A 288,358-nucleotide genomic window follows, 5' to 3' on the forward strand; every position below is an offset into this window, starting at 1 on the left:
GAAACACTCTTAAAACCAGCAAAGATCAGCTACTGTTATAACAAGAGGCCCTCACATACTCCCTGCCTCCTGAAATATACTTCAAAGGCCTGTTATGTAGTGGGGAGGAGCTGAGGGACCAGGAACTCGGTCCTGAAAGTAAAACAGGGTGACAAGATAAGCAGCACCACTGCCAAAGAAAGGTCTAAGAAGCAGCACTTCTAGACCTGGTCTTGCAAAGTCCCTTACTGTGAGTATTTCAACTGAAGTCAGTGAGATTGCTCATCTACGTGTTTCGTTTGTCTTTAAGGTGCTATTAGACTATCTGTTGTTTTTTAAGTTTTTCCTGTTACCGAGTAACTCGGCTACCCCTCTGAAGCCCATGAAGTAAGGGTGGGAAGGATTAGGTGTGGACTGAGGGTACAGATAGAACAGGTCTCAGCAGTATTTGAATGAGCCCTGGGAATCAGCCGTCTATAGCTAGAGTCATTCAGCAGACTACCCAGAGAGGTGATAAAGTTTAACAAATACAGGAAACTCCCTCCCCCAACTCACCATTCAGTTTGGTGGCATTTTAATAGGGGTTCCCATTCTCCTTGCTATTCAGATATCACTGAGAATAATAATAATAAAATTACCCGTGCTGAGGAATTATTCCATTTGTACAGGCACTTGTGTGCTGGGGGTGGGGAGTTGTTGTTGGGTTGCACTCAACCACTACCCAACAATGTTTGACAGGAAGTAGATAATATGTTAGATGCCTCAAGGAGAATTGGGGAGGGGGCAGGATGTAGTTGTAGGAGCTGAGGAAGCTTTGTTAGAGGAATTTTGTCTCTTGTTCAACTCACAATGGATATTCTGTAAGTAGCGTATGTCATTGTTCACAATTTTTTATTCTATGGATTTTTCATCTACGGATTTTTTATTCTACGGTATCAGTTCAATCTATATTTCTCGCTAGTGACTGGTCATATAACTTGCCTGATATTCTTTCTGTTCCCTGATAGGATGAGAAAGCAAGAGGCTTCCTGATATTCACTTTCTGTGGATTTCCATCCCAGCCAGCTGGAGGACTAGAATACTCGTGAAAAGTGAACACAAATGGAGTGCAAATATGGACACGATATTTTAGTTTACAACTTTAATGGCTAGTTTTCCATATCGTTTTTCATTATTCATACACTTCTAGTAGTTATCCAAACTGGAATGCACGTGGGCTGAAACTTACAAAAAGTGCAGCAGGTTCGTTAATGACCACATGCAAGGTGGCCCTCGCTTTCCCATCAGATCTGAAAGATGGCAGCAGCAGTTGCATAGAGAAAAAATGTCACTGATGGACTCACACAGCAACAGTTTCTGCAGCAATGGGACATTTCTTAGAAGCCATCAGAGTGATCTGTACTGACCAGTGTTATTAATTCTTATGCTAATGGTATGAACTGGGATATAGGATAGCTCACACTATCTTCCACCTTTTAAACAACCAAACAATGGAGGTGCTAATGGTTTTAAGCAGCCTCTTGTAACTATTTGAACTATCTACTTACTGTCTCTCTTTTTCTTCCTCCCCTCCTCTTTTTCCTTCTCTCTCTCTCCTCTCCCCCCCTCCCTTTATTTATTCTTGGATCTGGACTTATTATACTCCGATCATCTGAAGAAGTGGGTTTTGCCCACAAAAGCTCATGATACCATCTACATGTTTGTTAGTCTTTAAGGGTACGTCTAGCCTACAGGCTTTTGTCGACAGATACTGTCAACAAAGCTTCTGTCGACAAAGAGCGTCTAGACTACATTCAGTTCTGTTGACAAAGCAAGCTGCTTTGTCGACATGGCAGTGTAGACGCAAAGGACAGTTTAGATGCAATAACGCCTTCTGTCGACAGAACTCTATTGACAAAAGGCATTATTCCTCGTAAAATGAGGTTTACAGCCGTCAACAAAACTGCTGAGTTCTGTCAACGTTATGTCGACAGAACTCAGCGGTAGTATAGAGGCAGGTTTAGTTTTGTCGACAAAACCCTGTAGTCTAGACACACCCTAAGGTGCTACTAGACTATTTGTTGTTTTTTAAGTTTTTCTTGTGAGAACTGACAGACCCACAATAGAGGTTGAAATGATGAAAGGATCCAGGTAAGTTTAAAACACACACACACACACACACACACACATCAATGAAAAAGACAGGCAAAGCCGATGTAGTACCTCTGTCTTTTTGGCTTTAGCTATTGGCCATACTTGATCATTTGTTTAAAACCTACGTCAAATGACAGGTGCTTGCATGCAGATTCTTTCACGAGGCCGCCTGGTGGAGTGCCAGCTATTGGCTTATCTCAGCAGAGTCTTGGCATTTCTTGATACACCCTTCAAGCATCGGCAGCTGCATGTCAGCTTTTCAACTAGATGTTAGCGATCCCCAATTAAATATTGCTCTGTGAATGCAATATAATTCAGGGATAAAAGAACATTAGAAATAAATAAATACATAGAAATGATCTTAGAAGCATCAGCAACAAAGGCTGCTATTCTGGAACCACATTTCCTCACTTGCTAAGCAAAGGGGATCAAAAAGAAAAAGCCAAGTCAGCACTCTCCAAAACAGAATGTATTCATAACACGAAGGGCTTGCTAAGAGTCTATCCTGACTGACAGCTTTTCCAAGCATAACTGCTCGGCTATGCTCTTGCTGGATTTTGGTGAGAACCAAACTAGGGGCAGCCATCTTCCACCTAACATTCACGCATTTTCAGATAGTCAGGCAGAACTCATTTTAATATATACTAAAGGGGTGTAGAGCAGCAAAATTAAAATCCAAACTGAATTTGAAATCCCTTAAAATGCCACTGGATTTGGAGCTGAGCCTCAGCTGGGTCTGATTAAGAGAGAGGTCAGTGGCCAATTTCAAAACTGGGTCTTGTTCAGCCTCTAGTAAGGAGTCACAGCTAACGGAACCCTAAAAAATTCTCCCAGCAAAACAACTACAGAGTGAATCTTTCTTGTCCAGAACCCTCTCATCTGGAAATGTCTGGGATCTGGCCTGATTTTAATTAGCCCGATGTCCAGTTATTATCATAGAACCATAGAGCTGGAAGAGACCTCAGAAGGTCATCAGTGTCCAGATGGGTGTGGCCAAGTTTCCTGCTGTCCCATAAAGTTCATTTACAGCCACCAGTCCTGGCTTACAGTGTTCTGTGCTGTTCTTTAACTCTAATTTACCCCTAACTGTCTCCTAGGAGCCCAGTAAGCAGTGGGAGTGTTGGTGATGCTGCTAGATAACATTGACCTCCCAAGGTCCAGAAAACACTCTGGTTCAGCGCCGGTCAGGTCCCAAGGGTGCCAGACTAGAGAGGTTCAACTTGTAGTATGGAAAAAGTCTTGGACTGCCTGCATAGTCTATGCTTACCCCTTGAATAGAACTTCCATAGACCTTGGTGGGCATCCTGGACCATACAAGAAGCTTTGCCTTTGTACCCATAAGGAAGATACTGGTGTGAAAAGTTCAGGCATTTCTTAAACTCGTCTCCCTCCCAAAATCTTGGCTGGCATTGGTTCACTTCCTTGTTCTTCACTTCACGTGCATGTGAGCACATGTAGACTGTGCTGGGGGATATGTGTTCCCCTTTGTGTGTCTTTAAACAAACACATTCTCACATCCTCAGGGTCCTACATGGGCCAGTGGCATTTTCCTGCTGCTCTGCAGGGACGCCTACAGCTGGGCACATTCGAAAGGGATTGCTCAGTAGTTCCCAATGTATCTGTGCCCCTGTCTTGGGCTGGCCCCATGAGGTTACAGTGTGAGGACTGGGGGGATAGGGAGGAATGCAAAAGCTGCAGCGACGCTGGCAGAGATTGGAGGAAAGGTGGAGGCGGGGAGGAAATGGACAGATTCTTGCCCCTTAAACAAAAGTGGCTTTTCAGTCAGGGAGGCGAAAGCCAAAGATGAGGGAGTGACGGGCTGCTTGGCTTTCTTTGCCTGTTCCCTTGTAGCTGCTTCTCCCTCAAAGAGCTCGTCTCCAGCTACCAGCAGAACACAACCAGCCCCGATGCACCACCGCACCTCATTGCGAGTGAGGGCAGACACAGTGCCTGCACACCTGCCAATAACACTTTCAGCATTTGAAAAGCCATTGCTTGGGGAGTGTGGGTCAGGCAGGTGCTTGGCAGCCTCCAGGTCTCTCCCCAACCACAGCAGTATGGCTGCTGGAACCCCCCCCATCCCACCCCCACCTCTCTCCAGGGGCTGTAGCCACTTGAGGCTGCAAGACCCCAAAGCCCACTGCTCAGGCTGGGGAGCCGCCTCCTCAGCAGAGGAGCAGAAGGAGGCTGGGCCACAAAGAGGCAGGGGCTCTGTGGCAGGGAGTAGGGGTGTAAACGGTTAACTGGTTAACCACTATGCCTCACCCCTCATGAGGAAGGCTTACTGGTTATGGTTAACTGGTAGGGGCTGGAGCAACTCCAGGCAGGGGGCTGCTCCAGTCCATGGTAGGCCCGGCCCAAGCCTGCCTCCTGGGTTACATTCTAGCTCCATTGTTACAGTGAAACCTTCCTGAGAGCAGGGCAGGCAGCTCCCGTGGAGTTCTTGCTGCAGGTTCTCCAGAATAAAGCTTTAAATAAGCTTTAGGCCGCGGAGCCTGCAGCGTGCATAACCGTGTCACTGCCAGGATTTTTAGCAGTGACACGGTTACATTTTTAAATGACTTTTTACATCCCTAACAGGAGGTCCAGGGCTCCAGACTGCCCTGCCCCCACCCTCCCCCAGCTACTCCAAGCAATAGCAAAATGAGAACCATCCCCAGACTCCAAAACCTCAGGCAGCAGCTGTATTGCGAGCAGGCAAAGGCAGCGACTCTTTCAGAAGTCCTTTTCATGCTTGTAATGATTATGAAGTCTGCAATAATCATAATAGAGCTAACCATATCATTTCCTACCGAGGTCAGCTATAGATTTGTATAAAATATGTATCAAATTAATTCTAGATTTTTAACTTCATAGCAGACAGGAGTGTTTTATTATAATGATTCTGTATTGACATAACAACAACTTTCAGCTAAGCGGTTAGGACTATATATTTCCCTCATGGCCTGCTAAAGTACTGTAAATTGAAATGTACATTAAAAACAGTCAATCTTTTTTTGCTAGCGATCTGGGGGAGGAACTGACTCTATTTTTATTAAAAAGCTGGTATCTCGTGGAGACTAAACGACGTCGACGAGTAGTCTTACCCAAGCGTTCATTGCAGAGAAAACAGAGCTCGGCCCAGGTCGAAGCGGAGCAGCGCCCTCCAGTTCAAATAAAAGAAATGGGGGTTTGTCACTTAGTGGTCGTGATTCCTACAAATCTGTTGGCCTGATCCAAAGCCCATTTGATTAGGAAGGATACCTTGGACTTCAATGAACTTTGACTAAGCCCCAATACTATAGGTAATTGAAAGCAGAGATACTGACGTGTCAATTCCATTACTCCGGCAAACATATAGGCTAGCACAATTCTTCTGATGTAAATACCAGGCACATTAGAACTAGAGGAGAGATTTGCTGAGGCTCCTTTGTTAGAAGATAATACAGATTGAATTTCTCTAGTCCAGAAACATCTGTGGGCTGGAATTATTTTAATTAGCCAGATGTTCACTTATCATGGGTGTGGCCAAGTTTCCCACGGTCCCATAAAGTTTGTTTACAGCCACCAGTTCCAGCTCTCAGGCTACGTCTACACTGGCACCCTTTTCCGGAAATGCTTAAAACGGAACAGTTTTCCGTTATAAGTATTTCCGGAAAAAGCGCGTCTACATTGGCAGGATGCTTTTCAGGAAAAGCCCTTTTTCCGGAAAAGTGTCCATGGCCAATGTAGACGCGCTTTTCCAGAAAAAAGCCCCGATCGTCATTTTCGCGATCGGGGCTTTTTTCTGGAAAAGACTACTGGGCTGTCTACACTGGCCCTTTTCTGGAACAGTTTTCCGGAAAAAGGACTTTTGCCCGAGCGGGAGCAGCATAGTTTTTCCGGAAAAACACTGACAATTTTACAGTAGATCGTCAGTGCTTTTCTGTCAAGTATCAGAGGGGTAGCCGTGTTAGTCTGAATCTGCAAAAGCGACGAGGAGTCCTGTGGCACCTTATAGACTAACTGAAGTGTAGGAGCATAAGCTTTCGTGGGCAAAGACCCACTTCGTCAGTGCTTTTCTGGAAATTCAAGGGGCCAGTGTAGACAGCTCGCAGCTTATTCCGGAAAAGCGGCTGCTTTTATGGAATAAGTGGCCCAGTGTAGACACAGCCTCGGTGTTCTGAGCTGTTCTTTAGCTCTAATTTACACCCACAAGTCCTCTAACAGTAGCACAGTGGAAGTATTGGTGATGGTGCTAGGAAATAATGATCTCCTGTGATCTAGAAAATTCTCTGGTTAGGAACCGATCAGGTCCTGAGGGTGCCAGGCTAGAGAGGTTCAACCTGTAGCTGGAAGCCATGCAGGTTACATGGTTACATGAGTGGGTATTCAGTGTCATTGAAGGGAAGGGTTTTGAAGGACAGGGAAAAGATAGCTTGTGGGTAGCTCTTAGAACCTGTCTCCTGGGCAAAGTAAACATTGACTGTGAGTCTCCTTAGAGCAAACTAGTGGTAGTTTTTCTTTAATAGTTATTTTTGGCCCATATTGTCTTTCCAGTTACACTGGCATGAGTCGGTAGTAACTTCATCAGGGAGCCGCACTTGTGAAAAACCAGCGAGTACAAGTCGAACCCAGCGTGCATCATTCTTTTCTCCCATTTCATCATGTAACTTTACCGACTGCTCTTTTGTAGACTGTAGGTTGTGTTGGGAGATGCACCATCCCTTTTGATATTATTTGTCTTTTGATAGTTCTTAGGCACCTCAGCCACAGACCAGGGCCACTGAGCAAGGCACGGTACAAACACAGAAACCAAAAGACAGTCCCCTCTCCATACAACCTCACTCTCGGATTCTGACTTTCACAATCACGAGTGCAAATCCATCCCCCTCGGATGCAGTCTTTGTGCTAATGTTTGCTGTAATTTGTATCATAACCTATTTGCTCTCTGGTTTTGCCTCCGTATTTGGGGATGAAAGTGACTGACAAAATGAAGCTGTGTCGCACTGCCTTGCATAGTAAACTCCTTCAAGGCACTTAGCGGCTGCTGAGTGGGAGGAACGGCCTTCTCTGAAGAATGAAACAAAAGCAAAGGCATCCTAACGGAAAGCTATCTGAATGAATCAATAAGATGAAGACCACAGACCAAAAACAAAAACAGAAAAAGACAAAGTCGGAAAGTAGCTACTAGAATGTATTGAAGAGCTCAGTAGTCACCAAGTAACAGGAGAAAGGAACTTTATTTTCTTAAGGAAAAAAACCAACAACCCCAAACAAGTAAACAGAGCAAGCAGATTGCTGGCCTTGGAGCTGTAAGCCTCCAGGGCAGTGATTAAAGCCGTCCACCCTCCAACATACAAAACAACACCAAGAAATAATGAATGCCTTCACAACCTATTATCAGACCCTATATTCAGAACAAGGCAACCCTGGGGGCCAGCCCAAAAGAAGTCAGGAGATTTCTCTGGCTCAAAGGAGGCCTAATCAAGCTTTCCCCAAATTCAAGCACAGGAAAATAATGATTTGTAAGGGCAGATTCTTAGGAAATCACAATTTTCTTCCAGTCATTTAAAGCCCCCTGGCCTAGTTGTTATGGCACAGAGCTCTGAAGAAAAAATCAGCCCAAATTTTGCAGCAAGAACGCTGGGGTTGGGTCTGTGAGATTCCAAAGGTGCGCTTAAAGTGAAGCCTGTGCTGAAATGCTGGGTTGGATCCTTGTCAGATTGAATGCTAAATCTCCAGGGCATAAAATTTTTCCCCAGGAAAAAAGAAACTTCCCAACACACTGGAGAGAATTAGCATTTTTGTAGCCGTACCTTGAGAGGTGTTGAGCACCTGTAGCTGTCTTTAGATTTATAGGGCCTATCATGACCATGAGGGTTAGCCAGCAGCCTGGGGACTAAGGGGTTAACTATGTCCCTTACCTAACCAGGTAGCGGGCAGCCAGTAGAAATGTAGGTAGGAATTTCAAACTGGGACAAAGGCATTTTTGGTTTTTCCCTCCTTTGTCCCTGGGCAGTTTCTCGCTAGCTACCGAGGGGGACAGACAAAATGTCTCCCTCCAAGAATAGACTCTTCACTATCTTTAAATAGGGTAAAGTTTAGATAAATCTGTTAGGTTTTATTGTTTTATGGTTTGGGAAGGGGAATCTGATGTCTGTGCATTTAAAAAGGGGTTTTCTCCCCTTTGTAACTAAGTTTTGGCCCATGGTGGAACTCCCTGTGAGTATATTAATTGGTGACTTTTCAGTCTAGTCATTATGCTTGTAACAGGCATATCGTGGTGATAATAAAAGTTATTTCTCTTTTTTTTATTAACCTGATATTGGTTAATTTTTGTGTCCTAGTTTTACTTTAGGGGCTGTCATTTCCCAAGTGGTCTCTCCCTGGTTTCCTTATCATTACTTGGGTGGTGGCAGTGGATTTTTATCCCCAAAATCTAGGTTTTTAAGATTTTTTGGGGGAAGTTTTATACCAAAGCCTGAAAAGATAAGTTTTTGGGGTACATTTGCGGGCCCCCTCTTCTACATTTATCATGCCAGAGTGGGGAGAAAGCCTTGACAGGGCCTGAATCTCACTTTGGTTAGAGTGCATCGACACTGCACCCTTAGCTCGAAATCAGATACGCAATTTGAGCTGCACGAATTGCATAACTTATTTCAAAATATCTTATTATGTAATTTGGCGCTGTCTACACAGCACCAAATTGAAAAATAAATCACCATTCTGAAACAAGGTTTACAGGGACATCAGAAAAGCATGCCCATTCTATTTCGAAATAACCAGCTTGTTTCAAAGATGCAGAATAGCTATTTTAGGATACAGAAAGTATCCTGAAATGGTGCTGCAGTGTAGACGTACCCTTACAATGGAACAATTTCACTAACATCCAGGAAGTTGCACTGGTGCATGAGTGGTGAAAATAAGCGCTGGAACATACCCATTGTCTTTGATGGCACTTGTGGGTGGTCAGCTCTTCTTGGGACCATGGGTCAAGACATGATTCCTTGCAGCCCACTCATTTAGGGTCCTCTTGAGTCAACATATTTACTACATAGGGGTATGTCTACACTACAAAGTTAATTCGAACTAACAGCCGTCAGTTCAAATTAACTTTAATGGGGGCTACACATACAAACCACTAGTTCGAATTTAAATCAAACTAGTGGAGTGCTTAATTCGAACTAGGTAAACCTCATTCTATGAGAAGTAACTCCTAGTTCGAATTAAGTAGTTCGAATTAAGGGCTGTGTAGCCACTTAATTCAAACTAGTTGGAGGCTAGCCCTTCCCAGGCTGCCCTGGTGGCAACTCTGGGCCAAACCAGGGAAACTCTTCTGCCCCCCTCCCGGCCCTGGAGCCCTTAAAGGGGCACGGTCTGGCTACAGTGTATGTGCCAGTTGCAAGCCTGCCAGAACCCAGCCAGCAGACCCTGCACCTGGCACAGCATGAGGCAGCCACCTGCTGCCACCCAGCCCTCTGCCTCTTCCCCATTTTTCTGTTAAAAGTATTTCCGCAAAAGAGCGTCTAGATTGGCAAGGATGCTTTTGCGCAAAAAGTGCTTTTGCGCAAAAGCATCTGTGCCAATGTAGACGCGCTTTTGCGCAAGAAAGCTCCAATGGCCATTTTAGCCATCGGGCTTTCTTGCGCAAAAAATTAAGGTGCCTGTCTACACTGGCCCTCTTGCGCAAGTATTCTTGCACAACAGGGCTTATCCCTGAGCAGGAGCCTGAATGTATTTACGCAAGAAGCACTGATTTTGTACATTACAAAGTCAGTGCTCTTGCGCAAATTCAAGCGGACGGTGTAGACAGCTGGCAAGTTTTTGTGCAAAAGCAATATCTTGCCAGTCTAGACGCACCCATAGAGTCCTGGATAGGATGTGTTATGAGCAAAGCATTCTTATCCCCCTTGATTTTGTTTCTGAATAATTGCTTATATTAATCATGAGACAATTTCTTTTTTTTTAAAATTTGATTACATGAACGGTCTGTGGGACAAACTGTATGTTCTCTCTCTCTCTCACTCTCTCTCCTCTCCCTCTTCTCTCAGCATCATCTCTTCAGCCAACACAGTTTTCTATCAGTAAAATATTCTGGTTACTAAAAGAACCATGAGACAGTGGCCATACAGTATGGTGGGTGAGCCTGATAATGCAGGGTATTAGAAGCAGATACATCAAGGGATCAAAGCGAGTTTTGTTGTACACCCCCCCATTTAAGATCCAAATGCATCCCACAAGGACTATTAGTCTCAAAAGAAAAGTATTTGGTAATAATACAGCTTAAAAGCAAAACCAAAAAATTACAGCTGCCTGATTCAAAAAGGCCCTCCTACAGAGTTCATTTATGGCTTTTCAAAGTGAAGGATTTCCGAAATGGAGAGACCAACTAACAACTCTCTGTCCATAATGCATTCATCCATGGGCACATCTATAGTACGTTGACTGTACCGTTTAACTAACTATTTAACTAGCAGCTCCAGCCTATATCTTTTTTTAGGTGTCGATGTTAGTTGTACTAACAGGGTGACACCTCTTTGATTGTGACCTGTGTTTTACAGTATATATCTCAACTCCCCTGGCCTCCCGGCATGTCTCTGAGGGTATGTCTACACTGCCACCCTAGTTCGAACTAGGGTGGCTAATGTAGGCATTTGAAGTTGCAAATGAAGTCCAGGATTTAAATATCCTGGGCTTCATTTGCATTTTGCCGGGCGCCGCCATTTTTAAATCCCCCTTAGTGTGGACTCCGTGCCCACGGCCACACGCGGCATGGAGTAGGTAGTTTGAATTAGGCTCTCTAATTCGAACTACCGGTACACCTCATTCCACAAGGAGTAACAGTAGTTCGAATTAGAGAGCCTAATTCGAACTACCTACTCCGTGCCGCGTGTTGCCGTGGGATATTTAAATCCCGGGCTTCATTTTCAACTTCGAATGCCTACATTAGCGACCCTAGTTCGAACTAGGGTGGCAGTGTAGACATACCCTGATTGTTTCTACAGTGTGAAATTCTTTTCCCAAGACCTGGTTGCTACCATCCATACACACATTGTCTCTCTCCTTGACTATTCCACTGCGATCTTTGCTTGACTTCCTGGTCCCATATCCACTCCCGAGGCTATGGCTGTCTGTTTATTTATGCTGTTGGCTTAATTTCTTGATTGACATTCTTGCTTTCCCCTGCTCCCTACTTATTTACATTTTAAGGTCTTGCTTCTTTAAAACCTCAACCCTATTTTATTTATGAGAATCTCTGTGTTTTCCACAGTATGTTCTTTATGCGCCTGTCATGACCTTCTGCAGTACTATTAGTCATCCCTCCTATTGCTATCGTCAGACTGCCATGCTTTTCAATCTTCTGGTTCCCTTTGGTGCTGATTCAGTGTAATAGTTTGCTCTACTTCTTATGTCTTAAGCACCTAGGCACAGGTCATAGGGCAGCCTGAAGGGTAAAGACAAGACCTTCACTAGGAGAGAAACAAAGGAAAGGGGAAAGCACCATGTAGGTATTCTCAGTAAGGCAGTACATATTATGGAGGAAGTTCAAATAGGGGGATCAGAGAGGGACCACTGTGCATGGCAAACCCCCATTGACTTCAGTGGAGCAGGGATTTCACACGTGCAGCTGCTGAACATGCTGTGCGCAAGCAGACAGAAAGCAGAGGGTGCTGCCTGATTGCAAAGCCTCTTTCTTGAATCTAGCTCTAGCACAGCCGCACTCAAACCCATTGAATGGGGCTGCTGAGGCAGGCTTAGACTTGCTGGGGCCCAAGGCCAAAGCTGAAGCCCATATGCTTGGGCATTTTTCAAACCCCCTGCCTGGGACGGATGTACCTAAGGGTACCTGAAAAGTTGTTTCAAGGAGGAGGGAGAAAAAATATTTTCTTTAACCTCTGAGGACAGGACAAGAAGCAATGGGTTTAAATTGCAGTCAGGATGGTGTAGGTTGGACATTAGGAAAAACTTCTGTCAGGGTGGTTAAACACTGGAATAAATAGCCCGGGGATGTTGTGGAATCTCCATCACTGGAGAGTTTTAAGAGCAGGTTGGATAGAGATCTATCTGAGATGGTCTAGATGACAGGTGGGGAACCTAAGGCTCAGGGGCCAGATGAAGCCTCCAGCTTGCCTGGGTCTGGCCCCCGAGGCTTAGGGCTCCTCCTCAGCATCGTGGACCCCACACAAGCACTCCAGCCAGCCCCTTGCTGTCCTCCCACAGGGCTGGAGCACACAAACTCTACTAGCCTGGGCCTAGAGTCCGGCGTGTGAGGGGAATGTGGGGAGTGTTTTTCTTCTCAGTGGAGGCTGCCTCCGTGTGGATTTAGTTTGTTTGTTTGTTTTCCTTCTCACTTTCAGAAAGCTGGACAAAGCCTTCTTGGTGTGTTCAAACCCAAAACAAATGTCCTTCCCTCATGGATATTGCTCATTTCTATTAATTCAATAATCTTCTGCCTCCCAAGTAGCTCAGGGGAAAGGGGAAGCTTAATGCCGCTTCTTGTAATCAATGTACAAGGCTGATGTTTACTTTACCCTGAGAGTGGAGTGATGCCTAGTAGTTAGAGAGGAAGGGGGGGAAGGGCCCGGGAATCTTGACTTAGCTGTATTCCAAGGTCTACTATTGATTCAGAGTGTGTCCTCAAGCATGTCGCAGGCATTTATTATTATTACGTACATAGAGGCTTGGCTGGCACTTTACATATAAATAGCCTAGACTCTGTGCCTTGGAGGTTACAGTCTAGGTTAACCACCTCAGTTTCTCTAAAGAGTGAAATGGGACTATTAACGTCTCCCTCCCTTGTCTGTGGTGAGGCTTAGTTAATATTTGTGAAGTGCCCAAGATCCCCAGATGAAACAGGCTCTGTGAGAGGAAAGTAACATCATTAACAGCAGGAAGAGCAGAGCTAAGGAGGAGCTCAGGGCTTGCGTTCCTGCATGAAAACTTGGGACGCTCTAATAATCCAGACGGAACAAGCCCCTAAAACAAGCTCTGGTTTGTTCCTGTTTCACGGCCTCCCTTAACGGGTTGGCTCGGGTGAACTTTGTGTGTTCGGTTGGCTCGGGGATAAGGAGTAGAGCCAGAGTCCCTCTCGTTTGCCTCGCTCACCGATGGGGAAAGGAGTCGGCGGGCGGGGGCTGTTCATTTAGCAAGTGGCAAAGTGGCGATGCCACGGGGGGAAAGAAAAAAGAATAGCTGCAGCTGTGCCTGCAGAGATACCTCATTCTTCTCCCTCCACTGCCTTTAATGACGACTGAGCCAAGGCCAGCAGAGGAGCAGCTGCTGGTGGTTATTCAGAGTGCTGGGCCTGAGGCCCGGAGAAGTAAGTGGCGGGATCCAGAACATGCCTTTCATCCAGACATGTCCCCTCCCCCGCTGTGCCGCAGGACTCTCTCTCCACCTTTGCATTGGACTGCAGAAGAGGCAGCCATTCTGAAGGCAGCATGCAGCCAGCAGCCGTGCGGCTGAGTGACTCACAGCCGGGCTGGTAGGGCTGCACTTAGTGCAGGGAAAGAGTGTCGTCACTGATCCAGATCCTGCTTCCATCTTCTCGTTAAAGTGGTTCATAACTGCAATCAACACCCGGCCTACTAACCTCTGCCAAGATAAAGCTCACGAGACACTAAAATAGAAGCCAAGGGCCAGATTCTCCTTGCAGTTCTGCAGGCTGCAGGGGAGTAATGGTGCATTTACACAGATGGAACTGAATCTGGGTCACAGAGCCTTGAGCCCCCCTTCCTGCAGGAGCGGTGGGCACTGGTGCGGGTCATGTAGGTCCAGGATGTTGTTTCGGCTACTGATAGAAATCTCAGACTCCAGCATTTCAACCTTTCCAAGTGTCACGCGATTGCTAATTTTTGTGACTTCATCTGCCTGGACAGCTGGGGTGACTTGTCTCCGTGACACATGCAACGTGATCAAAAGTGGTCGTGTAGTGGGGTGGCTGGAGTCATAGGGGAAGTGGCCCATGAAACAGGAAGCAGTAGAGGGGGAGAGGAGGAGGGCAGGACAAGGCTATGGCCAGAGAGTCCCTGAGCCAGGATCCAGACTTCCCTCCTTGAACAGCACGCTGCAATACTAAGGAGTGGCCTTTATGGACTGTGTTGACACCTGAGGTGAGGGGCTAGACGGAGGCTGAAGTTGGCCATAGTGGCAGGCGTGAGGCTGAAGATGGCGGATACCCCAGAAGGGGGGCAAGAGACTGGTGCATTGGGCACTGCTAGAGGGCAGCAGCCTGAAGAGGACACTGTGGTCCTGGGAGCTCTGCGGGTCCAGAACGAGAGCATGCAGCAATGACAGGTGAGACACCGGCCAGAAGAGGGCGCCCTGCTGAGGATAGAGCTGGTGAGTCTCATGGCGCCATTACAGGCCGCAAGACCCTGAGCAAATCTCTCATATAGCAAAGCATGGACATTTTGGGGTGGAGGGAACTGTACCAAAGTCTAATCTTCTCTTGTTACAGGCTCAGTGATGTCTCTTGTGAACCTGCGTGGCAGCCGGGGGTGGGCAGTGGAAGACACAGGTGCATTAGCTTGAAAGCATTATGCCTTAAAGGTCTGCTGTTCATTGGACAGACCTTGGCAGGAGTCGGCCCTCAGCCAAGGTGATAGGACAGGCCATTGTGCTGCTGTTCCCCAGCCATATCCACACCAGAAGGCTGCTAGCACTGGCCCAAGAGCCTGATCCACTTTGCACTTCCCCACACAGGCAGCAGGAGTATGACAGCCTGGCCCCCAGGTGAGTGTGCTTGTGTGGGGTGAGCTCCTTCCATTCCCTATTGCACTAACACAAGGGAAGGCACCCTTCAGCTCTGGCTGCATAGTCGCATCAGAGGGAACTGCACATGTCAGAAAGAAGAGCAGATTCCATTGCTTCGCTTGTACAACACCTCTCTTAGATCAAAGATGGACACCTGCTTAAACATCGGGAATTCCCAAGGGAGCAGAGGTAAGGAATCTATGCAGGTGTCAAGGCCTACTGGCCCAAAAGGAGCCAGTGAGCAATGAAACCTACTGATAGCATGATAGCATTCTGCTCACATCTAATATTTATTTCTCATAGCAATGTTCTCGCTTGGACAGGGGAGGCCTGAGAGGAGTCTACTGAAATACACATTTACCTTCTGGCAGTGTCTACACTGGCAAGTTATTCTGGAAAATCAGCCACTTTTCCGGAAAAACTTGCCAGCTGTCTACACTGGCCGCTTGAATTTCCGGAAAAGCACTGACAATCTAATGTAAAATCATCAGTGCTTTTCCGGAAAAACTATGCTGCTCCCGTTCGGTCAAAAGTCTTTTTCCGTAAAACTGTACCGGAAAAGGGCCAGTGTAGACAGCGCAGTAGTGTTTTCCGCAAAAAAGCCCCGATCGCGAAAATGATGATTGGGGCATTTTGGCAGAAAACCACGTCTAAAGTGCTTTTCCGGAAAAGCGTCCTGCCAATCTAGAAGCGCTTTTCCGAAAATGCTTTTAACTGAAAACTTTTCTGTTAAAAGCATTTTTGGAAAATCATGCCAGTGTAGACGTAGCCTCTATGTTTTTAAAAATAAACTGTGCTTTGTTCAATACAGGTACCTACACGTACGCCAATGTCTAGCTCCAACCTAAAAAAGAGACCTATTGTTCATCCAAAGAGATATATGCCAAAGCAACTGTCATCTACACTAATGGCAGTGCAAGCTATGCCCCTCACAAAGACTTCAGGGAAGGGGAGCTGGAAAGGGGATGAGCAGGTTCTGGGAACATAGTCTATGAGTATGTAGAAAATTGTAGATGAACCACAGAAGTATGGCCTGACTCAAGTGCAGAGATGATGAAGCAGTAGGTTATATGTAACAGAAATAGGTGGATGATATTGGCACATTTTACCAAAGAAACTCCAGCTTCAAAGGGAACAACTATTTGATTTGGAATCAACCGCTTACAAAACTCTTTTCATTTTCTCTAAAGCACTGTGACACTGACCAACCAGGCCATGGGAGAGTATATGCAAGTCAAGGCATTTGTGTAGATCACAGTAATGGTTAGATGAAAAGTGGATTGGAAAAAGAGAGTATGAGTGTTTAAGTTTCATGAAAACTAACGGGATGGTCTTTGTATCTGTGTTTGTCATAATCAGGGCTCGCCGAACCGCGGTGAGCCCCACTCGGCAGCCGCGCTGTCCAGTGATCTGCGCATGCGCAGATCGTTCTGTGCATATGCAGATCGCCAGAATCCAGCTCTTCTGGGTTGCAATCTACTCACCACGGGTGAGTAGATTGTATTATTTGTCGAGCCCTGGTCATAATAAAATAGCAAACATTTACATGGTAAGTATCCCTGTAACTCAATCACTCATCAAGAAAATCTAGTGAAATGCTAATGAAGGACTTTAACAGAAAATGCTAATTTCAAAGTAAGCTTCCATTATGTGTATGGTTGATGGTAAAAAAAAAATCTAAGTGAATTCCTCACCATTAGCATCAAAGGAAATACCCATACTGCTGTGTGAAGATTGATTCAAAGAAAGATCCTTTCTCTCTTGCCTGTCTGAATTCTGACAGGGCAGAACAAAAGAATGAGAAGACAGAGAGCCCCAAAGTTATTCTAGGTAGTCCTGAAAAACTTTAAGGAATCTATAGTTACAAATGGCAATTTTCCTCTTTTTACCTGCTTTAACATCTCAGTTGGTACGTCTACACTAGCCCCCTAGATTGATCTAGGGCGGCTAATGAGGGTGATCAAAATTATAAATGAAGCGTGAGATTTAAATATCCCGTGCTTGATTTGCATGTTCCCGGCTGGTCGCCATTTTAGAAATTGACTAGCCTGAAGTAACTGCCCGTGCCTACACGCGGCAGTGAAACGGGATTCCGAAATAAAGAACTAACTCAAATTAGCTGGTATTCCTCCTGCAATGAGGTTTACCAGCTAATTCAAGTTAGGGCTTTATTTCGGAATTCCATTTCACTGCCGCGTGTAGACGCGGGCAGTTATTTAGGGCTAGTCAATTTCTAAAAATGGCGACCGGCCGGGAACATGCAAATCAAGTGCCGGATATTTAAATCCCAGACTTCATTTGCAATTTCGGTCACCCTCATTAGCCTCCCTAGATAGATCTAGGGGGCTAGTGTAGACATACCCAATAACTCATTTCCTTTTCTTAGCCAATATATCTATGGTTTGCCTACAGATTTGGTGGCCAGTGTTGTGTTTGGGTGAGATCTAGAGTACCAACTGATCTGGATAAGCAGGTCCTCCGAGACTGTGGGAAACCTAACATGGTGGAATTTTCGATTTATCACAAAATTCAGTTTGCCTGGGTGGCCAGACAGGCTAAAAGGGAACTGTGACTCCATGGTGAAAACTGGTACAGTGTTCCAAAGTTCAGATTTGTTACCAGTTTGGTGATATCGACTTATAGAACACTCCACCAGGTTTGAGAAGGCATTCGTAGTGGTAAGCCAATCCAGACAGCGTAACTTGGCACATTTCAGATCCAGTCTTGAAAGGTGGGATCTTCTCCTTCACGGCGATGAGTGCTCTGAACTGGCAGGGAATTTGGGCAGGAGACCTTTCAGCAACTCACCTGCGGGAAGGGTGGAGGAATGTGAAGGGAAATGTCACAAGCCTGGCTCAATGAGAAACTCATTGAGAAATTAAGATGCTTGTGGGAACTCCTCAGTCTAGAGATCAAAAAAGCAGCTCCTCACAGTACTAAACTAGTTCTAGCTGTGGAGAAAAAAAAAGAAAAAAAATGCACACACCTTTCCCTCCCCCCCTCCCCTCCAAACCACTACTTCCACTTCCTGCCTCCAGTCAGAAGTTGCAGAGGCATGGGAACTATTCTGCATATGTGATCAAACTTTTTGAACCTCCAAAACAGGATTAATCCTTGTTTTATTTCACCAGGTTGGGCTCACCCATCTGTTATTTGAGGGAATTTGAAAGCTCATAGGCCCAATAAAAAATTATGCCCTCTAGCTATCTGATATGCCACTGGCATTCACGTACCAGTTTCCTGCCAACAGGCCTAGCGCTTAGAGGGGACAGAACCTGCAGGGGTTTGGAACAGATTTAGTTCAAGTTCTACATAATGAGAAATGAAAAGAATATTCTGTACTGTCAGAGGCATCTTCCCCTGCAAAAGGGACATGCATAGATCTGGAGTTACTCACTACCCTCCCCCCCCCCCCTCCGCTCTTCCTTATTACTTTCTTTTTGTTGTCTTGCTTATCTATTCCTTTCTAATGTATAATTCTTCTGCCTTTGGATGTGCAATGCATTTTGACGTGTGATGCTGGTTGCTGTAATTGGAGGAGAAAAGCTGCATGATGATTTAAAGTGTTATTTTCATGATTGTGCCACTCTTGAGTGTGGCACAAAGGAAAATATGACACATGAGCCTCCCGAAGAAAATAATCAGGATGACAGAACGTTAAATTAAAAATTAGACTGTCCTGGTTTAACCAGAATGTCTGGACATCTAACCTTATAGGATTATATCTAACATCCTTTTACCAGCGACAGTTAATGCTTGAAGGGATTTTATTCTCATGTAATCCCTGCATTGCTTTCAAATCTGCTTGTTTGGGAAGATATAATTAAAACTTATTATTCTCTCCTTCTCTGTCAACCAGCTGGAAGACAGCAGGACTACAGAAAATAAGGCTTTCTTTACCAGTGAAAGACCTGGTTAGGGTAAAACTAAAATCTTTAAAGATACATTCACTTCAGATCAAAGGGTCATTATAGCCAAATACTATTACAGACACACAGTGGCAAAACCCAGTGCCGTGACATTCACTGGTAAGCCAACTGCTTCTGAGAAAAAGAAAATCAATCAAGAACAAAACAAAACAAAGGTTTTCTTCATTTAATTTTTTAAGCATTGGAGAAATAGCTTTCAAATCCCATCTCCCAGCATCCTCCTCCATCCTCTCTTTTTATGCTGTACCTCCAAGTTTATCAGCTGACTGTCACATTCCGATGAGGCAGTACAAACGACTGGAGAGTGAATTCCCTTTGTTCATGTTCGGCTGTCTGTGTTTAGCGTTTCGAACTGAAGATTTAAACGAAAATGGGAGGGGGTCATATGGCTGGAAGCGACACCTGAAAAAAGTGAGCACCCCCTACGAAGTTTACCATGGAACCTGTGGAACCTCTAATTGACCTGCAATGGAAACTTAGATATGCCAGGTAAACACAGACTGGATGATTACATAGATGGATAATTTCCCCAAACACATCTAGCCACAATATATGAAAATCAGTAGCTCGTGTTTTGACCCTGTGAGAAAATCTCAGGCTCTACTGCCCTGGAGCCAGGGCATTTACTTTACTGGCTCACACCGATGTTGGGTGTTGAATACCTGCATACAGGATCTGGACTCACACTGATGTCGGATCAGGTGGGTTGTAATGGCTGTAATCCCGGATATGAAGGTTTGCAATCTCTCCAAAAGAAATATAGGATGGGACAAACAGGCCCTATGAGAAAACCCTAAGTACATCAAGACCAGGAGAAACTTACCTGGGAATAAGATTGTATTAGTATTTAGGATAGCAATAGAGGATGGGTGGTGTGGGGAAGAGGGAGACCAAGGCATTTCCAGTGTCTGCTTGCTGTGTGAGGAGCAAAGCCGAGAACTCCACCTCTTTGAAGATTTATTTCCTGTCACCTTTCACTACTATTAACCGCCCTTCCCCCCCCACCGCCTTATTATTTTCAGTGGCTTTAGAGTTCTTGAGGGGTGCCAGGCTGGCAGCAGTAGGAAAGCGAACCTCTTATCCAATGTCTAGAGACAGGCTAAACACATGTTTAGCAATTACTCTTAGTACTGCAGCGCGCCAAAACAAATGGCTTTCCACCACGCAGCAATTCACAGAGCATGGCAGCTTTTGCTTTTACACGGTCAAAGTGCCACTGGATAAATGGGTTAATACTGTCGTGACACTTTTTTCATCCCCGGCGCACATTGCACTGTTCGCACGAAGCCCGTTTTGCTGCAGTGAGCTGAATCGCCCGACGCCAAACAGTGCGCTGGTAGCCTTGGGGGGTTAGTGTGACATTTATGCTGGGCTAACCCCCACGGGACTGAGGAGGCGTGAAATAGACTGTACACGGCTTGTCCCTGCTTCTGAGTTGCTCTGACCTTCTGCTTACCAACGTGATCCGCTAGGGCTAGATGCCAAACAAGGGCCTCATGTGAATATCAGAAAATAAGTAAAATCAGCCTCGACAGGTCCAGGCCCGAATCCTGCAGTGGGGCTCTGGGCTGGCACAGCCGCCCTCCCCAGCCAATTGCAGGATCGCAGCCATAGAAAGTCTCCACTCGTGGGTCTTGCTTACAATCAGCTGGAATGCTAGCGTTCTGCCACACCCAGTGCTCCGGCATGGCCTTGCTTCCCTCCCTAGGGTACAAAACTGAAGCTTCACTCAGTAGCAACCTTTGTGGGAAGTTTTCAAAGGACAAGCCAGTCTATTCGTCCAGAACCAAGTCTTCAGAAGCGTCGGAAGGGAAATGATCCCGAGTCCAGTATGGTCACCTGAGATCTGAAAGCAAGGCGGACTTTAACAACACAGTCGCCTGGAGGAATATTGGTTGCTATTAAAAGGTCGTTAACAGGCAGGCCTTACCATGCCCTGTTATCTGCACTCAGGCCCACTGACTGAGGGGAGGAGCAATTGTGTAGGGGCAGGGCAATTTACAGGGGCCCGGGGATACTGAAGAACATAAGAACGGCCACACTGGGTCAGACCAAAGGTCCATCTAGCCCAACAGTGTCCAATACCAGATGCCCCAGACTCGGGAGGGGTCACAACAGGTAATCCTCCCATGGTCCCTTCCCTGTCACCACCTCCAGGGAAACAGAGGCTAGGGACACCATTCCTACCCATCCTGGCTAATAGCCATTGATGGACCTAATCTACATGAATATATCTAGCTCTTTTTTGAACCCTGTTAAAGTTCTAGTCTTCACCACATCCTCTGGCAAGGAGTTTCGGAGGTTAACTGTGCACTGAGTGAAGAAAAACTTCCTTTTGTTTTAAACCTGCTGCCTATTAATTTCATTTGGTGACCCCTAGTTCTTATATAGTAGGAATAAGTAAATGATGTTTCCTTATTCACTTTTTCCACACCAGTCATGATTTTATAGACCCCTACCATACCCCCCTTAGACTCCTCTTTTCTAGGTTCCTGGCCCTGGCTGCAGTAGCCTGCTGAAAAGCTTCTTTTGACTGAAAGATACTTTTGAAATGGCCCATGAAAGGTTTGGGGGGGAGGAGGTTGTGACTTGGCTCTGGAACCTGCATGGGGCATACCAGAAGTGTCTTTCAATCAAGAGCCGCTGCTGCAGCTTTCCCCACAGCAGGCAGGCTGGGCCCGAGGAAGGGAGGAGACAAGGCTGGGGCTGTCTGGGCCAGGGCTCTGCAGGAGGGGTTGCGCTTGGGGTTTCTTCACCAGGGCAGAGGGGGCTTGTGGCCCCAGCTGAGGGAGGGGAAAGGGAGCTCCTTGATTTCTGTCCTGTCAGCGGACCTGTCTACATTTCAATGAAAAGCCTGTGGCTGGCCCATGCCGGCTGGGCAAAGAGGCTGTTTAATTGTGGAGAAGATGTTTGGACTCAGGCTGGAGTCTGGGTTCTTGGGTCCTACACCTTGGGCTGATGCCCGAAAGTCCCCATAGCAGTGAGACAGCAGCTCCTTGGCTCAAGCCTGAGTCAGCTGGCACAGGTCAGCCCGTGAAAAAGTTCCCTAGGCATTATATTCTTACCTCTCAGCATCCATATTGCAGCCTCCGCGCCTACCTCCCACTCAAACCCCAGAGCAGGTCCCTGGTTCAAAACGTGGCTAGAGAGGAGGGGGTGCCGTGGGTGTCACAGCCAGCTGTCACTTACTGGCAGATGACGCGTTAAGTGGGGACACACTGTGCAAAATCCACACAGTTACACCTTAAACCCCCTTCAAGTCGGCAAGGTTGCAGTTGCAGTGTATTCTGAAAGCAGGACCACAACGTTTAGGAGAAGAGATGAGACGTCTTTTGCAGCCCATGAACAAGCCAGTCATTCCTCTGCAAGAATCTGATCGTCACCGGATTTAATCAGCGTTATTGGAGCTGACTAGGGCTCCATTAATTTACCATAGCTGGAAATCTTATACATAACCTGCCTCCCCCCTCCCGGTCTTTTCCTTTGAATCTAACCTCAGAAGTAAGTAGATGAGGTTTTATTTTTAAAGCGAAGACTAAATTCACATGGGTTGGTTTATGCTGAAGAACATTAGTGCCCATGCAAGAAAATAAATTCCCCAGGAAGCAAAACTTTCTGACAGCTCTTTCTTCAAAGAAAACAAGGAGCTTTTTATTTACCCAAGAGAGCCCTTAACTACCAATTCTCAGTCACCCACAGGTGGCTGATTGAAATATTGATTAAGGTTTCTTTTCTGCCTCTTGCCAGTTTGGCAGGTTTGCTGTAGCTCATTTTTAAGAGCAGAAAGAATGTATTATTGGGGAGGGGGTTGAAGGAATGTAGTAACTTGATCAGGGTTTGAAATGACCTGAGGCCAGACTAAATCTTCTTGCCATTTAAATCTACCTAACAGGCAACAGGGATAGACAGCTCTCCATATGCCTTAATCCTGTCCTGCAGGGCTCATCTCTGTAAGGGTGGGAGGGTGTTTCATTTGCCTGAGTCAGTCAGCAACTGGCTAGTAGCCACATCACTAAAATATTGCCTATTGTGTTCATGGTTTGGTAAGAAGGCTGCCAGCTGAATGGAAAGCAGATATACAAATCCTCTGTGTCACTCTACTTTCTTATCTTTTCTACTTACATATAAGAACATAAGAATGGCCGTACTGGGTCAGACCAAAGGTCCATCTAGCCCAGTAGCCTGTCTGCCGACAGTGGCCAGCACCAGGTGCCCCAGAGGGGGTGGACCGAAGACAACGATCAAGTGATTTGCCTCCTGCCATCTCTCTCCAGCCTCTGACAAACAGAGGCCAAGGACACCATTTCTATCCCCTGACTAATAGCCTTTTATGGACCTAACCTCCATGAAATTATCTAGCTTCTCTTTAAACTCTGTTATAGTCCTACCCTTCACAGCCTCCTCTGGCAAGGAGTTCCACAGGTTGACTACGCACAGTGTGAAGAAGAACTTTCTTTTATTAGTTTTAAACCTGCTACCTATTACTTGCTACGGTTCCCGTTCAGTTCTGAAAGCCAAGAAACCATTTGTAAGTCTAGCAGTTTTCAGAAAAGCCCATACTCACCTGCTTTATTTCAAAGCAGGTATATTGAATCTGTGGGTCACAGGATGCTCAGCTCCCCACTGGAGCATCTCCTTGTGACAGAGACTGGGGATTAGGGCTGTCAGTCTGGTGCCCCTCCCTGCAGGTGCTCCTGTCTTCTCTCTCAGGACTTGACAGCTTCCTCTTTTGGGCCTGCCCCTCCCATCAGGTCACTGTGCCTTTTCCCTTTGCTGGGGAGAGAGCTCTGTTCCAGAGTCTCTCTAGACCACCCGTGCTGGGCAGGATTCCAGTGCTTGGCTCCTCAGTATTAATCCCCCAGTGGCTGCTAGAGGTACCCAGGCCTGGCTTTTTCTCTGGGTTCCTGCTCAGAGACCGTCCAGCCAGCAGCTGAGTCTGCCTAGTCCCACAGCTTGATGCTGTTTACCTGGACTGTTTCCTACAAAGTCCCTTTTGGCTGCTTTTTTACTCTCCTGCACTTAGTATTATCCCTCTAGGCTGAGATCTTTTCCCTCCCTAGTGTTAGTATTATCATTCTACAGACCTCCTGTTGCTGCCCAAACCCTACGTGGGCCTGGTGAACTTCCCCCTTTCATTAGTGTTCATTGTTCTCCACCTCCTCCTCCAGGTGCAACCTTGATAGTTATTCAGCAAACCTAGCCACCTTCACCCCTTCACAGCTGATGTGGAGCGGATACCCCATCAGACCAGGCTTTAACAGATCAGTCAGAAAAATAAACGGTATTGTTAGCCATTCCATGTCTCTTTGGTGAAAATTCAGTAACTAATCCTTCATGCTTCAGAGTACAAGCCAGAATCTGATTGATGAGGGTTAGGAAGAAACTTTCCCTAGGAGGATATTATTTCATAACTACCTACGGCAGGGTTTCTTGGCACCGACCACTGGACTAGGTGGAAAGGATTCTGCACTCCATGGGCTAGATTCACACCAGTCTCAAAATTCCTACGTATGAAATTTCATATGGGCCAGCCGACTGTAAGAACTGAAGTGTCAAAGAATAATGGATTGCCCTTCCCCCACACCAAGGAATAGTCATTTAACTTGGAAATAATGAATCAATCAGGAGTTTGTGAGCTGCCTATGCAAGGAAAAGCAGGTGAACTCTGAGAAATTACTCACCCATAATCAATTATTCGCTCAGGCCCATTAATGAACTTGAATCATCACGGACTTGAGGCCAGATTCTACTAATCAAGGTCAATGGGGTTAAATGGAATTTATGCAAAGGCAGAATTTGGCTGCTGGTCTGGATTTGAACCAATGGCATATTGATGAAAACCCGCGTGCCCTATTGCTTCCCCATACCTAGGCCATCTATTTATCTTATTATTGCATTGCTTTCTGTTCTGTCTCATTTTCCTTTGTATCATACCGCAGCCATTCAGTCTTCAGCCTTTTTATCACATCCCTTATTTTTGTTCTACCATTCTATCTACCTTTCATATGAAGAGAATGCATTATCCTGAGCCCATATGCCCAGAATGTTCCTCAAGCTATAACACTTAATCCTATTCATTAGATAACACATCAGTTACCTGTTTATTAGTAGGTGGTTCACTTTAGATGCTTGTGTAACCCACACATCTAGGCTGTGTCTAGACTGGCAAGTTTTTCCAGAAAATCATCTGCTTTTCCGGAATAACTTGCCAGCTGTCTACACTGGCCACTTGAATTTCCGGAAAAGCACTGATGATCTAATGTAAAATCATCAGTGCTTTTCCGGAAAAATTATGCTGCTCCCGTTCGGGCAAAAGTCTTTTTCCGAAAGACTTTTGCCCAAAAGGGCCAGTGTAGACAGCATAGTACTGTTTTCCGCAAAAAAGCCCCGATCACGAAAATGGCGATTGGGGCTTTTTTACGGAAAACCGCGTATAGATTGGCCATGGACGCTTTTCCGCAAAAAGTGCTTTTGCGGAAAAGCATCCTGCCAATCTAGACGCGCTTTTCCACAAATGCTTTTAACAGAAAACTTTTCCGTTAAAAGCATTTTTGGAAATTCATGCCAGTGTAGATGTAGCCCTCGTGTGGTTCACTGTCCCATGTAGGGGCACTTAGACCACGTACAGTGAGAGATAAGAACAAGGGAGCTGTACCCACTAAGCTGAATGTCTGCTGACTTTTAGCTCAAGTGGTAGAGGCTCCTAAACTAAGCTCTAGAGTTCCCAGGTTCAAATCTGCCTAGTAGTGGTTACACTTGGGGTGTGTCTAGACTACAAGGCTGTGACTAGACTGGCAAGTTTTTTCGTAAAAGCAGCTGCTTTTGCAGAAAAATTTGCCAGCTGTCTACACTGGCCATTTGAATTTCCGCAAGAACACTGACTTCCTACTGTAAGAAATCAGTGCTTCTTGCGGAAATACTATGCTGCTCCCGTTCGGGCAAAAGCCCTCTTGCGCAAATCATTTGCGCAAGAGGGACAGTGTAGACAGCACAGTACTATTTTGTGCAAAAAAGCCTCGATGGCTAAAATGGCGATCGGGGCTTTTTTGCACAAAAGCGCGTCTAGATTGGCACGGACGCTTTTCCGCAAAAGCACTTTTTGCGGAAAAGCATCCGTGCCAATCTAGATGCGCTTTTCCGCAAATGCTTTTAACAGAAAACTTTTCCGTTAAAAGCATTTGCGGAAAATCATGCCAGTCTAGACGTAGCCCAGGGTTTTTTCGAAAAAACTTTCTTTGTGTCTAGACAGTTGCCACGTTCTTTCGAAAGTAAATTGAAAGAACGCAGCAGTTTTTTCGGCCTCAGAAAACCTCATTTTACGAGGAAGAATTCCTTTTTTCGAAAATGCTCTTTCGAAAAAAGGTGCTATGTAATGCAAACTGTGCTTTTTCGAAAGACAGCATCCAGACTGCCTGGGTGCTCTCTTTCAAAAAAGCGGCTTGCTTTTTCGAAAGTACTGGTTGTAGCCTAGACACTCTTTTTTGAAAGAGGCTTTTTAAAAAGTATCTTTCGAAAAAGCCTCTTTCGAAAGAGGCTCACAGTCTAGACGTAGCCTTAGATACAGAAAGAGTTCTCCATTGGATTTAGTAGCTAGCCAAAAAAAAGTCACCACCACCTCACTAGCAATGCTGATATGCTATCTCCTACCAATCTGGAGATCCAGATTCTAGCCTGTGATATAACAAAGGGATTATAACAGATTCCATGTATATAGTATCTTTTACTAAGCCGGATCAAGGGTACATAACAGGATAACATTGAAATGATATACAACAGCTAGGTTACATCTATACAACAACATTATTTGAAAATAACTAGTGTTATAACAGCAGGCAGTTATTTCAAAATAATGTCGAAATACTATCAAGCTGGAGGACTTCTTACTCTGACTCCTGTAACCCTCATTATATGAGGAGTAAGGGAAGTCGGAGGAAGAGTGCTCTATTTCGAAATAAGTGTTGTGTAGATGTCCCCAATTTTGAAATAAGCTACGCAATTGATGTAGCTCAATTTGCGTAGCTTATTTTGAGTTAAACCCTACTGCGTAAGACACACCCCTAGAGACAGAAGATGAGCATACTGTGGAAATAGCAAGAGGAATTCAAGTATAAAGAAAGTAAATACAAAAACTGGAATTTGGCCAGAACATCAAGGTTAATGCCTCTAGTCTGAGTCTTTCCATCTTCTCTGTAATGATAAGTGGCCAGCACCTTGGTTTTACCGCTCAGCTGAAAGACATAACTTTCAATGTCTGTCTTACCAACCCCTCTTCCTGCAGCAATGTGGAGTTACCCCATGAGACTCCCATTCAAGTACTCAGAGTTAATTTGTGATACCAAAGCCAAGGTTAATAGGACTTCATATATTCAAAACACAGATCCGTCAAGGACTGAATCAGAAGTAAAATACCAGAGCATAATGGAATTCCGTTTTTCATTGCCATGGGGTTCAAATAATTACTTAATACAACATTCATTATATATTCAATTAAATTTTGTCAACCACAAGAGCTTAGAAATACAAGCCTGTCCCAACTATGTTGAACAGAATTAAAACCAGTTTACTAGATACCTGAGAACTCAATGGAAAAAATTGACCAATGTATGTTCGGGGGTTTTTGCATGAGAACATACAACACATAATGTGCTTCCTGGCAAAACCCCAGACATAAATTGTCTTAATGCACTCCGCAAACCAAAATCGCTTTCCATGGTCTAATCGAGTGTTCCATTCTTTTGTTGAGAAACAGGAATATAAGCTCCATAAAAACCTCTGAAGACCTGTCCAGAGAATAGTTCCATCTGCAGCACTCACGCAAGACCCTGCTTCCAGCCAAGCTTCCACTCAAACTCCCCCATCTTCAAAACTCAGCCCACTTCCGAGCAAAGCAACTTACTCAAGCATGTGTCAATTTCCACGAATCAGTCCCCAACCTGCCTTTATTTAAAGCATCAGCAAGCAGTCAGATATTCCGACACCAGTAGGAGGAAGATCTTCATTGCCTTGCAGAGTTCAGACTGCAGCTTAATTAGTATAATAAACATCCATAAAACAACAAAAGGTGAGAGGCAGAGTAGAAAGCCGAGTTCCAGTTCAATGACTTCCTAGCTCCACATGCATTGATCTATACGCTGTAATATTCTGGCCTCCTTCCTTCCGTCCCATATTCTTGTCTGATATGGTGCCAGATTCACAGTGTGTGGATCATACTGTGTTAAATTAGTAGTTTGGGGGTGTCTATATGTAAAACCCCCCAACTCCCCACTGTGCACAGTACCCCGGGCTGCACAGTACTCATTAGAAGTTTTGCTGACTGAGTTTTATGAAATAGTAATTAGAGGTGAGTAGTTCTGCCACCTGGTACTTTAGGTTCCTTCAGACACAAATGTAATTTAGCAGCCCCACCAAACCAGTGGAGCTTCTGCGTGCTTTAAAAAAAAATGTAACCAGGCACACAAATTTGCAAAGACCGGGGGAACAAGCCACATGAAGGAGCTTCCTGCAACACAGCATGAGCCCTGCATTTTGTAGCATTACCAATTTCAAGACACATTTCTTTCTAAAGTGGCTAGAAGTCAATAACTTCCTATGGGTAGAAGTAGCTAATTGATTTTGCTGCCACCCATGAGCCAAAATAAGCAGTGGGTTTCCTATTACTTACTAGCCAATTTTGTACTGCAGATGGTATTTCACATTAGCAAACTCCAGACAAATTATTCAAGTTTCACATCTTTTTTATTGATGCTAATATCATGTTTCAACAAATGGCTATACATTACAAAATAGACAAAGAAATATTGTTATAAATATTGGCTCGGGCAGAATATATCCCCCTACCTGAAACAGTTATAGAGTTATAGAGTTATAAAGGGAATGTGCTAAGAGCATGAAGAAAGGCTGGCTGAAAGGGAAGGTGTGGCTTTAGACCGCATTCATAACCCACTTGTGTGACAATAACGAACATGAATGCAAAGTGCTCCACTTAGGAAGGAACAATCCGTTTTACGCACGCAGAATGGGAAGTGACTGTCTATGAAGGAGTCCTGCAGAAAGGGATCTAGAGGTCATAGTGGACCACAAGCTAAATATGAGTCAATGGTGTGACATTGTTGCAAAAAAAGCAAACATGATTCTGGGGGGCATTAACGGGTGTGTTGTGAGCAAGATATGAGAAATGATTCTTCCGCTCTACTCTGCACTGATTAGGCCTCACTTGGAGTATTGCGTCCAGTTCTGAGCACCATATTTCAAAAAAGATTTGGAGAAGATCCAGAGAAGAACAACAAAAATTATTCAAGATCTAGAAAACGAGCTTGAGGGAAGGCTGAAGGCCAGGTTGGTTGTGAGGGCAGGGGAGTGAGGCATACCTGGGAGGTCGACAAATGCCTTTGATGTCGACCGTGGAGCGTCCAGACTACCACGCTGAGCCGACAAACAGCTGATCGGCTCAGTGCGGCAGCCATGTAAATTTAAATGAAGCGGCGATTATTTAAATCGCCGCTTCATTTTCCTATGCTGGGTAGTCTAATCTACATGCCTCTGTCGCCAGAGGCATGTAGTCTAGACGTACCCTAAAAGACAAAAGTTCTATCTTTGCACATCGAGATGGCTGAATAAAATGGCTGCTGAGGGTGGAAGGTTTCTGAATACTGAGTGGTGGTAGCTTTCTAATCCTTCACTTGAGGGAAGAGGAAAGAGAAAGGACCCTGGAGCATTTACTGTCAGTAAAAATAATGCCATGTCCTTTGATAGCAGAGAGCACTTCTCAAAAACCATTTCACTGAATCTCACACCGCCCTATGTTCTGGGGTGCTCACATCTCTAGGGTGCCTGTTCCTGGCTGTGCTGGGGAATTAGCTCCCTCCTGGTCTGCTGCCCACTTCTGCCACTCATCTACATCCTGCTTTGAGGGCTCTTTTTGTGGGTGGGCTCTCCAGTCAGCTCACAGGAGTCATTCCTTTCGGGGGTAGCAAAGTCCTAGTGGATAGCTCTTCCAGGCACTGACTCAGTCAGTGGTAGGGGAACCACAGAATACTAGGGCTGGAAGAGACCTCAGGAGCTCATCATGTCCAACCCCCTGCCTTAACCTGGGACTGCGCTCTACACCAGGTTCCAATCCAGGGACCCTATGTCTAGCAACTGACCTGCTTTCTCCTAGACCCGGTTACTATTTCCTGGACTCCTTCCCACATGTCTGGATTTACCTCCACCCAGACAGATTACTTCACCCCCCACCCATAGCATGCCTTCCTTCTCCGACCTAGGGCATAAATGCAGACTACTTGCACTGCAAACTTCTTCTGGGCCCAATTTCCAGGCTTTAAACTAGTCCCACCAGGTCCTCCTCAGCTGGGCTCCCTCCTAATTCAACCTTCCCAGCCCTGACTCTCCTTGGGATATAGCCTAAGAGATTAATTAACTTAATTTAAGCTGCTCTGCCTCGTAAATCAGCGTTACAATGGCTCTTTGATGAGCTGGGTCAGCTGAGGCCTAGAGAGGTTAAATGATTTGCTCAAGCCCATGCAGCCATGTCAAGGCTGGGACTAAAATTCAGGATTCCTGACTCTCAGGCCTGCACTTTCACTACACTTTTCCTCAAGTCAGCACTGTGGCTGTTTATAGGCAGCACTAACGCTGTTCTCTAACATTGGCGTTGTCTCGACAGGCGGCGGCTGGAGGACTCTGGAACAGCGCAGATTATGCTAGCGCCTTACTCCTTTTAGGCAATGCTCCATGACACCATGAAACGGGGACGCCTCTGTGGAATAGCTTGGGGTGACGCAGTGCATCTCTGAATGCACACCCCACACGCTACTGTAAGACTCTTTGTACAAGGAACGCCTTGTGAGGTATCTGAAAACTGGTTGGTAGTATTATGGTAAAATGCGTGTAGCAGTGTTGTGTAAAGCTCTAAATATCCTCTATCTGATGCTAAAATACAGGCTCAGACACACTTAGCATCAAGCAGACCTACCTTGGCCTAAGGAATGAATGCTCCTTACTTGGCATTTAAGCAGTAAACAGAGTCATCAAGCAAGACGAAAGAAAACAGAAGCTGGTGAGAGCCAGGGTCTGACTGGCAGGCTGCAGGTACTCAAAAGTTATTTGGGAATGTGCCTAGCACCTTTAAAAACCTGGCTCTTGGACTAGACCTCTCCTTGGTGATCTGCTCCCTGTGATCCTACACGACTTTGGGACTTGCTGTACACTAGCAGCCAAAGGCGGTACGCCAGGGAAAAGAAACTTCGCCCAAGCTGAGAATACAATGTCTGGAAAATTGAAGTGACAAGATAGCATGAGTAGCTTGTTCCCAAATTAGCAACATGCGCTGTTATGATCTTAATAAAGACAGACACAGGTTTTCATCATGTTCAAAATAAAAGCTTTTCAATTCCTTAGATTCAGCACGGCACATGCAGCTTAAACTGCAATCAGGGTGATTCTATGATCATTAACAATAGTTACATAATAGGTTGATCCAGGAGCACCGAATCTTGCACTGGGGGACAATGCAGTGGTTCAAGTAGACCTAGGTTAAGGAAATTAGATTGATTTCCAGGGGATGGAGGAGCACACAAAAGGAGGAAGGGCTCAGCCACTGCGAGATCGGTTAGCATGAGAATTCATAGTGTCGCATGGTGATGCAAAATTGTGGCAGGTTGAAATGCAGCATAAAGGAAAAGAGAGTTACTCAAAGCTTTTTCCTCCAAGGCTCAGGGAGAGGGACAAGCTAGCGGCAGAGGCAGTGTTGATTCAGACCTGCTGGTGACAGGTGGGTATAAGATTTGTAAGGTTTGGTTTCGTTTTGATAGGGAATTGCTGAAAACAAAACCGTGAAACTGTAGCATGGATATAGTTGGAAGGAAAAAAAATCTCTGCATTCCAAAGTCTGGACGACACAGCTATAGCTGAGGAGATGCAAAAAGAGCCATTTACAAATATATCCTTGTAGCTTCCATCTCCCAGTCTGCTGATTAATGTAATTAGGGCAATTTCGGATCCCTTTCCTGATGAGCTCCTCATGAGACAGCACCTTCTGTTTGTGATGGACAAGGGCAAGGTAAAGTCGCGCCCTCCTCCCCCATCTCTGTCTCCCTTCTCTAACTCCCTAACTAATGTTTGTAAGTGACTTGGAATTATGAAGCCCTACGCAAGTGCTAAGAATTACTAATCTTATTCTGTTTTCTGACTCTTCCCCATTTTCCTCCTCTGCATCCTTTCTCTTGTTTCTTCCCTCAATTCTATTTCTTGTTTTCCCACAGGCTTCCAATGCTCCTGCCTTCCACTCTGTGACCCATGGTTCTTTTGTCCCTCTGGTTTACCTGCTGTATCTTTTCTCTGCTCGTTCTCTCTTGCTTGACAGTTTCCACTTCCTACCCTGCTCTGATCTCTGCTTGGATCTTTCTGCATCTTCTCTGCTTCCTGACTTCTCCAAGATGTATCTCCACAATGTGGAAGCTCTGCATACTGAATGGGCCTATTTCTGGGGGAGCAAGGATCTGTTAATTGTTTCTCCCAGATTGTCATGCATTCTTTTTGTGTTGACTATTTCTTCCATATTCCCAAGAGTATTATGCAGAAGAGTGGTGCAGCTTCTGCCTGGAGAGCTGATAGAGAGCTCCAAAAACTCCTTACCAGGGGCAGGCAGGATCCCAACAGCTCCTCCTGCCTCACACATTTATTGTATCATCATCTCTCCAGGATGAGCATTAGATGAAAGCATATTCCTAGTGGCAATGTGGAAGGACAGCCACAAGAGTGCTATAATTACGGTGACCATATTTTCTGAACAAAAAATGGGGACACATTGGCCACGCCCCCTGACTCCTTTAGCCATGCCCACTGATCCCTTAGGCCCCACCCACCTGCCACAGGAAGTCCCGCCTCTGGATTAGTACTTCCAGTGTCAAGATGGAGACACGACCGGAAATAAAGGGTGTCATGTGACCTCTCTAAAAACTCCTCCCACTGTCCTCTACCAATAGGGATGGGTTTGGGTCTGCAATCACATTAACCCAGGTCCCGGACTAGAGTCCCATGACACTGCAGCACCTCAATTTAAGACAAGATCCAGGATCCGAGATCTATTATTTTGCAGGGTAGATGCTGCCCCATTTGACTCATCCTGGGAGTCATCCTGAACTATCCCACAATTGCATGGGACAACTTCCTTAGCCCTCTGAACAGATGATACTTAGCAGATCCAATTAACTAGTAATTAACTGGAAAGGGCTGGAGCAGCTCCCCACCTGCTGCAGGCAGGGGGCTCCCCCAGCCCCACAGAAGGCCTGCTATAGACAAGGGTCGCTCTCATTCAGAGCAGGTAGGGACTGCACCTATGTCTGAAGCAGCCTCTCTCCATGGGGAGTCCAGCCAGTTGGAGACAGGGGATGCTCCGGAGGGGGCTGGGAGCCAGCAGCAGCCCCAGTGTGATCTAACATAAACCAGTTCACTGAGGAATGGGAATTTACGTCCCTAATGAGAGATACTGTGACTGCATTTTTTGAAGTTACTGCAAAACTATCAAGTGTCCTCCATTTCCACAAGTCATAATGACAATACTGGACTAACTCTGACAGTTACAGGGTGGAGAAGACCATGTCACTAACCCTCTCCCCCCACTTCTTGAACGGTCCATTTCCCATGGAGGTCAATGGGGCTGGGCTATTTTATATGTAAAGCTACTGAGAAATGTATATGTCAATACCATGATGGCAATGCCTATATTAGGTAAATAATACCTAATAATATTGCCAAATGAGACCACTTCCCAACCTGCTTACAAAGGGTCTGATCCAATTTAAATTTAATCTAGGACTGAGCACAAATCAATCTGTTGATTTCACCTAAGACGACCCAGTTTACATTTAGTCACCCTTCAAAAATACAAGGGACCAACCAGTAAAAGCCCCACTGCCGGTAGAGGCAATCTTTGAAGAAAATTGGAGAGACTTTGAATTGACTTCTGACAGCAGCGCTTTCTCTCACTGGATGTAGGGTCGTTAGCACAGGTTTCACTTTTAGTGTCAGAATAACTCAGAAATGCGTCATCACAGCCAACTCCATTCAGGTCTAAGCAACGTGCAGCCCAAAGACAGAAGAACAAATCCCTTGAAACTTGAAGACAAAACATCTCACCTCTTCACAGAGCTCACAAAGGGCCTGTTTACCCAGACACACAAGTCATGACAACTCTCTCTGGAGAGAGATGATACATCCTGCCTCCCTGTGGATGCACCAGGTGTTTTCACGTGGCATCTTAACATGCTGTTTTAATCATCAACTGCTTGGATGAGGAAGACTCACAAAGAGTCTGTCCATCATCCACACCGGAGTGACATGGTGATTTCACCGCCGTGGTAACAGAACCGATCTCTCTGTGGGCTCTTGTGGAGCAGCTGGGAGCCTGGGGTTGTTTCTCGGGGGGGATTTCAATATTTTCTTCATTTATGGGAACCTTTTTTGGGTCGGGGGCCACTGACCCACAAAAAAAAATCAGCTGGAGACCACACAAGTGAGAAGCAAAAAAACTCCTCCAAACCCCCCAGCCCTCACTGATGTGGCCCCCATCTGAGACCCTTCACTCCTGTGGCACTCCAGCTCCATGGGGTGAGAGTAAGGGACAGGAGGGATTGAGGTTCAGGGCTTCCCATAGTCCAGATTTACTTTTCTGGGGTTCCGGAGTTAGGGGATTTTATGGACCCCCTTAGTCTCCGAGGTGGGGAAGAAATGAGGGATTCAGAGTGTGGGACAGGGCTGCCAGCAAGTGGGGGTGCAGGATCTGGGAGGGAGGTGGGGTGAGAAGGGGGAGAGGTTGCGAGGTCTGGGTGGGAGATAAGGTGCAGAAGCAGCCTGGGAGTACGGTGTGTGGCCAGGCGGGATGGGGCAACAATGGATGCAGGAGCAGACTGTGGGGACGGAGGTGCAGGAGCAAAAGAGGATGCAGGAGCAGATTGGGAGGAGGGTGTCTGCCCAGGAGGGTGCTTGGAGTAATGTGTCTTTCCAGGGGGTGTGCATCTGGGGGAAGAGCCTTGGTCATGTTTTCAGGATTTTACCTCCTCACCCATAGACCCTGAGCCGCATTTTTAAGAAAAGGAAACGAAAACTCTTGTCCTGGCAGGGGAGGGTGACAACCACCCTCAGTGTGAGCCCCACGTGGAACGTGCACGTGCCTAATGCCACGCAGCACCCGCCTCATCAGCGCAGGGAGCTGTCTCCCGCACGGACCCCACAAGCGCCAAAGGCACCACAGCTGGCCTCTGCTCCTAGCAGGAGGGTGCTGTTGTGCATGCACATTGTGGCTCGGCATGGCTTGGAGTAAGGCCGCGGCTGCCTTTTCCAGTTCGCAGCCCTGCCCGTACCATAGAAAGGGGTGGGATTTTAGCATCCACCCTTTGATTGACACGACGCTCTCCCCCGCCCCGCAGTAGTTTGCAAGGTGTCTGCGGTGTCCCTAGAGTTGGGGTGGCTGGTGCAGGAGGCTGAGGCATTGGTGAGTGCAGTGAGGGGGTGTGCTCGGTCTGCAGGGGGGCAGGTGCTACTGACTTGGCCCACAGGAGAGACGCTGCTCACAGGATGGGAAGACCATTGGGAGAGGGGGTGCGTTTGCAGCCCCCTGCATACAGGCCTGAAATCCAGGACATTTCATTACTTGATGGGGACACTGGGCCAGAGTTTTAAAAATAGGGACTGTCCTGGAAAATGAGGGATGTATGGCCGGCATAGCTAGTGCCTGCACCTCGGGGGCGTCAGTCAAACTTTTCTTGGCATCCATTGAGCCAATGAGGAGAGAAATCTGTTTCTGAATGGCTGTCTGTCATTTAACAATCTCCTTGGAAATTCTGACAAATGACTCCGGTGCTAACTGCTGAAATTCCTACATCAATTCAGTAGAAAACGAGCACTTACCAAATAAATGTCAAATCACCCTGCTATCTGCATATCATGTGCCAGTCTTCTCTAGACAAAGAGCATTAGTAATTGACAGGACAGCAAGACATTAAAATTCAAAAAGAAACAGCCCCGCCGCCGCCCGCCCCCCTTTCCCCCCCGCCCTTGGCCCTTTGATTCCATCCCAGTACAGCTGAAGCGTGACAACGCAGAACTTCTATTTAAAAACAGCAGCCACAAAACAGCCTGCTTCAAAATTTCCTACATTCTGCTTCCCTGTGTGGCAGAGTTGTACTGACTTTGTGGAGTCATAGCAGCTGCTTGTAAATGATGTATGAAAAGAAAAATTCCTGGCCTTCCAGTGCACTGAGAGAATTCTGTAATCCCTGCTAGGCTGCTTGCTTATATTAAACTCAAACACAGCCAGGAGAGAGCTTGAATGCAAAGATTATTAGCTTTCCCCCACCCAATTACATCTTTTGCTACTTTAGAAGAGATTTATTTGTCTCTCCAGGAGTCTTCTTATCTCCCTCCACCCTAGCTGTAGGATTTGGGGAAGAAATATACCGAATGCATTTGTTTGGAAGAAAAGTTTTAAGACTATTTTTTTCCAGGGGTTGGGTGGGGTTCTCTCTGGCCAATAATACAAAGAAGATTTCCTCAGAGTGGCAATCCCACTGTCACAAGAGGTTTCTGGAACAATGTCACCGTAAGACAGTCTGACAGCAACCAGGAGGACCCTAGCTGTGCTTTATTCCCATTCAAAGTTCAACCCTTTTGGCTTGGTGGTGTGCACAGACTAGTCAAACCTGGCCCTTGGTGACACATAGTTACAGTTGTTCCATCTGGCGCTGTTTGATTTTTTAAAAAAAGTCTGTATTTTAATCACAGTAGCACCCAAACTCTGAAGTGACATGGTGGTGGGCTACATTAGACTGTTACAGGAGCAATTCTTTAAATGCAGGTTAAATAGGTACCCCGTGCTGCTTGATCTGTTTTTAATTCTGGAGTTAAATAATGACTCCAATAAAGCTAATGGGAGTTTTGCTACTGATTTCAATAGGGCCAGGATTTCACTCCTGATCTTTTCACCATATTTTTGGGTGAGGCAGGAGAACTCCACTATAACACAGTAGTTAATCTTTAGAATACAGCCTGTGAATTAACAGAGCAGCAACACTGCACAAAATACTGTGTTCATTCACACTTGCACATAAAGGGGAGTTAAGTGCATAACAAAACCTTTTCATGGATTCTCTGTTCAAGGGCCCTGTGCTACCAGCTCTAAAATACTGTATCAACATATACATGTGTCACAGGGTGGTTATGCCCAACCCCCTCTAAGGCAGGGAGTTTAGAGTCCCCTGAAGAGTGCTCTACCCCATGTGTGTCTCATCCCTATGGCTCAGGTCCTATAATTACACCCCATCTCTAAAGAGACAATCCAACCTAGCAACCCCCATCTGTAAAACACCCCTTTCTAGAAGGATAGAAAGGCCTAGTAGCTAGAGTCAGTAGCAACACTCCCTGCTCTCAGGGCAGTAAGGCCTAGCAGCCCAAGCCATTAACCACAGTTGTAGCATCCCCCAGAGGGAGTTAATGGGGATGGGGTAGGAGGACCCAGGCCCCCGCTCTCCAACAGGTCCCTTTCAGTGCCGGGGCTGCCCACCACTAGCTCAGTGCCAGAATCCACCCAAAACATACCAAGCTCTCAGGGTATGTCTACACTACAAAGTTAATTCGAACTAACAGACGTTAGTTCGAATTAACTTTGATAGGCGCTACACATCCAAACTGCTAGTTCGAACTTAATTCGAACTAGCGGAGCGCTTAATTCGAACTAGGTAAACCTCATTCTATGAGGACTAATGCCTAGTTCAAATTAAGTAGTTTGAATTAAGGGCTGTGTAGCCACTTAATTCGAACTAGTGGGAGGCTAGCCCTCCCCGGCTTGCCCTGGTGGCCACTCTGGGCACCACCAGGGAAACTCTTCTGCCCCCCTCCCTGCCCTGGAGCCCTTAAAGGGGCACGGGCTGGCTACGGTGCCCGTGCCAGGTGCAAGCCTACCAGCACCCAACCAGCAGACCCTGCACCTGGCACAGCACGAACCAGCCACCCGCTGCCACCCAGCCCTCCGCCTCATCCCGGGACCAGGCTGGCAGCTCCCAGGAGCCTGCCCGGGGCCGCAAGAGATGGGCGCCTTCCTGGTCTAGTGCGGAGATCGTGGACCTCATCCATGACCTCCGCACTAGGCACAGGAAAGTGGCTGTCTAGGGCAGGATAGCTGCCAGCCTGGCCACCCAGGAGCAGGTTTGCATAAAATCAAGGTGGTCCAGTGAGACCCCCCCTACCCTGAGCCCTGAGCTTAGAATGGCCGTCCTGGGTCAGACCAAAGGTCCATATAGCCCAGTAGCCTGTCTGCCGACAGCAGCCAACACCAGCTACCCTGGAGGGGATGGACCGAAGACAATGACCAAGCCATTTGTCTTGTGCTATCCATCTCCAGCCTTCCAAAACAGAGGCCATTTCTATCCCCTGGCTAATACCACTCCATGGACCCAGCCTCCATGAATTTATCTAACTTCTCTTTAAACTCTGTTATAGTTCTAGCCTTCACAGCCTCCTGCAGCAAGGAGTTCCACAGGTTGACTATTTGCTTTGTGAAGAAGAACTTTCTGTTATTAGTTTAAAGCCTGCTACCCATTCATTTCATTTGGTGTCCTATAGCCCTTCTATTATGGGAACTAATGAAGAACTGTTCTTTATGCACCCTCTCCACACCACTCGTGCTTTTATAGACCTCTATCATATCCCCCCTCAGTCTCCTCTTTTGTAAGCTGAAAAGTCCCATTCTCTTTGCCTCTCTTCATATGGGACCTGTTCCAAACCCCTGATCATTTTATTTGCCCTCCCCTCTCCCACCCTCTCTCTTCCCCTCTCCCACCTCCTTTTCCCAGTCTCCCCCAGTTTTGTTCACACGTGTCCTTTATTTTTTACATCAGGAAGGGGGGCTAGGGAGGGGTAAGTGGAAGGAGGTGAGGGAGGAATGGGGTCTGAGCCCCCGATGGGGAGGACTGGGTTGGCTCTGCGGGCTTCTCGGAGTGGAAGCTCTCCTGCAGCCCTCCGATCGACCCCTCCCCCGGATGGCAGCCTGCGGCAAGTGCAGCCGGTCTGATGGCCGAGTGCTGTGATGTGCCCAGTGTGGGCACTCAGGGCACTCCAAGCCAGGACTGCTTTGCAAGCGGGGCACCCCTGAGAACTGTCTGTCCGGGGTGGGGGTCGGGTCCCTTTAAGCACAGCCCTCGGCTAGCCTGAGACAGCATCTCCACGCTCTAAGTCCTCCTCTGATGCCCTGCCGGCACTGCTTCCGGCCAGCCTTAACCCCGGTTCAGGGTCCACTCTGTCTGGACATGCTAGTTCGAATTAGCAAAATGCTAATTCGAACTAGTTTTTAGGTCTAGATGCACTAGTTCGAATTAGCTTAGTTCGAATTAACTAATTCAAATTAAGTTAGTTCGAAATAGTGCTGTAGCGTAGACATACCCTCAGGGTTCTAACTGCCCACCCTGGGCCATTTCTACTGGACTCACAGCAGTCGCCTTCTTTGCCACATCCCTCCACAACGGTGGCTTCTCTGGCCATTCCATCCACTGCTCTTCCTCCAGGGCTCTGGCAGCACCTCCTTCCCCAGCAGCGCCCAGACTGTGCCGCCCCAATGGCCTTTATAGCTGTCCTCTAGGTGGACCGTGCCCAGCAGGGTTGTGGAGGAGGGGCTTTTAGGCCAGGTAACCTTGGTTAACCCTTGCCAGTCCAGTGCAGGGTTGGTACCCCCCGTCAGGAAAAAGTATCCTGGCCCCAGCTGAAGTGTGTTGTAAGGAAATGGCAGATTAGCAGCCCTCCTGCTGTAGGAAGGGATGGATTATTAGAGCTCCCTGATGATGTGCTCTTAAATCTCTAGGTTCAGAATGGCCATGTACAAGAACCAGGAAGGAGTGAGTGTGTGTGTGTGTGTGTGTGTGTGTGTGTGTAAAACCCACACACCTTCTGACTGTGCTTCACTGTCCCATGTAGTGACACCAAGACCACTAAGAAGCTGTCTACACAGCATCCCTCTTCCGCAAAAGCCTAAGCGAATGAAGCGCAGATTAGCATATTGCTGCACTTCATTTGCATAATTAATTAGGATCCGTTTTTGTGCAAAAAACCCCTCTTGCACAAGAACTGTTATTCCTCATTTTTCAGGAAGAACGGCTCTTGTGCAAGAAGGTGTTTTTGCACAAAAAGGTGCTGTATAGATGGCGCCTTTTTGCACAAAAACCTCTTGTGCAAAAACGGCTCCTAATGAATTATGCAAATGAAGTGTGGCAATATGCTAGCCTGAGAGAGACTGAGTCTGCTCTACAGCCTGCTCTAATAGCCTCCTGGCTTTTAACTCCTGCAGTAGAGGCCCATGTTCTAAACTCCACAGGTCCCTGGTTCAATTCTGCCTCCAGAAGACTGGCATCTGCTGGTGTTACAAGTGGAGATTCACCTGGGAAGTTTCTAAAGCTTGGGGATGTGCTTCCTCAGCTAAGAGAAGCATATAACCCGCACATTTCCTGGGTGTGAGGTACAGGCCCACGTAGTGGCACTGAGTCCACTTATGTAGAGAATAAGGAGTCTGCTCTGCGGCCCTTACTAACAAACAGCTAGCTTTTAGCTCATGCTGTATGCTCCAGAGGTGCCAGGTTTGATTCTGCCTGCCGCTGTTACAGGTGCATGAGGTATACTTTGTATTTCTGCACACAAGAAAGAAAAACTCTAAAAGGGAAAAGAAACAGGAGCATCTTCCACTGGCCCATCAGCATCTGGAAGCTTTGGGGGCCAGCACAGGGAGGGTATACTGAGAAGTGTAGTAAAATAGGGCACCCATTTTAAAGAAACCCTCTCTTAAAAGGGGGAGGGGCTCAGCCACAAATATCACCTTTAAAATCAAATGGCACAGAGTGATGCATATGAGAATTACATTCAGCAGCTAGATAAAAAGAAAGCAGAGGGTGATCACCCATACCAAGCCAAATACCCAGATAAAAATCTATGCTGCAACTCCTCCTACACTACTGCACTTTACCAGATGCCCCCACACACAATTTCTTTCTTTCTCTCCCTGTCGTTGGGCTGAGAGAGCCCCAGCAGACAAGGACTCTTTGACTGAGCAGAGAGCAAAGAACTGGAGGTGCTACACCCTTTCTCACAAAGACCAGGAACACGAGTCTTGGGAAGGAGAAAACCAGGAAACATACGCAGAAAAGTACCCCAAGTCCAGTGCAAAACACCACGTGAGTGTCACCTACTTGGCTCCCCATGTGCTTCCTTCCTCCAGAGCAGTTCCAGGGAGCTGGGATGGCCCATTCTGTTGCGGTATGCAGTGGTCTGGAGCTGCTAATGTACTGTGAAGGGAAGCTGACTGCAAGAAAGGTTTGATTAAGATAAGTTAGGTGCTGCATTCTCCTTTTTTCCTGCTAGCTGGAGTTGTATTTTGTTTTACAGCGGCATGCAGAGCTCCCAGCTGGGATCAGGGTCATGTTGGTTAGCAGCTCTGTAAGCACATGTATGAGATAATACCTACTTTGGAAAGCGGATGGTCTACAGCATGTCAAAAGGCATTCAGGACATCACAGTCACAGGACTCAACTTTTAACAGTTATTCTATCCCTATGTTCCCAACCTGTGGTCCATGGACCCCTAGTGGTCCGCGACGGTACTGTAGGGGGTCCGCGGAAAGTTTAAAATAGAAATTAAAATAAATGTGCAGTATATACAAACACTCATGTATTTTAATCAATAAATATTCATATATTGTGTAATTATAAATATATATGAAATATTTAGTTCCGTGATCATGTTACATGAATACGTCACCCTGCTCTAACTGTTCAAAAGCTATTACAGTGGTGGAGAGTGTTTAGTTGGGCTAGCAAAAATGGATCAGTGGATCAAGAAGGGATGCTGAAAGAAAGGAACTGGGGGACCATTTTGGAATGTCAAGTTCCACTTCAAACCAAACACACAGTAAATGGAAAATGTGAAAATATAGCAACGTATACTTGGAGCTAGGGCTTACATGGACTGGCGATGAATCGGAACCATGTCCATTATGTTTACTCTGTAAGAAGGTGCTGTCAAATGAGAACTTAAAACCAGCTAATCTTTGGCGTCACATTGAAATGAACATGGTGAATATGTTTCTAAGCCAATTGAATTTTTTTGAGAACAAATTCAAGGAATTTAAGGAAAGTAAGAAATTAATCAAGCACATAGCCACAGGCAGTGACAATTTGACAAAACTGATGCTATGGCTCAGAATGCTAAGGAACGACTGAGAGTGTGCAGAAAAGTCGCTTTTGTTCTTTGCAATTTGATGAGTCAATGGATATCGCAAACCATTCAAACTTCCTGTCAGTCATCAGATATGAATACAACAGAAAGGTCCAAGAAGACTTTCTCTTTTGCAAATCTTTGCCCACGTGCCCAACTGGTGAGGCTATTTTTGATGTATTGAGCAGTTTTGTGAGGGAGCATGATATTGACTAGTCAAAATGTGTGTGGATCAGTACTGACGAGGCTTGTGCAATGATCGGCCAGTACACTGGAGTAGTCGCTCTAGTTAAAGCAGTGGCACTGTTAGCTATATTCATTCATCACAGCATTCACAGGGAAATGCTATCTGTTAAAAAAATGCCTGCTGACCTAAGGATAGTTTTGAATGAGTCGGTGAAGATCATCAATTTCATCAAGGTCTGTCCACTGAATTCAAGACTATTGGCTGCTTTGTGAAACAAGATGGGCAGTGATAAGAACGGCCATACTGGGTCAGACCAATGGTCCATCCAACCCAGTATCCTGTTTACCGACAAGATGCCCCAACTTCTTCTTTACATTTTACACAGAAGTTCACTGGCTTTCGAGAAGAAAGTTTCTCTTGTGCCTGTTTGAATTGTGTGATGAACTGAGGATTTTTTTTTTCTGGACAAGCATTTTGAGCTCTCTCATTACCTCCTTGAGTTTCCTTGGCTAGCTAAATTGGCTTACTTAGCCAATATCTTCAGCTACCTAAATGGACTTAATCCAAGTCCACATGGAAAAGCTGGGACCATCTTCTATGTCCATGACAAAATTGATGCTATGATCAAGAAATTGGGCCTGTGGACATCTCGATTTCAATAGTGCAACTATGATTTTTTTCCCAAATCTGTCCGATTTTTTTGGCCTGCTCAGAAATGCAACTCACAGATAACGTAAAATGTGAAATCAGAGAGCACATGCAAAACCTCCAAGTACAGTTGCATGGGTACTTTTCTGTTACCAACACAAACAACGACTGGATCAGAAACCCATTTGTGGACATCCCAAGATGAACTATCACATGACAACTCGTTGAAGCTTGTCTTCAAACAAAAGCCCCTGACTGACTTTTGGCTACAAGTTGTTACTGAGTATCCAGAACTTTCTTACAAGGTTGCAAAATACCTGATGCCTTTTCCAACAATGTACATTTGTGAGACTGGATTTTCTGCGCTGGTTGCATTAAAATCGAAGTACCAGAGCCGACTGATCGTAGAATCAGATCTGAGGCTGAGACTGTCATCACTCAACCAGACATCCACACTCTGTCATCTTCTCTAAAGCACCCAGCCACCTCATTAAGTAAGTAAAGTACAGGGTGTCCACAGTGAAATGTAACAAGTTTGAAGCAATATGATTTTTTATGTATGAATGTGAGAATGTTGAATCTTGCACAGATACCACATCATATATCTAAGTTTCTGTCCTTATGTTCTTCCATGTTTCAGATTGACACCTGCAATGTTAGACAGTGTGTGGAGGGAAATTGACGATCGGTGTGACATAGTCTGTGCTACGAATGGTGTGTATGTCAAATGTGTACCCTAATGTACCCTAATAATGTATACCTGTATGTCAAATGTAACTTAAGCCTATTACCTATGAGTTGTCTACATATGGTTCTGTTTGCATTATTCAGTAAAAATATATGGTATCTCAAAGTTGCTACATTTCAATGTGGCTCTTTCTTTGCTTCCCAAGCCCCATAGGGCTGTTCTATCTCCACTAGAGGCTGGGCAGGCCTTTCTGCATGGCCTCAGGGTATAGGGAGAAAAGAGTTGTTTCCTATCCCTGCCCTGAGCACTGAAACAGAGTAACTGAGAATCAGGCCCTGGTGGGCTTGTCTTCATAGGGTCCTAGAATGCTAGGGTTGGAAGAGACCTCTGGAGGTCTTCGAGTCCAACCCCCTGCCCAAATCAGGACCAATCCCAACTCAATCATCCCAGCCAGGGCTTTGTCAAGCCGGGACTTAAAAACCTCTAGGGATGGAGATTCCACCACTTCCCTAGGTAACCCATTCTCTAAGGCAGGGGAACCTTTTTTGGATTGGGGACCGCTGACCCACAAAAAAATCAGTCAGGGGCCACACACAAATGAGAGACTCCCCTCCCGCAAGAAACCAAAAATAAAACCCCTCACTGATGTGGCCTCTGACTGAGGAGAAAGACATTTCCCACATTCCTCTTCTACACCAGTTGCCGAGTGTGTTGTAGGGTTGCCAGGTGTGTGGTATTTTCGCTTCCTTTTTTTCCTGGCAGGGAAAAAAGCCCAGAAAATACCTGACATTTTAGGTGTCAGGTATTTTCTGAATTTTTTTACTGGACAGGAGGCAAAATACCGGACTGTCCCGGTCAATACCAGACACCTGGCAACCTTATGAAGGACTGAGCCTGCAAGGCTCCTAACGAGATAAGGTGCTAAGAGAGACAGGCATTCTGGGTAACGGTCAGGAAATGGCTCTCAATTTGGGAGAATGAATTAACCATGCGGTGGTGCCGGGTACAGAGCTTGCTGGTTGAGTTCCTCTGTGCTTATTTGCAGCGTGACACATTTGATCTGTGTACAGGCACCACACACCAACAGGCACAATGCTCTGTTTACACAGAGCCAAACCGAGGCGTTAAAGAGAAACGCCAGATTAGTCACATACTAGCATCAGGCCTTTCCGTGCTGTAGCCTTAGGTGGCGTCTGTCATTCTCCACTGTCACTGCACTCCACACAAGTCGAAAATCACTCTGACGCAATGGTTATTGCATAGGCCAGGGAAGCAGGATTCCAGGGCGTTGGCCCAGAGAGAACGGGTGCAGAATCCGTTTCACTACATGTAAATGTGTTGCCCACAGAAAACAGTCAGGGAGCAATTGAGAATTTAGAGATGATGCAATTTGAAGCCGCTAATTGGAAGGTTTTGCTTCTGGCTCTGTCACTCATCTGCTGTGCGATTTTCAGCAAGTCACTCACAACATCTCCATATGCCTCATTTTCATGATCTGAAAAACCACCTCAGGTTTGGGATACCGTTTGGCCGTGGTGGCCTTATAAATCATGCACATTATTCTACTCCTGAAATCTAGTCTCAGCATGGGAACACGCAAGATCCCTGTCATTGCTCTAGGACAACAGTTACTCATCTCACCGAAAGACGCAGGAACCTATGGGAGAACATAACGTGTTTGACTCCTGTAGGGAGGAGCCAGGAAGGGCTATTTTAGATTCCATATGCTGCAGGAAGTTATGCAGCAGACAGGAAAATATACAGCAGATCCCTGTTTTTGAAGTGGAACACCACACCGTTTGCTATTGCTAGTGTAACCCAGACATGCTGAGACCACTGACAATGGAGAGCGAATTCTGTTCTGCAGCCTTAGCTAAGAGGCAGTTGGCTTTAAGCTCATGCTGTAGAAGTACATGGCTTTAGGCCAGGGTGGGCAATCTAAGGCCTAGGGGCCACACCTGGCCCCCAGCTCGCCTGGATCCAGCCCCTGAGGCTTGGGGCTCCCCCTGCCCAGCATTGGGGAGCCCACTCTGGTGCTCCTTCCTCCCTGCCATCCTCTCATGGGTCCGGAGCACACAAAATCTACTAGCCTGGGCCTGCCTAGGCTCTGGTGTGTGAGAGGAATGTGGGAAGGATCTTTCTCCTTCTCAGTCGAGGGCCACGGCAGTAAGGATTTGGGGTTTTTTTTTGCTTCTCACTTGTGATTAATTTTCTGTGGGTCAATGGCCCCCAACCCGAAAAAAACTCCCACTCCTTCTTTAGGCCCTGTGGTCGCAGGTTCAGTCCCTCCTGCCGACGACCAGGGTCCATTGGCTTTCTACTAGTATACACTGGGGATATATGCACTTCAGGTATTTTTAAAAGTAGCACAGAGGAAGCACTAAGGCAGGTGGCAGCTGTCTAACATACTTGTGAAGGCTGGAACATCAGATTTTATCCATAAAATACTGATGATGCGTCATTTTGATTTGGTCTCTGTTTTGTGCATGTGTGTGTTTCTAATGGGGTGTGTCTAGTCCGTCCCCACAGGTCGAAATAAGCTACGCAATTTGAACTACACAAATTGAGTTGCTTATTTTGATCTAATTTCAAAATAGCATAGTCTGCACTGCGTCAAATTTCAAAATAAACCACTATTCCAAAACGTCCCTTAGCCGTCATGGAATGTTACAGGGACATTGGAATAGTGACCCTGTTATTTCAAAATCTATTTCGAAATAATGGGTTAATTCAAAAGATGCGGAACAGAGGTAATCCCGAAATAGCGCCGCAGTCTAGACGAGTGTTTCTCAACCAGTGTTACGAGTACCTTAGGGGTACTTGAGAGAAGTCTGGCAGGTACGTCAAAACAACTGAAATTTGAAGAAAACTGAATTTTAGTTTTAATTTTTTACTGTGCTTTATTATTTTTGTACTTTTTACACCCCAAAAATTCATTACCCACCAGGATACGATTATGTTGTTTAAACAAATGTGTTACAATGGTAGAAAACAATTGTGTGTGTCTGAAAACTGTAGGTACTGGAGGTATATATATATATATATATATATATATATATATATATATATATTTATTTAAAAGGGGTACTTTATTAAAAAAAGGTTGAGAAACACTGGTCTAGACATACCCCTACTGAAGAGGTGACAGGGATTTCCAGCAGTCCCTGTTTCCTTTTCAGGATTTTCTGATCTGCTCTATTAATTGTCTTCACTCTCCCCTTCAAGCTCCCCCCTCCCCGCCCCCGCAATTGTTTTCTTCTTAAAAGAAATGTCACTATATCTTCTCCAGACTTTGTAGATTAAAACAAAAGAAATCCTGCCTGCAGGGCACTTTGAGTTTAATCATTTATCTTTATATGCTTTCATACATTCTGGGTATACAAATATTATGTAACCTTAGGTACTTATGGTAGTCATTATTATAAATTGCCTGGAACTTTTGCGTCCCAAATCTGCCCATTCCCATTAACGGCAAACATCGCTGTTTAACTGAGCTGCTAGGAAAATGTTGATGGTTTTGAAACTTTGAAGGAAAAAGAAAAATTATGAGAAGATTTTGTAAGATTTTTTCCATTCTCTCTTTTCATTTTTCAACCAACTCCATAGCGGGGTGGGAATTATGAAAAATTACCAGATTACAAAAAAATCACTATGTTGTTCATAGTGATTTTTCTTTTCTGTTAGCTTCCAGTCTCTACCATTCTGCATCTTTGCGGGAAGCAAGAGTCGATCATCAGAGCTGCCTGGATGCTTTTCTAAACAAATCAACTCCTCACAAGTCCTGAAGAGGATTGAGATATATTTTTTAGATTAAACACTAGGAGGTGTTCTCTAGAGACTGAAAAAGGGGACTAGAGGTCAAGACTCCCTGGGTTCTATTCTCAACTCTGCCACTGATTTGCTATGTAACCTTGGGTAAACCTTTTAACCTCAGTTTCCTGGGCCTACTAATACCTCACTCCCAGAGGTGTTGTGAAGCACTTTGAGAGCCATTGATCAAAGAATTTGTTCAGTGAAGGTGCAAAATATTAATTTTTAGCAACAATCTCCTAACCTACATACCTTAGGAAGAAGGAAATGAGAAAAGAGAGGCAGAGATAAAAGACAAATTAACCAATGAATGGAAATTACACGGAGTCACTGTGTGTTAACATACAACCAGGGTTAGGTGCAACCAGGGTTAGGTGCAGGATTCCTTCCCTCTATTGCACCTGGCATCCATAAATGTGTAACCCCTTTTTTCCTCCCTGGTTTACTTGGGAGCAGGTCACACTCACATGTGTGCCTGAGCGCCTGATGTTTTTAACATAAAAGCAGATCCTGAGAACTTCAGTGGTGATGTTGTTTAGTTGGGGGTTCCCCGTCCACCCCCTTGCTGCAGTCCCTTGCTCCCTAAGAATATACAATGGTGGTGCCCCCACCTGACTGGACCTGTACACACTTATGGTGTGCATTGGGAGCCTCCAGGAATAAAATGATTCCAGCAGTAATCTGGATCTAACTCCAGGACAACAATAATATACATCTAATTGATTACATAGAATTAACACACCTTTACTTAACCACTTAAAGAGACAGGGTTTAACAGGTTAACAGTGAATAAAATCAATTAACAAAGTACACAGAAATAATAGGAACTTATCTATCTGGCATTTGCACTGCCACCATTTATCCCACGCCAGAGTGTGCGCTCCTCTGAAGTCAGCGTCCCAGACACTTGCTTGTGTGGGTACACTTGGAGGTCTGCAGCTGGAGAGAACACAGTTCCGTGCAGGTCCCGTGTGTGTTATTCCAAGCTGAGCAGCCAGCAGCAAAATCCCTCTGCCACTGGAGCCGGCTCCACCAAATGCCAGCAGCTCTGGTTCACTAGGCTGGTCGTTCTGCCTCCCTTTGGACCCAGAGTTAGTCTATATCCCTGAGGTCCGTCCCAGGCAGCACTTTCCCGAAGAGCCCAGCTACTTACAGTTTCCTCTTGTGTGCAGGTATATGTAGCCCTTCTCAGCCACAGGCACTGCCAGAGTCTTTCCCCTCTAGGGACAATCAACAGCCCCTGAAGCAGCCTGCTAGATTCAAGCCCCACCGGCTCTCAGCCCCAGGCTGTAGCTGCAACACAACAGCTCCTGGACTGAACAAAAGCTCCTCCACATCAGCCTGGTTCCTCTCTATCAAAATGGAGAACCTCTCTCCCAACATGACCGGACAAGCCCTGCTTCCTCCATTTACCTCAGGGGCTCATGGGAGTCGTAGTCTCTAGGACTAGATTGCAGCACACAGGATCCTCCATGAAAAAGTCAGAGGCCCCTTTAGTAAGGGGACTACAAATGCTATTCCTCTGCTGATTAGCATGATACACGGTATCCAAAGAGTTCAGTAGTTCAAGGCCACTGGACAGACACCAAACCAAGATGTGAGGCCAACATTCCTCAGCAAGATACAGGAGGAAAGCAGCATGCCTTCTCTCTCTATTTTTAATTGTCGCTCTGCTGCCTCACAGACCACACATCGCAGCATACGTCTCAATTAAAATCCCCCATATTACATGACCAGTTGCACAAGTGATTTATGCTTCACACGCCCTGGTAGCTTCGCACATGGCTGTCTCGGGATCTGAAATCCTCTTGGAGATTCTTGGTGTGATGAAATGCCTCCCACAGGCCTTGATGTGTTTTAAATTGATGTCTGGAACCACCCAGTGCTGAGATGAAACATGACGGGGATGACAAAGCTAACACAAGCTCCCCTCTGCCCTGGATTTTGAACGACTCATTTGGATCTCCCTGCTGTGAAGTCCTCTCTGAGCTGGCAATTGGCACTAGCAGTTTGTCAGGCTGTGTTTTTAAAAACCGTTATCCCGAGGCACTGATGCACACCACAGCAAACCTTGTAAGTGTGGTTTATAGTGTCCCTGTGGCTCGACACATTAGAACAAGCACAGTGATGCTCCTGTCACCGATGGTTTTATATATATATATATATTTTGGTGGGAGATGAACTGGGAATACTTGATCCACATTCAAGCATAGGTAGAACCTCCCTGGTCCTGCACCCTCAGGGCCTAAGTGGTCCCGAATGACAGAGTTTTCTGGACCAGGGGAGGTCCACCCTGCTCCCCATTGCAAGCCCACTGCCCCTGGCCCTGTGCTTCCCACGCAGGCCCAAAGCTACACTCCCCAGCATGCTGCCTCTGGCCCAGACAGGGGCTACACTCCCTACCATGCCAGCCTATCCAGGACCGTGCTGTTAGCCCTTGCTGGCCCCACTGCCTCTGCTGCAGCTGTGCTCCCCATCATGCTGGCCCTACTACCATGGGGACTGTGCTTCCCACTACCAGTCCAGCCCCTAAACGTGGACAGCTGGGGCTCTCTGATCCAGCAATAGCTGTGGTCTTTCCAGACCCCGGATGTTGCCAAGCCAGCGAGTCCCAGATTTTAGAGGGGTAACGTGTACCAAACTATGCATCCATGAAGCATTATTGGTTTCCCATTAGAAGAGGGGTCTGAATACCAAAATGTATGTTCATAAATATTTGATTCCAAATCGCTTTCTTCAACTCAGCCATGCCACTTTTTAATTGGCTGTTTGCAGACCATGTCCAGGCAAAGGTTTTTGGGATGATCTCAAACCAGAGTCCCATATGAGCAAGGTCCCTTGTGCTATTCATTACGAATGAATTTCACTTGTGCACATGTAATGCCAACAGGCAAACTTGAACCTGGTACCTTTAGTGCATGAGCCTCTACAGCTCAAACTAAAAGCCCACGAGCTCTTAGCTAAGGCTGTAGAGCAGACTCATTATATTCTCTGTAAGTGGTCTGTGCCACTAGATGGGACCACGCACCTTACCCAACAAGTGTGTGGGTTATACACACACAGAGCTTGAGACCTACGCCCAACTTAAATGTTCATAAATTAGGCCTCAATGATGTCTTAGCCTTGTGCTGGTTCCTTGCACATGGGTGAATTTCATTCCTTTCTTCTTAAAAAGAAATCTTCTGCTTGCTTCAATCAAGATGGCTCCAGTGATTTCAACAGAACTATATTAATTTACACCAGTGAGGCATATAGCCTCACATGTCTTCTGATGACCAGCTGGGCAGAGAACAATCTAAGCAAAAGGTTCACGAGCAATCCTCAAGCTAGAAGTGGTCCGTGCAAATGATTCTCTTACCGCTTGTGAATGATGAAGCACATTTGCAGCTGTCTGCCCCAGGTCCCGAATCATTCATAGGCAAAATGTGCCAGAGACTTTATTTGGGACGAAGAACTGGAGCAGCTTTACCCCTAAGCACGGTCTTTTCAAACTGCACCTGAAAAGGCTGTCTAAGCTATTCTGTTCCACTTAGCATAACTCAAATATTTCTGTAGAAATGGCCAACACTCCCCCGTCCCTCCCCCTTCCGTTGATCCTGTTTGCTTCCTTTGGCCTTCTAGCTTATATTGTAAAAGTACTAGAAACTCGAGCCTGCAAGCCATGGGTCTATCTCAAAGCCACCTAAGTTCTACAGAACCTTGGCCACCAGGTTATACCCGATTATCTAGCCACCACTGGTTAGAACAGTGTCCCCAGAGGCTCCTTAGGACGTCTGGGCAGTCATCTTTTCCAGATTCACGTGTCCCACAGGTCTCTAGGGATTTGGGTCTTTGCTAGCTAGAAGGCCTGAAGAGCCTCTGGGACTAGCTCAGCAGGGAGTAGCAGGAACAATCAGGTTGTATCTCAGCAGGGTGGTGGAGCAGGACAGAAGATTCTCTGTGACTGATACCTGATTTCCCTGAAGTGAGACTCAGGAGGTTTTAAAGACCTTGGAGGGGGGGAAAAAAAAGGAAAATTTTGCAGCTGTTACATTTAAACTGGTTCCTTAAGGTGTTGGCCTTAAGGGATTCCGACTTGGAAAAAAAAAGTAGGGGTTGTGCAAGGAGAGAAACCCGACATTTGCTTTGTGTAAAACATCCCCGAGTGTTGTGGGCGGGGAGATGGGGTCGGGGAGGGACAGAGACGTGGAAGATTACTTGTTAAGAATCTTAAAGTTTCTTCAGGGACAGTTCTTTTCAAAATCTCGTTTGGTTTGCTGTAAAATGAAGCAATTTGTCACTGAACAGAAGTAAAGTGCTTCTGACCTTTAGCAGAGACAAGACACTCATCAAATGCCAAATACTTTTACTGTCTTCCCCTCCCCCTCTTTATTGTAAAAATACGACAAATGGTGCACAGACTAATCACTTAGAAAAACAAGCCGTCAGGGAGGGCTTTCTGCAAAGCTGGATAGAAACCTTCATACTAATGGCAATGTCACAAACAAGTGGCAACGAACTCAAAGTCACTTCCTTGGTATAATTTTCAGTGACATTAGAAGAGCTGAAGCTCAGCCTGCAGGTGGCTTAAACAATGTTGCTCAGCAACAACACTTACACTTACACACACACAAACACACACTGACAAACTGGGGTTAATTCTGCACATTTGTGATTCAGGACAATATTTCTCTCTCCTTCTCTGCTGCATGAAGGGAACTGAGTTGGTGACAGGTGTACATGCTATTTGGTATTCTTTTGAAATGATAGTAATAAAAAGGGTCCACATAGGCAGGTACACAAGTACATTGTTACAGCTGAGAATGACAACATGAAATATAGCAGCCATTTTTCTCTGGAGAAGAGACGCTTATAAATTTACTTGGTCCAAAGTATCTCTCGCTTCAGCAATATATCAAACTGTGCAGCCCCATCAGTCTGAATCAATTAGAAATTACTCACCAAGTAAATTACACTGAAAAGCTTTGATTTGTTACCGGAGTTTGTTACCGTTCTCTTCAATCTTAAAAGACTGAAAGCAAAAAAGTAATAACGTGACAGTGATAGTGAAATGTAACTTTTATTGAGATAGATGGGAACCTATTTGCTACAATATTTGCTTTTAATAATTTAATTTTTCAAACACTGCAGAGAGTGCCATAAATATTTGATTATGAAGCTTTTCCAATTTATGGTACATTAGTTTGCACTGGTTGCCTATCTTTTCAACATTCTTATATATCACTTAATAATTCTATCAACCATATGTCCATAGCCAGTTCTTAGTTTGCCTTCTAATTGTGTTTTTTAACTTTCATCTGTTAGGCTGTTTCTGACGTGCACTTCAGGCAATGAAACAAATTGTAAAATGATGACTCCTTTTATGAAATTATCATTTAATTATTGTTTAGATCTCTGATGTCAGCTTTAATTTTTATTTTATTTTTCTAAAAAAAGGCTTAATCTTTCTTGGGTTAAAGTCAATAGCAAAACTCACGTTGACTTCTGCAGGAGCAGGATCGGGTCCCTTTTTCACATTAATCTTTACAGCTGAGGGGTTCGTGGCATTTCAGTGCTAGCTGATTTTGAAATAGAAAATTTCCTTTTACCCACAAGACTTGGAATGGGCGCTATGAATACGAATAGTCCATATATGTAATTTAGACTACATCTGTCTGGATATGTGTCTGCCAACAAGTCTGTTTGTTCAAAAACTTCTTCTAAATGGTAAGAGCGAGGGCCAACAAATTTGGTTGGCAGCTTCCCCTTCTTCTCACTTAAAGCAAGGCCATTAGGGTTTGGTTGTGCCAGGTCAACTGGACGCACCAGGAAAAGGACTCTTTTCCATAACATGCAAAGGGAGAGAATGCTGTTTGGAGGGATGCAACATGAGAGTGGCCACTGAGGACAGCCAGCCTGCAAGAGAGAGCTATCCTGCAGAGTGTCCACAGTGGGGACACCTGTACCTCCAAGGGAGTAGCCAGCTGGGCTGGGGCTCCACCATCTTGCCTGCCAGCACACTGGGTAAGTAGCCCCCCTGCCCCAAATCCTTCCCTGGCTCCCAGCCCTTGGCCACAGTGGCAGAGGGGAGGGAGAAAAAAGACTCCTAGTAGCTAGGGGAAGGCGAGAGGGAGAGAAAATGCCCCTCGTGGTGGTGGTGAGGAGTTGGGGGAGAGAAAACACCCCTGGTGGCTAGGGGGAGAGAAAATGCCCTGATGGCTGAGGGAGGTTGGAGGGGGAAGAAAATGCCCCTGGTGACCAGGAGGAGGCTGAGGAGACAGGAAATGTTCCTGGTGGCTGGTGGGGAGATTGGGGGGAAAGAAATGGCTTTTGGGTGGCTTATCTCCATGGGGACCATTAGGCATTGGTCATTTTTGGAGATGTAATGACACCATTGGTCTTTCCCAGTTCTTCTGGTCATGTGTGGAAAGCAAGTGAGTGAGCTCCCTGTCTCTGCTTTCCAGATGGTTTCAGCCATATCCAAGTGTAAACAGAAATGAGCATTGAAACAGCTTCCACATCAGGGTCCTAAACAGACAAAGAGACAATTTGTTCCTCACCATTGAGTGGACTCTGTTGGTTTCTCTTGTACTGCTTGGCTGGGTGTTAAACTAGGATATTGTACAGATGCCAGCTGCAGATTTTCTAGTAAGATACATTAACGTCCAGAAAACCTTTGACAAATAGGGTGTCTTCGAGCTGAATTACTTTACCTAGTACCTGGCAAAGACTTCGGGTGCCAGAGAGGTCAGCAAGAGAAGATTAATGTCCTAACATTCCTGACCCTGGTGTTCTTAACTGAAGATTAAAATAAGCAATTTAGCATAACATGACTGCAACATCGTACATGATTGCAAATGTGTTCCAAAAGCATTTCTGACAAAAGGTATCATCAGTAAATGTTAGCTTCTAAGGTGCGTCAGTTCTGGAGAAAATGGCTTAGAAAATGAAAAACAATGCACATGAAATCAGGCAGGTTGAGATCTTTTAAAGGCTAGTAAGTAAATGGCAAATGTAGTTCAAAGAGTGTAGGTGAAGAATGAGTCATTATTAATGACCAAGGGCATTGGTTATTGGTGCTGAATGGAAAAAAAAAACAATTATTAAGTTTGAAGCTTTACACTTGTGGGAGAGCGAAAATTATATGCAATCCCTGCTAAGTGCCTGATTTTGCTGCTAGAAAATCCCTCTGACAGAAACTCACTTCAAAGTAAACTACTTTAGAATTTCTGTGCACTGCTGGATGCCTAACCAAAGGTCACTTTTCCTCGGAGTGTCTCTGTGCATCATTTTAGTGATTTTTCTTTCTTGAGCCCCCTACCTACTCCCCTTTTTGCAGTTTACATAGATTTTTCTGGATCTCAAAGGAGCTAAACTGAAAATTGGAGAACCGGGTTTGGGCTTGAAATGCAAAAGCAGGAGCCTGTAGTGATTTAAAATGAAGATGTTTATTCATTATAGACCTTACCCTGCAACATGCAGGTCTCCCTCCTGCGCCATTGAACTCAGTGCGTGTAGAGAGACTGCGGAGTATGAGCCTCAGGTGTGAGCCATATTGGGAGCTGGATTTCAAGCCCTCTGTATTTCTCCCACGCAGACCCCAAATACTCAGAATATTTACCCTTTCCCCCTTTCTACAGCAAATTCTCTTAAACAGAATTTACTGAATGGAGCCATCAGAACTGTCCCTAATAAAAATCTCTCATCGGGGAAGGCTTTTTCTTAGAGTGTTGGAATTCTTGCTTTAACATCTCTGCCTTTCAATGCCTTTATTAATCTACTTGTCAGGTAGAGCAGCGTGATGCCAAGACCCAGCCGAACGCTGAAAAGGAATGGCTTGCCATGCTTCACTCTTAACATTTCAGTAATGGAGAGAAACACAAGTGAAGCAGCCGGGAATGTTTTGAACAAGAGAGAAGGCATTGCAGAGGAGGTAATGGGCACACCTCTGCTATCTTGTGACTTTGGTAGAAACCAAGGACCAGATTTCCTGGGATGCATCTAAAGGCTTCATCTACACTGCAGCGCTATTTCATTCCCCCTCTTTTGAGCATGCCCGTTATTTCAAAATATAATGGGCTTGCTATTCCGATGTCCCTGTAAACCTCATTCCATGGGGAGTAACAGACATTTTGGAATAGGGATTTTGTTTGAAATAAGTGCTGTGTAGACAGCGCCAAATTTCAAAATAAGCTATTTCGAAATTGACTCAAAATAAGCTGTGCAATTTGTGTGGTTCAACTTGTGTAACTTTTTTCGAGCTAGGAGTGCAGTGTAGATGCACCCAAATTGTACAGGGCACCCGTAGTTCTAGCAGGGGTGCTATCCATGGACAGAGAGGAAGGAGCTATATTTGTCTTTCGGAGAACCATAAAACAACAAAAACAAAAGTCTTCATGAGAGAACATACAGTGGCTGCTCTCTCAGGCTATGTCTATACTACAGAGTTTTTTTGGAAAAACGGCCATTTTTCCAAAAAGCTTGCGGAGCGTCCATACCTCAAGTGCGTTTTTGTGCAAAAAAATCAAAATAACAGAGGGGTTTTTCTAGAGTAGGTATTCCTCATTCTACAAGGAAGAATGTCTTTTTGCGAAAGAGCTCTTTCTCAAAAAAGTGTGTGTGGACAGGGAACAGAGGTTTTTTGCGCAAAAAGAGTAAAGAGGAAAAAGCGCAGATGCCCTGGTGGCCATTCCATCCATAGCAATCAGAGTTTACTTTCGAGAGAGCGTCCACGCAGTCTGGATGCTCTCTTTCACAAACTCGCATCACTTTTTTGATGTGCTTTTGTGTGTGGACATGCTATTGCGCAAGAAGTTTTTGCATAAGATCTCTTCCGATAAAAGCTTCTTGCGCGAGAAGCCTGCAGTCTAGACATAGCCACAGTGTGCACTGAAATGAACTCAAAATGGTGCCTGAAACTGCAGAAGAGCAGAAAACAACATATGGCAGATGTTAGAATGCAGCTTAATGAACTACTGGAAGGCAAAAGCCTGGGATAAAAACTTGCATAGAATCCTCAGAGATTTAAAGTTCCAGTACAGAGAAAACAAAGAATTACATAGCTATGCACACAGCCATTTGGACCCCAGAAATATTGAGTAGAGACATGAAAAGTGAAGGTTTTTTAGTCACCTCAGAGGGACTGTACCTTCAAGTGCAGCCAGGAATGTTACTGAAGTTCAGGACATAGCAAGGAGCAGCTGGTGGGAAGGCTCACCTGAGAAAAGCAGAGAAAAGGTCTTTGTAAGTATCTGGAGGGATAGGAATTGGAGCGGACCAGGGCTGAAGTTTGGGAGGTTTCAGAACAGTCCCGCCCTGCGAATGCTGGCTTTTTGTGAGATGTTATCAATTCTCAGGGAGACAGAGGTGAAAGGGTTTTCCATAGTAAAAGATATTTGGAAAAAAAAATCCAGCTCTCGTTGCTGGTATGAAATTAAATTTGAGGATGGACTCAAAGCTGCAGAGAACAAATGAAAAGGTCTGATCCCAGAAATATCAGGTCAGGAATAGGACTAACCTCTGAGGTTCTGGTCTTTGGGGAGGCAGGAAAACTCTTTAAATGTTAGAAAAAAATCCAGCAGTTGTCTGAAGGTGAAGTTACAAGTAAATTGCATTGTGAATCCCAAAGGTTGCCGAGGCCTCTATAGCAAGGAAATCACCAGGGCAGGGGGGCCTTAAGGGAGTAAGATAGAAGTGGGCATGATGAGAGGACAATGAAGGCAGATGAATTCCAGCACCGAGCAAAAGCAAACACGCCTCTCACCCTGAGGTTTGCACATGACTTACGCTCATTGACACAAGATTTAGTATATTCCTTAATGAGGACAAAAATTTAATTAATACATGAAGAAAATAATTTTGATGCTTATTAAAAAAACCCAAAAGACTGCCTTATGTTGCCTTATAAAGAAGTGAATGTGTCTCTCCCTTCAAACAGACAAGAGTTTGGCTGAGGAAATTGGTTGTGCCAAACACAAGTGTGATTTTCAGACATGCAGATTGGATGCGATGTGACATACTTGTCTAAAAATCCGTGGTGGGTTCAGGGATGGGAGCGATACAATGTTTGCTTTCTATCCGCCCCCCCCCCCATCCCCATCTTCAGAAATATGGGGCCATATTCACCCCGGGCCTTAATTCAAATCTATTGGACGTGACTCTTCTCTATTTGTATCAGTGTGTAAAATGGAGGCAAGCAAGAGGGGAATCAAACTCAACTGTGACTATCATGGGTCTACTTCTGAGCACCAAAGAACTCAAGGGAGGTGGTTGCCATAGGCAGGAAAGTGCCTTCCACATGCAGACCAGGACCTACTGTACCAACTGCAGTGGAATCTCAGAGAATCCATGTCAAGATTTTACAACACCGGCAGCACACACTGGTGCAGGACTTTGGGAGTTTTAATTGGGACTATGAAGACACAAGGCCAGACATGTTATGTTCAATAAAGCAGTAAGTTTTTACTTCAGAAATGAATGTTATTTTAATATAAGCCCTCCAGAAGTCTGAAACCCAAGAGCAGAGTACGGGGATGACAAAGCTACCCCTACATACATGGGGAGAGCAGAGATATTAATGACCTTAACGGCATACTGTTTCAAACATTGTGGAGGAGCAAACATATACTTTTCCATGGGTTAATATAATCAGCAGCTGGTAGATTTCAGAGGATTATCTCCAATCATTTGAGGAGAAATTTCCCTTGTGGGCATAATAAAAATTGTTAATATGTTGCTGCTGTTTTATTCAAGGTGAAAATTTTACTTTAATCACTTTCAAATAAATGAGAACCTCTACTATCACTCCCTTTTAATAACGCCAACGGAAATAGTTCACACTAAATCTAACATAATGAACACAGCATGTTCATAGAGAACCAAGTGTTCCCCTTTAATCCATAATTCCTTTGGAACTATATATTATGTCCACATGCACACCAAAAAGAGGTTTATGATTAGTGTTATTTTAATGAATAATAGAAGACTTGATGATGATTTGACCCAAAGATATTTGTCTTTTTTTATATGTACATGAAGATTTTGTTGTGGGGTACTCATAGGGAGTGTCTACACTACGGCGCAAATTCGAAATAAGGTATTTCAATAGCCCAATTTCAAATTAGACCACTATTCCGACAAGTCCTTTAATCCTTGTGGAACGAGGTTTACTGGGATGTCAGAATAGCATGCCCGTTATTTCGATTACATTTCAAAATACCAGGTGTGCTGCCAAGACACGGAAAACACCATTTCAGGAAAACTCCGGTATCTCGAAATAGTACCACAGTGTAGACATGCCCCCTATATAGTGCAATGGGGCACTGCACACTGACTAGAATGGGAACAAGTTTGCAAAGTCATCTAAGCAATGTGAATATAGAAATAGGTGAAGCTGGTAATGAATGCAAACTTTGAGTGCCCTCAATTATCCCAGAATTCTTTGCTTATCTATGATGACCTATGAAATGTATTACATTTGGTACATATAGGCTTAGAAAAATGGAGCTAGTAGGACTAATTCTGATCTCACACTATTGATTTTTGTTACTTTTGATTCAAGATCAAAATTGGGTTCATGCTTAGTGACTAGGAATCCTGGTTTTCATTCCTGCTTCTGAGCCAGCTCCTCAGCTGATGTAAAATTCAATGAGATCCAGAGAAGTTAATGGAACTATGCTGATTTACACCAGCTGAGGCTCTGAAGTCTAATTCTCTATGGTATGTCTACACTACCCTCCTAGTTCGAACTAGGAGGGTAATGTATGCATACCGCACTTGCAAATGAAGCCCGGGATTTGAATTTCCCGGGCTTCATTTGCATAAGCGGGACGCCGCCATTTTAAAATCCCCGCTGGTTCGAACCCCGTGCAGCGTGGCTACACGGGGCTCGAACTAGGTAGTTCGGACTAGGGTGCCTATTCCGAACTACCGGTACACCTCGTTTCACGAGGAGTAACGGTAGTTCGGAATAGGAACCCTAGTCCGAACTACCTAGTTCGAGCCCCGTGTAGCCGCGCTGCACGGGGTTCGAACCAGCGGGGATTTAAAAATGTCGGCTCCCCGCTTATGCAAATGAAGCCTGGGAAATTCAAATCCCGGGTTTCATTTGCAAGTGCGGTATGCCTACATTACCCTCCTAGTTCGAACTAGGAGGGTAGTGTAGACATACCCTTTGTGACTTGGGGCTTTCAAAAAGGATGGGCAATTGTAGATCCAATTACTTATGTATGAGTTGGAATTTCTCAGTATCAGAGTATTGTTAGATCATCTCTGGGAAAATTGTTACCACGGTAGTCTAAATGCACAATGAGACACCATAAATACTTTCTACAAATGCCTTGATGATGGGACTGGGGTGCAACATATAATTTTGTCCGGCAGTGTTCCCGCTAATTGTTCTTCCATGTGCAGAATAAATTTTGTTATGTGCACCAACTCATGTGCAGATGTACACCACCAAGAGAAACACATGCTGCTAGCTATGGGAGGTGGTGGGCACTCTGCTATCTCCTGTGCAGCTGCCCAAGCACTACTGGGAACACTGCTATTCGGGATTGTGGCACATAGTGGGTAAAACAGCATCTGCCATTCACTAGGTGCCTTGAAGATTTTCTTATTCAGCAGTAGCTCTAGTCAAATCAGCTTGGCTCATCTTTTCATGAATGCGACAAGAGGGAAAGGAAGCTGTGCTGTGCAGTAATAGTGCCTCCCAAGGTGGAAATAATGCTGTATCCAACTAACCTGTTAATGAAAACCCTGTGGTAGCTGTTAAGCACCATGGATAGAAAGGTGTCTTTAGTCCGGGCTCTGTGGGATCCCTTCGTGAACATGCCAACACCCTGTGACTATCACTAAAATTTCACCCTCTCCCCTGCCAACTGTCTCCCTCAGGAATCAGTGTCGAACCTCCTCTCAAAACACTGCAATGAGAAGTACTGATAAGAAATGATTTCAGAAAGAATTTAAGCAAGGGCTTTCTCATTGGCATGAGCTTCCCAAAGAAGAGTGACACAAAGCAATCGACAGGGGTTCATCTCTGCTCCAAGCTATAATGGCAGGTATTTAGATCCCAGCGTCTGGCTGGATTTTGCCACCAGTGAGTCTGGATGTAACTGGGAGCAAGTTATGACCCACCTTCCTCAACAGCAGACCCCAGGGCAAGGCAGGGAGCATCTTTGTGCTCCCAGGAGGGGTGGAGCCTCTGGCGGAAGGGGAAGGGCTGAGGGCAGCCAGCCATTAGTGCTGCCCAGAGACCACAGCACCCTCCCACCCCCCGTCCCCAAGCCAGACATTAGAGATGCCCGGAGCATGCTGTGTGGCACTCCAGTGGTGATTTAAAGGGCCTGGAGCTCTGACTGCTGCTACTGCCTCAGAAGCAGTTACCAGGGACCCTGGGCCCTTTGAATTGTTGGGCTCCAGAGCAGTTGTCCCCTCTGACCTCCATCAGTGGGCCTCAACGGTCCTGCTGTTGGCTCACGCGGTGTTGTCCTACACCTGCATCTGTGAGGTCCCATCTGTTGCCATGGCAATGAATGTGATGCCATGAATGCCTCACATGAGGACTTGCCTGGAGGTTTAAATGCAAAGAAACTACAACACGTTGCACAAAAAGCAAGTCCAAGCTCAACTGTTCAGTATGATGGACGGGAACCGGGGCCAGCCCTCTGTGGTATGGCGAGACCTCAACTGCTCCTGACATCAGTGGGATTTGAGGTTGTTCAGCACCTTTTAAGATCAGACTCAATCTGAAACAACATTCATGCTGACAAACCTCTCTTCACTCAGGGATGGGTTTTGAATCCCTGATAATTATTTACAATGTTTCTCCAAACCCTTAACCTAGTTACACTCTTTATTAGGGAATTTGGACCTTCTTCTATTCCCAGGCAGTTCCTTGGTTTAATCCAGGGCCTTCAAATGAAATGTGTAATTAGAGGCAATGCCAAACCAAATCCCTATGTCTGAACTGCCTCCTTTTTGGGGGAAATGCTGATCTGGATGTGACCTTTGTATCTTAGACCCATCTGGTTTTCAAATAATCCCACGCTACTGGATTGGCGACGAGAAAGTGCATGTTGGGTGATTTAGTTAATATTTCATTGTGAACCATCAGCTGCCAGCCTCCCATCAGATTAGCTCCAAATCTAAAAAGAGTAACAGGCACCTGATACATTTGTCCCTCATCTTTTATAGACAGGTGCTGAATGGACAGCGCAAGGCAGGAAGACAGATTATTCCAAAAGACCTGTTTTTCTTTAAAGAAATGAGTAAGACACTTTGTTTTCTATCCCCCTGTGAATAGTCAAGAGGTAGATCCACAAGGGCTACCGCAGTTTGCGGGCTGCGATGGTTATTGCCATTTCCAGAAATGCCATCTCTGAGAGGCCCTAATTTCACCATCAGCTACCTCAGCGCTGCCATTTCGCCTTCACTGTTTCACCATCAGTTCTTTCACGATCACCTGGTAGCATCTGCTGTGTCAGCATCATCTGTTTCAGCATCGGCGTGTAACCATCAGCAGTGACACCATCTGTCACTGCAGTATTAGCATGGCAGCACTTTTGTGCTTTAAAAAACCTGCACCCTTTTCTTAAACCCTGTCGGCGCCCCCCCCCCCCTTGACGGGGGTTGCCACCCTCCTCCAGGGCATCATCCAACCAGCTTAGGCCTCAGCCTAAAGTGTGGTGCCCCTTTTTAGGGGAAATACAGCCTCATGGCCTAGCCCCCAAAGTTCACTGCCCCTGCGACAGGGGAAATACGGCCTCCTGGCCTAGTCCAAAGTTCACTGCCCCGGCAATAGGGGAAATACGGCCTCCCAGCCTAGTCCAAAGTTCACTGCCCTGGTACTAGGGGAAAATATGGCCTCCCAGCCTAGTCCAAAATTCACTGCCCCGGTACTAGGGGAAATACGGCCTCCCAGCCTAGTCCAAAATTCACTGCCCCGGTACTAGGGGAAATACGGCCTCCCAGCTTAGTCCATAATTTGCAGGCCCAGAGGCCTAGTCCAAAGTTCGTTATCCCAGCCCCCCACTCGCCGGGGTCTCGGGCAGCAGGGGAAGGGGGGCCCGGGCCCCCCCCTCCACCGGGCCCCGACCCAGGGCCCTAGTAGTGGCGGGTGGCTCCCCCCCGCAACGCGCCGAACCCTCAGGGGCTTCTACAGCTCCCTGCCCTGGGTCACTCCCTGCCCCGGCGCGGCGCGGTCCCACCTGTCGGCGTCAGGCGGGTGGCTGTACTGGTACTTCCCTGGCCACGTCGGGGTTGGCAGGGTCCGGTCCGGCGCTCGGGTCACGTGGGGTCGGTCGGCAGCTCCGGCGTTCAGCCCTCTTGGCGACTCCCTCTCTGGCGCTAGCTCCAGCTTGGGCCGCAGTCTGTCTCTTCTGAGCAGGCCAGCAGCCTTTTGTACCTGGGCTCCCCTTGGAGCATGCCCAGTAGGGCTGTGTGGGTGGGGCCCTCTCCGCCCCCGGCACCAGGTGGTTTCCCTGGGTTTGAGTGCGGGGCGGGGCTGCCCATCACAAACCCCTTCTTCCACTTCGGCATGTACCATTCCCCTAGGCAACACCGTCCCCTACCAAGTCAATCACCTTTTCTTTGCTCACCATGAAAGAAAGAAATTTGCTCGAAAAAGAAAACGATTGCAACGGACCATTCAGTTCCACGAGATGAACGTTACAGATGTCTCATTCTGCGGTGATCTGGTCTCCTCTGACACCTGCGATGGCTGCTGCCTGTTTCAAGGTCCTCCATTGTGAAGGTAGGAGTGCTGCTGACTGTTAAATGAGAAGTTAAATGTGGGCTGGAGACTGCATTTTCCTACAGCACATTGCTAGAGATCTTGGGCTTGATTCTTCTCTCCCTTTGTTATCTGCATTGTGGCAGTACATAAACAACAGCACCGAATGTGGAGATGTGCCGCCCACTTAGGGGATGCAGCACACAGAGTCATTTTAGTCACCTTTGTGCCTTCCTGTTTTGGGGGGAAGGGGGTTGCTGTGCCCCAAGGTGCAACTTAGCTAAAATTCTAGCAGCCCATCCCACACTGCGTATATGTAACTGTTCTACTCAGAAATTTCCACAGTTATGTGCTGCAACCTTGCCTCTTCTGGTTACTGGCGCGCTCATCCTACCCCTGGTGGTGTCCCCTGAGCTAGGTCCTGTCTACGGTCACTATCCACAATATTTCTCTGGGGGGAAGTTTTCCTTTGCCAGTTAAAAGACTTTCTCATTCATTTTACACAATCACTACCCACTTGCAATTTGTTACCTAAGTGACACTCACTTTGCACAGGCGTAAATGACTTACACAAGTTGCAGGCCAATGGAAAAAATCAAGCCCTTTTTGTATATACAAGATGTGGCAGGGAGCTACCAAGGCCTCATGGAAGGCAGATATGTGGGCCACTGGGTATGTTCCCTGAGTAGGCTGTTAAAGATTCTGGCCCAGCCAGCCACACCTGAAGCCTGAAGGGAAGGCAAATTAGAACACGTGCAGCCACTTAAGGTGGATGCACGCACTATAAAAATACTCCCCAGGCAAGGCTAAGGGGGAAGGAGAAAAGGGATGGACTAGAAGAGAACACAAGGAGAAAGGAGCAGCCCAGAGCAAGAAAACACACCTGAGTGAGCTGATATGAAGGTTTGCTCTGTGATATCAGGAATGAGGGATTGCAGAAGGGGTGGGGGAAGTGGCCCAGGGAGGGGCTGCTCTTCAGGGTCAAGGGCCAAGCTACACGGCCTGCTTGGTGCTGCCCCCTCCTATAGGGTCCTGAGCCAGAATCTGGAGCAAGTGGGGGGAATAGGTTCCCCCCACCCCCTTTCTGGTTGGAAGGGCCAGCAGGGACTGGAGAAAGAAGGACACTGGACTGACCAATGATGAAAGAGGCTCTGGTAGCAGGGCACCCTTGCCTTTGTGACAGCAATTAGGGACACTGCAAGACTCTGAGAAGAGCGGGACCCACAGGGCCTAGCACAGACTCTGCCACAAAGAGAATCCAGGGAGCGCAGACAATCGGCTCGTTTCTGCTGGATTTCTTACATCCCATCAACATTTCTTCTGGTGTGCTACGTCTACACTGGCACGAATTTCCAAAAATGCTTTTAACGGAAAAGTTTTCCGTTAAAAGCATTTTCGGAAAAGAGCGTCTAGATTGGCAGGATGCTTTTCCGCAAAAGCACTTTTTGTGGAAAAGCGTCCATGGCCAATCTAGACGCGCTTTTCCGCAAAAAAGCCCCGATCGCCTTTTTCGCTTTTGGGGCTTTTTTGCGGAAAACAGAACCATGCTGTCTACACTGGCCCTTTTGCACAAAAGTCTTTCGGAAAAAGACTTTTGCCCAAACGGGAGCAGCATAGTTTTTCCAGAAAAGCACTGATGATTTTACATGAGATCGTCAGTGCTTTTCCGGAAATTGAAGCGGCCAGTGTAGACAGCTGGCAAGTTTTTCCGGAAAAGCAGATGATTTTCTGGAAAAACTTGGCAGTCTAGACACAGCCTCGGTGTAAGAATCTCACACGCAAGTGGTAACCTGGGTCTCTGCGCTCTGCTCTTTTGCTGGTAACTGCAATGTGTGTTCCTGGTTTAAGATCATGACCGAGTGAATCTGATTCCTGTTCAGCTTGCAGCAATTATTTTTCGAATCCACACCGTGTAAAGGGTGTCATTTTCTTTTACCTCCCTGCAAAATTCGTCAAATGCAAATTTTGTCAGCTTCTCTTTGGGTGTGAAATTTTCCCACACAGCTCCTGCTTATCTATAGAAAGCTGTAACTGGAAAGATATCTTTTTGAAAAAAAAATGCTGTGTATAGGGACTTGCATGAGAGATGTAGGGCTCTTTAGATTAACAGGAGTGCTGTAAGCAAGACATGAGGTGTAATGCTTCCATGCCACTCAGCACTGATAAGCCCTCAACAGGAGTATTGTGTCCTGTTCTGGGCACTACATATTAGAAAAAGATGTGGACAATTTGGAGAAAGTCCAGAGGAGAGCGAACACCATGATTAAAACATGACCTATAAGGAATGATTGAAAAAATTGGGTTGTTTCTTCTGGAGAAGAGAACACTAAGGGGACGGAGCATTAATCAAGTACATAAAAAGTTGTTATAAAAGTAGAGGATTATAAAATCTTTTCCTTAACCTCTGAGCACAACCCAAAAAGGACTGGGCTTAAATAACAGCAAAGAAGATTTAGTTTAGACATTGGGGAAAACTTCCAAACTATTAGGGTAGTTAAAGCACTAGAACAAATTACGTAGGGTGGTTGTGGAATTGCTGAGATTGTAGGTTTTTCAGAGCACGCCAGACAAACACGTGCCAGAAATGGTCTAGATAATATTTAGTCCTGCTTCAGTGGAGGGACTGGACTAGATGACCTATCAAAGTCCCTTCTAATCCTACCTTTCTGTGATTTCCAATTCTGCTCGTTGGGTCAGAAATTCAATTATTATAAATAGTGGTTTTCTAATTTATATTATACTGAATTAAAAACTAATTCTTTGGAAACCATTTAGGAGAAAAGAAGCTGAATCAAGATCATCCAAGCACCACAAAAATCTCTAGATAAAAGGTCACTTTTAGCTGTCCTCTGATAATTGCAAGTGTGATCTGGCATTATGGTCATCACTGGCTAAAGGCGTTGCTATAGCTACCGATGCCAACAAGCCTAAAGGAGGAGTTCGTAATCAAATAGAGAATATAAACCCAACTATCACGGTGACTGTAAGAATGGACAGGGAAAAAAATAGGCCATTATTTACAGAAAGTCTTAGATTTAGAAAGGCTTGGCACACAAATGTAGCACACACCACTCATTTGGTGGTTGGTACGGTTCTGAAAAGAAGGTCTTTATTTTAGAGAAGGATGTAGTTCTTCAGTGTATGTTTTTCTGCAAGAACAATATGTGTGTGACTTTGCCTGAAAGAGTGAATCCACACTGCTTTGTTTTTGCTGGTTTAAGAGATTTACCTGGGGAGCCACAGTCTAAGCAGATATCCCCGGAGACATAGTCCTGTTGTTGGACTCTCTGCATTCTAAGTTTTTCTCACAGCAGACTGTGGGGTACCTCCTGGAATCTATTGAAACGCTGAGTCATGGGGTCAAATTAACACACTCCTAAATCCATTTCTTAGTACCCCATAATTCATGCAGTTTTTGTGATCCAGCATCATTTGCAAATTGCTGCCAGGCAGCCTGAAGAAAGCACTGCTGAGCATCCCAAGAGCCATTAATATGCACAAAGGCCAGGTTATTAATTCGTGTGTCCCTTTGCAAGCTGTCCTTACACTGGAGGGTGTTAACCCGATCCATTATGAAAAGGTCCTTGTTGCCAGAAAGATGTGCAGAATAGTAGGTGGTGAAAAAGAAAGGAAACACCAACACCTCTTGTGAGCAGCCTCAAAATTCTGTTTTGAACACCTGCTAGGCAGTGCAAAGTGCACTGCAAAATAATTAGACTTTTTCAGTAACTGCTGTAATGTCGTTAACAATAGTTAGGGGCTGACTGACAGGAGCTAGAGCATTCTGTAACTGGTGCAGCCACGAAAGCCATATAATCTTTATGCATTTTGAAATATCCCTGTATGCCAATTTGTGTAATTTGTCTCCGAGTCCAGCATGCATTTAGAGATGTAATGGTAGCTAAAAGCTCAGGTTACTGATCAAACTGTGATCCAAAGCAGATCTTCTGTTGTTTGCTGCTTCTATATCTGCTGCAACAATAACACATGATTGGGCTTTTTAAACCCCCATGCTGTTGCCATTGCCATCTTGAGTGTGTGTGTGTGTGGGGGGGGGCACCCTCCCCCCAGTAAACCAGGAAGGAGCTGGAACATGAAGCAGCATGGATGGGGATAGGAGAGCATCACATTTGGTCCAGGGTTGTGAAATGTCACATTACAGGAAATAAACCCTTCTGAGAACACCATTTTGAACACTGGAGGAGGGTAGTTCGGGAGAAAAGGGTGAAAAAAGTGAACAGGCAGAGAGAGGCATTTCTATCTATCCTCTCACATCACGGGTGCTGGAACAATGTTATATAAAGGGGGTACTGAGAGCTATTGAACCAAACTGTAAAGCCTGTAAGTAATGGAAACCACTTCAAGCCAGGGGGTGCTGCAGCCCCGCTCTCCTGCCCACTTAGTTTCAGCACCCGTGCCTAGCCTCCAGCTGATAACCAAGACCAAGTGTTTAAATCCCCCTATGAAAGCAGTACCTAGACAGTTTTTGGGACATAGCACAGAATACTTACTGGTTGATGTTCCCTCCATTGTTACCTTAGCTCAGGTGTCACTGGGACCCACACACCTAGGGTGTGTCTACATAGCACTTTTACTTCAAAATAGCTTATTTCAAAATTTGGCGCTGGCTACACAGCACCAAATTTCGAAATAAAGCACTATTTTGACAAATCCCTTAACCCTCGTGGAACGAGGGTTACAGAGATGCTGGAAAAGTGTGCCTGTTATTAAATATATTTCAAAATAACAGGTGCATTTAAAGATGTGGAATAGCTATTTCAGGATACTTGAGGTATCCCAAAATAGCTCTGCTGTGTAGACATAGCCCTAGTGTGGTTCACTGCCCCAGGTAGTGGCGCTTATACCACTTAGAGTGAGAGATAAGAACAAGGGAGCTCTACAGTGAAAGCTAAACACCAGCTGGCTTTATAGCGCAAACGGTAGAGGCTCTTATACTGAGGTCCCAGGTTCAGATCTGCACAGTGGTGGTTACATCCTCTCTGTCTCTGTGTGGGTCTTCAGCTTGAGTTGAGCATGGCAAAACTCCTTCTTGCTGGGCTCCATGGCCAGCTGGGTGTCCTTCAAACTGTCCATGATGGGCTCCTTAGCAAATACCTAATTCAGCTCCTTAGTGTATTCAACTGTCCTGGGAGTATTATTGGAGGCCTTGTTTATTCTTCCAGAGCGCCTTAACTTTGGGCATGGTTGGATGATGTCCTGATAGTGTTCCCTTGCATTTGTTCTGGTGGCTTGTGTTAAGATGGGACTGGACCTTTCCTCTCCTCAAAGGGCCTGAAGACCCAATACCGCAGGATGAATTAACATAGAAACATGGGTCCTAGTTATTAGAATGGATCGGGGAAGAATATATGAACTTGCCAAACTGGAAAAGCAAAGAAACAGACCTGACAGTATGCCAGCATTTGAACAATGAGCTGACATCTGGAACAGAAGACAACACACAAGTAAATAGACAGGCCGGTACAGGGGTGAAGCAATGCAATGTGGAATAGTAATGGAAAGGCTGCCTGAAGTGGTAGTTAATTTGAAACGGAGATACATCAACATGGACCTCATGCTGGCATAACTCTTCCAGGATAAAATGAGGTGACTGGGCAACAAAATGGCACATGAATTTTAATGCTGATAAAATGCAAAGTAATGCACATTGGAAAACATAATTCCAACTAAATGTATAAAATCATTTCATTTAGCTGTTACCATTCAAGAGCGAGATCTTGGAGTCATCGTGGATAGTTCTTTGAAAACATCCGCTCAGTGTGCAGCAGCAGTCAAAAAAGCAAACAGAATGTTCGGAATCATTAAAAAGGGATAGAAAATAAGACAGAATATTTTATTGCTTCTGTATAAATCCATGGCACACCCACATCTTGAATACTTTGTGCAGATATGGTCACCTCATCTCAAAAAAGGTATGTTGTCACTGAAAGTTCAGAAAGGGGCAACAAAAATTATTACAAGTATGGAATGTCTGTCATATGAGAAGAGATTAATAAGACTGGCACTAGTCATCTTAGAAAAGAAGAGACTAAGAGGGGATATGATAAAGATCTATAAAATCATGACTAATGTGGAGAAAGTGAATAAGGAAGTTATTTACTTGTGTCTACAATACAAGAACTAGGGGTCACCAACTGAAATTAATAAGTAGGGGTATATCTACACTACCCTCCTATTTCGAACTAGCGGGGTAATGTAGGCATACCGCAATTGCAAATGAAGCCCAAGATTTGAATTTCCCGGGCTTCATCTGCATAAGCGGGGCGCCGCCATTTTTAAATCCCCACTCGTTCGAACCGCGTGCCGCGAGGAGTAACGGTAGTTCGAACTAGGAAGCCTAGTTCGAACTACCTAGTTCATGCCACGTGTAGCCGTGCGGCACGGGGTTCGAACGAGCGGGGATTTAAAAATGGCGGCGTCCCGCTTATGCAAATGAAGCCCGGGAAATTCAAATCCCGGGCTTCATTTGCAATTGAAGTATGCCTACATTACCCTCCTATTTCGAAATAGGAGGGTAGTGTAGACATACCCTAGCAGGTTTAAAACAAACAAAAGGAAGTATTTCTTCACATAACAAACAGTCAACCTGTGGAACTTCTTGCCAGAGGATGTTGTGAAGATCCGGACTTTAACAGGATTCAAAAAAGAACTATATAAATTCAGCGAGGTTAGGTCCATCACTGGCTATTAGCCAGGATAGGTATGAATAGTTTCCCTAGCCTGTTTGTCAGAAACTGGGTATGGGCGACAGGGGATGGATCACTTGATGATTACTTGTTCTGTTCACTCTCTCTGGGGCACCTGGCATTGGTAATTGTTGGAAGATAGGATACTGGCCTAGGTAGACCTGTGGTCTGACCCAGTATGTCCGTGCTAATGTTCTTAGGGTCTTGTGACAGAATCATGTCACTTTCAGAGCGAATTAATTAAGGCAGGAAAATATACTAAATGAATAAAATAAAGAACTCTTGTGAGTGGACACAGTTGATGCCAAAAAAGGATGTTCTACTAAAAAAGCTTTCCCATGTAGACAATTCCTTAGAGTCCCTATGACATTCTGAACATGTGGAAGATGGAGAGCTTGTGCTTAAGTGCTTTTAAAACATGTTTACTTAGTCATTTTTGTCTGGGTACATTGCTATGAAATAGCCCACCTTTCGGTGGGGTCTCAGCAGAGGGAATACTTCATTTGACTGGGATTTTCTCAGTAGTTATTCTTCTGTGAATAGAACTTGATATTTCTAAGATCCAACACCAGTGGTAATGGCTACAAATACTTTCTATTGTAACTTACTAAATTTCGCTTTCAGAAATAAATCCACAAGTGCATTCCAGCCAATATAATCTTTTACTGCCAATAGAGACTGATTTGGTACTATTAATCATTCTAGCCTTGTAAATTGTGGACGGCTCTCTTGCAAAGTGGAAAGTAATGCTTCCAGCAGTAACATTATTAACTGAATCCTGGGTAGCTATAACAGAAATTCATGATATACAGCTTACGACGTACCTGGAAACACAGCTGTTCCTTGAAGTCTGAGCTGATCTTTGATTTCAATATGCAAGACGTATTGTTGGAAACTTCTACAATGAAGCTGGAGAGGTTGCAGCTTTTGTTTTTTTGGCAAAAAAGCAATGGATGTTAGTCACCGCTGAGTTCATGTCACTTCTTATTTTTCGTCAAGACCAGAAACTACTGTCATTGTCTTTATCCTTTAATATGAATATTAACACAATATTTTTATGTAGAAACACACAAGTTGAGTGCATTACCAGGATTGCATTTTACAACTCACATTTTGCAGTTAAATGCACACTACATGGCTACGTCACCATTTTCGCGATCGGGGCTTTTTTGTGCAAAACAAATCTGAGCTGTCTACACTGGCCCTTTTGCGCAAAAGCTTTGCCACAAAAGGGACGTTTGCCCGAACCGGAGCAGCATAGTATTTCCGCAAGAAGCCCTGATTTCAGACAGTAGGAAGTCAGTGTTCTTGCGGAAATTCAAGCGGCCAGCGTAGACAGCTGGCAAGTTTTTCCGCAAAAGCAGCTGACTTTGCGGAAAAACTTGCCAGTCTAGACACAGCCCATGTGTCTCCTCATGCAGCTGTTCCCACTCGCTGCTCAACCAGGATTCTTTCTTCACCACCAACATCCTTCTCTTCCCATATGGTGTGTTGCCATCTTCACCTAAGAAATATGAGGACTATAGAGCAAACGCCTGACCACATTAAATTCAGACACACCACATTTTAATGAGGGATGTTAAAATGTGGGTAGTTGTGTAATTGTGTAACTGCTGAAAAACTCAGTGGTTACATGGACCCGCAGCTGGCTCCCCAGGAGCCAGTGAGTGCTGCTCCTGGGGAGTTGGCTGCCACCCCATGCTGCTGCCTCTGTATCAGATGCAGCCGCACAGGCTCCCTGTGCATACCAGCTCCCAACTGCCTCCCTGTGCTGCTGCTTCTGATGCGGTGTAACCATATAACATTAACTGATATGCCCCGGCATATCGGTTAACTCTCTACACAGCTATACATTCACATCCCTAATTTTAATTCTGTTTATGATAAATGTACTAGACCAGATACTCATTTACACAAAAGATCATTTGGATTGTCCTTGAAGTGTAAAGGAGTCCCAAAGTGAGTGCAACTGGAAATAAGAGTCAGGTCCATCATTTTACCTCAGGACATCTATTAGGTCTATGGTATATTTACTTCATGCTACCTCCGGAAACTTACTGTTGGGATGAGATACTGTTTGATCCTAGTTTTTTTTTTTCCACCTTGCACTTTCAAATTTCTGTGCTCTCGCATAGAAACTTTAGTTTTGTCATTTTTCTTAATCTAAACTTTAATCTGAAAATACCATTTTGCTCTTTGGTGGTTACAGAGGAAAATCTAATCTTTGGTAAATGGGAAAGCCTAAGGATGTGACATTCAGGGTTAGTAAGTGGTGTAGACTGTGACAGGCTGTGGGCTTTCTATGCCTGTAAAATGGGAATGATATGATCTCCCTTCCTGAAAGGGGAGTTTTAAGGTGCCATTCGTTTATTTATATAGTGGCTGAGATGCTCGGATGAAGGTGCAAGATACTAGTTCTCAGATCATTTATTGCATGCTAGATTGTGCCCTTCTCTTAATCAGTCAAGCGGAGGACTGAGGCTCCACCTCACAACTTGCTCTGCTGAGAAGGACCGACCCAGATCTTGGGTACAGATCTGGTGTGGAGCAGAGTGGAGCAGGTGGCACCTGAAGAGCAGTATGTGAGCTGCAGTACATTCTCCACCAGACTTATACCCTAGATCTGGGTCAGGCCCACTCACTGGCTAGAGCAGGGCTGGGCCATAACTTTCAAAGGAGAGTCACTTCATGAATTCTGGTACATGGGCATGGGCTGGGGCCAAGCCCCCCAGAAGGGGCGAGGCTGGAGCTGAAGAGAGAGAAAGAGAGTGAGTGTGAGACACATTGTGTGTGACACAGATTGAGAGTGTGTGGCACAGAGACTGGGAGAGTGTGTGTGTGACTGCCACCGCCACACACAGTCACTGAGTGTGTGTGCCGGCTGCTGCTGGGTAAGTTTCTGAGAGAAGCCATGCTCCTGTCCCTTAGACAGGGAAAGCTGTCCTGCCCTGTTGTCTCTTCCCTCTCCCGCTCTGTAGAGATGGGGCATGGGAAGGATGGGGGGGGGAGTGTATGTGGATGAGAGACCGCGCACAAGCACTGAAATCTTAGAAACAGGGCACTGCCTCTTAAGACTGGCACTCCTCTGAGTCACTTACCATCTATGCTTCATATTGGAGCAGCTCTGCTGTGTGTCTCCCTCTGGACGCCAGCTCCGTAGAGCAGGGGTGTGGGAGAGTCAGGAGAGTGCCCTGATTTCAGCACTCCCCTCATGCACAGGGGAATCCTGGGACCAATTCTGCAGCAGGACAGAGCAAGGTGGGGAAAGGGGAAGCTGAACACACCTCTGGCTGAGTATGAACCTCTGCTAATCCACTGGGAGAGCTGCAGAGAAATGCCAGGTGGGCCCAGGGACTGTTTTTGCCCATCTTGACTAGAACAACTGGCCATGCACAAATGAGGAAGAAAGCTGCATCCTTTCAAGGACTGTAGTAAATTTCTTCCCCTTAAATTATGAGGGAAGGAAAGTATCAGAGAATGGATGCCAGCCGGGGTTACTCATGGTGATGTTCAGTTTAAGCTCAGCTCCTTGCTCAGGGCAAACCCAGTATTGAGCTCACTAATATTTAGTAGAGTAGATGTAACGTGAGATTGGATGCAGAACTGCTAGGCTATTGATCATGCCCCATATTCCTCTGCTCCTCCTCCCTCCTGCAAGTCTGAAACACAACAAGGTATTTTTAAATTTGTGACTCATACTTGTTTCAGAAGGCGGTCAATGGAAGAGGTTTCCTTCAGGAGAAAGGCAGACCCCAAACTTCACAATTGGAATGCAAGAAAAAAATTACCTTTCTTCATTGTTTCCAGGTAAAGAGATTTGTCGCAGTTGCATACATATATGGATTATGCTCTGAAGGAAACCAACAGCCTCTGTCAGAAGGTTACCTTCTGAGAAGTGTGAATTTCATGATCTCAAGACAAATGTTTGTCACGAAAAGCAAGAATTGCGATTTGAACACAAATAAATGTGTACTCCTCTTCTGCTAGGTTTTCCTTAGCTCTTTTTGACATGTAAAAATATCCTGCTTTGGAAAACGATAGAGTATTATTTTAAGAATAAGAATAAACAAATTTATCATAATTGAACTGAAATTCATGAAAATTAACTCTTTTGGTGTGTAGAGAAGGGAGTGAAATGGTTTCCATGGCAATGCCTGTCTTACCTTTTAGACAGAGGACAGCTTGGAGCTGTAAAATGAAGTCCCCTTTTACACCTCCTTTCTCATACTAACAGAAAAACTTCCTGTGCTTTAAACCATCAGAGGGACTTATATTTTCTCATAAATCCAACTTCAAAATCAATTTCTACTGCAAATTTACCTTAAGTAATTATTTTAATAAGTCAATCAAAGAGTTAATGACAATACAAATCCTTATTTTAAACAGAACGGCCCATATTATCCTCCCAGGGATCAGTGGGGAGTTGTAGAAATATAGCAGAGAATTTGACCCAATAGATTGAATTCCTCCCTGATGCTACACCAGTAACTTAATTGGAGTTGTGCCAGGGATAAATTTGGCCCATCGCAAGTTCAGCTCTTTCCCATCATTAGGATTATTCGTGAAGAATGTTATTATAACCTATTTCTGAATCCAGCCATTGTGCTTCATTATGATTTGCTTTTGATTCTGTTACCATGTGAACAAAGAAATATGTATAGCTGCGGCACATGATCTCAGAATGTCAACTGTGGGGTGCTCTCCCCTCCTAAGCTGATTGGTAAGACACGCGGTGTCCTTTGGCAGCTATTTGAAAAGTTGCATGCATGTTTAGATCGAAAATTAATTGGGATTAAAGTAACTAAGTAGCAGGTTAAGGAAAAAAAATGTGTAACATCTGAAAGCCTATAGTTTTCACTGAGAAAACCTTCACCATAAAGCAAAATTTTATAACTACGGATCAGGTCTTCAGCTGCTGTAAATCGGCCTAGCCCCAATGACTTTGTTGGTCATTGATTGCAGTAGAGTTCTGCTGATTTACACCAGCTGAAGATATGGCCCTGTATGTACAGGTCCATCCTGCAAGCTCTCAGTGTGTGGCTCTCTTATTGAAGTCAATGTGTATGACATGAGAAGTCTTGCAGAAATTCCCCCTAAATAAATACTCATACTTTAAGAAGCTTACAAACATAATTCATTGTTATTAAAGACCCAGATCCATTACAGCTGGTCCCCGAGTTGTGAACAGTCGATTTGCGACCGTTCGCATTTATGACCAAACCTCCCATTAAGCGGTTGTAAAAGGCGGTCCCTGAGTTACGAACACGACCCTCGGTTATGAACAGCGCAGTCGCTATGTAACTCAACGGGGTCCGACTTACGAACATTTCGAGTTACGGCCAAGTGTTTGGTCCCTAACTCGTTCGTAACTTGGGGACTGGCTGTACTGTGGCTGACAAGTAGGAAGCAGAAACCATGATGCAAAGATGCCACAATGTCTTTACAATGTCTCAGTTGCTTATTTTACTAACAAAACCCGATGTCCATGGCTGACAGCACAGCAGAACCAGTACACTATGGAAGAGGGAGTTAGATCCACTCCACTGTCAGGCATTGCTGGTAAAATTGTTGGCTACATTCAGATTCTAGAACCTTGATAATTGGTGACCATGTGCAAGACATGCTAGAACCCAGGTGGAACATCAGAATCCAGGCAGAAATTGCCATGATTCCAGTTACAAAAATCATCTCTTTGACTTTCAAACTGTGCCAATTTAACTGTTCACTGAAAAGTTAAGTTATGGAGCTCCTCAAGAAGTGGCTTTGTTGAGTACATTCAGCTGTTTGGTCTGTTGCATGTAAACAACGCCCAAATTGTCTTGCTCTGGCACACAACCATTCTTGCTTAAAGTCTGGATTGTTTCTACCTCATTCATTCCAAAGTCCTGAGCTGAAGCATTGTCCAAGGCATTACAACTTCATTCTAAAAGGAAGGAGGCAATTGTATTTTTCAGTCTCTCTCCTTTTTTGCCAGCTTGTATATTATTTTATCATCAAGGTGGAAGCTCAACATTTGTTTTCATTGCTTGCTATGTTAGACAGAATTTCCTTTATGTAATCTGAACCAGGGAACGTAATGGGTCATATGATTTGTTTTGCAGCTTGTGCACTGCAAATTCATGCATGAAGGAGCAGCAGCAATGTTCCTTCTTTCCCCCCATCCATGTGCAGAATAAATTTTGTTATGCACACCAACACATGTGTAGATGTGCACCACCAGTAGAAATACATGCTGCTGACTATGGGTGCTCTGCTAATCAGCTGGGTGGCATTTGAATCTGTGCTGGGTGGCTGCACAAGTACATTGCCTGCAAGGAACACTGCACAGTGCCCTCTATGGTCAGATGGAGCACTGCACACAGTTCTCTTGGGCTAGTGGGGCAGTTGGCCACTCCATGCACCTGAAGCTAGGTCTACACTACACCCAGAAGTTTGATTTAAGATCCACAACTCCCGCTAGATCAATAATGTAGCTGGAGTTGACATAACTTAAGCAGAGCTTGGCTCCATCTCCAAAGCGAGAGGTTGAGTTGAGAAACATTCCTATCAACTTCCCTTAGTTGCAAGGAGTACTGGTGCCACCGGAGCTGCCCTCAAAATTCAATTTAGAGGGTCTTTACTAGACCCACTAAATCGAACCCTGGAAGATCGATTGCCAGAGTGTGGATCCTCTGGTAAGTGGAGACATGGCCTAAGTCTCTATGACAGTCTCATTCCAGGCTATGCAGGGTGTTAGTTGTAGACTCACTGGGCATGTCTAGACTGCATCCTTCTGTCGGCAGAGGGATGCAGATTAGGCAGGTCGACGTTGCAAATGAGGCAGGGATTTAAATATCCTGTGCCTAATTTGCATAAAAATGGCCGCTGTGTTTTGCTGTGTTTGACTCAACACTTTGTCGGCAAAAAGTGGCAGTTTAGAGGGGGATCTGTTGAGAAAGAAAGCCTTTTTTGACAGATCCTGTAAGCCTCGTCTGGCAACCACCTCTGCTTCTCCGCTCTTATTCTCCCAGCTGTGGTGAAGCTGGCCACTAGCACTTCCTGCATTAACCCATTGGTTGCCAGATCAGCCTAGGCTATATGCACCCCATGACACAACCTAATGATCAAACTATGATTCCAGTCAAGTAAATTATTCGGAGAGTGTTCGGAAACTGCGGGGCTTTGTTCCATTTCTATTACTTCTTCCCTGACCCCATCTCTTCTGACCTGCATCACTCCAACGCTAATAAAATGTGCCCTTGGCTTTTTGTTTAATGTACATGGCCACCCCTGAGTTACTGTTTGCCGAAAATGACTTAAAGGAGAAGATTAGGTTGCAGTTTCATAGAAAGGCCCCCAAGTTACTTTGCAGAGACCAGCAGGGGGTGGGGAAGGCCTGGAAATATAAATGGACTCCAGTGCCCTTTAGAATACCTTTAAGACTCTCTTGTTTGGCATCAGCTGCTCCTAATACTGCGTCCTGTGGTTTGCTACAAATTACACCTCGCTCTCAGTCCAATTCAATTGCAACTCTTGCACGATAGACCCCGTTCCCCGAAGAAGTGGAAGAGGAGGAGGAGGAGAAAGCATATTACAGTCATTCATTCCACCTCTGCATAACAAAGATGAGTGGCCCTCTGATCTGCAGCAGAAAAAAAAGGGAACAGCTCCAAATGCGATTACAAAGGGCTGTAAAACGACTGCCATTACATAATGCCCACAAAGGGCAAAGGAAGAAAAACGGCTTGGGTTTGCGAGCTGCCGTGAGAGGTTTTAGGAAGTATTTTTGTCTCAGGGGAATATCGGTTCTGGAAGGCTGAAGGGTGTTTTTTAGAACAATGCTCAGGAGAGGACTGGGTTAAAAGCGCTATGGGCCAGCATTGACATTTAAGCAGGTTAGTCAGGAGATCTGGGTTCAGTCCCAGCGATGCTACAGAGTCCTTGTTTGACCTTGGAAAAACACTTCATTTGCCTCACTTCTCCCTCTATAAAATGAGGGTAATAGCGCTGCTTTTTTCTCCCACCCTTTGTCTGTCTCGACTTTCGTGGATTGAGCATTCGCAATAACATCTGCTGAAGCTTCTGCACTGCAGGGACAGGTCACCTCAGCTGTCAACTCTTCAGGGAAAGGCCTCTTTCACACTCTGTGTACGTACAGATCCTGGAATTGGCTGGGCCCTCTTCTAGGCCAAGGGTGGGGAAACTTTTTTGGGTTGGGGGCTTCTTACTAACAGAAAAATCAGTCAGGGGCCACACGAAAGGGAGAATCAAAAAACAAAAATAAAAAAATCCAAACTCCACATTCCCCTCACACTCCAGAGCCTAAGGGGCCCAGTCTAGTAGATTTTAAGCCCCCCTTACATTCTGAAGGGGGGCCAAAATGAGGAGTTCAACCCCAAAGCTGGGGCAGGGGCAGCCCCGGGCTTTGGGGGGCCAGATCCAGGAAAGTCGAGGGCCAGATCCAGCCCCTCAGGCCGTAGGCTTCCCCAACCCTGTTCTAGGCAGTGGTTCTGGAACAATCTGTATACTGGGTCTGTGGGAGCCACTGAAGCAAATTGTAAACCCTACCTGTGATGGAAACCACTTCAAGTCAGAGTGTGGGGCAGCACCCCCCAACATCAGCTTGGATGTCTCCAGGCTCTACTGTAATATAATATAAATAACACTAATTTTAATTAATTAAAAGTCATCCCTCAAAATCCTGGCAGTCTTCCTGTTAGCCCCTCATCCCCCAGTTTCTTCTCTCCCCACAGTGTTGTCTCCATCTTTTGTTCTTGCCCCCAAAGTAGTCCTCACCTCCCTGTTTTCAGATGGTCTTCTGACTTGGCCACGAATGGTGAATAGCAGATACTGATCTTCTCTTAGGGCGCCCTGGTTTTAAACTAATTGGAAACAAAGGGAAATGCCATCAGTGGCCATCTTTACTCGTCCACATTCAAATAATGACATCTTAGGTGAGGACAGACTGGCGTTAGTCCAGCTGAGAACAATTGGAGATAGCGGCCATTCTAGTCAGAGAAAACTGATAAAAATGGTTTAAACTTTTCTTGATATCAACATAAGCAGCTTTAACAAATACACCAAACACCATGACAGCTGTCAACTATTTAGTGGTCATGACAGCTGTCAACTATTTAGTGGTCATGGCTGATTTAGAGGATGTAGTTATGTCTGCCAATTGGTAACCAGAGGTTAGAGTAGTTGCCACTGAGCAAAGAACTTTACTAGAATAAGGAAAACAGCATTACCCTTAAAGCTATACTTGTCACTCTCCCTCTTTCTCTCTGACTCATGGTGGAGCTTCTGCCTACTACTTTCTCCTGCTCTTCCTTGCCTGGTGTTCTGCTACAGATTTAAAGAAAACATACATAATCAAACCGATTTCCCTGGAATTTTCTGTCTGCATAATTTACAGATTTGGTGCACCGCTGCAGAAGAAATCCTGGATATGCTCCAGAAATCAATCAAGCTTCATTTTAAAATAGAAACTTTAAGGGGAAAAAATCTATTCTTACTGTAATTTTTAATGAGATACATATGCTCAAAAATCTTGTTTCACCTCACATTCCTTTCCCTTACTGCAAAGAACTATACCTCAGCAAGTGCTCAGCTCAGAATAACCTCCTTGAAAATGTAATGAAATTAGACGAGGGAATACAAAGAATTTAAGTAGAAATCCTAGGTCTTATTGAGAGTAAAGATTCTAATTCAAGAAATATTCCTAGTCATGAGATCAGGTTTTACAACCTGGAACTAGACTTGACTTAATATCAGCAAGTGTCAGATTCTTTGACAGAAGAATTTGCCAAGTATTGGAAAGTGGTTATTGCAGTCATAATGCACACTCCACAATGGATTATACGACACTCACATAATCAGTATTTCCTCAGTCTCCTCTTAATATGAATCAACACTGAGGCACACGTATAATATTAACCGAAAAGCCAAACCCTCAAACCAATATAAAGCCACATCACTGATTTATACTTCAGGACTCAAGCTACATCTAGACTGCACTGTTAAATTGGAAAAAGATACACAATTTGCAGTATGCAAATTGCGTATCTTTTTTTTAATTTACTTTTGAAAGAGGCTCTTTCGAAATTTGGCATGTCTATATGGCACCAAATTTTGGGGAAAAGTGCTCTTTCAAGCCATCCCTTATTCCTCGTATAATGAGGTTTACAGAGTGACGAAAGAGTGCGGCCCTTCTTTCACATTTTTTTTTTTGAAAAAAGGACGCGTTCCTTGGATGCGGAGTTGCTTTTTCAGGATACTTCTGGTATCCCGACATAGCAATGCAGTCTAGACGCAGTCTGCAAAGATTGGTCAATCTGATTCTAAGGGGCAGAGAACAAAGGGGTTGGACTGGAGGAGAAATGCCATTCCTCATGAGGTCATGCAAATTCAGAGGAAGGAAGGAAATAGCTACTGATCTGAGAAGGATCCAAATAAGAACCCACCTAGAAGAACGAACTTTTCAGAACTGAAAGACGTCAGAGCACCTGCTTCTCCTCGTGTATTGGTATAACCCAGAACAAACCCTTTGAAATAAGAATCTGGCCCACTGATTTCAGCTACGCCACTCTAAATACAGAATAATTCCTAGATAGCAGTGGAGATACTCTGGAGTGGCAGTGACGTGAGATCCAAATCTGTCCCAATGTGCCGCATCAGTGAGAGTGGACAATCTGGATCACAGACGGTAATGCCTACATCCTAAATTCTACACACATGCAGCAAAAGGCATTGAAGGAGGACAGGGAAGGTACAGCAGGTGGGCTCTACCTACCGAATGAGACGCCTGTGACACACAAGCACTTCAGTGCTGGGCCAAGAAGAATTAAAGAGGAGGCAATTAAAGAGGGAGGCAGGGTTGACTATGTCCCACTTAAAAGAAATGATAATGGACATTGTGATGTTGAGCAGAGGTAACAGCAAAATGAGACTAAGGTATATTCGCCATGAAGCTGAAGAGTTGCTTTTTGGGAACCTAGCACTGCAGATCCCTTAGGAAAAGCGATTTGGGTTCAACTGATGTTTTGGGCAATGCTGCCTATTCCCAGTAAGCAAAGTTTGGGCCCGTAGATGCCTCAGGAATGAGAAGAAAGGAAAAGATGGCCAGATTTCCTGGCAGTGATACCCCGTGAGGAAGAGGGGCGGCTCCTCCTAGGGTACGAGCTGGTATTCATGTCCAGGAATATCATTCTACCCCAAAGGTTTGGTTCAGTAGACTCAAGAAGTGTGTGGGCTAGATTCTGCCTGAGTCCCCAACAGCGAAGAAGGAGAGAAGGTCATGAGGGTGGGAAATGGTTGAAACAACTTCTCTTTGCTATGGGAGCACTAGGCAACAAGAACCACTTAAAAACGGGAGTCCTGAGGTGGGAAGGGCTGGCTGGAGGACCATCTGATGGCCTGTCACCCCTTTGCAGTTTCCACCAGCAGAATTCCTACACGCATGCAGAGGACTTACTTGTCAGTCCAGTAAGTAGGCCCTGTACTTTCCCAGGGGACCATGGTCTACATTAGAACTACCTCCTTCAAGCAGACCCCTGAGCTAGACAAAAGCAGAGTTCACCCTCCCTCCCCTCTCTGGCTTGGGTAAGCAGTGCTTCCCTCCTGTCCCTCTTCCTCCTCTCCCAATGCATGGAGAGCTTGGTTTCATTCTCCTTTACCACTCATCGGTTACAGTGGCAACACAACGTGCTCGCCTCTGGGGTGAATTGTTTCCTGGGTGCAGAGATCTGGCAGCGGGAGAGAGACGCTACTCACAGCTCCATGCACCAGCACGAGTGAGTCTGGCCTCCTCTTCCAGAAACTGGGTTAGCCTAATAATTCGCCTCTGTGTTTGGGTCCAATTCTGTGTTGATTGATACCCTGCGCGGTGCCGTTGCTTCAGGGAGGCTGCCGAGGGTTTGTCTCACGCGGTATGTTTTGCAAACTGAAGCCATAGAGAACCATTGCTGCACTATGAATTGAAGATGTCCAACTTATCACCTAGGCCGTGTCCAGACTCAGGGTTTTTTTTGGGAAAAGTAGCCTTTTCCCGAAAAAACTTCCCCTGCGTCCAAACTCAAGCCGCGTTCTTTCGAAATTATTTCGAAAGAATGCGGCTTTTCTTTCGATGGCGGTAAACCTCGTTTCACGAGGAAGAACGCCTTCCTTCGAAAGTTCCTCTTTCGAAAGAAGGCGTTCTTCAATGTAAAGAGGCCGTCTTCGAAAGAGAGCATCCAGACTCGCTGGGTGCTCTCTTTCGAAAAAGCGGATTTCTCTTTCGAAAGATCCGCCTGCAGTCTAGACGCGATCTTTTGAAAGAGGCTCTTTCGAAAGATGCTTTCGAAAGAGCCTCTTTCGAAAGAAGCCTGCAGTCTAGACATAGCCCTATTGGGGTATCAGCTTGCTGCCTGATAGGCAATGTATCAATGTCTTTTCTCTTCCTGTGTGCTGCCAGAGCAGGTTTCCTGCAACACAATGGCCAGAACTATGAAATCTCATGATATTTGCCAGGCAAATTGGAGTTGCACACGATGCTGCACCTGCAGTCTGTGCTTGGCTAGGAAGCCTGAAAGCCACACTGATCCTTCTCAAGTACGGTGTGATATAACCTTTACTTTTTCACTCCATCCAATTTCTTTAGATCATTTCTGTCGTTCAGCACATTGGCAATCTTTATGGGTAGATGAGCACAGAAATGTTCCAGGTTGTATTATGAGGAGTATCTGAGAGGAGTGACAAGGAAAGGAGGCATTATGAGGATCTCAGAGAGATTACAAGGAAGGCAGATGCTGTATTATAAGAAGTCTTTGAAAGGCAGCATGTGGAACAGATATATAGTATTATAAGGAGACATTGACAGTATTATTATAAGGAGCACTGAGTATCAAAGGATGGAAGGTATTTGCGACATATGGGAAGGAAGAAAAATATTCTAAGTCATCTGAGTGATGCGACGAGGAAGGGAGCTATTTTGTGACATCCCAGGTGCTTTTTATCATAACTGCTGTATTTACCACCTCCCATAAACAATTCAGGAACAAGCAGATATTTGGGTCTGGGACTGTCTGGGGCTGATGAAGCCACATAAAAGGCTATTGGCCATTGAATGGTTGTGATGGATGACACCACTTGTGCTGTAGGATTGAAAATGTCCTGCCTGTTTGGTGAGGCGCTCGGCACCTTAAGTGAAGTCAATAGGGGCCTGATTTGCAGAGGTGTCGAGCACCCATGGCTGGTGCGAACTAACCGGGTCCGGCAGGAGGTCATCACCTTTGTGCTGGGGAGTTGAAGGCAATCAGTTGGCCCCTGGCAGGTTCGGTCCAACGTGTCACACTAGGGCAGTGATGAATATGTTTAATAAACTCCAGTCACCACCACGAGTATGCATGTGCTCACACACTCTCCACAGATAGCCCAGAAAGGCTCTCTGCCCTTGCATCTTCTGCAGCTAACATGATAAAAATGTCATGTGTAGCTAAAGGCAATCAGGGAAGCAGTAATTATCACAGCAGGCCTGAAAAACAAAGCGCTACTTTGGAGGGCAGGGTGGTAGGAAGGAGCTACAACATGTCTTGAATGCAACGCAGTGAGGGAAGAAAATTTCTTTTTTAAACACAATAGCTTATTCCTTCTTTTTTTCATAATGAGCAAACACAAACTGCTGCATAATACATGCATTTGTCCACAGACCCCTTCACTCCTTTGTTATAGCCATCCATAAACTCACGTTTTCAGACAATCCATCCTCCCTTCTCTGCCTCATTAACTATCTCTTTATACTCCCTCCTCTCAAGTGTTGTCCTGGGTTCGTCTTATTTTGGGTACACGCTCTTCAGGGCATGGTGCACGTCTACGTTTATGAGGCTATAAAAGTGCATCACGATAATGCTAATGATGAGCATTAATAATCAATTCGCATTTGCATCAGGAAAGAACCTGTCCCAAGCTCCTCTTGCAAATGAAAATGTGCCAGGCGTTTTAGGTGACAAAAGAACCATACGGGTGGGCCAAATTCTGCAATGGTGTAAGGGAGAGTGCCTGGAATTAGCTCTAGTTAAGACCCTGCAACCTGCACGATTTGGCATTTTGAGGGTCTGCAAACCAAATGGTGCGTCCATGCTGAGCAGCTGAACAGTTAGTGGGAAAAGATGTGTGATGAAACGCCACCCCTCACTGTTGAAGTGACTTTCATTTTGCATACTTGCTGATTGCTTAAGAGATGAGAGGCGTAAGTGGGTAGAGCAGCGCCACTATCTTCTTCCTGCTTTTCCCCAATACAAAACTTACACCCTCAGTCACGCCACTACCTGATTTGGCCCCGTGGCTTCCATGGCAGTTGCAATCCCCAGGGTCACATTCTGCCTACTTTACTTGATGCAACCCCATGTCTGGGTAAGGTCTGGCCTCTCTCACTAGTCAGTGACCCAAGCACTTCTGAACCAGTTTAGCTGTTAGAGGATAAGATGCCAGTCGGTGAAGAATGAGTAGTGCTGCGGGAAGACTGGCACCAGGAATTGTTTTGCTCATTATACTAGTTGTGTTTATGAAGTCAGAAGTTCCCAGAGTGGTGTGAGGAACTAGAATCTAGAAACAAGCCTGGCCTTAGCACAAGGCAAGCAAGGCTGTTGCCTTGGGCCCTGCAAACTCCTTGGCCCAGTGGTCTCCAACCTTTTTAAACCCAAGATCACTTTTTAAATGACAGAACAAGCCAAGATCTACCGCCCCATCCTTCCCCCAAGACCTCATCCCTTCCTTGAAGTCCTGCCCCACCCTCTCTATTCGTCTCCTCTCCATCACTTGCTATTCCCAACCCTTATACTGCTGCTTTTTTTTAAAAAATTCTTCTGTAGGAAAAGGTTTTTCCAACATTTAGCCTGTCTAGACTGGACCAAATGTCAGAAAACCCCCTTCTTTTGGAAACCCCCTTATTCCTTGTGGAAAGAGGAATACAGGGGTTACCGAAAGAGCATGTTTGCTCTTCCACTAAAAAAAAAGTGGAAGAACAAACACAGCCCTGGATGCAGAAGAGTTTTTCTGGGATATCTCTGGAATCCTGAAAAACTCCTGCAGTCTAGCCGTACCCTCACTGGGTTGAGACAGGATGTGTAGGCTCTGGGGTGGGAATGAGGGATTTGGGGGTGGGAAGGGGTGAGAGGTGCAAGCTCTGGGAGGAAATCTGGATGCAGGAAGAGGTGGAGAAGGGGACATTGGCTCAGGGAGGGGGCTACACGCGGCACGGGGTCCAACCTAGCCAGCATTTAAAAATGGCACCGGACGGCTTTATGCAAATGAAGCCCGGGAAATTCAAATCCCGGGCTTCATTTGCAACTCCATATGACTACATTACCCCCCCCAGTTCGAACTAGGGGGGTAGTGTAGACATACCCTAACTGTGGTTAGACCGTCTGCCTGGCAAGCATGGATTGTTTGAAGGGAGCACGTGTTTCTCCTTCACAGCAGCAGGATGGATGTAAAGAAGGAACTCTTCTAACCAATGTATGAGACGTTCTTAACCAATTACAGACCAGACAACCTGCATGTGTCCCAGTTCAAAAGTCTTCTGTAGTGTATGCTTACAAAAGGACGGCTCCATTATAGGTAGAAAGAAGAACATAGCTTGATATGGGTACCACAGATAGATAGATGGATTCCACAAATAAGATATTAGGCTAGTGTCTTAATATTTACCACTTAAAAGATAATTGAGTGATAAGGGATGAGTTAGATCACAAGGCTACATCCAGACACCAACAAACATAGGAAACTCTCGTAGATTTCAATAAGTTGGGTAGAGAAAAAAAAAGTACCCGAAGTACTTGCTCCAGCTACTTGCCTGGAGGGAAATGCCAGTCAGTAAACACATGAAATTGTCAGATGTCATGGTCACAGTCTTTATGTTTTGTGTTGTTTTAAATTCTGTACTTCCTGGAATAAAATCAACCACATTAGTTAATCAGCAGTGATCTCACGCCAGAAGCATTCCTTCCAGGTGGTATTTGATCATGAAGACAATGGACCTGGCCGACGTATTACAACAACTCTTGGGCTTTGTACCTTTAAGCCCTCTGCTGCTTTGTATTTTTAAGCCCACTTTTGAAAATTCTTCTTCTGAGCATGTGCAGCCAGAATCGGGACCAAGAAACCAGTTAGCAGCTGCTATGTTTTTCCTAGATCTTTTCCTCCCCCACCCCCCAACTCCACCCCCCGTACTTGTTTATCATGAGCCTAAATTCTGATGGATGTCTGTGCAATGTGAGTTACTTTTTCTACAGCGGCATCATCTCAGCCTCTTTTGTCTGAGATTTGCTACAAGGGCTTTGACAGCCTTTATGTTTAACTGAATTTTTAGCCTGGCAATCATGATTAACTTCTCTCTACAGAAAAGTGCTATCTGAATAAGACTGAGTGAACACTTCTAAGAACATCCTTTTCTCCCCTCCTCCTCCCTCCTTTTGTGCAGGCTTTTATACGAGGCAGAATTAAGAAGCTGTAACTAAAGTTTAGATTCAGCACAGCCAATTCTTCTCTAGACCCTTTGCAATATTGCTGAAAGTTTCTAGTGATCCCATTTATTTCAGTTATGTTTTAGTAGCTAAATTCAGGCTTCCAGAACAAAATCCATACCCTGTAAGCAGTTCTAACTCCTTATTTGGGAGAAAAAAATCATATGTTCAAAACCACAATTTTTTTCTAAAGTAGAAAAAAAACTTTCAAGGCTCATGTCCTGGACTTGTCTCATATTTAAACCATAAATACGAAATTCAGGCCCCCAACTGAGGGTCAGGATCGTGTGATGATGAGTTGCTGTTTGTCTTTTCATATAAGGATCTTAAAGAGCTTTATACATATTAATGTGTTAAATCTTGCAAGCCACCCTCCTACACCTCCCAAACCCAGCTCTGGTGCAGTACATAAGCTTTACTCTCTTTTTACAGATGGAGAAAAATAAGCAATTAAGAAGTCCAAATGACTTGCTGACTATCCCACAATTAATCTGAGGAAGCGCAAGGAAGAGAATTTAAGAATTCCCTTGCTATTTTGTAGTGAGTTAGGCTGTGTCTAGACTACATCCCTCTTTCGAAAGAGGGATGTAAATTAGACACGTGGAAAGTGCAAATGAAGAGGGGATTTAAATATCCCACACTTCATTTGCATAATCGTGTAATGGAGCTCTTTCGAAAAAGTGCCATTTCGAAAGTAAAACCACGGTCTAGAAGCTGTTCTTTCAAAAATGGCAGGCTTTTTCAAAAAGTCCTGTAAACCTCATTTTTTGAGGCGTACACGATCTTTCAAAAAAGCCTGCTGTTTTCGAAAGAACCGCATCTAGACCGTGGTTTTACTTTTGAAATGGCGCTTTTTTTAGAAAGAGCTCCATTACGCGATTATGCAAATGAAGCATGGGATATTTAAATCCCTGCTTCATTTGCACTTTCCAAGTGTCTAATTTACATTCCTCTGTTGAAAGAGGGATGTAGTCTAGACATAGCCTTAGAGGGAAACCAAATGGCTTCCATGGTGCACTTTGAAAGGATGGGTTGGAATCCAAGTGTCAGATGATAGGAGCCCATATTGGGTTGTCCTGATATCCGTAGATTCAGAGAAGGGACAGCCAAGCAACAGATGAAGGCCAGTCCTGAGGATTATATTCTCTTATTGTTGCATGAATTACTGAAAAAGCTGGATCTTTTCTGCTCACAAGAGTCCCCACCCAGCTCTTACTCACAGCAACTCAATGTTTAACCACAATCCTGAGAATAAGCTACTCCCTATATTACATCTGTCTGGGACCCTAACAGTTCTTTGAGAAGCTTCAGGGGGTAGCCGAGTTAGTCTGTACAAACTGAAAAAACAAGAAATAGTCTGGTAGCACTTTATAGACTAACAAAACATGTAGATGGTATCATGAGCTACATGTTTTGTTAGTCTATAAAGTGCTTCCAGACTATTTGTAGTTCCTTGAGACCTAGGGTACGTCTAGACTACATGCCTCTGGCGACAGAGGCATGTAGATTAGGCTACCCGACAGAGTAAAATGAAGCGGCGATTTAAATAATCGCCGCTTCATTTAAATTTACATGGCTGCCGCGTTGAGCCGACAAACAGCTGATCAGCTGTTTGTCGGCTCAGCGCGATAGTCTGGACGCTCCCCTGCCGACATCAAAGGGAGTTGTCGACAACCCAGGTATGCCTCATCCCAGGAGGCATAGCTGGGTTGTCGACAACTCCCTTTGATGTCGGCAGGGGAGCGTCCAGACTATCGCGCTGAGCCGACAAACAGCTGATCAGCTGTTTGTCGGCTCAACGCGGCAGCCATGTAAATTTAAATGAAGCGGCGATTATTTAAATCGCCGCTTCATTTTACTCTGTCGGGTAGCCTAATCTACATGCCTCTGTCGCCAGAGGCATGTAGTCTAGACGTACCCCTAGGCAGGATGGCGGATGAGTTCAGGGATAGAAAAAAGCATGAGGAAGGGAATAAAAGCACTGTAGGATCACTGCAGTTCAAGTCTTTGTGGTGTATTCTGACGTTATACCAAAAGCTTTGAAAGAACTGTCAGAGAGTAGTGAAAAATTCTAGAACTGCCCTATAACTCCATAACCTTATCAATAGTCTTCTAGGGCTCTTGTAGGTTGGTTTTATGGGAGACTTTGCAGAAAGTGAATTGAGGGAGTTCTATATGAATTGGATGCCTGCAGTTTCCTTTTGTCATGCCATTAAACTTTGTTCCAATGCACAGGTAGAGTAACAGCTTAAACTCGCCCTGTTGAGGCATATAATAAAATGATCAGTAATCAATAGTGATCTCTCATCTTTCCAAAAAGATCTTAGATGCTGGGGAGGAGGGGTAACGTCGACAGGGGTGGGTGTATCCAACTGGAATCTACAGCTAGATGCTGTATGGGGCTGATACCCTTACAGAAACACACTTGTAAAAGAGAGAGGATAATTTCTGGTTCCTGCTGCACCCTGAGAAATCACATTCCTGCATGAACAGTGCAAGATAATCACATTGGAACTGGATCAGTGAAGAAGTGTTAAAAATGTGCCAGCATTGAAGCATCTATTTGAAAACATACATTTACCAGTCTCGGGAGTGAGAGAATAAGAAAGTGTATAATTCAACATTTCCTTTTGATCTGTAAACTACTTTTTTTCTTCAGAGTTAATTTGCTTAAAAATGCACAAAGGGGGAGGGCAAGGGAAAAAAGTAAACGTGCTAAAATGTTTGACAGAAATTCAAATGTTTGCGAGGAAGTATGTTTGTTATTCCAGGCAGACAGACCAGTAGTCATTGCTCTGCTTAGTTGGGTGCATTAATTCAATGCCAAAAAGGATTTTAATACGGTGTTAGATTTGAGACTAAAACTTACACACCTGAGCCTCTGTCTCTGGGAAGGAAACCTGCTCTAGTCAAGGGGCACCATGGTAATTACACCATGCAAACCTCTAATATAGATGCCATATAGTGAAGCAAAGCAGGTGCAGCTGAATTCATTAAGTCACTGGGCCATGACTTTGCTGTAAACACAGTGCTGCAGTCCCATTCGTGTGGATTTCCTACATGTAGCTGGGGCCTGCAGTCAGTTTCCTTTTGTTCTCCCTTTGTGCTTTACCTCCTTTCCCCATTGCCTGTATGAACTGTGAAACAATCGTTAATGGCATAGTTGCTTAACGCTAGGCAGATACACGACATGTCTTGGCCACTGATGAAGAGACGAGCGCTCCCTGAGTCAACGAGGTTCAAAACATTTCTTTGGGCTAGATTTTCCCCCTCAAGGGATAGCAGTGCTTTTTGGCTACATCTACACTGCAGGCTTCTTGCACAAGAAGCCTTTTTTGCAAAAGAGCTTTTGCGCAAAAACTTCTTGCACAAGAGCACGTCCACACCTCAAAGTGCATCACAAAAGTGATGTGCTTTTGCGCAAGACAGCGTCCACACTGCATGGATGCTCTTGCACAAGAAAGCTCTGATGGCCATTCACAGAATGGCCATCAGAGCACCTGTGCTTTTTTCCATAGGGGTTTCCTGTGCAAGAAACCCCTCTGGAGAGACCACACTTGCCTTTTTGTGCAATAGCTGTAGCGCAAAAGGGAGTTATGCCTCGTAGAAGAGAGGTTTACCTACACCGGCAAACGTCCTCTGTTCTGCCATTTTACTGCTGATTTACTTGCGCAAAAGTGCATTTGAGGTGAGGATGCTCAGCAGGTTTTTGAGCAAAAATGGCCATTTTGGCACAAAAACCTTGGGCTACGTCTAGACTGCAAGCCTCTTTCGAAAGAGGCTTTTTTGAAAGATACTTTTGAAAAAGCCTCTTTCAAAAAAGAGCATCTAGGCTACAACCAGTACTTTCAAAAAGCAAGCCACTTTTTCGAAAGCGAGCACCCGGGCAGTCTGGATGCTTTATTTTGAAAAAGCACAGTTTGCATTACATAGCACCTTTTTTCGAAAGAGCACTTTCAAAAAAAGGCGTTCTTCCTCGTAAAATGAGGTTTTTCACTGTTGAAAAAACTGCTGCGTTCTTTCAATTTACTTTCAAAAGAATGCGGCAGCAGTCTAGGCGGAGGGGAAGTTTTTCGAAAAAAACCCTGTAGTCTAGACACACCCTTGGAGTGTGGATGTAGCCTCTCAGCACTACCCAGGCTGAGTAGGAGCTCTGTTGATGACTGTGTCACTCAACTGCTACTCACTGGGGTCAACATCTAGGGAGGAAACAAACACCCAACCTCATGTCCTTGGTGAGGGGAGTTCCCACCTCAGCTGTCAGTCGGGGAGAGAGTGATGAGGCTGCTAAGCTGAAGACAGGCTTTTGGGAGGCATCTAGCTGTTATCATCCAAGACAACAGAGCCCTGATATCAAACTGAATAATTGATCATTAACGGCCTGTATTACATGAGTATGTGAATGCTCCAACAAGTGACCAGGGTGTCAGAAATGGTAAACGCACATCTATAAGGGAAAAATAGTTCTTTGCCCAAACAACTTAGCATCTAGATAAAACCTACTCTCCTTCTCCTCATGCCCAGGGTATAGTTGCATATTTTGTGCCTACCTCCACGGCGAGAGCTATGGTCTCTAGGAACACCTAGGGCTCCAAAAACTCCATGACTCTGGCAGAAAGGAGAGGCTGGGATATTCCACTTGTAGTGGAAGGAGGGGAATTAGTGTCCAGACTTCAACAGCTCCCAAAAGCGAAACAAACCTCTTCCTCCCTGAACCCATCAGCAATGGGGAAGAACGGATAATTCCTGATCATCGAAGGATCACACAGTATAGTTTACACAGTGCATCGGGGATTCTACGCACCACACCACTGTATAAAGTGGATTTAGGACTTAGTCACTTGTCTGTCTGGACAAATCCTGAGTCCTAAGTTCAAAAAGCACATTGAGAGGCATATGAGCTACAGGTGCCATAGAAAATCAAGATCACACTCTTTTGCTTATTTCATCACATTATAACTCAAATTAAATCAATGGAATTTTTTAAACTAAACACACTAGCCTTCTTAACAGGCCTCCAATTACCTCCCCTCTCCCCCATGTGTACAGCATAGAAGCAAGCATGCTAACTGAAAAACCAAGGCTAGCATGTCCCCAGAATATCACTGGTGGGACCCGAATGATGGGAAGGTGATATCATATGGCAGAATTGGAGCAGCCACACTGAAACACAGGGACCACTGGCCTAGATCCTAATCTCTACCCTGCAATCTCCTTGGTAACCTTTGCTGCAGAGAACCCACGGACTGTAAATTTAATAGAAGCTAAGACAATAAGGAATTGGTGCAGAAATATATTGTACTTCACAGTTCTTCCTATTCTTCTAGGGATAAGTGTGAACTGAAGCCATTACCCTCAGTGCCCCTACACTCTGTGAAAGGGGTATTTTGAATGACATACCCAGACCTAGCTATAGAAAAGACCATTCTCATTATAACGGGCTAAAGTTAAACCACTCCACAAGCCAGGCTGAAATTTGGAGTGGTAAAGACTAGATCCAAATTCTGTGACTTGGTCCAATGTCTATGTGGCAACTCTCCATCTTGAAAGATGATGGGGTGAGCACCAAAGAGGCTCAGTTATTGCAAGTCACAGGGTAGCATTGTAATTTGCTCAGAAATCCAATTTTTGAGTGACGGTCCTTGCCACAGATAATGAAACTAGCACATTACTAGTGCTAGAGCCCTCTTTGTTTTTCTCTTTTCTTTCCTGTCATCCACTTCTCTTCAGCCGCTTTAACTCCCTGGTATAACACAGCTCCCCATTAGGGACCATGACTTCCTCACCCTGCCAGCTTGCAGTGTTGACGCTGAAAGTTTTCATGTCCCTCTTGCAAATGCCCTTAAACATCAGCTTATGTTGGTAATTTCACTTTTTCAAGTTCAAAGTGTTAGGAACTTTTGTTTCCTAATGTAAATTTTAAAAAAAAATTGTTCCCCTCTGTGATAAATTAGGTCAAATTGCTGATGACTATAAAGAATTAATACTAACTTGTTTTCCTAATGCTTTGCCTCATTGACAAATGTTGTAAAAGCCCATTAGGTAGGTTAAAAAAAGTACATCAAGTAAAAATTAAATCTTCTACAGGAAACAAAGTAAAATATTGAATAATAAAATGAAGGCTCATTAACGAAATGTTCATTTTTTAAGATTAAAAATTCACAAGCATTGTCACATCTCTCATCTGAACCAGATGAGGTTTTGTGTATTGTATTTTCATACATATTTACAACTCTATTTTCAAAATTCCCTGTCTTTTGCTTTGTTTTTAAGTATCTTTCACATGTGCTCACTTTTCAGAAGGATTTTTGTCATTTTACAACATGCCTGGTGCCTGCAATGGTTCACTTTCAAGCTAGGGAGTAAACGGTGACACTGATTGTTATAACCTGCCTCCCAGTATCCTGCTACTCTAGCCCTGTATCTGCAGAGTGTACCTCTCCCAGCACACCAACTAGCATATGGAAGGGGGGGACATAGTCAACTATCCATCCATTCTCTGACCTTTCCCCATTCACATGCTTGGTAGCACTCCATAGAGGCTGTCTCCCCTTTGCGCTGCTACTCCTGGCATAAGAGGCTGGTAAAGTAGAATAAGTGGCTGCCTTCCACCATCTATCTTACCTCATGAAGGACAGGCTACAGTCTCACTTTAAAGTAAATTCTTTAAAAATATAAATCTTTGTATACTTTTAAACCATTGTGCACGCAATCTATTTCTGTCAGACAAGTACAATTCTTCTGTCAGTGTCCTGTCTCCGTCCAGTGTCCTAGAAATGGCTCAGAGAATTTAAGATATAATACAATAACCCACTGCAATTCATGTCAGATCTCATTAGATCTTGCCATCTTAACAGGGTTGAGCTCGGTCAGCACTTGACTAGGAGGCCTCCACGGGAAACCAAGGTGGCATTCATCATTCTGAGTCCATACAGAATTATTTCCACAATATGTGTGTGAGAGAGCCCAGTGCTGAGTCTTTCAAATGAGAAATGAAAGTATGGCCCATGACTTTCCACAGTCCTTAAAGATTCCTTGTAGCTTGTTGCAAAAATAAGGACATTAATCTCAGTCTCAGAGGGAAATTCCAAAATAGGTTATTGCTAGAGCTAGGTAAAATTTTTCAGACAAAACTTTTGTCAAGGAAAAATGCACATTTGGGTCGACTGAAAGATTGAATGAATTTGTGTTGAATCCTCTGAATTGTTTCAGGTGAAAAAACAGAAGAAAATCCACCCTCCTCCATAATCGTCATTGAAAACCACTTTTAATTCAGAATTTTACTTTTTGGTGGTTTTTACCCCTTTTTAAACAAAATGAAATGTTTCATGTTGGGGCAAATTAAACTTTTCTTTCACCCAGAATTCAATTTTTTCAACGTTTTCATTATGGCAAAAACAATTATTTGGGGTCAACTGAAAATGAAAATCTTTTGAGTGCTTGGTTCAGCACCTGAACTAGTAACTGGTTATGTGCACAACTCTCATAATTACAGAGATGGGTGAAACTGGAGAAGATATTGGTCAGTGAACATTAGCACGAAATGTTCCCCCAATCTGTTTCATGTGATTTTTTCATGACACTACCCCTTCCATTAAAAACAAAGTCAGTCTAGTGAGAGTTTCTTGTGGTGAAGTATAGGCAAATACAAAAATCCCCTAATCTGAAAAAATTTCGACAAGTCATCGGGTTTATAAAATGGGCACAGAAACTGGGAGCCAAGCCTTCCTGAATGCTATTCCCATCTTTGTCCCTGCCTTGCCTTAATACTCTATTGAACACAGAGCACTTTTAAACTTTTGCTCGGGTCCCATTCGGCAAAGCACGTAAGCACATGCTTACATGACTCATTTGCTTTAAGTGCCTTACTGAATCGGGGCTTAAATCGGGGTTCTCAACACCTTTACACAGGCACGAAACTATCATTTTCTCTTTGAGACAGGAAAAGTACAGTCATTTGTCAAGGGACACAAATCAAAGTGCCACCAGAATGGGGATCAAAGTAGCATTAGACCCAGATCTCCTGATTTCCAAACCATACCTAATAGTCTCAGGACTTGAATACAAAAAGGTTTAATCTGCAGCTTTTTGCTGTGCCTCAGACAGCATGCATTATGCCAACTGTAGTGATAGTTTGCATGCTGTCAAAGCACATCCTGGTGTACACACATTGGCAGTTTGAAGCCAACCGAGATCATGGGGTACATGGAGGATATTCTGTGCTCCTTTGCTTCCTTGCCTCAAAATGTGCATTTTAAAGCTTTTTTCACAGTGCAGCATGGGCCACACAGCGGAAGTCAGAGGGGTTAATTATTTTTTTTTACAAAATCCCAAGATTCTTCTGTCTTCACCTCAGACTTCCTCTCTGGGCAGGAAGTGCCCTTTTCAAATTGCTGTCAGGCAGAATGGAGCCAACAATGAGCTCTGGTAAGATGCCGCTGAGTTGAAATGTGCAGAGACAGCTTGGGCTGCATTTCAGCTCTCAAAGCTGGACAAATTTGGCTCTGGACTCCCTCCACTACCTCACTGAGCCGATGCTAAGGCAGCAGCAGCATCTCCTCCAGCACAGCAGGATCTTCGGTGGAGATGGAATTGGGGCCCAACAAAGAAGAGAGGTGCACACTGAGATCATATACGATTGGTTCCTGGAGCAGCTTCACAACATGCACTGCTGTTTCTGGGCTAGGGAAACCATCATGGATTAGTGGGGAAGGATTGTTCTGCAGACCTGAAAGGACCAGCAGTGATGCGAGAATTTCATGGCGAGGGAGGCCACCTTTCTGGAGACATATGCTGACCTAACTTCAGAGCTACAGCAGCAAAATGCTAACATGTCCAATGGACAACCCATGGACAACCAGGGAGCAAGTGCCATGTGGAAGGGCCCAACCCGCAAATGCTAATGGTCTCTAGGGACACAATTTGGCATGGGTGGATTGACCACTGGGGCCATTGTCATTCAGGTGTGCGATGCCAAGGAAAAGCTATGTTTGCACTAAGTTATAAAGCTTGATATTACTTAGGAGGCTTTGGTAGGCATAGGAAAACCATCAGTTCTCCAATATGCTTTGAGAATGCCATGTGTTAAATCTAATATTTGTTCCATCCCTCCTTAGGGTCCCAGAACTCATAAACAGAAAGAGCTATTTCTCCACAGTGCTCCTGGGGATTGTAGGCCACTGTGGCAGGTTTATGGACATAAATGCAGAGCGGTATGGAAGGGTTCGTGATGTTTGGTTTCCTCAGAACTCTGCTCTAGTTAAACTATTGGAGAAGGGTCTGTTTGCCTAGGGGGAACACTATGGACATTAATGGTGTTGACACTGCTCCAGGTATTTTGGGAAACCTGGTTTATCCTCTGCATCATTGTAAATTAAGCCATTCACAGGCCACTTGGACAGAAGGAACTGTTTAACTACTGTTTCCGTAGTTGCAGAAGGATACTGGGGTGTGAACATTGTATTGTTTGAATGGGAGATGGAGCTGTATTTGTGATGGGAATCAGCAGAAAAGTAGGTTGGTTGTAACTTAATCATCTGTCTCAGTATGGGATAATATCTATATGTATTGTACATACATACATATGCATAAGTACATCTATGTTTAATACCCATATGTTTCTGGGTATATGCAGCTATAGGTCTTCTGAGTCCAATTCTCCTCTCACTTACACTGCATAAATAAGGAATAAAACTGGTGAAAAATCAGAGGAAAATTTGGGCCCCGAAGGCTTGAATATATTTAGATTTTGCCTGTGGCCCTGTAACTTTGTTTCTAGTCAGTTTTACTTTCAGGTTCCCTTGGGTGGCAAATATTGCAAGGAGGAGGTTTAAATAAAAAATACACTCTAATGATTTTTACTGAAATGTTTAAAAATGCATGAAAACAGTTCTGCTAATATTGGGGGTTTTAACTTTCTCTCCCAGTTTTAAACAAAACAAAATAAAATTACCCTACTTTTAAGACTCTTAAAATGTCAGCATGAGGATCCTTTAAATATTACATTGAAAACTTGAGATTTCTTGTTCTTTTGAAGTTGAACCACAAATGAAGTAGCCCAAACAACAGCTTTATGACCAACCTTTTTTAATTCGAGGAGGAAGAAAATGGAGAATGGTGGATTTCATATAGAGCTGTACACATTTTTCCGGTTTCTGGACATTCTGAAAAAAAATCCATTCGTAGAAATCCATTGAAAATTACTTCTTTTCAAAAATTTTGGCAAATTGAAAAGCAATTGGTTTTAAATTTTGGGTCCAGGGAAACATTTCATTTAAATAGATGCACAATGATTTATTTTCATTTTGAACATTTTAACGGGTTTTTCTTTTAAAAAATAATATTAAAGGAAACTTTAAACCAAAAATTGTTTCGAAATGTGTAATGTGTCATATAGAAATTTTCAAAACAAAATAATTACTATTTTATTTTTAAGATTTTTTTCTATTGAGACACTGGCAATATTGACACGGATCTGTGAAATCATTCTGGGTTATTGAATCTGCAGCTACCTTCCCTTCCCAGTTTTTGTTGAAAATTTCCCCGTTTTAATTTTGATTTCCAAATCACTCAGACAACAAAGAAGAGGGCTGCTTCTAAGATCCAAAACAGAAGTAGCCTCTCTGTTTTCTGTCTTTGGTTTGGATGACCCTAATGACTGGAAGTCTTTTTGGAAGATATACTTTAGTCAAACACAAGATATTGGATTCAGTACAGGGATAATTGATGAAATTCTATGGCTTGTTTTATATATGAAGCCAGAATAGATAATCTCATGATCCCTTGGCTTTTAAATTTTTGAATCTACAAGTTTATTCTTGTGAGACTTCAACTGAAGATGGCAGAAACCATACAAGATCTCATGAGAATACTACCATTTCAAATTGAAATCTCATGAGAACTGCTCATCAGACTTTCACGGATAGAAAACCAAACCTGAATGATACTTCTTACTTAGCCTAGAAGCCACAATGTCCTAATGTGGATCAGAACAACCTCCTGGATCCATCTGCAGTTTGAAGCCATTGCTTAACTCTGCACTATACTGCTTGTTTATTTTCTGCAGTGAACAAAAATTATGAGACGAGAAGATAGGGATGAAGAATGTGAGCAGCAGAGAATACTGAGGGTGAGACCTGCAGGACTGTCTCAGAGTTCCTCAACTGGACACCTCCACAAGCCCACTAGCCTATTTGGCATTGATATTGTTCTCCAGCATTCAGTCTCAAGGATGAGACGGTTATATTCTCCTTCAAACCTAGACTACGCTACCTTTGGCTTTCCTCGTTCACGGTGACAATGTCATTTGTTCAACCTAAGCCTGCTCTGAAAATAGACCCTTGCTGTTCATTTGAACCGCCTTCATTAGTAGGGTTGCAATGTTACACACATGAGCCAAAACCAAAAAGGAGAGCCAAAGAGGGCAGTTGTGGCTCAGAGCGAGAGCTGAGTGGTGCTCCTTGTAAATAAAGATTGTTAGCACTGTACAGGTTACAGAAATGCACACAAAGTTCTTCTGTTATTCAAATTACAGTGGTCTGATCTACACGACATCAGCAGGTCAAAGTAAGATACGCAACTCCAGCTATGTTAATTACATAGCTGGAGTTGATAGATCTTACATAATATTTCTGCATCATCCACGCTGCGGGAGGCCGATGGCAGCAAACCCTCCACATTAGCTTCCTTTACTCCTCATGAGGAGCAGGTGCAGTGGCACCAACAGGAGTGCCCTTTGAGTTCGACCTAGCGCATCCATATTACACCTGCTAAAGCGAACGCCAGAAAATAGACCACAGCAGCATCCAACTTCTGTATAATGCCCAATGTGACTATGGCCACAGAGAAATTGGTCAAAGGCTTGTTCTGATTGCTGGCTGCTTGTTAAGCATTGTGCGCCATCCCTCAACTAGGGAACAACTCTCAGGGGTATTTGCTTCCATGGTCATTACCTAAACTAAAAGTTCATAGGACTACCATGTAAAATGGGCTTCATTTTTTTTTAAAGAAAAGAAACAGGGAAAATATCCATGTACATTCTTCTACCCTGATTTTTAATTAGTATGTTTACAAGGCATAGTAAAGTTTGGCTGCAAATTAACCAAAGGTTCCCTCTGCTGCCATTACTCACTTCTCCAAGCCTGCCAACTGCTCGTTCATGGCAGCTATTTGGTATGCTTTACGCTTGCCTAAAAACCTGATCTGGGATCCCTGAAACAGCTCCCACTTCATCTTTGTAGGTAAAGTATAAAGCTGCTCAGCTGCTTGTGGATGAATGGGAATTGGGGTGATTTCCTTTGAGGCTTAGAGGCTTGAGAAAATGCTCACTCAATTAAAGCAGAAGGGAAACTGTTTTATAGTCTCTGACACCGGGCATCTGTAATGCTTTTGTCACAAAAGATGTCTCTTTTTAGCAACATGGTCTCCTTGCCACCAACATAAGGCTTAGTTTAATTTAAAATACAATTTAAAGTTTTGTACTTGGTGAGAACTCTCTCTGTCAGAACGCTCGGCTGAACACAATGGGTGCAACTTTCTTTCATGCATGCTGTGCTGTTTTGGAAAGATGTAGAAACAAAGGCGAGGCTACACAAATGAGCATCCAAAATTACACTTGAGGGAAACTTCAGCCTTCCAGGGATTTTTCAGCAGATAAAGATTTCAGGAAATGGACAGATGCCGGCAATGAAAAATGGAATGCTTGTGTTATCAAAGTAATCTGTCTTTATTGGATTAGCTGGGAAATACTTATATCTCCACAGATGCTTCTGCAAATGACACATTTAATTTATCAAGAAATTAAAGGACAATAATAGATTCAAATGAAAATGCACTAGAAAATATAATACAAAAACATTTCCCCCTATAAACAACGTACTTTGTTTTCAGATAGCTTTCTTTTATCATGGTAATATAGAGCTCAGCATGCCTTGTATAAAAAACTGTGAAGAGGATTTGGGATTAGTTTTCATTGAGGGAGAATTGTGAAATACCACAGGTGACAAAAGTAAGTAGTGAGACATGCTAAGCTTAATCATTTCTTTAAAGCACATAGGCTGTATATTATGCCCACACCAGTAAATATGTTTTAGAAGAATACGGATCCTTTCTACCATAAAGAAAAGAAAATAAACAAAAAAAGTCCCCTGAGATGGATCCTTTATCTATTCGCTGAGTTCAGGCTCAAGTATTTATGGAATTTTTCAAACATAACAATGATTAATTTGAGAATAAATGTAAAAAATTGTCTAGAGAGATTCCTTGGTTCCTAAAAAGCCATTGTGTTGCCAATGACTATGGATCAAGTTCAGTGGTGAAATATACAGTGGCATACATCATCTTGTACCATTGAAATGAAATTTTACTCTGCGATCCTCTTCTGCCATTATTTCTATGAGCACTGAACGTGACGCAGGCTAGGTCTACAGTAGATTCGGCAGCTCGGCTTAAGGGATGCAATTTTAATTACGTAGCTTGAGTTGGCTTCTCCTAAGCTGAGCTTGGTGGTGTCTCCCACAGTGAGAGGCTGACAGGAGCAAAAGCTCTCATTGGCTTCCCTAACTCCTGGCAAGAGCAGGAGTACTAGATGCTGGTTGGGGCACCCTCTGAGTTCGATTTAGCGAGTCTTAACTAGACTTACTAACTCTAACTCTGGAAAATTGATGGCAGGCACATTACACTATTTTTTCTAAAAGCACATTTCATGGACATTACACTAATGTTTGCCCTGTGGGCATTTGGCCCGCTGTCAAATCTAAGCTGATAAACTGCTGAGTCACTTACTTCCACAAGATGGAGAACTGTGTGAGAATGCCTGAACTTCCCTCCACAACATGGATGACAAGCAAAGCTAACAGGGCTATCCATAGAAACCAGTAAATATGTCTATCAAAAGCCTTGTTTCATGACACAAGGACACCACAACCATCTAAATCATACAGAACTTGTATTTGGTGCTCATAAATATTGGACAAACAGATACAGGTGATATTGAAAACTTCTGATAATTAGGTTCACCTTACTGCATGAGACAGGCTTCCCTGTCATCACTGGCAAATCAAAACCAAAAAATATACTACAATAATCCCAATAAAACAGAAACTACAGTGCATAAGCTACAATAAAATTTCATTAAAAAAGGCATAGGGATTTTTAGCTGGCAGGTTGGGTGGACATTCATGGTAGCCCCTTTGAGAGACTGGAATGACTTCCAAGCAGCTGTTGTAGGTGGTTGTGTTTATACTTTGCAGATTAAAGTGTCCTCAACTAGGCTTTGACACAACAGATGGCAATGGCTCCTTTGGTATTTTATTTGTGGTCGGTTGTATCAGTGATCATACAACGTTTTCAGTGCCTTGTGTCCTTGGGTATTTCACGCCAATGAGAAGCTGAATTGGATGGTTAATTATTGATGCCCTTTTGGAAAGCTATGTGATTTTGGGAGCTGTGAGTGTGCTTTTTTGACTAGAGTGTCTGGAAAGATCAGAAGAAATGTCAGTCCAGGATGATAACCACCTCCCCCCCCCCAACCGCCAAAGGGCACGGGTGTATTAGTGATAAGCAAAAGTAGAGTTTGGATGAGAAAAGACACAAAAAGTTAGGATCCTTCCCAGAACCATAATTATTGGAATATCTTGATACTTCAAATTTAGGATAAACAGCTTGAGGTTCCAGGCCTTAGAACAGGACTCTCAAAACTATCAGCTTCTGGTCTGATCTGTCAAGCTAGAGGGACTCAAGTTTCTTGGTGGTATTTTAGCATGTGTGTTCCTGGACTGCACTGGTGGTGTGGGTATGTGGGAATGAAACATAGCAGTGATTAAAAAGTGAACAGACCTTGTTCAGAGTGCAGAGATGCTGCACTTCAGGTTACAGTTTGGGCTGATTATTTTATCTGAACAAATTTGTGCATGCCTGAATTTTCATGAGACCTGGATACCTCCTTCCCGTAGACTTGTTTGAAAACTCCTGCCTTAATCTCATTAAAGATTTGATCCACCTCCCACTAAAATTAACAAGAGCCCAATTTGCCCGATCCAACCATTTATTTTAGATTATACAAAATAATGCTCCACTGGCCTTAACAACACAAAAAGAAAGGACACATTATATATGTCATAGAGCATTTAAAAGAAAAAAAAAGATTAAAAAATCCAGCCTTATAATGAGGGACACAATATAATTGTGATCTTATAAAGTGTGGACTGCATCAGTAGGTTTTTGTTTGTTTACTTGTGTTTTAGGTATTCTTGTCAACCTGTGCTGTTTCCCTGTATCTGAAGCTTATCCCCTAAAGCATTTTGCTGCACTTGGTTGTGTTTTTTTTTCTAGGCTTGTACCTTGCCTCCCCTCTTACACTCTCAGAGAGTGAATAATTTCCATTGCTTATGTAAACTGGCACGGTGCCTGACTTTATTATCGGTGAAGAAGAACTAGTGTACAACAGAGACACGAGTTTAAGTAATTATCATGCAATAGCAAGTGTTATTTAGTGGTAACAACATGGTAACATCACAGTTAATACCTGCAGCCAGGGTAATTACACAGTACCTTATCTTAATGCATTTACATTCAAATTGGATCAGTGGACTAATAAGTAGTCTCACTACCGCAGGTGACTCACTGAAGCGAGGAACTCAATGCAATACCCCTGCAGATTACAGTTTTTGTTCAAGGTTTACTCCAGGAGTCTGAAGGGGAGCTCATCCAATCTGGAAAAGGAGTTTGAATTTCATTTTGTACATTCGCAGTAGGCCTGATGATGCAAGATAACATTACAGGTGACATTTTCAATGGCCTCGCATATATTGGGAGCCTGCACTCATTAGCGCAATCAGAACACCCACCTGTGTATGCAAATTGAGTCATTTCATGCTTAGCTCCAAGTGTACATAAGCAACTACCCAGTGAATTCGTGGACCGCCATATGTGTGAATTTTGCAAGCATACAAATCAGAAGCTCTCCAAAAAATCGGCGGCATGTTAACAGTGACAATATAAAATGAAAGAGAGCTGGCGAGGAGGGCGCGTGAGAGAATGAAAATACAGAAATGATGAGCAATCCAACAGAAAAGTGAAGACCAAAAGGATTGTTCAGATTGAAGTTTTGGATGTTTGCATTAGAGGAAGGGTGCCGCCAGCCTTGTTAGATAAGGCTTGTTAGAGCAGAAATTAAAGGGCTAAGGGAGAACAGACACATTTTTCAACGTAAACGAGGAGTAAGCACAAGGAGGAATGTCACAAATGTACCCCTTCATAGTAACCACTGGCATATAGCAGCTGCAACATCCAGGAGGGGTGGCACAGGTCTCCCCTGCACCTTTCATAGACTCAGCTCTGAAACCGGATTCCTGAAGAGATATTTGTTTCTCATTTGCTGTGTTACCATTGGTTATTGCTTTCCCTGCCGCCTTCTCTCTCAGCCATTCAAATCCTTACCCTCCTGTTTCCTGGCCTTTGAGCTTGCCAACCCTCAGTTCTCCCCCAAATCTCTTTTTTCCCCTTTCTACCAGGCCCAGCCTCCGGGCAAGTTGAGCAAGGCAGACTGCCACTAACTTCCCTGGCTAGGAACCACCCAGCCATATGGCATAGCCAATCACAGCGTGCCACCTTGGGCCCCGCAAACTCTTTGGCCAGGACTGCTTTCCATCTTCCTGGCCCTCAGTTTCCCTCACTCTTCCCCAATCCACTCCCTCCCGTCACCCCATTCCTGTCCCCTCTCCAACCTTGATGAGCCCCCATAAAATAAAACAAAGTGGCCATACTGGATTCTGAAAATGTAACTAATGCATAAGCCCATCTTTGACCCACATCTTCTGTTTGACTTTTTACGTATTTAAACTATAAGCTGATGATGGCAGGGACTTAAATAAAATAACAATGGAGATTTACAGCTACTCAAGATATGTCCTAGAAATGAACCAGCAGGGGGCCTCTTCTGTCCCTGAGGAGGCACTGAACCTGTAACGACAGAACCTGTAACAACAGGCCTAGAAGATAGCCACGCAAGACACACTAACCCACTGAGCTGGGTTTCAGCAGTGGCATCTGGCCTGGTAGAGGCAGAGGTGGATACGCTGAGGAGGGGAGGGTGTTAATTATTCACATCAACCTGAATATGAAAGAGGTTCAGAATCTGGGCTAAATTTTAGAGCCATTTTTTCCTTTCCTACCACTTTGCCCAACCTACAAACCTTAAGTCGGAAGAGGTCTGAGGACCAGGCTTAGAGTATCTGATTCCTTTCTCATTTACACAGGTGTAACTCCCTGGAGTGCAGGAGACTGACGCCCAATTTCCATTCGTGTAACTGAGAGGAGAGTCAATCCATTAATTTGCATGCAACCAAACATTTTTTGAAAAGAGGGGAGACATCAAGGATATAGAGGATTAAGAGTGTCGATGAGAAATTTTAAGATGCGCTTCAGAGAATTAATAGGAAATGCAAACTGATCCTTTGTGACACGTAGCTAATTTCACATGTAATAAAGAGAAATTAATTAATTGCTTTGACTATTTGATGCTGGCATCAGCATTGTGGGAGTCCTAAAAAAAAGAAGTGTCAGAACTCACAGAAGTCTGGCCACGTATCAGGAGGCAGGGCACCACCTTCTGTGCAGTGTTGCCAGTGTCGTGATTGTGTTGCTAGACCGAGCGGCTTTTTAGGTCTGCTTACAAGTTTTCAAGCTTTGCTGTGACAAGTTGTTAAATTGCAACTTTTAATGGAAACTGGAGACCTTCTGGCAGTTTCTGCGAGATCTGACACCAAAATCGCTACTTTGGAAGCGACCCTCGGGGACGCAAAGAGGTGGGAGAGCCATGAGGGTGGAAAATGGGGGAACAGGGAAGGTGAGCAGGGGTTAAGTAGGGGAAAGGCAGGGGAGAGATTGGGCTGAGAACAAACAGGGATGTAGCGACTGAGGGGAAAAGGGAGACATTGGGGTAAGGCAAATGGGGCATTGGACTGAGAGCAGGGGGATAATGGTGGTCAGGGAAGAATAGGTGGGTTTATAATGGGTGGGGATATGGCTCAGGGAAGTGGAATGGAGGCTGCCCGGTCAGCTCTTTGCAGTGCCTGTCCCCTCTCCTTTGCAGAGCTGAGTGGCTCCTGTTGGGGGAAATCAGGGGGGCTCGCTGTCACCAGAACTCAGCTGTGGGGTGCTTTTCCAGGACAAGCTGTGCAGTCAAGGCCTCACCCCTTCGCACTCAGGGCTTTCCTGTCCCTGGAGATACAGATCCTGGCACAAGGGACACACCCTGGGTGGAAGGTGCCTGATGGGAGCGTTTTACACCCGCTTTGTATGCACTCCTGAGTCCTGACTGGGCAGGGGGACAAGGCAGCATGGGGCTGAGGGAAGGCAAATCTAGACTATAAAAGCTGGGTGTGTGCATTGTGACAAACCACAGCCTGCCAACTGCAAAACTCTTATAGAAGGCAGCCATATTGGAAGGTGGGTTAGTGCTTTCTTTTTTCCAAATTAGCCACACCTGAACACAGCCCAGCAGCCAGGGTAGAAAATAGAGGCCTAATTAAGAGGCAGCTTGCAGCTGGGGTTAATTCAGCACCTGCTGCCAATTAAGGCCTCCAGGGTTCCTATAAAAGGATTTCTCCCAGGTAGCAAGGGGAGAGTTTTTGGAAGGTGCCCAGGCCCATGCCCGTGATGAGAATGACTTGGAAGCGGGGACCCTTGCCTCTAGGGAAATCCCAGGGCAACAAAGGGGGCTCTGTGAGGCTCTGAGGTGCTCAAGTAACCGCCAAGAAGCGCAGAACCCCCAAGGAGCTACCAAGGGAATTTGTCACAGCGTATAACATTTTCAGAAGCATCTATGTGACCTGGGAGTGCAAGTTTAATTAAAGTGCTGCCTCTGCTCCTAAGTCACTTAGAAAATCTGTCCATTTTACTCTGGTAGTCCAGAGCCCCCTTTAAAGGCTTAGCTTTAGAAGTGGTTTTCTGCTCTCCACACTGCCTGGGCAAACCCTATTTAAATCACACTAGCCTCCTCGTCCTTTAAGCCATGTTAAAAAAACCCAACTCTGCTGACACAGTTTGATCTTCAAAGAAGATGAGACCTTAAAGCAGCCTTAGAATCATAGAGCTGGAAGAGGCCTCGGGAGGTCATCAAGTCCAGCCCCCTGCCCAAAGTAGGACCAACCCCAACTAAATCAACCCGGCCAGGGCTTTGTCAAGCCGAGACTTAAAAATCTCTAGGGAGGGAGATTCTACCCCCTCCCTAAGTAACCCATTCCAGTGCTTCACCACCCTCCTAGGGAAATAGTTTTTCCTAATATCCAACCTAGACCTCTCTCCACTGTAACTTGAGACCATTGCTCCTTGTTGTGCCATCCGTCACTACTGTGAACAGGCTCTCTCCATCCTCTTTGGAATGTCCCTTCAGGAAGTTGAAGGCTACTATCAAATCCCCCCTCATTCTTCTCTTCCGTAGACTAACAATCCCAAGTCCCTCAGACTCTCCTCGTAGATCATGTGCTCCAGCCCCCTAATCATTTTGGTTCATTAATTTGCTGGGCTTTGGTTCATTAAGTTGCTGCCTATTAATAAACAGTGAAGGATCTGAAGTTCAGCATGTAATGTCCCATTGGGCCAATCCACACTACACCAGATACATCCCTGCATCTCTTCTGAGCTCAGTGGAGTCACATGGGTGACTTTAGCCCATTTTTCCCTCTGGTTTGAGCTGGCCGGGAAGCCATCACAAGTGCCAGAACAGAGACTGGATACAGTTCCACTGACAAGACTAAATGAACATGACTGAAGGGCGGAGATGGGAGAGATGAGGAATCCTCCTTTGCTTCTTCCTTTGTGAGCCGAGGAGCGGACACTGATTTTTGGCCATCACTACTAATTTCGCTGGCGACTCCTGGAAATGCCAGAAGTGTACTTCACAGTCAGATCAAACAGAAGGAGAAACCAGTCTCTGGAAGCTCCTCTCCCAACACACACATCCTCACTCATAGCTGAACACAACATTTACAGTAAAGAAAGATCAATTTTATTTTCAAGCATTTTCCCAAACCAAAAACCCCTTTTCAGGGGAAGTTTATACATATCTGACTTCAGAAGATTCACTAGGCAGGAAATGCCCTGATATTAGCCTGTAACGTTTTCCTGCCTGTGTTGTATTCCCTGTATTCTTTCATGATGTAACTTTATTCCATATGCTTTATAATCCTGTGGTTTGCTTTATTGATTTGTTCTTACCATTTTAGCAGGGATGCACTGACCTGAAGGAGGCCTTCTGATGCCAGTGGCTATACAGCTCCTTGGCCAAACATTATTCCCTCTATAAACAGGCTTAATGCCTGAGTTTTCATAGCAGTCAGATGAAAGGGAGCCCTCCTATCACACCACTGAGTTGTAACACAGTTTCTACTGCAATGAAACAGACCTAACATTGTTTCTGGCTTCCAGCCCAAATCCCCCTCTGCAGGGGAGGAAAGGGAACAGAGGTACATGACAGGTAGCGGGTAACCTTGTACCTTAAGCACAGGCTCCTTGCATCATGCCTCCCTCTTTTTTATTTTATTTTTGTTCTGCACAGTGGAACCACACCTGCCTGGGTGTTTTTATGCCCACAGTGGGGAAGGCACGGCAGTATTTGGCTTTCTATATTGTAACTGAACTTTGGCAGAAAGGGACTGGTGGGGAGCACATATTTAGGCCATTCCTCAAAAGCACAGTTTTCAAAATATACAGCTGTCATTCCCTTTCATACAGTGGGATGCTGTGGTGTCATTCTTGGTGCGAGGGCTCACGAGAATTCTCTCAGCTATGGTACCGGTGCCCAGTAGGTGCCCACTGGTTTGGAAATGAGGGAACAAGGGGTCCTGAGCCACATTCCACACAACATTCTGAGGCCTGGTCGACACTACAACAGAAGGTCAAATTAAGATGCACCACTCCAGTTACGTTAATTATGCAGCTGGAGACAACGTATCTTAAGGTGCATTTCTGTGCTGTACACACTCACAAAAGGAGGCGTACCAGATGTCGGCCCGAGCTGCCTTCAGTGTTCGACTTATGGGTCTATACTAGATCCACTAAATCGAACGCCAGAAGATCAACTTCTGGAGCGTTGATTGTCTGCATAGTGTAGATGTGGCCCAAGATACTTTCTTTGGGCTATACTGCAGCCTCCACTTCTGACTGTCAAGGCTTTTTACACTATAGAACAATTATTTAATCATCTGAATCAGTATTTTGACTTTCTCCCTTTTAATGAATGCTGAAATGCTTAAATGCCAATTGGTATTTTTATTTTTCAAGATTACCACAGAAGCTTTTTCCCCAAGGACTGAAATAAATACATTCAAGTAACCTAAGACTATAGATGGTTCTGTAGTAACTAATTTGCTATCTCTGCTACACCAGAGGTGAACAGATTAAACTGGCTACTTTTCTATCTACTAGATAAGAGGAATGCATTATCATTTTCTCTGATTACTATCTTGTGCAGGTAATTATACTTCTCTTTTGCACATAATTAAAGTGAAGGTTGATTTCCATTCATTCTTCACAGTGGTAAAATTATCAAGTTACCTTTCAACTAATTATTTTCTGTAGTAGAGCAGTATCTCAGATCCCTGTCACATTCCATTTAACAAACACAACATAGCTCTGAATTAGACTTATCACAGCCTGGGACTTTTATGCTATTAATTTGTAGGGGGAAAAATCTTTAGACGGATGCTATCCAAGCTGAAAATGAATTTCTTTTAAAAGAATCTAATCAGGGTGTTTTTTTCCCCCATCTAGTTCCGAATCCTTTGCTCATTCCCAATTTCAATTGTCTTTTTGTATTATGTAAGTTTTTCTTAATTTGTTCGAGCCTGCTACATTCTTATCTTGCTGCGTTTTAGTCGGTGATCAACTCTTTTCTACCAGGAGTTATTTCAGAAGAGTTGCATACAGTACTGTTTTCAAGTCTTCAGGGTGTCAGACACAATATAGTCAGACTAGTTTTTTTGAGACACAGGTAGAGCCTTTGCCTGTATTGTGATATATAGAAGTACACCCATGCAGAAAGATCTGGCAAGAAATCCGTATAATATCAGCAGAACCAATTGCTTATTGGGACCATTTTTTTTTCAAAGAGAGAATTTCTCTGTTTTCCCTGCCAAAAGCACTTAGAGGATTCTGACTGATTCTGTTATTTACAGGAGGAAAATTTAGCTCTTACTATATTATTTTTCATCACTCCATTCAGAGTCCTTTTGAAACAGACTTTAAATTACCTGGTCCACCCCACTACTGATTCTTAGATATGTCATCCTTTTTCACTAGTTCCCTCTCCTTCTAACAGTGAGAATGAAACATAATCACTACCACCATTTTTCAGGGATCAGGTTTAAAGCCATCCCCAAACTCCTCTCTCTTATTGGGGTAATTTTTCTTCTGTCCACTGTGTTGCTCTAACTACTTCGCTGTGCTCAAACGTATGAATTCTGTTCCTCGCATTGTTTTTTGCTCGTGTTGTTCTCTGCCAGCTGTGTCAATCTGATCCTATCATGAGACCAGTCCTTAGGGCTGCATTCTTCTCTGTTGTCCTAGCGTGACTCCGTTGAGGTTCCCTGATGCAGGCTGGTGAAGATAAGAACAGAATCTCTCTGCCCGTGGTGTTTACAGCACATAAGCTTTTTGGCTAACTGGTTCTGAGACTCACTCTTTTGAGAGCAACAACCTTCCTTATTGGTGGCAGGCAGTAACAATGTTAAATCTGCCCCTACCCCCCAGCTCAATATGGCAATATCTTAACAGTCTGAGGCCATGTCTTCATTATGCAGAAGATTGATGTGGCCACGATCGATCTTCCGGAGTTTGATTTAGCGAGTCTAGTTAAGACTCGTTAAATTGAACTCAGAGGGTGCCCCTGCCTCTGGCTGATACTCCTGCTTCAGTGAGGAGTAAGGGAAGCCATCGGTCTCCCGCTGTGGGGACAGCAGGGAAACTCGAAACAAGGTACGTAATTAACATAGCTAGAGTTGCATATCTTGATTCAACATTCCTTTTTCATGTAGACCTGGCCTTAGATTTTACCTTCTACTTCCACGTTAACTTTTGCTTGACTCCCGACTGGTGATCTTGCCCCTGATATGTTCTTCCCTTCATTGTTTCACTGTTTACTATGATAATTAGATGTACTATAATAGAAATTGCACCCTTTCTTTCCTGTAAAGCCTTTTTATAGCCTGTTTTCATTATTGTCCAGGCAAGGTGCCATCAGAAGCCTTTCACAATCTTGAGAAGTGCAACTTGCCTGTCAGATCCTATTTGCGTCTTGAAAATTTTACCGTCTGCAAATTATGGTGCAAATCAGCCTCCTTTCCCCATTACAGACAGAAGTTATGACTTACTTATAAAATATTTAAAAATAAAACTTTTAATTAGGCCTGATACTCTTTCAGTGCCTTGATTTCATTTTATCAGTTAATTTAATGCTCAAGAAAGTTGCCAGATTGGCAGCTTTAGAAAATTAAGTTTGTTTATCTACTGAGTAGGTCACAGCACAAACAGCACAGACTTTTCGCTACCGTCCTAGGAGTATGCCTCACTAACAATCCAGAGAGACCATCTTTAGGGAGTAAAATGATAGTTTAGTCTCTATGTACACACAGGCCCTGATCCAGCAAAGCACTTAAGTGAATGTATAATCCCATTGACTTCAACAGAACTACTTATGCACAGAAAGTTAAGTGTTTAAGTGACTTACTCCATTTGCACCACAATCCCTAGACTCTCGGAGACCTGATACATTCTAGTGCTAGTGTTTGTTGGTTGGAAGATGAACTGTTATCACCAGTTCAATCACAGGTGAGAAACAGCTACCCTAAAGCAACTATTTCTGGACCCTAGTAACTTGGAAATGAAAAATAGTACTTCCTGTCACCTCTCACCTAAGCCACCCAAATAAACTTAGTAACTTTGCACGAACCCAGGGAAATTTCTAGATTCTGTTTTAGCAAGCCATCAGTTGAAAATCACATTCTAACTTGACTTTTGTATCTGACATTTCAAATGGCTTTTATTAATGCTTGAGCTAATCTTTTCTTTGTGTGCTCTGAGAAGTACTGTGTATGTGAATGATTTTGTTTTACATGAAATAATCGTGGGTGTAGGAAAGGGAAGTGAGAAAATATTCTCTGTGTATTTCACACCTGAGAGCAAATGAAGGCTTTTCATTTTGCTAAAAGTAGATTATATAAATACCCCTCTCCTCAGGTCCTTTTCACAGCTTTTGATACTGTATGTCATCCTTGCCTAGAAATGAATGTCCTTTGAGGGCAACACTCAAAACCTGAGAAACTGTCCAGGAAAGGTATTTTAATTCAATGAAGAAATATGCTACACCGCTGTGTGTGCAATACCTGATTACTAGTGCAAGACTTCCGTGTTCAGTCCTCGGCCCCAAGCAACTGAGAGCTGCAGCAATAGTCAGTTAATACACACTCCAGGAACAAAACAGGAATTTATTCTGAGAGAATAAAGTAGCTTTTCTAACTAGTACTGTGTTGGGGAAATAGGCAACAAGGGTAAAGAATACAAATTAGAACTTTTAGAAATAGGATTCTACGTTGAAAAGTGAGAATGAACAAATGACATTAACTTATGCACCAGTTACTCGCTTGTGTCAATGGCTCCTGATAATTTCTGTCAGCACTCTGCCACCATCAGAGCTAAGCAGATATGACAAGCAGAAAACCCCTTGGCTCACGCAAGACCAACAGAATTGTTAAAGCATTGCCAACTTGCCGGACCATGTCAAGTGGGGTTGCGCAGGTGTAGCAGACGGCAAAATTTGGGCCCTGCCGAATCTTTGTTACTGGCGATGAACCATGATGAAGGAAGGAACTCAGTTTGACCTTGGATTTAGTTTGCAGGGATTTGCGTTAGTGGGGGGAAAAATCTCTCCTGGTACGTATTCCTGATCATATAACATAATCATTAATTAAAGATTGGGCCCGGAGAAGAGGAAGTGACCCAGGACTGAGCAGCAGAGCCAGGAAGCCACTCGAGGGTTGGTGAGTTACGGCAAACCCCACCAACCGGGCAGGAAAGCGTGTCCCTGCCCTTAGGGTCCTGGGTCGGGACCTGGAGAGAGGGTGGGCCCAGGTCCCCCTCTCCTCCATCCGTGGTAGAGACTAACCAAGCGGGACCGGGGCGAGCGCCCGGGGATCCGGCGCTTAAGGAGTACTGGGGGGGGGGGCACTCGAGATATTCGGTGGATGCCCAAAATGGGGCCGGACGCCCACCCCCTGATGATGACTCTGGGGTACACCCCATGACACACACCCCCAAAAGGCTGCTTGCATGCAGAAATGTCAGGAAAACTCACTGAAACCACTGGTTTGCCCTGGAAAAAACTGAAAATGTAGATGTTTCTCAAAGTTTCCCCTTTCTCTCCCAAAATATTCCATAGATTCAAGAAGCCTAATGAAAACATGGTGTTTCTTTTTAGCATATGTTCAACATGTCTCAGGTAGCATGTGATAGGGATTCATTACCAAATTTGATCTGCTTGTTGGATTGTTAGCTTCTCCAGCCCAAACCTGGTACTGATGGGGAATGCAACGTGAACATGCATTCATGACCCCTGGTCTATGAATGGCAAGCTAATAATAATGCTCAGATCCTAAAGAGCACTTTTCACTAGCAGATCTCAAAGCAATAATGTGGTTATCTACCTGATACTGACTGTTGGGCAACATCCCAAGCTATACAAATAGGAAAACAGGCAAGTTAGCAAAAACGAAGGTCTGTTTCTTATGTGGTGCTGAGTACCTATTCTCTGCACTTCGGCATTCAGTAACCTTTCAGTGTGGGTCCACATGTGTTTGCTTTCTAGGGCTAGGCTTTATACTAGGATGTGGAAGTATAAGAATTTGACCTAAACATTTACCTTAGCATTCTGCTTTATGATAGGACTGGCTATTTCTCGCAACACAAATGGAATCTGCAGTCTACTGAAAAACAAGCAAACAAAAACCTTCAGAATATGACTGAATATGACCTTCAGAATGACTGAATATGGCCCATCCTAGATGCTACAAGAAGGTTTCTCAATCTCCTTTTTTTAATCAGTGAAAATCATTCTAACCATTTGGGTAGAATTATCAATCCCCAACCTTCAAATCATGAGGAATTTTTCCAAAAGCATGAGATTATCTATTAAATCATGAGGGTTTTAAAAATAAATACATGATTTTTATTTGTTTTCTGGTTTTAGGACCTTAGGGCTCATGTTTCATGATTTTCTTTACAACTGCAAGGGATAGAGAATTCCTTTTTAAATTGCAGATTTTCATGTATTCACATGACTGTTGGAGCTACAGCTTAAGGAAAACAGAAATCAGCTTGAGATTCATGGATTTAGATTTCTAAGAGCCTACATAGCTATTATATAGAAGACTTTGGCTTCTAGGTCTGTTAGGCCGCGTTTTTGAAATTACCACATTTGTGCCTTAGTTTTCCATCTGTAAAGCAGAATTAATTATAATTTACATTTTCCCATCCATTATCTGTTTTATCTATTCAGTTTCTAACTTTCGGAAATAGGGACCATTTCTAATTATGTGTATGTACAGAATTTAGCACAATGTGACCGTTTCCTAAGTTGAGTTTGTCAGCACTACCATTATTGTCATAATTTCTATGCCAAGACATAGTGGTAATAGGTTGAGCTCAGCCCCACAAGGAAAGTGAGATTCTTGAAAGCATTTTTCTCTGTGGCCTATAAGTAAAGGATATCACAATGGATCTTAAAAAAACCCAAACCTGTTAAGAGTCTAATGTTGCCATATCTCATGATTTGATAATTAGCAGTATTGTGAGGTATCTATGTGAGTTAGGTTTCTAAGTACATACGTGATGTCTGAAAACGGGGATCTGGGTAGTCACTTAGGCATATTAGAAAATATAGGTGAGACAGGTTAAGTGATTTGCCCAAGATTACACAGGGAGTCTGTGGCAGAACTGATGAATGGAACCTAGATGGACAGCACCCAACCCCAATGCATTCACCACCACACCTTTCTCCTTCTTGCCTATCTTGTAACTCACCGTGCTCCACTCCTAGGACTTGCCTCCTCCTGAACTAGATCTTGTAAAATGAAGACAGTACTGCAGGGACAATTTTTCTTGAAGATTACAAGGAAAACTTGAAACAATAGATTAGGCTCCAGCTGGCCAACGCCATGTTAATACATTGTCATCTGAACAACACAGACAGTGGCTGTGGCATGAATATAGCGAGTGCCAGCAGGAAGATTGTTTGCATGAATTATTTAATATGGTGGTGCTTTAGGACAAATATTACCCAGCTGATGAGCTAACAGAGCTTGTTAGCACTGTGTCAGGATAGAAGTTCATTATGAAATGAATGCAATTCCAAAACATCTATTTACGTGGCGAGTGAAAAATACTGAGCTGAATAGCATCACTACAAACATTCATTTCTCTTTATAATAGCAAATCCCATGATGGCAAGAAACCTCATAAAACTGGCAATGTGGGAAAAATTACAGGTTGAGGCACCCAAGAAGTTTCATTTTGACTTTTTTTTAAAATACTTATTTTTTTTTATTTTGACCATCCCTCCCTCCAAATCATTAGCTTAAATGTCTAAACAAAAAGAATTTTTGAAGTGAAAAAAGAAGGAATTTGTCATATTTTTCATTTGGAAAATGTTGAAATGAGGCATTGTAATGATTTTGAAACTTTTTTCTAAAATTGTTTTAAAATGGGGAATTTGATCTTTCTCCACAGCCAGTTTTGATTTCAACCAATCAGCATTTTTCAAGAAGAAACACTTCATAAAAAAACATTTGCTGACTCTACTGGTAACCCTTTTATCAAATCTTACTACTATGGTATAGTCTCATGCAATCAGGAAGACATTGATTATTCCTGTTCGTGGAATATTGATGGCCCCTACTTCCTATTCTAATAGGTTACTTATTACACCTTCTCCACGTTCGTTTAATAGCCTAGTACCTGATGACATACCAGAGATAGTCATAATGATAAACAAAGGATATGAAATAATCAATGTAATACTCCCTACGAACTGCTTCACAAACAATTTACCCAGCATCTCCAATAAAGCCTATTCATTGAACAACAAATACATCCATAAGGACTACAATCTGTTTTGAAAATCTGTACAAACAGTACAAAAGACCTGATGCCTTTTCCGCACAGGCTCTCATGCCCTTCCCTCACCTGCTTCCCAAGCTACTTGTCTCTCATTCAAATTGCTCTGAAGACTCACTTCTTATATGTATGCTTATAATTTTTGCAGTTGACATGAAGCCAGGAGGGGTTTCAAGCACTTTGAAAATCAGGATTAGAATTGAAAAGAACCATGATACATCATAGAATTGGTCTGAAATTGAGAAGGTTAAATTCAATGAAGATAAATGAAAAGCATTTAGGACAGAAAAATCAAATACAAAAATACAAATACTGGGTAGGTAATAGTACTGCAGGAAAGGATCTGAGAGGTATAGTGGGTCACAAACCAAATGAGCCAATAACATACTGCAGTTGATAAAAAAAAATAAGTATCATTCTGTAGTGTATTTACAGGAGTGCGGTACCTAAAACATTAGGTCTTTGCTTGATTCTAATGAGGCTTTAGCAGGTATATTTGGCTGGGGATGCACTAGATGATTTTCTGGGGTTCCTTCCGGCCCTACATTCCTATGATTTTTGAAGAAGATCCCCATAGGATGTGAGATGATCAAAACAACAAAAAGTAATGGGACAACCAAGATGTACAAATGACTTGCTGAGAAACAACATTTTTTTAATCTTTCATTTTTTCTTTCATCTCCAGGACCATTATTTTTATTTATTTGAGAGTCCTATTAGTTATTTCAAATTTAGCTCTCATTCTACAATGTCACCTGTGTCAGCACATCTCTGCCACCCATTTCACACTGGTTTTGCCCACAGGGATAAATTGTAGGATTGGGGCTTTTAATTGGCAGTCTTTGTTTACTTCTGTGAAGGCTTCTAACACTTGAAAAAAAACCCTACCACCACCACTACAACATCAAGACAGTCACACTAGCGCTACTGTTATCCCAGATAACGTCTACTTCTAGGGGATACTGGAAGTTTTCAACTGAGTAAAATAATATATAGTTATAAACAACATGGAGTCCTGTGGAACCTTAAAGATTAACACATTTATGTCAGCATAAGCTTTCACACGCTGGAGCCCACTTCATCAGATGTGTGGAGTAGAAACTTCAGTTTGGCAGGGATATATACACAAATGCAAAGATGGGAATATTACAACACTATGGGTATGTCTAGACTACATGCCTCTGGCGACAGAGGCATGTAGATTAGGCTACCTGGCATAGGAAAATGAAGCGACGATTTAAGTAATCACCGCTTCATTTAAATTTAAATGGCTGCCACGCTGTGCCGATCAGCTGTTTGTTGGTTCAGCGCGCTAGTCTGGACGCTCCGCAGTCAACATCAAAGGCATTGTCGACCTCCCCGGTATGTCTCGTGGGATGAGGTTTACTTGGGAGGTCGACAAATGCCTTTGATGTTGACCAGACTAGAGCGCTGAGACTAGAACGCTGATGCCTTTGATGTCGACCGACAAACAGCTGATCGGCACAGCACGGCAGCCATTTAAATGTAAATGAAGCGGCGACTATTTAAATCGTCACTTTATTTTCTATGCCGGGTAGCCTAATCTACATTCCTCTGTCGCCAGAGGCATGTAGTCCAGACATACTCTGTGTGGAGCAACAGAGCTAACAAGGCCAGTTCCATCAGAATGGATATAGCCAACTCCCAGCTATGGGTGAGAAGGTGAGAATACCAAAATGGGAGAAATCACTTTTTGTAGTAAGCTAGCTACTGCCAATTTCTATTCAGAGACTGCCAAACTGAAGTTTCCACTTCATGCCTCTGATGAAGTGGGCCCCAGCCCATGAAAGTTAATGCCAAAATAAATGTGTTAGTTTTAAGGTGCCACAGGCCTCATTGTTTTTGCTGACACAAACTAACACAGCTAGCCCACTGAAATATACAGGTATAACACTTAAGAGACAGGCACCCCAAACAGTAGGAACTGCCAAGTCGGGACTCTTGAAAGAAAAATCAAACAACATACACGCAACCATCAAATTGCATTTAATAAGACACCAAGAAAAACTATCACCCACATGTCACAGTAATAGCCTAGCTTTGCAGCATTTAGAGTGAATGATGGCTTGATGTGTTTGTTAATGTATGTCAAATGTGGCTAATGGACTTGTAGTTTTTAAACCCATGGACAGGCAATCAGAACTTCTGGGTTCAATTATTTGCTTTTTTTGACCATGTTTTTCATATTTAGATGTGAAATGATTATATGTAACTTGTCCATTTTACAGAGGTGTTGCAAGGCTTAAATAATTATATATCCTTTTCAGATCATCACGTAAAAACTTCTATGCAAGCACATTTTTTATGATCAGATGCATAAAAAATTACCACCTTTTTATGGACTGACATCTACTTTCCCTATCAAATTAGATAAGATATTTCTGCACTGAATTAGCTATAGAATTTTCATGTATGTTTCTTAACTTGAGGATACAAGAAATGTGAATAAAGGTGTATCCTGGTAAACATTAATTCCGATAGTGTTTTTTTTGTGACAGTATGCACCAGTACGGCGTACTGGCACCTTTTTTTGGGAGCACTCATGCCGTACTGCTTCCACCGGCATAGCCCCCAAGTGACCTGGGGAGCACTCGCACTGCACCGGTATTTTCTAAATAAAGACATATTTCTGCTTTTCTCAGGCCCGGCTCGGTGTCCGACGGAAGCCCGCTCGGAACATGCGGCAATGAAAGGGGCCGTGACCACATTTCGGCCCCGACCTCCCGAATCCCTCCTCCCCCCAGTCTCCCGGGTTACTCCCCGGCGCTTTTTTCTTTTTTTTTGCTCTGCAAATTTTTATCAAAAAAGCACCGAATTCAGTTATTAATGAACTTTTCTCATTGCCCTTTCAACACTTCTCAACAATATGGGGGCAAATATAGTTCTCAAATATCTAACATGTTAAGCATGTAAGAAAAACAATTTTTCAGGGTGAATCCCCTATTTGAATTAGGAGAGAGAGTGCATATGGTAATCAAGAGAGGGGTAAAGAATGGGTCATAGTTACTAGTTGAGAAATCAGCAATCATTTTACAAGTTTCCTGTGAATTGTTTAAAAACCATTTCTTGGAGTACATGGAGAGCTAATGGGCCGCACTTCTGTACCTTTGACTAGGATGGGAGCAATGACAACTTTTTCTATGGGTAATTTGCATTTAATACAGTTCTGGAGGAGCATGACACATAGTTTATAAAACAAATCTTCCCCATCCACTTCCATTCATACGTAAGTGACTACAATTATCATTACAATGAAGAACCACATAAGTTCATGCTGTCTACATGTCAATTCTCTTCAAACCCTTTGTTTTGGTGTTTGTTCACTTATCTTCCTTGCTAGGTAAAGTGACTAAAACTAGGCAAAGAGGAAACCGAGCAGAAAAGTATGGAGAGAAGTAGGATGGCAAACCACCCAGTAAAAGCCAATAGACGTAAGACAAAAATTCATGTCTTTTTAGCTTCAAACATAGATGCCATCAATTTGGGTGTGTCTCCGTCTATTAAAGACACATTCAAATGAAAGGATTGGTTTTGTGTGTGTCAAAAATAGGATTACTTGCAGAGAAAAAGTAATACTTTCACTTTTAAAAGAAGCACATATGGCAATGTTAATTTTAATCACTTTCTATATAAGAGTAAAACTTTCAGCACTTCCTTCCTTACTGTTTCCTAATTGGCAAAAGCTGGAAAACAGTCACAAAGTATGAGTCTCCCTCTTCCTTTTCCCCCCACCCCACCCTTTTTGATTCATTTCAGACTTTTGCTTATTGGGAAACAAATCAGCTACAAGTTGGGAAAGAATTAGAAAGTGGGAAAACAGTTTTTTTTAATGTATCCTGTCCCCATTTTCCCATAGGAAAAGTTTCTTTCCAACAGGAACATTCCTTTTTTTTCTGTAAAAATTCCCATGGGAATTTTTTTAAATTTTCCAACCAGCTTTATCCAGTGCTATTTGCTCTCCCTTGAGGCACAGCTGGCTTGTATCTTTGCCATGCTGCTTTCTAGTTCCTTTTACATGTTGGATGCTCAAGTCACTGGTTTTATAGTCCCTTTTATTTCAACTGGTATTTTCAGGGGCTGGGTTACCACACCAATTATCATTTTCCACATCTTTATTGACAAGTGGAGAAGGTTATCCATAGGGATTGGGTACTTCCACTGTCTTTCATCACCAGTGGCAGGTGAGAGAACTAAACAGGAGTTCAGCGGATGCTCCTTCCTTGACCCCCTCCTAGATTCCTGGCTTTGCTCTAAGAAATCTGACATATCCATATTTTATCAAAAGAGAGAGGAAAAAATGAATGGCAGAAAAGACAGCTGGCTCCTCCGATGTTTTGTTCTCTTCTGGGCAGCCATTCCATGCTGTGATATAATTTTTCAAAAGCTGGCTACTGCTGCTCTAAGAATAAGGGTAAGGAACTTGTATAGATCTCAGCTGTGAGGAGGGCAACTGTTTGGATAGACGAGGGGCTCTTCGCTCCTATAAGATCCTGTCATTTCATAGACACAGCTACAAGCAAATCCCAGCACATGGGCTGGCCTGTCTCGAGAGTCATCTACCTTGAAAAGCTAAACAGTTTTTGGGTTTTCAAACTGCTCGTGTATCTATCACAGGAAAGAAAAGGCCAGGCATGCCTGGCATTGTGTATCGTCTACCTGGTTAAAGCATATGCAAATACCTTCCTTTTATGATCCTTTTTGCCTAATATTGAGTGCTCTCAATCTGCTCTTTCCCACACCGTTTTCAGGCTACCCTCCAGCTTCAGGCAATCACACTCAAAGGGAAACTTATGATCCAGCTGGTTAGTAGTTGCCTATTGGTCCACTTCTCCCACAAGCGTATTTCTTCTGTCTGCCACCCTTTTTTGGATGGAATGTGCTCCTTAACTAATTCTTAGAGCCACTACCCTGTTTTCCTTTGAATCACATTTTAAATTCCACTGGCTCCATGATGCCTTTTGAGAATAACTTAGTAGATGGCCAGTAGGGATCAGTGAGACCTATTTTATTCACTTGCCAATTTATGTCTCATAATTAAAACCCCCATCTACCTCAATGATGCCATAAGAACGGCCATACTGAGTCAGACCAAAGGACCATCCAGACCAGTAGCCTGTCTGCCAACAGTGGCCAATGCCATGTGCCCCAGAGGCAGTGAACAGAACAGGTAAACATCAAGTGATCCCTCTCCTGTCATTCACTTCCAGCCTCTGACAAACAGAGGCTAGGGACACCATTCCTACCCATCCTGGCTAATAGCCATTGATGGGCCTAACTTTCCTGAATTTATCAAGTTCTTTTTAGAGCCCTGTTAAAGTCCTGGTCTTCACAACATCCTCTGACAAGGAGTTCCACAGGTTGTCTGTGTGCCGCATGAAGAAAAACTTCCCTTTGTTTGCGTTTAACCTGCTACCTATTAATTTCATTTGGTGACCTCTAGTTCTTATGTTATGGGAACAAGTACATAATTTTTCCTTATTCACTTTCTCCACACCAGTCATGATTATATAGAACTTTATCCTATGCACCCTTAGACTGGGACTTTTCAGCTTAGAAAAGAGGAGACATTTAATCTCTCTTCATATGGCACCCTTACCAAACCCCTAAACCACCTGACTATGCTCTTAGCTAGACCTATGTAGGAACATGTTCCTATTACTGTTATCCTGATCTAACCCTCTTCCCCCAATCACACCCACTTGTTTGCATATCAGCAAGTAAGAGAAGGGACTATCTATTGCACTATTTTTGTCCAGTGCCATATGGTTACATGGCAAGAAGTTATTCATTTCAGAAAATGGAAACAACCACCCAACTGAAACCAACAGAAAGAAGCCTAAAGTGAAGCAGAAAGTACTTTGGTAAAATATAGCTAGATGGAAATTAGAAAGGCAAAGAGGGAAACTGAAAATCATGTTGCCAAAGATACAACCCCCCCCCCAATAAAATCTTTATAAATATCAGAAGCTGGAAATCTGGGAGAGAATTTATGGGTCAGGTGAGCTACCTGAAGTAAAGAGAGCAGTTCAAAAGAATAGGGACGTTGGGGAAAAGATGGTGTAGCGTTTACTATATTCTCCTCTTTGATTGAGGCGTGAAATCTCTTTTATGCACATATAATAATAATGATGATAATACTTTGCACTTCAAAAGCTATTTCTATCCAAGGATCTGAAAGATTAATGAATTAGACTTCACAAAACCTATGCTAGTTAGGGTTGAATTGATCATAGTATTTACACTGGCATGCACATCTTTCTTTTTTATAATAATTTAACTGCAAAGTTTATATTTTAATATTCACTAAACTACAAAGACGACGGAATTATAACCATTATGGGTCAAATCCTGCTTCCCTCACTCATGCTAAAAGAGCAGCACGAGTTGATCTTATCTGTTTCCTGTAAGAAGTAGCAACATGTTTAAATGACTGAGTTCTGGAGGTATTATTTGTGCTGATGAAAATGTTCCTTTCTCTCTGAAATCCTCATGCACAGCATTCTTCTTTGTCTCAGTCTCTATGTATTGTTTTGATATCTATTTCTGCTGCTTCTCCTTTTACCCGATAAGGGCTAGGGCAGGTGAGAACGGTACTCTTCCTCTATCATTTTTTATTAGCTACTCTGATTTTTCTTTCTGAGCTGTAAGAATTCCAAAAGCTACCGTGTGTCTGTCAGGGATGTGCTGCAGCACACAAATCAATATTCATGCTGGGGCTGCTCAGAGCGCAACTGTAACACGATGATCCTGAAATGGAGCTAGAAAATATGTATTAGTGTGTGATGGTCTGTTGTGTCCCCACCAATCAAACCATATGCTTGCCATCCTCTCTCAAGCTCCAAACTCATGAATCAGCTCATCTTGGGAAGGAACTACAGACTGCTCTTTACTGCATGATCAAGGTTCTTTTATTCATTACAGGTCTACTGAGTGTTTTCTTTCTTGAGTGTTTAGTTCCTCTGGGACATTCAAACTCCTGTGAACCACTTAATGAAAATGTAAAGGACAGGAGGAGAGGATGTGGTCTGCAGAGACCTGCCCTGACTAACCTTGGGAAAAGCCATGCATCACAAATCCTAATCCCCTTTCTAAAACAAAGGGAGATGTGGTCCCTAATATTTCTTCTGTTCCAAATGGTGATCCAATTCTGTCCTACTTATTCAGGTACATTTCCCAGTTTAAGAAATGATTACTCACCTGTGCAATATTAACTGTGGTTCTTTCAGCTACATGCCCCTACGGATTGGCCATTTCCCATAGCAGTGTCCATGCGGCCTGTGCATGTGCGTTAGTCAGTCTTGTGCTGAGGGAAGTGGCAACCTAGGCTATGTCTAGACTGCAAGCCTCTTTCAAAAGAGGCTCTTTCAAAAGATACTTTCGAAAGAGCCTCTTTCGAAAGAGAGCGTCTAGACTGCACGCAGAACTTTCGAAAGAGCAAGCCACTTTTTCGAAAGAAAGCACCCAGTGAGTCTGGATGCTCTCTTTCGAAGAAGCCCTCTTTACATTCAAGAACGCCTTCTTTCGAAAGAAGCACTTTTGAAAGAAGGCGTTCTTCCTCGTGAAATGAGGTTTACCGCCGTCGAAAGAAAAGCCGTGTTCTTTCGATTTAATTTCGAAAGAACGCGGCTGCAGTCTAGACGCAGATGAAGTTTTTTTGAAAAAACCCCTGAGTCTGGACACAGCCCTAGAGTTTTAAAGGTAGAATCTTTACCTGTTGAACCTTGGGCACTTTTTTGAAGGCTTCAAGAGGCATCCTGTATCTTCCTCAGGGGGGCCTTAGAACTGTGGGACTCCAGGACAGCAAAAATTTGCTTGGGGGCCAACATTCATAAGGAAGAGCAGCTTTATTTTTCTACTTTTCCTACCTCTTGTTTTTAATGCCAGACAAAATTGCACTTTTGAGTGATGTTCAGCTCTCCAAGGCAACAGAGAATGCAGAAAGGCCGTTGTTAACCAGGATCACCTTCCAACCGTGACACACAGCATTGGAAGACAAGACAACCAGGCATCACCTTCTAACTGAAAAAAAAAAATAATCAGAACAATCTAAAAACTATCTAAATAGGAGAGGAAAGAAATATTTTTGTTTCTCAAAAATAGAAGGAAGTTTCTTTAATTCTATCTACTAACTATGGAAAAACTAACTACCACTATTAGAAAAAGAGAAAATTAAGTTGAGGAATCAGCCTCAGAGTGTTCATAGGCTTACCCCAAACTCTATGGCTTTTCAAAAATAAGTAGCTGGACAAACTACCACTAGGATCACTACATCGCACCAAATGGGTCTGCTCAGCCCAGAATCCTTCCTCAGGCAGTAGCAAATTCCTTCCATTTCAGAGGCAGAAAAACAAAGCAGAGAACATAATGGTGCAATAGTGAGAAAGTTTGAAGAAAGAAGATCCCTTCCTGACCCCACAGCTTATTCACCTGTCAGCTTGCCACGTACCATGAGATTGATCGCCCCTCTGTTGGTTTGTCTTCTATAAATAGGTCACAAACTTCCTTTGAAAATCCAGCTAAAGTGCCAGGGACCCACACGCTTTGCTCAGACACCATATTATTAATGGGTAATTGGGCAGAGAGGTGCCAGATTACGATCTCACATACACCAGGGTAAACTCTAAGGGTATGTCTAGATTGCATCCCTCTGTCGGCAGAGGGATGCAGATTAGGCAGGTCAACATTGCAAACGAGGTAGAGATTTAAATATCCCATGCCTAATTTATATAAAAATGACCACCGCCTTATGCCTCCTGCAAGGAAGTTTACGGGATCTGTCGAAAAAGGCTTTCTTTCTTGACAGATCCCCTGCCTCTTTTTGCCGACAAAGTGCTGAGTCCGCAAAACGCGATGGCCATTTTTATGCAAATTAGGCACGGGATATTTAAATCCCTGCCTCATTAACAATATCAACCTGCCTAATCTGCATCCCTCTGCTAACAGAGGGATGCAATCTAGACATACCCTAAGGGTACATTTACACTGCGGCACTATTTTAGGATACTTCTGATATTCCAAAATGGCTATTCTGCATCTTGACACCACACCCGTTATTTTGAAATATCTTTCGAAATAATGGGCATGCTATTCTGACTAAACCTCATTCCACGAGGCGTACGGGACATATCAGATTAGTGGTTCATTTCAAACTTTGCAAAATAAGCCATTTTGAAATAAGCTACACAATTTGGGGTGTAGATGCACCCCAAGAGTAATCTGTGAACTCCAGTGGAATTACTTTGGTTTACTCTGGTATGACAGAGATCTGTCTCTTTGGCTTACACTGCTATGAGAGAATCCAATTCTTGGAGTGTCATAAATGATTCCTGACGTGTCCCAAAAGGGGAGCACCAGTGCTTATGTCTAAACATGGTTCCTCTTCTTAAACGGGCAGAACCGTGGAATGAATTATTGCTGTTGCCTCTCACATCTGAACCTATGAGAGCTGCTAAATGATGCAGACTGGGTAAATATGGGGCACATCACTTAAATGAGAGGCGCAGCAATGGCAGTGCAGCCGTGATGGGAGGTGAATATAATGATAGTGCTACTGATGAGCGGATTAATTTATTTAGCAGGTTAGTAATTTAGAACAGTAATGAAGAGTCATCTATTTGTTGTCTAAATCCTATCATCTGTCACCTGCAGAGACAGCTTGACTTGTCCTAAGCACCGGGCCTGCTGTTCGCCTGTTAATGATTTCATAGTTCATTTTGGGCCCCTGTTTTTGGTTACATAACTTCATATGATGACTAGAAAACAAAAAGCAAATAAACCAGCAGCAGCCAGAACTCTGTCGTAAAGGCCCTCTAGCCAAAAGTGTCATTTTGTCACTGCTACTCTGGCCGATTAATGTAATTTTCAATTACATTTAATGAACTGCTCTATTTGGTCATCACTAGATCTTAAGTATCTTCTTCTCTCTTGACTTAAAACGGAGCATTATTGGGAAATTGTTGCCCTTTCTAGGAGGAGTTGAGTCTATTGTCTGTCTTTAATAGGTTGCTTTGAAGTCCTAGAACTTTTCATTTGGCCGTTTTTCTATAGAACTTGTTTTTTTTGTTACTGGTTTGCCTTATGTGGGGTGCCCAAAGACAGCATAGGATCTCATCTGCGCTCTTACAGTTTGGGACCTTGAATCCTTTCAGGAAGCCAAAGAGTGAGAAAAAACCTGTTGTGTGGGGAAGGATTCCAGAATTTGGGCCCTTCCTTTGCAACTGTAAAGTAAGCCAGAGAGGAAAGAGAATGAAGAGCCTGACTTTTTACTTTGGTATCAAAAATGGAAGATTCATTACTCTGGCCTGGGGCCCTACCAGAAAGCTATAAACGCTATGGGTATGTCTACACTACCCCGCTAGTGCGAACTAGCGGGGTAATGTATGCATACCGAACGTGCAAATGAAGCCCGGGATTTGAATTTCCCGGGCTTTATTTGCATAAGCCGGCCGGCGCCATTTTTAAATGCCGGCTTGTTCGAACCCCGTGCCACGTTCCACGAGGCGTACAGATAGTTCGTAATGGCTAGCTAGTCCGAACTATCTAGCCCGTGCCGCGTGTAGCCGCGCGGCACGGGGTTCGAACAAGCCGGCATTTAAAAATGGCGCCGGCCGGCTTATGCAAATAAAGCCTGGGAAATTCAAATCCCGGGCTTCATTTGCACGTTCGGTATGCATACATTACCCCGCTAGTTCGCACTAGCGGGGTAGTGTAGACATACCCTATGATACTTCTCTCTTAATGAGGGCACAGAGGAATGGAGACAAGAAATGCAACAATATTTTACAATGATGGTCCAACATACTTTAGTGCCACTACTGTAAAGTGTCCTCTTTGCATGGAAACATGATGTAGGACCATGCCTTGCTTTAGGGACATTAACTCTCTGCCATAATATTCTGTACAGTGTTTTTGCTCTTTGAATAAACTTGTTCTAAAAGCACTTATCTAGGACTCCAGATGTACAGACCCACTTTAAAGACATACAAAAAAGACCCTATAGACACACAGAAAAAAAATTGTTATATGTTTTCCAAAGCCAAACCCATCTCTCAAGGTATGAATTGCTGCTTTAATCAAGCCACCATAAGTTACAGCCTCTGCTATCAGTCCAACTCTCTTAGAAAAGTCCAGAAGTATAGTATCTCCATGAATTTATCTAGTTCTTTTTTTGAACTCTGTTAAAGTCCTAGTCTTCACAACATCCTCTGGCAAGGAGTTCCACAGGTTGATTGTGCACTGCATGAAGAAAAACTTTATTTTGTTTGTTTTAAACCTGCTACCTATTAAGCTGAACTAAAGGTGTCTGGCATACCTTTAAGCTTCAGTTAGGTCTGTGACTTCTTATACATCAAAGGACTGGTCTATCCTACAGTTGACCTACGTTGTGCAGTTTAACATGGCTTAGGTTGACTTGTGTTGTCTACACTGTGTTGGGTTGACAGGAGAAATTATCCCATTTACTTTCCTTACACTTCTCATTCTGGTGGTGTCTTGGAGTCAAGAGGAGAGTAATCACCAATGAAGCAGGTCTTCACTAGACCCACCGAATCAACCCCTGGTGGATCAATCACGTCTGTGTAGATCTCATTGGAGTGGAGGCTTTCTGGTAGTCATCAACACCCTCAGTATAATGATCTAATGTAATCAGATAGGCTACGTCTACACTGGCCCCTTCTCCGGAAGAGGCATGCTAATTTCAAACTTTGGACTAGGGAAATCTGCGGGGGATTTAAATAACCCCCGTGGGATTTAAATAAACATGGCTGCCGCTTTTTTTCCGGCTTGGGGAAAAGCCGGAAAAGAGTGTCTAGACTGGCGCGATCCTCCGGAATAAAGCCCTTTTCCGGAGGATCTCTTATTCCTACTTGAAAGTAGGAAGAGATCCTCCGGAAAAGGGCTTTATTCCAGAGGATTGCGCCAGTCTAGACGCTCTTTTCCGGCTTTTCCCCAAGCCGGAAAAAAAGCGGCGGCCATGTTTATATAAATCCCACGGGGGATATTTAAATCCCCCGCGGATTTCCATATTCCAAAGTTCGAAATTAGCATGCCTCTTCCGGAGAAGGGGCCAGTGTAGACGTAGCCATAGTGAGAATGGTAGATCCCTCAGAGGATGATCAGGTTTGTATTACGGATGGACAAGTCTTTATTCTTTCTGTGTTCAAATAAGCATCCAAAACCTCAGTTGTTTATCCAGAACTAAAGTTCGTCACTCCTGTTCAAGAACCTGGAATCATAAGACCAAAGTCTTTTTTTTTTCAACTTTTCCACATGTCCTGTTTCTTGCCATGCCAATAAATATGGTGCAGTCATCCTGCTATGAGTAGTGTACAATCAGAAGTGTGCAAAAATAAAAAATATTTGTACATTGACAAAAATATTTTAAGTTCCAGGCTGAGTCTAGAAATTAAATTCTCAGAACCATGTATCACGATTCCACTTCAAACTTTGTATGAACTGGCTCCTTTGCATATCTACCTGCTATTTGCCTGCAAATTGGTTGGGCCAAATAGTAGCTTGCTTTCTAACCAGTGGACTCAATCATCAAATTTAATGAGGCTCATACAATCCTGCTACTATTCCTGATGGTGTTTTCTGTAACTACAGAATGCCAGTATTTTTGTTTTCCCTTGCTTAGTCTTCAATTAAATGAGATTTGATTAGTATAGAAGCAAAGGACTGGAAGGGATCTCGAGAGGTTATCTAGTCCAGACCCCTATACTCATAGCAGGATTAATTGTTATCGGGACCATCCCTGATAAGCTATTTTAGTGTTGTCAAAGTAAAAAGTTCAAGTAGTGGCAAGCTGATAGATAGTCCAATACAGTGTTGTTGTAGTTATGTACCCAGACCCGAAGAAGAGTGCTGTGTAACTTGAAAATTTGCTTTTTTCACCCACAGTAGTTGGTCCAATAAAAGATATTATCTGACCCACTGTTTCTCTCTCAAACAGTTCAATGTCATCTCTGTAGCAGCCTTTCTTTCTGCCCAGGGTCAGACGTTATTTTTCTTCATCATTTTTTGATAAGTCTTGATGATTCCTGATAGTTTGAAGAAATCTGTCTCACACATTTCCTCTTATGTGGGACCTTAGAATGAAAAATGTCTCTTTGTTTGGCTGCTTTTCTTTCACACTGAGTCACTTCTCAGGGGCTGGACTGGGTTACGTGACTTCAAATTTCCACCTCTAGTTTCCGGTCATTGGTATTAGATATTTGGTCACAGTCTGTCTTACCATCTCACATTTGTGTGCAGTAGACAACTCTGCAAGTGTAACAGCTCTGAGTAACAATCATTATGTTACTTACCCACGGTGCTTTGCTGAAACAATCCTTTAAAACACACACACACACACACGATAAAGAAAGGGATGATGGGGAGGAGTTTGACATTTTTACTGACCCAGTTTCCCATTCTTCATATCTATTTGATTCCCACAGACACATGAACTCCCGCATCTTTTCTTCCTCTAGTACCTTCTGTACTACTCCATATGGATCCTTTCAAACCCTGACTTGTTTTTCATCCTTCCCTCCCTGTGCTCTGTCTGCATCAGTGCCCTAATTTTATTCCTTCTTTCTTGGAAACTGTATTCAAAACTCTCTTTGTTTGTTATTTGCTAACCCACATTTTCCCCCCTTTCTTAGTCAGCTTACCTTTTCTTTAGCCCTTTTGATTAAGTCCTCAATTCATTTAGTATCCTTCTGTTTCTAAACTAAAATGGCAAAGCACTGCAGGGAATACAGGGTGTATTTACCTCTCAATGCTCCTAGCCAAGGAAGCTTTCAGACTGACTTGCAGACTGCATAATGCACCTTATGACTTTCCAACACAGACACTGAGCCATTTCACTCATTTCTTTCTATTCTCCTCTGACAACAGCAACAGTCCTACTTACTAGCCCCCAGGAGGGTCTTTTTGAACTATAGCTTGCTTCTGCCAGGGTCCTCTTGTGATGATCAGATGAAGTGAATAACCTACACCCTTTCAGCATTTGCAGCATAGCTACAGTGGGAGGGGAGGGGCAATGGGTTGCTACATTAGATGAACTTTTCAGTGTGCATGTATTGTGGCAGGTTTTCACCAAACCTCTGACAGACATGGCAAGAAACAGGAGTAATATAGTCTGGAAATTCTGCTGGGATTTATTTCCTTTGTTAAAGAAAAAATGAGGGTAACTAACGAAGAAATATTAAACAGCTGCCAGATTAATTTTGAGCCTTCTTTTTTCCTACAGACCCTTTACCTCTTTCACAGATACTGCTCTGCAGCATTTCTACCTGCTCCATTAAGACCAGAAAGAGCAGCTTTCATTTTGCTGAAGTTGCTTAGTAACAATAGATGTGGAGAGAGAATGTCCATTCTGCATTAAGCGGGCTTACATTCAGGTCCACTGCTAGAGATGGATAATGGCCATCTCTGTTTTTACATATGAACCAGCTGATCCATTTCATAATCATTAAGGAACTCTTAGATGAGCATTTCTGTCATCTTTCCTCTCAGCCTGTACATATCTGAGGTGAACAGAGGCAGAGTTTTCATTGGGCCTTGTCTGTATCCCCTCACATTTTTTTAGCACCATCCTGGCTTCGTGGGTGAATTCAGAGATTACCACACATGGCCACCCACACCATATTTTGTCAGTTGTTGTCATACGGAACTTCCATCCAGCCCATTTTGACTGGAGTCCTCAGAATTTTTCATAATGTAGGCGATATCTTGACCATTTGAATGGCTCGTGGCCAACTTCTCCTTTGAGTCAGAACTGCCTCCACTTCAATGGCCACTGTCTAACCCCCCCAAACTGCCTGTGCAGACACATGACAACAGGAAGCATAGAGGGTAGGAATTTCAAAAGTGCTCAGTGGTGTCCTATCTTCACTCCCACTAAAGTCAATGGAGTTGAAGCTAGGCCAACCTTGAATGCGCTTGAATATCCCAGTGTGTCTTTAGCCGTCTTTTCGGTGTGATTTAGTAGGAGAAAGTCAAGAGAAGAAGCACACACCATGTGACCAGCTGCCTCTCCACTGATCCACAGACCATGTTCTGGTAGTAAATGGCCCTGTATACTTCATACATAACATATTCCTCTAACTTACCACTTTTACTCTGCGAGCGTGTTTTGTTACCCCTCGGGGAGTCATAAACACAGCACAAGAGGTTGATCCAGTTCTTACTGAAGTTTTACCATTAACTTCAGCATGCTCAAGACTATGGAGTCTACTTTTATAGGTTTTTACAGATCAAAATCTTTTAAAAGTTGAGTGCGGAGCCCAGCGTTGAATGTATTTATGTTTAAAAGGCAAGAATGGAACTATTTCTGTATCTGACTGGTATATTTAAAGCTTTCCTTTCCTTCCCGGTGTGAGACAGCATCCTGTTTCTTAACGTGTGATTCTGAGGAGAAAAGGGGTTGTTGCTTAGGCTGCATGGTATTACTCATCCTCCACTCGCCATGGCACATTTGTGCTTCTCACGTGTGGCAGGGAAAGGTTAGACACAAGCTGGTGTAGTTCAGTCCATAATTAATGCAAAGCAGGAAGTATCTTTACATTTTAAGATCAAATGTGACACCTAATGTGCATGTTTTATATAAAAACCCAGTGGAATTAGGTGCGCAGGCACTGACAAGAAGAGCCTTATATCCTCAAGGATCCATCTAGCTAATCCTGGTGTATCACTTCAACCAGTTTGATTGCAAGGGTATCACAAGGGCAAACTCTGGCCTCTTTCATTTATATAGAACAGAAGCCTGTGTATGAAAACAATGGCATGCTAAATGTCATTTAAGTTCAAGTGATGAGACACAGCAATTGTGCAAGGTTCCCCACTCCCTCCTTAGCATTGAAGAATTAATTCCATGTTGTATGAAATTAGGATTATAAATCCTAAACAAACACATTACATTTCCACAGAGTGCTTCACGCTGAAAGATCCCAAAGTATTTTAAAGACAATAACTTACAGGTGCAGCAATAATCTAGTCCTTACTCAGGCAATGAGGTTTCAATGGGAGTTCTTCCTGATAAAAGATTTAGGATTGTGTCTAATAAAGAAATCAACCCATCTACCTTGCAAATGAAGACATATCTCAAAGCTTCATCCAACTGAAGACTACTGAATCCAAGTGAAGACTACTGTTTTCAATTGAAATGGCAGGGGGAAAGTTAGGAGGCAAAATACAATTGCAAAAATTAGAATTGGAGCCACCCAACAACCAAAAGCATGAGAAGAACTTAAGTATCCACAAACAATAAGCAGGGAAACAGCCACATGTGTTAAACCAGCAATGCCTTGAAAGCCATTCAGTGAAAAAATGGGTGGCAAAATAATCAGCCATATGACATGAATTGGCAAGCAGTACTACTTTACATTCTTGGTTACCCAGAGCTTAAAATGTGAACCATTGTTATACATGTCACTCAACACATACACCAATGTCATAAAAAGAACTAGATCATTCTCCTCAACTGAGGAAAAGAAAGAAATAAAAAGAACTAGATCATTCTCCTCAACTGAGGAAAAGAAAGAAGAAAAAAATGTGAATAATAAAATCCCATTTCAGAGTTCTTCCAGCTTTTCTGTGGTTACGGCCAGCAGTTCCCTTGTAGTTTTGTGTACATTGTAAATGCAGTGGCCATTATTAATTCAGCATGTTTGTTTTTTGTAAAGTCATTTTTAATTTTTAATATTCACATTGATAGTCTTTGTTCACCAGAGTGGTGCACAGGGGCATAGATCTGTTTATATTTATTCATTAGCGTGTTGCTAATTAAAAATGTGTTTAATTAAACTTGTAAAAAAAGATAAGAGAATGAACACGTTGAAGTAAAATACCCCAAGGCTATGAAATAACTTCCACTGTTGAGTTGTTAAAGCTAATGTGGGCAGCAGGAGTGTCAAAAGTGTGTAATGCTTGCTACAAAGTATAAAGTTTGAAACGAAATGCTTTGTGCCAGAGGTGGCAGGTGAAGTTAACATGTACCTGTCGCACATGGAATATTCGTGCCTGGGACTCAAAGAGCTTCTGTCACTTTCCCTCTGGCTGCTCCCCTGGCTGGCGTTTTGCATTGTTTTCTTAGAAGTAATTCTGTGCAAAGATGTACAAGACCACACTGCATATAAATGAGTATTCCCCTTCCATAGGAAGTGAGTGCATACTTGGACCATCTCCGCAGGGTTGACCAACATTATGCTGTCCCCTTCTCAAAGCCTTCGTAGATCCTTGTTCAACTGCAGAAACGCCACATGATCTTCAGAGCTTCCCTCTTAGATAATTAGCTTTATTTCAAAATGACAATGCAAGCGTCTACACAGCCATTCCATTATTTTGAAATAGGTTTGAAATAACGGACGGCTTATTCTGACTTCTGTAAACCTCATTATTTTGGAATAGATGTTATTCCTCATAGAGCTATTTTGAAATAAGGTGTGTGTAGATGCTCCATTGCTGCTATTTTGAAATAGCCCCTCACAGGGGCCATTCTAAGTTATTCCTCTCCAGTGCCTCCAGGAGCTCTAAATCCAGATAGCACGTCTACATTAGGAAAGCCTACCTCGGACTAATTTTCAGGCTTCTCAAATGTGTAGACATGCTATTTTGAAATATGCTATTTTGGAATAACTTATTTCAAAATTGCCGTGCAGTGTAGATGTATCCTTAGATCCCAATCCTGCAAACAGCTATTCTTGGCATTTAGTTGCTCCTGAAGGCTGTCAAGTCAGCAGTCATTATATACTTCTCCCCTCCTTAACCTGCAGGCAACTGATGGCTGTAGAAATGCTGGACAGCAACAGAAATTGGTGTGGTACACTGCGGATCTGTATCTGGTGGGGCCGCATGTGAAGTGCTATTTTGGAAGAGCTAAGGGTGAGCTGGGCCTTACAAGGAGTCAAAACACAGCTAATGAAACCAGGAATCTACAACAGCAGAGTTGCTATGTAGCTACTCTGTATCCTCCAACAGATTTATGACCCCTTTTTTCCCATGTAGATCTTAAACACACATGCTATGTCTACACAGCAACATTATTTTTAAATAACTAGCCGGCAGTTGTTTTGACATAATGTCGAAATACTATCAAGCTGGAGGACTTCTTACTCTGACTCCTATAACCCTCATTTTATGGGGAGTAAGGGAAGTCAGAGGAAGAGTGCTCTATTTCGAAATAAGTGCTGCGGAGACAGCACCCAAACGCAAAATACGCTATTTCGAAATAAGCTATGCCATTGACGTAGCTCAACTTGCGTAGCTTATTTCAAGTTAAGCCCTGCTGTGCAGATGCACCCGCAGTGTGGCACTGGGGCCTGGATTTGGCCCCTACTTCTTTGAATATCATCTACTTCTTACACATAGATATACTGATTTGTCTCCAGCATGGAAAGTCAGTCTCTTTGACCGTTTAGGACCATTCTTTCCTTGCCATCTTCTGACTGACTTTGGATAGAAGTGAATTCTTAGGAAGGTGAAACCCACTGAAAGGTACAGTAAACAAGAAGATCACACAAGGAAGGACGTCTCAGTCATTAGCTATAATAAGTGACTGGTTAGCAAGCAAAGAATGACTCAGTTGTTTGGGAGAGAATAACCTTCAAACTGAATTAAAATTTAGGCACTTTTAGCGACATATGGAATGTCTTTCCATTCAAATTTAAGATGAAAATTTTATGATTGTTTCATGAAATTTTAACGATCATCTGGAATGAATGACTTATGTTTTCATTATTTCCTTAGGATATTTATTTAATTCTTGGTACATTAAAATATTAATGTTCAATTCCATATCAATTTTCCTACCTTCTTACAATCCCTCCAATTTGTCCATTAAAAAGATGCCTTCAAAAGAAGTTAATTAAAACATTTTTCCCAAGGTTTATAGAATATTTTCATTGTAAAATGTATTTAGCACTGTACATTTACATGGTGTTTTACAAGCAAATTGAGAGGCTCCCTACCCCAGAAACTTTACTCTATACAAGGGAAGTGAAAATACACACATTTCAAGATGCTATGACAATAGTTGATAGGAAGGTTATTGACAAGGAGAATCATATATATAGTCTATATACAGTATAGTCTGTGACTCTGTAACACTGAAATGCTGGCTGTTCCCTCTGGTTGGCCCGTGCTGCATGGGGAGTGTGGGGCCCAAACGGCTGCTTGTGCCGCTTGCTCCCCCACGGTGGCCTGGCTGAGTGGCACAGAAGTCAGCCGAGTGCCACGGCAGGAGGCGAAGGGGGGTGGGGCAGTGACATGAGGCGTGACAGCGGCTCCAGGCCCTGCCCCCTGGCCGTGAACGTCACCGTCCTGCCCCCTTTCACCTCCCGCCATGGTGCTTGGCTGACTTCTGCGTCGCTCAGCCAGGCCGACACGTGGGAGAGAGAGAGAGAGAGAGACGGAGCGAGAGACTGGAGGCTCAGAAGAGAAGACCAACGTGGAGGAGAGACCTGAAAATCCTGTCTTATGGCGGGCTAATTGCCTAGTAAATTAAAGATTTTTTGAAGGCATGGAATGAAATTCTAGGCTCTCTGAAGTGAATTGGAGGATTACCACTGACTACAACAGAGGTAGCATTTCACCAATGGAACTGAAGGAAGAATTTGAAGGAGGACAGAGCAACTCCTTCATGGAAGAGACAGAACAAACACTGGCAAGTCACGTGGAAAAGCACATTTCTTTTACAGAACATCTGAAGCAGGAAGCTTGCTAAACAGTGAGTGGGTGCCTGGACAATTTAGCTGCTAAAGGAGCTCTCTAAGATGACAAGATCATTGTGGAGAAGCTAAATGAATTCTCTGCATCTGTCTTCACTGCAAAGGACTTGACTGGGGGTGTGTCTAGACTACATGCCTCCGTCGATGGAGGCATGTAGATTAGACAGATCGGCAGAGGGAAATGAAGCCGCGATTAAAATTATCGCGGCTTCATTTAAATTTAAATGGCTGCCCCGCTCTGCCGATCAGCTGTTTGTCGGCAGATCGGGGCAGTCTGGACACGCCGCGTCGACAAAGAAGCCTTTCTTGATCGGCACAGGTAAACCTGGTTTCACAAGGCATACCTGTGCCGATCAAGAAAGGCTTCTTTGTCGACGCGGCACGTCCAGACTGCCCCAATCTGCCGACAAACAGCTGATCGGCAGAGCGGGGCAGCCATTTAAATTTAAATGAAGCCGCGATTATTTTAATCGCGGCTTCATTTCCCTCTGCAGATCTGTCTAATCTATATGCCTCCGTCGACGGAGGCATGTAATTTAGACGTACCCTGGGATTCCCACACCCGAGTCATTATTTTTAGGTGACAAATCTGAGGAACTATCCCAGGTTGAGGAGTCAGTAGAGGAGGTTTTGGAACAAATTGTTAAACAGTAATAAATCACCAGGACCAGATGGTATTCACTCCAGAGTTTTGAAGGAATTCAGATATGAAATCGCAGAACTATTAACTCTGATATGTAACGTATCACTTGAATCAGAACCTGTACCAGATGACTGGCAGATAGTTAATGCAATGCCAATTTTATAAAAAGGGTCCAGAGGCAATCCTGGAAATTACACACCAGTAAGCCTATCTTCAGTACCAGGCAAATTGATTGAAATGATAATAAATAAAGAACAGAATTATCAGACACACAACTGAACATGATATGTTGGGGAAGAGTCAACATAGCTTCCGTAAAGGGTTATCATGCCTCACTGATCCATGAAAAATCTTTGAGAGGGTACTTGGACTTTCAGACAGCCTGACAAGGTCCCATATCAAAGTCTCTTAAGCAAGTTGGGAAAGTCCTCTCATAGATCTGTAACTGGTTAAAAGATAGGAAATAAAGGGTGGAATAAATTGTCAGTTTTCACAGTGGAGAGAGATAAATAGCCAAGCCTTGCAGGGATTGGTACTGAGACCAGTGTTGTCCAGTATATTCACAAGCTACCTGGAGAAAATGAGGGCGCAAAATTTGTAGATGATACACAATTAGTGAAGAGAGCTAGCTTCAAAGCTGAATGCAAAGGGCTACAAAGGGATGTCATAAAACTAGGTGACTGGACAAGAAAATGACAGATAAAATGCAGTGTTGAGCAATGCAGAATAATGTATACTGGAAAACATAATTCCAACTATACATACAAAATGATGGGGTCTAAATGATCTGTTCCCATTCAAGAAAGAGCTCTTGGAGTCATTGCAGATAGTTCTCTGACAACACCAATTCAGTGTGCAGCAGCAGTCAAAAAAGCAAACAGAATGTTAGGAACCATTGGGAAAGAGATGGGTAATAGGACAGAAAATATCATAATGTTACTATAGACACCCATAGTATACCCACAGCATGAATACTGATGGGATTTCTGGTCATCCCATCACAAAAAAAGATATATTAGCATTGGAAAAAGTGCTTAGAGAGATAACAAAGTGGTTCAGGGTATGGAACAACTTCCACATAAGAAGGGATTAAAAAGACAGGGCCTGTTCACAGCAGAAAAGAGATGACTAAGAAGGGATATATGGAGGTCTATAAAATCATGAATGCTGCAGAGAAATAAGTAAGAAAGAGTTATTTACCACTTGAGTAACACAAGAATCAGGTGTCACCTAGGCATCAGGTTTAAGAAAAAACATATGGAAGTACTTTTTCACACAACACAGTCAACCTGTGGAACTCATTGCCAGGGGATGTTGTGAAAGCCAAAAGTAACACTGAGTCCAAAAGAGAATTAGAAACATTCCCAGACGATAGGTCCATGAATGACTATGAGCCCGGATGGCCAGAGATGCAACCCTATGGTCTTGGTGTCTCGAAACTTCTGACTCTCATGCCCTGATACCAGCCCCAGCTTCTGAAACACTAGACAATTGCCCAATCCTGCCATTCCCTCTGAAGAATCTGGCACTGGCCACTGTCAGAAGACAAGATACTGAGATAGATGTATCACTGGTCTGGCCCATGGCCATTCTGATGTAAGTCACCATAGCTACCATTTCAAATGGCATGACCCCTGATTTGGGTCTCCACTACCATGCTCTCCTCACAGAGGAACTCTTCTCTCTCATTTCCTGGCTGCTGACTGTGGTGCTTAGTGAGAGCACGTTCACTGCCTGCCCTGCTCACCAGCGATACATAAGGTGTGAGAACTGAGTCGAATGAAAGGGTTTCTGTGCAGGTACTGTATTATAACGTTCCCAAGAGCAAAAAATTCCAACACACACATTTGTTCACTGTGTGCTGTAAAACATGAGAGTTTTCCTAGAGCCAGCTGTGCACATGGTTTCTGGGTAGCACTTGCTCCTCATCTGGCTGCCGATTAGTACCTTTCTTGCTCAGAATATTTTTATCAGTTCTACCCGCTGACCTCTGAAGTACGATATCCTGACAGCAGGTTCTCAGACAGCAGGTTAAGCCGCACCCCCTTGGTGAGGCATACCATTTATTTGTGGGCCTGCCAGTCTATCCCTGACCTGTCAGCGGTCTCATGTAAATACAGTCCCATTTGAAACAGTGACTCCAGGATAACAGTGCCCCCAAAAGCCTACTGAGAGGTGCCCTAGCTTTGGCTCCAGTTACTATAGCAACAAGAGTCTACTTCTTAAGAATGTGCCCCATGGCATCCAGGAAAGATCCCCATAGATTTCTACACCTGCCCTAAACACCACTGGGGCTGGCACATGTGTAAAGGAGCTTCAGAATCAGAGAATGACTGCCAGTACCCTAAGAGCCTCCTGGCACTTAAAAGCTGGGCTCTGCAGAGAATCTCACTCCTCGAGGGCTGAAATGACAGTCTGGACCTCTACATAGAATGCTTCCGCCGACGTGCACAGGCAGAAATTGTGGAAAAACAGCATCGCTTGACTGGTAACCTCAGTCGTGCAGACGCAATGCCATCCACAGCCTCCGGAACAACTCTGCCATTATAATCAAAGAGGCTGACAAAGGAGGTGCTGTTGTCATCATGAACAGGCCTGACTACCTAAAGGAGGCTGCCAGACAACTCTCCAATACCAAATTCTACAGGCCTCTTTCCTCAGATCCCACTAAGGAATACACTAAGAAACTGCACCATCTGCTCAGGACACTCCCTACACTAGCACAGGAACAAATCGACACACCCTTAGAGCCCCGACCAGGGTTGTTCTATCTATTACCCAAGATCCACAAACCTGGAAATCCCGGACGCCCCATCATCTTGGTCATTGACACTCTCACTGAAGGACTGTCTGGCTATGTGGACTCTCTGCTCAGACCCTACGCCACCAGCACTCCCAGTTACCTCCGTGACACTACGGATTTCCTGAGAAAACTACAATGCATAGGTGATCTTCCAGAAAACACCATCCTAGCCACCATGGATGTAGAGGCTCTCTACACAAACATTCCACATGCAGATGGAGTACAAGCTGTCAGGAACAGTATCCCTGATGATGCCACAGCACATCTGGTGGCTGAACTCTGTGAATTTATCCTCACACACAACTATTTCAGATTTGGTGACAACATATACCTTCAGACCAGTGGCACTGCTATGGGCACCCGCATGGCCCCACAATATGCCAACATTTTTATGGCTGACCTAGAATAACGCTTCCTCAGCTCCCGTCCACTTACACCCCTTCTCTACCTACGCTACATCGATGACATCTTCATCATCTGGACCCATGGGAAGGAGACTCTGGAAGAATTTCACCATGATTTCAACAGCTTCCACCCCACCATCAACCTCAGCATGGATCAATCTACATGGGAGGTCCATTTCCTGGATACCACGGTACAAATAAGTGACGGTCACATCAATACCACCCTATACCGAAAACCTACCGACCGCTACACTTACCTGCAAGCGTCCAGCTTCCATCCCGGACACACCACACGATCCATTGTTTACAGCCAAGCACTGAGGTACAACCACATATGCTCCAAACCCTCAGACAGAGACCTACACCTACAAGATTTTCAACAAGCATTCTGTAAACTACGATACCCACACGAGGAAGTGAGGAGACAGATTGACAGAGCCAGACGTGTACCCAGAAGCCTCCTGCTACGGGACAAGCCCAAGAAAGAAACCAACAGAACACCACTGGCCATCACCTACAGTCCCCAGCTAAAACCTCTCCAACGCATCATTAGTGATCTACAACCATCCTGGACAATGATCCCTCGCTTTCACAGGCCTTGGGAGGTAGGCCGGTCCTTGCCCACAGACAACCCGCCAACCTGAAGCATATTCTCACCAGCAACTACACACCGCACCATAATAACTCAAACTCAGGAACCAATCCTTGCAACAAACCTCGGTGCCAACTCTGCCTACATATATACACCAGCAACACCATCACAGGACCTAACCAGATCAGCCATACTGTCACTGGTACGTTCTCCTGCACATCTACCTATGTAATATATGCCATCATGTGCCAACAATGCCCCACTGCTATATATATCGGCCAAATTGGACAGTCCCTACGTAAAAGAATCAATGGACACAAATCTGATTTTAGGAATGGCAACATACAAAAACCTGTAGGGGAACACTTCAATCTTCCTGGACACACAATTGCAGATCTAAAGGTAGCCATCCTGCAGCAAAAAAACTTCAGGACCAGACTTCAAAGAGAAACTGCTGAGCTACAGTTCATCTTCAAGTTTGACACAATCAGCTCTGGATTAAACAAAGACTGTGAATGGCTCGCTAACTACAAAAGCAGCTTCTGCTCTCTTGGAATTCACACCTCCAGATCAGCTACTAGAAGTGGGCCTCATCCTCCCTGATTGGATCCACCTCGTCATCTCCAGCCTGATCCTGGCCTGCATATTTATACCTGCCTCTGGAAATTTCCACTACATGCATCTGATGAAGTGGGTCTTTGCCCACGAAAGCTTATGCTCCAACACTTCAGTTAGTCTATAAGGTGCCACAGGACTCCTCGCCGCTTTCACTCCTAGAGTGTGATTCTCTAAGGGCTCGTCTAGACTGCATTCCTCTCTCGAAAGAGGAATGCAAATGAATCCAATCGAAAATTCAAATGAAGCGCGGATTTGCAAATCTCGCGCTTCATTTGCATAATCATGTGAGAGCACTTTTTCGAAAAAGGATTTTTCAAAAAAAATCCCACAGTGTAGACGGGGTTCTTTTGAAAAAAAAAACAAAAAAAAAACCCCTTTTTTGAAAGAATCTGTACTCCTGAAAAAATGAGTATGGGTTCTTTTGAAAAAGGGTTTTTTTCCCCCAAAGAACCCTGTCTATACTGCAGGGAGGGGGTTTCAAAAAACCCCTTTTCAAAAAAGAGCTCTCACGTGATTATGCAAATGAAGTGCAAGATTTGCAAATCCGCACTTCATTTGAATTTTCAATCTGCGTCATTCGCATTCCTCTATCAAGAGAGGAATGCAGTCTAGATGAGCCCTAAAGGGATCTAACTCGACCGCTTTCGTCAAGGGCATGTCTACCCTAGGAAATTATTTTGAAATATCTAAATTCAAAATCATAACTCCCGAAATAGCTATTTGAAATAGCGTGTCCATACTACAGGGAAGCCTTGAAATTAGTCCGAGGCAGGTTCCCTTAATGCAGACGCGCTACCTTGACTTAGAGCCCCAGTAAGCACTGGGGAGTAAGTAATTTGAATGACTCTGGGGGAGTAGTTCTTTCGAAATAGCGGCAGTGGGGGTGTACACACTATCGCTATTTCGAAATAAGTGTTATTGCTTGTGGAAAGCAGGAGTTATTATTTTGAAATCACCATCCACTTATTTCTAAATAACAGGCTTGGTGGTGTTGATGCTCCATTTGTGATTTTGAATAAGGAGAATTAGCCCTAGCGTAGACCACATTTGTGGATGCAAATCAGAGGCAGCCAAAAGATATGATCACAGTGGTTGTAGCTGAACAATGCCACGCTTCAAAGTAGGGAAGTACATGTTGGGGAAGTCTGGATCTAAGCAGGCCCCTCCATAGAAGCCAGACCATTACATGACTTCTTTTACTCGCTGTTTCTATTCTTGCTCACTCTGTTCTTTTCTCATTCTCCGCAGGTTCTGCCAGTGGTTTGGCAACCCAGCCTTTGTCAGAGCTGCTGCAATGCAGGCAGCCTCTGGAAGCAATAGAAAAGAACAGAGTTATCAAGGCTAGAAACAGAAAGTACAGCAAGTCATTTAGCTATTTGGGCTTTAATTGCAACGGTGTGTGTAAGATTCCCCATCTCCACCCCATTAAGCCCTCGAGCAGCACACCTGCTACGTACTCAGGAGTCAGGTATTTTTTGTGCAGCACCTTCTGACCTCCGTGAAAATTGTATAGAGCTCTGGAACTTACAGCATATGATCAGTGTGCCACACATGTGCCACTTTGATGGATGGATGTACACTGAGCAAATTGCAGGGCAGAAAACGGGTTATAAAAGTAAAACAATTTCTTATACTCTTATTGAGTCTGCTACACTGCCTCAGTCGATTGGGTCACATGAGCCAGCTTTCTGCAAGCGGCAATAGCTAACACCTGATTATTAATTATTATGTATACGAACATGCTTTTCTACAAGGCAAAACCCCAATGCCACCATGATACAAGTAGTGAATTATGAACTACATAATGCTGTAGAGTGTACAGTATGTGGGGTGGGAGTAAATTCCACCTTTACCCTACAGGTGGTCAGTTTATGACCTAAAGCAGGCGATTTGATTACTCTTATAATTATCCTAGCTCGTATGACAGCTACAAGCAATGATACTGGTCATAAAATTATCCAACCCATTTCAAAATCCAGCTCCAGTCTTTGCCTCTCTGACCCGCTGCTCCTGTGAATTCCGCAGATAGCTGATGCTATGGGCAAAGAAGGTCTATGTGTCATTTTATTGCTTCTAAATTTATTGCTCATTAATTTCAGTGACTGCCCCCTTTATCCTATATTATGGGGCAGAAAGAAGACTAATGGAGGAGCTGATTGGTTTTCATCACTTCATATACCTCAATCAAGTCCTCTCTACTACTCAAACTTTACAAGTGAAAAAACAACGAATAGCCTTTCAGTACCTTAAAGACTAACAAAACATATAGATGGTATCATGAGCTTTCATGGGCACAACCCACTTCTTCAGATGAATGGAGTTATTAAGGTCCAGTTTCAAAACAAACAGGATTTAGGGGGCGAGAGTAGGGGGAAAAAAAGAGGGGAGAATTCAATTAGAGAGACTCTGACTATTTCTTCCCCCACCCTTTATTTTTCCTTCTCTCCGACCACATCCCCCATTTATTTCCAGTTATAGACCAACTTGGCTATCTCTCTGAAGCATTACAAGTGAAGTTAACCAAACCATTGCAAACAGTTGGACCCTTGATGTTCCTCAGTGCCTTTATGTATTTAAATGAAATAAAACACATGCATGGAATTACACCAATATGTGTATTACAGAGAGGGAGGGATGAAAGAAAGCAGCCTCAAAATTCCCTGTGGGAAGCCAGATATTCTGTGGACCAATTCAAAACTATATCCCCATTTTAATCAGCAGTAGGACTTGAACAAATACTTCCTTCTTTCAAGCTCAACTGGGCTCTGTGATAGCCTGTCTAGCTTTGAGCCTACCAAATTTGCAGACCTTATAGGATAAATCCACATGTTGAATTAGAAACAGGATTTGATTGTGAATGTGCTGTAACAGAATCAGACCAGAGGACTACAGGAAAGTGGTAGAGGGGAAATGTAGTAGCCCCAGAGTAAATAGGGTCCCTGCTCCCTGGGTAAACTAGCACAGGCAAAACTAGAACCAGCAGGAACCTGTTAGAATCAAACAGGAAAATTAAGCCAAATGAAACAGAGCAAAGATCACAGGAAAATTAAGCCAAATGAAACAGAGCAAAAGAAACAGAGCCCCTTTCCCCCGCCCCCTTCGGAAACCGCCGTGGTGCCGCGGCAGCGGGGGAAAGGGGCCCCCCCGAGCGCGGCGAGTGCGGCCGCCCACACCCCCCGAGTGGGGGCGGGGGCGTACCGGCCGGGTAACGAGCCGGGACGGGCGGACGGCATAGACAAGGGGCGGGGGGAGGAGGCAACGAGGGTGACGTCACCGGCGCGCCGGCCCGGAGAGGGGCCGGAGGACGACGGGGGCGGTGACGTCATCTGCCTGCGACCGGCGGGCAGTTTAAAAGGCCGCCCCGGACCAGCGAGAGGGGGGAACACCGGGGAGGTGGACCCACCTTGGCAGCGAGCTGGGGGACTCAGGTACTGGAGACCCTGGGCGGAGGCCCGGGTGGAAGGCCTCGGGGGTGAGGCGATTTAGGACGGGGGAAGAAGTGGCCCAGGGCGGGGACGTGGACCCCGAGAGCGGGGGAGTTTAGGGTTCTCGACCCCCCCATTAGGTGAGGATTTTATCCTGACCTTAGGGCCCTGGGTCGGGGTCCGGAACGAGGGCAGGCCCGGACCCCCTTCCCCAACCAGCTGAGCCGGCCAGATCTGAGTACACGCCGCCAACAGTGGATAAAAGGATTGAGGGGGGGAGCGGACGTAAGCCTCCCCCGGGGGCAAAACCCCCACAATAAGCTATCAAAAATAAAGAGAAAGCGGCATTTTTTTGTGTCGTGAAGTTTAAAAGCTGCACTAAGTCCACGCTCAAGTGTAAACTTTTGAAAGGACATAATGCTTTGTTCAGAATCACGAACACTTCAGAGTTATAAACAACCCTGATTCCCAAGGGGTTTGCAACTTAGATTCCTACTCTGAAAGTGTGTCGACACAGCCACCTAAACGCGACATAAGATATGCAATTGGCACTATGCAAATTGCGTATCTTATTTTGAATCCATTTTGAACTAATGCACTGTATCGAGCCATCCCTTAATGCTCGTGCAATGAGACTTACTGGGATGATGAAATAGCGTGCTCATTATTTTGAAAAATATTCGAAATAGCGGGCAGCTTGTGTAGACATGGGGTAGCTACTTTGGGATACCTGTGGCTATCCCGAAATAGCCATGCAGTGTAGACGTACCCTAAGTGATTTTAGCATCCCTGCAGCTAATAAATATTTGATTGCTAATACTCCACTCCTTAAAGACCAGGCATGGTGGCCATAATATCTGAGGCTGTGAGCTATCAACGATAGAAAGTTGAGCAGCATTAGTTCTGCTGAATAGTGGAAGAAGATACATTAAAGAAACATTCTCCATTAAACAGCTGTATAATATTACTGTGGAAACAGCTGTAGGGTATAAGGCGGTGCATACAGATGTATAGTATATGATTAATCAACTGCTTTTGTGCTTTCAAAATTAACTTTTGAACATTAATTACTTTTAATGTGGAATATTCTTTTGTAGATCTTGCATGCTTTGGGGGTATGTGCCTGCACATTTTTAGTAAGGGTCTTAAAACAAAATAAACAGTGCTGAAGGAAGCTTAATTTTATTATTTTTCACTCTCTGTGCTGTAAAGCCATGATATGCAATTTTGGTGTTCTTGCTGAATTCACATTTTTATTTGTTTATTTTTTAATGCAGGGGTACCTATCAATCACGTTGTCAAAACAGCTTTGTTGTATTATCTGTCTAGCATTACCTGTCTTTAGCAATGTTTAAAGCTTCGCTGATGTGGAAACACTGATTTACACTCACATGTCTCCCAGACTGGACTTACTATAATTGTCTGTAACCTGGCCTTTCACAAACTTTAATGAGGAGATTACATAGTGGTCGAATGCCTGCTGCCAGACACTTTACTCTTTCCAAATTCAGAGACATTACTTCCACTAGATTGCATTGATCGCAATGGCATTCTGTGCAATAACCATGATGATTTCAAAATTCTTACTTTGACATTTAAATTTCTTCATGACCTTTTCCCTTCCACTCTCCCCCTCCTTTGCTTGACTAAACTTTAAAGCCCATTGTATTGTCTTCATTGTGATATTTCAGTCTTGGGACAGAAATTAGCTAACAATAAGTGGGGCTACGTCATGAAACTTTTACTTTATTAGGAACCCACTGGAGATACAGCTTTTCTGCTTTCCCACACTACCCAATCTGCTCTCTGCATTCTAATACCTCACTGTAGCTTTGCAGTCTCTGAGGGCTTTATGAAGTCTGGGATTAATTATATTGGTCAGTGGAATGGAGTCAGAAATTCTGGAGTGGATTTTGTAGTTCAATGAACTAGTTGACACATTATACTAGGTTGAACTAACCACAGTTTATTTTATACTATACACCTAGTATATTAGGATTTATCGGAGGCAGCTGCCTTAAAGGTAGATGGCGGTGCTATGTGAAACATGCAGTTGGAAGCATTACCTTTGCCTATCTAGTTGTTGAGAAGGGGATGGGTTGTTTGCCTATCTAGTTGTTGAGAAGGGCACTTCAGAATGTCACAGTGATGAAAGAGGGAGTTTCAAAGGTCAGATAAAACAACCAAGAACTAGGAGTCACCAAATGAAATGAATAGGTAGCAGGATTAAAAAAAACAAAAGGAAGATTTTTTTTCATGCAGTCCACAGTCAATCTGTGGAACTCCTTGCCAGAGGATGTTGTAAAGACCAGGACTTTAACAGGATTCAAAAAAAAAAAAACCTAGATAAATTAATGGAGGTTAGGTCCATCAATACTTATTAGCCAGGATGGGTAGGAATGATGTCCCTAGTCTCAATTTGTCAGGGACTGGAAATGGTTGACAGGAGAGGGATCACTTGATGATTACCTTTTCTGTTCATTGTCTCTGGGGCATGTGGCATTGGCCACTGTTGGAAGACAGGATACTGGGCTAGATGGACCTTTGGTCTGACCCAGTCTAACTGTTCTTATCATTACATTTCTGAAGCTATGAAGTTTTCTTATCTGAAAAACTCTTCCTAATACACATGTCTGTACTAGGACTGATATAGTGCAGTTTTGCAATAACAAGTAAAGCTTCAGTGTTCACAGAAGATGGTATTTTAGTCCATATAATGACCCATTCAGTTTTTGGTGGACCCGCAGTAATTCCAACCAATGTGTCTATGAGAGAATGTTACTCACCCTCACAGCAACCATGGGTGCTCACTCTAGATGTCCATGAGTTCCATGGACATCAGGTTAGAGATTATTGGTTTCAATGCCTGTTCCAGCCACGTATGTGCCCTATGCAGCCTCAGGCACTGCACTCTGGCTATACAGAGGTGTATGGGCAAACCTCCTCAGTTACTTCTGTACTCCAGAGGTCTGTGGCAAAGCATTCAAAGCAGAGGGAAGGAGGGCAGGGAATGAGCATCCATAAGAACACACATCTTGAAGAACTACAGTTACTGCACCAGCTGAGTGACTTTCTCTTCTTTGAGTAGTGTCCCTATGGGTGCTTCGCACTAAGTATATGTCTACTCTATGGGATGAGGTTGGATTAAGACACATAGCTGAAGTCAAAGTACCTTTACTCAACTTTTGGCACGTTTCATACTGCAGGAAGTTGAAAGGAGAACACTGCTCCCTTTGGAAACAGGACTACCAAACTCTCAAGTGTACATGGAGTTCTTCCATGAGTGGTGGGTAATGGTGGGAGGGGAAGGGAAGCAAGCTCCCAGCTTCCCCTCAGCCCCACCCCTTCTGCTGAGGCTCCTCCCCAGTGGGAGTCAAGCCACCTCCCTGTCCCATCTAGACCATAGGGAGGGTGGGCAGGGGGCGCACGGCCCTGGCCTCTGAGCACAGGGAGGGAGGGAAGCATGTGGCCCCAGCCTCCCCAGCCCTGGAGCATAGGAGCAGGTGGGCGCTTGGAGCCAGCAACACTCCACCCCCAGTATGCCTACAGTAGGATTTCTGGGGGTGGTGTGTGGGTGGGGCAGGGTTGAAGGTTTGTGGGCGTGGCCAAGCATACCTGCCACCCATGAGCTCTTCTTCAGGTCTGCTTCTCTCTCTCACCAACAGAATTTTGTCCAGTCCAAAATATTCTCCCGTTCACCTTCACCTTCTCTCTCATTTTCCGGGACCAACACTGCTACAGCAATGCTGCATATTCCAATGTGCAAAGTTAAATGTGTGCACAAATCTTTGCAGAATTGGGAACCAGGTGCTTAATGAGTACGAGGACCAGAGAAGATATAGGGTACACACAGGTTTGTAGCGAGAATAATATGGAGAAGTCAAAGAAGAACAGCAAGGACAAAGGAGCAAATAGCATCCAGGTTCCTCTAGTCTCCTTTAAGGTCAGATCCACACTATGAAAAAGGTATTTCAGACACACATTAGCTAACACATATTAACAAATGTGTTAAAATCCTAGGGTGCGTCTAGACTAGCAAGATTTTGCGCAAAAGCGGCCTGCCAATGTAGACGCGCTTTTGCGCAAAAGCGCATCATTATAACAATAACTCCGGGACCAATTTAGACGCGCTTTTGCGCAAATACTTTTAATGGAAAAACTTTTCTGTTAAAAGTATGTCCGCAAAATCATGCCAGTCTAGACGTAGCCCTAGTGTAGACAAGGCAAATTGCAGTTAACATATGTTATCTAGTTGAAGTAACCTAGGGTGTGTGTAAACTACATGGCTCCGTCGATGGAGCCATGTAGATTAGGCTGATCGGCAGAAAATAAATTTAAATGGCTGCCGCGCTGAGCCGACAAACAGCTGATTAGCTGTTTGTCGGCTCAGCGCGCTAGTCTGGATGCTCCTGCGCCGACCTGAAAGCCTTTTATCGACCTCCCCGTTATGCCTCGTAGGATGAGCTTTACCGGGGAGGTCAATAAAGTGCTTTCATGTCGACAGGGGAGCGTCCAGACTGCCCCGATCTGCCGACAAACAGCTGATCGGCAGAGCGGGGCAGCCATTTAAATTTAAATGAAGCCACGATTATTTAAATCGCGGCTTCATTTCCCTTTGCTGAACAAACAAATCGACATAGCTCCGTCGACGGAGCCATATAGTCTAGACGTACCCCTAGTGTTTACCTCCACCTGCTAACATCTTATAATTATAACTTGTTTCTTCAGCATGAAGGTTTTAATACATGTAAGCTAGTATGCCTTCTTTTCCTAGGGAAGGCAAGACCTATGGGTCTGTGATAGAAATAATAACTGTTCAGCGAAGCCTAAAATCGCACGTGCTAACAAGGTTTTGCAGAGTTTCCTCTGTATTGTTTTGGTAGGTACACAAATGCATAGAAACAATAAGTCAGAGATACCTCATTGAGCCCAACACACAGCACTTTTTTTTATAGAGCACAAATATGCATCTGCTCATCCTATGAAGACAGATGCATGGTTATGGAACTGGAGTGCACTGTTGATCAAGCTAATTCTAACCTGTTGCAAATAATATTTCTGATTTGTTAGCTCTAAAACATTCATCAAGTTGCATGGAAATTCAGTGAACATCTTTCTCTGAGGCATCTTTAGGGAAAAGCATCCCTAGCATGTTTTCTAAATGGATGCATTTTGTTTTTAATGAAACTAAACTAAAACGTTTGTCTCAGTATACATAGACTGATATTCTCTGTCAAAATGTGTTATCTCTCCAGATAACAGTGCAACACTCGAGTATTATTTGACACATTTTTAAAGACTAGTTTGGCTTATTTTTGTCTGCTTATTTTATGTATGGTTTGGGGTTTTGTTGTTTGTTTGGTTCAGAGCTTAATCTAATCTCTGCGTTTCCCTGTACATTTTCAGCATGACTTTCTGGATACTTAAAGGGAGACTGACAAGGTTGGTGAGTCCCAAAACTGACCTAAATTTCTCCCTCTTTTTACTGTGTTCATGGGCCTGATCCAAAGTTCATTTAAGCTAATGGAAAGACTCCTATTTACACATGCATCTGACGAAGTGGGTCTTTGCCCACGAAAGCTTATGCTCCTACACTTCAGTTAGTCTATAAGGTGCCACAGGACTCCTCGCCACTTTTGCAGATTCAGACTAACACGGCTACCTCTCTGATACTATTTACTTCTGTATGCCTTAGATTCGGGAATGAAACATGCTGTACCTTCATAAAACTCAAGTGTTAGGACTCTATGGGTGTGTCAAACTACACCCCTCTGTCGGCAGAGGGATGTAAATTGGACACATGGAAAGAGCAAATGAAGTGCAAATAAAGTGGGGATTTAAATACCATTTGCATAATAGTGGCCGCCGCTTTTTTTCGAAATGGGACATTTTGAAAAAGCCCAGCAGTTTAGATGGGGCATTTTCGACAGAAATGCCCCATTTTGAAAGATCCTCATTTCTGTCAAAAATGCCCTGTCTATATTTCCGGTTTTTTTCAAAAAGCCCTGTTCTGAAAAAAAAAGCGGCAGCCGCCATTATGCAAATGAAGCACGGGATATTTAAATCCCCCGCTTCATTTGCACTTTCGATGTGTCTAATTTACATCTGTTGATCAAGATGTAGGTACACAAATGCACAAAGGTTTAGACACACCCTATCTGTGCTGAGTGGAAGGCGGAGATAGAAAGTGAATTTCATCCCACCACACAGGCCCCTGGTACTGGATAACGAATGGGTCAGAATTATAGATGTTTATTTTTTTAAATATAAACTCTTGAATGCTCTTCTTTCCAAGAAAAATCAGTAGCAGTGTCTGGGTACGTCTACGCTGCAAGCTTATTTTTGAAAAAGCTATTCCGGAAGATATCTTTCAGAATAGCTTATTTCAAAATAGAGCATCCACAGTACAGAGAAGCCTCCAACTTAGTCTGAGGCAGGCTTCCCTAATGTGGATGGGCTATCTTGATTTTGAGCCCCAGGAGGCACCGGAGAGGGATAACTTAGAATGGCCCTGGTGAGGAGCTATTTCGACATAGCAGCAGTGGAGTGTCCACACATACCCTCTTGTGAAAGAGCTTTTTTGGAAGAGGCCTTATTCCTCATGGAATGAGGTTTACCAATGTCGGAAAAAGTCCATTTTCTTTCAAAATAATGCAATTGCTGTGTGGATGCTAGTATTGTTTTTCCGGAATATTGGTACAGTGTAAACGCACCCTTAGAAATGGGTTACCCCAAGAACAACAAGAGCGCAAATGAATGGATGGGAGAGGGGAAAGAAGGAAGGAAGCAGACGTTGTTTCAACGATTTAAGAATTATTAAAAATGAGTAAAATAAGCCCATTTTAAAATTCCGGAAAAATTACCAGCAATAACCTCCCCAGCAGGTACCATATTCTGTCAGCTTGAATTTCCCAGTGCATGGCAATGCATTGGCTTTACAGAGACGCTTCCAGCTGCATATAGATTTGAAACAAAAGCAAATGGTAAAAAGTCTTCATCCTACACACTCACACACACACAGACACGCCAACTCACGGTACTGAGCCTCCGCGCAAGGGAGGGGAGGGATTGCAGTACCTGTAAGAAATTTAAGTTACTTTCATCCCTGTCCCACCACAGAATAAGCCTGCATAAAGGCTGCCAAGGCCGGCTCCACTGTCCGACTGACCATGCCAGGGTATTTATATGTGGTGGAAACTGTATGTATCCTGGAAGTGGACCAGGACACAGTCTGTATTCCTGCAGATCCAGAATCCCCAGTACCATGTGCTATGACTGTAGAGGAACTACTAGCTGTCCTGCACTCCATGCCTGGGTTGAGGGATGCATTCACTTCCCAGCCTTCTTGCGCTCTTCCTCTATAGAATCCAAATACTTGAGCTTTATGCAAGGGGAGTGAAATTCACTCCCTGGTACAAAGGACCCTCACAAGGCACCTTACACTACTTGAGCTTTTAACTTTGGGGATAATTTCACCCGTAACCAGCAAGACACTTACTATTAAGTGAAGTCCCCCAACCACAGTGCGTATGTGATACAGAGGGTGGGAGTCAACACGTAGAATATACTCTGAGAACTTGTGCCATTTCTGTACAAAATGACAGTATCTGTAAGAAATTTAAGTGTAGGGTACAGAGGGCTCAGGGCAGGTGGCTGGGTGTGTGGGGGGGCACCCAAGGGCAGGGAGTGTGTCTGAAGGGGTGCAGGAGTTAGGGCAGGGGGCTGGGAGTGTGAAGGTCTAGGAGTGAATGCAGGGCTTGGGGGGGAGGGGTGTAGGAGGGAGTGCTGGCCCTGCGCTCAGGGTCCCAGCTGCTACCTTGCATGACAGACTCTGAGGCCTGCCCCTGGGGCTTTGCCCCTCACCTCAGCTGGGGGTGGGGGACAGCGGTAAGAGGGCTAGATTTCAGCATCCCCTCCCCCCATACTCTTAAAATGTTCTGGTTCCCCTGAGCAGGAGCCCGGCTGTCATTGTGCTCTCTGCCTACAGCGCACCCCAGGCTGGCCTCTTTAACTTGCCTACTGCTTAGCTTTGGGCATGGGGCCACCACCAAAACCTTCCTGATGGGAGTTCTGCCTCCTCCTGGAGCAGAGTGCCCCCATGCCAGCCCACTCCTCCTTACCAGAGGGGTGCACTGTTTAACTGCCACCTGTGGGAGAAGAGGGAGGTGTCTTTGGCTGGCCCTGGACACCAGATGTGAACTTCACCTCAGTGAATGAAGATGAAAGCCAAATGAAAATCTGAGGATTCCGCTCTTGGGAGCCATGTGACCATGATAGAGCAATGGACAGAGAAATTCATGAGGCAAATATGGAATAGAATTTGATTTTATACAGGGCCTTATTTACCCAAGGCATCTGCAAGTACTTTCTGAAAGTGAATACAGTGGTTACATATTGAAGGTGTGTTGGCTGTACAAGCAGCACTCAGTAGCCGCTCACAAAGCCTTAACTATTAAGGCCTCTTGTTACCGAAGGTTAGAACGTTGGCCAAGGAACCAGAACGTTCTATGCTCCGAGAAGAGCCATGGCTCTCTAACCTCCATGGGTTCAAGGTCCAGTGGACTTTTCAGTTTGTCCAGACAACCATCAGGGTTGTGCCTCGGAAGAGATGTGGAAGTGGGGACTTGACTTTCACCTCTCTTCAGAAGCACCTCTGACAATCCTCCAGTGCCTTAGTGCAGTGTGCGTAGGAGGCATGAGGCCAAGTTATCACAAAGAAATTAAACTCATAGCCTTCTGGCCCAGAGTGGAGTTTGCTACGAGCTGAGTCATTAAAATAACCCATCCCTGGTGCATATGTTTGTTAACACTCATCGGTGACCTCAGACATTTTTGATCTACCATTTGGATAGGAGTCCTTATAGAGACATACCTCATGGGAGAAAGCCCTTTACCCTGTGCCCTTTTGACTCACTACCCCAAGGCTGATAGACTATGGGTACAATTCCCTCACATAAGGTTGTTTCACTTTTCTGGGACAGTGTGTAAAATGTCTTAAATCAATTAAAACCACTGGGATTGGAAAGAGAGAGAGAGAGAAGAAATGAGATTAAAACAAAGGAACGGTGTGTATAATGTAGTCTAGATAACCACATATGTCGTTACAGGCAATAAGCAATCTCTTGCATTAGTAGAGAATACACTCCCTTTTTACCACTTGTTCCTTTTTTCCTTGAGCCTTTTTTGCAAGCAGCATATCAGAGAGAGTCTCTGACTGGTGTCATCACCCTATTTCCCTCTCTGTCTAGTGTCCTTCTCATTATACAGCACATTCATTTTGATCCTACGGTTCATTATGATATCAAGCATGCCCTACAAAGCCAAAGTGCCATATTCTTATCTCAATCATGCCAGTAGAATCCATCTGGGTAAGTTTAATTGGTCACAAAGGACTCAGTTCTGCAAGCTCATCACTGCCCCTTCATAGGTACCAGCCCTTTCTTGGGAGGTCCAAGCATGGAAGGGTTGCAAGATTAGACCCACAATTTGATCAAAAGATACATTTGCTCATAAGCCACTGTACAATGTTGTTTATTGCAGTAATTCAACTGATTTTTTTTGTTAAAAAAAAGTGACAAAAGTTACAAAAATTCTGCTCTTTAGAAGGATTTTCTAACTGCATTTCTATTTTGTTTTGAATATTCTCTTTCTTTCACCCTTTCTGACTCTCAGATGCAGGCCACTGATGATGGTTTAGCTCTTTGGTTACTGAATACATTGATTACAAGAACAGTAAGAAAATGCATTCCCTTGTTTATATCATTGTGTGTGTGTTTGTGTGTGTGAACATTCAGACAATTGTGAGAACACAAGGGGCTGCTTGCAAGCCCTGGATGGAGGTACTGTGAATTGGTAGTGTGTTCCATTCACTCTGAACCTGAGGCCATGTCTACACCATGTGGAAGATCGATGCAGCCGCAGTTGATGTTCTAGGATTCAGTTTAGCGGGTCTAGTGAAGACCCGCTAATTCGAAGTGAGAGGGCTCCCTCATCGGCCTCGGTAGTCCTGCTCCTCACGAGAAGTAAGGGAAGCCGATGGGAGCATTTGCTCCCATCAACCTCCCGCTGTGTGGATGTTGAGAAAACGTGATTTAAGATACATTTACTCTAGCTACGTAATTAATGTAGCTGGAGTTGCATCTCTCAAGTGCACCTTCCCCGTTAGTGTAGACCTAGCCTGAAAAACTTGAAGTCATCTGGACAGATCACTATATCGAAGTAAGGGTCTTTTCCATAGAGAGAAGCATACCAGTTACCCTGTTATCAAGAAGGAATTATGGAAACAAGGGTAATCATGAAAAACCTTATTTACTTCAGGTTCTTGTTTTATTATCTTAGATCTAAAATGAGTCTGAGACCACCTTTTGCTTTGGACATAAAGAAATAGTGGGCATAAAAACCTTTCTTCCTCATTTACAAAGGAATTTATTTTTTATTGCTCTTGTTAGGAGGAGAGGTTGGACCTTCTGCTAATGAACAGTCTTGTGACAGTGTTCCCTGAATAGGGACAGGAAAGTGGGGTGGGATAAAACCAAACTGAAGGAAATATCGCAGCTCTACCATGTTTAGGGCCAGTATTCCAATATGATGCGAACCCCAGCATCAAGCATGTCAGACAGACAATTGGAAAACTGGCAAAAAATAACAGATTTGTCTATAAGTACTGGTGTGCTGCCCTCCACAAAACATCAAAATGCACATTTTGATTGGGCCACTGATTGAGGGGAATCTTCTGTTGCAGATAATGAGAAGGATAATGGCTACCTCTTATAATTCCTGCCCATTTTTCTTGAGGTGTCTTTGGGTCACAGAATAAAGCTCTAATAAATTTGCCTGCTGGGACTAGAATTGCTTCCTTTTCAACACCTGTGTGTACCTTCCAAGTGACTTCATTCTTGCCCTGGAATCTTTCAGGCTATGTAGCGTATAATCTGTCTTTTCTGAAAAAGCATGACAAGCCCTCAAATGGTAAATCCCAAGTGGTCTGCTGTAATACAAGAAGGAGCCCAGAAAACTGCAGCCATGAAACTTCCTCAGAGATATGGCAAATGGCATGGATCACGTTGCTGAGTCTACTGCATCAAAATGGTCCTGAAGAACTGTCCCTGCCTTCACCATGGGTACGTCTACGCTATAGAGGAAGATCAAAGCTGCCACTGTCGATCTTCTAGGGTTCGAATTAACGGTCTAAAGCTAATTTGGAGTGAAGGGGCACTCTGGTCAATGCTGGTAACCCTGCTATCATGGGGTACGTCTATATTACCACGTTAATTCGAACTAACTTAGTTCGAATTAGTTAATTCGAACTAAGCTAATTTGAATTAACGTATCCAGACTAAAAAACTAGTTCGAATTAGCATTTTGCTAATTCGAAATAGCATGTCCACATTAAGTGGACCCTGAACCAGGCTTAAGGATGTCCGGAAGCAGTGCCGGCAGGGCATCAGAGGAGGACTTAGAGCGTGGAGATGCTGTCTCAGGCTAGCCGAGGGCTGTGCTTAAAGGGTCCCGACCTCCACCCCAGACAGACAGTTCTCAGGGGTGTCCCGCTTGCAAAGCAGTCCTGGCTTGGAGTGCCCGGAGTACCCACACTGGGCACATCACAGCACTCGGCCATCAGCCCGGCTGCACTTGCCGCAGGCTGCCATCTGGGGAGAGGGGACAATTGGGGGGCTTCAGGAGAGCTTCCACCCCCAGAAGCCCGCAGAGCCAGCCCAGTCCTCCCCATCGGGGGCACATATCCCATTCCTCCCTCACCTCCTTCCACTTACCCTTCCCTAGCCCCTCTTCTTGATATACAAAATAAAGGACAAGTGTGTTCAAAAATGGAATCTGTCTTTATTGAACAAAACTGGGGGAGACAGGGAAAAGGAGGTGGGAGCGGGGAAGAGAGAGGGTGGGAGAGGGGAGGGCAACTAAAATGATCAGGGGTTGGGAACAGGTCACATATGAAGAGAGGCTAAAGAGACTGGGACTTTTCAGCTTAGAAAAGAGGAGACGGAGGAGGGACAGGATAGAGGTCTCTAAAAGCAGGACTTGGGTGGAGAGGGTGCATCGAGAAAAGTTCTTCATTAGTTCCCATAAAGAAGGACTAGAGGACACCAAAGGAAAGGAATGGGTAGCAGGCTTCAAACTAGTAACAGAAAGTTGTTCTTCACAAAGCAAAGACTCAACCTGTGGAACTCCTTGCTGCAGGAGGCTGTGAAGGCTAGAAATAGAACAGAGTTTAAAGGGAAGTGAGATAAAGTGATGGAGGTTGGGTCCATGGAGTGCTATTAGCCAGGGGGTAGGAGTGGTGTCCCTGGCCAAGGTTTGTGGAAGGCTGGAGAGGGATGGCACGAGACAAATGGCTTGGTCACTGTCTTCGGTCCATCCCCTCCAGGATCCCTAGGGTTGGCCGCTGTCGGCAGACAGGCTACTGGGCTAGATGGACCTTTAGTCTGACCCAGGACGGCCATTGTAAGCTCAGGGCTCAGGGTCGGGGGTCTCAGTGGACCACCTTGATTTTCATGCACACCTGCTCCTGGCTGGCCAGGCTGGCAGCTCTCATGCCCTAGCCAGCCACTTTCCTGTGCCTAGTGCGGAGGTCGTGGACGAGGTCCACGATGTCCGCACTAGCCCAGGTGGGTGCCCGCCTCTTGTGGTCCTGGGCAAGCTCCCGGGAGCCGCCAGCCTGGTCCCGGGAAGAGGGAGAGGGCTGGGGGGCATCGGGTGGGTGGCTCGATCCGTGCCAGGTGCAGGGTCTGCTGGCTGGGTGCTGGCAGGCTTGCACCTGGCATGGGCACTGTAGCCAGCCCGTGCCCCTTTAAGGGGTCCGGAGCTGGGAGGGGGGCAGACGAGTTTCCCTGGTGTTGGCCAGAGTGGCCACCAGGGAAACCTGGGGAGGGCTAGCCTCCCACTAGTTCGAATTAAGGGGCTACACACCCCTTAATTCGAACTAGCTAGTTCAAACTAGGCTTAATCCTCGTAAAATGAGGTTTTCCTAGTTCGAACTAAGCGCTCCGCTAGTTCGAATTAAATTCGAACTAGCGGAGCGCTAGTGTAGCGCCTATTAAAGTTAGTTCGAACTAACGTCCGTTAGTTCGAACTAACTTTGTAGTGTAGACATACCCATGAGGAGTAAGGGAAGTTGAAGGGAGCGAGTGTTCTTCCTTTGACTTCCTGCAGTACAGACAGCACCAAAAGCTGAGTTAAGCTACTTTGACTTCAGCTGCACAATTTATATAGTTGAAGTTGTGCATCTTAATTCAACTTTGTCCTGTAGTGTAGCTGTACCCCCATGAGAGTAAAGTCTTGCTTGGAGCCCTCTGGAAGCCTGTCTTTACACTTAATGATGTTTTCCCACAGGGTGAATTTGTAGGGGCTTAGGAGAGACTCAACAATTCTTAGCTGTAGGCCTCCTGTCAAATAAAGCTTGTGACCATACTAATCCAGGTTTTTTGATCCTGTACCCCTGTGCTGATGCTTGGTGTCCCTGCTATTCCTTGTCATTAGCTGTTGCTACCACCATGGAGCCTGGAGGCAGGTAGCAAGTGGCAGTAGAGATGTTTGAAGTGTTAGAAGGGACATAAGACCTCCTTTCTACCCACTTAGCCCTGGAGGGTCTGCTACAGTATTTTAACCAGCCCAGAACTGAAGGGCCTCACACATGCTAAAATGTCCATTAGTTTGTGGAATTTTTCATTGGCCTCTTCTGCTTGAATGTCTAAAAGACATCATCCTCTTAATCAGTTCTTGGTGAGACAGAAATTATCTTCCGGTGGAAAATCACTCACCATCTTTTCCTCCGCATCAGATGATGAGGAAGAAGATGCACCTGCACACAGAGGAAATGACTGTTCTGCCTGTTGACATGGACGATCTGCTATTGGAGAATATCGTGTGTGCAATGTTGATGATCTTGGTGCATCCTCAAAGTCAGTCAACTCAGATGGCTGAGATGTACTAGCAGAGGGAGGGACCCCTCACGGTGTCCAGAAATGCCACTGGTATGGTGATGGCGATTCCCATACTTTCACAAGAGTGAGATGTGCCCACTGCTGAGACATTCATGGACCCCAGAGCTCTGATGGAGGCCAAGGTTCCTGTCTGATATGAACACAAAAATCTGAATCTGATAAAGATGACACAGTTCTGCAATAATGGTGGGGCAGAATCCATGGGGAAATATAGAGAAGCCCAACTCAGAGATGGTGGGACCAGGGATATTAACAAAGGCTCGCCGCTGGAATGTAACAGCCTCCTGGGTACTGGAAGTGGCAATGATACTGCAGGTCCTTACAAAGCTGGTGTAGGGACCACGGTCACTGATGCCAACTGTAGCCCCCCTGCACTGTCAGGGACACTGGTACCAAGAGGTTAAGCAATTCTCTGGCAGTAGAATATGTTTCTAGTGTCATTTGTACTGGAAATGTTTTTTTGATCTGACATATAGGAACTTGAAGGGTAGAACTTCATGGACCTAGAATAGGTTCCTGAGTCAATGAACTCACCGTTTCTAGCAAAGGAATGCTCTGTGGAAAACTTGCCCCCAAAGTACTGCCAGAGTTCCTGCTTCTAGTGGCTTCGGTACCAAAGATATTGCTAGACAGGTTACCATGTTCTGAGTAGATTGGATGGAGCTTGGTCCTGCCTTGAGGGTGGGGGGCTGGACTCGATGACCTCTCGAGGTCCCTTCCAGTCCTATTATTCTATGATTCTATGGTGTCTTTCTTGGATGCTGTATTCATAGGCATCTCCGGAGGTGTGTTCTGTACCCACGGTGTTCTGATGGTGGGTGAAGTGCTGACTCCATTAGAAGACATCTTGTGATGGGGGCGATCACACAAGGGCCTTTGATGGTGCCTCCTAGAGGGCTGACAAGACTACTGCCACACACCTTCCTGCTCTGTGGGGCTTCTCACCACCTGGTCCTGCTGGGCCAGCTCCTCTGGTCTCCCCCAGCCAGGGCCCCAAGCTGAGATCAATGCCCTCTTGAGAAGCAACACAGACACAAACTCTTCAGGTTCAAGGAAAGTTCAGTTTAGGGCTCAGATTCCTGGGTTGGGTTCAGAACCCCAAATGGGATCAGAACCCCAAAGGAATTATTTAGGTAAGCCCTCTTGAGCAATGAAAGGGGGAATGTACACACTGGTTGTTCCCCTGAGTAATAATTATGTACACTGGGCTTGATAATAAAATCACTTTTATTTTCTAAGTACAAGCAGTAGGATTTAAGTGGTCATAAGTGAGAACAGGCAGAGCAAAGTAGATTATGAACTCAAAATAACAGAAAATGCTTAGCTAGAAACCACGGTGCAAATTTATTTGCAAACTCATTACAAATTTACCCTAAAACTGTTTCTTTTCCAGCAAAGCCTTCCAAACCAGGGCTGTTCCTCACCCTGGGGTCTTTGGTTCCTTCTCTCCAGTGTGCCAGCCAAAGACAAAACACCCCTACTTTCCTATTGTTTTTAAAGATTCCCTTTTTGCATGGGAAGTCACCTGGCCAGTCCCCAACCACTGCTAAGACTTAAAGACAAAAGGCTATTTGCGTATGATTGCCTAGACATTGACACATCCCAGCCTTGGAAACACTCTTGATGGCTTTCATTTACACATTTAAAAACCATAAAGTTTGAAACCATTCCATACTCCATATGTCTAATTTTACACACAAGAATGATACATGCCCCCAAAATATGATACACAGATCCAGCAGATTAAGACATTGAGGCTGTGTCTACACTGGCCACTTATTCTGGAAAATCAGCCGCTTTTCCAGAATAACTTGCCAGCTGTCTACACTGGCCCCTTGAATTTCCAGAAAAGTACTGATGATCTACTGTAAAATCATCAGTGCTTTTCCGGAAAAACTATGCTGCTCCCGTTCGGGCAAAAGTCCTTTTCCGGAAAACTGTTCCGGAAAAGGGCCAGTGTAGACAGCACAGTAGTGTTTTCCGCAAAAAAGCCCCGATCGCGAAAATGACGATCGGGGCTTTTTTGTGGAAAAGCGCGTCTAGTTTGGCCACAGACGCTTATCCGGAAAAAGTGCTTTTCCGGAAAAGCATCCTGCCAATGTAGACGCGCTTTTTCCGGAAATACTTATAACAGAAAACTGTTCCGTTTTAAGCATTTCCGGAAAAGGGTGCCAGTGTAGACGTAGCCTGAGAGTGATAGGTTACATGAGGCAATTTGTCCAATTATCTTGGAGTTATGCAAATTTGTGTTCATAAGTCCATTTCATAAAGAATAGACGGATCCATCACACATCTCCTCTATCTTTTTTAACATGAGGCTTAAACCCTATACAAACGTGACACTTGTCACTGATGAGGGACTCCCTCAAACATTTTATGCAGCTGGGGCAATTTTAGCATCTTAACCTGATACAACTTACCACACAACAGTCATTTATTCACCGCTGCAACACAGCCCCCACTAGGGCAGAGATAGACTTGTGATTATTAACCGTGTGCAATTCTACCACACCCCAGATTAAGTTAATATTTCCTCCTCCTACTGCAGAAACTGTTAACAAATTAATGTCAGTGGTGATAGAGTTTTATAGGATATGAACTTTTCCCACTAGGAAATGAACTGTCTGCCCCACCCCCCAATAGTTTCACAGGCTACGTCTACACTGTGTGGTTATTTTGGAATAAGCTATTCTGGAATAGTTATTTCGAAATAGCTTATTTAAAAATAGCACGTCTACACTGAAGCAAAGCCTCAAAATTAGTCTGAGGCTTCCCTAATGGAGACGTGCTATCTCAATGTAGTGCCCCAGGAGGAATAACTTAGAATGGCCCTGGTGAAGGGCTATTTCGAAATAGCAGAAGTGGAGCATCTACACATGCCTTATTTCAAAATAGCTATTTCGGAATAAGCATTATTTTTCATAGAATGAGGTTTACAGAAGTTGGAATAAGCCGTGTGTTATTTCAAAATTATTTCGAAATAGCGGAATTGCTGTGTAGACGCTTGCATAGTTATTTCGGAATAACGTCCATTATTCCGAAATAACTTTTCTGTGTAGACACCCCCACAGAGGCCAGCAAATGCCAGTTAGATAGATAAGATTTATACGAACTATTGACATGAGCTAAACTCAGACTTATGACCAGCTCCATATTTCATTACCAAACACCCTTCACCTACACCGAGCCAGTATCTGTGAAATCTGCCTCTATAAATTTAACAAAACCGCATGGGCAAGAAAAATATATTAAAGCTTGAGAAAAAGCAATCGGCAGGAGACAGAAATACGAGTGGTTTATTACCATGCGCGTACGCAGAAGGGCACCCATAAGCACTGAGCGTACTAGGCATGGAAATGGCATGACTAGAGCAACCCGCAATTTAATTTCTCTGTTCTGAACTTTACTGTCATTCTGTAAAAATACCGATGACTGCTGCTGTCTGAAAATGCTTTGAGCAAAAGTCTTAACATTCCAAATGATCCTGAAAATCTCATTTCTGTATGCTTTTTAAGTTGTTTAGTTCTGACTCAGCAGTCTAAAAGTGTGTTTAAACACTGCAGGTAACCATTTCGCATGGAACAAATACAGAGGAAATCAGGTTACGAGGAGGGCACCCAGCAGGACTCTTCCACTGTCTACTCAATGTCAATGTAAACTGATTTCTTTAAGAAAGACACTCAGGGAGAAGAGAACAAATTGAAGAAAACATGTTCTGCATGCAAGAAAGTGCAAAGAGATGGAACACACGATACTATGAGATAATTATGCAGAGGGAGGGGAAAAAACAGAGGAAACAGGACTGCAGAAGAATAACAATATTCCAGCAGGTGGGAGTTGTTCAAACCAGGCTGGCTTGCAGCCGCACAAAACAGATAATACATGAGTATTTTCTCTCTGACTCTCCCTAATTCTTTCATGCAAAATAATTGCCTGCTCATACGTTCCTGGCGGTTTCTTTATCATGGTTCGTGTTGCTAAAATTGCTGTTCCCTGAGCATTAAGTTTTGAACTAAATTAAAAATGTGCCACACAAGAACTACAAAGAAGTTTACACATTACATTATAAAAAGAGAGAGCGTGTGTGAGAAATAAATAAATAAAGATAAAGGGAGCCCAGAAAATTGAGGAAGATTTGCTGTAACAACCACACAGCTAGACCCAGAGAGATGCCATCTAGCTGTAAATCTCAGAAGCCTCTCAGAATGGGGCCTTTCGGGAGGCACATACTGGTTATGGGGGAAACAATCTCTCTAGGTTTGGTCTCACAGCAGATCACACAGTATGAAAGCAAAGAGACTGGTCGAGAGAGATTGCAGTGGGAGATGCATTTCTCTGATACAACATCAAACAGTTAGTGCATCACTTCAACATTATTCAAATATTCCCTAGCAATGCTCTAGCCAAATAGAACACAAATAGACAATATCAAACGGACAAGAATACATTAAAGATTTCTGCAGAGTGCTGTTATTGTTGACCTACAGTTTCATTATTTTCTGTTATTGTATTACAGATTCTCTGTTCTGTTCTGGTCCTTTTATGCTGCACTAGCTACATGCTGTAAAACCAAGTGAAAGAGCCCCTCAGAAATACCTGCTGGGGAAGCTAGTCCTCTGGATGCCCTCACATCTCCCGGCCTAGGGGGCATGCTCCAAGTCCAGGATATCAGTGGGGTATTACTTAAAGCTACCTTGGTCTACATCCTATGACTGAGCAGAACAGAGCTCAGTTTGAAAGGAAAATAGCTCAATTTTTCTGATCTAATTTCAAGTCCGCTTCAACATTGTGACTTTGAAAGTTCAACTCAAACTGCTTTTGTGCTTTACTTAGAGACTCTGAATTAGAGTAAAAATGAAAACTCTGTTGGGAAAAATCGGCTGGAAAACCAAGACGGAAGAATGAAAACCTCAGTAGGAGACTATGCATATTGCTAAACTGGAGGTGGATGAGTAGTTCCCAGCTCAGGTGCACTAACTTGTTAGCATGTCTGTGCACTAACTTGTTAGCATACTAGCATAGTTCAATAGAAATGTATCCATGGCAGCAGGGGGGGCTATCTGCCCCAAAGACAATTGAATCCAGGATCCTACGTATTTACTTTAGATGCCAGCCCCATCCCACTTCCTTTGCCCCTCCAGTAACACTGCTATTTTTAGTATGCTAGCTCAGTCAAAAGCTAGCATATGTATATCTGAGTTGGGCCTAGTTCCTCCAGCTCCAGTTTAAATGCGCTTTGTAAAAAAATAAGAGAAGAAATGTGTATGTGTAACCTGTGTGTTTTCTCCTTTCCTTTCTATCTAGATGTGTGTGGGAGAGATAGGAAGAAAACATACAGTACACACACACACACACACACACACACACACACACACACACACTCAGGGGCGGATGAGAGCGCCGCGGGGCCCCGGGCAGCAAAATTTCGCAGGACCCCCGCCTTTGACACAGCGCATGCGCCGTGGAGAACCTTTTTTGGGTTGGAAGCCACTGACCCACAGAAAAATCAGTCAAGGTGCATCTAGACTACATTCCTCTTTCGAAAGTGGAATGCAAATGAGGGAAATCGAAAATGCAAATGAAGAACTGATGTACAAATCTCATGCTTCCTTTGCATAATCTCTTCCGATTGCTTTTTCGGAATATTTTTTTAAAAAAAAGCAGTCTAGACGGGGTTCTTTTAAAAAAAAACCTTTTTTGAAAGAACCCTTTTTCCTGAAAAAATGAGGTTTACAGGGTTCTTTCAAAAAAGGTTTTTTTTTCAAAAGAACCCCATCTAGACTGCTTTTTTTCCCCAAAAAAATCGCTTCAGAAAATGCGATCAGTAGAGATTATGCAAATGAAGCGCAAGATTTGTAAATCAGCACCTCATTTTCACTTTTGATTTCCCTCATTTGCCTCCTTCTTTCAAAAGAGGAATGTAGTCTAGAAGCACCCTCAGGAGTTGGACACAAGTGAGAAAGAATGAAGCAAACAACAACAAACCCCACAAAAAGCCACCCCACACCAGCATGGGCTCTCCAATGCTGGGGGAGCCCCGACCTTAAGGGGCTGGATCCCAGCAAGCCAGGAGCTGCCTCCCCCCCCGGGCCTTACGCCCCCCACCCTCTATCTAAAAGAACATACAGTTAAACTGATTCATCCTGGAAACAAGCACAAGGCAAAATACCCGCAGATTCAGCTTTGTTCTGTGAACCCCAAACAGTACTCAACAGGATCACAAGACCTCAAAAGCGATGCCCTGTTCACTGCCCCCTCCCAGTTGAAAGCAATAATATTGCCAGGACAAGGTTTGAGCTTTCATCTTCTTGTTTATCCTACTTCTGAAGCGGCTGCTTCCCTCCTAGATCCTTTATTGCCAGAGTAGCAGCTCAAAGCCAAATGAAGGCTGGTACATGGCATGCCAAGGAAATGAAGCCCAGTTTCAGGCTGCAGGAGACGGAGGGCTGTGATTTTGCTAGCATGAAGCTGTTGCTTTGGAAGGAGGAGGATGAGCGAGAAACAAGCGAGACACTTGTCAGAATTCTGGGACTCTCCTGTTTAGAACACAAACACAGATAAGGGGGCCAAATCCAAACAAAAAAACACAACCCCAAGCCTGAAAGATGCTAGACATCTGAGTAGGCAGTGAAGCAGAGCAAAGGTCACAGCGACCACCCGTTCCCATTTCAGTACAGTAAATAGTAGGAGGTGTGTTCTCTGCTAAGGGCACTGAGTGGGGAAGGAAGGTGCACAGGAAGCACTGCCACTTGGATGACTGAACACACACAACACAACAGTCGGACTCTCACAGCCGTGCTTGGTGTTCCAGTGGCTCCTCTTTCTAAACTAGCCTTGGCCAGGTACTTTACCTTTCACATAAAGTGGAGGGTCTTATGAGAGGGGGGTGTTCTTTTAAATAGCCTTATTGCAGCCATGTTTGATTTTAGAGCTTATCATGGAGTTTGCAACTGACAACTCAAGCTGCAGATTTCAAACGCCTTGGTTTCACAGCTGAGGTAATAGGAAGCAACTTGTCCTCAGCATTATTAGCTGGCACTGAAAAAAGCAGTCGACAGAATTAGAGAAACAGATGATGTACTTAGGAAGAGCAAGTAAATTAGAGACGTGCATGGATGATACATGGCTCGAGCTAGCCTTGGAAGAACCAACAGTAAAAAGAGACACAATTCAGTAATTGTAAGGAGACTGTATGTGTAATAAATAAAGCCGTATGTGTAATAAAGGGATGAAGAAAATACGGTGGCAACAAAAGGATCGTAGGAAATCAATTCTGTGAACAGTAATTCAGAAAATGGAGTAATAAAAAACAATTTGGGAAACTAAATGAGGAAGCAAGGGAGAAAGAATTGGAACAGAGAGGTAAGGAGGAATTTGTAAGTGTGCTTTGCTGGAGAGCCATTTCTTTTAGAAGGGTCATGCTAATTAGATTCTGAAGCCAGGGTTAAGGAGGAATTAGATGAGAGGGTTGCAGCTGAACTTGTTAGAGTTTTGCATGCTTGGAATAAGGGTGACAAGAGATATTTAAGAGCTAATTCAGAGACTGGCCCAAGATGTGAGGGGGGGGGGGGGGGGAGAGGGAAAGAATATGAAGTTGTATTTTCAGCTGTGCTGCCAGTTTTGTGATTGATAGACATGAGAGATGATCAAATAATTATGAACAATTAGCTCATGGAATTTCATCCTGCCCCTCATTTTAAATTTTTCTACACCTGCAGGAAAAATTTGTTTAAGCTGTTCATTATTTGTATTGTCTTCATGAACACTGGCAATAAATACTGCAGTCTAACAAGAGAAATTGGTTATTGGAAACCATTGTGTTCCATTAGCTATTTCTGCATACATGCAATGGTAAGTTCTATACCAAAGAAACTGAGCATGGCTTCTTGTTTGCAGAAGATGAAGTCAAATCTTCCTTGTAAGGTCATGTTCAAACTGTTCATCTCTGTTGATCATGATGCTCACAGACACAGGGAGATCTTGCCAAACACCTGTTTGTATTCTCTTGAGAATCTTAGGCTTCATTTACACTACCAGTTTTTTCGGCAGAACATATGCTAATGAGGAGCTCATTAGCATAATTCATTGTCTCGTTAACATATTTCTGCCGATAAATTCTGAGATATTGATATTGATTATAATAATAAATATGGAACAACGGGGTGTGTGAGTGGGTGATTCTAGAGATGATGCAGTGTTGATTTCTTATTTAATATGCCTCTTGGACTAACAAATTTCAGCTGGTTTGCCTCTAAGCTCCTTTTGAACCTCAATGTATAGCTTCTTGATGCATAATGAAATACTTTCTCTCTTTTTCCCTTTCCTGTCCCTCCTGTACCCCTTCCTCCACAAGTATGTGGAAATAGCTACCAGAACACAATGGTTTCACTTTTTTTTTTAGGTCTCCAAACATTTTCTTTTAAAATCACCTAAATGTTTGCCCAACAGTAAGAGAAATGAGAAACATACATGATGAGTTTTATCACTATGCAGAGGGGCCCTTTATATCTGAAAAGTCCTGTTTTGGAAGCTGTGACGGACCGGGCCGTGTCTGGGCACAGCTGAGGGCGTCCACTCAGGGCGAATTGCTCGAATCTGGGGCTTCTTACAGCCCCCGACTGGTGACCTTTCCACACAGGCCACAAACCAGTCCCACAGAGCGCTTCAGCTGCCTGCCTGAAGCCTCCCGAGCAAAACCCCTCCGACACCCCAGCAATATCCGTGCCCCAGATGGCCCCAGGCCTATACACAGGTGGGGGGTCCTAGCACCCAATCCCACCTACCCCGAACAAGTCCTGTCCGGTTCCAAGAAACCAGCCACAGATCCCTGGTCAATTTACCCTCTGGACCTTACCCACAAATCACGCTGGGCCAGTCCTTTAGAATCTATATCTAAAGGTTTATTATTACAAGAAAGAAAAGCCTGAGAGTAAGGTTATTAAAGTACAGTACATTACATGCACCGAATCTCCCAGTTCTCGATGCAGGCTCTAGCAGAGATGTTGCAGCTGCTGGTTTAAAAGTTCTTATTGCACATCCTACGATCAGGATGGGTTCACAGGTCTTCCGGGCTCTTCAATCCCTGCAGTGCTGCCTCTGGGATGAAGTGCTGAGCTGAGAACCAAAATGGCATCGACCACATGGCCTCTTTATACCCCCTTCCTGGCCTCTTCTGGTATGCAGCAGGTCACCTGGTCCTCAGCCTCTCTCTGCTGGCCGCCCTTAGGTGTCCGCCCTCATGCTTTAGGTGTGTCTTTGGGCCATCAAGTGCCATTGTTCCACAGGGCTTCACTACTCAGCCTGTCCATAGCAATGCTCAACCACATTCAGAGAAATATTCAACTTCCACACAGATTACAGATCTACACACACAGACTCACATTATATACTCACATAAATAGTGTACACAGGATCAGAAAACAACAAGCTCCCATTCAATACCCCACATGGCTCCCTTTCATACCAATTTCTGGGGCCAACACCCCCACCTAGGGGTGCAGCAGCGATCTGGCTGCTTCCCTCCATTTCGGTAATGTGACAGAAGCTTACCTCAATTTAAAGTAGTTCGCTGGTCTTCTGCTGCACTGATAAGTTTCAAGCTAGAAGAAATGACATAGTGATAAAGAATCAATACATTCTTGTTTTTAGTAGATGGGAACATTTTAGAATGATATAAGTGATTGTTAATTAAATTCCAACCTGATATCATAATACTAAATTATGGGACTGGAGTTACATTGTGCAGTTGAAAGAACACAGGAAATGCTCAGTAGCTTGATAGGGGCTGTTTATCTATTGTTCAGAAATACTGTGCTGAATTTGGGTTTTTAATTAAGAGTTTCTCCTGGACAGGAGATAATGCAGTGATGTCTCTACATAGCAAAAGCTGTGCACATGCTGACCAGCTCATGCAAGCTTGAATCCTAGTAGCAGCGAAGACATTACAGTGCGGGCTTCCAAACAGGCTACCAAGCTAAGTATGTACGCAGGGTCTCTACTGGATGTGTATTATCTATGCTGAAACCTGCATTGCGCTGACTCCACAGCTACTATAACACAGGTTACCTGGATTCAGGCTAATTTGGGCTGTGAGGCTGTGTAACTCCAGAGAAAGCAATAGCTTTGTGTTGGTGTGTAATGTGGTTGGTACTCACCTCACATGAGCACTCCTATTTGACTGAGTGCAGGGTCCTGCGTGGCCTCAGTTTTAAAAAGGCTTGCAGCTAGTCAGCCCTTCGGCCGAGACACGCAGACTTGTATGAAATCATGAACTGCATTTCTAACAGAGGCCCATCCCGGTGCCCTCCATAGAGTGTCTCTCTGAATCTAGTCTCTCAATTTGGATTTCACCACTCGGTAGGAGAATGGTGCCTCAAGGGCTTCTCCTCTTGCAGACAGTGTTTTAAACAGCTCCCCACTCTGCAATGTCCTTGGTTCTGCCAGCCACCCATCCCTGACCTTCTCCCTTCCAGGTCTGGGCTGCTTCTAGTCTTGCAGCTCCTTTTATATTGTCCTTCCTGGCCCCTGATTGGCTGGTTTCCTCCTAGCCACTCTAGCCTCCTGGAGGACTTCTCTATGGTCCTTTTGGCCTTAGGGCTTAGCCCCATTACATGGTGTGAAGTGAAACAGACTCATACCATCCACAATTAATGCTGGGTTGAAGTTTACTAGGTAGGACAAACGGAAGTGAAGAGATCAACAAAATAAGTATATTTTTTATGTAGATACTATAAAACATATATTATCTGGCTGTCAAATTCAAGGTGTATACATATATATGTTGCAGAAATGAGATATTTTTGGAACAACAAATATGGTGAAGTTAGGAAATTGACTAGAAATTTAAAATATCAAAATGCAGAGCTTGCTAAGTGATAGGTAAATAACACTTGATAAAATAGAGGTGTAGATTTTGTTGAGGAATATTTTATGCCTGCAGCAAGAAAAGATATAAATATATTGGCAGACACAACAAAAGTGATTTGCAAGAATAAAGACAAAAATATAGTAATGTCATTCTTGGCTGTTAGTACACTTCTGTATAACAGTGTGAGACACTATTTATACGCACAACATGCCTATAAACATACCGGTACATTGATCATGGGCAATTTTAACTCTTTTCACTGAGCTGGGTTTTTCTGACAAACAGTGATAATGTATTTTGGGCCATTGCTGGTGGCAAACACCCCAGACCTGCTGGCAGTAAGAGGTTAATTTCTGAGATATTGATTATAATAATAAATATGGAACAACGGAGTGTGGGAGTGGGTGATTCTAGAGATGATGCAGTGTTGATTTCTTATTTAATATGCCTCTTGGACTCACAAATTTCAGCTGGTTCAGCCTCTAAGCTCCTTTTGAACCTCAGTGTATAGCTTCTTGATGTATAATGAAATACTTTCTCCCTTTTTCCCTTTCCTGTCCCTCCTGTACCCCTCTGTACCAATATTCCACACCTCAGGTTTATCCCACAAAGTCCCAGTGGTGTCAATTAAGTTATAATGTATCTTATGTACTAATACTCCCAAGTCTTCCCTGTTTAGGGAAGATGTTACATACATTTCCTCACTGTTAACCCACTTGTTCCTCTGACCCTGCTGTAATTTTCAATTCCCATCCCCCCACCACCCACCCTTTGCCCCTACATTTAGACCTCTCTTAAGGTCACCTTTCTTATATAACAATCTGTGGTTGTTGGTCACCTGCCCCCTTTGAACTTAGTCTAAATCTATTTTACAGGTTGTGAATCCAACTTCTGACAACAAACTGAGAGGTTTAAGCCTTTTACTGTGTCTACTGAGTGTTTAACTCAGCCTGCAAAGCTGCCAGCATGATTAAAACTATGGTGAACCCAGCACTGCTAGGAATGATTTCCTAACCTCCAGGACCAGAGGTGCCAGATGTTTTCATTTAAAGCCGTCCAACTCTGATATGGAACCCCCTGGACCAGATTAGCTGCTTTCCATCAGTGCAGCTTCACTGACCGAGTTGTCAGGTGTAAATCAGGGTAGAATTTGGCCTATGCAAGGTCCTTGTTATATAAAATGTTACCCTGCAATACCTGATGCTGCGGAGCTAAGAGTATAATTCCTATTGACTTGAATAGAAGTGCAGGGCATTCAACACCATGAAATATCAAGTCTGGGTTAGTGCCAGCAAGGACAGACTCTGCTTCTCGTGCATACTCAGAACTCCCCGGACATCAACACAAGTTTTGCCTGCGCAATGAAGACAGAAAAGGCCTCCTGTTATTGTATCTACCTTGTTTCATGTATCGTAAGGAATAAAGAAATGTAAACATTTTAGATCTTTAAGAGGCCAATTTCTTTGGGATTCTTCCCCCTTTTATAAAATAACCTCTTGTTCCATTTCCACTAAATCTGCTCTGTGCTTTCTCTGCTAAAAAAAGCTGAAGTTTGATTGCGTCAAAGAATGCCAATAATCACAAATCACTCCCCACAACACATCCTGCAGTAAGCCCCAGTGTATGGAACTGTGTTGCTTTTGCCAACATTTTAGATAGTTTCATGCTATTCCTGCTGTTTCTCATGTCACGGAGGTTAGTTCTCCTGTGAATGAGTATGAAACAGCTAGTAAAAAGTAACTATTATCTGAATCCAAGTACACAAAATATTCCCAAGTGACTAGCATTTTTCTTCTGGTAAGCTGTGAGACTTGATTGTGTAATTTACTGTATACAGCCATTAATAACAACATGACCTGTTATTGTATGAGTACATATCTCCTTAGAGCACTGTGCCTGCAAATTGTCCCAAAATTGCAAGATCAGGGGAAAAAAAACCCAACTAAATAACAGTTTAAAAAAAGACAATTTAAAAAAGAAAAAAAAATACTGCACCACCCAGCTGAGCTGAACTTTCTATTTCTCTCCTCTTGTTTTTAAGCATGAATCCCCCAAGGAGAGTGATATAAATACAGATGTAAAACAGTTAAATGATACAGCAAGTGATTTAATATGTGAGATCAAAACTGTAGAGACAAAGAGCATTTAAGGTAGCATTTCAGGATCGCTGCGTACAATAGAGACAAAAAGGCCCAGTCCTGGAATTCTTCCTGACTAAGAACTCCTAGAACCAGTCCTGTATTGATACTGCTTTATAACTACAAAAGATTTCAAGTCTTCAAAACAAGGCCTCAACGCTTCACCCATGCTCATCAGTGTTCCTTAACCATTAGAGAATCATTAATTCCTAGACCATTCCAAATCCTGTCCAAAATAAGCAAATGCAAATCCCATGGCAGGTGCTGGGCAAACTCCAATGATAACAAATTGGGGGGTAAAGTTTCGTACCAGGTGGAAAGTGGTTATGAAAAGTGGACAAAAGGCAGGATTGTTTAACTGGCACCAGTATGGATTTCAGTGAGCGTGCAAATGAGTATCTTATAGACAAGGATTAAATGATTGTATCTCATGTGGCCATTGGCACCAGAGAAAAGTGGGTGTAAATCATTAGCCTTCTGATCTAGCAGCGTTTTATACCCTCTTTGCACTGGTGTAAATGACCATACAAAGTACAAGGCAATGGTGGGTCTGATCTAGAGGCAGGACTTTGTATCTGCACCAGTGTGAGGGTTACTGAAAAGACAGGGCTGAGCACTTTATGCCCCCCCCTTACTGGAACTATGGGGGAACCAATTCAATCCCTAGCTCTGGCTAAGACATACCTGCAAGAGGTCCCAGGCTCCTATGTGCCTTGCGGCAGCCAAATAATGACAAAGGCCACAGGTACAAACCCAGACAATCCTCTTCTTATTCCAAAATGCGCCTCTCAGCCGGGACAGCAGCTCCAGAGGAGGTGCACGGGAGGTATTCTCTGAGTCTACGTCTACACTGCAGGCTTCTTGTGCAAAAAGCTTTTTGTGGAAGAGATCTTCCGCAAAATCTTCTTGTGCAAGAGAGCGTCCACACCCCAAAAGTGCATCGGAAAAGTGATGCGCTTTTGTGTAACTGAGCATCCAGACTGCATGGACACTCTTTCGTAAAAAAGCTCTCATTGCCATTCACAGATTGGCCACCAAGGCACCTGTGTGTCTTTCGATAGGCTGGTTTTGCGCAAAAAACCCTTGTTTCCCCTCCACACACACCTTTTTGCGCAAAAGCTCTTGCACAAAAAGGATTTATTCCTCATAGAAAGAGGAATACCTATATCGCAAAGACCCCTCTGTTCTGTCGATGCACTGTACATTTTCTTGAGGTATGGATGCTCTGTGGGGTTTTGCACAAAAATGGCTGTTTTTGTATAAAAACCCTGCAGTGTAGACACAGCCTGTGTGGCCTGAGAGGCTGCTTTTCACTCTCTTTGCACTGGTTCTGCCGGTACAAAGGGGCTTCCGAGGAACTGGAAATCAGGCTGTGAGAAGTCAAGGGGAGTGTATGTAGAAAAAAACAAGACCAACCTCTTAACACTGCCCCACAACTGGTGATTTCAAAACACTAGCACACAATTACGATATCGCAGGCACATGAGAAATTTCTCAGGTTGTCACATACTCCCGGAGTGTTGTCTCTAACATTTCCTTCCAATGAAAGGTGGGAGAAAGCCCTGCAGTACTGTTCCTTTGTGTACGCATCTGCCTATATGTCTTTTGTCGCAATACAGTATTAGACAAACCCACACATTCCTTCAGCCAGAACTGTCTTTATTCATTCCGGAGTTGAATTTTTGTGTTTCCATAACTAATATACTCTAACAGCAGCAGAGATATCCCAAACACAAACTTTTTGAAAGTTTAGGAGTTTTCAGAAGTAGGGTTTGAATATCCCCCCCAATCTGTTTGTTGTACCCACTTGTTTGTCCCTCGTCTTATACTTTGATTGCAAGGTCTTGGATGAAGAGGCCATCTTTTTATTATGAGTATATACGGTTGATGCACGACCTAGACCAGAGAGCAGGCAGCGTGAGTGACACTTTTTCTTGCAGCAGCAAGATTGTTGTGACCAAGATGGTCTCCCAGGAAAGGATAATTTTGCTAACTGCCTGTGTATATCTAGAATTTGCAGGGGGTGCCGAATGAACCGAAGCAGCTCTTTGATTGGATGCAGAGGAAACAGCTGGCTCTCACAGTCAATGTTGTGTTCACACACCTCACTTCACTTCACACACCTCACTGCACTTTTTGCTTTATGTGCATGTCACTTTAGTCATGGGTACGTCTAGACTACAGGCTTTTGTCGACAGAGGCTTTGTCGACAGATACTGTCGACAAAGCCTCTGTCAACAAAGAGCATCTAGACTACATCCAGTTCTGTCGACAAAACAAGCCTTTTTGTCGACATGAGAATGTAGACGCAAAGGACAGTGTAGATGTAATAACGCCTTCTGTTGACAGAACTCTGTCGACAAAAGGCGTTATTCCTCGCAGAATGAGGTTTACTGCCATTGAAAAAACTGCCAAGTTCTGTCGACGTTATGTCGACAGAACTAGGTGGTAGTGTAGACACAGGTATAGTATTGTCTATTGGGGTGTGTCTAGACTACATGCCTCCGTCGATGGAGGCATGTAGGTTAGACAGATAGGCATAGGGAAATGAAGCCACGATTTAAATAATTGCGGCTTCATTTAAATTTACATGGCTGCCGCGCTGAGCCGACAAACAGCTGATCAGCTGTTTGTTGGCTCAGCGCGCTAGTCTGGACGCTCCCCTGTCGAAATGAAAGCCTTTTATCAACATCCCCCTTATGCCTCGTAGGATGAGGTTTACAGGGGATGTCGATAAAAGGCTTTCATGTCGTCAGGGGAACGTCCAGACTAGCGCGCTGAGCCGACAAACAGCTAATCAGCTGTTTGTCGGCTCAGCGTGGCAGTCATGTAAATTTAAATGAAGCTGCGATTATTTAAATTGCGGCTTCATTTCCCTTTGCCAAAAAAACAAATCTACATGGCTCTGTCAATGGAGCCATGTAGTTTAGACGTACCCTAAAAGTCCACTTTTGTCGACAAAACCTTGTCGTCTAGACACACCCACTGATAGGAAAAAACCTATGTGGGTGTAAACCAGTAGAATGTGGCTACCCTACCATGGGCAACACTAAACAAAATGTTTTGTGGGTCACACACAGAACCTCAATGGTTCACCACTAAGATATACAGTGCCTAGCATGAAACCCCATCCCTCATAAGAGCCTCTAGGCTCTCTCGCAAAACAAATAATGAATAGTAATAGGATCTTGGGTTGTCCCATTTAGAGATAAAAGGCCACTGCAAAGGTCATATCAGAAGTTTGGGATTGATCCAGTCTCTAACTAGAGGTAGGTTTAAGTAAGTTATTTAACTGTGAGCTTCATTAGTGCTGAACAAATGATGCAGAAAATTCTCCACAAATATTCATTTGAATGACATTTGATTCAGCTATGTTTATGCCTGTATCTATGCAACTAATTCCTCTGTGATCTCATTTTACTATCCTGGATGTTTGGGGAAAGTGGATGTTAAGCTTGTACATACAAAGATTTACAGAAAGCACTTTTTAAATTCATTTTCCACAGGCATTCACATGGGAAATATGATGTTACATTCTAGTCCTCCTCCCAGGCAATGGAAACAGTACTCTTTGACTTATTATCTGACCATTTACAACAACCAGAACAGCTGGTAATTTGAATGTTTGGGTTAACAGCAAATCACCAAATATTGTTGAGTAATTTCATATCATAAACAAACACAGGAACTTCATCTGCTAGCTGGAGAGTTCATAAGCAGAAAAGGAGGCAAAATCTGTGTATAAGATTATTTGTTCTAACCTATATGCACAGCTTTCATTTCCACATTTATACTGGGAACAAAGCAGAATTTGACTCAAGTTTTAAAACATCTATTTGAATTACAGTTGAGGTCACTTCAATATCTGACGCAATAAGTGTAACCATATAGATTCCAAGTTATCTTTTAAACATACAGTGGCTCTGTCCACAAAGGGGTAGAAGGTGCTCTTTTCAATCCAATTAGCTCAGTCAAGTTAGGTTAACATGACAAATGGGCTACAGACTGGCATGATTTTCCGGAAATGCTTTTAACAGAAAAGTTTTCTGTTAAAAGCATTTTCGGAAAAGAGCGTCTAGATTGGAGCGGACGCTTTTCCGCAAAAGCACTTTTTGCGGAAAAGCATCCGTGGCCATTCTAGACGTGCTTTTGCACAAAAAAGCCCCGATCGCCATTTTCGTGATCGGGGCTTTTTTGCACAAAACAAATCTCAGCTGTCTACACTGGCTCTTTTGCGCAAAAGTTTTGCGCAAAAGAGACTTTTGCCTGAACAGGAGCAGCATAGTATTTCCGCAAAAAGCACTGATTTCTTACAGTAGGAAGTCAGTGCTTTTGCAGAAATTCAAGCAGCCAGTGTAGACAGCTGGCAAGTTTTTGGAAAAGCGGCTGATTTTCCGGAAAAACTGGCCAGTCTAGACACAGCCATTGGGAATTAGGCGGAAATCGTCAGGACTTGACTACATGGGGAAATTGCAGTGGTATAAAGTGGAGTGTGACTTTAAACTTCTAGGCTGTGTCTAGACTGCATCCCTTTTCCAAAAAAGAGATGCAAATTAGACACATCGCAATTGCAAATGAAGCGGGGATTTAAATCCCCCCTACTTCATTTGCATAAACATGGCTGCCGCTTTTTTCCGGCTGTACTTTTAGGAATAAGGGATCTTCCGGAAAAGGGTTTATTTTCCGGAAAATCACGTCTAGACTGGCGCTTTTCTCCGGCATAACCCCGAGCCGGAAAAAAGCGGCAGCCATGTAAATGCAAATGCCGCGGGGAATATTTAAATCCCCCGCGGAATTTGCAATTGCGATGTGTCTCATTAGCATCCCTTTTCCGGAAAGGGGTGCTAATGTAGACACAACCTAGATGTAGCCTGAGAGTTATAGCAATAAAACTATAGCTGTAGAGGGTGTAGTTATGCATGTAAAATTCCCCATGTTGTCAAGCCCTAATTTATTTATTTTTTTGAGTGAAATTCCCCTAAACTTACTCTATGATCTGTTTTCTTCAGGAAAGAAGGAACTTTTGATTGCACAATCAAAGTAGATGAAAGCTGAAACATGAGCTTTCTGCCAAAAGAAGGAGAAAGGGTGGGAACCCATTTCCCTTTTGCTCGCCACTGCCAGAATAGTTTTGCAACAACTGCACTGCAGTGTGTTTGGGGGAGGGGGAAGAAGGAAACGAACACACACACACCCCAACTCAGAAAGAAATCTGGAATCCATCATTTCGTCTCTAATTGACAGCTAGCTAAAGCCAAACACTCTCTGATCCAGATACATTTGCAGTTTTTTGGATGTCTTTATTGGCATAAGACCTATAAACACTATCCGGTAACAATTAGAAGCATGTGAACTGGATAAAATTCAGTTTGCCATTAACTTTCAGACACTCATGTTCAGCCAGGATAATGGCTCAGAGTTCACTAATGGCCTAGTGTCTTGATCATGTATTCCACAGCATGGAGTTAGAGAATTACACCCTTTTTTAAGTGAGACATTCTGCATTGACTCACTTAAAAGAGATGTGAGTCTTTGAGTTTTAGGATGAAGGAAAGACGCAGAGGAACAACACTAGAACTTTCCCAAAGATGTAATATAATGCCAAAAAATGTATAGGTGGTGAAAATTCTCGTTCAGCAGAATCTGTGGCCCCAAAATCTAAAGCAATACCAACACAGAATGGTATGAACAGGGTCAAACTGACTCTAAGTCACTGGGAGGAAGTGGGGGTAGGGTACAAAGTCGTGTGAGTGTCCAGGTGGAATCTGGCTGACTCAGTCACAAGACCCTGTCTTCCACCTGCCTCTCTCTGCTCCAGTGAGAGAGTCTAAGATGGCACCCACCCCATTTACCCTCATGGGGACTGCCTCTGCAGAGAAGGTGTCATGATCATGATGGCTAGCCAGCAGCCTGGGGACTATGGGATTAACTGTACCTTTCCCGGTAGCAGTCAGCCAATAGAAATGCAGATAGGGTTTTCAAACTGAGACAAAGGAGTTTTGGGGTTTTTCCCTCCTTTGTCCCTGGCCAGTTGACTCTCCAGATACTGAGGGGGACAGTATCCCTTTCCAAGAAAAGACTCTTCAGTAAGTAGGGCAAAGGCCAATTAGTTCAAATTAGCAGCATCAGCGTGTCCACACTAATGTAATTTCGGACTTACGAGTTCGGGAGTAGCGTTATTCAACATGAAAAGCAGGACTACAGAGTTCGAATTCTATGGCCCCTCATTTTGGAATAATGGGCTTGGGCGTGTGGACACGTCACTTACAAATTCAACCTGGAGGGGTTGTTTCAGACTAAGGTGTTAGTATAGATGAGGGCTTGGAAACTGAAGAAATTGCTTCCCATATGCAGTATTTTCAAGTATATGTTAATCCTCATAATAAGCCACATATTAGGATTGCAGGGCATAGTCAGCACCCTGGCACATTCACACAACAATCACCTCTGTCCTCCTGACCATGGCTTTGGAACAACTGATGCAAAGTTGGCCCATGCAGATTCCATCCCAGATTTTATGCACGAACCACAGGGAACATTTTAGTTCAAATAGTCTTATTTCCTTTTAGAAATCACAAAGCGAAACATAATACAAAACAGCCTAGCTGGGTGCATTCATTAAAGCTGCATATCATTTACCCTGAACATACAGAATCTGAGTAAAATTCAGCTGCCAGTTACACACACTTGCAACCGTCTGGCAAAACTCCACTGGGGTTCTAAACTAGGGGCACATTCAGCAGCAGTCCTTGCTCATGCAAAACACCCAGTGAAGTCTGGATTTGGCCTTCGGGCCAGGGCATGTCTACTCAGCAGCGTTATTTCAAAAGAACGCCAGTTCTTCCGAAATAACGTAGTGTGCGTCTACACAGCAAGCCCATTATTTCAAAATAAATTCTTACTCCTAAACCTGATTGTATGAGGAGTAAGGGAAGTCGGGGGAAGAGTGCTCTATTTCAAAATCAGTGCTGTGTAGACATGCCCAAAGTCGAAATAAGCTATTTCGACTTAAGCTATGCAATTGACATAGCTCAGGTTGTGTAGCTTATTTCGAGTTTAGCCCTGCTGTGTAGATGTGCCCTAAGCGTGGACTTGCCTTGGTCTAAATAATTCCAGGATGTGCACTGGCACACTTGAGAGGAGAGAGTTTGGCCCTTTGTATGAAAGATGCCTCTAGCCTGAGACAGGCAGAGGGGACTGCTCCCTCGCTCTCTCAGCTTGTTCAGAAGAAACAGGCCCTGGAGTGAAGCCCCACTCTGCTTTGCCATGCTATCACCCTGCTATGCACTCGTATTCACTAGTCACCGGCCCAATTAGTGAGAGAGGACAATTCCCCTCATGGACATACATTTCTCCTGGTAAAAGTAAATCCAGCCATGGACATAAAAAAAATCAATTTCACCAATAATTAGTCCACATTCTGTTCTGGTGAATTTAAATATTTCGAGTGAAGAAACGGCTGAGAAATCGAGGTTTATCAATCAACAACAGCATACGCTTTGCAAGATTTGCTCCCAGGCCTCACTGTTAAGGTGGGATTTTCATAAGCTTTCAGCATTAGGCAAACTCTGCTCCTCCTGAAATCCCTGGTAAAACTTCCACTACCTTGCATGGGAGCAGAATTAGAGTGGGCCTGAGCACGTTCGAAAATCCTACCCCCTGACTCCATCCCGACGGCTGTGTTGGCAGCCAGGTGACTGGTGAATAACCGGGGAAGAAGAGCCTCCCTGGCGGCATGTCCCACAGGGAAAGGGAAAAGGTGGTCTCCACCTGCATGAGTGACAGCCGGAAGAGAATATTGAATAGGGACAAATTCCTCAGTGAGGCTGGTGTAAATCCAGAACCACCTCACAGAAGGGAACAGAGTCACTCTGGTACAAAGGAGTACGTGCTGGACATATGCATGAGCTCCAAAACAGTAGTCCCTGGAGAGAGCACAGCCTTCTGGCTTGAAGAAGCTACCTTGCCCCCAGCAGCCCGGGCTGAGGAATAGACACTCTCTCCATCCCCTGACAGAGCCCAGAAACTTTCCAAAACCTCATTCTTTTAAAATCAACCACATCAGGGCCCCTGGGGCCCTCTCTCTTCTTCTATGGCAGTTCCATAGAGGGTAATACAGTCCCAGGCCTGCGGCCCCTTAGCAGGCACAATATGGGGAAGAACGGATGGCCAGGATACTGTGTGTGGGAGAAGTGTGGTGACTTTCTTGTTACATCAACCCCCTGTTCCCGTGTGGCAGGTGAGCTTCCCAGTTGTTTCCTTCCCAGGAAGTGAGTTAGAACCAGGTGTGGACTGACTGGTTGGGATTTATCTATTCCTGAGCACCATACCCCTCTGCCAGAGAAACTGGTGGTTAGTGATTCACTGTAGCAGCTGAGAGTTGTTTAGTTTACATTTGCAGCAATCTGTATCACACATGCATCTGCTGACAGTACACCAGCCCAGACGACGTACATTACAGTAAATGAGCTGGATGCTACACAAACAATCACTGATTTCCAAGGGGAGCTTTTGCTAAGCTCTTTGCATTATTTTCACCAAACGTTCTATCAGCAGCAGAGCCAGATCACCCCAGGTGGGGCTGGATACTTGCTCCCACAAGAACCGGCAGCAGGGTTGTACCCAGCACCATCAGACACCACTGCGGCACATTGTGCAACGGGAGCTCAAAGTGTCACTCTATTAGCTTGTAGGGGTAGTAGGTTGTAATCCTCTAGCAAGCCAACCACTGGAAAAGGATTCATTACACATACTCCTTGCATGTTAGTCTGAGCAGTGTATTAGAAATGAGAATATACTAGGCCGACAGTTGGGGATGGCAGAGGGATAAAAAATGGCTCAGAATTGGAGATTTAATTAGGGAATTCACGGCTCTTGCATTCAAAGTGAAGGTTGAATACTCGGGTTCCTGGGGTTGGCATCCTCACTAATCTAAGAAGAAAACATGTCCAAAATAGTAGTATAACTGTGTGAGGCAGCATGGTCCATTGAACATGGCACTGGAGTAGGAGTCAGGAGGCCTAGATTTTTTTCCCCCCTGTTATACAATAAATAGGATGAGTAGACTGTCTGGAAAATATTTATTTTCAAGCTTCTAATTGGAGTGGCAGAGCCTTGAGAAACAGGCTGCATGGCAGAAATACAGATAGGTCCTACCGACTGTCATTTGATTGTCCCTTTGTTTGTTGGAAGCAGAGGTTCTAATCTATCGGATAAAATGCTGGAAAATCTAGAAACCCTTTGAAGGACCTGGAGGAAAGTTACTACTGTATATTCAGACCGGACTTAAGTGCACCAGCATGAGTTAAAGCACAGTTAAGGTTTAAACTGTTTTAGATAATCTCTATGTCCTGACACTGTCAGGGTTTTAACAAAAAGGGAGGGGGTGACTTTGGAGAAAGCCTGTTTGCTGTATTGCTTGGCTAATTACATATTTTCTGCCTTCACTCTAAGCCCCTTCAGTTTTGTGGGTTTAAGTCACAGTCCTTACTGTTGTTTAAATGTAGGGTTTTTTTGCCTGAATTACCATTTTACGGTAGTATTAAACTTGGGTTTGACATGTTAATAGCACTGAGTTATCACATGACAACTGTGCTATTAATATGCATAACCACTATATTTAGTCTATTTTCCCAAAGGAATTATTTACTCATCCACGGGAGCTATTATAGTCGATCAGGTAAATATATGCAGTATTTGGTTGGAGTACTAATTTTGAAAATGTGCAGTATTTACCTATTATAGCTGCCTACTGTGTATATCAATATTGAGACTTTTTTTCAAAAGTGCACAAGGGACTGTAAGGGTACGTCTAGACTACAAGCCTCTTTCGAAAGAGAGCATCTAGATTGCAACCTCTTCTTTCGAAAAAGCCCTATTTCCATTCAAGAACGCTTTTTTTTCGAAAGAGCACTTTCGAAAAAAGGCGTTCTTCCTCGATTTAATTTCAAAAGAACGCGGCTGTAGTCTAGACACAGGTGAAGTTTTTTCGAAAAAAGGCTACTTTTTTCGAAAAAACCCTACAGCCTAGACACAGCCTAAGAGAATCATCAACTGCCTGTCTTACATGGCAACAAATCCATCCCTTGTTGAAGTCTCTGCTCTAATAAAATTGGTGCCTCAGTTTCCCCAATCGGTCACAGAGATAACACTACCTTTTTACCTCACTGAGGAGTTGTGAAAATTCAGTTCATTCACTGATTATGCCTCTGTGCTTTATGTCACAAATGGAAAATTAATACCTATGGTCCTTACCGGGGAGTTGTGAGCATTCAGTGCACTACTGTTAGTAAAGTGCTTTGAGATCCTCAGATGAAAAGCAGTAGAGCAGGGCAAAAACGATCATTATCATGAAGATATTTCAGGTTAATGGCACAGGAATGCTTTGATGAACTTGCTTACAACCAATCAGGGACAGAGGTGGCTTTTAAAAGCCAAATATACTCAATGGAGAATCCAGTTATTGATCTAATCTAATTGAGTTCTGTAACTTTTCTGAGTTTCAAGTAACGTAGCATAGCACCATGATGCAATCCATCCTAAAAGACAGAGGAGATGGAGTTTATGGAAATCCTAAGGATCTGTACCTTTTTGTCAAGCTTGCACTTTTGGAATGGTGGGATAACTTCCATGCAGGGGTGGAGAGAACAGTTTATTAATAGTAACAGCTCAATATGAGCCTGCAGACAGCCCGAACATATGTTACCTGATACAAAGCCTCCCAGAAGTAAAGGAAAAAGAGGGGCTGCTTTAGAGATGTGGTTAACTCCAGCCTGAGAGTTTAGAGGCATAAAAGAAACAAATTAGTAATTATATCTTGGCTATTACATGGCAACAAATCCACCCCTTGTTGAAGTCTCTGCTCCAATAAAATTGGTGCCTCAGTTTCCCCATCGGTCACAGAGATTCTAGTAAGAAATTCCTTTTCAAAATAGCTTCATTTCTGCATGCATTTATAGAAGGCCCATCACCATGCTGTCTGGGTGCACATTGTGAGTTTAGATTAGGAACAAGCAGCATAGTCTCAAGAACAAGGACTTAAAATACTCCGTCACCCCAATGGCAGCAGCCGACGTAATTGTCCTGAGAGGACCAGAAATGTAGGCTGCTAAGGGATTCAGAAATGTGCAATAGCAGAAAATTGGGACAAAAAGGGTTTATCTTACATCACGGTCTAAGATGTAGTTTAACAAAATTTATAAACAGGTTGGAATATAGTTGAATTTTGCCCTCCCCCATTGGCAGTTTAGCGGTGTACACACATGATTCCTAATGTCATGCATGTGCTGTGTTATGGGTGGGTCTTTAGCATGAAGATTAGGCTGTGCCAGGGTTTTAACACATTTTTTCTGTTGCTACGGAGGAGAACACCTGGCTGTGTTTGTGTGACTGCGATAAGCCTGTTGTGTACCTGCTGTTCGGGGAAAAGGGGGTGTGGAATAACAAAGTGCATGGTGCCAGGTAGAAAAGGACTCCCTGCCCCCTTCTGACACCAGCCATAAGATAGCATGGGAGAGCTGCCCAGAGTTCCCAGAATGCTCTCACACAAACCTAGCTGTGCTATGTATTTACTGTGAGCTGGCCCACAAGGCCAATGCATGGATGTGCTGGGAAACCAATATTTGCCCATGCCAATCATGTTAAGTGTAACTGTGTCAGCTGAGTGTGCCAGAACCTACTTACAGTGAACAAGGCTACACGTTAAAACTGGTAGGCTCAGACACAGATCAGGCAGGAGAAAGTTCCGGAAGCAAGGGCCTGCCACTGAGAATGTCCTGCCCTGCAGCAACAGCTTCATTATCTCATCCTCTCTGGACTCTTTCAAGCATTCAACGTGTTATCCATAACAGCACAGTTCACACAGACTCAGTGGAGGAGGGAGAAAGGAGGCTTAGAAAGAACTTGCTGCTTAAGGGAGTGAAAAAGCAGGCTGTCCTGAGCTCTTCATTCACTCCCCTACATTTAATAAGAGCAAAACCATTTATCTTCCCTCACATAAATTGAACAGATACTGTATCTCTCCTCAGGGCACTGAAACCCACAAGGGAAGGCTAGATTAGGCCTGCAGGACTGATGCAACCTCATCTGATGCATTACTTCATGGAGCCGTGCGTTAGCAACATGCTTTGTCTCCAAATAGTCTCTGTACGGTTTGTCTCACACAAACACAACAAGTAACAGTGGAGAGATTTGTGCTGACATTTCTGTGCTGCTGCAGATGTAAGTATGGTGTCTGGCATTTTGCAAATGGCATCCCCTCCTGCAAACATCCACTGCGGCTGAATGTGAAGGAATGGCGCAATATTGACAAAAGGAACAATACAGCCTAGGACAAGATGTGTACCAGCATTTAATATATAGAAACATATCTTTTTTTCATTTGAATGCTAGTTAAGTCCCTTTATTTTTTTTCTTCACTGCTTGCTATCATTCCTCATTTGAAGGACAGCTCTGTATTAGTTTCCAAACAGAGCGCATATTGTTCTGCATGTTCTATGCTTCCTGAATCACACTAATTTATATTATTACATTTTTAATTTAATGATTGATACGTTGGCTTTGAAAACTGGCTGTCAGAATAATTCATATAGTAATAAAAAAGTGCATGGCAGTTTTATTAACGCAACCTTAAAGAATAATGAAACCTTCAGCCTTGCTCTAATGAATTCTGGGGAAACGTTTATGAATGATGCTCTTCATATGTGTCTGTTCTTCAGATAGTGAAGGAGAAGGAAAATCAGACGGAAAAAAAAAAGTCCAAATCCCACATGATAAACTGGAAGCATTTTCTAAACTAATCCTTAGCTATTGAAGTTCTCATATAAGAAATGTCAGCTTCAAACTTCCACTTGTTTTTCTCCCCCCCATAGTGCAGAATCATTAAGGTATTTTCTTGCTTTTTAACACCCACAGGCATTTACTTCAGGTTTTTACATTCTAAGAGCAGCATTTCTGTCTGGCTTCTAAAACTGAACGAGCAATATGTATGGACGCAGGGCCTAAACCTAAGCCCTAATTCAGGTACATACTAGTTCAGTGAGAGGCAACCTGTGTGCAGCCCGTTGGGGTTATATGTGTGGCCCACAAGAAATTTAATTTACCATTGGCCTTGCACTGGGTCGTCAGATTCTGCTGTTTTTTCTCTACATAGCTTTTTAAACTATGTGCAAGGGCAGGTGAAGTGAGGTACCTGATCATTTCATACAACATTGTGAGAGCCATGAGCTCCCTCTGCAGCCAATCAAAGTGCTGCTACGGTTCACTTAGCACATCCCGCCAATTCTAGGTATCCTAGCGCAGTTAGCAACACTACCTTATCCCAGGAGGCCATCTTGGTTACGACAATCTTGCTGTCCTCTGAGATGAAGGAGGGCCACTCATGCGGCACCCTCCCTAGCCTCGGTTTCCCCTCACTGTTCTAGTTGTCTTCAATGGGGGATTTCCTAAGAAATTTTGCCTCTCCTCCACATCCATGGACACCACACAGCCCACAAAACAGTAGAAATAGCATGGTTTATCTGCAAGGGAGATTTCTGGGACACATGTGCAAGTAGTGTACATATTCTGTTCATTGCAAAATAAATCTCTGTAGGTTTGTGAGAGGAGCATGTATGGGCCTTGGTTGTCAAGGAATGAGGTGGGTTATTTTTGCCACTATGTAGATCCTTCTCTCTTTCCTTGCCATGAAGGGTGGTGTGTGCTGAGGTGACAGCTGTGGCCACCCCACAGCCGCTGTGCTAAGCACAGTCTGGTGCCCTGCACTAAGGTGGGACTAAGTATTATATAAACCTTCCTTCAGAGGTGTATGCCCACTCTATTCTTAAAAAGCTCAAATGACACCGATTCCACAAACTCTCTTCCCTACTGTGTAGCCTAAACCTCCCTGGCTGCAATTTAAGCCTGTTATTTCTTGTCCTGTCCTGACCATTAACAGAGTTGAGGAATAAAAACATAAAATGACACCCATAACAGAAAACTACAACAGCGTCCTGCCCTGGTTGCCAAAATCTGATAGTCGGAAACACATTTAACGTTCTTATCTTCTGAGGTGTCTTAGAAGATGAACTAATCTGTAGGCCCCTCCTCTTTCTCTATATATCTATCACCAAAGTATGTGCATGTGAAGGGTGTGAAAGCATCCCTTCCCACAGTCCTTCATGGTCTACCATGGGGCTGATTCTGGCCTACCTAGGAAAGGCAGGAGCGGCGCATTGCCCCAGACTCCCTTCCCCATGCTCCAGCCGGCTAGGGAAGGCTGGGACTGCTTCCCCTTTTCCTCCCCCAGAAGTGGGGCTGGGGGACAGGACTGGCCCATAGGGGGTGGGGCTGGGCTGCGGGAGGACAACCACCAGCTCCTCCCACAGTTCGCATCCCTCAGAAATTCCTGCATATGGGCCTGATGTTGCAAGTATACATAAGCATTAAGGTCACAGTGTTCCCTCTAATCTTTTCCTTCCGTGTGCACATGTTTTCCATCCATGTGTGGAATATTTTTTTTTATGTGCACCAAGGCATGTGCATATGAACCACCAGTAGAAACAAAAACCCAGCTGTGAGCGCTCTGCTAATCATCTGGGTGGTATCTGAATCTCTCCTGAGAGGCCACACACATGCTTAGTTTACTGGTCTGAACACAATGGGTGTGTCTAGACTACAGGGTTTTGTCGACAAAAGTGAACTTTTGTCGACAAAACTATACCTGCGTCCACACTACCGCTGAGTTCTGTCGACATAATGTTGACAGAACTCAGCAGTTTTGTCGATGTTGGTAAACCTCATTTTACGAGGCATAACGCCTTCTGTCGACAGAGTTTCTGTCGACAGAAGGTGTTATTGCATGTAAACTGTCCTTTGCGTCTACACTACCATGTCAACAAAGCAGCTTGCTTTGACGACAGAGCTCAATATAGTCTAGACGCTCTTTGTCGACAGAAGTTTTGTTGACAGTATCTGTCGACAAAACTTCTGTCGACAGAAGCCTGTAGTCTAGACATACCCAATCAGCTCAGGATCCCTTCTGCCTTAGTGAAGTTACATTCTCCCGGTGGGTTTAAATTTGTTAGATGCGAATGTAACAGTGCCCAGGAACAATGTTATATTACACACAATGCCAATAAGTTCTGTTTATTGGGGAGTGCGGAGTATTTTTCTCACTGTTTCAGGTCTGTAAACAGTCTCTAGCAATGATTCAGAGATTTGGATACTGGCGGAAACATTTGATGTGACACAGCACATTGAGGTAACTGTTGTTCTCAAGCCTTTTATTAGTTACATGGGCCATGTAGTGGAAAAAGCAGAACTTAAGGCAAATTATTCATTATTAACCACAGATATGCTGCAAAAAAGATTGTTGCTAATATGAAGCTTAGAGCCAGCATCATCCAGGTAAAGTGTTTTCCTTTTCTTAAACCGTCTATTATGGGATGGGACTCGTGTGTTGTTCGTAATTAGCCTAGGTTGGTTAGGACAAAAAGGGGCGTTGTAACATCAGATTTGGAAAGTATAGGTTCAGGGTTGGGGGCTATAAATCCCATAAGTGCAGCCACTTTGGTACGGAAGATCAGCCATCTGGGTCATGATTTTAAAGCAACTGTTCTCCTCAGCCCGAGGCAAACTTAGTAATTTTTCTTCTACTATAGCCTCTAACATAAGGAGATGGCTCGATGTAGAGAGACAGAGTCAGTTTCAAATTGCCAATAGCATAGGTATCTTATAGAAGAGTCTATCCTGGACACTTACCTGTATTCAGGTACAGTTGTAGTGTTAGAATGTAGGAGCAGGCGTACCCCATGAGAGCCATCAAGGAATTATTCCTAATAAAATCAAACATTTGGTGAAAGATGTAAACCCTTGTTGAAAGGATCACCGTCAGTGGTGGAAGTTAGTGAATTTCAGCTTTGAGCCTCGCTCTAAGGAAATCACTGCTTATAGTCTCACCATCTCTAATGCTACAGCTGAGTGGGTATATCACGTAATCTCTTTTGGAGGTCGTAATTAATAACACCATCATGATCCCAATGGAAATCCCTAAATGGGCAATAAAAGTCCATGACCAGTGTTATTCTGTAAATCTAAAGGCATGCATCTGGGAACCTAGAAATGGGAACATTTACTTAGGCCATCACATCTGTCTTAATAGTGAGCAAGGGGCATGCCACTACACCCTGAAACCCCACAAGGGAAATCAATCTCAGGTCATCGTTATAGGCTGTTAGAACTGTGTTTATATCTGCAGCTTTTGCTTGGAGTTCATTGGAAACTTTTCCTACGCAGCAAAGAATCCTCATGTGAATTGGTGCATCTGTTTTGTGCTTGCAATTCAAGGAGGCATTGTTATATGTGAATCAGATTAGAAGCTGAAGTTCTCAAGGCAGGTAATAATTTGTACACACCTGCTGACCCAGTAAATATTGGGGCCAACATAAAAGCTCATTCCAAAACAGCTAATGTAACATCCAGAGCTAAAAGCTCAGATGAGAAACTTTATAAGCAGAGGGGAACCCCTCCCCCCACACACATGGCTACCATTCAGCATTCAGCAAAGCTAGTAGAGAAGGTGCTATAGATTACATCTACACTGCACAGTTATTTTGGAATAAGCTACTCCTGAATACTCATTCTCAAATAGCTTATTTCAAAATAGCACATCTACACTGCAGGGAAGCCTCAAAATTAGTCTGAGGCAGGTTTCCCTAATGTAGATGTGCTATCTCGATTTAGAGCCCCAGGAGGAATAACTTAGAATGGCCCTGGTGAGGGGCTGCTTCGAAATAGCGGAACTGGAGCGCCTACACATGCTTTATTTCAAAATAGCTATTTTATTCTTCGTAGAATGAGGTTTACAGAAGTTGGAATAAGGTGTCTGTTATTTTGAAATAATGGAATTGCTGTGTAGACACTCACATAGTTATTTCGGAATAACGGCCATTATTCCGAAATAACTTTGCTGTGTAGACACACCCATAGATTGCATACAAAGACTCCCAGTTTACCCATTGGTGCAAATTCTTGTTTCTTTCCCACCCTATCCATGCTAGGACTGACTTTGTTGCATCCTTTTGTTGTCATTGTCATTGTTTAGTGTTTCACTCTGGTACAGATTGAACCTCTCTAATCCAGCACCTTTGGGATCTGATTGGGGCCAAACAAGAGAATTTGCCAGACCACGAGAGGTCAATGTTATCTAGCAGCGTTACCAACACTTCCATTGCTTATTGGGTTTTCTGAAGACATTTCAGGGTAAGTGGGAGCTCAATAACAGCACAGAGCACTGAGAGCCAGGACTGGTGGCTATAAACAAGCTTTATCAGGCCGTTGAACACTTAGCCATACCAATGATAAGTGGATATAGGGCTAACTAAAATCATGCCAGAACACAGATGTTGCCAGACCAGAGAGCTCCAGATTAGAGAGGTTCCACCTGTAATTGAAATAGTTATGTAAGAATGGCCAGGATCAAGTTTTAAGAAAATAGAAAAAAATTCATGGTCTTTTGTTTTGCTTCAAGTTTAAGTCGCTAGGTATAGTGACTAACTTTCCTTAAGGTATATTGTCAGCAAGGAGAGGAAATGTTAGGGAAAATCTTAAATCAGTACGGTTTCCCTCCATTCTCCGTTTTGTTTTACAAAACAACAAAAAGGATTCCATGTTGGACTCCCTCCTTCACAGAAGCTTCCGCCCCCTCATTCCCTGCATTTTTCAAATTAGAGCAAGAAAAGGCCTGGAGTGATTAGGATCACCTGATGTCATAGTCTGCCTAGCAACCGCAGGCTATTTAGATGACGGCCTCACTGCTGCTTGGGGATGTTTATTCTTGAGATAGCAGCCAATGTCTTCCATGTACCCAGCCTGTAGAAGGAGTCCTTGCTAGGCCAGGATTGCAGCCTATGTTACCACGTTACCTCTGTTGTCATATACTGCATGAACCCCTTTCCATTTCCACCAGCAAATCCGCCTACTACAACTCAGGGCAGTGCAAAGGGAACAGAAAACTGAAGAAGGAAAAGGAGAAGCTACTTAACTGGGTGATCATCACGTCGGGTATGTCTACACTAGCCCCCTAGAACGATCTCGGGAGGCTAATGAGGGTGACAGGAATTACAAATCAAGCCCAGGATTTAAATATCCCATGCTTGATTTGCATGTTCCTGGCCGGTCGCCATTTTAGAAATTGACTAGTAACGGCCCGTGTCTACACACGGCAGTGAAAGGGGATTCCGATGTAAAGCCCCTAATTCGAATTAGCTGGTAAACCTCATTGCAGGAGGAATACCAGCTAATTCAAGTTAGGGCTTTAAATTGGAATCCTGTTTCACTGCCGTATGTAGACACAGGCAGTTACTTTGGGCTAGTCAATTTCTAAAATGGCAACAGGCCGGGAACATGCAAGTCAAGCACGGGATATTTAAATCCTGGGCTTGATTTGTAATTCCTGTCACCCTCATTAGCCTCCCTAGATCGATCTAGGGGGCTAGTGTATACATACCCATCCAATGTTCCTGTTCCTGTGGTCCAGCATTTCCAGTTTCATTGGTAGTTCCAGGATTCCAGAACCACCCTCATTGTGAGGTTGGGGTCTGTTCCGTGGGACAGTCAGGGTCTGTCCCTTGCACAGCTGGGGTTCCTGCCTAGAACAAGCAAACAGATGGTTCTGTAGCTTTCTTGTAATGTCTTTCGGTTATCCCTGTGTAAGGGGTGTCTGGTGGGCTCCGATTTCAAAGCTTCCCATTTACTATTAACAACTGAGCCATTATTGTTATTACTTGTATTTGTGGTGGTGTTATTGCTGTTTAAGACCACGTTGGTCTAATAAGAATGGGAAAGAGTAAATACAGCCAGATTTAACTGCCTCTGTGAGAGACACAGAAAGAGAAAGGGCCTGCATATTAGACCATCTTTTGAGCAGCCTCAGAAGTTTACCTTAAATCTGTTTTGGCTAATATTTAGGAATCTATGAAATAAAATTTTTAGGAGTCTATGAAAGAAGCAAATGAAAAAAAGTTGAAAGCCACTGCTTTGTGGCATTATCCAAAAGATTTAAACTCTTTGGCTGATACAGGACATATGCCAGAGGGACTATGGTTTTGAACCCACAAGCCTTTGAAAACTGAACATCTCATTACCCTTTTTTTTAAAAAAAGCAAACACTCCGGACACTGATGATACATCGAAATCTGGACTTTGAGGTGTGATTCTAACTCAAGCTGACGTACTTGATAGCTTTTATCAAGCTTGTACATTACAAATAGTAGCATAGAGGCATGGTGTATGGTGAGTGGTGACATGCGCTCTCCTCCCTGAGCACAAAGCCACCTGGAAGGGGGACTCTAGTTACCACTGCCACTTGCCTCTGCTACCACCGCTACAGTGCTATCTTTAGCACACAAGCTCAATGAGAGCTAATCCAGGCTATGTCTACACTGCCATTTTTTTGGCAGAAGATAAGCAAATTATGCTCTCATTTGCATATCTTCTGCCGATCCTTTTTGTGGAAGAGGTTTTGCCGATAAAAAGCCCCATGGAGACAGGGCCATTTGTCAGGGGGAAAAAAACTTTTTTCGCAAGTTCCTGTAAACCTCATTTTTGAGGAATAAGGGATCTTACAAAAAAAAAGGGGGGGGAGGTCCCCAACAAATGGCCCCATCTACACGGGACTTTTTATTGGCAAAATCTCTCCTGCAAAAAGGATTGGCAGAAGATATGCAAATGAGAGCGTGATCTGCTTATCTTCTGTCAAAAAAAACGGCAGTGTAGACATAGCTGCAGACATATCCACTTGATCTGGGACTCAAACCTCTAGCTTCAAGTGTAGACACAGTCTATCAATTGACAATGACAAGTAGAGAGCACGGTTCTTCTTCTGTTGTTCCTGGCCACTAAAACAGAGGAAAACAGAACCGAGGCATTAAATTAAATTGTCCAGTGATTACATTAAAGAAAATGATGGTCTTCCTATGGAAACCATTAAAACAAAAATTGCTATGTAAATACAACCACATTATTATAATGGTGAAGAAAGAGCCCAGTGCAACATTAGCATGTTATGCAATTTAAGAAATAAACATTTTACTGCTTTCCTTGGCTGTGTTTGCAAAGTGCTTTTAATATAAAGGAAAAAAAATCAAAGGAATATAAACTAAAAAGATGTGACAAAAGAGGGAAGAAGAGAGGCATTTTCAGAAGTGGCTATTGGTTTAGTGTTTCCATCTTGCAGCTCTGCAAGGAGGATTGACTTTCAGTGAGTGGGGAAATATCTGGCCCCTGTTAGGGGTCTCAGGTTGTGCACCCAACAGTCACCCTGATTACATTCATGGCAACACTGCCACTGACTTCACTGCGAGAAGGATCTGGCCCTTAAAGTGGGAAAGTGATTTCATAGGAAGATAATTAAACAGATGCTGGAGCCACACATTAGCCAAATATAACTAGTTTCAGTGTAAACCCAGACCACCGGAATTTCCCCCAAAATAGTAAATGATTTCAGAAAGCCTCGCGTACTCTGGACCAGGTCCTCAGCTGTGGGTGAGAGCTATAAGAAAAGCTCAGATAAATGCAGTTCAAAGATGGTATTAAGTGACATGCGAGCTGGAATCGGAGTAAGAAGTCCTCCAGCTTGACAGTATTTTGACACAATTTCGAAATAATTGCCTGCTGCGCCTGCTGTGTAGACACGGACTAAGTTATTTTGGAATATCACTAGTTATTTCGAAATAGTGTTGGGGTGTAGATGTACCCTTAGATTAGCCATCAATGCCTACACTACTTGAGGATCCTGCTACGAGAAGATGAGTCTGCCATGTCCAGCTCTGTTGGGCTGTGTCTAGACTACATGCCTCTGTCGTCAGAGGCATGTAGATTAGACACATAGGCAAAGTGAAATGAAGCCTCAATTTAAATGATCGCGGCTTCATTTAAATTTACAAGGCTGCCGCGCTGAGCCGACAAACAGCTTTGATGTTGACAAACGAGGTTTACTGGGGCTGCCGACAAAGGGCTTTGATGTCGACAGGGAAGCATCCAGACTAGCGCGCTGAGCGGACAAACAGCTGATCAGCTGTTTGTTGGCTCAGCGCGGCAGCCATGTAAATTTAAATGAAGCCGCGATCATTTAAATCGTGGCTTCATTTGACTTTGCCAAAACAACAAATCTACATGGCTCCGTCGACGGAGCTATGTAGTTTAGACGTACCCTTGGGTTTTAGGCTCTACGGAAGAACAGGATTAAATTGAGAAAAGTCTATTTTGCTTCTTTTAAGAGTATGTAAATATACGGGGGGGGGGGGGAAGGGAGGAAGGTCACACATTCATATGCCATGTAAAGTTAAAGACCAGGAATAGGGACAAGAACCTACAAGGTGATGAATTCCTTCTGATAATTAATGGGTCTTATGGACATTCACCACTTTGCAAGATTGGGGCCCTCTGCAAAATGCCAATGGAAATCCACATTGCATTTTCTCAAAATTATTTAGCACAGGTATCAATTTGATTGTGATACAACATCTGAATCATAGAGTCCTAGAAATCATGGGTTGGAAAGGACCTCAAGAGGTCATCCAGTCCAACCCCCTGCATTGAGGCAGATCAACCCTGATGTTTTTTTTTTAATTCTGTTCTTAATCTCCATTAAGGGGGACTGCACAGCCTTTCTTCGAAGCCTATTCCAGAAGCTTATTCCAGAAATCTATAGTTAGATTTTCCTGATATCTAACCTCAACTTCCCTTGCTGCAGATTAAGACCACTATTTCTTGTCCTACCTTCAGAGGAACTGGAGAACAATCATTCAGGCTACGTCTCCACTGCAGGTTTCTTGCACAAGGAGCTTTTCTGCAAAAGCTTCTTGCGCAAGAGCACGTCCACACTGCAAAAGCGCATCGGAAAAGCGATGAACGTTTGTGCAAGAGAGCGTCCAGACTGCATGGACGCTCTCTTGCAAGAAAGCTCTGATTGCCACTAACAGAATGGCCACCAGGGCACCTGGGCTTCTTTTGATAGGCTGTTTTTGAGAAACAAAACCCTGTTGCCTGTCCACACACACCTTTCTGTGCAATAACTCTTACTCAAAAAGGAGATATTCCTCGTAGAAAGAGGAATACCTATGCTGCAAAAACCTCTCTGTTCTGTCAATTCACTGTAAATTTTCTTGTGCAAAAATGCGCTTGACATGTGGATGTTCCGTGAGTTTTTGCGCAAAAACTCTGCAGTGTAGACATAGGCTCGGTTCCCGTTATAGGGGCCTTAACATAGTTGATGACTGTTATCAGATCCTCCCTCAGTCTTTTCTCAATACTCCAGATGACCAGTTTCAAAGTTCCTTTGTAGGTCAGGGTTTCTAAATCTTTTATCATATTTTCTATTTTCCTTTGGACTCTCTCCAATTTATCTAATCATTCCTAAAGTGTGGTGTCCATCATAATGCATCACGATTGCAGAAATTTTTGGCTTAAACACATTCTGCTCCTGCCAGCTAAGGAGCATGGAATCCAAGTGATGTAGTTAGTGTGGTCTTGTTGGCTCTTATAGTCTTCTTGAGATGTTTCAGACTGGGAGTCTGCAGTATGGACCTGTTCCAAAGTCCAGTGCAGACAACCGAAAAATTCCTGTTGACCTCATTGTGACTTGGAGCAAGCCTTAAGGCTTTGTAAACCTTATGGTTAAAAAAAAAAGATGAATGCTTCTTTTCAGGGGACAGCAGGATAACTATCACCAAATTAAGTGACCTTCAGACTCACATGGCCATCTGCATGTCAAGTAGCTTCAGGGGGTAGCTGAGTTAATCTGTACAGAAAAAAAAACAACAAATGGTCTGATACCACTTTATAGACTAACAAAACATGTAGATGCTATCACGAGCTTTCATGGGCACAGCCCACTTCTTCAGATGACTGGAGTTCTGAGTTTAGGATGTGCAAATGTCAAGTAGCTGTCATGAAAAACATATGGCAATACGTATTGACATAAATTACTGGACATTCTTTTATTGTAGTTTCCTTCCTTTGCTGCAGTGTAGTAGATTTGGGATTTCTGTTTTCATGCACTGAAGAAGAAGTGCTACACCTTTAACACCGCACAGGAATTTCAGTTGGAAGGTAGGGGGAGTTTAATCATCAAAGTAGCAAGGTTCTAGAACAGTCTCCCAGTAGGAGTAGTGGAGGGCAACAAACCTAACCCTTTTTAAGATGGAGCTTGATAATTATGGGTATGTCTACACTAGCCACCTAGTTCGAACTAGGGTGGCTAATGTAGGCATTTGAACTTGCAAATGAAGCCCAGGATTTAAATATCCCGGGCTTCATTTGCATGTTCCCAGGCGGGCGCCATTTTTAAATCCCCTTAGTTCGAACTGACTGCCCGCGGCTACACGCGGTGGTCAGAAGTTAATCCGAACTAAATCCTTAGTTCGGATTAACTGTTGCACCTCATTGAAGGAGGAGTAACAGATATTTAAATCTCGGGCTTCATTTGCAAGTTCGAATGCCTACATTAGCCACCCTAGTTCGAACTAGGGGTCTAGTGTAGACATAACCTATGTGATGGTGACTATATGGTATGGTTGCAGGTGACTGCAAGGGAACTGGAGTTGAGAACCCAGGAGGTCCTTTTCAGTTTGATATGTTTATATAGGGGCTTTTAGACTTATTTCTGTATTCAAAAGTTCAGAGGTAGGCACAAAATCCAAACTGGGGCCTCTGGGCAAAACCATACATACAAATAATGATCATTCTTATAGGTAGAATTGTAGCAGAACAGTGGTCTCAGTAATTAGCTCAGTAACTGCTCACAGCACTTTCAGAGCCAACATTTTTTAATTTAAAAACCACTGTCAGTTTTAGTGGCCCTAAAAAGTGCTTGATTGAGAGCCCTGGATTAATATATTTGGAACGGGTGCCAGTGTAAACTTCTCCATTTCGAGAGGTGAGAGATAAGTTCACTCAACATGGCCCGCTCGCTCATTTGTAAATGAGCCCGATTCTCCTTTCACTTAAATCACTTTCAACAGCCTGACTCTATTGACTTGGAAGGCAGCTCATCGTAATTTACACCAATGAGAGAGGCATTTCAGCCTGAAGTGCTTTTGTTGGTTGTCGCAGACACAAAAAGAGAACCCTGGGATTTATACAGTGTGAACACATTAAGCATGTCTTCCCTCTGCGTCCAGGGTGCTCTCTCCAATATCCAATGTAAAGGACAACAAAAGAATCAGGAAGAATCAAACTCGATATAGTCGGGTTCATTTTTTAGTCTAATGGAATTTATCTACTCCCTGAAAAAGAGGCAAGTCGGGCCATATCATGTCATCCACGGTGTATGTTTCTTATCTTCATACAGCAATTCTTTTCTTCAAGCAGACAAAGGAGTAAGGAAAAAGAACCAGACAGATCCAGCACTACAATTATTTTTGTCTATGTGCTGCAGTAGAATTAAGATGAATGCAGAGCTACTGTGGCATACCAAAGATACATTTTGGTCGTGGCAAATACTGTCACATTTCAGGAAACATGGGGCAAGCGTTGCTGTTTTTCAGCAGAAGCACAGATACAAACCCAACAATAAAACATAGATGGACATACATGCAAGCCTGACAGTATGAGAGATTCTGGGGGAATTTCATGGCTTTGAGGCAGTCAAACAAAAGAGAAAAAACAGTTCCAAATTTCTAGGACTGTTTTACAAAGCCATCAGGCTAGAATTTTTTAACTATAACAGGATCTATTTATCATGGGAGCTTCACTGGGCCTGTGCTTTGCAGCTTGTAAAATTTTGTGAAAATGCAAATTTAAGGCCGAGTCAAGTCCCCTCCCCCCATTTTCAAAGACAGTATGGGTGGATTTACAGTGACAGGTTATAATGGAGACAGAGGTATCATTTTGTAAGCTGGGGGAAGCTGGAAGGGAGAATAAACCAAGTGAGCAACTTTGTTTTGTTACACGTATTTGGAGGAAAGGGAGAAATTGAATAAAACAATAGAAACAAAGTTGAACTGAAAGAATACAAAATATGAATATCCTTTCTTCTGCTCCTGTCTCACTCCACCTACAGCTTTTTCTTTTAGGAAACAGCTAGGGAAAACCAGATGTTCTTACATTTTTAGAAGACTCAGTTATCGGCCAGTATTACGGAAACCAAGAAATAAATGCTGAAATAATAAACAAAATCAAGGTAAATCCCAGACAGCCCATGCTGTGCTATATAGGAGTTTGCTGCTATTATGCCAGGCAAGCTGTATAAGTAATTTTTAAAGATAATTTACAATGTTAATAATTAACAATCCCAAAGCACCTTGTCTTATGCACAGTCTGCTCTCTAGATAACAACAGGATTCTTTTTGTTCCAAAGTGCAAGTTCTAATGTCCAAGCCAAGAGAGACTAGCAATTCAAAGTACAGGACATTCATTGTATTTGATGGAAGAACAGGTCTGAGCCTGGTAAATCCCACAGTCAAACCTCGCTCAGTAGAATTATCAAAATGCTACCTCAAGATTTAATTAGGAAAAGCGATTTTGCAGAATTGGTCTCCTTATTGAACAGACTTGTTCCCTGTGTATATTTGGAGACAAAGCCATATTAGCTTTGTTTAGAGACAAAAGTAAGCTTCCCTTACTTTCTGCTCCTGTTTTCTCTGAAGAGACAACACATGTAGAGGAGAGGGAACAGGAATGTGCTGTCATCAACAGAATAATTAACTAAGATATGGAGCTTGTGGTTCTTAATGAACGTTTTTATCTTTTTCAACCAGCTCAAGAACCAATTGTAGGGCCCAAATCTGCTGATGTGACACATGCAACCCCAATGTCATCAAGCCACAAACAAATGCAGCCACTTCTGGGGTGGTGTATGGTAACTGTTTCTCACCAATATCGCCATACAGTAGTTTTCAGGAAAAAAAAATTATCTAATTGAAACTTAATGGGCATTTGGTAAGTAAAATACGCTCAGGGGATTTGGCCACACTTCTGGGGTTAATATTGTTATTGTTTTTGGAACATTCATGGGCCCTTTTAGTGCTGAGAGTCGATTCAGTCAATACCGTGCTCAGCACAGTTTAGGTTCAGGTCTGCAAGACCAAATTCTTACGTGATCAGAACCCACAACTGGGGATGGCTTTTCAAAAGAGCAATTCCCTAGAGGCAGCTTTTCATAGGAGTACTGCACCCAGCATGCACAAACTCTTTTGCAAAGCTGACTCCTCTCCTACATGTACATCAAGGCCTTCAGAAGAGTCCAGCCTCCGTTATCTCAGTGGTCAAGTGGACCTTGACTTTACATCTGAGTCTCATGCAGCTCCTTATTCTTCCCACGTTCAAGGCAGAAATCCCAGTGGCTCTAGTGGAAGTTTTGCTTACATAAGGAGGTTAAGTTATTCCACAATAATTGATTTATGGCAATTACATACCCTAGCTTGCTACTAGCTATCTAACCTGCTAAATTTCAACACAGGCAAGAAAATGTGGATCACCACAGAATCCAGGACTTCAAGCATTGCCTCTTAGTTTTGTTTTAAACCAATCATCTCAGAAGTATTCAAAGAGTTGATTTATATCCATCGACAAAACTTTTGTTTTAGTTCAGTGTCAGTGTAATTGGAGCTTTAGCCTAAGTTCAGGCTTTCAGCTAGATCGGGGTGGGCAATAATTTTTGATAGGGGGTCACTCCAAGATTTTGGAAAGTGGTATTATATTTCCATGATATTAATGGAGGAGATGTGGGGTCTGGGATGGAGGTTGGGTGCAGAGGGAGCTTGGGTAAGGGATTGCAGTGCAGGAGGGAGACTGGAGTCTGGGAGGGAGTTTGACTGAAGGAGGTGGTTGTGACCTGGAGCAGGGGACTGGAGTGCAGGGATTTGGGATGTGACCTGGGGTAGGAGGGGATTGCGATCTGGGGCAGGAGATTAGGGAGCCAGATCTGGAAGGGGCTATAAGAGGGGGACAGTATGTTTGGATATGTTGAGGGAGGGTGGGGAGATAGTTGGGGCAGGAAAGGGCTGGGGTACCAGAAGCAGGCTGTGGCCAAGAGACTTCCTTGTCAGCTGCCAAATTTGCCTGCCTGAAGAACTTAAAATGTTCCCCAAACATTCAGCCTGCTTGCCTGGTCATGCGCTTCATGAATAACTGAGCCTAGAAGAGGGGTGTGGTTCTTCTTGGCTGCCTGTTACTCCAACAAGCAGTTTCTAGGGGTCTGCCAGAAAGTGGCTAATGAGAATGTGCTGGGGGCAGGGAGGCTCCTAAAACTTCCCCCTTTCCCTTCAGTTTTAAAACAGAAATGGAGCCCTGCAGCCGTGTTTCTGCCCAGCGCGCGGGGCTGCGGGGCAAGCTATGGAGCCTGCCTGGGGCTCCCTGCGGCATCCACAGGCCAGATCTTGTGGCTTGGCCGGCCGGATCCAGCCCACTGGCCATATTTTGCCCAGGCCTGAGCTAGATTCTGGGCAGCAGTGGATCAGAGCACTTTCCCACATGAAACGAAAGATGAGACAAAGAACATTTAAAAAAAATTGATCAGTGCAGTAAATATTCACTATAAATAATCGCAGTGGTCTTTTCTTTATTCTGTGTCATCACAGTGGTCCTTCCTTTGGGCTGCCTTTCATAGGTTTGTCTTGGTTTTCACTTGATTCTTCTCAGAATCTTATTTCTTTTTTAAACAGCTTTTAAAGCCTGAAGATTTTTAAAGTAAATGGGCCCTATTACATCATTTTTTTTTAGTGAACACTTACTAGAGCCCGTAGGAGTTTCCGTTTTTCCTCTTCTCCTTTTCTTCAAACCTCTATGGCATCATTCCCAGCCAAGCTGAATTCAACAGGTCTCCCTAGTGCACATGTCTGTGCTGTTTCCTAACTCACCAGAGTGGTCGGGCAGTCAGTCGGTCCTTCCTTTTTTCCTTCCTTCCACTGAACATAAGGTCTCTGAATTGAGTAGCTGTGACCTGAGTTGGACACAGGTAGCTCGAGAATCAAACTGAGGTCTCCCTCGTGGCAGCACAGGCAAGTCTGGTCGTTAAGATGTACATTGGGAAGCCCGGTGATATATATAATATACTCTGAATACTCCCTCCATTACGCAGTCATGATTTTGGACATTGTGTTTTGAAGCTGGCATCCCTTTACTTAAAAACACAACCAGAACAATAGAAAAGATTTATTTTCCAACTCATTCGGAACGTTCTTCTCTGGTCAACTCATTAGGTGAAGATGAGTCAGCACAGGGCAGTTTTACATGTGAGTTAGCGCTGATAATCTCACATGGTGCTGGGGGCTATGGGGTGCTATTAGGAGAGATGCATATGCTAGACCCTAACAATTCATAGTCATTCAAAGTATGAGACTTGCAAAAGTCAGGTGATCAATGCTGGCGACCTTCACAAACTCCAACCTGAGTATTCGCAGTTTTCCCATACGATTCTGGTGCACTTTCAGTTGGGAAACTTACTCTTTACTATCTACTGAAAGCAATTACAATGTAATCTTGATCCACCATGTTGGCTGTATTTCATCCCAAGGGTGGCAGCATTTCAGCAGCTGGATGAAAGACCCCTCTGTAGACAAAAATGGATTGGAATTTCAGAAGATAAAAGATAAAAGATGTAAGTGATTAAATCCTGACTTGAAAACTCAGTAGGACAGGACTTGAAAACGCAGTACAATGAATAGTACTCTCTACCATTCAGATATATGCAGATTCAGTGTTACTGTATATAAATTGTACTACTCGTATATATGTGTTATGAATCAGTTGGATAAAATGCTTCAAGTATTGTGGGTCTGATTCCAAGTGCATTGTGGAGGATAACTGTATTTTTCAGAAGTATAAATTAGGTATGCAAACACACACACACACGTCTATTTGGGTGTCTAAACTTTTGAAAAATCATGCCCTAAATGTCCAGACATCTCAGATATTGCCAAAATGAGACATACAAATACAGAGACAGAAATGCTTGTAGTCACCTTTAAGAAGGATTTGTATATTGCACTTATTAATAGGGAAAACTATTTAATAGATGGTTCTTAAACAGAACTAATCATATTTTAACCAAAACTGTCTGCAAGAGCTTGAAAAAATAGACTCATAAAACACTAGAATGGGAAGAGACCTCGAGAGGTCATCAAGTCCAGTCCCCCGTCCTCATAGCAGGACCAAGCACCATCTAGATCATCCCTCATAGATGTCCATCCAATAAACCAAGTAAGCATTGGAAACCAAGCAGTTATGAAGATACAATTCTTGGTCGTAGCCTGTTTTTACTAGCAACCAAATCAACATAAAGAGAAACTAGTGGTGAGCCTAAATAACCTGGGAATATATAGTAGCAAGCAATCTTTGAGAAGAAGCAAATAGTTCTTTATAAACATCATGTATTTCCCATGCTGAAGATGAAACTGGAAACAACATTGAATAACTGAGGTCTTGGGTCCTCATGTATGCCTCAGTCTGGATTGCATTCAGGTGCCCTGTACTGCTCTTAACAGAACAGAGCCTTCTTCCCAGCACACAGATTTAATGATATAGGTGATTCATGCATTTTGGCCACTGTAATAGGACTTCCATTCCAATTGAGGGAGAATACTGAGAGGGAGAAACAGATTTCCTAGACATACCATGCACATTCCATGAAAATCCTAATGCATGTTTATATACAATAAAAATGGTCTGTCACTAAGATCCACCATTAATAGGAGTTATTTTAAAATGTCTGATTTTAAAAAGAAATGCTCCTGATTTTGTTTCACTATTTTTTTATTATAAACATAACAAGAAGAACATAAGAACATAAGAACAGCCATACTTGGACAGACCAAAGGTCCATCTATCCCAGTACCCTGTCTGCTGACAGTGGCCAATTCCAGGCGCCCTAGAGGGAGTGAACAGAACAGGTAATCATCAAATGATCCCTCTCCTCTCATCCATTTCCAGCCCCTGACAAACAGAATCTAGGGACACCATTCCTACCCATCCTGGCTAATATGATGGACCTATCCTCCATAAATGTATCTAATTCTTTTTGAACCCTATTAAATTCCTGCTGTGTGAAGAAAAACATCCTTTTGTTTGTTTTAAACCTGCTACCTATTAATTTCATTTGGTGACCCCTAGTTCTTATATTATGGGAACAAATAAATAATTTTTATTATTCACATTTCCATGCTAGTCGTGATTTTATATACCTCTATCATATCCTCCCTTACTCTCCTCTTTTCTAACCTGAAAAATCCCAGTCTCTTTAATCTCTCTTCATATGGGACCCGTTCCAAACCCTTAATTCTTTTTTGTTGCCCTTTTGTGAACCTTTTCCAATGCCAGTGTATCCTTTTTGGGATGAAGCAACCACATCTGTATGCAGTATTCAAGATGTGGGCAAACCACAGTTTTATATAGAGGAAATAAGATATTCTCTGTCTTATTCTCTATCTCTTTTTTAATGATTCCTAACATTCTGTTTGCTTTTTTTGACTGCCACTGCACACGGAGTGGATGTTTTCAAAGAAATATCTACAATGACTCTAAGATCTCTCTCTTGAGTCACTGTAGCTAAATTAGTCCCCATCATATTGTATGTATAGTTGGGATTATTTTTCCAATGTCCATTACTTTTCATTTATCAACATTAAATTTCATTTGCCATGTTGTTACCCAATCACTTAGTTTGGTGAGATCTTTTTGAAGCTGTCATGGCTCCTTCCCCACTCTGGCATGATAAATGCAGAAGTGGGGGCCAGCAAGTGTACCCCAAAGCCTTATTTACCAGGCTTTGGTATAAAACTTCCCCCCAAGATCTTAAAAACCTAGATCTTGGGAATAAAACTTCCGCTGCCACCACCCAAATGTTGATAAAGAAATCAGGGGAAAGATCATTTGGGAAATCTTACCCCTAAAACAAAAATCAGGGCACACCATTAACCACTGCCAGATTAATAAAAAGAAAAGAAATAACTTTTATTATTACAACAATATTCCTGTTGCAAGCATAATGACTAGATAGCAGGGTAACAAAATATACTCATGGAGAAACTCCATGGGCCTAGAACTTAGTTACAAAGAAAAGCCAAAACATCTTTAAGCAGTGCCAGATCTCAGATCCCATACCCAATCCTTAAAACAATAAAACCTAACGAAACTACCTAAACTTTACCCTACTTACAGAAAATGAGAATGGTGTCTTGGAGAGAGAGAGAGACATGCTTGTCCCTCTCTGTAGCTGCAGAGAACTCTCTCAGAGAGACAAAAGGGAGAAAAGAAAAAACCCAAATTCCTTTGTCCCAGTTTGAAAAGTCCCACCTACATTCCTATTGGTCACTCCACCTGGCTAGGTGCAGTTAACCCCTTAATCCCCAGGCTGCTGGCTAACCCTCATAATCATGACAGAAGTGCTTCAAAAAGCTTCAGGCTTCTCATAATGGAGGGTATTTTAGGCTGTGATGCTCCTATGGCAGAGAAACCAAAGTAACTCAAGTTTTCAAATCCAGAAAGGCATCTGGGGCTTTTAATTCATTTCCTGACAAATCTACTGTGGTGTGTGCCATGCAAAAAAGGCTCCAACTCACACTCCTCTACATTGGGTGCTGTGCAAAGTGAATCAGAAGGGAGTTCATATGGATAATGACCCCAGTTCGCTGCACAAGCACATGCCAGCCAGCCTTCTAGCTCTTATTGTGTGTGGAACTATCGTATATTCCCAAAGAACATCAAACTGGGGCTTCACCAAAGTCTTAAGCCCCTCCCTTCTCTGCAGTCTTACAGCAGTCAGCTGTGGCGAAGATGAAGAAGCAGATTCATAAGTATATAGTTGCTAGTGTTAGCTGACCTCAGGGTCGCCATCAAAACATCGGCCTCCCAGTTGCACACTCCCACATTCAAAGCAGTGACTATCATCTGCTACTATTGGCTATGAAAAGGGAACATCAACATCCTCATCCAATGTGGAGCGGGTGTGGGGGAGGCAACGGAGTCCCCAGAACAGGTGGCTATGGGTGCTGATAGAAGTATTAGTACTTTGTGCTCATAGAATGCTTTTCCTACATAGATTGCAAGTCATTTCACTACTGGGAGTAAATGCTATTATCTCCAGTTTACAGAAGGGGAGAATGTGGAATGGCAGAGAAGGGATTTGCCTAAAGGCCACAGAGCAGTTCAGAGGCAGAGATTTGAATGGGGAGATGAGTGGGATGAACTGGGTGCTGATATATAATGAACGTAATGTTCTTTATTTTAGTTCCTCATCTCTCTTTGCTCTTTGTCCGGCACTGGTCTTGTGAATTCTCTGGGGCAGGACTATGCTATTCTGTATGTACCACATTTTGTACAAGGCAACCCCAATATCGACTAGGCCCATGAAGAATCTGAAGTATCAATCCTACATAATAATAATATTTCATCCTCATTTACAGTCTCACTATTTAGATGGGCCAGAAAGATGTTGTGCAAATCCTCACTTTTAATGTTCTGGCTTTAGATCCAAAAGACCCTCAGTTAGCTTGGGATTGCAAACTCTACCCAAAACATCAAGATCTGATGCTTTCCTTTCCCAGAAAATGTATTTAGACCCACTTATCATTTTAACAACAGCCCATTCTCCCAATTCAGACTGCTGAGCTAAACAAAACCCTTCGAGCACTGTCCATCTGTCACTTAAATGTAGTGTTGCCCTGATCTTGTCACTGCCAACCTCTCCCTTCCCTCCACCCCAGTTAATTGTGCTAAACAAGTTCTCTAGAACACAGATGCTTCTGTCACTTGCCCCGTGGTTTTCCTCTTCATCGGACTTTCAATGCTCCCATTAGGATTAATGAAGAGAGACCAAAAGAGGAAGTGATGAGGGATACCCCCAAAGTGCCTTTTCAGAAGCAGTAAAATAAGGGTTTATTTGGCTATGAAATGAAGGATTTAGAAATAGGTTAATTCGTCATATCGTCCTTCTTAGACTTCAAGAAAAAAATTGCCAATAACAAAGATAACATCGTGGAACAAAAATACGACAACAGCACATATATAGTACATACTATAGGAGAGACATTTCACGTCAATTAAAAAGAACTTGACCAACACAAATCTATTTAAAAAAACTTGACCAGCAACCTTCATGGAAGGGGCTAATGATGAGATACTTTATTCCAATGAGAGTACTTACATACTTGTTATGTGATTCACATCTCATTACTGAACTGAAATATACCGGATTGAGGAGATAAGAACCCAAATGTGGTAATCGTAGCCCTGAAATCTATCTATTCAAGTTTTTGTGGCAGTGCCTATCAGTTCAGTAACTGAGTGCCTGCTCGCTGATAGGCCTTAAGCCACTTTGACCTCCCCATGCCTCCATTTTCTCATCTGCAAAATGAAAACAGCAATATCACACTGCAGCTAGCAGGTACTTGAGAGGGTGAAGGTTTGCTCGGGATTACAAGGATACATGGGCTTGATCCTCAGCGGATATAAATAAACAGAGTGCCACTTCATAAGTCAGATATTCAACTGTGCTGATGTGCACTAGCTGAAGATCCTGCCCAGCAAAGGCCATATAAAACATTGGGTTTTATTATGCAGTACCCACCCTTAAAAATTGTCAGTTTTGCCATAGAAAACTGGACATACTTCATTTGGTATTTGCAACACTTTCTGTTTGCATTATAAGGAATATTGTGAATGTGGAGGTAAAATTAGGCTCTAAAATAATTAACACATGTCTCAGAGTCACCATTTTAGGAAGTGTTCTTGCACCTCAATTAGCAAAATATTCTTTCTGCGCATGGTGCAAAGCTCGATTGGCCTACTTTTGCTCTACTGGTGTAAATCTAGGGTAAAGAAGAACACATCTGTAATCCCCATTCGCACATCCCTGTTCAAGCACGATCTACAGCTATAAGTTGGCCTTTCTGAGGACTGGGGGAAGCCACAGGTTGTTAGGTCTGCTCTTGACACTTTTGATAGACAGATGTATTTCAGGAACAGGACGACTTGTTTCTAAGTTAGCTGCTCAAAGGGGAAAGAAGGTGATTATTTGCAAGTAACTGTACTGGTGTATGGCATGAGTATATTTTATCATCACTGATGGGGAGGAAGGATTTTGGTACCCTCAGCAAGGCAGCAGTGATAGAAGTGAACAATAGCTTTTCTCTTCCCTTTCCACTGAGCAAAGTACTAAGAACAAAACTGGGCACTTCAGGAGCCCCAAGAAGAATTAATACGCTCCCAGCCAGTGGTGCCATCGGTTTGTAGGCAAAACAATTCTTACCTATTATGGGATAGGGTGGGTGTATGGATGATTCAGAACCGGAGTGGGTGGCGTTTATGGGGATTTTCTCATGATCTCTGAGTAGGAAGTGGAAGCAGTTTATTGGTGCCAGTGAACTCATTCTCTCGGTGCACACAACTGCGGGTAAATCAGAAAGCTATTCCACTCCCTCTAATAAATAATCCTTCCATGCAACAAGCGCTGGGCTCGAACAAGTCAGCGCGTCCCTGTCCCTATCACGGAAAAAGAAAAATCAGGACTGCCAGCAAATGCAAATCAAGCTGCTGTGTGTGCCGGATACAGACAGCTGTATGAATTCCACTACTCATGAGGCTTCATCACATACCACATGCCAGTCACTATAATTAGAGCGAGTTACTAGGAAAACGAACTGCAGAGTTAGGAAACATACAGTAATGTGTATAAATAAAATATACTGCTTTCCTGTGCTCTTGTCTCTTTTAATTCCTGTTTTCTCTCTCCACAGTACAACAGTGGGACTGAATTCTGATGAAGCAATGTTTGGTTCCACCTCAGGCATTTTGTGAGGGGGTAGCAGTTAATTGATGCTAAAGTGCAGCACTTAACAGCATTGACTTTCTTGGCAGGGAGATGGCTGACTAAATAGCCAAGTTGGGGGTAATTGACAATTTTTAGCCAAAGATTTACTAGGATGTTTTATTTGGCTTTTCCTCATTACGTCCCCAATTCAGCAAAGCATATGCTTAAATCTAAGCCACTGTAAACAGCTGGACTATGTGTTGCTAAGTCAGGGCCTAGAAGACCTCTGTTCCTGATATGAAATCAATATCTGTGGACAGTGTGGACTGGGGGGAAACAGAGCAATCAATGGCAAAACAACAGTAATTCATGGATCACCTTCTTGTAATATGAAGCAGCAACAGTTGTACTGTAGCATGTGACATACACTGTAATGCACATAACTTGTTTAATTGTGCACCTTTGAACTATGCATATTCCAGAAAGTTACTGAACTAGTTTGAGAAAAATATGAATCGGACATTTCTCCCTTTCACTTCCTAGGTCCAGCAGAGGTCTAGACACTTTTAAAACTTCTATCTCTGATGCAACATCAAGGTAAAAACCCCTAGTAACAAACCTGGGGTCTGCTGAATTATTTTGTTGGGTTTATGTGCAGCAGATGTAGGTTTGACAAAACGCATGAGACAAGCAAGATGGACAATGTGCCTAGTTCTTTCATGCCCACAACTGTCAAACTTGTTAGAGAGTGCTATTTTTAGTAGAATTACAATTTGGAGTTGGCATGTTGATTCAACACAATTGGAGACTGCTTTACCGTCAGTGAACATCCTTTGATTTATTGCTCTCTTATTCAGGTCAGGAAATGTAACCTCAGGAGCAGTCAATTCATGGGTTTGAGCTTTCTGGACAGGAGGTGAACATAGCCTTTAGAATTACAATTGATACAGTTCAGAGAAGGGAGAAAATCATAGACAAGGAGTTCACTAATTAGCAATAACTAAACTCGCCGGATACTGTTGTAACAGGCAACCCAATAAAGAATCACAGTCTTCTTATTCCTACTGTTTTCTTAATGGAACTGAACTCTGTAGTTAAAATGCACTCTCAAATATGAAAGAGGAGAAATGTTAAGAACCTAAATGGCTATTCTTTGAATTGGCCATTGTCTTTGGGATTCAAACCCTCAAACAAGGCCGGAACAGTCTGAATTTCAATATGAAAATAGTTAATGATGCTTTGAAGTCAGGGTTAACATCTTTCACCCACACATTCATTTCCAACATTACTTCTGCCATCTCTGGATTTTGATCAATGATTCACCAGTGTTTGAAGCCCAGGGAAAGGAAATAGAAATATGCATTTGTAAAGGTGAGGAATGCACCTGGTAGTCAATTGAAATCTCAAAAGTAGCCTCTAAGTGCCACTTTTTCAACATTATTTAGAGCAAGGAGCTTGGCAGTAGGCTACATGTTACACAAGGATTATTACAGCACTTCGGCATCCAGCAAAGTCAATGTTGTTGAAAGCTGCCCTAAAGAGCTATGCAAAAAAGGAAACTTTTAAAGGTTTTTTTCCCCTGTGAACTACAATAATTTGGTGTTGATTAGTGAGACAAGCAGAGCTGAAAAGAATGTGATGCTGTCGTTGCTAGACTTACTTTCTGCCTGCAATTCCTTTTAGTCTGACAAAGGTTCAGCTTTTAAACCCTAACATTATGCCAGAACAGGCTTCATAAAACAAAACAAAAGAAAACAAACAAATAAACAAACAAAAACAAAGGGGAATAGTAAAAAAAAAGATTTCCAATCAAAATGAAATAAAACAGTAACCCCCCCACCCACCCTTTCTCCTTCTTTTAAGTGCAAACAATTAAGGTCCATTTTGAGCACAGTAGCCGGCGGGGAATGACAGAAATCAAACATTTTCAATTCCAGATTAAATAACATTACTAGAAGAAAAACACAAAGTATAAAAAGGATTGGTTCTGCATTGATGAACCATAAGGGACAGAAACCAGCGTTGGCATAACATTTTCATTAACGACAGCAAAAGCAAAACATACATATCAATAGTACACATCCTTTTCTTGCCTAGGGCCCTGATTAAGTTCTCAAAAAAAACTTCTCTATGCTCCACAGGTTTTAATGTACCGCCACGTATTTTTATGCTATCATTGAACACGCCAGAGGTAGCAGAAATGTATCTGCAGCACACAAAATCTAGATTCAGGATTGAAGAAACAGAGTTCTCTCATATATGGCCTATTAAAGAAGTGACTGCAATTAGCATTTTTTTCTGCTTAATTATGGCGAGGCCTCTGAAAGAAGAACCTTAATTTTGATACAGCATCTCTGTATGCCAGGTAGAAACAGAGGTGACCCAAAGTAGCTTTTTGTGGCTCGAAGTAGGCACTGGGGACGTCTTGCATAGGGAGCACATTCACAATGCAAAGCTGGAAGAGATGCGGTCACCTCCCATATCAGACATTCTCTATTTCTGGGGTAAGGTACATGTAAAGGAGAAAGCGTTGGTCTCCATTGACCTAAGGGATCTTACACCTACTGAGTAAGATATAGCTGCTCCTTATTTATTCTCATTATAGGAAAATACTGTTCTTGCCACATATACCCAGAATGATAAATGCTGGGTTTTTAATGGTGCCCTGCTTGTGTGCACATTTGCATAACTACCTAGGTATATTCAATTGCTTATTACAGGAAGATAAAATTGCTCTCTGGGCTGAAATTTGTCTCAGCCTGGAAGAAAATGTTTCTCCGCCAAGTTGAAAAACTGCGTCTGTGGGGCACTGGTATAACAGAGGGCAGAATTGGTCCAGAAAGCTTTATTCACAGAAGAATTAAACCAGCTTCACATTCTTTGACAATAGGTGTCAGGAGGTCATGCCAGCAAGGTCACTTTCCCACAAAATGAGTTCCGTAAGAAACTGCAATGATGATTTGAAAATGATGGGACTGTTCTTTTTCCTGCAGGAGTGAATACGAACTTACTCCAGTGACCCAGTTATTGTGTTCTTTATTTTCAAATACAGTTTGCAATTGATCAAGCTGATTTCCTGCTTTGCGCCTTGGCACACAGCAGGGCTGTTTTCTTTATAACACTGTAGCTTTAGTAAAATAAGCCTAGATGTTAATAAAACACTCAGTTTTCAAACAACACCTTCATTTATTTAATGCAATATTGCCCTCCACTTGCACAGGTAATTACATCAACGCAGATGCACCTCTGGCCAACCTGAAGCCAAAATCTTCCCTGTTGCACACAGAGATGTTTAGTGGTTCAACAATGACTTTGAGAGTATTTGACTTGTAAGCACACCCTATACACACTCACGCTTCTGTGCCCTGTTCGAATTGACAACAGAGGAACAAACTGCATCTAAAGCTTTCAGATCTCTTCCCGCAGGGCATTATCAGCACAGCTGCACAGTTCTGATGCTGTGTGTCCATACGCAGATGGCCAGGCTGGGGGAGAGAGAGCATGTAGATTTCTCATTCTGTGCCCTCCTGTAAATTCTGGGAGGTTGACTGGGATGCTCTAACAGCTGCAGCTTTGCCAACATCTAGCTATGCATCGAATATTCTTTCAGAAGATGAAACAGCAGGGAAAAATTGGGAAGATTTGCATATTTGGGGACCTTCCAACATGCAGGTATAAAAACCACATGCAAAAAAGACTGAATGTTCAAATCTGTTAATTGCACTTGTGATTGCATCCTTTATTTATATGACATTTCTGCAAATCAACTAAGTAAAGCAGTCTATGTGTTAAGGCAAGTGAGAAAGTTTAGTATTAATTTAGGCTTTTAGGGCCATGCTTTGTTTTCAGTCAGATTTCTGGAAAGCTGGAGTAAATTAATTGGAACCACTGTATTTGCACTGGTGTAAATGGGAACAGAAATTAGCCCTTAATCTATTCTTTACAGTTTACAATTCAACATATAATTCTAATCTCAGATTGAATTTCCAGACAGAATTAAAGCTGCATACCTGCACCATGCTTAGCACAAAGAATACATGTTGGGGTAATTATAGTATTTGGCTTCTATAAAACTCCTTTCCTCCTAAACCAAACATATTATGGACATCGCACCATGAAATACAACCACCAGTAGGAAGAAAACTGGCAGTCAATTGGCCCACAGCAAAATAATGTGGGAAAAGTGTGTTTATTCAGTTGCAGTTAGGTTCTTATGCTCTGCCCATCACTGTGGTACCAGAGTGATGCACCAGGACACACTGTTCCATGAGATCGTTAATGTCCAGAAAGCGGAGACAGATGTGGAAGCTTCCAGCCAATAGACTCCCACACAGTGAAATACATAGCTCTAAATGGAACAGTCTCAGAAGGATCAAAGACCAAGACAACCAAACTAGGCTAGAGCATGAGATGGAAAGCAGTCTACACACTCCAATACTGATGCCCATCCATGACAAGTTATGAGCCATCCCTGATTTCTAGAAGCAGTTTTTTACCATGCATTCAATACCATTTAACTGAAACCAAACTTTCTGAAGGCACTGAAATATTTAGTTGTTTTGTTTTCCTCTTTAATTTAAATTTTTTATAGTTTCCCTCTGCCAAGATCTGTCTGGGAACATAATAAAAAGCTAAAATACCATGAGAAAGGCAATATTTCCAGAGGAATCAGAAGCCGGAAGCATTAACAGATTCCCTCAGGAAAGCAACATCATGAGACTTCCAGCCAACATCAGAACATTCAGGAGGCTTAGACAGACTTAGGAGAAGTATCTGAATCAAAGCCAAATGTTGAATCTTTTGGCCTCCCATCTGTCGTGGGAATTACTATCACCATATCACGTGTAGTTGAATTCCTGTTTCTCATTTCCACTGATGGCCTCTAGGGCCTGTGCAAAATTCCTAACTCTGGGATTTCTCATGCAAATCCTTTTAATACAGGTTGGCTATAAGAAGATTATTTAGATTATCTTCAGAATGATGCTAATTAATATTACCAGCAAAACTGCAACTCATCTTGGAAACAGCAAAATTCTACACTCTCTCTTCTCTACTTATGATGCACTACATGAGGCCTGCAGCTTACAGGCTTGTAAAGACCTTCACAATACACAATAAAATACATGCTTCAATACCTTTTCTGGGAGGGGTAAAGGAGTTCTTTGTTATTTCCACATCCTCTTTTCCTTTCAGCAGCTCCTCAACTATAGATGGGCTAATGGACACCATTTAGTTCTGGGTGACTATTTAGAGAAATGCCAGTTTTACTTGGGTTTGACACCAAATCAGGAAGAATTACGTTATTATTATGAGCTATATTTCAACAGTACCTGGGCCAGGTTTATATTAGACCAGGCAGATCGGCTTAAAGTATGCAACTCCAGCTATGCAAAATATAAGCTTAAGTCAAGCAGCTGCAGCGCCTACCCCGTGGAAGGCTGCCAGAAGCACGTGCTCCCGTCAGCTTCCCTTACTACTCACAGAATGAGGAGTACACAACACTGACGGGGACTGCACTCAGCATTCAATTTGGGGGTCTACACTAGACCCGCTAAATCAAATGCTAGAAGATCCCCCTCTGGAGAGTCAATGTTTTCCGTAGTGTAGACAAGTCCACTCAGGAGCTAGGGATCCCTTGTACTACGCACTGTACTCACACAATAAAAAGACAGTCCTCACCCCAAAGACTTTTGCTATGAGCTAATGCATTCATCAAACCTTCAAACTCCAAGCAAACCGCAAGGAGTACTAATCCGTGCCACCCCCAATTAAGGTTACACGAGGGACAGAAAAATGTATTTATCTACTTTCAACCCCATTTGCACATATCTGGTTTCAAAGTTTGTCGTTTGTCTTGTGTTCTGAGTAGGAGACATAGGAGGCGGAACAAAATATATATCACAATTACTCTCCATATGCATTGCAGGCCATAATAAGCAATATCTGTGCGGTAACAATTGGTCAGCATTGATTATTTAGTAGATTCCACTGTATACAAGTCAAATCTGCCAACCTAACTTTGGCCTGTGTAGGTTTTCTCTTCCAAACAAGTATGCAAAGTAATCTCTTTAGTAAAAAATTTTTTTTAACCTGAGTAACCTTTTAGTGGGGCATGGGGAAACATTATAGGAGAAAGTGGTTTGTGACCTCCAGTCAAGACTGTAAACACCCAAAACACCCTTCAGTTTCCAAATTTTCACTGCCCTTAGTTTGAAAGACTCTTTCTTACAGACACACCACCTTGTCGACTAGCTCGAACAGTCATACTGTAGGCACAATATTATTATTAATGCAGTGGTCCCTGCAATTGAATTTTGTTTTCTTTTTAATTTTCAGCATTGCCCCTATAAATGGTGTAGCTGAACTTGTCTGAGCCATTTCTAATAAAGTGAGCAATGCTTAAAACAAAGAAAAGGAAGAAATATTTGCAGCGGCAGTTGATGTGTTTTAGCTGCTCTGTGCTGTAAATACATTGTAAATAATTTGTAAGGTATTCATACATTCCTGTACACTATCTGTAGCAGGCTTATAAATATATTATTAGAGCTTTATAAATCACTGATAGCCAACCCTTAAAATAAAGCATTACTGAAGCCGTCTATGCTAAATGCAATCTCTGCAGATCTTTTAATCTACAGAGGCAGAGTATTTGGTGAATTCTTGGAATAGGGAGTTCAATGTGAGGAAAACCCAATGACCTCTTCTCACTAAGCACCTGTCTACCTTCAAACTCAACCACACAGGGAGAATCTAATTCCGAGGGTAGTCTTTCAGCATAGTTGAAATAGGTTGTTTTTCCGGAGGGTGGTGCCACCTGGGGGCCCAGCTCTGAAGCGAGTGCTGTCACCAACTCCAACGCTAGAGCTGCCAATTTTCAAATGGCAAAAAAATTGAATGCCTTTGTCCTGCCCTGGCTCCACCCCTTCCTTGAAGCTCCACCCCCTGCTCTGCCCCATCCCCGAGGCCCTGGCTCCTCACTTTCACCAGGTTGGGGCAGGGAGTTGAGCTGGGGGGTTTGAGGGCTCCAGCTGGGGATGCGGGTTCTGAGGTGGGGCCGGGGATGAGGGACTCGGGGTGAAGAATGGAGCTCTGTGCTGGGACTGATGGGTTTTGTGTGAGGGAGAGGATGCAGGCTCTGGGTGTGGGAGAAGGCTCAGGGGTGGAACAGAGGTATAGAGTGTGAGAGGGCATGAGGGCTTCTGGGATGTGGGTTGGAGTGAGGGAGGGGCACTGGGGCTGGGCTGAAGGGTTGGGGTGCAGGAAAGAGCTTGGGGTTGGCATTGGGGGTTGGCACAGGTGATTAGGGCATGTGAGAAGCGTGGGGGTTGGGTTGCACTTATCTAAGGCGGCTCCCAGGAATCAGCTGGCAGACGATTGTGGATTCTAGGCATAAGAGGACCAGGGAGACTCCATACATTGCCTGTTCCCACAGGCATCACCCCCAGAAATCCCATTAGTTGTGGTTCCTAGCCAATAGGAGTGCTCAAGGAGGAGGAAGTGTGCGGTGCCTCCCTGGCCCCCTGTAGGCCTAAAAGTCATGAGGCTGGCTGGGCACTTCAGGGGAGCCACACAGAGGCAGGGCAGACAGAAGGCCTGGGTTAGCCCTTCTGCACTTTCGCCCAGACTTTTATTGACCTGGCTGGTGGTGCTGTCTGGAGCTGGCAGAGTCCTTTTTCAGCTGGGCATTCCAATAAAAAACCGGCCACGTAGCCCCTGTAAGCAGTGCAGAAGTAGGAGTGACAGTCCTGTGCCCCCTGCAGGGCTGTACCCCCTGTCACATGAAAGTCATATGTGGGTCCTGTAGCTTAGCAGGCCTAGGATGGAAGTTTCCATCCCTGCCATGCCCAGCTTAGCATAAAGTGGGATGCTGCAAGCCCAAACCGCAGCTGGGCTTTATCAGCTCTAACCCTGCCTTGAGCTGGGAAACTACAGAGCAGTAAACAAGTTTGACCTCGGTCTCAGCTCATAAGAGTGATAAGAAAGCCGTTGAGCCAGGTACGTACACACGGTAAACAACTGGGCTACGTCTACACTGGCATGATTTTCCAGAAATGCTTTTAACGGTTTAAGTTTTCCGTTAAAAGCATTTTCTGAACAGAGCGTCTAGATTGGCACCGACGCTTTTCCGCAAAAGCACTTTTTGTGGAAAAGCGTCCGTGCCAATCTAGACGTGCTTTTCCGCAAAAAAGCCCTGATCGCCATTTTTGCCATCGGGGCTTTTTTGCAGAAAACAAATCTGGGCTGTCTACACTGGCCCTTTTGTGCAAAAGTTTCGCGGAAAAATACTTTTGCCCAAACGGGAGCAGCATAGTATTTCCACAAGAACACTGACAATCTTACATGAGAGCGTTAGTGCTTTTGTGGAAATTCAAGTGGCCAGTGTAGACAGCTGGCAAGTTTTTCCGGAAAAATGGCTGATTTTCCGGAAAAACTGGCCAGTCTAGACACAGCCCTGTAGTATAATTAGTGTAGGAAGCCCCGTGCCCATTGAGTTTCAACAGGGACCTAGACCTCAAAGGGTTTCCTGAATTCCCCTAGCTGGAGCCACATCCACTGCGGCTGGGTGTGAGGTAACTGGAACGGGACTCCCTGCAGAACTAAATGGTCGTAAGAATTTCCAAGTGCCTGTTCCTTTTATATGCATTGCTTTGCGTATGCTGATTTGTATTGCTTTGCAGTAGCTGTGTAACCATCTGGCAATATTAAGCCTGTAATGGCAGTGACGTAGTGAGATTAATAAAAGCAACTCTCTATCCCTAATCGACTCTGTCTTGAAGTGAATCCACAACTCTGTTGGGCCCTGGCCCTGTGAGTTGACATCCCATACTGTTCTACGCATACAGAGGACCAGGGAGATTCCATACATTGCCTGTTCTCACAGGCATCACCCCCACAAATCCCATTAGTTGTGGTTCCCAGCCAATAGGAGTACTTAAGGAGGAGGAAGTGTGCACAGCCTCCCTGGTTCTTTTTCCCCCATAATTTTCCCTCCTCTTTATTCCCCCCAGGTCGGCCTTGTGCCCTGGAAAACTGTCCTGCTTGCCCCACCCTGGTTATGGACTTGTTGTTGCATCATATTGTCCAAAAAATCCACAGGCAGAACAGTGGAGTGTTTATTGTTCCAGAAAAGTTTCTTTAAACAAGTGGGTCTACCGTGGCTTTTTCAAATGATAAGTGTTAATGAGGGTCCATTATTACTTTTCTGTGATTTTCCATGTCTTGCCTGCATCTGAACTGCAATTATTTGAAGATCTTTCAATATGGTTTTGATCCTCTTCGTTCAGTGTGTGGCCCCATGCATTATTTACTGCACACCACGCAGGCCCTGTGCTGAATGCAGAATTAACTTTCTCACTGGCTTTTTTATGTTGCTTTCATTGCAGTATCTGTGTCTTTAATGTGTGTTTTCTTCACTAAACTTCCCTGGGTTGATTTTTATTATCATCCCAATTTTACACATGGGGAATCAAAAAAGAGGATGTCAACTAGTTTTGGATTCTATATTTGAGAAGTTTAGAACCTGATTTTTCAGAATATAGAATCATAGAACTGGAAGGAACCTCAAGAGGTCAGTGAGTCCAGTCCCCTGCCCTCATGGCAGGACGAAGCACCATCTAGACTATCCCTGACAGGTGTTTGTCCAACCGGCTCTTAAAAATCTCCAAGACGGAGATTCTACAGCCTCTCTAGGCCATTTATTCTAGTGCTTAGCCACCTTAACAGTGAAGTTTTTTCTTACACCTATTCTAAATATCCCTTCCTGCAATTTAAACCCATTGCTTATTGTCCTGTCATCAGAGGGTAAGGAGAATAATGTTTCTCCCTCCTTATAACAACCTTTTAGGTACTTGAAAGCTGTTGTGTCCCCCCTCTCAGTCTTCTCTTTTCCAGACTAAACAAATCTAATTCTTTCAATCTTCCAAAAAGGGTCATGTTTTTTAGACTTATTATTTGTGTTGTTCTTCTTTGGCCTTTTTTCCAATTTGCCCACTTCTTTCCTGAAATATAGCACCCAGAGCTGGACATAATACTCAAGCTGAGACCTAATCAGTGCTGACTATAAAGGAAGAATTACTTCAGGTCCTCCTTACAACACTCCTGCTAATATATCCCAGAATTATGGTTTTTTTAGCAACAGTGTCATGTTTTTGACTCATATTTAGCTTGTGGTCCACAATGACCCCTAGATGCCTTTCTGCAGTACTCCTTCCTAGGAAGTCCTTTCCCATGTTGTATGTGTGAAACTGATTATTCCTTCCTAAGTGGAATAATTTGCATATGTCCTTATTGAATTTCATCCTATTTACCTCAGACAATGTCTCCAGTTTGTCTAGATTATTTTGAAATATGACCCTATCCTTCAACGCACTTGCAACCCTTCCCACCTCAGCAACATCAGCAAACATTAGAAGCATACTCACTATGCCAATATCTAAATTGTTGATGAAGATATTGAACACAACTGGACCCACAACGGATCCCGGAGGAACCCCACTTTTTATGTCCTTATGTAGCATTTTATAGAGCTCTTGGGATGGGCCAGGTGGGTGGAGCCAGGATGGTGGAACCTTCAGGAAGCTGTGCTTGTTAAGGTGCTCTAATGCCCTTCAGCCATGTGCCCCTAGAGTTAGAGCATGTTTTGAGGGCCTGGGTATAAAGGCATGAGGCACCCATTGTGGCCTCTCTTCCTTCCACCACTAAACAGAATACCAAGCAACAATGAAATTAGGGTTCTGCAAGTATGGGGAAAGGCAGTCAGGGACTGTGAATATGCAGAGTCTATCCCAGAGAAACTGGTAAGTATTATTCATTTCTTCTTCAAGTGTCCTCTGCCTATTCTCAGTATTGGAATAGCTTGGCAAGGAACACCACAAATTGGAAAGTGGGAGCAGAGTCCTTATGAAATACTGATAGGAGTACCACTTTGCCAAGCTGTACATCAGACCTGGAGGCCAGATCCAATGCATCATGTTTTGTAAAGGTGTGAACTGAACTCCACCTGACAACCTTGCACATTTCAGTACAGGAGGGCCTCACTAGTCCAAGATACGTTCCAAAAAACTTGGACTTATAGTGAAACAATTTAAAGCGGGGATTTTTTTCCCTCCGCGGCCGACTTCCATTTAAGCTAATTGGAGGGAGTGTTTCACATGACATAGCAGGGAATAGGAGGTCTTATAATGCATCAGTTCTTGCAAACATCAATGACTTTAGTGTGGAAAGGATGTATACCGGGGTGACTTATAGTGAGGACCCCCTGTATTGGGAATCTGCTTCAATATGTTACAAACGAAGCAACTGTTTGGGCTGAATGGTCTCTACGAGGAGCAGGAGGAAAGAGTGTGTTACAGACTGGGATTCAGGCGGTCTGATATAGTTGTTGAAGCAGGCACCATGTCTAGTGGGTAGAGCAGGCATCCAGGTTGGGGAACAAAGCCAACGGTCAGAACCAGAATTAACTTCCAATGACCAAAGCCAGGGGTCAAGCTAGAGTTGGAACCAGGAGTCAACGCTGAGTGTCAGAGCCAAGACCAGACTCCAAATGCCAGAGCCAAGGGTTAAGTCAGAATTAGGGTCAGAGCCAGGACAGGTAACGGATGATTTGCAGCAAGATGTAAGGGCAGGACTGGAAGAGAAACAAGGCTCAATCATAGAACAGGAGAATGGTGGGAACAGGAGTAAAGGCAGGAGTGGTGCAGGAATCAGGGACTGATTTGGGTATTCGAGACAGGCAGAAACAGGGTTGATGGCAGCCACAATAGGCAACCATCCTGTTGCTTTGACATAATTTTTGTGCCTCCATCTGACATGGTTGAAACAAACAGTGGAGCCAGACGATCCTCCAGGCAGGGGTCCCATAGGTGGCACCTTGAATGAGGTTATAATCACACTAGTTCCCAAAACTAGTATCATCATCGGCTACTGGGTGGAGGCTAGGATATAGTGGCTGTCTGAGGAATCCCAGCTCTAGGTTCAAGACTTAGCCTGCCACAAGTGGTAATCTTTCATATAGAGTCTAATCTATATAGACAGGGCTGTGCTGAAATAGCCTGATCTGTAAAGATACTAGCACACAAAGACCTGAAAATATGAGTTCTGTCTGTGCAACACAACAATTTTCTCTTCACATTTAAAAAACACTAATGATTTCTTTTTATTTGTTTGAGGTCTTCAAAGGAAGATGAATCAAAGAGCAGCTTGCTAGAGATTCAAATGAGAGAAGACATAGATTGCATTAGAATTAAATTTAAATTCCATGGAGAGATTGGATCCTGTACTAGGAATGCAGATTCCACAAACAAATAAAAAGTGTTTCACTAAACTGTGCAAGAAAATAGATTTTCCATGAAAGTGAATGCAGAATAGTGGTATTGCTGATAAATGGACTTCGATGAAGGAGTGAGACAAGCTCATTGTTTTTAAGTGTAACAAATACTCTAAATTTAAGTTATATAGGACTGATGCTGGATCAGCATTCTTAGCAGTTGCCTAAATAACTAATATTTCTATTTAAAGTAGATGGCTTCTGAGCATTACTTAGAATTTGCTGCACCTTGATGGAGCATGATTTTTCTAACTATGTCAAAGTTCTGTTGCCCAAGTTGGCAGATATAATGACTGAAGATCTGGGCTGAAGATGCTTCCTTTCTATTGGGACAGTAAGTCCTTTGTTAATAGGAGCATCTTGTATTTGAGCAACAAAAATTATTAAAGGCCTAGAAAACATGATCTATGATGGTAGACTGAAATAACTGGGCTTGTTTAGTTTAGAAAAGAGAAGACTGAGAGGGGACATGATATCAGAAAAATTATTCTCCTTGGCCTCTGATGATAGGAGAAGAAACAATGGGCTTAAATTGCAGCAAGGGAGGTTTAGGTTGGACATTAGGAAAAACTAATTGTCAGGGTAGTTAAACATTGGAATAAATTGCCTAGGGAGGTTGTGGAATCTCCATCACTGGAGATATTTAAGAACAGGTTGGACAGACATCTATCAGGGATGATATAGATGGTGTTTGGTCCTGTCTAAGGGCAGGAGACCGGACTTGATGACCTTTCAAGGACCCTTCCAGTTCTAGTGTTCTATGATTCGCCATTGAATAAATGGAGTAACTTAGGGTACCTCTGTTGACTTGGCCATTCTGAAGAAACTAAGTCACTTTCTTTATTACTTTTAGAATCAGAAGAACCTGCTCTTGCCCAAAGTCTTTTCATACAGACCGTGGTGGTGAATAGATTTTTGTCTAGAAACCCTCATTGTTTGAAAACGTTCTGACTCACTGGGTCTTTGGAGGCCACCTGTGCCTCTGTGAAGAATCTCTGCTCTGACCATCTGTCACCACATTGTGTTTGCTTGTGACATGAAGGGCAATTGGGTCAATGTTGTATTGGATACACAAATCTCAAAAGTTTTACCATCTTGTGGCACAGTTGAGAAGATCATACTCCTCCCTGTCGGTCCAAAGAAAATACTGCAGAGATGGTTTCTATGGTCACCTCGATTACAGCATTCTGTATCTGTGAAAGAAACATTTTGAACAGGTTGGCTAGACATCTGACTCCTATTGTATTCCCCCAGTCGGGGGAACGGGAAGGGGAGTAGAATCAGCTGTGTGCAGCAGCTTCTAGCTGAGTTTGGAGCCTGGGGACTCTTCGGGACATTTCAGTGCTGCATGGGGATACTGGGACAGGACATTACAAATTCAGACTGTCCTGGGAAATCCAGGATTGATGGTCAGCGTAGCTATGAGGCAAGGCTGAAGGAATAGGGCTTATTTCATTTGGAAAGGAGAAGACTGAGAGAGGACATAATAGTGGTTTTCAGGTATCTAAAACGGTGTCATAGGGATGGGGGGGGGAATTGTTGTTCTTGGCCTCTGAGGACAGGACAAGAAGCAATGGGCTTAAACTTCAGCAAAGGAGGTTTAGGTTGGACATTAGGAAAAACTTCCTGTCAGGGTGGTTAAATACTAGAATAAGTTGCCTAGGGAGGTTGTGGAATCTCCATCTCTGGGGATATTTAAGAGCAGGTTAGGCAGACACCTGTCAGGGATGATATAGACCATGCTTGGTCCTGCCATTAGGGCAGGGTACTGGACTTGATGATCTCTTGAGATCCCTTCCAGTTCTATTATTCTATGATTCTATGAGAGCCAGACTGATCACCCTTTGTACTAATACATTCATGTATAACAAGAAGTCTGCATAGTTCCAAAGACCTCAAATGAAAAGGTTATGGTGATGCGCTTGCTCCTCGGCCTCTCTTAGGCACACGTATGGGTACTATTAATGTAGGAGAAGGTGGGTAGAACGAATATGTCTTTGAAGACATTCTGTGGCTTCAGTCTCCACAGTAGAAAGACAACATTTCCTTGCAATGGTGAATGTTTTAATGTTATCCAAAGTAGGTTTGACTTTCTTTTGAAGTAGTCCCATACTTAGCCTGGCATATGGAGCCACATATGCTGTAGATCCTGTTAGAAGGCTTTTCTCCTCACCCTCCCACGTCCCAGAGAGCAACAGACCAGAAGTACGAAGTGCAGACAATGTGATGTATATTTGGGTTAATTTCCGTCAGACAAGATTCTGAAGCCCTTTGCATCAGTCGGGCTTATCTCTATATGCTGACAGAGTCTGCTCCCCAGTGTTCCATTCCCAGCTCGGACACCACAGAGCCTTTCTTGTGTCCCTGTATCCCATTCCCTATTCCTATGTCAGCTCCCCTTACTCTTTAGCAAACAGGATTCCAATTTCCTCTCCCTACTTCCTTGTTTGACCTCAGTTTATATAGTAAAATTTGAGTTCTGCTTACTTGTGTCTTAACCAATCATTTTACTAAAATTTTACTTACCAATCCTAACATATTGTAACATAATCCTCTCACCAATTATATTCCACAACCTTAATTAATTTGCACCTCGCAAAATTAATGATACATCAAACAGAAATAATTAAGGAACCAAACAAACTATACAGATTAACAATGGAAAAGTGGAGACCATAAAGATAAAACAATAAAGATACAAGTTGTTTCACAACCACAACTATTGATAAGTGAGTTCTTGCTGGACCGAGAGGGTACGTCTACATAGTAATATTATTTCAAAATAACTAGCTTTATTTCAAAATAACTTAGTCTGTGTCTACACTGCAGGCAGTTATTTTGAAATAATGTCAAAGTACTGTCAAGCTGGAGGACTTCTTACTCCGACTCCTGTAACCCTCATTGTATGAGGAGTAAGGGAAGTTGGAGGAAGCGTGCTCTATTTAGAAATAAGTACTGTGTAGATTCTCCCAATTTCAAAATAAGCTATTTTGAAATAGGCTACGCAATTGACCTAGCTCAATTTTGTAGCTTATTTTGAGTTAAGCCCCACTGTGTAGATACGTCCAAAGGTATCCTACTAAGTTTTCTTTAAATAGTCTAGGATCTTTCTTTTATTTGGAGGTATTAGATTGGATCACCTTCTTAACACCTGGATGTTACTTTGTTTCAGTGTGAAAGGTTTGGAATATGAGGATGTGACCGTATGCTACTTAGTCTTTGTCTAAGCAGCGGGGACAGCCTTAGACTAAGGCCTTAGCCAAAGAACAATGCCTCAGAATGTCACAGTGAGACAAGGCCCATACACAGGCAAACTTGTGATTTTGAGTCGTTGTTCTATACGTCCATAAGTAGCTAAGTGATAAGAATATGCCTACATTTTTAAATGAAAGGCCTTTACAGGCAGGCCTGAACATCCAGGGATGGCTTTACCATGAGGTGAACGGAGGCAACCACCTCAGATGCGAGACCAGAGGTGCGGGGGGGGAGGGTGGGATGCCTCTAGGACCCAGAGTATAAAAAATTGTGTCTGCTGCTGGTGCATATGTATTCTCTCTGCAGTACCATGAGAGGAGTAGAACAGGACGAAGGCAGAATCGAGACCTTTCAAAGTTCTGGCCCAAGTGAGTGGATATGGGGTCATCATTTGACCTCCCCGCCTCAGGTGCCAAAATGTTGTGGGCTGGCCCCGTGAACATCTAATCATGTCAAAAAATATACCACCTCCAGAGAAGGGGTATTGAAGCGGCCTCTCTATGGTGATTATTACTTTCATTTCTGGAAGTAAAAATCTTTTTGCTATGGTATCATGGATCACCCTATGTCCCCTGTCTAGGTTCGTATAGCTCCGCTGATGGCAGGGCAGGGAGCTGTGCAACTACATGGCCAGCCAGGGCTGTCTGTATGGGGAAGCTTTTTGGGAATAGTGGCACCACGCTCCTCTCCTTTGGCCACAGCATCTCCGGGGAGTAGTGCCCTTCGGATCAGCAGATCCTGATGTCTATCCATGGATATCCACATCTGCACATAGACATTTGTATCCATGCAGGGCTCTCGGTATAATTATTCTTTTGGACGGGGTCATTAGCAGCCAATCATCTAAGTATGGAAAAACAAAAATTCTTGCTTCATCAGATGAGCTCCTTGACTATTTGGTAAAAATTTTGGGCATAGTGGAGAGGATAAAGGGTAAGACTTTGTACTGGAAATACTCTGAACCAAGGATTACAAGAAAATATTTACAGTGTTATGGGGTTATGACAATATTCATCTTTGAGACTGATAGAAGGAAAGCAATCCAGAGAAGACAGAAGGATTAAACAGAGCCAGAGTTTGCAATCTGAATTGAAATTTCCTGATGTATCTGTTTCACGCTCTGAGATCTAGAAGTAGTCTGAGAGCACCATTCTTTTTTGGGATTAGAAAGTAATGGGAATTTGAATCCTTTGTTTCTATAAATCAATGGTGCATCTTCTATAGTTCCTGTGTGGCATAGCATTTGTACTTTTCCCTTTTCCCTCTCAGGCTACATCTAGACTGCAAGCTTCTTTTGGAAGAAGCTTTTCCAGAAGAGATGTTCCAGAAAAGCTTATTTCAAAAGAGAGCAGTCACCCAGCAAAAGTGTAATGAAAAAGCAACGTTCTTTTTCAAAAGATAACATCCACGGTCATTCAATACTATCTCACATTTTAGTTGGATGGAATGGCCACCAGGGATCCTGTGGTTTTTCCTGAAGGCCTCTTCTTTTGAAAGAACTCTCTCTTCTGCATCCATACATGCCTTTTTCCAAAAAAGCTTTTTCGGAAAAAGGCTTCTTCCTTGTAGAATGAGGTTTACCGCCGTTGTAAAAACCCCTCTGTTCTTTTGACTTTCTGTCGAAAGAGCTCAGTGGCAGTGTGGACACAAGTATTGTTTTTCCAGAAAAATGGCCATTTTTCTGGAAAAATACTGCAGTGTAGAAACAACCCCTTAGGAAGAGTCCCTGAAAAGGGAAAGAAGCAGTAGTTTGCATAGAAGAAGGAATTTTAATTGGGTAGTATAACCTTCCTTTACTGGATGACGTGCACCCAAGTCTAAACCCTTTCTGTCAAAGATGATGGTTGTCCATCACAGAACTGGGATAGACCATCACAAACAAGGTGAATTGCATTTTTTGAAATTGGTTCACAGCTCTCTTTCCTCAGATCAAACCTGAGGCCTGACATTAGGCAAGGAGGATATGGCTGAGGAATTCTCTCTCCTCATCCAAGACTTGTAGGATTTCTTCATCTCCTGTGTTTGAGAAGATGTTTGCTATTGGTGGTGGTGTTGATTATAGGACTGCTTTTTTGAGAACAGTAAGTCAAAGACAAAGAAGAAGGGAAATATTGCTGGTAACACCTAACCATAGGTGAAGATGGTCGCCTTTGGAGAGGCAGTAACCCCAGAGATCTTGCCACAGAGCTAGTCTCTCTCATCTTTTCATATACCGTCCACCCCTTCAAACAGTAGATCCTCTATTTTAAATGTTGTTGCCATGGGAAGAGAAGATGACCATAGTCATGAATGCCTATGGGGAACTATTACCAATGCCACAATCATCAGGTGATAATTGGAGATATCAAATGATGCCCTGAGATCATACTTTGGCTCTTTTTTGGAAATCTTGATGAGAGCTAGTTATTTTGCAATAGTGCTGATGTGTAGATGTACCCTTAGTCAACAGTGTAGTATTGACAGGCAACACTGTGGGACCATTAAGACAATCATGGGAGGAGAGTGCAGTGACAGATTGATTTTCATTTTAGCAAATCCCACACATGGGAAGAAACTGGTATGGACTTTCCTTGGCCAGTTGATCCCAAGTTACAAAGGAAGAGGGAGAAAAATTGTTCTCCTTAACCTCTCATGATAGGACTGGAAGTTTTCCCTAATGTCCAACCTAAACCTCCCTTGTTGCAATCTAAGCCTGTTGCTTCTTAACTATCAGGCTACATCTACATTGGCAAGATTTTTCGCAAATACTTTTAACGCAAGAGTTTTTGCGTTAAAGTATTTGCGCAAGAGAGTGTCTATACTGGCATGTGCCTTTGCGCAAGAGATGTGCTTTTGCGCAAAAGAATCCGTGCCCATGTAGACACTCTCTTGCACAAGAAAGCTCCGATGGCCACTTTAAACATCGGGCTTTCTTGCACAGGAAATTGATGTTGCCTGTCTACACTGGCCTCTTGCGCAAGAACAGTTGCACAAGAGGGCTTATCCCTGAGCTGGAGCATCAGATTATTTGCGCAAGAAGCACTGATTTTATACATTAGAACGTCAGTGTTCTTGCGTAACTACTCGCGGCCAGTGTAGACAGGTGGCAAGATTTTGTGCAAAAGCGGCTGCTTGGGGATAAGCCCTCTTGTGCGACTGTTCTTATGCAAGAGGCCAGTGTAGACAGGCAACATCAATTTCCTGTGCAAGAAAGCCCGATGTTTAAAATGGCCATCGGAGCTTTCTTGTGCAAGAGAGTCTCTACACTGGCACGGATGCTTTTGCGCAAAAGCACATCTCTTGCCCAAAGGCACATGCCAGTATAGACACTCTCTTGCGCAAATACTTTAACGCAAAAACTCTTGTGTTAAAAGTATTTGCGCAAAATCTTGCCAATGTAGACGTAGCCTCAGGGTGGTTAAACACGGGAATAAATGGCCTGGGGAGGTTGTGGAATCTCCCTCATAGGAGATATTTAAGAGCAGGTTAGATAGACACCTGTCAGGGATGGTCTAGATGGTGCTTGGTCCTGCCATGAGGGCAGGGGACTAGATTTAATGACCTCCTGAAGTCCCTTCCAGTTCCAGTATTCTAGCATTCTCTCTCTTCACAGGCAAGGGGAGTAGGTGTGCTGCAGATAGCCAAGCTTGCTGGCAAATGATTCTCGCCTAAGCATTACAGGCACACTGAATACTGGGAAGGCTGCTGGGTGTGACGCTTACCTCATATCTCCATGACTCTTTGTGCTCCTTCATGCCGTCAGGGCAACAGCAGCAGGAATATGGGAAGCACAAGCCGGACAGTCTCCTTGATCATAGGATCAGCATCACAGAAGCTCACAGCAGCAGGGAGGAGCAAGTGCAGGGAAAGCCCTGCTAAGCCTCTTGACCGTGCAGAATGCAGCATGCTCAGCCACTCTGTAGGGATGACGTGCACCCAAGTGACTGCTCCTGCTTATTTTTTTTCTTCTTTCCATTGGATAAGGGGAGTCCCTCAAGTTGAAAAAGAAATCTTTTTAGATTCTTTTCTCCACTTATGTAGCAAAATAAAATAAAGGGAGGGAAAAGAGGATACCTGTACCTTCAAAATATGAAGGAAAAGATGCAATTTTCAAACTTACAATAAGATTTGTTTTTGCAACATCAAATTTAAACAAAAAAAATTGCAGCCACCTCTCACTGCTACATTCCTACTCTTTTCTCCTGCTTCTGGAGCTCAGAACACAGCCTCGGAAGTATTCCCAAACTCCTCAGTGTTAGGAAAGGCAAGGAACCAAGGTCAGTATATGGACTTGGATTCCTCAGGGCCAGCTCCAATACCGTACTCTTGACAGGTAGCTGGGTTTAAAGATATAGCTGACATTGTAGCAATCCTCCCGAATAGAAAAAAAATACAGCTAATGAAAAGAGAACATGAGATGTGGAAAACAGCTTCTATTAAAGAGTAGCTAAAAGGTTAAACAATCTCCAATATTTGCTGGGCCAAAGGTTTCTGAAATTGCTCGCTAAGGATTGGTTGCTAAATGTTCTGAGCTGAGTCCTCTCTGCTCCCCTCTGCACACAGTTTGCTTACCTGCTTAGCAACACCTGCTAATATACTGCTAGCTGATACTAGGAACTCAGTCACGTAGGATCTGTAGGCAGAGAAATGGTTATAACTTCATGTGGGGTGACTATGTCTCTACTTTGTCCCTCCTGCTAAGGGAGAGAGCGCTCTCCTTAAAATTCATGACTGAATGTCATTTGTCCTAAGGGGGTAACTGGGGAGAATGTCAACAGGATCCAGTAATATGGTCCTCCATAGCAAAAACATTTCTGTGGACAGTAAAGATTCTATCATGCCACAAAATTGTCTAGACTTTCAAATACCTCTGTATCATTTTCATATAAACACATTTAAAAGACACAGTTAATGGAAGAGGAGCTCATCATGTCTATGGCCGAGGAAAATTAGATAGACCATTTAAAAAGGCTGAATTATTGAACGTGGTAGCACATCACAATTCTGGGAGCAAAACGGTCACCAAATAGCTTCATTACAAAATATAATATCTAATTTTGCTCTCCCCGTCGAAGAACAGAATAAATATACAACATTGCAGCTTCTGCCTCTGACTGATGAAATGTTTGCAACATGAAACAGCACTTAGCACATATATGCTGTAAAATTGTTCAAAGGGCTTCACAAACATTAAACACTCACTATCGCGCTCTTTGGAGTGTTTGGTAAATACGATTATCCCAACTATGCAGAAGAGGAAATTGAGGCACAAAATGGTGCCAAAAAGTATTATTTTCAAGAGCTGGAAGGCACACAAATATCCAAAGAAAGGAGATCAGATTGGATTTTTAACTGGAATGTCTGAAATGTGCAAAATCTGTGCAAGCATGGAATATGTGGCACAAATGGAATGGGTTTGCTGGGTATCATTTAGGACAGGGCTACTCAACACACAACCCGTGGGCTGCATGTGGCTTGCAGCTTGTTGGTTTGCGGCCCGCGGTGCAGTTTAGGTTTACGCAGGGCTCAACACACAGCCACTGGGTGGGATCCTTTGAACATGGCCTCCACTGGGAACACGCTCCATAATGTTGAGTCAATATAACGGTCTTCTGTTGATAGCGATTTAGTAGTTCAATTCCTGGACTGTCATTGCTCATTAAAAGTGCTGTCATATGGGTGGAAATCGAGTAAATATTGCATTTTATTATCAGCAGAACGGACTTAAATGGGGCCTGTGTGTTGTATAGTCTAGCCTTAATCATTGTATTTATGCCCATCAGTGTGAAAGAAGCTATTTGCATATATTTGCATATTTATTTGCATGTACATGCAACCACAGTTAAATTGTGGCCCTCGGCATGTGCTATGAGTACAATTGTGGACCCCATGGCTTCCAAAGTTGAGTAGCGCTGATTTAGGGCATGTCTATACTTATGAGAAGACTGATTCTTTGGTGGCCAATCGTCTAGTTTTTGATAATGCGGGTCTAATATAGACCCATAAATCAAACACTGAGGGCAGCCCCAGTCAGCGTCGGGTACTCCTCGTTCTGTGAGGAGCCAGGGAAGTGTGCTCCTATTGGCCTCCCGCTATGAGGAAGTCACCACAACTTGGCTTAAGGTAAGCCGGCCCCAGCTACACATTTTGCATAGCTGGAGTTGCATACCTCAGATCAACCTTCCTGGTCTACTATAGACCAGGCCTTAGAGAGATAAGAACATAAGAACGGCCATTCTGGGTCAGACCAAAGGTCCATCTAGCCCAGTATCCTGTCTGCCAACAGTGGCCAGCACCAGATGCCCCAGAGAGGGTGGACCGAAGACAGTGATCAAGCGATTTGTCTCCTGCCATTCCTCTCCAGCCTCTGACAAACAGAGCCCAAGGACACCATTTTATCCCCTGGCTAATAGCCTTTTATGGACCTAACCTCCATGAAATTATCTAGCTTCTCTTTAAACTCTGTTATAGTCCTAGCCTTCACAGCCTCCTCTGGCAAGGAGTTCCACAGGTTGACTACATGCTGTGTGAAGAAGAACTTTCTTTTATTAGTTTTAAACCTGCTACCCATTAATTTCATTTGCTGCCCTCTAGTTCTTCTATTTAGGGAACTAATAAATAACTTTTCTTTATCCGCCCTCTCCACACCACTCATGACTGTATATACCTCTATCATATCCCCCCTCAGTTGCCTCTTTTCTAAACTGAAAAGTCCCAGTCGCTTTAACCTCTCCTCCTATGGGACCTGTTCCAAACCCCTAATCATTTTAGTTGCCTTTTTCTGAACCCTTTCCTAGGCCAAAATATCTTTTTTGAGGTGAGGAGACCACATCTGTACACAGTATTCCAGATGTGGGCGTACCATAGTTTTATACAGGGACAGTAAGATTTTCTGTCTTATTTTCTATCCCTTTCTTAATAATTCCTAGCATCCTATTTGCCTTTTTGACCGCCGCTGCACACCGTGTGGAAGTTTTCAGAGAATTTCGTGCTTCCATGGCCTATTTATTGTTGGTGTTGTAAGGAACCCATTCAGGCTGAGAAACATAAGTAGGTTAGTCAGAGGTCACACAGATGTAAACCACATGTCCAGGAAGTTGTGTCCCTTCTCTCTGCTCAACCCTCCAACTGACCCTTCACTCCTCCCTCTCCTGTTGAAGGAAATGGTAGCTAGTGAGTCAGCGAGCCACCATGCAAAGAAAAAACTGGGGCAGGGGCGGGGGTGGGGGTGGAACAATGCATAGAAATTCATTCCTATCTTAACAGAGCCCGGCGGCTTGCTGTTTCACTATTCTGTTCTGTATTTCTGAGCACTTGAGTTTCCATGGGAAGGCAGGGATCAATTTAGAGGCTGGGATCTGGGGCTATGGAAAAACTGTTCCAGTGAAAGCAGAAATAACATGTCACACTCCTTCCCACTGACTACCGCAGTCAGTTGAGGTGACCTTAAAATGGTACTTGGGATCAGCAAAGTGGAGAGAAGCTTTTGAGACACAGGTATTTATTGCCATTTGCAGGAAGTGGAGGTGACAAACTACACTACACTACAACATTATTTCAAATTATCTTATTTTGAAATAGTTAATTCAAAAGAAGTTATTTTGAAATAACGCGTCTACACACAAAATACATTTCAAAATAGTGTTTTGCTATTTCGAAATAGCGCGTCCGCACTGAGTGGACTGTGAATCACATTTAAGGCTGGCCGGAACCAGTTCCAGAAGGGCACCAGGTCAGGACTTACTGTGTGGGGCTGCTGCCTGAGGTCTGTGCTTAAAAGGTCCCCCCTCCCCCTCCTCTCTCCCCCTCAGACAGCCAGTTCTCAGGTTTCCCTGCTTACTTATCTACCTTGATGAGGGAGAGCAAAGCATTTTGTCTCTGCGTGTTCTGGTTACCCTCACTCGGGACACCACAGCACTCTGCAACATGGAGACAGAGCTGTCCCTGGGTGCTCTGGTGCTTCTCTTGGATGTGTTGCTGTGAACCTGGCTGCACTTTCTGCAGGCTGCCATCCGGAAGGTCCATCGGGGGGCTGTCAGTATCCAGGAGGCCCTGCGGGAGAGCTTCCACCCTGAGGAGCACTAAGAGCCTCTCTGGTCTGCTCCAATGGGGGCTTGTGCCTCATTCCTCCCTCACGTCCTTCCACTTACCCCTCCCTAACCCCCCTTTCTGATGTCAAATAAAATACACGTTTTTAAAAAATATAAACTCTGTTTATTTAACAAACTGGGAGGGGGGGCGTTATGAAACTCTGGTGAGACTGAGGAACGGAGGCGGGAGAAGAGAGGAGAGAGGGTGGCAGAGGGGAGGGGGAAACCTGGGAGGAGGGAGCTGGAAGGGGGAACCAAGGGGAAGAAGGGGGAGGGGAAGCTCAGGGCCAACTGTCTCCAAGCACCGCAAATGCGGGGGGCCTTGGCATCCCTGTGGAGATGAGGAGGGTTTGGAGGGTATGGAGGAGGTGGAGGGAGAAGCGGGAGGGGAAGGAGGAGTGGGAGGAGGAGCGGTAGCTGGGGAGGCAGCAGGTGCTGGAGCGGCAGGAGGCAACACGCCTCACATGATGTTACCTTCCCGGATGACACTGGTGATGGGTCTCCCGGAATGGCTCGGGAATCCTGGCTGCGTGGTATGCTCCCTCTGGGCTCCTGTGGCTCCTGGCGCTCCTCCTCCATGCCCTGGTCAGGGCCCTCCACCCTACCCCGGCTCCAGGATCGATGACCCCCGGGGTAGCATGGACCATCCTGCCCCCCAGGATGCAGACCAGGGCATCAAAATAGGGGCAGGTGTCTACCCTGTGTGGGAGCTGCCCCGTGTGTCCCTGGCACCTGCTCCAGGGTGCTCATGTGGCCTTTGGTGGCCCGGCTGTCAGCCATCCATCTGCAGACAGCCGCGTTCCTCCATCTAGTGTGGAGATCATGAACATTGGAGGCCTCCCTGCAAACCTCAATCAGGTCCATGATCTCCGCACTGAACCAGGAAGGCACTCGCCTTCTCCGACCCGGCAGGCTCCTAGGAGTTGGGGGACTGGGTCTGGGGAGCAGTGGAGGGCTGGTTGAAACTGGCTGCCTGGCTCATGGTGGGGTAACAGGGTCAGGGGCAGCGACTGCTGGCTCTGTGCTGGCAGGCTTGCAGCTGGCACAGGCACTGTGGCCAGAGTCTACCCCTTTAAGGGCTTCAGGGCCAGGGGAGAGGAGAGGAGTTTTCCTGGTTTGGCCCAGAGTGGCCACCAGGGAACACTGGGAAGGGCTGGAGGTCCCCTATTTGAAATAAGCATCTACACAGCGCTTATTTCGAATTAGCTATTTCGAACTTGGTGTTATTCCTCATAGAATTTGGTTTGGCTGTGTAGATGCTAGGAAAGTTATTTTGAAATAACATTGCTGTGCAGACATACCCATACTTATTTATTGTTAAAGAACTGTTATATATCAGGAACCTGTAACATGCATTGCTCGGGAACGGCCACAAGTTTCAACATGTTTCCTAGCTCCAATTTAATATTGTCTGGAAGGCAAATTGGGCTTCTAAAACCAGAGGCATAGTGAGGCTGTTATACGCCCGATGCAAAGGAAAAATGTGCCCCCACCCCTTTCACCACCACTGTGTGGTGGGGCCCCAAACCTGGCGCATGACTGAGCCCAACCCCGGGAGAGGGGGAGGAGTTCGTACTGTGTCTTCCCCTGCCCCCACCAGTTTGGGACTAGGCTCCCGCACAAATTAAACCACCAGCAGAGATGGAGGAGGGTCGGGCTGGGGGGCGGAAAGGAGGCTCCAGCCGGTGGCAGTGGGCAGAGGAGGAAGAGCAAAGAGATGACAGGTGGAGCTGAAGGAGGACTTAATTGTTGCCCCCTTAGCATGGCACCTTGGGACAACCTCCCCCCCATCTGCCACATCTGTATGGCTGAGGTCCAGGGATTTGGATCTGCAAGTTCTTCCCAAAATGCACAATGGAAAGTCATGCCAGAGGTAGAATTAAAATATAGGCAATTAACTTGGAATGATCAGTAAGTCATTTCTGATATAGCTTTTCCTGTTTTAGGCTATGGATATCCCATCTCCATTCTCTTATTTCTACATCTACTTATGCTGTCGACATGAAGTTTGTGTTTTTAGGGACGTTCATGGCTCTAGAGCAGGGCTTCTCAACTTTGGAAGCCCTGAGGGCCACAATGGTACTCACAGCACATGCCGAGGGCCGCAACTTAAGTGTGATTGCATGTACATGCAAATATGTATGCAAATAACTTTTCACACTGACGGGCATGAGTACAAAGATTAAGGCAAGACTACACAACACACAGGTTCCATTTAAGTCAGTTCTGCTGATATTAATAACATGCAATATTTACCCAATTTCCGCTCATATAACAGCACTTTTAATGAGCAATGACAGTCCAGGAGTTTAACTACTAAAACACATATCAACAGAGACCATTATATTGACTCACCATTATGGAACGTGCTCCCAAAGGAAGCCATGTTCAAAGGATCCTACCCGCGGACTGTGTGTTGAGCCCTGAGTAAACCCAAACTGCACCGCGGGCCGTAATCAAACAGGCTGAGGGCCACATGCATGTTGAGTAGCCTTACTCTAAAGCCTAGTTACTCTGTTGTGGGATCCACTATTAAAAATGAATAAAGACATTTTTATTACCAAACATTGTAGACTATGGGTTAAATGACTGGCTACTAGGACTACACTAGAGATGGTACAGCAGCACCGGTGTTGCATTGCAGGTGTGCTGCTATGAGGTCTCCTGAGTAGCCACTTTTTGCCAACAGGAGGAGCTCTCCTGTTGACGTAATTAAATCTTCCCGACAAGTGGCATAGTGATGTCAGTAGGAGAGCATGTCCACTGACATAGTGCTGTCCACACCATCACTTCTGTCGTTAAAACATTTGTCGGTCGGGGGTGCTCTTTCACAGTCTTGACCAACCAATGTTTTGCCCCCAAAAGTGTGAATGTAGACATAGCCATAGTTATTTACATTTGCATGAATCATTTATTGGAGGGTTGGATTTTTTTTGGTTTCTGAATTGACATTCAAAATATGAAACAAAGCTGTACAGAAGACAACTCTTCTATTTATATTACAATATCCAATTGATTTGGCATATGGACAGTCCTCATTGAATGTTTTAAGCCTTCATTGTTTGAACTTCAAGCTGTTGTCAGGAAATGTTTGAAAGTTGGCAATTTGTAGTGTTGGACTCACATTTTTAAACACATGCTGCAATCAGAATTAGAGTGCAGAAAATCTGGCATCTTTCGCTACTTATTTGATTTCTATTTGTGTGCATATTCCTGTTCCTCTGCTCCTAGCAAACAGAAGCTTTTCTTCAGGCCCAATGTGTGTTTTTACTAGGTTCTGGCTATCGCAAAAGTGGCCATAGCATTGGTGCACCCCAGGACACTTGGGAAGGAACTACCTACCATATTCTAGCTCTTGCTTATTCATGCTAATGTTGGGAAGACCCACTGTGAATTACCAAATTGCACGGAGTAAAACGTCAAAGCTTGCCAGATGTGTTTTATTTATTTATTTAGGCAATTATACTTCAATTTAATTATTTATGATAATACTTCATAAATGTTCTAGTCAATGCTCTGGAGTATGAAGTTTTAAGTAATATGGCAACTCATTCAGCTTTTAAATTTTTGCATAGTAGAGGGAAGAGAAGGACAGCCAGTATTTTGTGCAAATTAGGGAGGATTTACTGTATTAGAATAAAAAACACATGGTCATTCTGGTTTCCCCATCATTTCTTTAGCCAGTTAAGTGCTCTCAAGAATACTGGTCATGCCTAGCAAATAGACACCCATACCTGGCACTGCAGAAATACCAAGCAAGGCTATCGATTTCAACGGGCTATCACTACAAATCAGTAGCACAGGACTGAATAAATAGATCAATAGCAAAGGAGTTGATTAATATTGGCTCTACATTCTGAATTCAAATCAGTGCCATATGGCCCTTTCATGAGAGCCAGACTTCTTTTCCCAGGTAAGCCATTTTCTGCTTCCTCACTTCAGTGGGCTTTCCTCACCAGCACAACTAGAGGCAAAATGCAAAGAAAAAAAAACTAAGGACGTTCCCCTCACCCTCATTTTCATCACAAGTTCATTTGTATGGAGACTTTCAACAAACATTCTTTACCGGTTACTGACTTTTCCTCCCAGCTGTTACCTGGGGTTCAGTGGGAGCATCATCACAGGTCTTGTTCATATGATCTGGCACATTTTACTTATTGAACATAAAGACCTATTCTTTATTGATATAAGCACTTCCACATCTCATACCAGTGGTGAATTTGGCCCATTTTTTAAAGATCAGCAATTAAGCAGTGCCTCAGAAAATGAATTAAGATGACGGCAGCTATACAATTTGCCATCATTTCTAAAAGTCTTGTTTTGCTGACTATCACATATTGCTATTGTAACATAAGGTGGGAAATAGAAAAACCTCACATAGGCTCCATCATCTGTTTCTCATTTTGTAACAGTTTAGGTGAGAACGAGATTTTGTTCCAAAGCTCAAAAGAGAAGTAACAGACATTTCACGGCAGAAGCAAGCCTGAAACACACATAAGTTTCATAAAATCAGAATCCTTCCAACTGTTGTGCCAATGAAGACAGTAAACTGAGAAGAAATGCAAATACGCATTCTTTAAACATTTTCTGCTTTTTTGATAATCAAACATTTCATTCTGAGGAACTTTGTCAAACTACAACTGGAGGGAATCCTAACAAGGCTCCTATGCAGATTTCAAACATTCCCATTCTCCTGAGAACATAATGCCAGCACAATCCCATTGGCATTAAAAACAGCAGTTCTCCACTCTACATCTTTGCAGGGATACTGGCCAAATTCTCAATGACAATTGAAATTCCATGTCAGTTACTGTCAGAGGCCTCTTTAGAGATTGCACCAATGTAACGTAGATGGTTTTAAGAACACAAGAGGGGCCATATTGGGTCAGACCCACTGGGATTTGTCATAATAATTGAAAAGCTGACTTCCTAGCATACTAAGGTATTTCCATTAAATATTGTTTGACTTTCTGAACGATGTATAAAAGTAAGCATGGCAGGATGGTTATTTTGGTTAATGAAAGCAAATGTTTTTAAAGTATAAGCAGGTCTAATTATAGGACAAAAACAGACTAAAATTGCAGGTAGAACTTTTTGCATGTGCAGTTTTTCTCTGGACAAGGTTTTGTTCATACAAAATTTGGATTTGGAATACAAATCAACACTGAGACCGTCAAAGGAGACCAAGGATGCTGGATGACTAATGCTTTTAGGCCTTTTAGTAAATCTCAGATCAAACAACTAGGCATCTAACTGTGATTTGCATGTTGAATAGCAATTTCTGCACCTAAGTCCATGTTTTGCAAATTCATTTATAGAAATTAGAGCTTAAATGTGAATGGCAGAAGCAGTATTCTGCCTCACAAATGAGCTGTATTATTACATTCCTATGTGACCCAGCAAGCTTTGAAATATGTGTCCTTTAAAAGAAATGGTAATTTGCTTATTCTGAAAGAAAAGCAAAGACATTCTCACCAAGAACAGGGAACCATTTGCTATCCACATAGGTCAACTTCTTTATGGCTTTTATATCTTTGTCCTCGAATTCTAGAATTAAAATCACATAAATATTTTCATAGAATCATAGAACAGTAGCAGAAATAGTTGGTGTAGCAATTCCAGATGTAGCAGCTGGTTACTCACTTCCCTCCCCCACATTCACCACTTTTCATATGACCTGTACACAACTTAATTAGATTTGAGCTCAAACGAAATCTATAATGCTATACAGGCAGTCCCCGGGTTACATGGATCCGACTTACATCGGATCCCTACTTACAAATGGGGTGAGGCAACCCCGCACTAGCTGCTTCCCCCCAGCAGACCAGGGAGACGCGAAGCTAGCGCGCCCCCCCCCCCCCCCCCAGCAGACCAGGCAGACGTGGAGCGGCTTTTCTCAGCAGACACCTCAGCTTGAGAATAAAGGACTGAGGGAAGTGAGGTGTGGGAGAATAAAACTGAGCTCTGGAGAAATGTTTGGCTAGAGTTTCCCGTACAATATGTACCAGTTCCGACTTACATACAAATTCAACTTAAGAACAAACCTACAGTCCCTATCTTGTACGTAACCCGGGGACTGCCTGTATATGCATCCATGTGAACGTCCACTGAAATATATTTTTCAGATGGGGGGATAATAAAATTATGACCAAGTGAAAAACCCAGTAAGATTAAGTCTAAGGAGTGAGTTAAAAACAAAGTCAGCATGGTGTACAAAAACATTCAATACAATGAACACAAGACAAAATACAATGAAATTAGAAGTGCCCACAGTTTTAGTATTTTCACACTTCATTATCAGCTTTGCTCATCTTTCAGCAGAAAAATGTTGCAAACAAACCTATTTTCAACAGAAAATGGTTAAAACTTTTGCACATTTGTTTTTGCTGTAGAAAGAGTAAATGTGATGATTTTGTATATTTTTATAGTCAAATAACTGTTTTCGTGACATTTTGCAAAAATGCTAAATTTGAGGAGTAGATGGGGAACAAAGCAGAAGAATATAATATCAGAAAAATTCATGGAAGTTTTGACAAAATCTGAATAGTAGATTTGCTTGGTGTTCACTTTGCAACTCTTTATTGATACTTTGTTGTGTGGCATTCTCAAACATAAACCAGACCTTTAATCATTATTCTTTACAACAGCCAGGAGATCTAATTCAGAAAGTAAAGCAAGGAACAACAACTGAATTGTCCTCTCACTAGAAAACTTGAATTTTCATGTCAGATTTCAAAGAGATTGAGCTCTGCAGGTTTCACAAAGACTTCAATGGAATTTGAGCTGCACTACCTGAGCTCATTACAAGCGCTTAAAATTGAACAGCATCAGAAATGCCAAGAAAAACAAAAGACTTGTCGTGCATTTCTCGCAAAACATCATCCCGCCTCCATGATCTACTGTATAGTTTAGAGGGTTTGTCTGTGCATCTGTGCATGAGTCTGTCTGTCTTTTCAAGAACTTCTTCTAAAAAGGTGACAGCTAGGACCTCCACATTCGGTGTGCAGCTTCCTCTTATCAAAATTTAAACCAAGGTAAGCGTTTGGTTGTGCCAGGAAAATGGGATGTTCCCAGAATGGGATTGCCGCTCATAAAACCATACAGAAAAGAGCCAGAATCACCAGGCAGATGAAAGTGGCTGTATGGGGGTGTGCCACCCCACCACCCAGGACTGCTCCAGCCCCAACCTGCCCACCCTGCAAGTGCCATTGAAGGAGGGCTGAGGAGGCTGAAGTTCTCCCTCCGCCCCTGCAGATACACACTGGAATATTTGCTGGCTGTTCCCCTTCATCATGGAGCAAAGGGAAAGTGTAGAGTTTGCTGCATTCCTCAGTCTGGTTGGGGAGTGCAGAGGGGTAGATGAACCTGAATCTGCTCCATCTGCAGGACATGCACCCCTCCCTTGGCTGTGCCAGCTGGAGCTGCAGTGGTCTTGGGAGGCGCTTTTTACCTGCCCCCAAACTGCTGCAGAGAGAGAGGGGGCTGGGGCTGTCCTCTCTCCCTGGGGCAGTCTGCACCCCATATCCCCAGCCTCGCCCCAGCACAATGAGTTAAATGAAGAAAAACAAACATTCATTGAGTTAAGGACCGGAGCAGTAATTCTCTTTTTATATGAAATGATAGTAATGGCAAAGTAAAACACCTTTACACTGAGTTGACTCTAAAGTGACATGAAAATGTGCATTTATTTAAGGAAGGCTTGTGCAGGCTAAGTACTGGTATAAAATCTCAGTTACGCACAACTCCAAAATTAGAGGATAACGGCTAATACTGTTATAAAAAAACCAGCTCATTGGGAGTTTATTCATTTTTGAGAAATGTTTACTTCTATAATATAGCATTTGCTGCCTCTGAAATTACCTCTGTGTAAAGGCTGACTTTTATCTATTTTTATTGCATCATGAATAAGTAGCCCTCTTTTATGATCAGCATCATTTTGATATACTAGGATTTTGTATAAATATGTTTTCCATCATGGTGAAAGCCGGATATGTATGCATATATCCACATCATCACTGCTAAAAACAGCCTGATGAAAACAGCAGTTATTTAGTTCCATCATTTCATCAGATTCTTTGAATTGTCTCAGAATGTCAGGGAAAAGCTGTGTCAACATCCCAGATTCTACTTGAAAATATGTTATCCAAAAGATGCACAGCCTGTACACCATGGAATTGTTGGGAGCATTCTCAGAGGTCTGCCAGCATGACTCCAATAGAGGGCTTCTCATGGGGTTTTTTCATAAATTTCCCCATGTACTTAAAAATTCTCCTCTTGTCTAAATTAATTATATATATGGCTGTCAAGCAATTAAAATTAATTGTGAATAATCATGAGATTAATTACACTATTAAACAATAATAGAATATGATTTATTCAAATCTTTGAGGGTTTTTTTTCTACATTTTCAAATGCATGATTTAACTTACCACACAGAATGCAAAGTGTACACGGCTGATATTTTTTATAACTGTAAAAAACAAAAGAAATATTTTTCAGTACCACCATTATAAACACAGAAGTGCAATCTATATCCTCTGGAATGGTGGCTGAAACATGACAGGGCATATGAACTAAGGACTATTTGGAAAAACCGGACATGCATAAATCCATGGTGCCAGAGCTAATGCACTTTGAAGGTGCTGAGGGAGTTGGCTGACATGATTGCAGAGCCACTGGCCATTATCTTTGAAAACTCATGGCAATCGGGGATAGATCCCAGACAACTGGAAAAAGGCAAATGCAGTTCCCATCTTTAAGAAAAGTAAGAAGGGGAATCCAGGGAACCACAAACCAGTGAGCCTCACCTCAGTCGCTGAAAAAATCATGGAGCAGGTCCACAAAGAATCTATTTTGAAACACTTGAAGGAGGGAATAGTCAACATGAATTCATCAAGGGTAAGTCATTCCTGTCCAACTTTCTATGAAGAGATAATTAGCTCTGTGGATATGGGGAAAGAGGTGGATGCGACATACATTGACTTTAGCAAAGTTTTTGATAAGGTCTCCCACGGTATTATTGCTAGGAAGTTAAAGAAGTATGGCTTATATGATTGGACTATAAAGTTGCTACAAAGCTGACCAGATTGTCAGACTCAACAAGGACTTGTCAATGTTAGGGGGCTGGAGAACATGACCTATGGGGAGAGGCTGAGGGATTTGGGCTTATTTAGTCTGCAGAAGAGAAGAGTGAAGGGGGATTTGATAGCAGCCTTCAACTTCCTGAAGGGAGATTCCAAAGAGGATGGAGAGAAGCTCTTCTGAGTAGTGACAGATGGCAGAAAAAGGAGCAATGGTCTCAAGTTACAGTGGGGGAGGTCTAGGTTGGAAATTAGGAAAAACTATTTCAGTAGGAGAGTGGTGAAGCACTGGAATGGGTTACCTAGGGAAGTGGAGGAATTTCCATCCCTAGAGATTTTTAAGTCTCAGCTTGACAAAGCCCTGGCTGGATTGATTTAGTTGGGATTGGTCCTGCTTTGGGAAGGGGACTGGGCTTGATGACCTCCTGAGTTCTCTTCCAGCCCTACGATTCTATGTCTTGCTCTCTAGTTGGCAGTTGGTATCAAGCAGAATACCCCAGAGGTTGGTCCTGAGGCCGGTTTTGTGAAAATCTTCATTCATAATCTGGATGACGGGATGGATTGCACCTTCAGCAAGTTTGTGGATGACACTAAACTAGGGGGGGAGAGAGAGATGCTGGAGGATAGGGATAGGTTCCAGAGTGGATAAATTGGCCCAAAAGTAATCTGATGAGGTTCAACAAGGACAGGTGCAGATTTCTGGGTGGAAGAATCCCATGAACTGCTATAGGTTAGGACTGACTAGATAAGTGACAGTTTTGCAGAACAGGACCCGGGGATGACAAGCCATATATATGTGGATGTGACTAACAGACAATTCTGTCAACCTAAAATACTAGTAACGCATTTATCCTAAACAGACGCATTAACACTACATTTCTGTATTTAAACACACTGAGAAACAGCTTCAGTGAAAGAAGTCAAAGACTAGGTCCAGTATTGTTTAACTCACTCAGAATAAAGTAATATGCTCCCTACAAAATTTTAAAGTCACGATCATGATTTATTTAAGAGTTTCAGATTTTATAGTGACTCCAACAAAATTATCCAATATCCTGAATACAGATTCAAATGGAAAATTTCTCCCTCAGGATTCTGAGCAGAGTAAGACCAACATGTGAGTCACTCATCCATTTTCAAGAATGAGACAGGAAGTGGTACTGAGCATGCCAGTGCTGGAAGTGGTGTCAGTGGAACAGAAGTGTTTGATTGTATTGATCAAGGCTGGTGAAAGCCACCATTGTAAAATCTATAGTGCCACCTGCTAGAATGCCAAGGAGTTTATTAGTGATAGAAATGTAGTCGTGTTAGTCTGCTGTAGCTGAAGCAAAAAACCGGACTATGTAGCACTTTAAAGACTAACAAGATGGTTTATTAGGTGATGAGCTTTCGTGGGCCAGACCCACTTCCTCAGATCAAATAGTGGAAGAAAATTGGCATAACCATATATACCAAAGGATACAATCACATGGTACTAGCAGACAGGAGGGTTCACTAGCTCATTCAGCCAATGGGGTTATAAATGAAGCAACCCTAGTAAAGTCTTGGACCAAGGAAGAGGCTGAGACTGCAAGGCAGATGTTACCTGTTGCTGCCTGGTCCACTGCCAACATGGAAACTGGACCCAGTTGATGCTCAGGGGCTGGAACTGAAGTCAAAAGTACAGAGTTTCTAACCTTTCTACTTGATACACATCCTGTGCTGGTCAATGCTTTTCTTTGGGGGGTTGGAAGAGTCCACCCAAGCCCTGAAGTGCTCTTGATCAGTCTTATATGACCTTTTCCTCACACAGTTGATGGGGGAAAGCTCCTCTCTTTGGAGAGGCATCTGTTCTGGAATGCCAAGTGGGAACATTCTCAGAACTCGAGTGCGATCTCTGACCCAACAAGGGCCTCGGTACCAAAACGGGGGCATGGCCTGTTTGCACAGTTGCTGCTTCAGGTGAAGATTCCAAGCCACTTGAGTCTGTTTCTTGAACAATCTGCAGAATGTACAAACACTCTTTAATGTGGGCCTTGCGGAGACAGAGAAAACACCCTGGCTGGGGATCACCCTTTGGGATTGCTCCTCCTTACACACAAAGGGCAATGTTTAAACCAGAATGAGGCCATCACCAAGAAAAAACTCAATTAATTAAACTAACACCAAAGGGCACTACTAACTGTATATGACAGGACAAAACAAAACTAGTGGGGAGATAATGAGGTTAAGATCTCACAGAGAGCTCCAACTCTATTCATGGGTGAGACTCAAGGCAACACTATCTGATGTAGCCTGAGGAAAATTCATGGCCACAAAGCACAAACTCTACCCCTCTTTCACAAAGCAAATTTCTCTAGCTCTGGTGCAATGGTTGCACACATACCTAAGTGGACTATACATCTGTATCCACTCAAAGAAGTACTTGGTATCGAGGAGGGACTGATTAGTATCTATATACGCAGCCTCCTGCTTCAATATCTTATTTCCTAGTCTTCACTGACAGGCAGAAACATTCCTCGCTCACTGTGACTAGTGTCCACAGGCAAAAGAATGTCAGCAAAAGCACTTCTAAGAATCAGAGATTACTATGAATGTACTGCAAGAGCTGCACAGCAGTGTTCCTGAGGGCCTTACCTCTCTCACTCTTTCTCTGCTTTTGTAGTCTCTGATTGTGGTACAAATGTATTGTGCATCATCAAGAACTAGAAATGATTTTGTGGTGCATCCATTATATTTCTTACAGGTCTCCAGAAAACACAGAAAGATGTAGAAAACCTTCTGCCCATACAAAATAGTCGGCATGAAATAGTCCTTATGGCTGCAAAAGCAGCTGCTTCTATTGGGCCATAAGATATGGCAACAGTCTATGCCAGCGATGGGCAACCTAGGCTAAGAGTTGGGCAACATGAGTGCCCCCCGCCCTTCATCTCAGTGGACTGCAAGATTGTTGCTAATCCAGATAGTCTCCTGAGACAGGGTACTTTTGCTGACTGTGCTTGTGTACCTAGAATTTGTGCGGCGTGAGAATTGAACCATAGCAGCGCCTTCATTGGAAGCCGAGGGAGTGCACGGCCCTCACATTGTGTGTGCAATCAGCATGCACCTCACATCACGTGCCCTTGTTTTCTGTGTGTGTGTCTTGTTAGTCATGTTGGTAGGAAAAAACCTAGGTAGATGGAAACCAGCAGACTCTGTCCACCCTGCGCATGGACAACATTAAAAAAAAAAGTTTTTGTAGGCCACACCTAGAGCCCCAATGGGCCGTAGGTTGCCACCACCAGTCTATGCAGTGCTATGGCAGCAAACCAGCATAGAAGGTTCAAACTGGAGCTAAACAAATGTGATAACATTATTCAGTGTCCCATGTGTCACAAATGGGAGTTCAATCCTTTTACCATTGGACATATGCTCATTCCTCAAAAACACCACTACAATTCACACTGAGTTGTCAGCACTTGAAGCAGAGAAGCCAGCACATGAATGAACTTGGAGACTGAACTGCTTTTTCAACCCCAGAGCTTGTTTTTCTCTGGTCAATGGTGAGGCGTTTTCTATATAGCAAAGTAAGCCCTCTGAATGAGACATGCTAAGGAGACGGGTGAAGAGTGGTCTAAGCTGAAGGGTGGTCTGATACGTGATTGTACATATTCTGAGACAGAGAATCTGTCACCTGCTTCTCTCCCAGTTTGGAAGGAGAGAAGTCATGGCTAGCCATCAAGTGACACACATAATTTATCATTTTTATTCATCCATCCTTCATTACAATGTCTGAAGTAATAACAATAAATACGTCAGTTAGTTATTCTCCCAGGTTTCCTGTTGTGAATTACATCTCCATATCAAGTTTCTCATGAATACATTGTTCCCCATTGTTCACAGCTGCACAGGTAATCTGCCTCCCATTCACAATTGTATAATGTCCTCCTGAGGCCGGAACAATTGTTTCAGAGAGTGGGAACAGTAGGAAAGCGTTCTGATGTGTTTGACTTTGGCACAGTGATTATTTCACCCATTCATAAAAGAAGTTAATCATATTGTTTTCTTTTGTTTCAGACTGACATCCTCACCAACTAGTTATTGTAATCCTCTCTGCATATCCCCATCCATAATGCCCTGCCACCGAGCCCTCACCTCTCCAATTACATTTCCCTGCTGCATGCTCTTCTCCAACCTTCCATTCTTAGTTTTCTTCTCCATTGGACATTGCACAGCTCTTGGCTCTTTTGCCTATGTTGGCATATCCTCCAGCTGTCCCCTTTTACTCCCCCTTCCTTAGTACCTTCTATCTGATGGCTCTGGCCCCTGAGAGCAGCTCCTATTTCCTTTCCTCCTCTACCTACAGCATGCGACTGCAGACCCCAGGAACAGCAGCTGTAGGCCTCCAGGCTTCGTATTGCAATGAAAAATATGAACACCTGTAAGACAGCTGGCAAGAAGAAATCAGCCCAGGAGAGGCAGACTGCTAGTGGTCCGTGCATAGGTCTGCTGGGTGTTATTTAGTGGTTGTAACAGTATAACATCAGGCAGACGTCTACCCTCAAAGAATAAAGCATAACTGAAAGCAAATGAATAATTAAGGACCATCAGCAGCATATTTCCAGCCATCCACTGGTATGTAGCCATAGTTCATTATTAGAATTAATGCTCCAGTATATCCACAGATTGCTGTGGAAGGCATCAGGGTAAGTAATCGTGTAAACCAAGGTATACAAATGACACAGGCTTATCCAGTAGTTCAACAATAGGAAAAAAGTCTCTGAGGTCTTACCTTGTATTGATTCAATTTTTCATATAACAATGAAAGCACAAATCTTTCCTCATTAAGAAAAAAAGATTTTGGGCAAGCTTACAGCATAAAGAACATACAGAAAATTTTCTTTAGATTTTTTTTTCTTTTCCACCAGATTACACAGGCACCAATTGTTAAAGAACATACAGGAGGAAGTGGGTTGAGTTTGCTCCTTTTCCCAGTGAGATATAACTTGTTTGCAGAATAACCTGAAATATTTGAACCATCTTGACAGACCATTTGAATTTGGATAGTGAAAGGAAGTGGTGAGAAGGAGAGAAAATGGGTCAGAAGATAATAGGTTAGAAAGAAAATATTTCTAGAAATAATTGGCTGATAAGGATCTATTTGATTGCCTTCTCCAGTTGCAGAGATATATGCACCCCTTAAATATATCCTGGATACATACTAGGGAAAAAAAATCCACAGAAATAAAATACCATAAAACAAAAGACAAGCAAAAACACTAAATATAACTATTCATTCATGGCATTTAGATGCATGCTGCTCGCTGCTTTCTTGAATTTAGATTGGTCTATATTCTTCTTAAATAGCTGGTATTAAATACTTAAGTATCAGATAGTCCCAAAATGAGTTCAGAAGTTATTCTGTGGAATTCAGGCAACAATGGTAATGATACAGTAATCTGTCATGATACTACAGTCCCTGACTTTCAACCCAGAACATTCTGCCCTAAAAATAACAGACCCAACCACCATCTAAAGTAGTAATTCCTTTAGCAAGCAGGAATAGAAAACTCTTATGTAGGCCAGCCATAGCATGGGAGAAGGACACATACACTGGGCTACCATGACACTCTTAAGTCTCAGATACCAAAAGATCCCTTTCATAAAGTCAATGCAGAAAGGGCAATGACCACTGCTGTTATGCAAAATTGCTAACATAGCAAAGGAAAGGGAAAGAATCAGCCCCCAACATGGACTTCGGTTCCACAGGACATTTGTGTTACCTTGTGTTCTTACGGACCAGTGTGCTGAGTCTGCTGCTAGAGTTAAGAGGAGGTAGCAGTCATCCCACTGCTCCTTCAATCCATAACATTTGAGCGATGAGGTTCCAGGTCATGACAAAATTCTGCTACTATCTAGAGGACTGACTGGATGTGGGGGTAGGGGTAGGAGGAGATTTGCTCCACTCAATGATAACTTCTGTGGAAAGAAGCCAACAAGGAAATAGCTGTAGATCCCCAAGGGAAGGAGGGACAGAATCAACTGGTCCCAGAGGAGGGAAAAGGCCATGTTCTCCAAAAGGGAACCCCTTGTTTTCAGAGAAGGGCAGGGGGAGGATTTTGCAGACTTCTGGCACCAATTCCATCCAAGATTACCAAGGTGAGGGGGGATTCCCAGTTCCCAAAGAGATGTGTGTGACAGGGAAGAAGGGAACATCATGATATTGAATTTCCAATGGGACTCAGAGGTCCGAATATCAGCCCAGCATCAAAGACTAAGGGTATGTCTACACCGCACCCTTAACTCGAAATAATATATGCAATTTACACTATGCAAATTGCATATCTTACTTCGATTCTGTTTTGCAATAGGCTATTGCGAAATTTGGTGCATCTACACAGCACCAAATTTCGAAATACCACACTATTTGATGACATCCCTTAGCCCTCATGGAACGAGGTTTACAGGGATGCCGAAATAGCACATCCGCTATATTTCGCAATAGCGGGTGTGTTCAGAAGACATGGGGTCGCTATTTCGGGATACCTCTGACTTTCTCTAAATGAAAATACTAAACTCTTCACTCATCCTCTGTCTGTGACGTTTGGAGACCCCACAATGTTTTGGGATCCTAGGGGGTCCTGTGAAGCATGAGAGAAAAAAGGCTGTTACAATCCAAAGTCAACTTCAAGCAGATTTTAACTTACACCCAGCAACGGGCCTCTTTGACTCAAATAGTGGGAGACTTCTTTCTTCCATGACTAGGGGGAAAAGGAAGGGAGGACTGGCAGCTGGTGCTTCATCTGAATAGTGACAGAATGAGCAATCTTCCCTCTCCTTCCTTAGGGAACTGTAATTAACTAGTATGTTTTAATCAAGCACCTTCCCTTGGTTTTCCCTGAAACTGCATCCCGTGTCTCAATTAAGTGGAACCCCACCGAACAGCTGGGAGGAGTTCATTACATCATGCTCATTTTCAAAGGACTCTCTCTATCTTTTGCACTGCTTTCTTCTGCCTGTTAATTGCCTCATTCTACCTTTTCCTAACTGCACACCCCCTGGGAGGCAAAGACCACTTAGCTATTTGTTCACACAAGAAAAGGAGCTTTGAAAAATAGCCATTATGGTTGTGGTCTCATTTTCCAACATCTGACAAATGAGACTAACTCATTAGTAATTAAAAAAATAGAGTTTTAATAGCCTGGTTTATTAGTGTGCAGTAAGGGGGTGGGGAGAAAGCTGTTGGCATGATTCTCAAGTCTGTGAGTATGCACAAAAGAAAGGTAAAATCTCCAATGATCTGCCTCTCCCAACTACCCACCTTGCCAACATCATCTATAATATCTGTTTATATGTCCCCACAGCACTCATATGGGACTATCGATTCAGGTTTTAGGATAGAATGATAGCTTCATTCATGTCTGTTGCTATTTATGAAAAGTCAAAGCACCTGAGAGTTTATGTCGTCTCTAGGTTATCTGCATGACTGGTGCAAGTACTTAGCTGACATCAGCTTGAGGCTATGGGACCATCCATTCACATTTTATGATACTCAGATAGTGACCATGACTTGTTTTAGAACTCTCTTAAAGTGATGCAGTTAAGATACAAAACTTTGGTTAGGTCTACTCTTGCACTTGATCAACCAAAATTTTGTTGTTCACAGGGGCTTAACCCCCCCGGTAACCATGCTCGACAAATTTTGTTACAACAAATGACAGTGTGAATGCTGCTTTGTTGGCAGAGGAAGTCTCCTGTCTACAAAGCAAACCCCACTCGTAAGGGGGTGGAAGTCTTTTGTCGACAAAAGTGCCAAACAAACACAGCTGACTTTTAGCAACAAGGATATGTCAACTAAAAGTTAGGAAGTACTATCTAGGCTACATCTAGACTGGAATGATTTTCCACAAATGCTTTTAACGGAAATGTTTTTCCGTTAAAAGCATTTGCGGAAAAGAGCGTCTAGATTGGCACGGACGCTTTTCCGCAAAAGCATTTTTTGTGGAAAAGCGTCCATGCCAATCTAGACGCGGTTTTGTGCAAGAAAGCCCCGATTGCCATTTTCGCCATCGGGGCTTTTTTGCGCAAAACAATACTGCGTTGTCTACACTGGCCCTCTTGCACAAAACCATTTGCGCAAGAGGGCTTTTGCCCGAACGGGAGCAGCATAGCATTTCTGCAAGAGCACTGACAATCTTACATGAGATCGTCAGCGTTCTTGCAGAAATTCAAGTGGCCAGTGTAGACAGCTGGCAAGTTTTTCCGCAAAAGCACGTGCTTTTGCGGAAAAACTTGCCAGTCTAGATGCAGCCTCTGTGTAAGAATCCCCCACCTTTACTCATATTAACAGTATCCTAAATTCCTGCAGGTGAGATGATTGTTTAATTTAATTAACTTCTCATCCCTCATAAAATTAGCTGACAATATTTCCACTGTTGTCAAGTCTCTTGGTTTTATAGCACATTGAAAAATATTTGTTGGTTTTCATATGTTTTTATCCCTCATAATTGTGGGGGAAAGTATGAAAATAAAGGCAAATAAGAAAGACATAACATTAAAAACATTCATAATTTTTTCAGACAAACTAATGGACTTTTCATTACTTGAGTTTAGAAATCCTGCCTTTCATTTGTCCTGGATTTCAGAATTAGAATGGTCAACTTCACTTTCAGTTCTTAGTAAGTGATGCTTTGTTTTTTAGGAACTAAGCCAATGTGATTGAAATTTGGATTTCCCAGGTAATAGGAGGGTTTTTTTTTTATTTTCCTCTCCCCCAAAAATCTTATGTAAAACTTTGCTTTGCAGTTAGGCGAGTGCGAGAACATGTGATTCTCCTCAGGAATAGGAAAGAGGAAACATAACTGGAGTGAAGAGTGCTTCTCATCTGGAAGCCATGGAGAGAGGCAACCAATTGGAGCCATAACCCCATTATGAGAGCAACTGCATAGTTCTTCCAAGTGTAAAAGGTCAGTCTCAAAAAGGTTTGCTGGAAAATATAGTTCCCAGGGTAAGAATTAGTAGGGCACAGGTAGTTACAAAGAATCGTATTCCTGTTGCATCTATGTCTTGCATAAACCTTGCTGTGTGAGAGTCAGGAAGGGAGGGGCAAAGTTTTTTATTAGACCAACTTCTGTTGGAGGAATGGACAAGCTTTTGAGCTCCACAGAACTCTTCCTCAGGTGTGGAGAAGGCAACCAGAGTGTGGCAGCTAAATCCAAGGCAGGACAGATCGCTAAGCCTGAGGAGGAATATCTCCACTGCTGTAATGATCGGTGCCTTTCAAGATCCGATACCTGCCCATCACAACAGGTAGTGCACCTCATCCAGTGCATCAGATGCCTTCACAGCCACCATGTTGGTGGAATCAGACAATTCTTATGCTTTCAGATGAACTCTGACAATCAATAAATAAATAAATAAATAAATAAATAAATAAATAAAACCCAACACATCCTATGGGCAAACTCTTTGCTTTTTTATACAAAGCAATCGCTCCACAGCTGACCTCTCAGTCCTCCTCCCGCAGGGAAATCTGTCCAAAATCTTCTAAACACAAGCCTGGGAACTTAAATTCACACCTCTGCTGGACTCTAAAAATCATGAAGTTAGCAGAGATGCTAGTTTTATGGCTCATTAAAACAATTTGTAACACATTCTGTGTCCTACTAGCCTGCTTTGTCTTATGTCTACCGAAGTGTTATGTGCCCACTTCAGTTTAATGGTCTCCTACAACATTCATGAAACCATTGGTTACCTTCTTCTGACCTGAGGAAGAGCGCTGCACCACTTGAATGCTTGTTCTATCCACCAATACCATTTAGAGCGTTAAAAGATATTACCTCACCCACCTTGTCTCTACCATGACTTCAGAACAATGCTGGTTACCAGAACACTGAAATACCACGGCTGTATTACAATATGGTAAACTTATTCTGAAGGTAGAAAAAAAATAACACTGTCACCTAAACCGACCTTCTGATTCTTGCTCAGTGCTATGCCAATAACAAGATGACTCCAAAGTCAACTTTCATCTTCAGCACAGATCGCTGGTTTGCTCATATAAAGTTCAGATAAAGATCCAGGAAGTTTCTGGCTTCTCTCTTACTACCTACATTTCTGTCTTTTAACCATCAAACTCACAGTACCTCTATTAGCAGAGGTGAAAGTGAGGCAGAGCGTCATAGACGTCTAAGGCTGGAAGAGAACTCAGGAGGTCATCAAGCCCAGTCCCCTTCCCAAAGCAGGACCAATCCCAACTAAATCAACCCAGCCAAGGCTTTGTCACACCGAGATTTAAAAACCTCTAGGGATGGAAATTCCACAACTTCCCTACGTAACCCATTCTGTGCTTCACCACCCTCCTAGTGAAATAGTTTTTCCTAATTTCCAACCTAGACCTCTCTCCACTGTAACTTGAGACTATTGCTCCTTGTTCTGCCATCCATCACTACTGAGGAGAAACTCTCTCCATCCTCTTTGGAATCTCCCTTCAGGAAGTTGAAGGCTGCTATCAAGTCCCCCCTCACTCCTTTCTTCTACAGACTAAAAAAGCCCATTGTGCCACTCCGGCAGGAAGGAACCAGCTGGCGGGGGCACTCTGCTGCAAGATGAGGTGGGGCGCACTCCCAGCTGGGCTTCTGGGGCTCTCCTGTAGGCTACCATACTAAGTGGCAGGCAGCCAGGCAGGTGAAAGGGAGCCATGGGTGGGAGCACACCCTCCTCTCCAGGACTGCCCCTGCCCTGAGTGTCATTTAGGGAGGGCAGAGGGGGGCTGAAGCTTTCTGCTCCCCTTCTGTCATTCTGAGGGAGTGAGAGGAGAACACACAGCCTGCCTGCATTCCACTCGCTCCCAGTGGGGAGGGGAGCAAGCAGAGGAGTGAGCTACTCACACCGGTCGCTTTCCTCTCAGTCCCTGACGGTGACGGGAAAAGGAAGAGCAAGTAACCTCCTGGTACAAATCTCAGGAGGGGGCTTCAGCCCCCTACCCTCCCTAAATGGAGCTTTTGCCCCTCCACACTAATATAATATTGGATGGAATTAAAAACTAAACGTGTAAATAATGTATTACTGCTACTACTATTTGCAGCTTAATATAAAGATAAAGATGTCAAATCTCCACAATCTTATCTTAGCTGACCATCTGTGGGATCAAAGACAAAACTGTGTGTGCCCCCAGGCACTCTCTGCCCAAGTTACAGAAGAGACTAATAGTCCAAGGGTGTCATAAGGAGGAGGGAAAAAACTTGTTCATCTTGGCCTCTGGGGATAGAACAAGAAGCAATGGGCTTAAACTGCAGCAAGGGAGGTTTAGGTTGGACATTAGGAAAAAGTTCCTAACTGTCAGGGTAGTCAGACACTGGAATAAATTGCCCAGGGAAGTTGTGGAATCTCCATCTGTGGAGATATTTAAGAGCAGGTTAGATAAATGTCTATCAGGAATGGTCTAGACAGTATTTGGTCCTGTCATGAGGGCAGGGGACTGGACTCGATGACCTCTCGAGGTCACTTCCAGTCCTAGTATTCTATGATTCTAAGTATAAAAAGGTAATTTTATTTTTTCAACCAGCAGAAAGCAAAGCATGGAATCTTTCAGCGATGCATCCCCGTGAGCATAGACTCAGAAGTACACAAACACATCAAACCTCAAATTCCAGGTCACTTTGAGGTTCAGTGACAATATTGTATCACACTCTAGATGTGAGGCCTCTGACTACCACACACCCGACAGACTGAAGTAACCAGAAATTATATGTCTGCTGGTGCTGTGTTTTTCTGTTTTAGGAGTGACTAGAGGGGAATGAAAACACATAATACAATGCAGTTTCTAACAGTCCTTTTTTATGTAATGAAAAGGAACAATGCCACAAAAAGTCATTAGGATTCATTGAAACCAGCACTGTGAATGGCATTGTGAAGTACATGGAGTCACAGTTTCACTGTTTTTTCTGTGTTTCAACTGGCAGATTTATCCATCTCACGAGTAAAAAACAAACACAGGCACACACCAAACACCATTCCCCTCCCCCTACCACAAGAGCCATAAAGCATTGCTTGGGGCCTCGGGTACTTCAGACATTTTACACCCGCTGTAAACTCACTTCTGTGCTTTGTTTACTGGGAGGAGGTGACACAATTGCAGTAGTCATGATTAAACTTCACTTTGATATAGAAATAGTTTCTGCAGCACCCACATGCTGAGCGAATGTGCACGCACACAACTACAAATAGAGACTGAAATGCCTTTTCATCTGCTTTCCATTATGAAATCAACATTAATATGGCTTCTGAATGCAGAAAATATGCACTATTTGAAGTAATGCAATTAACAGAGAAGTGGGCCTGAATCAAACTCCAGTACTGTACTGGAGATTTTGGGAAAGTTCACGTTCAGAACAGATCTTTGTGGCTCTGAATATGCAACTATATTTTAAAAAAAACCCTAACCCTAATGCTGCCTTTTGTGTTCTCTGTAATGCCTCAATTTTACCTACCCACCAAACCCTTTGTGCTCTTAGAATATGCCTAAACTGCAATTAAAACCCAGTGGCTGGCCTGCAGCCACTGACTTACTCTTGTGAGGTTTGCAGGAGGGGGCTGTTTAAGTGAAGTGTAGACACACTGATGCAGGGTGGAGCCAAGGTCGTAGGCCTTGAAGAGGTGGGAGGGTCCCTGAGCTCATGCTAAGCCCAAACATCTAGGTTGCTCAGGCTAAGGGGCCGTTTAACTGTACTATAGGGGCACATCTAGACTTGCTTTCACTTTTGAAAGAAGAGATGCAAATTTGGCACAAATTTGCATGTCTTCTTCCGATCGGTTTTTTGAAAGAGGTTCTTTCGAAAAAAAAAAGTAGTCTAGACATGGTTCTTTCGAGAAAAAACCCTTTTTCGAAAGAACCATGTAAACCTCATTTTTTTTTTAGGAAGAACTGCATCTAGACTACTTTCTTTTTTGAAAGAACGTCTTTCAAAAAAGCGATTGGAAGAAGATATGCAAATTCACACCGAATTTGCATATCTTCTTTCGAAAGTGAAAGCAAGTCTATACGTGCCCCTATAGTGCAGTTAAATGGCCCCTTAGGCCTGAGCAACCATGAGCCTGAGTCAGCTGGCCCATGCCAACAGCTGGTTTAGAATTGCAGTGTAGACATACCCTTAGCATTGCCTTGGGGTTTGTCTGTATGCCTGGTTGCATTGCTTTAATGTAGGGTGTGAATGTACACCAACTTAACTGATGAAACTCTCTATGTGGATGTACTTAATGTTGGTTTCAATCAGACGTACTTCAATTCTAGCTCAATTGATTAGGGTGGGTTGAATTCAGTCTGGTTTACACTGAACTTAGAACACATGCACACAGAAGTACACACTGATTAACTAGACTGGCCCAGCCCTGTGTGTAGATAAGGCCTTGTGGAGGATATGCACACATTATGCTTTCTCTGGGTAACTTCACTTTTGTTCTTTCTTGCTGTCCTAAAATATAAAGGGAATTTCAGGCACGTAGAGAGGCGATCCTTGAATACAGAAAAACATCTGGAGTCAAACTGCTGGACACACACAGATGAATTATACCGTTATGCTGCTCTCAAACGTGTGGACACCATGATATGTAGTCACCCAGAAGTCAACTAATTCAAAATAAGTCTCAAAGGGAAAAAACACATTCAAGCCCTTAGTATTTTTTATCAGGCTAGCTTCTAACAGTTGATTAAATGTATCTTTGTCATCACAATGACCCAATTTAATCGAGGGATGTTCAAAAAAATGCCGAATACGGTGTAACCTTTTTTTACTGAAGAGCCCACAGTATAGCCACCCTGGTATCAGGGTTCCTAGTCCCTGTTGGTCTGCTCCTAGCTCCTGGCTCTACCACAGCAAAGCCACCTCCCAGAAGCTGGCTGAGTTTAACCAATACCGTTAACCGAAAATCGGCAGGTTACTGGTTAAGCGGTAAATTGGTTAAACTCTGACATGCCTAATTCAAACCAGAACCAAGATTAGCTCCAGCAATAACAGGGAGAGGATCTATTGAACAGAAAAGAGCAATTTTTAAAGCATAGTGGAAGTGTTCATATTTAATCATAACTACCAACTATACACACATTTACAATCTGATATTGACTTGGGATGGAATTATTCTTGATCTTTTCACTAGTAAACCACAAACAAAATAGCACTTTGATAACAGTGGTAAATTAATTAACAATGGAAGTCTGAAACTATGGCAAAATACTGTCATAATTAATCAGTAAATGGCCATATAATTGCTTTGCTATCGAGTGAACCACCTTTGAGACCAGTAAAGTTGGTTTAAACTCGAAAGACTTCAATATTACTCAACAAGGGCAAATGGCTTGTGTTCAAAATAATTCATACAACCAACATACTAAAAAAAGTATGAAAAGTAGCTCACATTGTTATGTGACTATGAAGGGAGTTCAGGATTCTTAAAAACAAACAAAACTTCTCAATCATCAACTACCAGTGTGATCATGGGCAAGTGATCTAGGACACAGGTCCTGAAAGTGGCTGAGCTACCTCAAGGCACATTGCACCCGTGTGCCTCAGTTTATCTTTTTTTATAAAAGGGATGTAATAATATTTACATCTGGGACAGAGGTGCTACGCCTTATGCCTTTGTAATGTCCTTTGGAAGGTACTACGGAAGAGGAAAAAGTTTCCTACTACAATAAATAATATTTCACTCAAGGGTTTTGGAGAACTTTGAAAGCTTCTAAAAATTAAACTTGAGATAAATGGGTGAGCGAAACATGATGCACTTTTCTTTGGGGAAACATGATGTAACCAAAAGTTATTTAAATGGGGGGATTTTTTGTATTAGATGTGCCAATGGTCTTTCCCTCCCATTCCTTTGATTCGCATTATGAGCTGTGTGTCACAAATGCACCAACAGTGGGTTTTGTGTTGGAAAAAATTCCTACCCCCAGCAAGGCCAAATCTTTCAGAAAAGAATCATGTTGTGATTCAAAGTCTGAGTCATTTCCTGAAAATCAAATTGGAAAAAAAAATGCTACCTAGAGCCATATGCTCCCTCTGTTCCTTAGCAGGCAGAGAAAACCAAAAGCACACAATAAAGACATGAAAAGGGGGCCCTGTCACAGTATGGATTATCCAATAATCACTCCCTGACACACACCCGCACTGGCATTCTTATGACAATCCTGTGTAAACAGGACACCAGGCAAAACAAGAGTTGTAGCCTGGCAACACAGGCAGTAAAGTCAAGGAACAATCACTCGGTCCCAGTGGATCCCATACTAAGTTATCGTTGACGGGCTGAAAACATGAGCACAACTGTGTGGACTTGATTAACGGAGAGTTCTTCCACTGTGAATTCCCACAAGCATGTTTGCAAATGCTTTCCCTGTTTCTGGAAGGGTGCTGATTCACTGCTCACGTAAAGAAGCGGTGTAATGCTAACTGAAAGCAACTGTCCTGGAGCTCAGCAGACCATGGGAGGGTAAAGGTGGCCTATCTCCCCTTCTACTCAGCACTGAGCAGGGCCCAGGTGCACTGGAGGAGCTGACAGAGAACAGACAATTGACTGAAAGGAGGTGGGGGAAGAAATAAGCATGACGTGCAAAGATAAGGCAGCGGAAGCAGCTACCATATTGTATTGTTATGATAGTTGACATAATAGGATAACTGCACTCTCCTGGTATGAATGGCAGCTGGATCTTTCTGAGGAAGGCTGTGGAATTTGCATCCTGTGGTCCATCAAGAGGCCAGGTGTGCTGACCTTTGAGCCTGGGCGGTGGGTGAATGTAAGGTTGGGTTAGGCAAGCCTTCTGCCTGAGGCTCCACCCCCTATGGGAGCCACCCCTCCCCTCCACCCAGGAGCAAGCCTTCAGCTCTCCCATGAGAGCCTCCCTGGCCCCAGAGCACCATGAGAAGGGCGGGTAGTGTATGGTCCAACCCTCCCCGCCCCAGAGCGCAGTGCCCCAGCGTGGCCGAAGCCTGGGGGTAGCACTCCACCTCCAGATTCCTGCTGCCTCAACACAGCCCACAGCGGAAGCCCTGTTGAAGCAGTAGGCATTCTGGGGTGGAGTATGGGCGGAGCCATGCCTGGCTATTTGGGAAGGCATTGCCTTCTCCCTCCTATTATACCAGCCACCCATACCTTTAAGTCAACATGGTGCAATACCCACCTGTTATCCTAGACTTTTCCTAATGAGATCTTGTGAGGGGGTTTAAAGAGAAAACTAGGGCTGGCCCGAGTGCTTCCTCCCACCCCCTCCTGCTAGCCCTCACAAACAGTAGCCCAGGGACATGTGTGGCCGCAGTGGGGACTTCCCTTGGGGGGCCAGCCAAGGCACCGGGAGCAGGTGAGGGGCTCAGTGGGGGCCACGCTCACAGGGCTGTGACGCTGCGGTTTTCCCAGGAGCAGCTGGCTGTCTCACAGCCAGGCATGGGACAGTGTGCTGTTCTGTGTGCTGCACCCTTGCGGAGGTGCGGGCTCTGGCCTGAGTCCCTGGGGCCCTGGCTGGTTCCAGCCGGCATCCACCCTTTCCCCCTGGTCCCGTCGGATGTGTGTGAGCAGCACGGTCCCAGGCATGCCATAGAGCTGCCTGCCGTGGCCACAAGCCACTCGGTCACCAGGCTGCATGTGGTTGCACGTACTGCTTACTGCCTAATGCTACACAGCGTGCAGCTCATGTGGCCTGAGGGACGTGCTCTCTCTCCCTCCTCGCTCTGGGCGCCTGGTTCCCCCCCACCCTTGTGAGTGCAAAGTGCAACACTCACCGGTGGATCCTTCCCCGGCCTTCGAGGATGCATGGGAGACGTCGGCGTTGCCAGAGGGGGCCCACAGGGTGATGGTGCTGGCCTCGTCCTCCGACCCGCTGGTGGTGTCTCCTTCCCCCGCCTTGCTGGTCCTGGTGATGGGGGGAGGGAGGAAGCACATGCTGGTGTCCACAGGGACGGCCGGTTCCTGTGGTGCTGGCTGGCCCAGGATGCAGTGGAGCCGTCGGTAGTGGGGGCAGGTGTCGGCTCCTGCCCCCTGGCCCTCGCTGGCCTGGACATAGCCCAGGCGCAGTTCTTTTACTTTAGCCCGGACTTGCTCCAGGGTCTGGACTGCATGTCCCTGCTGGGCGAGCACCTGGGCCATGTGGTGAAAAATTTCCACGTTGCGGTGCCGGGAGTGTGTGTCGTGAAGGGCTTCCTCCTCCTGCCAGAGGTCCAGGAGGGCCTCCAGCTCCCCCAGGGACCAGGACAGGGCCCTTCTTTTTCTGCCTTTTGGGGCCTCCTGTTCTGGGGGTGCGGGTGGTTGATCCCCCCCCTGGAGCTGCCATCGTCCTCTGGGTGGCGTTGGGGGTGGCAGGGGCCACGTGGCAGAGCTCTCTGCAGAGCGTGGCAAAGCTGCTTCTGCCTCGTGGCCTCTGCAGGCTGCGTCTGCCTTTAAGGGGTCTCGGGTTACCAGGAAGTCCGGGAGCTGCCTGCAGCTACGGAGCCTCCAAACGGCCACTAGGGCTTTTTTCCGTTTAGCCTGCTTTTGCGCAAAACGTCTTAGCTGCCTGTCTACACTGGCCCTCTTGCACAAAAACATTTGCACAAGAAGGCTTATTCCTGAGCGGGAGCGTCAGAGTATTTGTGCAAGAAGCACTGATTTCGGACAGTAGAATGTCAGTGCTCTTGCGCAAATTCTCACAGCCAGTGTAGACAGGCGGCAAATTTTGCCAGTCTAGACGCACCCATAGGGTAAGTCTACACTAGCCGCCTAGTTCGAACTAGAGAGGCTAATGTAGGCATTTGAAGTTGCAAATCAAGCCCGGGATTTAAATATCCCGCGCTTGATTTGCATCTTCCTGGCCGGTCGCCATTTTTAAAATTTACAAGTCCGGACTAAGTGCCTGAGTCTACACGCGGCAGGGACCCAGTATTTCGAATTAAAGCCCCTAAATCAAACTACCTGTTAAACCTCCTTACATAAAGAGCAAGAAGTTGTGAGATGTCTGCTTGTTTTCCTAATATTTGTTGTCATACATTTTGTGTAGTTTTGTTTGGGTCTAAATTTAGTTTACACAAACAGTTTCAAATTAGACAGAGTTAATAAATTTGAACGATTAAATACATTATTCCTCAAATCAAGGTATCATCCATCACTGGAGAAGGTTATGTTCCTCTAATAATTTTCTAAATAAACAATGTAACTAGTAATGTGGGATAGTAATTCTTTAGATGTGAAATAGTGTTGATTTTTTTACAAACTGAAATCTCAGCAACACCAGTAGAATGAGTTTCTAGTAAATTACAATTACATCTAGTAGTAATTGTGTGCGCTGGTATACTGCATCTATCATGGGGTGCAAGGGACAAAAAAGGGGGGGAAAGAGAATGTAACAAAATTTTTGTAAAACTCAAATAAGGCTCAGCTTGAGTTTTGAGGAATGCTTTGAGAAACTGGTACTTTTACTGACATTGACTCACCCATTCTTAACACTCAACCAAACAAGTATCAGTAACCAGGAACAGCAGGGTGAATGGCTACATCACACAGAGCCTCCTGTTTTTGTTATTTAAGTCAAGATTTTGGCTTTCCTTTAGCTTAATTTTCCTAAGGTTAGTGCCTCTTTCTGCTTGCCCTTGCTTTTGAACATTCTTCATGTTGTTGAATGATTGCATGCTGACATTTTCCATAACCGTTAACAGCACATGGAAGCTTTGCAACACGCAACAGAGCATTTAGGAGGAATTTAATGAATGGAGCCACCATCAGAATCAATAAAAGTGTTGGCTTCTTCCTACATTTTAGATACATTTTCTCTATGTCCAAATAACATACTTATGTAAAACTTTCATTTTCTCTGTATATGCAGAAACCTCAAAAAATATTACAGATTTTTTACTTTTTTACTTTTTTAATTTGACATAATTACAGATGTCTTAATGTCTCTAATATACAACAGTGCAAACTGTCATATGAAAACGTTCTTTGGTGCAGACTGCTTTACCCTATACAATCTGAAGGTGGAAATGAATTAAACTAAAATTGCTGCACTCATTTTAAAAAAAGATAAGACAAAAATGATTGTTTTTTGCTTATTTTCCAGACTATTCTTGAATTGATTAGAATAAATTCCAGGTTGGCTTGGACTGAAAGGGTGCATCTATACTGCACTGTAACTCGAAATGAGATTCACAATTTGAGCTATGTAAATTACGTATCCTACTTCAATGCTATTTTGAAATAGCTTATTCCACCATTTGGCACTGTGTACACAGCGCCACATTTTGAAATAAAGTGCTATTCCAAAAGGTCCCTTACTCATAAGGAAGTTGAAATAGTGAGCCCAAATAATGGGCTTGCTGTGAAGATGCAGGATAGCTATTTCAGGATACTCCAGTATCCCAAAATAGTATTACAGAGTAGACTTACCCAGACTGATTAGTTCAAAGGAGCTGTCTAGATATAAAACTACTGCATGTAGATTTATGGAAACCAAACATAAAATTCGAAGGGTTTGCCTACACAGCATTCTAAACTTGAAATAAGATATACAATTTGCATAGAGCAAGTTGTGTATCTCATTTCAAATCTATTTTGAAATAGTTTATTTTGAAATTCGGCTCATTTACACAGCCTTAACCCTTGTGGAACGAGGATTACTGGGATGCTGAAATACTGCACCTATGTCACGGGGCATGCCCCCCCTTTCCTGGGGTGCACCCCTCTGCAAGCTCAATCTCAAAGATCAGTGCCCCTCCCTCAGGGGAAATACGGCTCCTCTGGGTCTACTCACAAAGTTCAGTGCCTAGAGGCCTGAGTGTCTCTCCCTGGCTATTGGAGAGCTGAACACCAGTTGGGGTGAGGGTAGGGGGACCCAGGCCCTGTGGGCAGTGGAAACGGCACTGCCAGCTCAACGGGAAGTCTGCCTGAAATGTGCTGAGCTCCTGGGGGGGAGGTAGTCACTCCCTACCGTCTCCGGTGAGGAGTCCCGTCCCCGGAGTGCAGCGCGGGGTCCCCGGGCCATGTGGCTACCTCTCCTCTTGGTCTCTGGGGTCGCAGCGGCTGCCGCTGCAGCAGGCTATGCTGCTCCCGAGGAGGCTGTGGCTGGGCCGGCTGCTCCAGGTGCGGCGGCGGCGGCTGGGGCGGTGGTTGCTGGGCTTGCTCCTCCGGAGGCTGCTGTGGTGGCTGCTGCCAGGGCTGCGGATCCGGGGACAGCTGCAAAGGTTGCTGCTCGGGGGGCAACTGCGACAACCCAGCTGGCTCAGGAGCTCCAGCTTGAGCTCCCTCCCTGCTAGCAGTTCCCCCTGAATGAGCTGTACCCAGGACTTTTATACAGTCCCCACACCGGGAGCTTGCCCAATTAGTTAAAAGGGGCAGTGCTGTTTCCACCCCTAGGCCTTACTCCCCCCTCTCTTTAGTGTGGGGTATATTCACCCCACCACAGCCTGTTATTTAAAAAAAATATTTCAAAATAACGGGTGGCTTGTGTGACCTCCAGTATCCCGAAACACCGTGTAGTGTAGACTTACCCAAGACAGACGTACTGCAGTTACGCCTGAATATATGCTTCAGTTAAGGTTGAAATTATGCATCAGCAACATCAGGGAAATATGTCTGAGAGCAAGGGCTCTCAACCTTTTCTCTCTGAAGCCACATGTGACTTGCTATAAACACTCCAGGATACACTGGGCGCAGGCCTTGGGCATAAGTGTAGTTTGACTTTTATACGGGAGGAGGAGTCGGCACGGCACAGGCCGGCTCCACACAACATGGTTCAGGGAGGGAGTGCCACCTCAACTGGCTGACTCACCTCAGCAGGTCCCCCTGGCAGGACAGCTAGGGGCTATGTGCAGGTGGGGAGTAGCTTGGGATGCATGTGAGGTAGCTGGCTCTGTGTGTAGGCAGGGGGTAGTTCAGCTTCAGCGAGTGTGTGTGTGGGGGGGAAGTGGGCCACACACTGCTCCCAGATTCAGGCTGATGAGGGGGGGCACCAGAGCTCCCAGATTCTATCCTGTGCTGCCGCTGACCTCAGCTCTATGCTGTAACATGCTAGATTTGGGGCTGGTGCCAGGTCTTGGGGCCCCAGGTTTTAGCTGGGTGGCTCTGAGGCCTTCCTGGGTCTCGCAGATCTGTAGGGTGCTGTGAGGTCCCAGTTGAGAATTGCTGCCTTAGAAGAAAGCTTCAATTAAGAACACAAGAACGGCCACACTAGGTCAGACCAAAGGTCCATCTAGCCCTGTGTCCTGTCTGCTAGCAGTGGCCAATGCCAGCTGCCCCAGAGGAACAGGACAGGACAGGTAATCACATGATCTCTCTCCTTTCCTCCATTTCCAGCCTCTGACAAACAGAGCATAGGGACACCATCCCTGCTCATCCTGGCTACCAGCTTTTGAGATACCTGTTTGCCATGAATTATTAAACTGATTTTTGAACCTGTTAAAGATCTGGCCTCCACAACATTGTCTGGCAAGGAATTCCACAGGTTGACCTGTGCATTTTGTGAAGAAATATTTCTGTTGTTTATTTTTAACCTGCTACCTATTAATTTCATTTGGTGACCCCTAGTTCTTGTGCTATACGAGCAAGTTAATAACCAGCCATGATTTTAGAGCTCTCTATCATATCCTCCCTTAGTCTCCTTTTTCTAAGCTGAAAAGTCCCAGTCCTATTAATCTCTCCTCATACGGCAGCTCTTGCATGCCTTCAATCATTTTTGTTGACCTTTTCTGAACTTCTTCCAGTGCCACAGTGCCTTTTTGAGATGAGGCGACCACATCTGCACACAGTATCCAAGATGTGAGTGCACCACAGATTTATATAGGGGTAATAAGATATTCTCTGTCTTATTCTCTATGGGTATGTCTACACTACCCTCCTAGTTCGAACTAGGGGGGTTAATGTAGTCATACGGAGTTGCAAATGAAGCCCGGGATTTGAATTTCCCGGGCTTCATTTGCATGATCCCGGCCAGCGCCATGTTTAAATGCCGGCTAGTTCGGACTGCGTGCCGCGCGGCTACATGTGGCACGAATTAGCTAGTTCGGATTAGCTGTACGCCTCGTGGAAGCCTAATTCGAACTAGCTAATTCGTGCCACGTGTAGCCTCGCGGCACGCAGTCCGAACTAGCCGGCATTTAAACATGGCGCTGGCCGGGATCATGCAAATGAAGCCCGGGAAATTCAAATCCCGGGCTTCATTTGCAACTTTTTAAATAGTACCTAACATTCTGTTTGTTTGTTTGTTTGAAAACATCAACACAATGCACAGCAGCAGTCAAAAACAGAGAACTATCCACAATGATTCAGTCACATGCAGGGGCAGAGTAACCTGGTGGGATACCAGGAATTTTCTGGTGGGCTGTCATATCCACCTGTGACGGGCCGTCATATCCACCCGTGATGGGCCGCCATTGCCCCGCACTCTGAGGGTATGTCTACACTACCCTCCTAATTCGAACTAGGAGGGTAATGTAGGCATACCGCACTTGCAAATGAAGCCTGGGATTTGAATTTCCCGGGCTTCATTTGCATGAATGAGGAGTACAGCTAGTTCGGATTAGGAAGCCTAATCCGAACTAGCTACTCCGTGCCGCGTGTAGCCGTGCGGCACGGAGTTCGAACTGCCGGTATTTAAAAATGGCGCCGGCCGGCTTCATGTAAATGAAGCCCGGGAAATTCAAATCCCGGGCTTCATTTGCAAGTGCGGTATGCCTACATTACCCTCCTAGTTCGAATTAGGAGGGTAGTGTAGACATACCCTGAGCAGCTCTGCATCCGCGCTATATGCGGCACACAGAGCCTGACCCGCTGCTTGTGCTGCATGCCAGACGTGACACAGGGAAAAGGGGTGGGGCTTGAGGGGCACACAGGGGTGACGTCATGGGGAGGGCCATTCCCTGGTCTATTTTGATTGCCAGTCTTCTCCTGGTCACATGGCTGAGGTGAGGACCTCATCTAGGGCAGGGTGGGAGTGTCTGCCTTGCAGTCACCGTCATGCCTGCATTCACCTTTTTTCTCTCCTAGCCGGTGCCTCCAATCTTGCATGCCCAAGTCAAATTACTCCTGTCCTCTAGCCCCCAGGTATATCTCACCTTTATTAGCGAGGCAGCACAAGTCCATTGTCCTAATATGACTCAATGGTCAAAGTCTGCAAATAGACCCTATTAGCAGGGCAGCACAGTTCAATAGTCTCAATATGACTCAATGGCCGACGTATATAACTCACCACTATAATCAGGGCAGCACAAGTCCATAGTCCTAATATGACAAAAGGGTCTAAGTCTGTTTAAGGGGTAATAAATGGGGGAAAGTTTTACATCCACTGGCAAGGCGGTCCAGGCCCCCCCATTCCTGTGCCCTGTTAGTGGCTCACTCTAGCCACTGAGTCAGTGGGGAAATTCCTGCCACAACACGCTGACTCTCCGATAGTGGCTCACTCACCCTGTGGCCGTCACCATCCCTAGGCTGCTTCCTGCTTCCAATGTCTCAGGGCACTCGTGGATCTCCATCTCTCCTCCTTCCTCTAACATCTGGCTACTCCCACTTGCTTCTGAATTCTGCCTGGTATCTAGATGCATCGAGTCTCTAACCTACGTGGTAGTGTCTTGGCATTTGAGTCATCTCTGGGGCTTGAAGGGAGCTGGCCAAGGACATCCTCTTCCTCTTGTTGCCCAACCCAACTGAGAAGAGCTGTTCTCTTTTATAGCAGTGCAGCCTGAGCATGCCCAGTAGGGTACAGGGGTGAGGCCTCCTCCACTCTCAGTGCAGGGAGAGTGCGCTGCATTACAGACTCCAAGATATCTCTCTCTCAAATGGTAACAGCTAATTTAGTCCTCGTCATTTTATTTGTATAGTTGGGATTATGTTTTCCAATGTGCATTACTTTGCATTTATCAACATTAAAATTCATCTGTCATTTTGCTGCATAGTCACCTAGTTTTGTGAGATCCTTTTGAAGTTCTTTACAGTCTGCTTTGGACTTAACTATCTTGAGCAGTTTAATATTTGCAACTTTTGCAATCTCGGTTTACCCCTTTCTCCAGATCATTTATGGAAATGTTAAATAGAACTGGTCCCAGTACAGACCCCTGTGGGATACCATTAGTTACCTCTCTCCATTCTGAAAACTGACCATTTATTTCTACCCTTTGTTTCCTATCTTTTAACCAATTATCAATACATGAGAGGACTTTCCCTATTATCCCATGACAGCTTACTTTGCTGAAGAGCCTTTGGTGAGGGACCTTGTCAAAGACTTTCTGGAAATCTAAATACGCTATATCCACTGGATTCCACATGCTTGTTGATCCCTTCAAAGCAGATTGTTGAGGCATGATTTCCCTTCACTGAAACAATATTGACTTCTCCAACAAATTATGTTAATCGATGTGTCTGATAATTCTGTTCTTAACTATAGTTTCTACCATTTTGCCTAGTACTGGAGTTAGACTTACTGGTCTGTAATTGCCAGGATCACCTTTAGAGGCTTTTTTTTAAAAAGTAGGTGTCACATTAGCTGTCCTCCATCCATTAGGTCAGTGTTTCCCAAATGGTGCTCTGCGGAAACCTGGGGTTCCATGAAGCGAATGTAAGGGTTCCATGAGAACCCGAACACTCCCCTCCCCCCGCCCATAAAGAGACAGAGGAGCCCGGCGCGCAAAGACACTGGCTCCTTCCCCACTCCCCTTTCAGACATCTCCCGCGTCCCCTGCTGCCGCTCTGCTTTTACCACTGGACCTAGCGGCAGCAACAGCTGCTTGTCCCGCTTCTGCCTGATCAACCCAAGATCCCTCTCCCGCGTCCCCCGCTGCTGCTTTGCTTTTACCACCGGACCTAGCAGCAGCAACAGCTGCTTGTCCCACTTCTGCCCGATCAACCCAAGATCCCTCTCCCGCATGTGCAGTGCAGTGATGGTGCCAAAGCAATGGTAGGAACAGTGGCTGGCGCTGTAACACGAATAAAAAATGACACCAGCAGTCACTGCATTCTCCACAGACACGCTCTGGTAGTTAAGAATATTTCTCCCTATCTTAAAAATGTGTTGGACGAAGCAGTACAGATTATTAATTATATAAAAACTCGACCATTACAATCAAGACTGTTCAAAATTATGTGTGAAGATATGGGTAGTCAGCACACAGCCCTGCTTCTACATACAGAAGTCAGGTGGCTATCACGAGGAAAAGTGCTGGTTAGATTATTTGAATTGCGTCATGAGCTCTCCGCATATCTGATGGATCACAAATTCCAACTGTCTGATCGTTTAACAAACTTTTTGTGGTTATCGAGAGTTGCGTATCTTGCAGACATCTTTACAAAACTAAATGAAGTAAATCTGTCGCTGCAAGGAAAGAATGTAAATATTTTTAATGCGAAAGACAAAATGTTGTCATTGTCACGGAAGCTACAGTTTTGGATCTCATCTGTAGGACGAAATGATTTGGATTGTTTACCAACTCTGAATGATTTCCTTGAAGAAAATGGATACAAACTTGATGAAGATATTAGCAGCGACATTGCAGATCATCTCCGCGATTTATACACAAACATCATTAAGTATTTTCCAAACATCAATGACAACAATAACTGGATTCGAAATCCATTAAGTTTAACAGAAAAGCAAGTCATTTTTTCTACACAAGTTTATGAAAACCTAATTGAAATCGCTTCAGATGGCCAATTAATACAAAAATTTAAAGAAGTTTCTCTGATTACATTTTGGAGTGACTTATGTCAAAGTCAAGAATATTCATCTTTATCAAGACGTGCAATTCGTCAGCTGTTACCCTTTGCCGGTACGTACTTGTGTGAAACTGGGTTCTCGAACTATGCAGCAATGAAAACGAAATACAGAAATCGACTGAATGCTGCGCCAGATATGCGAATCCAACTTTCTAGTATTAAACCAAATATAAAAAGAGTTTGCCAAGAAAAGAAGAAAAACCACTCTTCACATTGAAAACTATGAATATAATTAATATTATTTGATAGTTTTATTTGTTTTACATATTTAATATGATTTTTGTTGAATATAAATGAATGGTGTTATATTCAATATGTTGAATTTAAATGAATGGTGATCTCATGACCGTATTTAGCAGATTATTACTACCAATTGTGGTGTACTGGGAGTCTGTGTGTGTTTGGGTGGTTTTTTTGTTTTGTTTTGTTTTTGCTTGACAAACTTAATCCCTGGCTAGGGGGTTCCTTGAAATTTTTCTGAGTTTGAAAGGGTTCTGTGGTCAAAAAAAATTGGGAAACGCTGCATTAGGTATTGAAGATTATTTAAAGGATAGATCACAAACCAGTTACTAGTTCTGCAATTTCACATTTGAGTTCTTTCAGAACTCTTGGGTGAGTGCCATCTGGTCCTAGTGATTTGTTACTGTTTAGTTTATCAATTTGTTCCAAAACCTCCTCTTATGATATCTCAGTCTGAGATAATTCCTCAGATTTGTCAAACAAAAAGAAAGGCGCAGGACTGGGAATCTTCCTCACATCTTCAGCCATGAAGACCAATGCAAAAAAATTCATTTAGTTTCTCCACAATGACTTTATCATCTTTGAGTGCTCCTTTAGCATCTCGATCATCCAGTGGCCCCACTGGTTGTTTAGCTGGCTTCCTGCTTCTGATGTACTTAAAAACATCTTGCTATTACTTTTTGAGTTTTTTGCTAGGTGTTCTTCAAACTCCTTTTTGGCCTTCCTAATTATATTTACCACTTCATTTGACAGAGTTTATGCTCCTCACTAGAATTTAACATCCACTTTTAAAATGATGCTTTTTAAAAAAAAACTCTCACTGCTTCCTTTACTTGGTTTTAAAGCCCCCGTGGCACTTTCTTGGTTCCCCAAGTGTGTTTTGTTTCATTTGAGGTATACATTTAAGTTAAACAAATCTCCCATTGTTAGAAGGAAAGAGTAAGACAGCAACTGTTGTCCTTTGAGATGTGATGTACACACTGGGCCCTGGTCTACGCTAGGGAGTTATTTCAAAATAACTCCCTTTATTTTGAAACAAGTGAAGCATCCACACTATCAAGCCCTTTATTTCAAAATAAGAGACTGGTTATTTGGAAATAATAACTCCTGCTTTCCATGAGGAATAACACTTATTTCTAAACAGTTGCTTCAAAATAGTGATAGTGTGGATGCTCCACTGCTGCTATTTTGAAATAACTATTCTCCAGAGTCATTCAAAGTAATTACTTCCCAGTGCTTTCTGGGTCTCTAAGCTGAGGTAGCGTGTCCACATTAAGGGACACGTTCCACTGAAGGGGTATATGTACCCTTTATCCACTCTAGTAGAAGACTATTGATAACTGTACCACTAGATGATGCATGCATCCCTGTTCTTTTGCTCTCAGATGTGGGCATGAAAGGGGCTTTTGTAGTGAAGCCTCACAGAAGTGCAGTATGTTACAGTTTGAAGATATCCTGCTCCTTTTTCTGAGGCTCTTAAATGATATTTGTCCTTTTTTAAATTCAGTAGGAATTACAATTTAATGACATTTCAATTTGCAGAACTGTCTTTGAGAAATCTGGTACCTGCCTGACACTCCTTAGCCAATACTGTGAGTATATTTTACATTACTTTTTTGCCTTATGCTTAACCATTATCAAGTTTTTAAATGTTGCTCCCTTTTCTTTTTGCCACTGCTGTGCGTAAGAAAGAACCACTCAGTCTGCTGTGATATCTAATACGTACATATATGGATGAAAGTTTATACATCACTAAAAGCACTCACCTGTGGGCTGGAATGTAGGATCCATCCTACATGACCAATATTATACAAAATATTTTAAGAGGGGGCATATAGAAAGTTTCCAATGAAACTACACAGATAGTTTTAGGAGGTGAAACAAGCAGTGCCTAATTCTTCTCTCCAGCTAGTTTAAAACCTATGCAAATGTAGAATTAGTTCAGTAATTATTAACACTAATTACTTAGATAATTTATTTCAATATTTTTCTGTACTCGACATATCTGCAAAACAGAGTTAGTATCCACCATTCATAAATGATTTGATATATCTTCACCAAATTAAGTTTGGTCATCAGACGATTTAAACTGCACATATTGTCATATACAATTTGTGCCATCATTTACTTACCTAATAAGAATGGTGTTAATTGCATATATGAATGTTATATTTCTAGTGCTTGCAATATTGCTTAATTGCATATGTCATCCAGACAAGGAACAGAAACAACAGATGACTTACCAAGCAACGGAGTAAAAAGCAATGTTACAATTAGCATATCATTCAAAGATTCAACCAGAAAACAGTCTAGCTGAAAAAGTCTCTTATCATACTAGTAATTCTTGAGCATTCAACATTTGTGGAAAACGAATAGGGAAAAGGGAGCAAAAGAGGGTCAATTCTAACAAATATGTTTCCCCCCCAACCATTGGCTTGCCTCCAGTAATCATCAACTTCATCAAGGACACTAGGGTTAATCACACCAACTCTTTTTCAAAGGGCTACTTATTAGGTCTCACCCTTAGAACAACTACGGCAGCACTATTGACTAGCATCATACATATTGACTCAAAAGAAACAGCAGCCCCACTTCTGGTTACATCTAAATTGTACTTGGAGGTGTCCTGTACATTCTTCTCCAACCCCAAATGAGGGCTAAATAATAGTTATAATAGGTTGGGTGTATTACAGAGGAAGTAAAGGGAAGAAACAGCTATAAACATCTATTAGTTCCATGCTGTAAGCAGTCATAATTACTAGGTGATTATTCAGTTAATTGGTAATTCTAACAAAAAACAAGGCAGAAAAAAGATGAAATATTTTGTTCAAATCTCAGATAAAATGTTTCATTTTGTTTCTGAACATTTTACATCTTTAAAAAATAAAAACAAATAAATGAAGAGCTAGACTCATGAAACAACCACAGAAAAGGAGGGGAATAGTCCCTGTGCCAGAGAAAAAGAGTAAGAATGACTCTTTCACTTGGGGCTGTGTCTAGACTTCATCCCTTTTCCGTAAAAGGGATGCAAATTAGACACATCGCAATTGCAAATGAAGCGGGGACTTAAATCCCCCCTCTTAAAATAAGGAGTAAGGGATCTTTCAGAAAAGGCTTTATTTTCCGAAAGATCTGCGTCTAGACTGGCGCTTTTTTCCAGCAAAGCTCCAAGCCGGAAAAAAGCAGCAGCCATTTTTATGCAAATGAAGCAGGGGGGATTTAAATCCCCGCTTCATTTGCAATTGCGATGTGTCTAATTTGCATCCCTTTTATGGAAAAGGGATGCAGTCTAGACACAGCCTTGGTGTTTGGGATTCTCACCTGGCTGAGGAGAGACCCAAATTCAAATCCTTGCTCTAATGTTATTTATAGAAAGAGGAATAGCTTCAACAGGAGAGATATCCATATCACAACAGCCAATAGTCTAGTGATTAGTGTACTTATTTAGGGGTCAGGATAAAGTTCTCTGTTCAAGAATGACAATTTAAACATGAGTCTCCCATATCCTTGGTAAGTGTCCTAACCAGTGGCCTACTGAGTCTGAAGGAAGGAATGGCAACAGCGCCTTCTCCAATTGTTTTGCAAATGGCATCTCAGTCCCTTTGGATACAGGGCTAAACTCGAAATAAGCTACACAATTTGAGCTATGTCTACACAGCCCTTATTTCGAAACAGAGCACTCTTCCCCTGACGTCCCTTACTCCTCATACAATGAGGTCTACAGAAGTCAGAGTAAGAAGCCCGTTATTTTAAATTTATTTCAAAATAACGGGCTAGCTATGTAGATGTGCACTATTGCTGTGTAGATGTACACTTTGTGAATGTAGCTCCAATATCTCTTTTTCCCTTTATTGTCCCCTGTCGTCCCTCACTGCATAGGTGTATCATTTTAGGACTCTAGTTACATGCTCAGGGTCAATTTTCAAAAGCTCTTAGGGCTAGATTTTCAAAGTACCCAACATCCCCAATTAGATATAGATTTTTAAAAGGGTTCAAGATCCTATTTAGGCACTTAAATAAAGGATAGATTTGCATAAGTGTTCAGCAGCCAGCAGTTCCCATATAGGTATCAAAATAAATGACAGATTTTCAAGAGAACTTTCCCTACTGCAGACTGAGCTGTTATGCAAATCTCATGCCATACGGACCTATTCTACTTCTGATACCTGCTAAAGTCAAGGAGATAAACCAGGACAGCCCTGGTGGTACAACGAAGATGAGAATTAGGCCTAAAGTTGCTGACAGAAAGGTTCAAATTGTAATGGAAAAAAAAAGATAGTTAAGATAATTAAATAGAGTTCAGCATTCACTGATGTAAAATTATATCAGCTCCCATGGAACTTTGTTATGTTCCCTGTCTGTGTAAAATGGAGTGTGTGTGTGTGTGTGTGTAATTCTTTCTTGACAAGCTGTAAGATATTAAAACTTGCTCGATTCATTATGGCCAGTTTCGTACAATGGAACGCAAATAAGTCTGAAGAATAATTTGTGCGCACAATAAAAACTAAAATAGAACCAGAAACAATACGTAAATACTACTACTCATAAAAAAACCAATAGATGCTTCTGCCAAAATACTGTCAGGTTGTACAGCTTTCATAGCACCATAATTATAGCAGCTAATATATGTAAAATGATTATAAATTAATGGTTTGTAGAACAAAGTCACATGTTATAGATTATTACCAGGTAGCTGTATAGTCATAAGGAACAAAGAACTATGAAACAGTGCAACAGTGCCGAAAACCACCGAAGATCAGTTTACAATACCCTCTATGGAAATTATGGGATCATTCTTAATGTGCTACAAATCCTAATTGCATGGACCTTAACAAAGCACTTCAAGGAAGATTGTGGGAGTTGGTTCTGCATGCAGTACTTTATCACAGATGTGAGAGTATATAAGCTCTTTTAAAGAAAATATCTAAGTAGTCCCTAAACCAGTGAAAAGATGTAGAGTTAGATGTAAAAATAAGATTAGCCACGATGGGTAGGAATGGTGTCCCTAGCCTCTGATTGTCAGGTGCTGGAAATGGGTGACAGGAGAGGGATCACTTGATGGTTCTAGTCACTCTCTCTGGGTACGTCTAAACTACATGCCTCCGTCGACGGAGGCATGTAGATTAGCCAGATCGGCAGAGGGAAATGAAGCCGCGATTAAAATAATCGCGGCTTCATTTAAATTTAAATGGCTGCCCCGCTCTGCCGATCAGCTGTTTGTCGGCAGATCGGGGCAGTCTGGACGCGCCGCGCCGACAAAGAAGCCTTTCTTGATCGGCACAGGTATGCCTCGTGAAACCAGGTTTACCTGTGCCGATCAAGAAAGGCTTCTTTGTCGGCGCGGCGCGGCGCGTCCAGACTGCCCCGATCTGCTGACAAACAGCTGATCAGCAGAGCGGGGCAGCCATTTAAATTTAAATGAAGCCGCAATTATTTTAATCGCGGCTTCATTTCCCTCTGCCGATCTGGCTAATCTACATGCCTCCGTCGACGGAGGCATGTAGTCTAGACACACCCTCTGGGACTATGTCTACACTGTGATCTTTTTCTGGAAAAAAATATGCAAATTGCAAATCGCAATTTGTGTACATTTTTCTGGGTTTTTTTTGGAAGAGGCTTTTCTGACATTTGTCCCATTTACACGGGGCCAAATGTGGGGGAAACCTTCTCTTTCGGAATAGCCTTTATTCCTCATAAAATGAGGAATACAGGGCTTCCAAAAGAACAGGCCCGCTTTTTCGGAAACTGTTCTGAAAAAGTGGACACGTTCCCTGGACACCGCAGAGTTTTTCCCAGATAGCGGAAAACTCTGTATGTAGACATAGCCTGGGGCACCTGACATTGGCCACTGTCAGCAGACAGGATACTGGGCTAGATGGACCTTTGGTCTGATCCAGTCTGGCCATTCTTATGTTCCTGTGTTATTATTAATTATTATTATTATTATGAGCAAAACATATATGTCCCTTGTTATAAATATGGGACACACATGGGAGGTTGTAAGAGATACGAAACTCTATTTCCTAGCCCCTCACCAGAAATAGTGAGTTATTACAAAAAAATCAATACTCTTGTCATATGACAAGGATCAGTATCCATCAACTCGCCCTGGTCTATGCTTATTTCGCCTTATTTCGCCATAAGAAGCAGAGTGGCCACACTTCCAAGTCTATTATTTTGAAATAACAGTCTGGTTATTTCAAAGTACTAACAAAATAGTTATTTCGAAATGGCGGTAGTGTGGACACTCCACTGCTGCTATTCCAAAATAACTGCTCCCCAGGGCCATTCAGAGTAATTACTCCACAGGGCTTCCTAGGGCTCTAAGTCGAGGTAGGGTTTCTCTCTCAATGTGATGTATTATATTCTCAATGCAGCCTACTCTGTTAAACATGTTGTCATTCTTGAAGAGCATCTGTTGCATCTTTTTTACTAGCCAACTTACATGCTTGTTTAATCATCTGCATTTATGGCCACAGTTAAGCCCAGCACACCTGAGGCTTGGCTTTATCGTATTTCTAACTCTGTAGAAAGATATAGTCCCTTGTGCAGACATTGCGGTGTTTCCTTGCTCTCTAGGCTAATTTTGTGATCATTTTATACATTTCATTTTCAGTTTAAATAGTGCATTCAGCTCTAGTAATTACCTCGAAGTTCACCCTTTACCCAAATATATCTGGTTTTACAAACCAGCCTGCAGCAGACATGTGCTTTATAGAAGTATAGAATCTTAAAGAATTATGCTTCTACCTCTGTCAGATCTTTGTCCTCCAAATGAATGTTCACAAGTGCCTTTTGCCATACTTCTTTGCCATCTGTGCTGAAAACAGCACACTCTTGCAAAATGCTACCTTGTATTTCAAGAATGACAGAACCTGTCGTCTGGACACTTTCACAATGTGTACTGCCTCTGGATTTACAGGTAGCAAATCTGGCATCTGCCATTTGATTGCCTGTATAGTCTCTCTGTTCCTAGGTATATAGGTAGCAGATGCAAAGCACTTCAATTATTTTACTGCTTGTGAAAACCTTAAAAAGTCTTCCCTAGACTTCCAAATATTCAATATTCTAATAATCACCTTATTCTGAGATGGCTCAGTATAGAAAAAATAATTCAGTTCTGATTACTCATTATGATTTCACTTTATTTCATATACATATGTCAGTTAGAGTACGTCTACACTAGCCTCCTAGATCGATATAGGGAGGCTAATGAGGGAGACCAAAATTGCAAATGAAGAGCGGGATTTAAATATCCCGTGCTTGATTTGCATGTTCCTGGCTGGTTGCCATTTTAGAAATTGACTAGCCCAAAGTAACTGCCCGCATCTACACGCAGCAGTGAAACGGGATTCTGAAATAAAGCCCTAACTCAAATTAGCTGGTAAACCTCATTGCAGGAGGATCAGTACATTAGGGTAAACAGAATTGTTTATGCGTTCTTGCCCTTTACCCTTATCTCATACTTGTTCTTGCTATACTGGCAACAATGCTTATCTTAAGTGGCGTATGTTCCCAAAGACTTGCTTCTGGCTCATCAGATATAGGGAAAAGGGAAAGAATGTAAGCCTCACCACCCCTAAACTAGCACATACAAAGTTCTTCCGCAATTGACCACTACATTCCACCCCAAGTGATGTGGCATGCATTCTACCCCAACACATCCCTTCTAGGGTGTCAGTTGTTCCAACATGACCTGGTGTTTTACTTGCTGAGCCAGTAGTGTCATACTGAAGGCCAGACGCCTTACATAACAAGCTAACATACTAGTAATAATACAAATGGCTACAAAACCCAATAATACAATAACAATAGGATGGAGGGGATTATATGGAGACTGGATGCTTTCAATGTCCAATTTGTCCCTGGTTTTGCTACAACTTGGTAGTGAAAAGTCACATCATGGGAGGCGTCGAGGACATGGATGCCCTGATGAGTCTGTCTCCAAATAACAGATCCAGGCCAACCTGTGGTGTTGAACCAGACACACCAATGGACACCGTAGTCAGTGGTGATGTTTTCTTGCTTGGTCCAAGGTCCCGACTGAGTACTGGCATTCCAGGACTGAAGGGTCAGGTGTTCAGACATGAATCCCACCTGCATGAACAGGGGGCATGGTCCATTCAGCCAAGTCTGGGGGGATCTTTCCACCTGGGTTGTCGATTGCCACCATTCCAAAGGGTTAACTGACAGCACACGTGGAATCAGGAGCATCCACCGCATCAACTGCATGCTGAAGGGCTATTCTCGTTGATGCAAATGTACCTGAGGAAAACATTGCAAAGTGACATAATTAGCAGGGAGGACCCACCACATAGCCCCTGGGTGATGGTTTCTGCAGCCAACATAGGAGCGGAGTCTCCCGGGTGGGGTAGTATCCAGACCCTCTGCCCAACCTCCTCCACACCCTTAGGTGTACTTTCATCAGGGGGCAGGGCCACCCTGACCCTTAAAACTCTCGTGAGAGGTACGGGCTGCTATTGAGCGAGAGTTCAGATTACTACAGGCTTTCCCCAAAACTGGCTTCCACCCCCTCAGAGCATGGGTGGGGGTGAACTGTCTGATTTGTTCCTTGAGGAGGCCATCAGTGCGCTTCACTAATCCTGCTGCCTGGAGGTAGTATGGGATATGAACTATCCATCTGATGCCGCCTTCATGGGCCCAATCCTGTATCATGGTCCCAGTGAAGTGAGAGCCTCTATCAGAGTGGATCTGCACCACCGGGCCATATAGTTGCAGTAGCCGGTACAGCCCCATGATGGTACTGTGCTGGGTTGCACATCGGCATGGGTATACCCAGGTGAGGCCACTGTAGGTATCCACAGCCACCAACACATACTGGCAGCCCCCAGACTCGGGTAGCGGGCCAATGTAATCTACCTGCCAGGTGTGCCTAGGTGTATCTTCTCGTGGAATGTGACCTGGGGGCAGTTCAGACAGCTGTCGTTGTTTTACGTGCTGACAGATACTACATTGCTCGATGGCAGTGCGAGCTTGATCTTTAGAACAGGGAATACCGTGCCTGCTTGCCCACTGGTGGGTGCGGTCCACCCCTGCATGCCCTTCCAGTTGATGCACCCAAGTAGCTAGGAGAAACAGCTCAGTTCGATCGGGAGCAGTTGTCACTGAGCGCATGGCTGCTAAAGCGTCTACAGCTGCATTCAGTTTTACATCTACATGGGACACCTGTATCTGTATGTGGTGGAGGAGGTCCCACAATTCCTGCCAAATAGGGGCGCCCCAGACTGTGCGTCCATGAATTTGCCAATTATTCTGAGCCCAATGTCCTGACCAGACTGCTAGACCATTGGCCACTGCCCAGGAATCTGTGTAAAGGAGGCATGTTTCGTCCCCCAGCTCTATTGCCTGTTTGCATGCCAGGTGTACAGCCACTAATTCTGCTAGCTAGCTGGACCCTCCTGTGCCTTCTTTAATCATCTGTATGTGACGGGTCTGCTGTAGGGCAGCAGGTCGCCACTTCCGGGCACCCCCCACATATCGGGCAGATCCATCAGTGAACCAGACTGCTGTGGGCTGGGCTGTTCAGCCTTATCTCTCTCTGGAAGCTGTGCTATTAACTCATGCAAGTGGGAAACCCCTGAGGGTCCAGGCTTAGCTTTCTCCTGGATGTACCACTTCCACTTTAACAGAGTGCTGGCCATAGCTCGACTTGACCAGGGAGCAGCTGTATCTCGCACCCAGCTCATGACAGGGAGCTCGAGGCGTAGCAACCTGCTGATTCTGAGTGACATGCTCAGTATCTAATAATGCCAGATAGCAAGCCAGCACCTGCTTCTCAAAGGGAGTGTAATTGAGTTAAGTCAATTGCGTAGCTTGTTTCAAAATAGCTTATTTTGAAATTGGGAGTGTCTACACAGCAATTATTTTGAAATAGAGCACTCTTCCTCCAACTTGTATTACTCTTCATACAATGAGGGTTATAGCAGTCAGAGTAAGTCATCCTCCAGCTTGACAGTACTTCAACATTATTTTGAAATAACTGCCTGATGTGTAGATGCGGATTCAGTTATTTCAAAATAACGCTAGTGTGCAGCTGTACCCTTACTCAACAGTCAATGGTCTCAGCTAGTAATTGCTGGCTTGCAAAAAAAAAAAAAAAAAAAAAAAAAAAAAAAAAAAACTTTCCAAAGCAATAATTTTGCATGGATCACAATATTCCTGAAACTGTATAAAGATTGTGCTCTACTGTCTGGGCCTGTCATGTGCCCCTGCTGTAATGCTTTAATAAATCTGGTCCTCTCAATGGAACAATATGAAGGATTCCATATTCTCTGATTTTTCTGCTCCCAGGAAAATTTGGAAGAGCTGCACCCATGCCCTGAAGTTGTCTGCCAGGTTCTCTCATAGACTGAGAGATTCAGGTGGGTGGTTTTGCTACATTTTTACCAATGTTCATACTTCTTTCTGCCGCTATAATAAAGACCAAACAACACTCCTATACGTCATCTATTTTCTGGCCTCTGCCACATGACAAAGTTCAGGGTTACAGAATTTTATACTTTTGCTCTGTGACAGAGAGAAATATCAACTGATGCCAGATTTTTATTAGTTTTTAAGCAAAAAGGTTGTGAATTTGTTTCTGTGTCATGTTATTTTATGTAGGAGAAATAGGAGTAGGCACTAGTTCAAGAACAATGGGTCAAAACTGAGGTCCTTACTCAAGCAAAACCTTCTACTACACAGATAGTCTCAGATTTACACCCATTTTGCAGGCAGGATTTAAAGAGCCTAGAAGAAAATCCCAAAGAGAAACCCTTCAATTCTCTCTTCATCCCAACTACTGTAATATTTCTTCTCAATCTTTTTCTCATCTTGTATCTCTTTAACAATATTTATTTTTGTCAAATATCTGGCTAAGTACAGACTTAGTCATCTATTCGATGGTCTACATTATGTAATAAGAAGGAGCTAGTCCTGTAAATGGGTCACAAGGTAGCACAGCCAGAATCAGCAGGCAACGGAGCTTAATTGCAGAATCTAGGGGGGTTGCCTTCATCATGTGACTCCCCAATCACTCAACAAAATGAAACAAAATAGTGGAGAGCAATGCACTTGCCTCCCCACAACTAAGGTTACCAGATGGTTTAACCAAAAATACCGAACCCCTCTCCCCCCCCAAAAAAAAACACCGGGAAAAAAATTCTGTTGCGGAAAAAAAAGGGAGACACCAAAGTTGTTGAGGAAAAAAAAGGGGCCCTGACAGCAGTTATTAAGAGGGGAAAAAAAGTAAAAAAAAAAATCAAAAAATCAAAAATCAGCATGGCCCCTTTAAGAAGAGGCTTTTTTGCCAATGGCCATTTTGTTTTTCTGTTCCAGCCACAAGACAAGCCCCTGCAGAACCAGGTAAATGGGGGTGGGGGGGTGAGAGGGCATCCGGGGGGCCTGGCAGGGAGTCCAGGGACTGGGCCCGGTTGCTGAGTGTGTTGTAGGGTTTCCAGGTGTCTGATATTTTCATCTTCTGGCAGGGGAAAAAACCCAGAAAATATTGGACATTTTAGGTGTCTGGTATTTTCTGATTTTTTTCTACTGGACAGGAGGCAGAAATACCGGATTGTCCGGGTCAATACCAAACACCTGGCAACCCTACCGCAACCCTGTTCTATCACCTTTCTCCCTTGTCTCCAATCAGCTTCCTGGGGGTTTGCACAGGTTGGCTCAGGCTGCTTTGTGTAAATCAATTTCAGAACAGAATGCACACTCAGCCGTAATGCCACAGATAGCCAGGGTCACAGTGCATACAAGGGATCATTTCTTAAATTGCATGGTTAAATTGTGGAAAACCAGTAGCGATATGTCATCCAACACGGGCAAATGTAGGGGAAAATGGATATTGTGCTTCCTTATATATTTTTATAAATCAAATATGATCCGAATTACGGTGGAATAAACAGAACCACAATAGGCAAATTAGTCGTGATGGTGATCTGATCGCCACATCCTGTAATTTACCAGCTGCAGTATCACCTAAAGAATTCAGTACTTTTGGAACCGGCATCACAACCACCCACTTGGAACTGATGTTCTCTAAACATGGTACAATAATACTGCAGCTTTGGAAGTGCCCAGAAGAAAATACATTTGATCTCTTCCATTGTTGCAGACAGTGTTGGTGTAGCCATGCTCAATCAAGGAGACCAGAGAAACAAGTAAGAAGAAAATACAAAGAAAGCAAATCACTGCCTATTAATCCTGGTAGCAGCAAGTGTGGGTCTCTGTTCCATCACGTGGCATTTAGACCACTTACAGAGAGAGAGAAAATGAGTTTGCTTTACAGCCTTAGCTGAGAGCCAGCTGGCTTTAGCTCAAGCAGTGGAGACTCATGCACTAAGGGCCTGGGCTCAGGTTTGGTTCTGCCTTTCAGTGTTACAGCAAGGTAGCAATCCTACCCTTTGGTCTCCAAAGAGTCCTTTTGACCAAAGTGAACATAAGAATGGTCATGCTGGGTCAGACCAAAGGTCCATCTAGCCCAGTGTCCTGTCTGCTGACAGTGGCCAATGCCAGGTGCCCCAGAGGGAGGGATCACAACAGGTAATACTCACATGATCCCTCCCCTGTCTCCCACTTCCAGAGAAAGGGTATGTCTACACTACGGCACTAATTCGAACTAAGCTAATTTGAACTAGTGCACCTAGACCTAAAAACTAGTTCGAATTAGCATTTTGTTAATTCGAACTAGCATGTCCACATTGAGTGGACCCTGAACTGAGGTTAAGGCTGGCCAGAAGCAGTGCCGGCAGGGCATCAGGTTAGGACTTAGAGCATGGAGTTGCTGTCTCAGGCTAGCCGAGGGCTGTGCTTAAAGGGACCCGACCCCCACCCCGGACAGATAGTTCTCAGGGGTTCCCCTCTCACTTGTCTAACTCGCTGAGGGACAGCAAAGCAGTCCTGGCTTGCAGTGCCCTGAATGCCCACACTGGGCACATCACAGCACTCGGCCATCAGCCCGGCTGCACTTGCCGCAGGCTGCCATCCGGGGGGGGGGGGGGGGTGCCAATTGGGAGGCTGCAAGAGAGCTTCCACCCCGAGGAGCCTGCAGAGCAACCCCAGTCCTCCCCATTGGGGGCTCGTACCCCATTCCTCCCTCACCTCCTTCCACTTACCCCTCCCTAGCCCCCCTTCCTGATGTACAAAATAAAGGACACGTGTGTTCAAAAATAGAAACTCTCTTTATTGAACAAAACTCGGGGAGACTGGGAAAAGGAGGTGGGAGAGGAGGAAAGGGTGGGAGAAGGGGAGGCAATTAAAATGATCAGGGGTTTGGAACAGGTCCCATATGAAGAGAGGCTAAAGAGACTGGGACTTTTCAGCTTAGAAAAGAGGAGACTGGGGGGGGCGGGGATATGATAGCGGTCTATAAAAGCATGAGTGGTGTGGAGAGGGTGCATAAAGAAAAGTTCTTCATTAGTTCCCATAATAGAAGGACTAGAGGACACCAAATGAAATGAATGGGTAGCAGGCTTCATACTAATAACAGAAAGTTCTTCACAAAGCAAATAGTCAACCTGTGGAACTCCTTGCTGCAGGAGGCTGTGAAGGCTAGAACTATAATGGAGTTTAAAGAGAAGTTAGATCAATTCATGGAGGTTGGGTCCATGGAGTGGTACTAGCCAGGGGGTAGAAATTGTGTCCCTGGCCTCTGGAGATGGATGTCATGAGACAAATAGCTTGGTCATTGTCTTCGATCCATCCCCTGCAGGATCCCTAGTGTGGGCCACTGTCGGCAGACAGGCTACTGGGCTAGATGGACCTTTGGCCTGACCCAGTACGGCCATTCTTATGTTTTTATGTTCTAAGCTCAGGGTCGGGGGTCTCACTGGACCACCTTGATTTTCATGCAAACCTGCTCTTGGGTGGCCAGGCTGGCAGCTATCCTGCCCTAGACGGCCACTTTCCTGTGCCTAGTGCGGAGGTCGTGGACGCTGGAGTCTCCCCCCAAACCTGGATGAGGACCCCAATCTCCGCACTAGACCAGGCGGGCGGGCGCCCGCCTCCTGTGGCCTCGGGCTGACTCCTGGGAGCCGCCAGCCTGGTCCTGGGAAGAGGCGGAGAGCTGGGGGGCAGCGTGTGTCTGGCTCATCCCGTGCCAGGTGCAGGGTCTGCTGGCTGGGTGCTGGCAGGCTTGCACCTGGCACGGGCACCGTAGCCAGACTGTGCCCCTTTAAGGGCTCCGGGGCCAGGAGGGGGGCAGAAGAGTTTCCCTGGTGGTGCCCAGAGTGGCCACCAGGGCAAGCTGGGAAGGGCTAGCCTCCCACTAGTTCGAATTAAGTGGCTACACAGCCCTTAATTCGAACTACTTAATTCGAACTAGGTGTTAGTCCTCGTGGAATGAGGTTTACCTAGTTTGAATTAAGTGCACCGCTTAATGTGTAGCGCCTATCAAAGTTAATTCGAACTAACGTCTGTTAGTTCGAATTAACTTTGTACCGTAGACATACCCAAACAGAGGCCAGAGACACCATTCCTACCCATCCTGGCTAATAAAGTGCCTATGGTGTGAGTCAAGGATGATGGGATACTAGGAATTTCTGTGATTTGTGGGAAGTCTGAGCCGTCATTTTCCTTGTACAAGCCTTCTTTAGCGTTTAATTCATTTTTCTAATGGCAGTATCATTTGCATTGACACCTTTTTATTTCCACATCTCCAAAGGCTTATGCAGGAATCCCTCTGCCACAATGACATTAGCATCAAATTGGCACCATAATACATCGTCTGTGGACTTGTGTCCTTGTATATTTTCCTATTCCAATATCAGATTAATGACACCGTAACCGGGTCTCCATAAACTCCTACTGAAATCATTACAAAATAGTTAACGTAAGAGACACTCCAGAATAACTGAAGCCAAAAGTAATATACAAAGCAGATTCTGAAAAGTAATTACCGGGTATGCTTATGGTTTGGTTTTGTTTTTCAAATAAATCTGGTTTTTTGAATATCCCACAAAGAAGATAGTCTAGTTTTTAAAAAGCTACCTGGCAGCCTTGATCATTTTTTTTGTGTGCTCAAAAATGTTCTGCTAGAAAATGTTAGACACCGGAAACCAAAACATGTCAGTAGATAACTACAAAATTGTTTAATAGTAGAATGAATCTGCCAAATAGAGAGAAATGTTCAGTTAGGGCCCAAACGTGAGACAAGCATGTCTCACTGATGTCAGGGGGACCATTCAAACGCCTAGTTGGTGTTTGCAGTATTCACAGATGATAAACCCATAAGGGTATGTCTACACTACCCCGCTAGTTCGAACTAGCGGGGTAATGTAGGCATACCGCACTTGCAAATGAAGCCCGGGATTTGAATTTCCCGGGCTTCATTTGCATAAGCGGGGAGCCGCCATTTTTAAAACCCCGCTGGTTCGAACCCCGTGCAGCGCGGCTACACGGGGCACGAACTAGGTAGTTCGAACTAGGCTTCCTAGTTCGAACTACCGTTACTCCTTATGAAATGAGGATGTGATTGTCTAAGCCTGATTTCCTGTTCATCACAGGCTCCAAGGTGCAAGGGTGCAAGTCAGTGCATTTACAGCAGGGGTAGTTATGGCCCATCATGTGTGAGTGCCACAAAGGATACTTTTTTAGCAGTGCTATGTTATACATGTCACAAGCAATTATAAGTGCAAGAAGCCAAGCTCCTCATTCCAAACTACAAAGAAATACCAATGCAATAGAGGAGTTAGCATATTTTGAGGCAAGTTCGCCACCTCATCATGGCAGGGTCAAGACGAGCACCACTGAGTTCTGCATTTTAAAAAGGATGTTTGAAACTCCAGTTTGGCTGAAATGACATCACTCATTTGGCAGAAAGGACCTGGCTCCGATTTACAACCAGAACTAGCATTTTCTGGCAAACAAGGACTGCAGATTTTCCCCCATGCATTATCATAACGGGATCTCCAACTAGAAAGGAAAATCCAACACTTTCTTTTTTTAAAGTAAAGATTCCACTCTTCTTCTTTGGCAAAAAACTCCTGTGTCTACCTACTCATTAGCAGAGATTTTTCCTGAACATTACAAGTTATTCATACCCACTAGATTTTGGCTTTGCAGTCTGAGAAACCACAAGCCCGTCTAGATTTTGGGGAGGAGTCTAGTTCATATTCAGAGTGCTCCTCAAGATACTGTTGACAATAGAGTGCTGGTACCTAACTCTGCATATGCTGTTCTGAACAAACTTCTGTGCCTCACTTCCTACATGTTTCATGGAGATAAAAAAAAGCCTGGAAAATGTGGATAAAGTATCTATGAAACAGGAATCCATCTCCCATAAGGGTCATGACAATCAAGTCATTAATGTTTATCATGTGCTATGCCATAAGCAATCATTTTCAGTAGGATGTACTCCAGCAGTCCCAGGAGCTGGATGGACCAATGTTCTGATCCCATCTGGGAAACCAGTTATCTTAACAAAGCAATAGGTCACCTGTAAATTGTTCTGTAATTCCTTGAACACCATCATCCTTGTAAATCAATTAAATCCAATTGCATGGATGTTCCCCCCCTTTAAACAAAACATCCTGCTTGAAATGAACTATGTGATGAGCAACAGCAAAATAAAAAATAAATAAAAATCAATGCCACAATTTTAAAGATGAATCTAAACAAGAATGGGTCACTCTCAAAAAAAAAAGTGTTTTCTACTACAGCCTGAGTGAGTCACCTTTGTTAAATAACAATCTCCCTCTACCCTTTCAGCTATCTAGAACCAATCACAGGTCTCCCTTATGAGGATATAAATTTAGTGCAGTCTCTCATCACAGCCATGTTCAAGGTAGATGTGGAAGAAGTTGGTGCAGGCCTTGTATCTGAAGAATGTAGCCTCTAGCCAGTATTGGGAGGATGAAAAGAGAGAGAGGAGAATTCAACCAAAGGAGGGTGACAGGGAGAGAAGGCATACACCGCATGTGCAAAAAGTTGTACATGAGATGTGCTGTGCAGAATGAATCACAAAGATAAGGAGAGTATGTAACCTTCAGTTGTACAATGGTGAATAAGGTGTATAGTGCCCAAGTCACTACTTAGAATTGTCTCTGGAATATGTGGGAGCATTTGAAAGTTAGAAGGAGCATGTGGATGTGAGAAATGGTTCAGAGTTAAGGCTAGAGGATGTCAGAACACTATGCTCTCTGATAAGTGATGTCTTAGTTGCTGGTGCAGTCTTTCAGTTTTATTCCTTTCATGTGGTATATCTTTAACTTGGATTTCAGGACTTGCACATTTATTAGGTATAATTACTATGTTGTGGAAAATGCTGTCTTGGTTTTATACATATTTATTTATAATCTCTACACTGTCTTCAAGTATTTTTTCTAGCATTTTTATTAAATTGTCCTTATAGTTCCAAGGGAAAAGGGTAGCATTGTGAAGATAAGTCACTTACAGGGAAGTGGTTATATTCCCCCCCCCCCCCCCCGATGCGTGTCTTTACTGTGTATGGAATACATTATGGCTAAACCTCCCGAGCCTTTCCATTTTTCAAGTTCAAATAAAGTTCACAGATTTTTGGAAAAAAACTCTGAGATGTTCTATGTGAACATGGAATTGAGCAGCGGATCCCTCCCCCGCCACACACACACAGCAGTAGGGTGTCACCAACAATTCTCTAATGTTAATCAAAACCATTAATAATAATGGGAAGGTCATAAAAGAAACTTTGAAATCAAATGATCTCAGAGTTCTAAAGAACATTTGGATACAATTGCTAACAATAGAAGCTGTAGAAGAAAATAAATTGGAAAAAAAATTGAGGAAAAACTTCCTAACCATCAGGGTGGTCAAGCATGGGAATAAATTGCTTAAGGAGGCTGGGGGAATCTCCATCATTTACTATTTTTTTTTGTCAGAAGCTGGGAATGGCCAATGGGGTGAATCACTTATTGATTCCCTGTTCTGTTCAATTGCCTCTGAAGCACCTGGCATTGGCCGCTGTCAGAAGACAGGACACTGGGCTAGATGGACCTTTGGTCTGACTCAGAATGGCTGCTCTTATGGTGCATATAGAATAGGTCCAAACATGCTATGAACTTAAAAAGGGATCATGGGAAATTGACTAAAAGCCTGATTTAGATTTTGTAAAAGCAGATGTTACAGATCATGGGAGCAGTAGAAATATTTAAGAGATTATTATTTCTAGTTTAATATTTCCCTGAACTACTGGAAACCCAAACTTCTTAGCATTATCTGAACCTTTCCTCTGTACTATGACCCAGGTTTCAACAGACGAAAAAAAGTGGGGGCTCTCCCACAAAGAAAAGAAACAGAAATAAAAGAAAAGAGGTCACAATGATGCCCTGAATCTCCTTAAGAACCATGAGGCGGAGAACCCAGGAGCTAATCCTGTGGAGAACCTGGTCTGTCAATAAAGTTAAAATGACTAGTCTAGTTTCACCGTTTAAGATGTGGAGAAGGTAAACATCAGCAGCCGTGAAAATGTATTTCATGTTTAGAGTTCTGCCATCTTTCCCATGGGATTTTATCTTAACAGAGGTATCTCTTTAAATGTTAGAGAACTGTTTCTTGTTTGGTCTGAAGAACATACCAGGTGCTCTGAACATTCACAAGTTGCCCTTTCACATCATGCTACGTCTAGACTACAAGCCTCTTTCAAAAGAGATAGTCAACCAGTATTTTCGAAATACAAGCCTCTTTCAAAAGAGACAGCAGGACTCTGTGAGTCCTACTTGAAAAATCTCTTTAAAAACAACAAATAGTCTAGTAGCACTTTAAAGACTAACAAAACATGTAGATGGTATCATGTCCGGTCATTTGAAGATGTGGGTTGTACCCACAAAAGCTCATGATACCATCTACATGTTTTGTTAATCTTTAAAGTGCTACTAGACTATTTGTTGTTTAAGTTTTTCCTGTTATAGACTAACTCGACTACCCCTCTGAAGCTTTTGAAAATCTCTGACACTCTAGGAGTGTGTCTAGACTACAGGGTTTTTTTTGAAAAAAGTGGCCTTTTTTCAAAAAAACTTCACCTGTGTCTAGACTGCTGCCACGTTCTTTCTAAATTAAATTGAAAGAACGCAGTAGTTTTTTTGACCACGGAAAACCTCATTTTATGAGGAATAACGCCTTTTTTCGAAACTGCTCTTTCAAAAAAAGGTGCTATGTGATGCAAACTGTGCTTTTTTGAAAGAGCATCCAGACTGCCTGGATGCGCTCTTTCAAAAAAGTGGCTCTCTTTTTTGAAAATACTGGTTGCTGTCTCTTTTGAAAGAGGCTTGTATTTCGAAAATACTGGTTGACTGTCTCTTTTGAAAGAGGCTTGTAGTCTAGACGTAGCGTTGGTGACCACATGTATGTGCCCAGGTACGCAGCATTTTAACTCAGGCCCCAAAACAATCCTCAAACTAGAAAGATAACAGAATTATATGTAATACAGAAAACCCGTCCAACAAATACACTACCAGAACGTGCCATGAAAATATATTAAGCCCTTCTGAAAAATATTGCACATACTTTGTGTCAGTTGTAAAGATTTTCACCAGAGCAAAGCAGAAAAGGTGATTTGCACCTCCTCTGGGGCTATTATCTTATTTTTGTGCTTCAAGCTGCTAAATGATCCATGCTAGAAAAGCAGTGATGTATGCATTTCCACAGCCAATGCAACTTTAAGTAGGGACAGGCTGCACAATTTGGTCATGATTTCATGCTGTGTTGCATGTAAAATGTTAATATTTAACTTGTCTATTAGCCATGCAAGAAATCTCCACAGGACCTAGTAGGGATTATTAGGGATTAAACTGAGATCTGGACTAAAACAGGAAAGGTCACGATTCCACACCCCCATCTTTTGAAAAACAAACACACACTGCCTCAGAAACAACAATCAAATAAACAGGTTATGCAGATTTTTGAAATAATATACACTGAGGCTTTGGGAAGAAACTACAGCAACTATATCAGCAAGCTGTAAAACATGCTGCAAATATTTCTTATAATTTAAACATTTATCTGCAGTTCCCACTACTGCCTTTTAAGCATTCCTCTTAAATTCTCTCACGTAAGAATTGCGAGACTGGGAATACATTTTAAGAAAATATAGTAACATGTAACAAAGCAGCCATAAATAAAAAAATACATTTGTGAATAAAGAGAGATATCGAAAAGAGTTTTATGTTCTGAAACATGAATACTTGTTAGCTTTTTACACTTCCCAGCATACCATAATATTTTACGAGCTATTAGGATGTGTGTATGAACGAGAGAGAGAGCTTTACTTCCTTTTTTATATGCATTTCCCCATCCCTCCTCAGTTTTTTAATATTGTTCCTAAATAAATATGGTATTTACCTCCCTCCCCAAACAAGTTCCCTTTCAAGAAAAAACCCCCTAACTGTATCAAGTACCTCCTTTTGCAGACCACAGCAATTTTACTGAATGGCAAACATTCATTAGTATGCTCCAATATGCTGGAGATCTTACTGACAATTCCCAGAGTGTTCCTTCTTTCATAAATAGACTGTTGATAGTTGATGCATAATCCATCTAAGCATTGCAATAAAAGGAAAAAAATATCACACAGTGTACGCAGGGCAGTACAGAAACTGAATGCCAAAAATTGCTACAGATAGCAGGAGACAATAAAATAACTTCTTTGAGTGTAAGACATGTCTTGTATTTACGAGCATTATTCATGAAAAGATGTAAGCTGTAATATTTTGTCACTGGATTTATGCGATCTCAAAACAGACACTTGTCAAATGTTTTTTAAAGAATGTTTCACTCAATTTAATATAAAATTAAACCACAGAAAACTACACTGTTCTGATATTGAAAATTTGACTTGATTGTTACATTTGAATAGTTCAGGCTCCATGGAAAAATACTGAAAGAATTTTCATATTGTGACACATTTGTCAGACTCAACCAACTTGAGCGTCACTGAATTGCCTGTGGCTGCTTCAACTGAACATTATGTACCATGATGATCCTGCGTGCAAAATTCTGTAAGGTGTCAAAGCAACTCACATACTGTGAAATGTCCTTATGAGACAATGTTTTATGGGCCCAGAATGTAATTTGTCAACACACTCTTCAGAGCAATGTGAGTCTTTAACTAAGACTAGACTCAACGGTGCCAAGGGCACCATTTTGAGAGGGCAGTGGGAGCAGCAGCCGCGCGTACCAAGATGCTGTGTGCTCTTCTTCCCATTCCCCTGACTATCAGGGAGTGAGAGGAAAATACACGGCTTCTGTGCATGCCTCTCACTCCTGTCAGGGGCCGAGAAGCAATTCACAAAGTCGGTGTACTTTCTCCTTTCTAGTCAGGGGAATGGGAAGAAAAGCAAGCAGCATTCTGGTATGCACAGCTGCTGTCCGCCCCTCCCATGCCCTTCCAAAATGGTACCCTTGAATGGTGCCCTACCTCAGCTGGGAACTCCTGTAACAAGAATAGCAATTATAACAACAGAACAAGAAGAAGTCAAATTATTCATTTTGAATAAGTTTTAGCAATTTTCTGTAAACAAAGAATTAGCACATAAGTGTTTGCAATATTTGAATTGTTTAATAAAATGGCCAAATAATATTCTGTGAATAAGCCACCAAATCATTTATTCATGAATAACTTTCTACAGATAAATAATCAATCCTACCTACAAAGTAACATCCAAAAGGGGGGGGGGGGAAATGCTTCCCCCAACCTCAAAGTAAACAACAACAAAAATGTGATTGCGAGAATTTAGAAACACTGAAGAAACTGGGACAATCCTAGAAATCTTGCCATCAGTGGCCACCCAAAATGGCAGTTACAGAACTGCTGTGAGAGTCACAAAAATTGAGGGTTTATTCCCAGCTGAGCGAATAGTTTATTCTGAAGCTCTGGGCAACTCCTTCTTTTTATGCATATGCAAACAGAATACAATACCATGTATTCCACAAGTCACAACATGAGACTTAAGCTATTAGTAGAATGAATGAGATTCTTGGCCTAACCTAATTTCTATATTCTTTTCCTTTATTAATGACAACAACTGTTCAAAACATCTCAATGTTCATAGGCTCCTACTGTCTATTACTCACCACCTGAAACCTCTATTGTGATACCACAATCAATTGTTGTGCCACTGTAATTACACCTAGCGAAGGGATTTGGATGCCACTGATCCCGGACTAGGATTTCAGCTAAGGAATAAACAGAGCAGAAGATACAGTGTATAATACAGGCAGTATTGCTCCAATTTCAGCAGAATATTTTAAAAACTCAGGCATTAGTCACTTCTTTATGGTTTCCATTTAAATCATCAAGTTAAAAAAAAAGAACTGTGGGAGGATTGTGACTCAGGGAGTTTAATGGGTTACGAAACTTTCATCTCTAGGCAAACAGCCTGAGCTTCTGAAGTTTGTCAAATCTGACTACTCAGCTATGCTGAGATGCTATCGACTTATGGTCATCACTGACCTAGGTCTGATTAGAACCTGGGACCTACAAGTGGGGAAAAAAGATACATCCCATTTTCAGACTTGGGAAACCACATGACTAATTCTGCCATTACTGCTAAAATGGCCAGTGTTCCCTTTATAAAGTGAAATTTGGTTTCTAATTCATAAACAAGAAAATCAGTAAATGTTTTAATTAGGGGGATACATTTAACTCTAGATCCCGTAGCTATGAATTCCTTGACTCCTGAGAAACATATGTGCCATTTCTATAAAGTAACATGTGCATAAAATATAGACACAAACATATACAGGGTATAGAAGGATTATTACCATCTACTTCTCTAGACTGTCTCTATGAGTTTCATGATGAATTGATGTTACACATTTTCATTGCATTTTAATGGTTGATTTACTGATGTTTGTAAAACCAAAGGTCAGTTCAATAACTGAAAATAGTTGTGGCAGTGCTGGAGTTGAATGAACAAAGATTTAAGAAAAGCAAAAAGATGGCTGATAAGGTCATAAAGTTGAACACTTGAATACGTTTAATTGACCTATTTTCTCCCAAAGGAAACAAACTTTGTCACACTTTTTAAATGCCATGGCAATCTTCTTTCATTTACAGAGATAGATAGCTCTAACATATAAGCCAAAAAAGTAGCTTTAAGTGGAAAGGAAAAGGAAGATTAAAACAAAAAGCCCTCTCTTTAAAGCAATAGTTAAAAGAAGCACACAATGTAGATCATTAGAAGAAGTTCAAGTAACATCAGCTTTCTTAATAAAAAGTTTCAGTTAATGAAGAGAAAATGTCAGGAGGAACCCTAATTTTTTCTTAAACATTTTCTAGGTTATGCTTTCCCAAGGATAATCACATATTTAAGTTGTAACCTTTTCGGAGCATGGTCTGACTCTTCTTCTGTGTTCTCGCAGTTTCCAGTACAATGGAACACTATTCAAGTGTCCCTTGTTACACATTCAATTTAAGGTACCTCACTTATACCCTACTGAAGGCTCAAGGGGTGACCTGATCAAGTTAGGCACAACCATCCTTTTGTTTAAAAGGGCTCAGAGTGCAGAGCACCCATTCTTACCTGTGTGACTCAGGAAGAAACCTGGTCAAGTTAAGCACCCTTTCTTTCCCTCAGGAATCAGGGTTCTGAGGCCTGATTGACACTAACAGGGCAGTTGACTTAAGATACACTACTCCAGCTACGTTAATTATGTATCTGTAGTCTACATATCTTAAATCACCCTCCACAATGCAAGAGGTTGATGGGAGCTAATACTCCCATTTGGCTTCCCTTACTCCTCGTGAGGAGCAGGAGTAACAGTACTCATGGGCACATCTTCACTAGACCAGTTAAATCGAACCTCGGAAGCGAAACCACAGCAGCATCGATCTTCCATGTAGTGTAGACATGGCCTGTGGGTCTGTAGAAGGAGCCTTACATGGTGTGCTTTATATATATATATATTAGCTACACACAGACATGATATGCATGCCAAGCAAATCTCTTATTCTCACATCTTCCAGTGTATCAACAAATTTCACCTGATGGCCAGTCAGGGTTCAAGCATCATCAGGATGCCTCTGCCTGGCACAGTTGTTCAGATGGAACAGAGTTCCATCCACTTGATGCTGAACTGCAGTCTGCAAATGGTTCCCAAAGAGCAGTGTTTTTAATTTACATTATGTAGGTAAACTACCTATCTCCTTCAGTGTTACTAAGCTTATCACTTTAGCGTACGTCTAAATAAAATTTAACAATTACTCAGTGCATCTGGTGAAGTGGGGTTTTCTGCGCACAAAAACCTTATGCCCAAATAAATCTGTCTTTAAGGTGCCACAGAACTCACTCTGCAAGACATTGGATTTAGCCATATGAAGTGGAAATCCAATCAACTTCATGGGGGAAAAAAAAAAAAAAAAAAAAACCTTGCAGAAGCATCTGATGAAGAAGGGTTTTACCCATGAAAGCTTGTGCCCAAATGCATCTGTTATTCTTTAAGGTGCCACAGGGATCCTTATGGGTTTTGCAGTTGCTCACTGGCACCTACCTGTCTTCCTTCCCTTCCAAGTTTTTTACACTTTATCTTTCCTGCCGAAATTGTCACTTAGTTGTGACCTTTTCTGCTGATGCAGATGGTCGGCATTAAAATACTGGTCAGAGTTATCTTGCCATTTAGTGAGTCTCTTTCTGTATCCTCCCTAATCTCTCTGCAGCTGGGGAAGAGGGCAACTTCACAACCAGGGGGGTTATAACTCTCAGTAGGGTTATTCCAGAGGTGGGGGACTCTATCAGCAGCAGAATATTATTTTTTTTTTCAGTTTTAGTGGTGAACTTCCAGAGTTCTCCCAGGGATGGATGATCAAGTCTCAGGCTTCCATCCTAGGCATGACTATTATTGTATTACCAACTATTGAAAACTCATGAATCGGGCACCAAAAAAACCCAACAACAACAATAAAACCCATGAGACTTAAAAGATATTTCAAGTGCTTAGATTTTGTGAGACTTTAGGGCACACTTGGGTTGAATTTTCAAGCTGTTCTCTGGCTACTGTCAGTGCTATAAAGTTACTCTTTTAAAAAATGAACACTACCGCAAAGATGCTGGGGTTATCAGCCCTAGAGTCACCAGTCAGTTGTCAGGGCTGTGAACGTGGACTACCGCAGCTGGGTGGGAACCATCCATGCCCCTCCAAAGTTCTGCTTCAACTTACCCTTCCCTTCTCCAGAGAAGGAGCTGCTGTCCATGCCCAGAATCAGTCCCAAGGATTTTGCTGCTTTCTGGAAGTTTTCCTGCTCAGGGAGTCAGAGGCAGCGGTAACGCATGGTGGGCATTTCACAAGGGAGGATACGCCCTCAGTGCATATAATCAGAACCTTTACATTATGCTTCTCACCATGTAGGGTTCTGCAGGGAGAAAGGTTGTAGGACACAATTCCAGTCCTAGCATTTGATGAAGCCTTAGGTCTCCACAGAACAGGCACAGATCTCCATGCAGGCACTCAGT

The 288,358-nt window shown here is 43.7% G+C and overlaps 3 long non-coding RNA genes across 5 annotated transcripts; 1 reads left to right on the plus strand and 2 right to left on the minus strand.

Moving 5' to 3' along the window:
• Positions 1 to 18,924: 18,924 nt before the first annotated feature.
• LOC112543770 (uncharacterized) lies at positions 18,925 to 65,877 on the minus strand. Its single transcript, XR_012906980.1, has 3 exons — positions 65,710 to 65,877; positions 62,914 to 63,084; positions 18,925 to 19,110 (listed from the first exon to the last, which is right to left on the minus strand). It is a non-coding gene; the product is annotated as an uncharacterized LOC112543770 (long non-coding RNA).
• On the plus strand, positions 60,894 to 140,784 carry LOC112543768 (uncharacterized). 3 transcript variants are annotated; one of them, XR_003086993.2, is made up of 5 exons: positions 60,894 to 61,030; positions 61,511 to 61,584; positions 62,922 to 63,068; positions 111,200 to 111,266; positions 112,168 to 112,419. It is a non-coding gene; the product is annotated as an uncharacterized LOC112543768 (long non-coding RNA). The 3 variants fall into 3 exon arrangements; XR_003086995.2 differs by lacking the exons at positions 111,200 to 111,266; positions 112,168 to 112,419 and adding an exon at positions 140,435 to 140,784; XR_012906979.1 differs by lacking the exons at positions 111,200 to 111,266; positions 112,168 to 112,419 and adding an exon at positions 103,488 to 103,692.
• Positions 140,785 to 189,359: 48,575 nt separating this feature from the next.
• On the minus strand, positions 189,360 to 238,835 carry LOC112543769 (uncharacterized). The gene is made up of 8 exons (XR_003086997.2): positions 238,703 to 238,835; positions 236,376 to 236,416; positions 233,422 to 233,493; positions 224,429 to 224,489; positions 223,579 to 223,848; positions 217,714 to 217,815; positions 197,285 to 198,102; positions 189,360 to 192,351 (listed from the first exon to the last, which is right to left on the minus strand). It is a non-coding gene; the product is annotated as an uncharacterized LOC112543769 (long non-coding RNA).
• Between the last annotated feature and the right edge of the window lie 49,523 nt (positions 238,836 to 288,358).

The sequence above is a fragment of the Pelodiscus sinensis genome, chromosome 13 (assembly GCF_049634645.1).
Source record: "Pelodiscus sinensis isolate JC-2024 chromosome 13, ASM4963464v1, whole genome shotgun sequence".
NCBI classification, from domain to species: domain Eukaryota; kingdom Metazoa; phylum Chordata; order Testudines; family Trionychidae; genus Pelodiscus; species Pelodiscus sinensis.